The sequence below is a fragment of the Fundulus heteroclitus genome, chromosome 10 (assembly GCF_011125445.2).
Source record: "Fundulus heteroclitus isolate FHET01 chromosome 10, MU-UCD_Fhet_4.1, whole genome shotgun sequence".
NCBI classification, from domain to species: domain Eukaryota; kingdom Metazoa; phylum Chordata; class Actinopteri; order Cyprinodontiformes; family Fundulidae; genus Fundulus; species Fundulus heteroclitus.
The window spans coordinates 21,226,894-21,470,547 of record NC_046370.1 but is presented as its reverse complement, the minus strand read 5'-3'; the positions used below and the strand labels follow the sequence as shown (position 1 = coordinate 21,470,547).

Below are 243,654 nucleotides of genomic sequence, written 5' to 3'. Positions count from 1 at the left end.
ACGCGTATTGCTCTGATTAATAAAACTAAATTAGGAGAAAAATATGAAATGACAGAAAATGCTATCTGGAGGAATTTTGAACATTTTACACATGGATACATTATTCAGGTGGAGGCTTTTTCCCTGGAAATTAAACTTGAGGTCTCTTGTATAATGGAGCATCCCATCCTCTTAAACTACCAAAACACCTCATAAGATGACCACGTTAACAGGTAGAATTAGCAAACTAATGAAACAAAATGATGCTCATACTCCTAAACTAGAGAAAAATTGTGTTTATTTTATCTTATAATATTTTGCTGAAGAATGCTGAGGATGGCCGGGGCAAGCGGGGTAACCAGTCACATGATAGTTATTGGACGGGACACGTGAAAACTGTTTGTCCTCCTGGAGCAGGGGTCACTAACACGGTGCCAGCGGGCACCTAGGGGCCCCCCGAGGGCCACATGTGGTGCCCATGGGCATCATTGTAAAAAAATAGAAAAATAAAAAATAAAAATCAACCAGTGAGCAAAATAAATAACAATTTTATTCCGGTACTATTCCTGTTGTATTGATTTAAAAATGACAATAGCTATAACAAACATAAAAAATTTATTTATTTTAGATAAAGTTAAGGTGACTTTTCTAGTTCAAAAGTCAGTACTGGTAGCGCTTCGCATGACAACACTAATGATGTAGCGCTCAGTTTCAAAAAGGTTGGTGACCCCTGTCCTAGAGAACAGAATGCTGTCGTTCCCAGTTAGATGGAACTCATTTCTCCATATTTATATCTGCATTGAATTTCAGCCTATAGCTCCAGCTACAGCACAGGATAGCCTGAGCAGCTCAAACAAAAAGCTTTAACAAAGCATGGGAGCTGGTTCCACAGGAGAGGAGCCTTTTAAAGGAAAGACCTCCTTCTATAGGTACACTTTTAGAAACTGTGGGAACAACCAGGTAACCTGCAGTCTGGGAGCAAAGTGCTCCGTTAAGAGCATTCAGAATAATAAATGCTTTAATCAACGATGGAGCTTGATTAGCCAGGGTTATAAAAGTAAGAGGAAGCATTTTAAATTCTACTGATTCAACAACGAGGACAAGCTACACTTTAATGCGATCTCTCTATTGAATTTTTATCAGCATTTTGGATAAGCCGAAGGCTTTTTATTAAGTGTGTTTTAAACAAAACAGCTAAGTCTTAAAATGTGGCTTCTCCCCATTAGATGTACACATCTAAGTCAAAATGTCGGATGACTCAGAATTATTTCAATGGCATTTTATAAATCTTTTTTTGGGAGTGACAATAAATGTGGCCAGTGCTATTGAATCCAGATAATTACATAAACTGTATAAAATCCACATTATATTCTCACTGGCTCACATTAAGTCAGATTACCAAAATATTTCTACTAACTGAATGGCAGATTAACATTTGCTACTTTCTTCTAATTCAGAAGTGCAGATATGTGCACCGACCTTACAAAGCCAGGCGACTATGTTGTGGCTTGGCAAGCTTCTGATTGACTGATTCACAACGCTTGAGTCAAACAGAGCCATCCCTCTCTTCAAACACACGTTTTTCTTTGTGTGGCATTGTAAGAAATAAGCCAAGAAATCCAGGAAGGAACTGTGGAATGAATGCGCAAGTCTGCTTCCTGCTTCGGTACCATATCCGGATGCCAGAAGGTCCCGTGTTTCGTCGTTGAAACAAATTTAAGTGTGCAAGTGTAACCATTGGGGGTCATCATGCTATTCAGCAAAGAGATGGTGTCTCAGACATGTTTTGGTGCAAAAAGGGTGCAATTCAACTTCATAAGACAAGCGAATAACTTTGTGAAGATGTTGGCTCAGGTTAGAAAGAGAATTTCATTATCTACAGTGAAAAATTGTCATGCTAGTAAAGACTAAAAGACCACTCAGAAAGGAAGAAGCCATCATGCTGAAATTGACACATATAGCAAGATTACTGTTTTCAGTTAGATTTAAGAATTAAGACCTTAATGTTGAAGACAAATGGTGTGGTCAGATGAAACTAAAATAGAAGCGTTGAGCCAAAATGACCATCATTACATCTGGAGTGCAAAGGGAAAAGGCCATTTTGTAATAACGTATTTGTTGACAGTAAGTAAAAAAAAGACCTGGCTATCAGGTCTCCTGCAACCTTGCGGCTTCAAGTGACCACTGAGATACTTACTGCTGCAATGAGAAGACACATTTGAAGGTCTCTAAGTGAGTTTGAACACGCCGCATATTACCTTTACGGTGAATGGTAGCGGAGAGCGAGGCTGCATTCGAGGCATCTCCATGGTTATTGTTACTGCTAAGCCTTGCTATCACGTTATCCCATTTCTCTAAAATTAGAACTCGGCTTGCTTGGATGTCATATATACACTATGAAATCTCTATACCATTCACATAAGCTTGGCTGGACCGACCTGTAACCTAGCAACTGCTTGATATCTTATATCTCACACAAGCAGACCATTAAAGGTATCTGCTGTTTTCATTCCAAGCATGAACACTTTAGTAGATCCACCGCCTCCCTCACCGCTTCACTCCAACAGCATCCGCCCAGGAACACACAAACATTCACCCAGAACAAAACATGAATCATCAATGTTTTTCAACCTATGCAGAAAGAATATGGTCAAACACAGAAGAAAACACATAATTAGTTGCTTTGTGGAGCTCCAAAAAATCTGTCATTTATTTATCTCCTCAGGATGGTGGCTAAGCTGGAGGACCATTTGCTCCAAAATGGACCTCAGACTTTCAGCAATCAACTGAAAACGATTAGCATGAATTTATTTGCGTTTGTGTGAAATAGTACTCAATAAATATGAACAGGAAAAAAACCATACAAACAGAACAAAATATAGCAAATAACCTGAAGCTTGAGAAATCACAGTTACTAACAGAGGCAGGTTGACAGATTTTTTTTATCTGCATTTTGTACTTGGAAGGTGAGCCCCATCACCTGACAGTTAGATTTTATTTTTAAAGCATTGCAAAAACAGAATTAAAAATATGTAACATTTATTTCAAATGAGTGTATTTGTTCTTGATTTGAGTAGGTAAATAAGAGGATCTGACAATGGAACAAGATTTTTGCACTTATAACTCATCTCAATCATCTTATTTCAAGTGCAGTATATCTAGTTATCTCATTTTAGGGGTCAAAATACTCATTCCATTGGCAGAACATCTCATTTACCTGCTCAATTTAAGGACAAATGCACTCATTTGGAGAAGATTTTACTTATTTTTAGTTCCATTTTTTGCAGGGAATGGTGGCCTAGTCGTTAGAGCCGGGCTCTTGTGTCCTGGAGAAGGCACAAGTTTCAGATTTCAAATTCATTCTGGTTCCCTGAGCAAGACCCTTAGCCCCAGAATGCTCCCCTGGAACATCCATCCTCTGACGGATGGATTAAATGCAGAGGACACAGAAAACACTTTTCAGGTGGTGATTTTATTTATCAAGGGAAAACCGCTATCCAACCCAACATGGCCCAATATGAGCAAGCGTTTGTCCCCTAAACCTAACAACAAGCCATGCCGCCCTTATTTGGAACATCAAAATCAAGCATTAGTTCTAACAGACGGTGAGTCTTTTACATCACTAAGGGGAGTCAACTTTCTCTCCCAAATGGAAGGGCTTTCAAGCAGGATTAAGGTCATACCATAGCATTTCAGTCAAATTTAAGTCCAGACTTTGACTTCAAAACCTATGTACTTTTTTTTTTTTACCATCAGGGGTGGACTTGCTGGTATAAATTTAATAAATGTCCTGCAAAAAACAAACCACGTGGAATGGAGTTTAAGGTCAAGAACCGATTGACAGACGTTCTTCTTCAAGACTTTCAACTAGAGAACATAATTCCTGCCTCCTGTCAATTATAGAAAGATGTTCAGGTCCCAAAGCAGCTTGGCAGCACCAGACCGCCACACTGCCACCACCATGTTTGACTGTTGGCATGAAGATCAACGCGTTTCTTCAATCCTATATATATAGACATATAGTGTCTCAAAAGGTTCTCGCCGTGAAACTCCCCAATAGAGACCGTTCTTGCCCAGCCTATTTCTGGTTTAATTATGAACAACGTGGGCACCTTAACTGTGTCCTGCAGCTTTTGTTCCTGGTTCTTGTGTGAACTCTTGCATAAGACATTGATGTGCTGGTGGAGTAATTTTAGCTGGGAAAGGTTCCATCTCTTCTCTAATTGAGGATAATGGCTCTCACTCTGGTTCACTGGGGTTTTTAGAAATAGCTTTGTAAGCTTTTCTGTTCTGACGGATGTCAATTACTTTTCTCATTTATTTTCGAATTTCTGTGTTCCCATTTTAGATATTTATATCTGCTTCATGTGGTCAGCGAGTTTCTGCTTAAGGGCTTTTTTTCTTTATTCTACAGTTTAGGCCGAAATAGCGCCTCGATGCGGCTACTGAAATTTAACTCTGTAAGCCAAAGAAATTGTGGTTGATCATGGGTAAATGGTGATTTAAGGAACAATTACTATTCTCACTGCAAAAAGGGAACTCAAAGTAAGTAGAATTTTCTTGAAATTTGTGCATTTTTCCTTGATTTGAGCAGGTAAATAAGACTATTTGCCAATGGAATAATATTTTTGCACTTAAAATAAGAACAATTCATTTCCACCGTCTTTTTTCAAGTGCAGGATATCTAATTATCTTATTTTAGGGGTAATAAATAGTCTTATTTAGCTGCTCAAATCAAAGAAAAATACACTAATTTCAAGAAAATTGTACTTTTATTTCCTTTTTGCAGTGCTTTACATTGGGTCAGGGTGATTTGGAGACCCTTTATCCCTTATTAAAGGTTTTAAAACTGCTTTTTCTCTTCACTCAGGCATAGTCTGTGAAAAAACAGAAATCTGCACTGCAAAAACAGACTTAAGAATAAGTCAAATGTTCTTAAAATTGGTGATTTTGTCTTTGATTTGAGCAGGTAAATTATATTATCTGCCAATGGAATGAGTATTTTCACCCATAAAATAAGACAATTAGACGTCCTGCACTTGAAATAAGACGATGGAGATGAGTTGGTTCTATTTTAAGTGCAAAAATCTTGTTCCATTGGCAAATCATCTTATTTACCTGCTCAAATCAAGGACAGATACACTCATTTTAAGAAAGTATTACTTATTCTTAGTTCCGATTTTGCAGTGTGTAAGCATTGTAATGAAAGACCCTCTGATAATTTGGAAATCCCTCAACTGAACCACTTCAGCATCGCAACTAGCCAAAAGAATCCCCTCATATAAAGCCGGTCTGCAGCTGCCCTTGGTTGCAGGAGCTATCCTCATGACGCCGCCAGAAAGTGTTGTTCAGAGGATCCACATAAATTGTGTCACCCTGCATCACTGCTCTCCTACCACTATCCCTCTCCTCCTCCTCCTCCTCATTGTCTTCCTGGGTCTCTCAGCACATTGTTAAGACTCTCCAATAACCAGATAAGGGAGATGCCGGGGAACCTGGGCTCAGGCACCGAGAGAACAAGAGGCAGGAGGAGATAGAGGGGCGTTTTAAGCCTGGGATATATACTGTAGCATGTGTGCACGTCTCCACTGTACATGAGGATATATGTGTGAGGCGCCACGCTTTCTGCTTTGGAGAGTTTGTTTTATCTTTGACAGGAAGGAGTGAGGACAAAGAGAGAACTGAGAGGAGAAGTAGAGTGGGGGGGGGGGAGAGTAGATCTAAAGACTTAGAGGAGGAAGATGCAGGACTGAGGGAATGGCAATGGAAGATAGGGAAAGCAACTGCGCTCAAATTGGACGCAGCACATGGAAATAAAGCTACAAGTCCAATCTGCAATGTCATGATAAAAGATTTTTATTTTCAAACCTCCTGACAGAGAGAACAAGAATTGAAATGTGTTCTGTGAGAGCTTAAATAAAAGATGATGACAGAAAAGAAATAATGTGGTAACTAATGCTTTTAGGTGAATGTCTACCCCCCTTTCCATAGCTTCCTGATATTCCCTAACCTGCTTACAAATTAAAAGGTGATTCATTAAAATATTGGTTGTTTAGTGTGGACAAGTATGCAACCAGTTTATGGGAACTTTTTTTATTTTCCCTCTCGCAGAAACTGGGAAAATTTCACATTAAAGGTGGAGACAGCTTTAAAATGAATCATCATGGTCTCATGCTTTGAGATTAAGAAATCCCAGAATATTAACAGGGCTGGTTTTATGGAAGAATATTGTTTATCTTAATAAAGGCAGGGTCCTGACTAAGGAGAGTGCCTGGAATGGATATCCAGAGTAATTGCTTATTTTCAGGTTGTGCTTTATAGATCTTTTTTATTGGATGTTTTAGCTCATGTCTTGGGACTCAGCTGAAAACCTTGCAGCTAGCTGAAGACAAACCCGCTGAGCAGAATTAATCCAGAAAATCAGTAGAATTTGTGCAGTATCTTACATTAGAAAACTAATGCCAGGCAGACAGCGCTTCACACAATGAAAGAGAGAATTGGAGCCGACTAGATATTGTAGATATTTAATCCATCAAGATGACGGCATATGGCAACATCCGCTTTCCTCTGCAACACACACACACCTGCTCTGCCCTCTGTTCAGATTGATCAGCCGAACTCATGATGCAGGTTGGCTGATTTCTGCAAAAAAAATCTTTTTGTAAGGCGGTTTCTACACATTTTACATTAAGATTTTCTTCAGTGTATTCAGACTCAAATTTGTTGATTTATGCTTCCTTTTGTTTTAGAAATTTTAACAAACTACATTTACCTTGTTGTGTTTTATGGATCTGTATGCTTTATAAATACTAATGAATCACAATGCTGAAGCATGGCCTCCAGGTCACAGTATTTTTTGCAACCAAACTAACTGAAATCAGTTGTATTTTGAACAATAATTAGGATTAATAAATCCAGAACTGGATTATATTTAAATAAACAGATTGGTTATATGCTGATTTGGTTTTCTTTAGGTTCTGATCCGCAGATTCTATGTTATTTATTTCTAGATACTCTTGCTCTGTGATTTCCACATTTTATGCCAGATTTAAAACTCCAAGAATATAGTCATTTATGAAGCCTAGGCGGAAATTTAACCGAAGAAACTGAATTACTTACATTCATCCAATCAGAGGCTCATACACCTCCGACACAAGCCAATCGGCTTTGAACCACACCTCCATGAAGCCCAATCAGCATGTAGAGTTCATCTTAAAAGGTCTTCAAATCCACGTCTCAGCCTGCTACCCAGCCAAGCACAAGCAGTGGCTGCGCAATGTCTGATTTGGACTCAGATGACCCGGATTCAACCCACCTCCATCCCTTCTCCACCATCGTAGCCAAGCTCCATCTGGCTTTCCCATGGTGCTCCTTCAACCTCGTCCCTATTAGAGTGTAATTCCTCCTGGACTCTTACTGCATTCCCTGTAACATCTTAATCGGTCCGGCAGAAGACCGCCATGTTGAGTCTGGTTCTGCCAGAGGTTTCTTCTCAAAGGGGAGTTTTTCCTCTCCACAGTCGCTTCATGCTTGCTCATCATGGACAGGTTCATGCAAACCTGTGTTTATCCAAGATGGACATCTATCTTTCTGGGTCCCTGAGTGAAGCACTAGTATCAGTTCACCCAGTCTACTGAATCTCACCAATACAACTCAAGCAGATTGTCTCGCCAACCAGCGTCTATGGACCGAACCAGCTTCGTCTATCCCCTTTCCACCACTGGTTTCAGGCCTGGGGGGGGGGGGAACATCCCTGTTCTATACACCTGCTTATGCATATTAAAGTATATTTCAGGGCTAATGTTTCCTGCTGAGGTCTGAGCGCCAAAGTCTTAAAATAATTGTATCAACAAAATTCTTCCAATTGTCTTTTTCGTTCTGTGTGAGTTTTTCCAGATTGAAATGCATCTAAAAATAATGCCTCAAAGAGCATCATGAAGGTTACGTTTTGTAGAGAGAAAAGGCAGATATTTCTTAGTTGTGATGCAGTTAATGAATCACATTTGTATCCTTTAGTGTTTGACCTGCCTGTCGCAGATATGAACCAATCAACCGGAAAATCTTCTAGAACCAAATTGATTTCTGGCTGATCGAATATTCTGTTTGTAAAGAAAATGATTTAGCTATTCCAGTGTTTGTTTGTTTTTTTCTAAATCAAATCTCATTAGGTACCACAGTTCCAGTATATAAACCTAAATTTAAGGACTCTTACAGGACCTCTTACAGGACCCTTATCTTTGATAAATTAAGTTCAGAAAGTCAAACACAAAGTTTTACATATTTTCCAAGACAAGTTATGAATCTGGAACAGAAGTTGTGCTTTTGATCACCATGGATGTACATGAACTAATAAAGGTAGACAGTTGTTGTCAGTTTAACAACTGCTTAACTTTAAAGCAGCACCACGTGAGTTTTGACCCAAGTATTAGCTTACTTTGAGATATATTAAATTATTTTTCACATCCATATACAGCACTTGGCATGTACCAAGGGCTGCCATTCTCAAAGACTCACCTATCTATCTTGAGAGGGTCAGATCCTTCAATGAACAGGTTATGTGACCTAGAGTGCTGCGCTAGATCACATAACCTTTACAAGTAACCTGATGATTCCTCAATCTGCTGATCCAAAGTGGTCTGCTATCAGATTCCAAAACACAGAGGAAGACTGTGGAATTTTGCAATGGTGCAGTGTTGCCATTGGCCTTCAGGGGCGCTAGACCTGGAAGTTACGGTGCTGCTTTAAAAATAAATAAATAAATAAATAAAAACAACTAATGCCAAGGATTCTCTTATCTTTTATTTTTTGGTTCTTAGTAAAATGAAATGTTTTCCTTTAAAAAAAACTGAATAATTTCTACTTTAAAACATTTTACATTCTCATTTTAAAATATTTGGTTCAAATAGATGTTTAATCTCCAGGCACCCTCAGTGTGTTGTCTCTAACAACGCCTAGATTTGCAGAAGCAACGCCACACCAGCTAAGGTCCACTTGGAAGGCTTTTCTTTGGTCTTCAGGTTAAAAGTCCACACATATGTGGGTCCCCTCTGACGGGTTTTATAGACGGGACACTGGTAGACATTTCTGTTTTCCTGTTTGTCCACTGGAATGGCCCTGATGAAGATAACCGGCATGGTCGGGGTAAGCTCTTTCAGCCGTGCATCGACGATCAAGCCAGTCTGAAACACAGGCAGAGGAAAAACAGAAGAGAGAAGATGTGAGGCAAGGATAAAAGGCTTTTAAAGCATAGACTAAAACACCTAGAAAGCTAGAAAAGGTTCTAAATGTTCCATGTACAGAGGAAGGCTCCTGGGTTGCACACAAATAATATGTCAGGGTCAGATCGGCTTATTTCTGATTCACTAATTTATCTTCAGCTGATGCCCAAAAACTATGCTTTTGATCTGGACTGGAATTTTTCCTAAACATTGGCTTTATTTGGCATAAACAAAGTTTTTCCTTCTTTGTAATCAAAAATGTCTCTTTCATATTTCACCCTTTTGCATTCTCTCAATGACTTTCCGAAAGAATTCATTGAGGACACAGATTTAGCTTGTAACTGAACATGATCCTGAACTTTAGGAAGATTATCATTTTTTATTTTCCAGTTCTTTTTCTTTTCTATTAATACTACTTACAAATCCTGGGAACATTTGTTAAGGATTTGTTTAATTTAATCTTTTTCATTAACTCAAGATCCCCAAATAATAATAATTTATGTGTAAACCTGTTGGAATTTGCTGCATTCTTAGAACTTTGATAATTTTGCTTAAAGCCAATGAAAGTGATTTCTTGGTTTTCTTTTTATGCATCAACCTGAGTTAAAAAAAAAGCATGAATGAGAATGAAGGAGTGCTAAAGTGACACATTTAGATCCAGTTAGAGAGTGACTTTATCACAGGGCTAGAAATAAAACCGGTAGATGAGAGATCAGTTAGCCTGACCATGAAGTCCAGCAGTACCATGCAAATGTATTTACATCCCTTGGTCATTCTCTCAGGTTGCATCCACAAACACTCTAATTTTTTGGGTCATTTTATTTGAAAGAATGACTATTGGGTGTTTACCGGTAATAATGGAGTAAAAATAAATATAAGGTTCTCAAGTGTTTTTAAAATGTAAAAGATATGGTGGCATTTATTTAGATTCAGCCTCCCAGTTTAACACTCGGTAGGACCCACTTTTTCTGCATTTTAACCTGCAGGATGGTTGATTTGGTCTGTATGAGCTATCCTCCACATCTGGAGACTAGACCTTTTGCCCATTTATCCCCCATTTAGAGTTGTTGTCCTTCTTCAAGGTGAACCTCAACCTTGGTCTCAGGTTTTGAGGCCTCTATCACGGTTTCTTCCATTACTGTGCTGCATTCCTTTCCATCCGTCTTCCCGCCGACTCTGACCTGCCTCCGTGTCTCCGCTGAAGAAACCCACCCCAAAGCATGATGCCGCCACAGCTATGTTTCATGGTAGTGATGGGCAGCCCAGGGTGATGTTGAGTTAGATTTGTGGATGCGCGCAACTGATAGATGACTTCTCAGCAGATTCTCCCTTGGCTGCTTGACTGCCCAGTCAGTTCAGGTGGACAGCCGTGTCTTGATGTGCCTCACTTTTTCCAGTTTTAACAGAAGGATATGGGAGGTGCTCTGTGATATATTCCAAGTATGGGATATTGTTTTTTTTTTTTAATTTTAAACCCCTCCACTTTATTATATCTAATCTGTCTGCTGTGTTCTTTGGTCTTCCCGATGCTGTTTGTTCACTAATGTTCTATAACAAATCTCTGACGCGTTCTAAGAACAGCTACATTTATACTTAGATGAAATGAAACACTGGTTATCAGTGATCTTACTTCTGAAGGAAATTAGTCGCAATGGATTTTGTAGAAGGCTATCAAAGAAAAGGGGGTTTAATACACATGCCTGTCAGATTTTTTGGATTTTTATAGGTACAAAAGTTTTTAAAAACCATTCATTATTTCCCGTCCGCTTCACAATGATGCATAACTTTGTTTTTGGTCGTTTGCATAAAACAGCAATAAAATACACAACAGAATATGAAAAAAAAGATAAAAAGGGCAGAAACGCTTTCACAAAACGCCGTAGACGTTTGACTAGACGCGATTTCTGACTGTGTGTTTCAGAACAGTGTCGTAGCACCCTGGAAAAGTGGTGAAAGTCGTGAGAGCTTGATTCAAAGTCAGACTGCCCCCCACAACATCCTCACTAAACACAGTGAGTCTGAGTGGTCTGTCTCATTAATTAATCCTTCCACACTTAGCGCCTGACAAACACAAGTTTCTCCATGAATGCGCTGTGACTTTTAGGAAGGAATATAAATCCTGATGACTTTGGTAAAGGCTCAGAGGACAAAGCTGTAATTGCCCCCCCCCCCCGCCGTTGCTCTCAAACTTTAAAGATGTGTTAAATACTGTACCCTAAACTTGATGTTTGTTTGGCTAAATGAAAGTCAGTCATTTGGGCTCCCTGTGATGCCCAGTAAAATTATTCAACGATGGTTTAACTAAACCATTGTTACAGAAACATGTATATGTACATATTTTGTAATGTTTTGATCTCGCAACACACTAAGAGAGCAAAGTCGTATGTATCACAGAGCTGAAGTATTCATGACCAATAAAGGTGTCCATTAACATAAATACATATTGTTCCACAGTGTAATGCCTGCACATCCTGTGCAAGGTGCAGTATTTCAGCTGTCTTTGATGCCGAACCCCCAATGAATGAAACGCATGGTTCATTAATATAGATGAGTAGGTTTATCATAAATCTTTGACTTTTATTGCTTCATAGAACTGTGTCCAGATGGAGTGCTGCTCACTCTGCTCGCCAGTGGCACAGAGCTGGCCTTGGGGCTGAGAGGAGGATGTGAGCAGAGGAAAGGAGAGGCGGAGTGGAGGACGTGTGAGCCGCCTGGCCTGTCTCTCCGCCTGTCTATTTGTGCGCGTCTCCAAGTTTAATGAAGGAAAAAAAAAAAGACTCCTCTAAAGTGTGATCTAAGTGTTCGAGTGCACACTCTGCACATTCCCTAATTAAGAAGTCTACAGGGATAGTCCTTGAAAGCTTGGTGCATATACAGTGGCTGAGTGTATGTAGATAGATAGAGTCCTGGGAAGCTGAGTAATGCACTGCACTCCTAGAGCTGAACACAAGCAGGATTTAAAGCAGAAAATGAAGCCACAACGGGAATGCTGAGCCACTCCTTTGGGCGCATGCGAAAGTTAATTTACTTGACTCTGTTTAAAGGTGCATTTTGAAGTTAACTCACCTTCTGTTCCCATGTCTCTGCTGCGTCATCAAAAGTACAGTACAGGTGCATATACCGCAGTATAATTTGTGCCTTTCACAGTCAGTGCAAAGAAAGTAGACCCTATTTCAATTCTATAGTTTTAGGTATGAGGAAGTAACTGGGATCTTGTTTTTACCAGGTTTACCATGGGAAGTTATTTCAATGTAACCTGCAAAAAGACACATAGCCGATTCCAAGCAGTCATTATTTATTAAATGATAGTGACACAAAAAAGGAAATTCTATACAAAAATCTAACCGCAGATCATGATACAACAGCTTGCTAAACAACCTTGATCATTAATAACTCTTAGGAATCCATGTCTGCCTGACGATATCTGTCTCTCACACCAGTGTAGGAGTTCTGGCCCACTCCTTCTCACAAGTGTCTCCAGTTCATTGAGTTTCATAAGGCTGAGGTCTAGCTGGCTAACTCCAACACATTGATCATTTTCTCAAATGTTCTGTTGTAGATTAGGAGCTGTGTTTGGGATTATTCGCCTGTTGATGACTGAGTTTGGACCAAGCTTTAGCTGTCTTAAAATATGACTATCAGATATTTGTATGTTTTGTTGGTAGTTGACTCAATTACAGCAAGGATCCCAAGTTTTATGCCATGAAACAAACTCAGATTTACCACCTATCACCAAGCTTTACAGTTGACATGAGTGATTTTTTTTTTTTTTTTTTGCTTTTATCCTGTCATTGGTTTTCTACAAATCTGGTGCTGAGCACATTATCAATCTGTGACTGCTCCGTTAGAATCTGTTTGGGAAAGGAAGCAATTTCAGCAGAGCTTTCTGCACTGATTGGGCGAAGTGACACCTAGTGCCTACCTACTGAAGGTTGGTTTTAGCCAATCATGGTATCAAATTAAAATGTGTCATGAATGGGGGAGTGTTGAACCTGAACACACAGAGCTTCATTTAACAGCTTTTATTGAAAGGTTTGGATCGTGGAGAAGTCGACCAGGAGACAGTACCAGACTGAGCCAGGTGGAGTGTGATGACAGGAGCCAGCAGACAATAAGGAGCTGGAGCAGGATGATGGAGAGGGCAGGAGCAGGTGGACGTGCAGGAACTGGACAGCTGCGGGTGCTGTGCTGTGGAGCCAAGTGTATGGTAGGAGCCAGGAAACCTCCAAGGGCGACGAGGAGGTCGCTGGGATCCAGGAAGAGCAAGGCAGAGAGAGTTCTTGGAGCGCAGGAGTAGCAGCAGAACCAGCAGCACAGCAGAGAGGATACTTTCAGGCGGCAGACGGGCGTAGATGTATGAAACTCTGACAGGCAGACGTAGGAAAAGCTCTGACTGGCAGACATGGGAAGCTCTGACTGGCAGACGAGGTTTGGGTGAAGACAACCGGCGGGGAAGAGCTGACTGAGGGGAGTTTATATAGGTGAGTTGACAGGTGGAATCAGTTCCCTTTGATTACTGATGGCAGGTGGAGGTGATTAGAGTGGAGTGGAACTGGGCTGAGTGAATGCTGGAAGGATCTGGAATTGTCCAAGGTGAGACGGCAAAAACTGAACCCTGACAGTAAGCAGCAGGCGTTATGAGTAACCACAACAAGGTAAGCTAGTGAAGGCAATTTTTGCTTTTCTACAATCAAACGCTATGCATGTGTTTATGTTGGTTCGGCTGCGGGCTTAGCCGCTCTTGCTTTCGTCAGACCGGTATGTCCCGCCTTAAACCTTAAATCAATACTGCAACGTGATTGGCCTGAACCATTCCTGGTTCGGACACAAACGTTTGAAGTTGTAGTGGTACAAGATGGATTTTTATGTGTTTGTGAATGCACAAATACTGGGAGAATTCATCTCAAGAATTCACCTGTCGAGGAGAGGTTATGTTGATTAATTTCACTACAACTTTATTAACCTAAATAAAGCTGCCATTAGGGTTAGGGTTAAATGTTTAGCTAGTATGCAAATTAACTTGCCAACAAGCAGAAGTGTACTACAAAGGAAAAAAAAACTGGACCTTGTAAACCTATGATAAATTCCTGTGCTGCTGAGACTGTATCGCAAGAGTCATACACTGATAAAGAAGAAACCAAAAATAAGTTTACTTGGTAAACAATGACTGCTGTTCCTTTTTAAAATATAAACCTTTTATGAGGATTAGTTGTCAAGTTCTAGAAAAAGAAATTGTGAGAAAAAGTTCTTGAGGCGATCTGCTGGACTGTACCTGTGGGTCCCACCGCGCTCCCTCCATGAACAGTCCATGTATGTACGCCCCTTCGCGAGGAGGAGAGCTGAAATCCTCTCGGCTTTTCTTTGTGACGTCACACTGCAGGCCCATGCTGTCGAGAGGCCACTCATTCCTATCAAAAATGTAACAAATACCAGTTATTGTGTTAAAGCTAATGTTTTTTAACACGCTGCTGATGCAAACCAAACCTACCTTCTGGCCATGGTCTGCATGATAGCTGTTAAGAAAGACTGGGGGTTGAAGAAGCCAGCCAGCCACACTGCAGAGGGTAAGATGAAGTCCGAAGACCAGGCTTCAAGCTCCTTGATCCGGGCCAGGAGGTCGGTAAACCACAGAGCCAAACTCGACATGGAGGGATATGCTCGTTTGCTCCAACTGTCTGGGACTACGTCCAGGAAGATAGCATTCTGTAGATTCTCCATTTCACTGGTCATGGTTAGCTCTCCCTGATTGAACATCAAAAGATAGAGATGAGTTAAAACCTTTCAGTGTTCAGCAAAGTTGCATTTGCTCTGAGCTATACAGCTGTGTACAAATTACTGAAATGTTCGGGCTTTACAATCTCAATACTTAATTGTCCTCTTAGTTTACAGCTTTACGTGAAATACCGGCACATCATACATGGGAGTAGGAGTCAGAGCTCAACAGTAGGTCCTCTATAGGTTGTGTGTTCAGTCCGATGTTGTTCACATGGTGAACACGTGACTGTGCGTCCACACAAAAGGAAAACTGGATCAATAAGAGTGTGGATGACATCACAGCAGTAGGACTGATTCATGGAAAATAATTGTCAATTCCCAGAGAGCAGGCAAAAATACCTAGCCTGGCCTGGTGCAGAGAAAACCGCCTGGTGATCAGCACAAATAAAAACAAGTCAGATGCTCATTGACTTCTGAATATCGTGACCTGAGCATACATTCCTGCAGTAGAGAAAGAGAATAGCTTTAAGTTCCTCTGAGTCTATATCCTGGATTACTTCGCCTAGTTGAGGAATACCACTGGGATCTTGAAACAAGCAAACAGGAGGACCATACAGAGGGGAGCTGAGAAAGTCACTGAAGTGTCCCTATCCACTGTCAAGGATCTGTTTAAGGGCTTTTGCAGGAACAGGACTCTGGACATTGTCAGGAACACCTCACACCTTCGCCATGAACATTTTGAACTAGTGCCATCGGACAATGGTGCCACAATTGAAAGCAAAACTGCCAGACTGCTACCCAACTTTCTGCCTCAAGTTGTTAAAACGCTGGCATGCTGGTAACAAAATTAACTTTACATTACTGCACTTAAATATACTGTATATTTGATCTGTTTTGTGTTTTTATCTATTTGAGTTTTCTACTACCTATTTCACAATTTTTACTACACAAGTTTATAGATCTCAAAGAAACGCTGTCCCATTGAGCTGTATGTCATTTGGTATAGACTGATGTAACCATAAAAAGGTTTAATTTTAATACTCACTAGTCTTCAGTTTGTTTTGTCATTGCCACTGCCTGACCCTAAAAATCAGTTTTACTTATATGTAACGTAGATATCGCGGGACATATGAAAAAGGGACTTTTTTGGCCCTTAAATACATTTTGTTGTGTACTTGGACTCTCTACAGGGGGCAAAAAATCTGAATTCAGTCTGTCCAGGTGTTGCATTGATATTTTGTTTGGTTACATTTCTGAACAATGATGTCATATTATTTGTTGCAGAACTGCAAAACAAAGTCATGGACTTCTGGCTAACCAATTTTGCAAATCTGCCATTTTTCTGTTTTTTTGCCTCAATTCTGCAGTCCAAGCTGAAGTGGATAAATAAAATTTGCAGTTGTTGGGGGTATTACCCCAAACAATTAATTACACCGTCCTCCAGCATTCACTGGTTTATTTGCTCAGAAAGTTCAATTCGTTTGGGGAGGTGTGGATGTGCTATCAAACTCTGATGTGGACCAAAAAAGTGCACTCAGATCCGCCTCAAAACCTGAGCCTCGGGTCGGTTGAACTGACTAGAGAGCGGATGACAGGGCAGGGCAGTCTGGGTAAATACCATTGCAAGTGAGCAATGATACTAATGAAGTAAGTCATATTTTGTATATGCCATGCTTGACGTCTGTGTAAGTGTGACATCGCCTTAATGAAATTGTATGCGCCCCTACTTTCACGCTGCCGCCTCATAGGGAGCCGTCTCATCCATCTTGTGTAAAATACAACAATATCCATGGTCCTCTACTTTGCCCCATAAGGAATACACTTATGCTGAGCCCACTGTTGTGCTTGTCTGGCAGACTTGCCAAAGACAGCATAGCGATAACACGACTAAAATCTGTAGCCAATCCATTTTGTTTACACTTTCGCAGTAAAGGAAGTTGTGCTGCGTTGCTGACCAACCTCCTTCCTTCTGTGTTTCTTGGTGCAGCACCACCACAGGCGAGGGGTTGAACATGTTGGTCAAAGGCTTTGGTTGATTGCAGCGTGAAAGCAAACCGCACCAGCCGATAATTAGCAATAGATCCAAGTCTACCGGACTATGCGGTCTAAAAAACGACCTAACAAGGAATTCAAAACAAACCATCACAGTTCCACTCTACATAGACCGCAACTGACCGATTTTCATGTGAAAAGGAAGGATCTAAAAGCATGACGTGTTCCCTATTTAAAAAAAGAGCAAACGACACATAGCTGTGAGACTGGTATGATGCGGTGGAGAAAACAAGTCTTTTGATTGCAGTTAGTCACAAACCGTAGCACTGCTGTCATTCCGGTTCACATTGTTTGCTGGGTTGCGATGAAAAGGCCGGCTGTTGTCATGTGAAAAATCTCATTTGCAATTTCGCTCTTCTGCTCTTTCTGTTTGACAAATATCTGTTTCAAGTATCTGTAGGATGGATGTTCTCAGTAATAACAGAAACCGGTTCTGTTGTACTCAAAGCTTCTTTGACAAGTGACTGTTACTGACCCTGTTCTCTGCTACTGGAAGCAACTGGCAGTTCACTATCTGACTGACTTCTTACTCTGTGCTCAAAAGAGTTGAGGATAAAAAAAAATAAGGTTGTGTGACATAAGATCCTCAAGATAAGATGGCTATAAAGAAAAAATATCATACAATTTATGATACTCTGAAATAAAGCTAATTTATGTGACTTCAAGAGGGTGTTAGGACGTCAATATATCTCCTATGATCCTCTCACCTTCCGGCAACGCTGAAAATCCTGACCAGGTATGACCTTCCAATTGAAACAATATGTAACTGTGAAACAGCGTCAAGGCCAACACTCTGATAGCTCCTACTTATTCCACCATGCAGGCAAAACATGATTCCATTTTCTGCTACAATAGTCGACACGACTTTTAAATCACTGAAGCAGTTTATTGAAGCTTGTAGAGCCGGGAGATCGAAGACTCATAACTCCTGAAAAACACGTTGACACATTTCCCCCCCCCCTCTTACTCTTTCTGCTCGGTGTTAACAGATGAGTCAGCCATGTATGACACAGATGTCTCACTGGTTTTTGTTCATCTGAAGCCACGTATCTAAGACTCTACATTGCCTTCTAACAGTCCTTATGTGTCCAACTTTACACTTTAATGTGTGCAATTGGAAATTTATTTGACAAACGCAGTGCATAAAGGTAAGGTGGTATGCACTGGATGCAGGATTTTTCCAAGTGTTTTGCAAATAAAAATAATTGACAGGGGGAATTGCATTTGTTTGCAGAACCTTCCGGGTAGCTCTGGCTATATTCTTGAAATAATTTCCCTTCTATTTTTGTAGGCCTTCTTCTCTATCCATCTTCCTTTGAACTCCTCCCATCCTCCTCTTTGCTGTTGAAGATCCTCCACCTGAGCGGCAGATCTGTGCTGCTCCTGCAGAGTAAACATTGGTCTCTTGGCAGCTTTTCTGATTGATGCTCTCCTTGCCCAGCCTGTGCACTGCATAGACTCCAATTTAAGTCTTTTTAGATGCAGAGAAGTCTGGAAATAATGCCCAGCCTCCTGTTTTACTGACTTAATGCATGAAGAGTGCAGAGCTGGTAAATGAAAATATGAGTTTCTATACCACCCACCTTTATACATCCTCTGATGAGAAAAAAAAATTTGTACCTTTAGTCCGAGGTTTAGGGCACTGAGGGAGCGCCTGATCTCCTGTGTGAGGACGTTCATTCGCTCACACTCCTGTAGGGCCACCACTTGGTATGGAGTCCTCTCCTCTGCCTTCCCTAAAAGCTCTGCCATGTCAAATTGTTCTGGAAGCCTCTCCAAGATGTCCTCCAGGACGGCACGCACCTGATCAGGGGGTTGGGAAAGGAAACAAAAGGGAGGAGAATCCCTGCTTAAGAATGTGACAATTGGCTCATCCGAGTCAGATAAACTCATACTTGCCAGCACAGGCAGCCTGAAAGTTAGTTTCAGACAGACAATGCCATAAATATGCATGAGGATGTGTTCTGCAGTGCCGTCTCTTTTTTTTTTTTCTCCAACAAATTTCAATTTCTACAGTCTAATCTCTCCACAAAATCGATGTTCACGTCATATTTCTGTGGGTAAGTGAGGAAAGGTAATGTCTTCGTCAACAGTTTCTCAGAACAAGCAGCGTGAGCGATCAATCAGTGGATTAGATGCTGAACAAAGGATATGAGGTCATCATATTTATTGGATTTTTTTTGTTCAAATGGCTGGTTTTGGGTCTGGCAGCCAGTAAGCTCTCTGAATACAGAGTGAGGCTCATTGATACTCTCTGCATGGCTGTTTGTCAAGACAGGAGTTCTCAGTCTTGTCTGCGAGAAAGGTCACATCATAACACATCGACGGATGGATACACACCAGGGCTCTGCAGAACATTCAGTGGTAAAATGTTTGATCCAACCGGGCCATGTGACGAAGTGAGCCAATAACTCAGCCGGTTCAGTATATCAGTCTTTGGATGAACACAAAGCATCATGGTAGCAAATAATCAGCTTAAAACATGCCACACCGAGAGTACCTTTTGCATGCTTCTTCTTGTCTTATCTCATTTAAAAATAGGAACAAAATCCAATTGAAGCATGCAAATAAGTTTAACACCAACAAAGAATTATTTGCATAGATGAAACATATCCACATAAGGTTAAATACACTGCTTCATAAATATCAATATGGAAGGGAAATGGACAGAATGAAAAATATCAGGTAAATAAACTGACATCAGAATATAATAAATCAAAAAGGACATGCCATAATAAGCTGTGTTGCATTTGTACTCTAAAATATATGAATGTTGAAAAGAAAAATGGATCAATATATGAAGGAACATTAGATGCAGTCCAACCTCAAAACCAAAATGGCTGCAAGGTATATAAAACATAGTGACGGCCAGAGAAACTGCTTGTTCTTCTTATAGCTGGTGTCTAATTTAACCAGTTATGCATTTAGTATGGTACAACATCTATTTGTGAACGTGTAGCTCTATGTTTTGTTGAACATAATACGGAAAAATGCATCATAAGGAGCTATAATATTGCAAGCAGTGGACAGCTGAGCAAAGCAACTGGCAAATTCCAAGGTAAGGTAAGTTTATAAGTACAATCTACGCATATAAAAGGTATAATTCAAAGGGATTTACAGAAAAAAAACACATTTAGAGAACAAAATATAAAAAGACAAGAAACACAGTAAGATCGCATCATCAGGTAGGGTATGCGACATGCAAAACTGCTCAAATTAGCTCAGGCCTTTACAGGTTAAATACTGTGCATAACAAGGTTTCAGTCCTTATTTATTGGGAGCCAACACATAGCATACAACTTAGGCCTTCGGGGAGCCGGTTTCATACCTGAGAGGCAGAAAACATTCACAACCCTTGAACTTTCTTGTATTTGCTCAAGTCAGAATGCCATAATTCAATATATTTTGTTGGGATTTTACCAGAGAGACCAACACATTACCGTGCATAATTGTTGAGTGGGCTTACAAAAGAAGAATCTGAAAAGTGTGGAGTGCAGACACTTAACTAAAATCTACTCCAACCAGTTTGCCTTCAAAATACCGCAAAAAGCATTATAGGAAGCTAATGAACCCTGAGTGATGCGGTTTTGAATGCTTATGATAAAGTTGATCTATGACTAAAGTCTGATATGGAGTGAAACAGAATGGCTCAGAGGAATCATCATTCACCACTACCATTTATGCTGCCAATTTCCCTCATTTCTAAAATGAGTGTACGCATGAGTCAGAGTTTTCTTTTCTTTTTTTTTTTTAAATAGATCACAACTTTTACGTGGAACGTGACATATGTACATTTTAGCTCCCATTTGTGTGTATGCAAGCTTTCTCTAATCTCTGGACCAACTTTTTTTCCTTCTGAACCTGCATTGCCCACCTCTGCTGAAAATACAAGCAACAATTTTTCTACGAGCTGTTTTGATAGTGAACCGTTAAGTCTCGCAATGAAACGTAAGCTGATTCAGTAACAAACATAATGTGGCTCTAAAGATTTGGATTTGAGTCCATAAACACATACAGGTTTATGGTATGCTCGGCAAAAAAAGTTAGCAAGTATGCTGATTCATATGCTCACCTTGAAGATGTTTATTAGAAAGCTATAATGTGCGGTTTATGAACAGCTTTAGTCTTAAAGAGCTCATTAGGGCCCCTCAGAGTCATGTATTTTGCATTTAGGACTTCCCTTTTGAACAGACGTAAACTAAAACAGCAATTTTAAACAATTTCTTTTCCGAAATCCTGTGTTAGATGGGGTCGTTATTGTGGTCCGCAGCGAATGCTAAAAAAAATATGCTTTTGTCATTACTGCTTACATGAACACAGCAAGTGTGTAGGAATTAAAAGCAGTGGGATTTTGGTGGAATGCGTATGTATAATATAAGCAACATAACAGCATCTATCTGGTGAAAATGCTGTCTTAATAGCGTCGCCCAAGCTTACTGCTCCATGGGGATGTTGATGACAGATTTGATATAAGTGACATTTCAAGACACCATGTCTGAAAAAAATGTTATGAAGGAAAAGACATACATATCCATTATTAGCTTTAGATTTAAGTCTAACCCATAATTATACTGACACTGAGTGTTAACAGCTGAAAATGCTGTTGCTGTACATGATTTACGTTCCCTCTTCATGTAGATGATTGCCATTTATTATGGGATTTTAATGGCTGATTTAAATCATTCATTTTTTTTTTTCATTTTAAACGGCTTCAATTATAAAAAGATAAAAACTAGGTGCACAAGTTTGAAGCAATTGTCGATGTTCTCTTTTCCACCTGATATTTTCAGATGTTCTGTTGATGTTTCTAGAATGTCTGTGGACTTGACAAGATCAAGGCCGGTTCACTTCTTGCCAGTGATCGTGATTGGCCACTGCAGGTTGTTTCACTTTGTGGCAAAAAAAACACATTTTAAGTTGCTGATGGAATTACCTGATACTTAAAACAATCTGAAAGTTCAAGGGACTTCATAACTTCTAAGATGGAAAAACTGATGATTTACAGAAGCTGGGAAAGTCTTTTGGAGCAGTTTAAAACAAATGCATATGAGTGCAAATCATATGGATGTGTCACTACTTTGCAAGTTCTGAAAAAGAACCCAAATCATGACCCAAAGATGATGAAAAAAAAAGTTAGAATGTACAGGAACAACTCGTAAGCCATCAACGTTTAGGCCTCAGGGACTACTGGGACACCAGTGTCACTGTACAGAATACCATCTTAGGAAATAAATCTGAAGTGAGGCTTTCAGACCAAAGATCAGTGAACATACTGTTAAGCATGGGGATGGTAGCATCATGCTGTGGGGCTGTTTATAGTACCAGCATTACTGGTACAAATTGAAAGAATGCAAACCTACCTTTAGTTTATCACTTCCTTTTTAACCCAGGTCGGTATATTTTATTTTGTTTAGGGTAATAGGAACATCTAGACTAAGCATTTTTTCTCCCATGTTCTATGTTCATTTAATATCCTATCAGGTAACGCTTTATATTAAGGTCCTTGTAATAATTAGTTAATAGGTAATAAAGCGTTACCGTTTTTCTTCAATCTTCTATTGATAAAACTTAAATTTCCTGAAGTCCAATGATCTGCTGTGTCTCGGCACAGTTGAGCATGACTCGTCCAAAATGCTTAAATTATTAAAAAAAATGTCTGAAATGCCCCATTCTCATTTTGCAAAATGTCCACCCGTGGTCTCTGTGGATCCATGGGTGGACTTTTATCGCCATATCACACCCTCTAGCCGGGAAGCCAGCTCATTCCTAACATAACTTGAAAAGAGGCTTAGCGGTGGGTTGACTTCAACCCTCCATGCCATCTTGGTCCCTTCAGGAAAGACAGAAACACGGTACATATAAATTTAAGTCCTGGCTGCAAGTGTTCTGTGAAAATGGCCTGATGATAGTAGAGGGGGAGGGACAGTCATTACGTCTACAGGAAATACACAGGTGGACGTCAATGTCGCATATTTTTCTGTCAATCCAGAACAGGTTTTGTGATCATGAACTTGTGGCTTAAACTGGAGTCATAATGTTTTACGTGTTGACATTGAAAAAAGGTGTTTTACCTGCATCTTTAAATTAGAAAATGAAAAGGATTTTGTGGAACATAAAGTCCTGTTAGGTCATTGCTGTATGTGTAGGGTATGTGTGCTGGATCGAAGGGTTGTAGAATTCACAATGTTCTACTTAATCAGGTATGGGGTGGGGGGGGGGGGGTGCTACAGAGAATTCCAGGTGTCAGAAAAGCCATAGAGAACAGAGAAGATGTGCAAGGGAGCACTAATAGGAATGCTTTTTTTCCGAGTTCTTGATTCCATTTAATTTGAAAAAGATGTACCATTATTCATCATATATATTTTTCGTGACAAATTATAAAAGGCCGTGATGTTCAGCTATTATGCAAACATATGTCAACATCAGATCTGTGATCATTTTTCTTTTAAAAAGCAAAATAACTGACTGGATGCCCTCCGTTAGTTGTGATTCTATGTAAAGCATCTGGAAGGACTGGACACCTCAGCTCCACCTCTTGCAGCTGTGAATCTAAATTTGAGAAGGCATTTCAAAGAACTGTGATCAAGCTGTTTGAAAACTAAATAACCATCCTAGCAAGAAAGTACGCTTTATAAAATCTCCAGAAATTCACAGGAGCAAAATATTATTTTACAACTTACAACAGTAGACATAAATGACTTCACCAAAGTGAACAGCCAGACTACCAAGGCTCTACTTTGTTAATATTAACAAAATGACGCTTTCTTTATGAAGCCTCGGTGAAAGACCACGGTCGCTGTGACAGAGTATTTATTTTAACTTTTACACTCAAATAAGCTTCATTTCAGGGTGAATTGAACCAGAAAACACACCAGAAAATGTCTTCACTACAATTCTCCCTTTGCGCTTTCCAAAGCCCAAAACAGTTGGTCTGAAAATTAGTTTCAAATTCATTGCGCAGGAAACTGAGAAAATGTCACCTTCTGTCATCATATATTTCAGATTCGGTGCTCCGGGGGTTTAGTAAGACAGCTTCACACAAGGCTGACAGATTGTTGGAGGTTATCGTCTTTAAATGAGGGCTACCCTTATAACTCTCTCTTTCATTCAAGATGCTCAAATATTATTTCTTGAAATGATGCAGAGCAGGGAGATACACCCGACGGGAACCCGAATGTTACTTCTCTAAGGAAACATGAAGGTGTTTTATTGTAGTTTCATTTTTAATTGGAAATAAATTATGACTTAAGCGATACAATAATTTATCAACAGTGATCTATTTTTTTTTTTTAGAAATGTAAATGTACAATGTGTGATAACCTGCAGGTCTGACAAATTATCATACAATTAAAGCAATAGTAATTATTACCATTGCTGCCATGTTTTAAGTATTTGAATATTACTACTAATAATAATACTGCTAGTGATATCACTTATTATTATTTCTAATCTGTGACCTGCTCCTTAGTGTACGTATATGTTAATTGCACCCGCTGTCATTTCTATACACTGGCTCTCAAAAGTGTACACACCCCTAGAAGTAAGAAAGGAATGACAGGAATCATTGGAAAAAGGAAAGACAGGCTAAAAGAAGAAAGGAGAAGGATTATAACCATTATTTATAACCATTATAACATTTGGTAGGGAATGATGTCTATAGACATACAGTATGATGCCATCCTCCCATTTTCTTTCCCAATACTTATCCAGCATTAGGTACAGTTTTAATAAACCAAAGTTATGATTTTTATAAACAAAAGATGTGCAAATTCTCACATAAAGAAGGAAAAGGAGTTTACAAAAGTCATCCCTAGTTTGCTGCCTCACATGCAAAGAGCTCTCAATAAACAAGACAAGGACAGTAGCTAATCCAATTAAATGGCAAAAGTGTCCTAAAACTGTAACCTCGCCTGCAAACTGAATTATCGCGGTATTTGTGCGTTCACAAACGCACAAGAATCCATCTTGTGCCGCTCCGGCTTGTGTCCCGAACCAAAAACGGTTCGGCCCAATCACGTTGCAGTATCATGGTTTAAGGCGGGACATATGTGTGGGTGAAAGCAAGGACCGACGAGCCCACAGCCGGACCAACATACAAATGTTTGATGATTTTATCTTTGAAAGAAGAACAGTTCCTTGACTAGCTTAGGTTGTTGTAGTTTCTCATGGTGCCTGCTGCTTACGTTTTAATTTGATACCGTGATTGGCTAAAACGAAGCTTTGGTAAGCGGGCACTAGGTGTTGCTTCACCCAATCAGCTCGGAGAGTTCTGCTGAATGTCCCTCCTTTCCACAAACGGATTCAGTGGGAGCAGTCCCAGATGAATAATGTGGAAAACGCAGAGTGCTACACATCATCAATCTGGCTGGCCAGTTACTAAAACTGTGGCTCATACAGTAACTGTGCAAATAAAATTACAAAGCAGGCAAGAAAAAATCCATCGTCCACTTTGCAACATGCTTCAAAAAAGAATCAGTGTGGTTGGCAGATGAGTTTTTTTTTCTCTAATTACTGCATTAGACTGATTTACATGAGTGACTTTACCTTCTCCTCTCTTGTCATTCCTCTTCCCTCACCAACTCCTCCATCTCTGGGCTGCATTTCCAGCACCGTGCGGAAAAGCTTCTCCGACGTCTGCGTGAGGACACCGATCTCTGCGTTGGGATGAAGGCCATACAGGTATGGAGATTCTGCAGGTAGGGTGTCATCAATGTACTGAAGGAGAAATGACATTCAGCTGGTCAGAAATTAAACTCATGGTCTTCTTCTTTTGGCATTTTTTTTTTTTTTTTTTTTTTTTTTTTTTAGACTTTACTAAGATACACATTGCAGTGCAAACAGTCACCAAAAAGCTTTTACCCTTACAGATTTCTTCTGTTTTTGCTTCTTTGTCAAACTTTGACTCTTAGGCATAAGGGAATTTGCTCTCACGGAGAGATTTTAAAATTGGTAGCTGAGCTTCAAACCCGCGTCATGTGCGAGACCCCACACATGACGCTAAAATTATCGTAGACATAACAGGTTTGCTCGTACCGTGTGTGGTGCCCAGTCAATCCACCAGCACAACACACCACACACAAACCGATTTCACTTGGGAACATTCAGATGTCAGACGGGAAATCTCACAAAACCTCTCGAGATCAAACGTGAAATTAGAGCAAACAAACATGGCAGACAAGGAAGAGCAATGGCATTAAGTTTGTGGACTAATTTGAACAGAGAAAAAAAAAAAGTTACAAAAAGAAAAGCCGTTGGTTAAAAGAGTTGGAGACAGAGTGAACAAGGGCTTCACATTGGCTACACTACGATATAGGGGTGAGTTTTTTTTGTTTGTTTTTTGTCCGGGTTCCCCTCACCTTGCTTCCTGATTGGCTACACGTCACATTTAACAGACGGCATGCTCGTTTGTCCTCGGGGAATAACACACACGCAAAGAATATCGGGCCAAGACAACCCAACATGTTGAATTTTCCTGATTTGAGGTCCAACTTCCTTCTGAGTGCAATAGATTAATCTTAACACGCCACACATGGCAGGAGTATCTCATAAGATTATCTCATGAGCCATCACAATAATCTAGACATGTCAGAAGAGGAAGGGCAAAAATTCAGGCTAATTATCCTACCATGTAAAAAAAAAAAATATGATTGCCCTTGTTACATCATCAGCGTTGTTTGGTAATACCCCCTAGCCCAATACTAAGCTGATTACTACCAGACCCTTGGAATCAAGAAATGTCTTAATGGAACCAGTATGACAACATTAAGTAGGCTAAAAGAGCTAAAAAAAATCTCTTAAAAGGCAACATCCCAAGCCATGAGCTGAATAAACTCAACAACAGCAGAGAAACAATGTGTCCAGCTACATCTGGCATTAAACTCGTAGCTTTGCAGGAAAAGAACATTCAGGAAATTTCATGCTGGTAAGTCATTTCAGTTCAATACAGTTTTTATTTCTATAGAGGCAATTTATGACGCATGTCTCAATGCACTTTAGAAGAAAAAAAAAATAGTGCAGTGTGAATGCCCGGCACTGCTTTGCTCCATCAAGGCCTGGAGGACTTACAGTAGTTGATAGTCTTAGGAGTTCGGCTTTCCAGCAGAAAATCATCAGGGAGGGTGTCAGGCCATAAATGTGTGATCTAAACCTCAACCACTCTTGAGATAACCAGCAGGACCGTGATCCGAAGCACACCAGCCGGCTGACCTCTGAATCGCTAAAGGAAATAACAAAATGGGCTACTTGAGTGACCTTCTCAAAGCCAGGACTTAAATTCTGACTGAGGTATTCCGGCATCACCGTTCATGCCAGAACACCCTTGAGTTCTGCTGAATTAGTCCATTTATTGATTGTTCATTCCTTACATTTTACTCTGCATAACGATGTGTCAGCCACATTTATTTATTTAATCATGCACGGTTGCCTGTTTACCCTCATTTGTTACTGTTCATAGCTTTCTCTGCAGTTGAATTTCTCACCCACAACTTGTTTAAACCTGCCCATGCCGCAGAGACGCAGAGACTCTTCGGTAACTCTTAAACCGCCTAATTCTTATTTTATTGTTTAATCTATATTTTTTTGCTCCCTTTATTGTTACTTTGTCTTTGTTCATTTCATTTTCTCTGTCTGCGCTCCAACATAATTTTTTTTCCTCTGTCTGCGACACAACACTGTCCAGTGGAAAAAAAAACATCTTATTCCATTTTATCTCATCTTACCTTATCTAATTAAAACAGTGGGGCAAGATGCCTCCAGGGTGAAGGGGAAAAAGACTGACTGACGCAAAAAAGCAAAGACAGAGGAGATCTCTAAGGGTTGCCCCTTTCCAGCTTATACCTGTTTGTGCTTTTTCACAGCACTGTACGTCACTGTATAGCATTGTAAGACATATTACTCAATAATTTGATAACCAGCGGGTTTTTTTAATCTCAGGCCAGTTGTTTCTTCAATAGAACTGCTGACAAAGTACAAGCACAGGACCACAGAAATGAAGGGGCGATGTTCAAACAATCAAATGACAGGCAGCAGATGACTACCAAGGAGGAGCAAATGCTGCATTTTCCATCTGCTGCTTCGTAATGAAACAGCATGCTTTTAAACTGAGTGCTAAGTAAAAGTTAAATAGAAAAAGGAAGTGCCTATATGGTGCACTGCATTAAAAAAGTCCTCTAATGTAAGGATAAAAGTTCAAGAAACCACCTGGCTTTTAGTACAGGATCTCTTTGTAGTCGCTCCTTTGATCTCTTTAATCCTCCCTGTAGAACTTCTACTGATAGTAGTTAGTGTTTAATGTTTAAAGGAACTAAAAATGTTTAGACTGGATGTTCTCCTATGTGCTTGTCCAACCCTCGGCTTTGCAGAGTTTACCCAGATGGTTATGAGGCAAATGATGGCCTTTAAGACCTAAAGGCTTGTAAAGCCCCTGTTCGTTGGGCAAACTCCACCCTTACTCAGCCTCAACCTGGTTGTGTTGTGACAGCCAAGAGTAAAAAAGCTGCAGTTCCTCCCTCCAGAGCAACTTAATACATCTGTATGTGTTCACTGAGCAGTGCACGGACTAAGGGGAAATTAAATCCAAATCAAACATCCCACTCCTTTTTCCTCTCTCCTTAAAACGTACGGGAGGAATCTGAGCTGATTATTGCTCACATATTACATCATCGTGGGCCACAGCGCACACAAATTGTAACTCCTCCTAATTAAATCCTGTCAATTGAGGTTTGTGTTCAGTGATAAATAAAGGTGCAGGACAGAAACACAAAACGCATGCTTAGGTGAAGCAGCAACCAGACAGTAGCAGGATTCCTTACCATTCTTGGCTACACAGGTTTAAAACTCAAAGTAAAATCAAAGTAAAATGTAGCAAACCTAGGTTAACCAAATTCCATTTTTCTTACGAATATAAATGTGACCGGTCAACTGTAGAACCTAATTTTGCTGCAACTCCAGTTTTAAAGCTGAAAGGTGAACCTTCGTCCCAGTTCTACGTCTTTTAAAGAAGAATCAAGAATCTTCATTGTCATTACGTGTTACCATAATGACATTTTTATTGAGACAGACACGGGCTAATAATGCACACAGGTTACACATAACACGCAAAATCAACAACACAATTGCTTTTGATAGCACCTGCCAACAATGTTCCCTGAGGGATTTAAGCGTGCAAATAGTCGTTAGCAGCTGATGGACTCACTTTATCTACAATATTGTGCAACAAATCTAGTTGCAGAATTGTGCAGTTTTCATCGATGTCTTAACAGTACCTGGAAGACTGAAGTGTGTGAATACACATTTTCAAGTGAGAGACAGTATAATAAGTGATTCTCATTGGATTCCAAAACCTTGTAACCAGTAGTGTGTTTGTATGTGACAGTCTGTGAACTGGGCTGGCAGTTTATTTTTAGCAGGGGGCGATAGCCTTCACAGCTTTTTTAAGTCTGTTAGTTCTTGATTTAATGTTCCTAAAATGTTTCACTGATGGAAGTGGGTCAAACAGTACATTGCCCGGGTGGGTATGATTGGTGGCAATGTGTCTGGACCTTTTCTGGACTTGTGCTGCATAGACAGTATCTACGTCTTGTAGACGGCATCCCACAATCCCCTGTGCTGTCTTCACCACCCATGCCAAATCCTTCCTCTTATGCAGTCCGTTTCAGTTTCCTGACAAAGATGAGTGTTTTTTACCAGGTGGGAGGTGTTCACAGTCCAGGAGAGGTCTGCAGAGATGTGAATACCAAGGAACCTTATGCTGTCCACTCACTCCACCACCTCCCCCTCTATGCAGAGAGGAGCATGTTCAGTCTTCCTGGACCTCCTGTAGTCCTCTAAGTCCTCCTTGGTTTTGCTGGTGTTCAGGATCAGGTTGTTCCTGAAGCACCACTGTGTCAGATTGTGGACCTCCTCTCTGTAGTGGGTCTCATCATTGTTGGAAAACAGACCCACCACAGTGGTGTTGTCCACAAACTTCACAACCATGTTTGTGGGATGGATACACAAACATGGTTGTGTATCCAGTGGATCATGGCTGAAGAGGCTGAGGAGAGCAGGGCTGAGGACACAACCCTGTGGTGTTCCAGTGTTGCGGATCAGTGGGGCAGATGTGAGTTTCCCTATCCTCACCACCCGGGCCTGTTGGTGAGGAAGTAACTGATCCAGGAGCAGAGCAGTGGAGAGAATCCCAGGTTGTGGAGCTTCAGGGCCAGCATGTCCTGGAGCACAGCGGTAAAGGCTGAGCTAAAGTCCACAAATAGCATCCTAACATAGGTGTAGGGATGCTGGAGATCAGTCAGAGCTGTGTGAAGTGCCAGCGAGACAGCATCCTCTATGGCAGGGGTCACCAACCTTCTTGAAACTGAGAGCTAGTTCATTGGTACAGAGTCATACAAAGGGCTACCAGTACTGACGTTTGAACTAAAAACAGTCAGAGCTCACCTTTATGTAAAATAAACTAAGTTTTCACACTTTGATATAGATATTGTAATTTAAAATCTATATAAATGAAAGTGTGAATAAACAGGAAGAGTAATAAAGGTTAAAATAAAGTTTTAGATGAAGCTCACTGGTGGATTGCGCCCTTTTTTTAAAACAGGCTCCTGGGCTCTGGGGTTGGTGACCCATGCTCTACGGAGTGATTCTCCCTGTAGGTGAATGGCAGGCTGTCCAGGCCAGCAAGGTTGGTGTCTGTGATGCATTTCAGGATGATCCTCTCAAGGCACTTCATGATGACAGGGATCAGGGCAACAGGAGGGTTGTCAATGAGGCAGGCAATGCTTGTTTTTGTTTCTTTTTATTTGGGGAAAAGGCACAATGATGGAGATGTTGACCTTCTTTAAGGTCATTTGGTGCAGCTGCAGGACAAGGGGCTGATGCTGCACCTCTTGCTGAGGAAGACTTTCTGCTGCTTGGATAGTTGAAGCATGCAAATAAGTTGATTAAGATGTCAGGGAGAGTTGTGTCATTACTGAGCTGCTGATTGCTGTGTTGTCCATGGGTGGTAACATAAATATGTGTCCAGAGAAAAAGTTGGAGTTTTAAAAGGGTTTATTACAAACACAAGAAGATTCCACAGACAAACCAGAGCACCCTTTAACCAAATCCCTTAAGCCAGCCCATACCAGTGTGGGCTGCTAGCGGCGGGGCTTAGATTAGGCCAAAAACAAAAAAAAAAATTTAATTCTTGAAAAAAAGAGATGCTTTAAAGTTTCTAAAACAAGTCATTATTGTTTTCATACCAATGTTTTGGTTTTACAGCACTTTCATCTGGGATTGGAAGCGCTGACATTTTGGATGCGCTTTCAGTTAAAGTTCCAGTCTGTAAGATTTTCATACCGGGGCACCACTTAGAGGTAGTAATGAATCACAAACAACCTCCTGTTAAGCGCTTAATAACTACTACAGAAGCCATGGAGTGTCATAAATGTCAAAATGTAAACACGGCCTCAATGTATTTGGTAGCAGGTTACTGCAAATAGCTAATGGCTATGGTCATTGTCTGAAATGGTTTTTGGTAATGTCGCCAAGTCCGCTTGTTTTTTCTAAAGTCGCTTGCAATTGAGTCACGTTTTTGGGCTCATTTCTGAATGTGCAGTTGCTTATTTGGGGTCCAATATAAGCAACTATAGACACAAGTAAATAGTCCCACTTCTGCTGTTGCACTAGAGACAGTGAACGGGCCGGCTAATATCTCACCACGTACACATATATGTCTCTGTCCATGTAGAGAGAGACAAACAAATTAGCTATTAGTTATTGCTGCTGAAGTGGTCCTCGATGTGCTGATTGTATCTGTGGTTTGCCTTCTGGATGCCTTATTTCAGCTCACTACAGCCTCGCTGTGGGGCCAGTCTGTCCCTTGATCTGAATGCTGTATCCCAGGCCTTCAGCAGGGAGCGCACTGTGCTGTCTACTCATGGTTTCTGGTAAGGAAGCACTGGTAGTCTTGTGGGCAGGACAGCATCAGTGAAGAAGTGAATATAGGACAGCAAATATGATGTATAATCCTCGAGATCAGCACCCTCTTTAAAAAAAAAAAAAAAAAAACAAGTCTGTGTGTTCAAAGCAGTCCTGAAAAGCTGATCAGGACTCTTCAGTCCAGATCTGAATGGTTTTGACAAAAGGTCTGGTTCTGCAGATCTGTGCAGACGTCTTCTTCTGCACATCCACCTGTTTCTAGGCCTCAGAGGCAGAAGGAAGGCAGCCTCTGTTGTCCGCTGCAGTTCGAACAGAATAAAGTCTGGTTATGGCGGATGCTATGACTTTTTTAACCACAGTTCAAATACCTCTCCTCTCCCATTTTGGATTACAGGTTGGAGTGGTGATAACACAAATGAAAACAGCCTCTCATATATTTTTATCCAGAATTGTCTTGTATTTAGCTCTGCTCATCCTCCTATCAACTCTGACCAGCTCTGCTGTCCCTACTGAAGAAAGCTTTCCCACATCATCAAGCTGGCACCTTAATGTTGTTGGCCAAGGAATAGTGTGGTAACCTCGTTTCAAACAGCATTTTCCAAGTAGACCAGTAAGTTAATTATGTTCTGATTCTACACCCAAAAAATAAATAAAACTTTCCACAATTCTTCAAGCCATTTAAAACACTCTGTGGTGGTATGGCTTGTGCAAAAATTCAAATAGGACTTTTCATTGCTGTCTTTCAACAATAGCTTTCTTCTTACCAGTCTTCTGTAGTAGAGCTTTTGAGTTTGTCACTAATAGTTGTCTTAGATTGTGGGTTTGCTCTTGGAACATACTTGTTTCATTTTCAGATAATTGATGATCTGCGAGATGTTCAAAGCTTAGAAAGGGTTTTGTAATCTGAAGTTGCCCTATACTTCCCCAGAGTGTCATCTCTGACCAGTAAAGTGTGTTCATTGGTCTTTATGATGCTGATTGTTCACTAATATTTTTTTTTATTTTTTTTTTAAAAAAAACAAGGCTTTTATAGAACAACTGGATTTATGTTCAGATTAAATCGCGCATAGGGTGGATGTTATTTACAATTTGGTGAGCTATAGGCAGTAGAATGTGCTGAGCTTAATTTCGTGGTAGAGTAAAAGCAGCTTAATACACTTTTCACATTATCACATGTTGGTTTCTAACATAAAATCCTATAATGACACCAGTCTGCAGTTTTAGCATGTCAACATACAGCATGACGAGTTCAAGGGGTATTATTATTTTCGCAAAGTGTTATAGGCTACAGTATAATGTGAGGCTCCACTCCAGTCTAGTATACAGAATAAAAAAATCTTCTACTTTCATATTTAAATACTTTTCAGGCTTTTCAGTTAAACACAGATGTTTTCCTGTGTTTTTGTTGCTTTTATTCTCCCACGACTAAATACACCAGATGAAGAAACTATCTAAAGATCCATTCAGACCAAAAAAAAAAAGATAATATAAATGCAAGAATCCCTGTTAATGATACGCAGGGGCTTGCCGATCTGCCAGTTTGTTTTTTATAAGTAGGGTTAACAGTGCTGACAGGTGGATTGTGGGAGTTTGGAGGCTGGGTGCCTGATCTCATAAGGAGAGCCATAGTTTCCAGTTTGGGAATTTAATTGATATCTTGTCGGGAGAGAACTTTTTTTTTTTTTTTTACTGAATATTACCAGTAGACAAATCTTGTGTTGTACATAGCATAGTACCCAAAAGCCTTCTCATTAGTTTTATTTATTATCGATTCTGTATTGATGGGTCCTAAAGAGTGTTATATTTGAACTCTGTTTTTGCTTTTCAAAACTTGTATTTGAAAATATTCATTATTTTAGTAGGCCTTTTGAATTAGCTTTGGCTGTAAATGTTAAAAGGTTTAGAATTTGTTGACACCGAATCCCTATAAAAATACACCAATAAATAAAGATTGAATATGTGCAACAGTCTTTATGAGTCATAACAGCCAAGAGTGCGGATGTAGGGTTTAAAATGGTAAGTGAACGCGGAACAGATGTGGCAGTAATTACAAACTAAACTGAACAATAACCTTTTGATAAATGGTCCATTTATACTTACTAAATTATGGAACAAAATTGTACTTTGTTTTGTTTGCTTCTAACTCTGCTTGTTCGCCTGCCTGCAATCATTCAACAGCTACCGTGTGCAGATTTTGTTGACATGTAAATAAAAGACAAATACAGAATAGAGCATTAGTTCTGGAAAATACTCCAGGATTCATGGCAGGCTTTCTAATTCAGACTGAGTTTATGTAACAGAGCCCAATTGTTTTAGCAAAACCGTCTCTGTTAGACTGAAACTTTGTCTCTCTAAAAACAGAGCTTGATATTTATCAATAGAAACACTGTTAATAAGAAAACAGAAATGAGTAAAAATTCTGATCTAAGTTTGATGCCCAAAAGGAATGAAATGCAATGGTTACCATCAGGCCCGTATTAAGACAATGTGGTGCCCCTGGGCACTACACCTCAAAGCCCCCCCCCCCCCTTACCCATGCTGTCCTCCGGTCAAAAACATCAGACATAATCAAGGGGATTTCTGTAATGTAATTTACTAACTTACACAACTACATGTATGCATATGAGCAGTGAGCAATATTCAAATATCTCATTTTAAAATGTTGAAATCAAAAAAATCTTGATTTATTTATCATTTATTATTATTGTGACATCAGTGTTCACAAAATGAATAATGTATGGTCTTTCAACAATTTCAAGTAAATAATATAACAACTTATGAAAAATATATTTTTAAAGCATGTGTCATGTGGTGACCCCCCCCCCATGGTTGGTGGCACTGGCCCACTGGCCCTTATGGATAATCCGGCCCTGGTTACCATTTCCATCCATTTTCTAACACGTCTATCTATTTGCACTATTTGTACCGATCTCCAGCTGTCAGTGGGCGAGAGGCGGGGTACACCCTGGACAGGTTGTCAGTCTATCACAGGGCGACACAGAGACAAACAGGAAAAACAACCATTCATGCACACACTCACACCTAAGGAGAATTTAGAGAGGCACAGGGAGAACATGCAAACTCCATGCAGGAAGACCCAGGGCAAGGATGGGACTTGAACCCTGGACCTTCTTGCTGCATGGCAACGGTGCTACCCACTGCCCACTGTACAGCCTCGGTTACCATTTATAAAAAAAAAATATGCATGTAATTTTTTGCACATGAATTATGGTCTCTAAAATATCATCAAAAGGATTAGTAAAGGTATTATTTCCATATCATCTTACTGTGAACGTATAAAGGAATTGTGTCTTGCCTTTCTCGCCTTCTATGATTGATCACTTTATATTAGCTGAGAAACTTCTTCCAACCGCAGAACAACTCTGCCTGTGAGACATATTAATATAACTAAACTACAATCTGTAATTTCCCAGGGACCCACACATAGTTTTATTGGTATTGATTTAGCATTGAACTGTATACGTCCACACAGTGCCCAGGGAAGAATGATGGAGAAAGACCTATTAATTATAGCTGCTCGGTCAGAGCCATTTGAAACCATCATTAATTTGCAGAGGGCACAGCAAAAGCCCCCTGGGAACAAGTAGGTTGAGTGATCTGAACATTCTTTCGGGAGGTATCTCAGGGTTACCACTCTTTCAGTGGATGATCCAACCATATTTAACTCTGTTTTTTACTGTTTGCTGTGGTTTTGGAGGCTTCGTGTTGTCTAAAGGGTGGTAAAGTTTGGCTCACCTGGTGGTAGCTGTTGTAATCCATGTTTCCAGGCAAAGGGAAACCAGGCGCCAAGCACAGCTCCCCCTCCATCATCTCAGGCTTGATAAACTCTTCCAGGTAAGTTAGACACAGACGGCGGTCCCAGTCATCCGTGATGTGACCCCCGTACATGATCTCCCCGAACAGGTAGCGCAGGTCATCGTACGGTACCTGGCAATTACACAGCCATGGGATTGTTGCCTGGCCAAAAGCGCTTTGGGGTGTCGCACAAGTTCACGTTTCCAATTAAGACCGCAAGCGGTTTTCTTTGTAATCCTCGGAACAACAAAGCAAAGAAAATAGAGCGGTATCTACCTTAAGATTGGCCTCCAGATAGTTGTAGAGGACATTGATGGAAATTGTCAGGTCGCCAGTGTTAAAGGGATATGATCTGTTCCAACCTTGAGGGCCGAATTTCCTTCTCTCAGCTACCGCAGCATGGAAGTAGCAGAGGGCAAACCAAATGCTTTTGAACTCGTTCTCCCGTGCGCACATGTCAAGCGTTTCCTGGAAAACCAGAGGACAAAGAGTAAGTTCATAAGGAGGTCTTGTGGCACAAGATGTTACAATAGTGAAATTTTTTTTGTCTGAGAGAATGGTGTCTTACAAAGATGTATCCTGTAAATGTCAGCACTTTACTTTATCACGTGAAATAAATTTATGTCATGGTTTACAAGCCCTGGATAATAGGGCGAGCACTTGTTGGTACACACTGTATTTGACACACTTAAAGTACAAAAAGTAGTAGTGCTTGAGTTGCTGTTTTGCTGACAGAGACAAATTAGCAAAGACCATTAATTGTTAGGGGTGTAACAATATATCGATCCACAGATTAATGATGCAATTAAATCAATGCAAAATTCAAATATTAATCCATATCGTCATCTTTAAGACAGGTCTTTATTTTGAATTTCAGGCATGAGACTGTGCTAAACTGGTGATAAATAATTTATTATTATTATTTTTATTATTATTAATATTATTATTATCTGTACAAGCTGAAAAATGAATTAATTTCTCTCTCTCTCTCTCTCTCTCTCTCTCTCTCTCTCTCTATATATATATATATATATATATATATATATATATATATGTATATATATATATATATATATGTATATTTGTACGTTGATATCGATGTAATAGTGTTAGATTAGCGTTGTTCAGAAATCATAACAGACTTTGTTATGTCTGCAAATCAATATAACATGATATCCTGACAAAGGTGGAGATTTACATCCTGCTAGTTGTACTGGCTAACAATATTTGGCTTTATAAATATAAATATAGCTTTATAAACAGAGAAAAGCCTCCAACTACATCTGTATTGTTCTGTACACAGCATTTTGGAAAGCAGGCCAACAAAACAAAACAAAACAGTACAGTCCTTAACATACTCTACACGAATAGAGAAATGTCTTAGCTCTCCCAGAGCTGCGAGAACACAATGACATCCTTCAGTTGTTTCAAAACTAGTTTGTGAAAACTTGCAGCTTGTTCTTTACGGCAACTATTGTATGATTTGACAGAAGTTCAAAGTGGGTGTGGGTAGTACACTAACAAATCCTGCAGTGTGAAGGACCTATGAGGACTTTCCCAGAGATCTATACTTGAGATATTGTGAAGTATGAAACCTCTTGGCCTGAAACAACTTTGTTCTGTTCTTGCTACCTTATGGAAAGTAACACATCCCACTGTTATTGTTGAATATATACAAGCCTTTGGAGACATGATGCGAATGATTTTTAAGCACTGAGAATATATCAACTGGCTGAACACAGCCTTGAAGCTGGTATCTACTTTAAGCTTTAAAACGTCCAATATTTCTAAGGCTTTGGATCGTATCTCATCACCTGTTGTTAAAATTTTAAAACTCAACAGGTCAAACTTAACTGGATAAGTTTATCTCAACATGGATTCTGTAAAACACGCTTCAAGATTGAGAAACCTTTATTTTGTGCTTAATACTTAGAAAGTAACATTTCAATGCTTTTTTGGCACCTCAGAATGAGCCAAGCATGATAATGGAAACGTCTGCACTGATTACAAGGGCTTTTGAAGAATGAGAACAGACTTAATTTTACACATTCATTTTTGTAGAAACAAATAATCCCTATTTTTTGTTTTCTCCAGTCTAGCTAAGATTTATACGGATCAGAAACTGTACTGAACAATCTGAAAACATTATCAAATAATCCAGTCCATGTTTGACTGATAAATAATTTCATGCGTGTCTTTATCTGTGGCGGTTCGTAAATCAGAATTTCTCTTTTTGTGTTTTTGCTAAAGGATGCATTTTTCAAAAATATTAAACTTTTTTTTAAATCTATCTGATCTAAGAGTCTTTGATTTTATAGATGTGACAACATACTGCGTAACTCATTAAAAAATAATGAAACAGCTCTTAGTTCAACACTAATGAGAAGCTTGGAAACACATGCTAACTTTAGCACCACTAGCATTTACAGTTAGCCATCGTAAATCACACTGGTCACAATGGCTCAAACTGAATACCCTTATAGAGCAAGGACCCTTTAGCCATAACGGAAATGCATCAGGGGTCGCCATGATAAGTGCTGTCTGAATAGTGCAGTCAGTAAGGAATAAGGCATATATATGCTCTGTACTGTGGCTAGTTTTGCCTAGTAACCCCACAACATCCCTTACCGGCACTAAGAACCCTTAAGGTATCCCACAATCCTTTGTATGACATGTTATGTCAGCACATCCCCCTCACGGAAATCAACAAAAATGTTCGGAGAGAAGACAAAATTCTCTTTGCAGTTAATTTTCAGAAGGCTGTAGGCTGTAGGCCATGCATCATCCATGTGCGTTTCCGTCACGTAATGACGTCCGAATTCAACACAGCAGTCCGAAGCTCCTTTCCTCCCCATGATAGAGTTCTTACTGTTGACCCTGTGGAGGGTCAAGGAGCAGGAGCTAGAAGCAGGTGCTAGGAGCTGTTATTCAGGGTATTCAGATAGAGCCAATTTCTTTTACCTACTGAGTAAAGTACCTACAATACTCATACACAAACCACGAAAAGTAGTGGGCGCTTCTTCAATGCTTTTATTGCCCCAGTGTTCTGGGCTAGCATGATAGGTATTTTACGCTATTTAACTTGGTAACTCATAAAACAACGTATCTTTTTTACGTCATAATCTGTCTCAAACACGGATAAAGGCTGTACCGATGCGTGATGCAGCTTGATACGCTGCACTCGGCTCAATATCAGGGGTTCATAATTATCTCAAATCGGTGAGTGCTTTGTGAGACAGACTTCCAGTTGCTTTAATATTCTGTCAAAAAAAAGAAATCGCTTTACACTCCCGATGGTTAAAGCTTTTAAAAAACAATGTTTGTGATTTGTAAAATCTTTTTTTCCTGAGTAGAGAAAAAGGGAATTCTTAGTTTTTCTCCATAATATTGCTAAAATCTCATGTCGCTCACAAGAACTCAACCTTATACTATAGTCTCACGGACTCGATCTAACATTACAACCTTACCCATAAAGGCTTCCACAGCCACGTGTTGGAGGAATAAAAGCTGTGGGAGACGGCACCGTGATTTTGTCAAAGCTTCGCTGATGCAACCCAGCATAGACAATGAGTTGACTGGATAGTAATAAAGCAGGACATTTATTTTTAATTGTCACAAGTTGTCAGGCGTTTTCAGCCTCCAACAGCCTCGTGGGCTCATTATTATAGACAGGCAAAACCCCTCAAAAGACAAACAGTAAATGGCACTGTAATACACAGAGGGGGGGGGGGGGGGGTCAGTTAAGTAAGCATCCCAATAACCCCTGTGGATACAGGAAGAGTAGATTCTCCATTTTTGTTTAGCATGTAGCATGCTGAGTATTACAGTGAAGGCCTCCCATTTCCCCCTACTGCAGTGCCCTGGGGAGCTGACTGCTGCGATGTGCACATAGAGTGAATAAGTAGAGTGTGGGCTCGCTGCTGCACGCACACACACACACACACACACACACACACACACACACACACACACACACACACACACACACACACACACACACACACACAAGTTGTTTGAGGTTTAGTTAATATTCTGCACGGTGCTCCTCTGCTCAACACAGCTGAAAGAGATGCATAACCTCCCTATCCATGACCCGTGGACTGGAGAGAAACAAAATGCTGCAAGATTGTTGGTACAAACACATACACACAACCGTACACTGCATTCGCAAACACGCTCAGAGAGGACATTTCCATATCAGTGAATTGTCAGAGTTAACCATCTTGGAGTCTGACTCCCCCGGAAGAATGATGGGCTGAACAAGCCAACAAGAAATTAGACATCCATACAAATTCGGTAGGATTTAGTTAGTTAAGTTCTATATTTTTTGACAGGGGTCTGGTAGGAATGTATGTAAGGGAAAAGGGAAATGTGGAAAATCCGAGAAAAAGAACGTTGTTTTTTATCGGGCTTGGCTCTGGCTTTAGCTTTGCCGGTGGTCGGTAACTGAACGTTATAGGCACCCATTGATTAAGGCTCACTTAGGACACATGACCAGAATATTCTCCGAACATAACCTCAGCAGACCTCCTCGTGCCTCTGCATAAGGCGAGGCTTAAAAAAAAAAAAAAAACACGTTGCACTTATCAGGCAAGATACACATCAGCAAAGTAAGGATTGTGGAAATGGATCGGGACGTAGCCGAGAGGTCAGGTAATGGTGCGGGGGATGATGCATTGGCAGCAAAGCACTGAGGTAATGGTAAGGCTTAGATAGAGGCGAAGAACCGATAAGGTAGAGAAACACTTGAGGAGGCCACTGTAGCACACTGATCCATCCTAACTACGGAGGCTCCAGAATGGTCCAGGAGCATAATATTGTCTGGCTTTTCCCTGATAGCATAGGCTGAAAGTCGCAAATTGGCCTTATTGAGAAATTTGCCCTTAGGTAATCCCTCCGCCGCCCCCTATTACAACCATGCCAAGCTTTAACTTCAGCTCTGCATACATTTATGTCCTGTACAGGTCACAGCAAACTGAGCAACTGAGAAATGACTAACTTCTGTTTGTGGCAACACTTGTATTTTAGCAACTTTGTGAGAGTGAAAATTGGATTGTCTGCAGAGAAGATTTAACAACGGGGAAAAAAAACAGAGCCGCCTTCAGATATTTCATTGATGAGCGGATGGAAATGTCTGCTCAGATATGTCTGTCTTGTGCGGGAATCATTAAGTCTGACACTGTACCAAGCCTTAGTTAACAAATGCTTCTCTGGAGAGAGTTTCTGAGAAGAAAATGGGGATCCTGAAATAAGATCAGAAATCTGACTTTTCTGCCGAAAAATCAAAGATTCAAACGCATCAATAAAACCCTAAAATTGATAACATTCATGTTTATGAGTGGATGCAAATTTTTGAGCAGAAAAGTCAGTTTTAAGCAGGAGTCAGCAAGAAAATGAATTCTTAGATTTAATTCCACCCATATGTATACTTCTACAAATCAGAATGAATGCCATTTAAACTAGATAGAAATTATTAATTTAGGTTTAGTAGATTCATATCTTAATGAGTCATCATATTTTACAGCTACAGCCAAGACATGTCTGATGTATGCTAGACATCGACCGGGTCTCTTTACTCGTGTTTATAGTCGCTTTTTCAGAGCCCAAACAAGCGACTGCTCGTTCAGAAACGAGCCCAAAAAAAGGCTACTCACGGAATTTACAAGCGACTTTAGAGGAAAACAAGCAGACTTGGCAACAGTGCCAAAAACCATTTCATATGGTTAGCAGTAGCAGTAGCTAATACATGGATGACATGTTGACATTGTCACATTTATGATACACAGCAGCTTCCATAGAAGTTATTATGCGTTTCACCACAAGGACGTTTATAATTCATTTAGCGTACCACTAGACCAGTGTGGAAATCTTACACACTGGGGCTTTAAGTCAGGTGTGTGGCAGTAAGGAGATACCCAAAACATGCAGGACTTGGGTACTTGAGGACTAGGCTTTGGGAACCAATTCTCTAGGTGGTAAGGTCTATTACAGTTTCTTTAGGAGTCTGACATGGTGGCACAGTTAGTAGAACTGTTGCCTGGCCAAAAGAAGGTCCTGGACTCTTCTATATGCATCGACTTTACATGTTCCCCCTTTGCATGCATGATTGTCTGCTCTACTGGTACTCTGGCTTTCCCCCACTGTCCAAATACATCCCTGTTAGGTGTACTGGTGACTCTAGCTCCCTTACGGATCTAAAAGGGTAAGTGGGTATAGAAGATGGACTGGAATGAAGTACACTAAGACATTATTGATTACAAGACTGAAGTTGTGGATAGTTTTATCAGAACCCACAGCACTTCTGAATAGCAACAATTCGAAAAAGATCAAGGGTCACCACGCCTTTAGAAAAGTATTTTTGTTGATGTTTATTTTGAAATTTAAACTGATAAAACCAAAACGGATTGTTAACATCAACCTCTCATCATGTTTCCATGAACCCGTCAATCGTCTTGTGATCTAAATGTATTGTTACACCCATCTAAACATGGAAATAAGGGTTATTACTGTGTAGAGCCTTAACTTGAACCCTCACCTGACAGCTGAGTGCATTCGTGGCCACAGGCTGAATTTGTTACCTGGTTGAAGTTGTCCAGGGCCTTGTGCAGGTTGGCGTGCATGCCGGTGGGTGGCTCATTTGTGATCTTGATGGAGTTTTCTAAAATCCCCTGAGGGATGATGTGGCCCTCGCGGGTGGAGGAAGGCTCAGCACTGACGAACACTCGGAAGTTCTCATGGCTTCCCTCGGCATACTGCTCTAGAAGTTTCTCCAGGGTACCCAGCCAACGCGCAACCAGATGGATGTTCTTAAAGAAGAGAAATCAGGTAAAAGCATTAAAAAAATTATTTAACAAAGAGACAGCTGCTGATGTCGTATGCATTTTATTGTCCCATATTGTAATCCCTGACCGGTGTTCCTTTCTGCTCAGGAAATATACCATACTAAGAGCTACACGATCACACTGACCACTTTTCACCGACTACTCTTCTGAGTGGATGCTGTGACTGAAGGAATAGGAGTGGAAGTTAGCATGTTTAACACAATAAAAGTCAGATAATACACTGAAATTCAAAAGCCCACTTAAAAGGAAACATGTATTGTAACATGTTGACAGATTTCTAGACATACCTCTTGTTCATATTTACAGACAAAGAAAGAAAGAAAGAAAGAAAGACAGAAAGCAAGCAAGCGAGAAAGCAATAAAGAAATAAAGAAAAAGATAGAAAGAAAGAAAGATAGACAGTTGTAAGTAACAGTATCATTAAAAGGAGTACAGCTAAGTTGTTACAGTGTATCCTTTTGAGGGTTCAAGCCCTCTGTATTTAAAGGTACATGCTGAATCTGTTGGGAGCAGTTTAAAAACTCAAAGTTAAGGCAAGGGTCTACCTTTTCATGGTAGCCCTAATGCTGACTGCTACTATTGTGCTAATATAGGATACTCACTGCTCCTTGCAAGATTGCCTATGAACAATTTATGACCACTCAGATTAGGAAGTGTAGAAAAAATATTTTGACTCTTGTTCTTCTTATATATTAGTTCTTACAGATAAATCAGAATAGGCTAAAACAACAACTAAAGATTGTAAATGGGCCACAGAATTCTGATTGGTACACCTCATGGAAACGCTATGAAAGCATTTTCGGTTTATGTGTAAACGTCTTGGCTTAAATTATAGCAATATAATAAGGTACCTAATGCTGGGATTGCCAATACAATTGAGTTCTGTAATGACAACTAGAAGAAGGGAGCAATTAAAACGCTACACATCTCCTGTTCTTGACTGTCACTTTGATGTGGCACCGAATTAACTGGTACATAGCACTTGAAAAGGCTTTCTCAGGTTGACAGCATTAAGTGACGGTTCGTCGGTGTACGACTTATATGCATATTCATCTCCGTGTTACACCAGCTGCGGAGCTATAACACAAGCGCAGCAGAGCTCGGTTTTCCATCCTAACTGTCCTGACGCGAACAGGATATCCGATGACTGATAAGGAGTGAGCCCAGCCCCCACACATCTCACCACACAGCACTGCCCACTCCCTAAATCTAATTACAGCACTAATAACTGCAGTCATTGATTCATAAGCCGCTTTACTTTCTCATTTCCCTTCGCTCTCAGTATTTAATCTTCCTTATGATGGCTGGAGTAAGAACTCTTTAACAAATGACAGGGGACAACAGGGGGTGGGACGTCCGTTTTGCGGGACTCGGAAAAGAAAAAAAGACAAAAAGTAAAGTTAATCCACCGACTAAAAAGTTCAGGAGTCGGGAGCAGAAAAGGACACCAGTCAGGTTTCCTCTCAGTGCTTTAGAGAGTAATAAATGGTATACAAATTAAAAGTCTAAATTCAAGCGCTTTTTCATCAAGCCAGAGTACAACTCTACCTCTTGGCATGTAAATAGTTTGGCAATAAAGCGAAGCGACAGTAGAAGTGAGAGACTGCCCGAGAACTTGTCACTGTAATGAAAGCATTCATCGTGTGACTGCAGGGAGAGAAGACGGGAGGAATGGAGAAAGAGACAAACCAGCAGGCCACCAGACAAACAAACACGACAGCAGAGAGCTGCTTTTTTTTTTTTTTTTTTACGGCTTTTTAATTAACTTTCAGGTGCCGGGCTTTTTTTTTTTTTTTTCTTCTTCCCTCAATGTCTTCCCGATAAGGGCCTCCCAGCCTCTGCGATGGCTGCGCTGATACTACATCAAGGAGTCCTCTATTTACATAATAATATGAAAGTTGAATCTAAAACCCATTAGAACACACCACCGGCAAGGTCTTTGATGCATTGCTATCAGACGCAACCTGAGGGAAGTCACAACGGCACGTTCAGCTGCACCATAAGCATCTTCGTCGAGCAAACCGTAACACGGGGAGGTAATTGCAACACGATATTCCTCCTTCGCGCAGGCAGAAACAGATTGGTCAGGGAGCGACGCCGACGAGGATAGCTGCACAGCTGGGCTCCGGCACCGAGGAGGCGGCCCCCGCGGCACGGAGTCACTCAGGCTCCAGACTGACGTAGGAAAGCAGCAAACCGAGGGACAAACGGTACCGCCAACACGCCGCGGGCGCCAACAACTCAGAGCGCTGATAGCAAATTTACAAATGCGAAGGGTAGAGCTACAGTACGTGCGCTGGCATGGATCTTAACGGTTAAAACTGCTAAATGTTGTGCATCCATCATTATGCATTGTTAAGGTAACGAACGCAGGACGTTCAAAAATACCCGGAACATCCTTATAGGTGAAAGGAGGCCTTTTTAAATATTTAAACCTCTAAATGATATCAACTTCTATTTAAAACAGCTAACTTGCATCAACCTTGTTACATGTCATTCGTGGGAGTTTTTAACCCAATTCAAGCTAAAGCACCAATTCACTCTCTTGGCGGAAAGTTGTGTTCAACTCAGGTCACGATGGGAACAGTTTAACTTCTGAAATGTCAGGAAACTGCTGTCAAACTGCCTAAACTGCTGTTTCTGATGATTTAATCATAAAGTTCAGATACTAGCAAGAAGGTATCAATACAAGTATCTTGCAGAAATTGCTCCATTTTTCCTTTACGTTCTTACTTTGCAATTATCCACAAAATGTAAGCCCGCCTTGGGAAGGATGAAGGCTCCATAACGGATCGTGGCAAATTTCAAGAATTTACAGTCTCGATGCCCTGATGCTCCTAAATAAGTAAAATGTCTTTTCTGCACCCCAACGGCATCTCAGGATATCCCAGGCATCGACCTGGTGTCACTGGCTCTGGCAGGTAGCAGCATCACACAAGAAGAAAGGGACAATCACAGAATGCCTAGCATAATGTTACTGCCACAGGCATCATTTCAACTCCCAGTTATGAAAGCAGTGCCTCTGAGTTTATACACCAGGATGGTCGCGCTAGGCACGTTTTGGGACTTTCAGTTCTCTCATAAATTATGGCGAGCCCGTAGCATTCCTCTACTGGAATGCCTCACAAACCTGTATAAGCCTCTTGTTGCCTACAACGTCCATCTTCAACCACCAATTCTGAAACTCTGTCATTCGCCCAAATTGTGCGCAGGGTTGAGCGTGTTTGATTTTTTATTTGTTTTTGTGTGTCTCTGTGTTGCCCTGGAAACGACCGGTGATCTGTCCAGGGTGTACCACCTCTAGCCCAACGGCCGATGGATAAGTGGGTACAGACAGTGCGTAGACACGTCTCGTTGAATTGCACAGATACGCGCCAGCCACCCTGCAAGGATAAGCATGCGGGATGGCGTATAATGTACACTGCCGTACCCAAGGAAAGTGTTATTACTGATGACGATCATTTTAGATGACCAAATTTATGTCACACAGTGCACAGTGGACCAGAGTTGGCTATATGGCATATGCATTGAAGAGCTCGCTGCCAGCTGTTTTAGCTGCCTGCTTGTAAGGAGAGGGGAACTGTTAAATGTTATGTTGCTTCTAACAAAAGACTAAGCTTTTGAAGTAGGAAAATAATGTGTCCCATGTGTTTTGTCAAATCATAATTCGATTGTATCAAAACAGAGAACCAACATGCTAAGGTTGGCTCAACACTTCAGCAAACTGTTCCGCACCACAACGTCCTCCAAGATATGAGTTCATTGAACAACGTAGCTGTGTGAGTCCAGTTAGATATATAGTTTTAGTTAAAATAGTTTAAAATGTGTGTTTTAGATGAAATGTCTCCAGGGCATCACAGCACTATTTTTTGCTGCACTTCCTAGCAAAGCGCTAGGAACGTGCAACAAGGGCCTCCACATGTCTTCGCACATACGTTCAAAATAGAGCGTTCTTCATTTTTATTTTGTTTTTGGAAGATTCAGCACAAGGGCATGAACAGCAGTGGTCTTCTTCAGTTGCTGTTTTTTTTTTCATACAAGACAATTTTTGTCACACTGACTGATGTTGGCAGTGGACCCCTAGGAGGCATCATGGGAGTGTTTCAGTGGCAATCAGCAGTGCCCACTGTGGTGACTGGCAGTTGCAAAGACAGATTGGTCCACTCTATATTAGTCGCTCAACCTAAGTCTGAGCAGTTTTGAATTTCTGAAGCATTTTTGTTTCCACATACGTCACTGTTACACAAAGCAATGAAGACAGGACACTGGTGTGAGGTATTTTTACCCAAATGGCCAGGTTTTAGCAGTAAATGTGCAAAGAGGATGCCGAGCCGAGGCCACTCTATCCTGACTGCGTGGCCAATGTGGGATATTCAGCTCCAATCTGCCCGATTGATTGCCTCTCAATCTGCCCCCACAACCTTTCTGATGGGCTGCTTCAAAGTTTCTGCATCTCTCTCTCTCTCTCTCTCTCTCTCTTTCAGCCCCATCTGAGCAGAAGCTGCTGTTCAGACATATAATTACCTGTCGAGTAAGGGGGGGAACCTGCCATTGACCTGGCTTTCCACTGATGCAGCAGGAGAGAGAAGGTGGATGTTGAAAACCAAAGGGAGTGTGGGAAATGCAGAGGATGCAAGTCGATGCATAAAATATTAGATGGAGGGAAGAGTAACATGGCAGCATAAGTGTGCGAAAGAAGGAACAATAAAATATTGTTGGTAAAATCAGGAATGAAATCGGAACAGGACTCCTCTCTGTCCTTTTTATTTCGTCTTCCCTTTGCTCGATGCCATGGGGGTGGCTCTTGGCAGGCAGGACCGCAGACAGTCAATGAAAAAGTGAGTAGGAGGTTTGTTGCTAGGGGGACGAGGCCTTTTTAATCCTAATCGATTGGCATTCTTATGCTAAGGTAATTACGCAACTTTTTTGTCTGTGCTATCCTGGGTTTCCAGAAAGTGAGCGATGCCATCCCAAAACTGATTCCTTTTTTTTTTCGGAGTTTCCACCAGCTGTAGGAATTAAAAGAAAAGGGTGTCCCACCGAGCTTTGTCTGCGGCTCATATCTATCAATACATCCCATTAGAATTCTGCCAAGGTTTCCACTTAAAATGCAAAAGCCCGCCTTGCCCTCCAGATAAGAGAAGAACAGATGCAGCGGCTGCACATATTCTACTATATAATACAACGGCTCGTTCAGTTAGGAGAAAAATCTGCAGAAAATCCTATTTTTTTTTTTTTCTTTCATGCAGACAAACCAAGGAGGAAAGCAGAGATCCAGTCAAGCATGCAATGAAGAAACAATGATGATGAACCTGCACATATTTGGAAATTGTTTTAGGGTTTAAGCATATCCTTGTTTTGCTGTGGCTGCAGTACTTTATCATTTATTTCTTGAAATACTTCAAAATGTGATGTAGATAATTGGGTCTAGACAATCAAAGAGCTACAAAACAAATGTGTACTTCTAGCCTCATTGTGAACCCTTAACTACGTAAATCCACTGCTTTGCTGTGCAGAAAATGTGAGCATATGCTGTACCTGCAAGATGACCCAATGGCCTTCCCTAGCAGCCAGTTCGAGGGCTTGTTCAGCTACAACCTCTTGGCCTTGACCCAGAGACACATTGTGGAAGTTGTTGTTATCAAAGGTGTAGTCCATCTTCTTCCCTGGAGAATAAAAGACACACTTCATATTATTCACACACAAAAAGTTGAACAGAGCTGGTCGACTTCGACAAGTTTTAAGTCTCAGAAAGCAGCATGAGTAGAAGGTGTGTTACCGAGCTGGCTTTGTTCAGACATACCATATACCGACTATTAAACCTCTTGTTGGTACTACTTCTGAATACAGTCATGTCCTTACCATCTGTAGACTGCAGAATAAAACTTTCTCTCTTTTTAGACCAACAGGGACAAGACAAGGCAACTGGTCTGCAAAATGGGACCACTGGAAGAATATATTGGAAGAATATTATTATTTTTTTGTAGCAGGGTTGTCTTATATTCCAATTTTTCCTGACCCTCAGGCAGAGTTGTGCATTGTGTGAAGGCCAATCATAGAAAGTACAGTTCGTCTTCTTAATTGTCTGACGGAGTGGAGAAGGCGTGATTATTGGGGCGTGATTTAAAGCTTTGGGATCTGAGCACCCTGCGGTCAACACGTTTATAAAAATGATTAATGCTTTAAAGTCCCAGCAACATTCCACCAAAAGTTCTGACTGAAATATTGACACTTTAAAAAGGGAAGTATCGCGCTTTTAAATCTTTCCTTTTCGCAATGAAACCATTCGGTTGTGCTCTATATAAAGTGGAACTGCAACGGTCTGTGTGAATTCCTTGTTAATTTACCCCTACGTTCCCTCTGTTCTGAGGTGTGTCTGAGAGCAACCCGTTTAAGTCTAAAGGAGGCACTTCACACCTGGCCCCCCTCCAGGGGGGGCACTCCGTTTGGCCATTTTTGTAGTATGCTTGAGGACGGTGTTATAAACAACCGAACATTTTCACTTATCCACTTGTAGCTTCATCCTCCCTGAGCTTGGAATCACTCCAAGACATAATAGCAGGTTGGCAAATTTGTTAAGCCAGAAATCCATCATGTAGTTTAACACCTCTGTGGCAAATACTGTGAAGCAACTGTTCAAAAAACGTAATAGACAACAGAGCAAAACTCAACGGCTTGGAAACTATGACCCAAAAAGAATATAAAGAAATCTACACAGCACCAGGACACACTACATTAGAAAAAATGTTCACTTCTCGAGGCTCTAATTACAGAAAATGTATTTAAAAGGTAAAAAAGTCGAATATGCATGATATGCCCCCTTTATAAGAGTTCTGCATTTGTGGATGCCCAGAAACCTGAATGTACTGAAGCAACCTTATAAGGAGTTGGCAAATATTCTCCCATACAACACAACATTTTTTATTTTTTTCAAACAATTTACTGAAAAAAGAACTGTGTTAAATAACAGTAAATAACTGTTCAATGCTAATGTAACAGTAATTTAGTAGTATATGGTACAATGTTTTTTTCTCTTTAAGATGGTCACAGTTTACTTCTGTGTCAATCTGAAAAGCTGTTAGGTTCAGCCTCTGGGGGGAAAATGTATTTATAGAAAATGAAGACTCGGGACAGTTATCTACTGTAGGTAAGATCATAACTGCTCATGACCTCCTCATGGAGCGGCTCTTAAAACACAGATCACTAAAATCCAGATGCATCATAATGTCCATGTGGTCTCTACATCAGTCTTGCTTTAAAAATGTATGTGCATTCAGAAGTTTCCTTTTAAATGATCTTGGACTCAAACTTTAAAACTAAGTGAAGTGTCAGGCTTTTTCAGAGTACCATTAGTCCCCTGCAGAGCATACAAAATCACTTCACCTATCTAATAAAAATCTAATTGGTTCCTAATACCGATGATGAAACCCAATAGTCACATAATGAAAAAAAATCTCCTCTTTTTGGTTCAGGGAGCTGCAACTCATAAGCGTTTTCTGCAGCACAGACTGGTTACTTGTGTCTTTGAATTTACTGTCTGCTCAAAGTAAAGCTTTCTTGATGATCAATAACAACACTCCTTATAGGGGGTTTCAGAAGCATTGCCCTCACTTAGCCCATTAGGAGAGACTGGTGAATTTTACACAAAACGCCTGTTGCTCTCTGAAAAAGAGGAGACAATAAGCATCTCACAAATAAAAGTTCCCTTTGGGTAACAACAGCATCTTAGTTCCATGATTAAGTGAATCTAAATACAAATAGCTAAACAGAACGTTTGGACCACGAAACAAGCAACATGACACATGACGACGAATCGCATTAATGCAAAGAATACTGACTTGAATTTGCACAGGGACAGGGTTATGCTGACACAATGTGGATATCGCTTTGTTCCAGTTTGCTGAAATGTCTCTGCCAGCTGAATATTTCATGGAGCCAACTTAAAATACCCACACAGTGAATAGCTTGGGACCAGATTCAAAAGATGTCAGGCTGCGAGGTTCCCCTGTGCCACGTCAGTACAAAAGCTCCCACTTTTAGAATCATTTTTGGTCAAAGAAACCAAACCAAAGTGTCCTGCTGCCGTACACAGTATTCAAACAGGAATGTAAAATAACTCAAACCAGTGACATTTACTTTCTGTTGCCCCTAATACACCAGTGATGTCGCCTCATATATTTATGACCTTTAGTATAATCTGTTTAATCTACCCAGATACTGCTGTGCATTGGCAGGGACGGCTGATATCACAGCAGAGACTGTGTTGGGATCATTGTTTTCCTGTCTGCTAACCCGTTGCTGCTGGAGTCACAGAGGGAACTAGAAGTGCCGCTGTATTACCCTAGAATAGTATTCATACAAGTCAAACCGCGTCAGATTATGTCATAATCTTAAATTTAAATGTGTTTTCTTGGAATTGTATTTATCTATCAAATAGCATTGCATAGTTTTCAAGTTGGAGGAAGAGGAATATATATCTATATCTATCTATATCTATATATATCTATATATCTATCTATATATATATCTATATATATATATATATATATATATATATATATATATATATATATATATATATATATATATATCTATCTATCTATCTATCTATCTATCTATCTATCTATCTATCTATCTATCTATCTATATATATATATATATATATATATACATCTATATCTATATCTATATCTATATCTATCTATATATATAGATATAGATATATATCTATATCTATCTATCTATCTATCTATCTATATATATATATATATATATATATATATATATATATATATATATATATATATATATATATATATATATATATATATATATATTCATTCCTGAAGTTCTTACATAATTTTCTCTCAAACTTCTGAGGCATTCACAGATCAGATAGATTTATACAGAGATTAAACGTGACACAGGTGGACTCTAGTCTAAAGTACATGCAAATGTTACTAATTAGATGATAACTGAATACAGATATCTTATAATTGATTTCAACACTAAAAGAAATACTAAATACTCAACATGATTTTGGTTGGCACGACAAGCTTTTTGGAGGCATGTAATGAAGATCAGAAAAATATCACCAGTCACCATATGGGAGCATTTCAAAACCATTAAGTGATAGTCAATTCAGCTGTTAGAAAATAATATACCATTAACAAAAGATACAGATACTGGTATCGAGCCCGATACCAGCGTCGAGTTCTCATACCCGTACTTGTAAAAGCAAGCTGATACTCTGAACCAATACTAATGTTGTGTTTTGTGCTGTGAAGAGGCGCAAAAAAGGTACCTTTAACGCAAACATTAGATAAAACATTTCCAGACTATACATGATGCAGAATTCAAACAGTTTGCTTCAGCACAACCAAGATTGCAACAAGTACTCCAGAAACATACCTGAAGCTCTTACCAAAATAATTGCCGTTGTTCATCAGTCGTTTTTAGCGTTAAATAAAATTGTTAAGTTATGCATGATCTAAAATTGTATTAAGTAATCGGTATCAGTACTTGGAATTGGCAAGTAGTTAAACTGAAGTACTTGTATTCGGTCTGGAAAAAAATGGTAATGGGGACACCCCTAAAAAAAAAAAGTGTTGCGTTTCTGTTTAGCAAAATAGAACACAAAGTAACATTTAGTAAATGCAGATGTTCTCACAGTGTAAACAGGGATCTGGTTCAGACACAGTTTTGTGGATTGTAAAAACTGTACAGAATGTAATCAAAGATCCAGTCTGTACAAATTTATTCTTCACCTTCTGTCTCTAGTAACGGTGGATCTGGGAGCATCAGTCTGGGTCAACTTATATTATTATCAGCCACGTAGCTACCAATTCTGCCACTTAATATAAGACTTTTGCCCCGACTGTACTCAGCCTTGTTGCCCCTACTCTGTAGCCAAAGCATCCCTATAAGCTCCCTTTTCGCTTTTTCCGTTTGTTTTCGTCATAGGCAAAATATCTCCCGACCATGCTTTTGTCTTTTAAACTAAAGAGGCTCTGCTCTGGACATACTTGCCAGGTTATTGAAGCTTATAGCCTCTCTCAGCCATGTTTTACAATTTAATTTGCAACATGGCAAAATATGAAATATGTTTAAGGGATATTAACACTTTTGCAAGGCACAGCCTGCCTCCACCCCAGTTCTTCTACAGAAATCCAACATGAGAAATTGGTCGTATGCTAGACCACGGCAAACCTTAGAGTGAAATGTTATGGCTTACATCAAGCAACAGCATTACCGTGTTTCTCCACGTCCTTCAAAGGATCCACGCCAGGAGACAGGATGAAGAACATAGGAGTAGCGGCACTGGACTCTTCAAAGGAGAGGGCAAAGTCCAGTGATCTTCCCATCACATACTCGCTTCCCAGTTTCTCCTCTACAAAGTCTCTGCGGGAGGGAACATGGCTCAGTTCAATATATTGTGTTTCCATCTGTGACCAACAAAGTGCAGACAATTCACGAAATAGAATCCTCTCAGTGGAGAGACAGCTATTTAAAATCAGCAATTCGAGAGAAATGTGTTCGATGATCAGAACGCTGTTGGCTTAAATAGATAGTAATAAGTGTTCCAGTGAGCTTGGGTCAGTCTTATTGGTAAATGGACAATAATGAGCAGACAATATTCTACCTAAGAGGAAAACATTAATCACACTTTTTGAATTGGTCAAGAGCCAAACTAATGCTATGCTCGTTATTCCTGTTCTTCCCACATGCATTTTGTTGTATTTATTTTTTTACATTTTGTGGTGGCAGTGACCCTTAATAACAGTAAACAGGAAAAGGGAAGAGAGAGAACGGGAAAGATATGCAGCAACAGGGCCAACATTGGGATTTGAAACCCAGACGGCTCTGTCGGGGAATGATAGCCCCTGTATGAAGGGTGACAGCTCATGTTTACCTTTTAAAAGACACTGCCACTGTTCAGTAGAAGGTCCAACCGAGACCGCACTTCCTGCAGCAGCTCAAGACGCAAAACTTTTCTACACTGCCGTTATTCAGCCTGTCCTGTGTTCGTTCCTCACTGTGTGATGTGGCTCATCCGCAAAACAGGTCCAAACTACAATCAACAATTAGGACTGACTCTGAAAAGTTCTAATTGCTGAGGACTGTTTAGCCAAAAGTGGGAGCATGTTAGCTTTCACCGTGATGAGTGCTGTCTGAACAGTGCAGTCAGTCAGGAACAATGTAGGACAAGGAGCCTGCATGCTTCCTATCGCAGTTCTTTTGGCAAATGGAACCCACAATGTCCATCACTGGCAAGCATATCCAGCTGCAGCCCCAGACATTGCAAAACACACCCCTGTTCTACCCCCGGTCCTACACAATGAGCCCACTGGCTTTAGGGTTAGAGTTACGGGACAGGGAAAGGCATACTTGGTGGGAGTTGGGTAGGGGGGTGTTTGGTAGTGGCTGCGGCTGCAGGTAGTACCCTTCTCTTCACTGCCGCTAAGGAAGAATCCCACAGTCCCTTGCGTGAGATGACGTTTAAGCACAGCCCACCTCACGGAAATTAACAAAAATGTTCAGAGAGGGTACAGTGCGCAGTTTGTAGTTCATTTTCGAGAAGGCTGTAGGCTCGGATTTGACCAGAATCATCCATGTGCGGTTCCATCGCATGATGACGTCAGAGGTAAAGGCTGTCCCAAATCGGCACAGCAGTCCTTTCCTGCCCACGATCGTACTTATGTTCTTACTGTTCCTACTGTTGAGCTCATGACAGGTCTAGGAACAGCAGCTAGGGCTATAATTAGAACATTTCAGATGGGACCTAGTTCTGCACCATCGCAGCAGACCTTCCCTCCATCCAGGAACTTGTACAGGTCTAGGGTCAGAAAAAGGGACGGGTAACATCTCTGCAGACCACACACATCCTGCACACAAACCGTTTAGACTTTTTCCACAGGGAGTGCCCCAACCCCCCACTGTCAATCTGATGAACACGTAACGTTCAGTACCCAGATCAATACCATGCTTATTAATACTAGTCCAACTAGATCTTACTTTGCTGTTGAAAATCTATATATTCATACAAGAAAAACAGGTTTATTTACCTGCTTAATATATTGTACTTTGTTGATTAAATGTGATTTTGATTCTGATATAGGATATAGGTTCATGTTTTGTAAATATTCGTCCCTGTGGGAATAATTTTGATTGTGTGAAGGACAAGAAGGGTACAAAAAACAATTATATGTACCAAATAACACTGTTCCTAGGAGGAGTGGATTAACTTTTAGACTGTATATGCATAGATAAATTATTGTTTGAAGAAAAGGGTTGATCATTCAAGGTAAAAGGATCTAGATATGGTACAGTTGATTTGTGCTCTACCATAGCGTTTAGGGTAGCAGGCAACTTGAACCTGTAATTGCAGCTAAACAGAATAATTGAACACATGCAAGCAGACAACCGAGAGCAAAAGCCAAGGTTATGTATTCAACCTTTCCCTGTTCAACAACAGGCCAGAGACGTCCTTCAAACATCACAGAACAAAGGTTAAACACTAATGCCACTGCTCACCTGACTGCGTATGTCATGCGGTCAGGTCTCAGGGTCCTCATCATGCAAAGCCTCTGGAGGGAGGTTTTGCTTTTCCAGTCCTGTGGGAGTTTCTCTTTTTCCGGACACTCGGACTCGACAAACTTCTTCCAGCGTTTGGCCGAACCCTGGATGTCTCTGTCCAGGTGCTTGAACTCATCCAAGGAGCACAGGGACTGGCAGATTGGAGAGAAAACAGATCACTGCGGGAGAAGCTTGCAGTTTTGCATATCCACATAAAAGTTTTTTGACCACTTCAGAAAGATTTCTCAGCAAAAGGGCTACGTTTGTTTGAAAAAAAAAAAAAAAGAGGATTGCTTATCTCCCCTCATACTTATTTAAATAAAATTTATTCAAAAGAAAATGCTGAGTAAACACAGTCGCTTTTTGTAACAGCATGGGGGTAAGGGAAGTCTAAATATGCATCCGCAGCAGAAACACTGGGGGTTCCAGTGTGATCCCCCAGCTGACAGACATCTTATCACATCCGTGGAAAACAGCAGTGTCACAGCGCTGCCTTGAGCAGGTATTCACTTTATGACAAGTACACACACACATATATAATGACAAGTACACACACACACACATTCAGTGTGTGTGGCTTGTTTTACATTGCATAAACCACCAGGAGGCCACTGAAAGCCTCTCCCAGCATACACAGAAGACAAGGTGTCAAGAAATAAAAGAACTCCGCACCCCTCAGAGTTGGTGAAGTGAAGGGAGATGAGACAAAGGGGCTCTCAGCAAACAGGGCTTCACTCTGACTTTAGCTTGTTTAATTATCTCAGGTGGGTGGCAACCTCTCAGTCCTCCTCGGAACGAACACACTCAGTCCAGAGGGATTCCTCTCCTGCTAATATTGTCAAGAGAGCCGAGCAATCAGAGGATCTTATCGTCCTTTAAAGCTTTCCTACTGATTATGTTTCCCGCTGCGATAAGAAAATCAAGTGACAGAATTTGATTAGCGGGGGCCTTGAACATCTGCAGTGCTCCGAGTGCAGTGAGGAAGGGCTCTCTCTGAGAACCTGCGGAGGGGTTTAGGTTAAGTTAATATTGTGGGCGGAACAGGCTGAAACATTTATGAACAGAAGAAATGAACAGACTGGCATACTGCTGCTAGGGTTCAGTAGCGCTGCTAAACTGATTTGACGGGAGATGGAAAATGTGCGTAGGAAGACAGCATTTTTTCTGTAGGAGAAACTGCAACTGCTTTGTTCAGTGTTATGATGCGTCGACGTCACATAGTGAGTCTGCAGAACACACGCTATCAGAAGAGAGATTTGGGAGAAGCTAAGACATATTTACCACAGATCTGTTAGCCATCTTTCAGTGCTGTCTGATTTCAGAGATGCCGCTGGACTGTGACACGGCCGTTCTAAACCCGTCCACCATGTTGCTTCTCTGGTGGTATGTTCAGGCTCATTGTCCAGTCTCAAACTTCCTGCAGCCTTAAACATGCTTTCATTCTGTATGACAGGCCAGGATTGCTGTATTAAGCTAGATCAGGGGTTTTCAAATTCATTGAATGTGAGCCTCCCCTTGGAATAGCTAAAGATACCCCCCCCCAACCACAAACCTACCCCACACAGGTCCCTGCAGTAAATGCATCTTTTTTTTGTGTTCCTGGAATGCTGTGTTTCAAAAACAACTGATAGCACAACACATGTTTTTTTTAATTGTATTTCTATTAACAAAGTACATTCCTATAAAAGGCCTATTCATAAAATATCCATCCAAATATTTCCATTTTACATGCTGCTTTTACTGAAACGTCACGGACAGAGGGCTTAGTTTGAAAATTCAACTGTCATTAGAGCAAATTCATAAACGATTGTTTTCAACAGCGGACAAACTGAACTAAACAGACGCCAATGTCAAACTGAACTCACGTCAACAGGAGACGTCAACTGAAATAATAATTAAAAAAGATAACCTGAATTTAACAGACGTCAACATATTCCATATTCCAATCTACTTTTTAGGCTAATTATACACAATTTAGACCTAGTGCTATTTTAACAAACATGCATTTTATTAGATCTTATCTCTTATCTGATGTATTTCTGATGTTTGGCACTTTGTTTTACCTCGTGTTAAAGTGCTCTTTAAATAATGATAACAATTATGATTATGATCAGAATAAAGTTTTGCATCACCTCCCAGAAGCTGGAAAGAAAAGAGACAAAAATATTTGTCACACCTCACTTAGTAACTATAATATTCTAGTCTAAATATTTTAGCCTAAATATTTTAGGCTAAAATATTAAACTTTTTATTTGATTTTGTGAAAAACTGTCTGTGATTGGCTGGTGAGGAGGACAGTTTTTGAAGTCGCGAGCGCAGAAACAGCCGAGCGAGCGCACAGCTGGTGTTGAGCGTGGAATGAGCAGGTGCGCGCGAGCAGAGACGGAACTGAGCGCGAGGACAATGGGTTGAGAAGAGTTTTTCAGAGCGCGTGCCAGACCGGTTTTGAGCGTTGTGAGCGTTGTGAAGAATACTACAAGTTCAATTCTTAGAAATCTTACTTAGAAATGTAGCTGCTCCCTATTGGACAAGCAGTGGTGATTTCTGATTTAAAAAACATAGCTACGCTGAAGAAATCCAAGTCAGCATAGAACCCCCCCCCCCACAAAAGACTTAACTGAGATCCAAGTTAGTGAGCGCTTATGTTGTTAATTTTGCATCGCTTGCCAGTCCCTCTTGTCTGTTCAACTCACCATGGCAGACATGGATTTTAAATATGTAACATACTATTTGTGCTTAAATAAATGGACAAGAGCACCCTTAATGTGATGCAAATTGACAGAAAATCTCTAATATTTGAACTCCAGGAAAATTTCACTGTGCTCTATTGGTAGTTATGCTTCGTTCTATTCGCTCAGTTCGTGCCGTTCACATCGCTCGAAACGTTAATTTGCTCCTGAACGTGCCTTTACATAGGGAAAACATGTGAATCACTCACTCCATTGGTCTTTTTTTCATACAGTGGGAACGTACCTTTATGGAGCTGAACTGGCGTTCTGCTCAGATGGAAGGTTCAGCATAGGCTAAAACCTGTTCACGGTATGGGGCTGAGCCTTTGTTAGGCGCTGTGATAGCTGCCCAGTGCTCCCTAAGGGATGTCTTAAATGCGACAGACAATTTTTTTTTGATTGTACAATTGCAATGACAAATAAAGATTCTTTCTTCTTTTTCTTAAGAAATAAACAGTCAACTGTCCACCGATGGCCCAGTCAAAGCCAGTCAGAGCTCAATCCAACTGGGTACCTCTGGCATAATTTTAAGATTGCACAAGCATCACCAATCCAATGTAAAGGAATTAGAGCCATGGTAAACTAAAGAATGGGCAAAAGTTCAAGTGACTCAAGGTGCCACTCCTGTAAAGACACACCAGAAGAGACATGCTTCTATCACTGCTGCAAAAGGTGATTCTACAAGTATAGATTCTTTGGGAGAGAGTCATCCATTTTCTACTTTCCCTTTGCAGAAAAAAAAAATCCTTAAGCATGCTTGCATAGCCACCCAACCACAGATTAATTTGAAGTTATAGTATCTCCTTTCATTGGTTTGCTCAGGCACTAAGAAAACAAAATACCAGATTGTGCCGCTCTGTATTTCACAGCAGAACTTTGACTCATCCCTAAATTGTCAAAAGGTTTTAATGGGGGAGCTATTTTTCCCATCTTCTGTACCTTGATCCCTCCCCAGGAGTGGTTGGATAGGAAATCCACTGGTGAAGTTACACCTGGTTGAACAGGATATCTCAAGAGGAAGTCCAGCTCTGCGGGGTTTATTTCATTATTCATCAGGAGTATCTGGGGACACAACAAACAGGAGGGCAATGTTGTATTCCCAACACAAACCGCAACTTCTTTCCGCTTGATTAGATCCAGACAGGGCTCATAGTCTCAGGAGCAGCTGATTCATGGCGGGGCACGTTTCTAGGGCGGAAAGCACCTCCCCTCCCTACCTGGAAGACGAGCTGAGCCACGTACGTGAGCTTGTCACACTCAAACAGGCCTCTGGTAGTGTACTGGAAGACCGAGAAGGTGATGCTGTCAATTAGGTTGGACACCCGCTGCTTCAGAGTCTCATCCGACTCGGCCTTCAGAACCGCTTTCTGGAAGACCACACCGAACGCCTGGAGACGCGCGGGAGCAGGAAGAACACACCGTCAGGAAAGGTAATGAGGCGGATGAATACACAAGGGTAACACAAAGAGACAGCTCTTTAAGGAGGCTTATACCACAAAATGTACCGTAGCTGCCCCCTGAATGATTTCATTAATGCTGACATGAACTTTCTTAAATGTTATTGGAGCGGCATGAGTCTTTTTGTTGAATACGTAAAACAATACAGTAGGAGAATTTCATAAATAAAACAATGAAACATATATAACAACAGTACTCTTGCAGGATGCTCAGTCAGTCAAAAATCTAAGATTACACCTAAGCATTTTATTCAGACCGAAGGAACACGGCCCCAGCAACAGAGCTGTCAGCTGAGACAAAAAAACAGGTTTTAAATCTCCTTGAAGACTCTAAATAAACACAGTGTGGCAAAAAAAAAGAAATGCTTGTTTGTTCCCAGTCAGTTGGGTCTCAACCTAAGTCTAAATAAAATGCAAAGTTGCACGTGTGGCACATCCAGCTTTAAAACAATGAAGACATCAGAGCAGAAAATGTTAGTTTATTTTTCCATGTTTGATAACAGAATAAATTATTGGTTAATAAATTGTCCAGCTATGGGAAATTTATTAACATCATGAGTGTCAGGTTGAGCCATTTTCTACCATCATAGCCAGCAGACCACTGTTTGTCCATTCTCACTTTCCTGATGTTTAAACCTACACCAAACCTTTGTCTTACAGTTGAAAGACTAATATATATGAGCTTTGTCTTTAAGTTGTCACTAAATGGATACGGCTTCAACCCTCGTGGGATACCCTACATTACTGGAAGACCGAGGGTACTGGATACCCTACATTATGTGCACCCAAGGTTAAATAAAATCTGATGTGCATATATAAAATATGATCTGAGTGTGCATAGCATGCATGGGCACTAAACAGAGGCAGTGCTGCTCGTCAGTGCCAGGATATATCCTGGAGAGGCAGATGAAAGTGAATGCGTCGCATAGCTCGGACTTGTGCCTCTCGTCATCCCAGGTGTTGCAGCCGGCGACAACCAAGCTGATGGAAGCAGATTCCAGAGCCGTGGCGCTGTTGCTCAAGGGGATTTTGCACAGTGGGGAACTAAAAATGGGCAATGAGCGAATGGAGGGGTTGCAAACCACGAATTCCTGGATGTTTTCCGTAACTGGTCAAATTAAGGGGGGTTCTTACTGTGGAATACTTAACAAAATAAGAACAGAGTTAAACTTAAACATAAACGTGGGAGGATTACGTTTTTGTGAGAAATCATAGGAAGGAAACAAGTGTTAAGCACAGAAACTACAAACATTATCACATCCATAACAGAAGGTAAACTCAGGGGTCCTGAGGGCTAAAGAGAAGCAGATATAGATGGATGGTTGATTAGTGGATGATTGGACGACTGAGTGATGAACCCACAGTCTGCACTGATTACTGATGAAGAACATTTTCATTAGTCAAGCCCATGCTTCAAACATGCTGAGCACTCAGAAAAGTCAGTGGAGGTTTTCTCTTTGCAGTTCCAGTTCTTTTCTCCTTTAGTTGGAAATTGTACCATCAGTGCCGGTGTAATATTTTAGGCCCTTATTACAAAAGGAAATTAAAACTGTTGAATTGAGTAAGTGATTTTATGCCATTTCGACCATTTGCTAAAAGGTAAAACGCCTGACTAAACATCCTTCAAGAGCAGTGGTTTCTTAATTTTGCCAAGGATTGCACATATTCGCTCACTAGTAAGGCAAGGTAAATTTATTTGTATAGCACACTTCAGTACTAAGACAATGCAAAATTCTTTGGTAGGGCTGCACAATATACTGCCAATATATCATTATTGCAAAAATCAGTGTGTACAATATCAATACCACAAAGAACTATTTGGAATAACTGCTGGTTAATGTATTCCAAGTCTGATGAGCTTGTGTTTTACATGCCAGTGTGATATTTAGCCAGTTGGACGGAGTCTGACTGCAGCAGATGCTCACACCGGACACAAATGACAATGACCAAAGGGCTAAAGATCATGGGCTGCTGGAAGCACAATGATAAAGAGAGGAGAGAGGTAAAACAGGGATATATCACAACTGATATTGTCAGTGGAACATTTACATTTACAACATCATTGCCATCACAGGAAGTGTCTGATATTGAGCAGCGATACTCCTGAGTCAAATAAAAAAAAATAGAAAAGACAGAAATGTTGATGTGCCGTGAGATGATTGGCCTTAACTTGAACTCCGATGTGGTGCAATATCAGTTTAAAAGATTTCTGCTTTTAAAATATATAAAAAAAAAATTAAAAAAAAACGTGCGTACAAATAAATAAATAAATAAAACTGACCATATAATTACCATTGTTTCATGTAGGGTCAAAGGTTTCAAAACTGTGAATGTGTTATTTGATTACGCCGGGAAACAAGTTGTGCGGAGGCAGCTACCTGAAGAGTCGGGAGTGATTGCAAACCATATCTCAGGCTGCCTTCTCTCAGGCTCGCTGGCTGACAATATGAGAGACATTACGCTCTACATAACCACATTAGGGAGCCACAAACACAATAAAAGCGGGGCAAAGAGCATAAAACATGATGAGCAAATGGAAGCGGGGAGGAGGGGAGAGGAGAAGCTGGGAGTGAAAAGACGGGCCTCGCTGGGAGCCCTTGAGGTGGGTAGGAAAACATAGTGGGTCAGTAGAGAGGCTACCTTGAGTGAGAACTGGTACATGGGGTGGATTTTATTGAGATCGTTCATTATGAAGTACATTAAGGAAGCCCGTGCTGCTGCCGGCCGGTAGTGCTCCCGAGCCTCGTTGATTTTGGCCTCTGTCACCCTGGCTTCTTTTACCTGCAGGAAAGATATCGCACTTTAAACACAAAGAGACAGTCTGCACAATTACGCATAAAAGCGGGCGCTGACTTGTGCACGACGCAATAATTCAACCCCCGGTGAAGAGCAGATCCCACCGAGCGGCTCTCGCGTCACACGGAGCGTGTGTGTTACACCGAGAGTTTTCGTTTTTTTTTTTTTTTTTTTATCAGCTACTGAATGTGCAATTATGTTTAGAAATGAACATCTGCATAGGCAGTGCTCATCCTCTCACAGGCACACTCTCACAGCATCACAAGTAGCTTTTCAGATGTGCTCTGAAAAATGTCAGCGACATCAGTAAATATCGAGCGCAGACGAGGCATAAAAGCTGACATGATCTGATCTTCTGACCAAGGAGGGAGAAACTTGGGAGTGTTTCCTGTTAGAAAAGCGAGAATACAGAGGGTATACTCTGCATACGGATGATTCAGCTTTTACTTTGAGGTACCACTTCTGGAGAATTAAGAATGTCTGCATGGAACATTTCATCTAGGAGGGACAGACTAATAACCTTTAGAGCAAGCGCATTTTTTAACGACGTGATACTTATTTAAATGGTTACAAGGTGCAGACAGGGGACTGAAGTCTATTAGTCCTCTGAAACTAGGATAAAATTACTAGAGCAGGGATATTTTCAGACAGTAGATGACTCACTGACCTAAGAAGGAGTCCTTTTTCATTGTACGTTTCGACAAATGATCCTTCCGAGTGGCACACACTCAGAAATTTTCAGGCTCTCAGTTCTGAGAAGTCGTTTGTGCTGACACTATAGCCTCAAGTTACTGTCTGCCAATTAGGAGGAAACAGGGAAGATGGCGAGAAGAATCATACAGTGAGCTGTGAAAGTGATGTCTGCTAAGTCTATTGACTTTTAATGTGAGCCTTTAATCCTCTCTTAAGAGGTAATGATATACGGTTGCTCTCCAAAAGTGTACAAATACATTTTGGAAAGTTTTTTTGCGATGCTAAAGAAACCCCAACGAATCGTTTCTCTTTACCCTGTAGATGTCAATTGAAAAACAAACGCATTTAATATCAGAAAATTTGATTTAAACAAAACACTGCAATAACCTTTGTGGTGCAGACCTTGTATAAATGGACAGAAACGTCGAGGGTTAGCTGGCAGTTTCTGAAGTAAAGTTCTGTGAGGTTATTTTTGGTAATTGTTCCTCACAGAAAAATGACAAATCTCTGTGAGCTTTGTTGGAAAGTGCAGGAAGTTAACAAGCTAGTCAGAGCCACATCTTGGCTGTTTTTAAATTGGTTGGCTTTAGAAATTGAAAACAACTCAAACAAAAAATGTTCACGAGTGAGTTAGAATGCTATGTTAGCACATATTAACAGTACAAAAACGTCCAAAGAGACTTCTCTTACAGTTGGTGCTGTTTTGTTCTGCCGGATTTCTGTGTTCCTGTATGAATTTACATTGTCTGACCTCTCAGTTTTCTCTAACTTTCTCAGTTTTTTGTTGTAAAAGTTTGAAATGTCATTGCTAAAAAGAAAGGTTTTCTTGCAAACTTGACTAAAAGAGCAAATGTATTTGTTCATGGAGAGTATGCACTGTAATTTTCATCAGTTACATTAAGTTGGCTCTGAAAGTCATGTCGTGGAAACTAAAGGTTACTAATGTAATGTTATATTTAAAGGACTACTTAGGCTAAGAGGCTAGAACACCAGATATGAAGCACTGACCTAACTGCTGGAGTCTGGATTAGAGATTTGGGAGAAGGATAGACAACATAAAAACTTGTGCTCAGCAGTATGCTGCTCTCTGTGCATTACTCCTCTGTCTTCCAAAACATACACAATAACGGGTTTAGAAATGGTACACAGTGGCCGCCGCTTCCTTTTATTGGGTTTTTAGAGTCCCAGTGTTACTTTGGAAGAGGTAGAACAGCAAGATGCAATAAGATTTTTCAGTTATGCTTAAAAACATGACTGTGAAGGAAAACAGCGCTATATAAAGGAGTGGCTGTAAGGAAGACATGTTAAACAAACGGGACTGTTAGGGTGAAGTAAGCCTGGAAAAACGATTTCAGCTCGTCTCTGTCATAGCTGCTCGTGTTTATGGTATCATTTGGCAGCTAACTTGGCAGCTAACACGGCTGTCATCTTTAAAGATTGAGTAATTTGGGTGTAAAAAGGCAACTCTTCCGGTCACTGATCCCCGAACACTAGTCTGATGAGTCGATGCTCAGCTCCTGAGCTATTATGCTGTATCAACAATTTTGTGTTTAGTTGTCTGTGTTTTACAGGTCATTTTGTGGTCTTGTCACAATTTACCTACCAGTTAGATTTTTATTTGTCTCGTATCATGGGCAGTGGTAGCTGGAGCTAGCTAAAAAGATACCTTCACAAACTCATATTCCACAAACAAAAATATTAGCTTCGCTACCATTAAGCAGCTGATAAATAGGGACATTTGAGGAAGCTAACGTTAACAGATAATGATAACTCAGTGCTGTATGTATTACCCGCCTTCAGACAATATATGGCGTACGCACGTGACATGACAAATGTATGCAGCGCTGCGTGTTTAAGGGGGTTGTTGTTTTAGTCCAAGACAAATGACTTTTAATCTTTAACGTTTACAGGCCAGTGGAAGCATTGAAAATAAAATTCAGTCCCTCTTTGTCAATGCAGTTGCTATGTGAGCGTGTGGGTTGAGAAGGTTATAGCCACCACAGCCACCACAAAACACGCTCCCCCCACTAAATATGCCTTTCCTTGTCCCCTAACCCTAAAGTCAGTGGGTGTGTTGCATGTCTGTGGGCGTATTGTGTGGGACAGCGGGGAGAGTTTTGCAGTCTCCACGGCTTCCAACACATACAATAATTATCTGTTATTGTATGTGTTGGAAGCCAGTGTTGCCAGTTCAAGCAACCAGCTCTATTACCTCTACCTTGTAAACAATAAACGAACAAGCCCAAAGTTGCTGATAACAAGCAGACATGGCAACACTGCTGGAAGGCTGGAACACAGTGCTGAGTTTTTCCAGAGGTCCCTTTTACGCTCTTTCATCACTCTTTAAGAGAAGTGTAATAAATCAAGACTTTTTGGGTTACTTATTGTTGTAACATCAACAATATCAATATTGTTATATTTAATGTGGACTATTTTTGAACTGAAAAGCGTAAATTAAAATTGGTTTCATCATTGCTGTGAATTGCTGTAATCCCATGTTAGTTAAATGTCCCTTTAGGATTGCCATATGGTAGGCACTTGGCAGTAAGGGCCAGCCGGTGTTTTGTTCCCAAAGTGTTGGAAAATTAAGAGTCCCACTGAGCAGTGCAGCAACCCAAAAGCCCAGTTCCAAGTACAGTTTCCTTTCACCTCATGCGGTGCAACCCAAACATTCTTTGGTTTTTTTATACTTCGCCAAGAATACACATTCCAGAGACAGTAATATCATCAAATGACTGTCAAAAATGGATTTAGTTTTGTAGCGTTCACAAGCACGTTTATCCTTTAATTTACTGTAATAACACTGTAATAACACATGGGGCTACAAAGAAAATTATTACAAATATACAGTATATATATATATATATATATATATATATATATATATATATATATATATATATATATATATATATATATATATATATATTTGTGTGTGTGTTTCAATGCGTGTGTGTTTCAAACCTTCTGTTCTATCTCTGCAGCAGTGCGTTTGGTTGTCTCCAGATTTTCCACGAGCACCGTGTCTCCAAGGAAGTTTCCTGAGGCTGAGGACAAACGGGACAGCAAGTTGTCCTCCAGGGTCTTCAGGGTGATCTTAAAACCATTCTGCTCCTTCGTCAAGTCGGACTACGACACAAAGAAATACTTGGTGTGAAAAACATCAGCAGGTTATTACATTTCTCATGTTTGTCATTTGAATGTGGAATGATGGGAACGGACTGGGTCAATAGGAGGGAAATTATGCTGAAGGTCACCTCAAAGGCAGAGCCGATTGATACGCGCTGCATTGCTGTAGGGACACAGCACTCAGAGATGAATTAACTCACATCCGACGGGTTGCCCACCACTAACTTCTCTGTGTGGGGAGGCCGTCGATTCGAAGGGGAGGGAAGGAAGCTTTGACGGGGAGCTACCCACAAAACCACACACCCACCCATGTCGATAATGAATAATCTCTTAGGAAACACCATTTTTTAAATCATGAACGACTACAAGCATTGGGCAGGAGGTGGACGTAGAAATTCACATCATATGGATTAACAAACCCTGCTGTCTAAAAACACTTCAACTCTGACAGTCTTTTTTCTTTGTTCTAGCTAAAAAACAAAACAACAGGGTCAGCGGAGAAATTTAAACTTTTTCTCAAAGAATAGTATTTGAGTGGCATGGTAAAAGCAAAGTCGACACAGTAGTCCATTGTTTCATCCTGCTTTGCCCTTCATTTCAGTCTATAGCAGTTTCTTGTTTCTACTTGATAATGACTTTGCTGAAGTCTCCCTAACAATACCTTCTTTTACAACCTTTGAATTATTGTACTTTCATTGAAAGGAGGGCGGCTGTTGGGGAAAACTTTGTTCAGTGACTTGATTTTCATGAAATGTAACAGTGCAGTTAAATGTAATTCTGAATGTTCCAAAACTACATTAAAAAGACTCACTACAGCCCCTATATCTGTTGTTGGTTCTTCTGTCTGAATTGTCTGCATATGACTGAAAAACTAGGATTGAAACAATGAAAATAAAAAAAAGTCCAACCAAATCATGATAATGTTAGCCTAGCACTGGACAAAACTACTCTGCATTGTGAGTAGCAAAGGTAACTTTGGTTGAGGGACATGTGCCATCGAATCTTGGACGGTCGTCTTTTTTTGGGCCAAAACACTAAAAATGTCCTGTGTAGGGGTCTGCTAGCATGTCAAACTCTTAAAATAGACTCAAGATAAAAATAAAAAGGTAAATTTAAAATAGATTAGGGTCATGGCGTAATGTGACCCGAAATCCTACTTAACACAAAGAATGTATGGAGGCAGCCAGAACTTTAAGCTGCCAAGTGGTCCTCAGGGAGGTTTATGCAAGCTTAGCTGCTGAAGCATAAGGTGTCAATTATAATCAGGATATCCCAAATAACAGCCACACAAAGGGTTTAAAGATCACAATCAGAACATAAGGTTCTCCAAACTACCTCAAATAATAAAGCCAAAATAAGACAGTCTAGAGTTTTTTCAGTGAAACTTTGTCTCATCACAGTGAACCAGTGTTTGCCAGTGAACCTCTGGATGATTCAAAGATGAAAAGTGCTTCAGTCAAACGAGACCCAAACCGACCAACTTGGCATCAACTCCACCTGCCATGATAGAAAGGAGAAATTCTTATCCCTTTGGGGCTGTTTTTCTCCTAAAGGTAGAGGGTGACTTTGTTGGCTTGCAGGACCAATGGGACTGGCTATATAATACAAAATCTTGAACGAAAGATGTCTGCCTTCTGTGGGAACCCTGAAAATTGGGTCTGCTTAAATTACAAAGTTCCAAAACTGAACTCCAATGCAACAATGGAGTGGCTAAAAAAATCCCATTAGGATCATTGCCTAGCTAGGGTCACACAGCTTTGAGCTTCTAACTACAAGCCAAGAAACTTGAAAAGTAGAGTAATTTGTAGACTAGTGCCTCAGAAACCCTCACGAGGTATCTACAAACTTGGTGAAAAAACTTTAATTCATTGTGCTTACCAATTATAGTTGTTCCAGTTATGTTTGTTCCACCAAGTTCAAAATCTCAAAATCTTTGCTCTTTTAACAATGTTCTAATTTCCCGACATGCAAATATATATATATATTTTTACATAATGTATATGCTAATTTTCTTCATACATATTTATCATTAAAAATAATAATTTATTTGTTGGCAGGCAAACATAATAATAAAAACAAAAACAAACAAAAGAGAATATTATATGTACTGTATTTCCCACACTGTAATTAGATTGCGCTATAAGAGGTGATGAATTAAGAGATCCATCTTTAAAACAATAATTCCATTTTGTTTGGATGGAAACAAATTCACATCCCTTTATAAAAAAAAGTATTGTGCTTCTGAGTTAATATTACATGGTCTAAATCTGTTGTTAATAACCAGGTTGCAGTTGAAAGGTGCTAAAATGGCCCCTAAGGAATTTTTAAAAGTTTCAAACAGGATGTAATTGGTGTAGTTTTTTTGAAGCAAAGTCTGTCTCTGCAGGGGACAGAAAATGATCACAATGTTGTTATTTATTTTATTTTATTTTTCATGTGCTGGACAGAGCCAACTGTGACCTTCTACATGTTTGCACTCACTGCTCTTGAGGGGGGGAACGCTTTCGGCACTAAAACATTCCCAAGTGGATGCAGTAATGAGTCAGTTTTTAACGATTAGCTTCCCTCTGGCACATTGTACTTGTAATTACCCCAGCTTGGGGAAAAACAAACAATTAACCAGTCAGCAGAACACCCTAATTGGTATTAAAATGAGATATTACATCTATCATTTTTTTGGGCAAATGATTACTGGGTGCCACGATGCGGCCCTGTTAAGGTAATTTAGGAAGCGGAGCATTACACTTCTCTCATTAATGCAGAAGGTCTGTGAAAAAGCTAGTCTGCTGCAAACACACACAATGCATTCATGCACAAGTTCACCATGAGGATAAATACTGAATGCCCCCCCAACCCTCACACAAACACACACACCCCCCTCTACGCACCCTGTGCACAGGCCAGGAAAAAGGCATCTTGACATTTTAAGCTTCTTATACCTCCTTTGGCCCAGTTAAACAGGAGCTCTTTCACCTAGCAATCATCTTATGCCTGAGCAGCAACGCTAACCTCATTAAAGGTATAATGGCACAGAGTTATTGGAAGAATATAAACAGGTACAGGCAATTTTCCCTCCTCTGTCATTGCGATGATTGTTATCAGTCTGGGTTGTTTACCGACAACAAAAAGCCATTCAGAGCTTCATTCTACAGGTCATGTTCAGATACGAGGAGGCCTAGGAGTATACAGAGACTCCGACACCCCTCCCCCCCCCAAAGTTTCCATGTTAATTAAAATGATAAGTGAGTTCCAGATCTTGTTTTTTTTCCCCCAGTATCATTTGATCTGAGAGAAATGCTAATTAAACAAGCATCATTAAATCCCATTTCACTCCGTTGGATTTTGCTGAGAGGACATAAGGCTGAAAATATCTCTGGCATTTTGCCATTTCGTCCTCCTCCTCTTCATCTTGCCCTTAGTCAAAAACGATGATTTGACCATGGATGACGACCCTACAGTTACAGGTCTGATAGAAGTAACGCCCATCAAGGCTGGACGAAAAAGAGGTCACCTCCAGAAAAACCAACAAAAAGCATATAAGATTTTCTTAGAGCAAATCTGCCCGACACGTTAACAGAGTTCCTGTGATATCTTCCGCTCTAATCTCTACACGACACCGGCAGCAGCCAGACGTGTTCCGAGTGAAGAGGGATTTCTGACTTCCCATTCCCTGTTCAACTAACAAGAGCCGCATTTTAGGAACAACGAAACTGTGTCAATGTGTTGACTAATTGGTGTGATACAGTAGCGCCATTGGCCAATCCATTTTCAAACAACTCACATGAAACGAGCAGATTGCGGATAAGAAGGCATAGAGGCATCGTTAGGCATTGGAGCTTTGATCAAGAGAGGTTTCCCTTAATTACAACCATTCACGCTGTGGCACATACTTTGGATATAACAACTATGCGGTGCTCATTACTTTTTCAAGTTGCTCAACAACTTGGTGCTATTGTAGACAGTGTAGAGAGTATGTCACACTCATTACACCAGTTTAATAACACATTTACCCATCTCACTATCAACAACTCCTTCTAAAGGTCATATTCAATCAAGGTCTAAGACACGTTTTTACTGTCTTTGGGTCATTTTTATGAGCACCAAGTGATAGAGACCGACCCACCACAGTTACACCACTGATTTACCAAGATAGATGAGGACTGAAAACAATGTAAAAGGGGGTTGGGTGTTAATACAGTTTTAAAGCTGCTGTTAAACCATTTTCTGCCTTGCTGTGTATGATGGCATATTGAAACATTCATGGAACATGGATTTAAAACTGAGACGAAAGAGGAGGATTTTGTTGACCATCGAGCTCATCACCACCTTTAAAGTATGCATGTTTCTTTTGATGCACTCCCATTCTGAATAGTGCATGCTTACAGGGATCTATAGTGTGGAATTCAGCATTATGCTACATCAGGATATGCTACATTTTTGCTGTGGCATTACCCCCTTGTTTAACTTATTTGTTCATATTTAAGGATCAATGAATGGTTCTGCTTACAGTCTAAACATAGTAAAAATTACCTGAAATAAATACATACTTCCACAAAAATACTGGTGAAAGATCCACTTTAACTACACACTTTTAGTAGTCCTTAATAAACTTCTGGCATAAATCTAACAGGATATATGTAGACTCTTCAATGTAGAACTGGTATAGTTGGTGTATATTGGTTGGTTTCCTGGCACACATGCAGTGTTTAGGCACAGACCCCATATTCACAATAGAGTTGAAGTAGTTTCTTTCACAGCGCCATTCCATAAGCTTTTTTCTAGTTTGTGTCATGTTGTGTGGGTGTGGAGGAGAACAAACAACTTACAGGAGGAGACAAGGGAAACACAAATGGGAACATAGGCAGTCACATGCAGTGCAACAGGAGGTGTGACAGGAGAATCTGGCACAGGATAATGTGAGTAAAAGAGCTTATATACTGAGGCCAGTGTGGTAATCAGGGTCTCCAAACAGAACTATTTTCCAAATTTTTAATACTTCCACTTATACTAATCCTGGTGGTAAAACAAAAAAGTGAAGTCTAGCCAGGTGCTGCTATTCAAAGTAATTTAACTAACTGATAATCTGCAGGTTTAGCCATGTCTATAAACCGAAAGTTTGCCATCTTTGAAGGTCTGTGGTATAATACCAAAGCAGTAAAACATCAACAGTGAATAATCTAATTTTGTTAAGGAATAATTTTAAGGCCATATCCAAACAGTTTGTGTTCAACAACTTTACAGCATGACAGAATATTCCCAAGTGGAAAACATTTGAGTCAATATTTCCAGGAGTGGACGACACATCAATGTCAGCTCAGAGAAATTGCAAAAATCAACAGCTCCTGCTCAGACTTGACAGGCTTCTATTTGGATATGAACCGTTAAACTTCATGACAGGATAGATAGAAAAAGACTGAACAGTTATGGGTTGATTGGAAGGGTTCCCAGGAGAAAATGTATATACTCTTTAAACAAAGAGAGAAAAAGCAAGGAGCTGAGGGGTGGACACTAATTAACACAGAAGCTGAACAGACATACATAGAAGTGCAAGAAAAACTTCATCAGATAATTCTAAAAGCCCAAAAACCAGAAGAAGGAACAATGGAACTAATACAGAGAGGAATTAACTAAAATAGAAATCACTATAGAACATAGACAACAGGGAAATGAGAAAAAGAGACATAAAAGAAACACAAAACACCAAAAAAAAAAAAAACATAACCGTTTGCTTTATTCTTGTAAAAACCAGTGCTGATCCCAGTTTTAGGATCACTGTTCTTTTAAAGCAAATATTTGTGTCTGATGGTTTGAGGTGTAGAATAAGGAAATCATTGTCCTTGTTGGGTTGACAAAGTCAACAAATAAGACTTGTAAGCAGCCAGATCGATGACATTCAACTAGTTGCTACACTAGCATTGTTAAAGTCCCAACTATCGTGTATCACAACATTTTTGGTTCATGTTGCAAAAAAAAAAAAAAACCCGGGATGACAGACACAAAAAAAATATTTGAAAATGATGAGAAAACTGCTATCTGGTAATAATGTGAATATTAATATCTGCTTCATAGCTTTCTACTGATGCTATACCACAGGGTTAGTCCACATATTTTTTATGTTTGTATTATTTTCACGAGTCTGGACTGTATTTGATTGTCTGTTGGTCAAAATCCAGTGTCATCAAACCTGAACTGGATAATTGTTTTACTTGCAAAAGCACGCGTTTAGCATCTTCTTTTAGGATCTTTTTTTTTGTGTGTGTTTTTTAGTGACATCGAACACTACAAAAAAACAAAAACACACGATCTATGTAGAAGTTAGACCTGAACTTGGACAATCTGCACTGATTCTAAATTATTTAAAACACACTGTCATTTGTGAAGCCTTTTACTTTACTTATCAAAACAAAAACGGGTTTTTGTTTAAAAAAAGAGAAATACTGCATTCCAATCTCCTTCTTGGAAACTTAATTTCAGATACTGTCTCACCTTATGAGCTGAATGTATGGATCCAGCTCTAATTTTTTGGCATTTTGCAGCTTTAGTTAAATGCTTGTGCCTTATATGTGACTCCGTAAAAGTAAAGGCAATAGTGATAAAAAAAAAAAATCATAAAATACTTCTAATTTAAAAACATTATTCCTTGCATATTTAAAGTGGAGATCTAATTTTCGATTGACTCCATATTCATGTTTAAGCCATGGAAATACACACAACTATTTATACGCACAATGTTATGCGCGCACACCCACACCACCGTAAGCCTCATAATTATCAGACATAAACTAGGCGTTAATCAAAGGCGCTGACTGATTGTCTTTGAATCAAAGAGCCCAGACTCGCAGCCTCCTGTGATGTTTCGAGACAGACGTTGTTGATTTTTTTTTTCCTGACATGTTGCGTTAAAGATGGATAATGACAAGCAGGAGTGCTATACCCATTTTGTGGAGGCCCCTCACTTCCCTGTCTGTTTCCTTTAATCATATCAGCTCAGAGGAGATGTTGGGAGTAAATCTCAGGTAGTGTAACGTGAATTGTTGTTTATCCTCCGGGCAAAAACTGATGAGTGGGTCACGTCTGCTCAGGTTCACATTTACATCTCTGTGACAATTTCTGAAAACATCCTTGTCGTGCAACACTTTCAGGTAGATTTCCTCTGCTTCTTCTTACCTTCAGCTGCTCCAGGTCAGGTCTCTCCATTCTAACCACGGCAGCCAGCAGCTGGTCTTCCAGTCCGTCTCTGGTCACTGTGAAATTGATCAGGGTGCACTGGGCCTGCAGCTCCGGCTGGTAATGAGGGCTAGCCAGCTTGGTGTGTAGGATGAGACGGAAACCGGGGTTGTACTCGCACTCCTTGTCTCCAATCTTTATATACCTGAAATGTTTGATCATTGAGAGTCGCTGTGTGAATGTCAGGACATAGGCAGCATCAAAAAGTCACTCCAATGGCGACCAAAGGGCTTGTGATTAATAGAAACCTTTGAACCGTTCTTCTGTGTTAAAGCCTGTCACGTTTTCATATATTTGTATAATAAATGTGGAACCAATTAGTGTATCATCCAATTAGGATAGGACTGTTGGTATTTTGCCTCCATTAGTGCAAAACAGTTAACTAAAAGGGCATTGCAAGTCTCAGAACAGATTTTTTCTTCTAAATCACTTACATTGTCACTTATACTAATACTGGTAGTAAAAAAGCTAAGTCCAGCCAAGTGCTACTGTTTGACCAACTGGTAACCAGGGGCGAGTGGTGGCCTAGTGGTTAGAGCACAGCGCTTTGGTTCCAGAGGTTCTGAGTTCAACTCCCACAAGCTGCCATTCTGGGTCCCTGAGCAAGACCCTTAACCCCTTAACCCCCAATTGCTCCCCGGGCACCGCACAGTGGCAGCCCACTGCTCCCCAAGGGGATGGGTTAAGATGCAGAAGTGAATTTCTCCATTGTGAGATCAATAAAGTTCAATTAATTAATTAATCTACAGGTGTGACCGCGTCTATGAACCAGGAGTTTTGCGTCTTTGAAGATCTGTGGTACAACGATACCAAGGCAGAAAAAACATCAGCAGTGAAGACTCCAATTTTGCCGTCCATCAATCTGGGAATAGTTATAAGGTCATATCCAAACAGTTGTGTTCTATAATTTGACAGAGTGACAGGATATTCCCAAGTGGAAAACATTTGAGACAGTTGCCATAGTTTCCAGCAATGGACGACACATCAGTGTCAGCTCAGAGAAATTGCGAAAAATCCCAACAGCTCCAGACTTGAGAGGCTTCAGTTAGGATATAAAATGTTAAAGTCCGTGACAGGATAGTCAGAAAAAGACTGGACCATTATGGGTTGATTGGAAGGGGTCCCAGGTTATTTACTTTAAAAATACATTACAGCATGACATATAGGGGAAAACCAAATGACACATTTTTGAATTTTTATCATGTCTGTCTCAAAGTCTCACCTGCCCTTCTTGATGGTTTCTCTCCCCAGCAAAGGCCCAAGAACAGGATCCAACGTTTCCCCCAGGTTTTCAATCAGAACCACGTCACCAGCTGCCAGCGCTCTCTCCACTACATCAAGATACCTTTCAGGGCAAAAAATCCAGGGGTTCCTACATAAACATTCTTTGCACATTATCATCTGCAAAGACGTTCGCCATGTCCCCACCCAAGCATGTCTCACCCTCGTTGTTCGATGCGGGTAACCCGCAGGCGATCACCGTGTTTGTTTTTGATCCACTTGATGCCCTGCAGTTGGGGGTCCACGATGAGGGGCCAGCGCTGACAGGAAGTCAGAATGGTGGCATTCTCCGTGGACATCCTGTCAGCTGGCAGGCCCTCGTTCTGCCACGCTGCGATGTCGGCATCATCGGTGAGCATGGTCAAAGGGTCCAGGTCTACAGTCACTGGAATGGGAACCTAGTACCAAAAATGTTGGCAAATTTGACGATCCACTTTTTATCCTTCCAATAAAAGTTATGTGTAGTATCTGTAAATGGGATCCACACACCTTCAGCTGACTGAGGTAAGGCCTCCAGCAGTTCTCCATCAGATGTTGCCTGTAGGGTTTGGTGAAGTAGCCCAAGTAGGAGATGAAGGCAGTGATGAGGAGGACGTCCCCACACAATGTCCTCTCCTGTCTTCTAAAGTTTTCTATGGCTTCAGCCCATCGGACATTTTCAGCCGCAAGACCACCCACCTGGAATCCAAGCACAGAGCGGAATATTTATATTTTTTTCCTCCCACTGCAACTTCCTCTTCCTCAGCATACCCACTAAAGAGATTCTGTCAAATCAAAGCTAAATTAATGTACGTACGCCGCTGCTGATGCGCCGACCCACGAATATCCAACCACAACAATGATTCGCAACCTTCAACTCCTTTTTTTTTTTTTTCTTATTAGGTTTCCATCTCCCTTATAACATTTCGGCTCATGTTCCAACACCTCCACTTCCTCCTGCTGCAATAATCCAATTTCCCTCCACTGATGAAAACAGCTCACGCTAATATCTTATCTCTCCCGAACTTGAGAGGCCGAACGCTTTCACACGTATCCTGTAAACTCAGCAGCCTTCCGCGGAAACAATGTGCACTTCGGGAGACGGAGTGCATTTGCATTGATAATCTGGACCGACTAGCAGATTAGCACAACCTTTCCCTTCTTTTGTTGCTCCTGTCAGGCCTTTTGAAAGCTTTCTCTGAATAATTTAGATTACTGTGCTAACACTGTCAACAGTCATCTTTTTTTGTTTTGCTGTCGTCAGCAGTGGATCCACACAGAGCTGGATGATGGTGGGATTTAAGTAAATACTGTGGCTATGTGGGAATGCATACGCTGTCGACATCAAGCGAGACGGTCCCACCAGACGAAGGCTTTGTAGACAGTTCAGTGTAAATGCTTATAACAGCAGACACGTCCACTGTACTCTTTCCACTAATACTAATACAATACATACAAGTTGTCCCTGTTTAATATTTACAATCACTTATGTACATGCTGACATTTCTAGACACCACATATCTTAGTTGCACCCTGTATCTTGTTAAACTGATACTAGACATATGAAAATCAAAAAAAACCCCAAATAGCTCAAAAATCTTTATCATAGTAAAAGTCTTGTCAGTCAAATACCATCTGAGCAAAGAATATGATCTTCAGTGTAACAGTAATACATCAAGACCCATTTAATCATCTAAACTGGATTATTAAGCCTTCATCTTTATTGATTAAATTCATCTGGAGTCCTTTAAGTTTGACAGGAGGTACCAGAACCAATGTGACAGGCCGGGCTTTATAATGCTAATTGTGTTCTGTAGCAAAACACTGAGTTGTCACGGGCCTGAATGATTAGACCTGTGCTTCTAACTCTGATCCCGGCCAAATCTTTTGAGAAACAGACTCCAGAGCACTAGCGGAGCAGAGCCACAAAGCAAAGCTTTTGATCTATCACTCTGGCTACATTCCAACTCTCAGCTATTATAAGATATTAGCATGACTGAAAGAAAAATATCCTGGATACAAGTGACGGCTAAGCATTAGGGACAGATTGAGAATCTCCGTCATCAGGAGGGAGCTTGGAGTATGGAGATGTTGCTCTTCTGATTTGAAAGAAGTAAGACGAGGTGGTTCTTTCATGTGGTCAGGTTCCCTTGTGAGGGAAGATCACTGTCCAAAAATTGGGTTTATGAACTGGGGATGGAGCAGAAGCACCTAGAGACAACCCACGCAGCAAGGGGGGATATGCACACTGTGCAGAAAAGACCCAGGTGGGTAAGCAAACCCCTTGGCTGCAAGGCAGCATTGTTAATAAGTGTACCACCATGCAGTCCTCAGTCTAATCAGTCACAGTAAGTATTCCAATTTCATTTCCACCTAAAAAAAACATTTATAAATACTACACTCATTAATCAACATCCATTCTAGCTATTATTCCTATTTAAATTTTTTGTTTTCTCTATGGTACTCTTGGCAAGTCCCTTGACTACTGAGGTAGAACGCCCACTCTAGGCCTTCTTAAAGCATGCTACCAATTCAGAGACTGTACACTACACTGTATACGGCTATGAAGAAGGCCGAGCAGGGTCCAGCATCACAGGAGCAAAACACTGGCTTCATGTACCAGTTTCTCATTTTAAATTAAACGAAGACAGTAAGCAGGATATCAGTCAACAAGTGAGAGACTTAGCAGTGGAATGAGTCACTATCTCATCTCTGGTGGATAGCATGTCTCTGTGTTCATGCTAGGTTCTGTTTTTTAAAGAATGTATGAACAAAATGATACTGCATGGACAGAATACTGCACTAAACTACTAAATGATTGAGGTGAGGTTGGTGTATGCATGTGGATAAATGTAGAACCGCCTTGCTGCTGTTATATAAATACCCTTGACTTGACAAGCAGGGACAGTATGTGGAGTTGAAAAAAAGAGTATTGTAAGTTAAGTTTTACATGTGAAAGAAATTTCAATATTTCTTGTCACTCACTTCAGGAACTGAAACTCATACATTCCACATTACATTTTCCAAGCCTTAATCCTTTTAGTTTTGAGTATTATTGCTCAGAGATAAATAGCTTGAATTCTGTCATGCAAAATTTAGGGCTGGGCAAGTTAACGCGTTAATTTCGCGTTAATTCATTAGACTATTAACGGCGATATTTACTTTAACGCGCATTAACGCATGTTGCTCACATGCTTTTATTTTGTGAAGGTCTGTTGCTGCGGTGTAGGGGTTTGAATCAGAACAGTAGGTGGCGATAATGCGGCAATAACCTCGCTGTCAGCCAAACCTCGGATTCAAAGAGGAAGAAAGGTGCTGCCCGGAAAAAAACAAAGCCGACATGGGGAAGGCGGTGTTTCCCGCAGGAATTTGCTTAGGCGAGGCGGTGAGTTGGCGAACGGAACAAGTTTTGTACGGAGCGGAGAGAGGTCTGCATCGACGCCGTCGGTGAAGTCGCTTCGCGTTTCAAAGTATCCATGTGTTTTTGCATGTTTTTCCCTGCCATTCACTATATGCACGCGAGAAAGCAACAACAAAAAACCGCGTGTTAACGTCAAATAAACATGCAAGCATATCAGGTTAGCAAGCATTTCAGTTTAAAGTTCACTGCATCGAATATGACAGAAACAAGTTAGTTGTAACTGCCAAGTTAAACTTTGGTATTGAACATAAAATGGTAATGCTGCTCCCTGCTGTTACCTCAGAAATTGTCTGTTTTTGGTAGATTTTTTCCCCATAAAGAGAATTCCCTGTCAGTGGCAATAAGCTTTAATTTATTTTTATTGCTATTTTTTGTTTTACATGTTTAAATTGAGCTTTACACTAAATGTGTTACTGATAAGTGCTACAAATGTTACAACACTTTTGTTCATATGGCAGCACAACATTAAAATAAAAGTGCTCTTTACAGTACTTTTAAATTCATTCTTGGAGTTTGTAAATACAATGCGATTAATCATGATTAATCAGGCAAATTATGCGATTAATCGCGATTAAATATTTTAATTGTTGCCCAGCCCTAGCAAAATTATATTATTCAAAATTGAAAAAAAGTAGACCATTTAAACAAAAATACTAGGCTTTTGAAAAGTGTGTTCATTTCTATGCACTGAATACTCTGTTGGACCTGCTTCAGCTAGAATTATTGCTTCAGTGTGGCATGGCATGGAGGGACTCAGCCTGAGCTGTGTGAGCAAACCCAGATTGCTTTGATAGCTGCCTTCAGATCCTCTGCATAGTTGGGTCTGGTGTCTCTCATCTTCCTTTTGACGATGCCTCATAGATTTTCTATGGGGTTCAGATCGGGTCAGCATGCTAGCCAAGCAAGCACGGTAACACCATGGTCATCGAACCAGCTTTTGGTACCTTTGGCAGATGCCAAGTCCTGCTGGAAAATGAAAACAGCATCTCCACGAGATGCTAAGATCATAGGGAAGCATCGGGTACTCTATAATTTCCTGGTTTCAGGAAACACAGTGGACCAACACCAGCAGATGACATGGTACTCCAAATGATCACTGACTGGAAACGTCACTCTGGACTTTAGGCAGAGTGGATCATGTGCCTCTCCACTCTTACTCCAGACTCTGAGACCTTGATTACTGAATAAAATGGAAACTTTACTTGATCTGAAAACACAAAAAAATTTTTCCTTCCACTAAACTTTCAGAGATTATGCTATACATTTATTTCACAATATTCAAATATTCCAAGACACTGAATTCTGGGTTTTCATCTTCTGTAAACGATAATTATCAAATGACAATAAATAAAGGCATTCAATATTTCACATTGTGTAATAAATCAATATAGTATATCAGTTTACCTTTCTGAAATGAGTGACAAGACATGTTGAACATTTTTCATAAAATTCAGATTGTTTGAGCTGTACTTGTAAACTGTATTTCCAGGAAACCCTGGAAATTGGCCCCTGGTAACAAAGATGGTCACAGATGGAGACCCAATGTCCTTTCAAAATAAAAGAATATATGACACAATGGGAACTACAATGTGGTCCAGGCGAAATGTGATACACGTTTTCATAAAAACGATGTCAATGCCGGTAGAGCAGGAATACTGTGAAAGGCCCCTGAAAAGTATTCAGAACCACTGAACCATTCAACATTTTACTACAGTACAACCCTAAGCTTTAATGTATTCTGTTGGAAATTTGTGTGAGAGACAGACACAGAGGGATACATAATTGTGAAGAGGAGCAAAAAGGAAACATGTAAAAATGTTTGTCAAAAAAAGTCTAGTATGTAGCTGTATACAGCTCTCTTTACTCTAATGCGGCAAAAAAATAAAACGCAGTGCAACCAACTGTTTATACACTTATGTATAACTTCATCATAATAAAAGACTTAAGAAGTGTCCTAAGAAAACCTCAGCAGTTCATTAAAAAAACATCATAAAGACCAGGTACCACAAGAGATGGGTCGGGATATAGGTGGAGGGGTAAAGGTTCTTACCTGACGCCGCCAGATAGATTTGCTCCGCATATCCATCTGGAAACCTTCCGTTGAAGTAATTTTGGGAAGGGGCGAAAATACTGGTTAGCTGATTGGCCTATGTTGGTGATAGACGGGCCAAATGAACCAATCAGATTCGTCGTCGCTCGTAACAGAGCGACGACGAAAACACAACCACAAGCCAAGCTACTCTTGCTGCTGCAGGTAAAGGCTCGTTAGCTCAGCAAAGAAATACTCTGTAATTCCGATAAAACTTGCTCGATAGCCACGCTAACGCTAGTTTCATCGGCTGAAGCCGCCATGCTGTTAAGACTGAACTGACGCGCTTCCCGTTGCGTCACACCTCAACCCGCCTCAAAGCCAACGCTGATTGGACGTTCGTTTGGTGAACGGCTCCAAATTTTCTTCAACGGAGAGTATCCAGACTGATCTGCGAGTGAAACCTTGAAAGCTCGCGAGATCAGGATGGTCTCACGAGGCTATAAAGGTTCACCTACCTGCAAAAAAAGCAACCCTAAATATATAAGCAGAGCTACAATGCAATGGTTTAGATCAAAGCATATCCTAGTGTTTATAAAGGCCCAGTGAAAGTCCGAGCATATAGTACTGTGCAAAGGTTTAAGGCAGGTATTTAAAAAAATGCTGTAAACTAATACATAATTTACAGTGAGGGAAAAAAAGACAAATCTAAATCAAATCAATATTTGGTGTTACTTCCCTTTGCCTTCAAAGCAGCATAGACACACATGCAAAAAGCCAGGGATTCTCCAGGATTGTAGCCAGACGTACGAACAGTTAAATAAAACAGGTGCTAATGCTCATCAATCTCCCGTGTAGGCTGAAACACAGTCAATAATTATTGATTATTGAAATGCATCGGGACAGTCATACACTGAGACACAAACATTTGTGGAGGAGGCTTGAAACTGGTTGATGAACCACCAAACGTCGCAAACAAGGGGAGGTTGTGGAATACAGTTTCAAGTCACAGGTTATGCATTATGGTAAGACTGGACACAGCAACAACACACAGGGTCCCTAAACTGCTTAGTCAAGGTCTTTCCCAGACATTTTTAAAACAGACTGATGTGTCAAGATGTGCTGTTCAAGGACAAAGAAACTGGTAATGTGGAGGGTCAAAGACGCAGTTGCTGACCAAGAAATTTGGGTGCAGCAGATGACAAGCTTTTCAAATTTCAAAAGCTTATTTCCCTTTTGAAATCAAAAGATGTCTGGCAGGGCCAATCAGCTCTGAACTGGCAGACACCAGTGGGACCCAGCTACAAAGACCTGCTGTCCAACAAGTCTGGCCAGACGTGGTCTATACGGAATAGTTGCAGCCAAAAAGCCGTACCTCCAACACGGAAACAAGGTCAAGCGAGTCAACAGAGGAAGAAAACATGGTAGGTGCAGCTCTGGACTGAAAAGTCACAGTTTGAAGCATTGTGGAGGTTCCTCACAGGTTTAGAGTTGGAGATTTGGCCAGGGTTAATGGTGTCCTCAGCGTTAAGACCTACGGGCAGATACTGATCTACCGTCTAATATCATCAGGGAGGAGTATGACTGGCCCCAAATTTATACTGCACCAGAACAACGACCCAAAACATTCAGCCAGCAAAGGTCCTTCAGAAACTGCGTGCTAATGTACCTAGAAGAGTTGATACTGTCTTGAAGGCACAGGGTGTTCACACCACTATATTGATTTTATCTGGATCAGTCTTCTGTTCATTCACTGTATTTTGCTAATTGATGAAAATAAACTGTTGTCTTCCCCATTGTGAAAACCATTCTTTGTTTATTGCCTTTTTTTTCATACCTGGCTCCGACTTCTGAGCAGTACCGTAAGTCCAAATGAAAATCTGCGACAAGACTTGAAACTTGTGTTCACACATGCATTCAATCCAACTTGGCAGAGCACAAGCTACTTAGCAAAAATAACTAAATAAAAATGAGTCCCTAGATGAGGCAAGCTGGTAGAGGATTATCACAGAAGAAATCTGAAAGTTGGTTGAGCAACTCAGGGGATGCATACAAATGTGTGACACACTTTCATTTTTTTTTTTTTTTCTTTTGGTAAAAAAAAAAAAAAAAAACCATGAAACATTTTTCTTCCACTTCACAAGTATCTGCCACTATGGACTATCAAATAAAATCTCAATAAAACACATTCAAGTTTGTGGTTGAAACATGACAAAATTTTCAAGGTGTGTGAATACCTTTGCATTGTGTGGGGACTATTTGTGTAGCTTTACACGTACATATAATGCAAGGGAAAAAGAAAACAAAGTGCGTTTGTTAAGTTACTGGTTAGCCTGTGCTTTGCATTATCCTGCAGTGGTCCCACTCACCAGGCGGTTGGCCAGTGAAATGGTGCGCGCCGTCGACTCTGCTTCCTGTTGGCACTTGACTTTGTCAGCAGTGGCTTTCTCAAACTTTGACGTGAGCTTGGCCAGGTTCTCATTAAGATACTGAAAAGACCAAAAACACACACACACGAGAGAAAGAAATATCACATTAGGCACTTATTATTGCTGTGTAGCCAAGTAAAATATCAATAAGAAGGGCTCATGAAAGTAACTATTGGGGGGAGGGGGGACTTGGGTAAAACTTCCCTCTTTTTTGGATTTATTTGGCATATGGAAGCAATTAGCACAAGGACAAACAGGATTAATCAGTGGAAAAGCACACAGGTTCAGTAGATTAGCTTGAGGGTTGCTAATTCCCCTTGGCTCTAAAAGCTACTCTGCTCAGGCGATCTGACGGCTGAAAAAACGACAGCGAGAAGTCATGCTGGATCTTATTAACAGCCGACGCTCTGCACTCTGCAGGTTTTGATGTAAGCAGCCGCATCTGCCCTGGTGTCACAGGCCTTACCATGCGCTCGGGCTCTCTGGACCTCTCATGAGCTGAATGTCAAATACCGCTGAGCAACAATTATTTACAGCTGCTTTCATTAACGGTGCGAGGAGGCGGGGCTGGATTTGGTTTTAGATTAATGACCGGCAAAAGCCTTTTATAGCACTTACACCAGCTTTGTATTGATGGGATGCTGGTGGTGTGGAATTACTGGAAGAGCTTGTGTGTCAACTGTCACTCAAAGGCTGATAAAATAGTTCATATCCTGAGTTTGCTGCTGGAGCTCACACAGCCTGTGGTTGTTTCCATTTTATTTTTGTTCCATCAGATTCTTAATATACTGCATATCTCCAGGGTTTGATGGAGTTGTGGATCCGCACTGATGTCTCGCAAATCAGGCAGCGAGGTCTACCTTTCACAAGCCATTATTCAACTCTCAGTCAGGCCAAAACGAAAGTTTAGGAGGATTTTTAGCTCCTGTCACTGAATATTGACTCACAGAAAATGATGATATGGAAAAAGCAAATACCAGTATACCTCAAGGATCACAGCAATGATTTGCAACCATTAATGCCAAAAGTTTCTGAGAACAAACTTCCGTTACATGTCAGGGTCCTGACATGTTTTAATGTAAATTAAAAAAAGAAAATCATAGTTTGTGGTTAATTTCTCCCATTTTATACTATAAATACAAAAACAAAATCCCCAACAGATTATGGTGGATAATTTTACACTGGTATATTTAAGTGGAAACTGTGAGAACAAGAGACTGACAGAAGGAAGGATGAAATAAAAGGTACAAGAAATGAAGGAGGAAATTAAGGTCATGAGAAAGTGAGAAAGGATGGTTACAAGGAATGGTGGAAGTACACAAGGGAAGACAATAATGGAAAGGACCTTAGGAAGGAATGAATAAAAGGTAAAACGTAAGGATGGAAGTACACAGGGCCAGAAAAAGGAAAATACTTAAAAGGGATGGAAGGAATGGCAAGATATAAGTAGGGAAGAGGAGAGAAAGAAAAGTGAAGAAGAACATGAAAAAAGAGACAAAGGGACAAAGTGAGGCATTAGGGACAGAGAAGGACAAAAGGAAGCAAAGAAGGGAACAAAATGGGACACGAAACAAAGTTTTCCAGTCTTATTCAGACCTGGAAAAGACATTGATTCTATGCTTTCAAGCAATGTTTTAAAATCAACTTCTAATTTCCTACATTACTCCAACTTACAGTGATCTTGCTCTTGATGACCGTGAGCTTCTCTTGTGCAGCAGCCAGGTCAGCGTTGGCTTTGCTTAGAGCCTGGCGCTTGGGCTCTACCTCACAGTAAACCTCGTAGAACTTGACAATGCTTAGAACCCAGGAACACAAACCCGCGGCTGCGTAAGACTTGGAGGCCACCAGGTCTGGCTGAAACTCTGGATCCTGGAGAGCACCAGAACAGATGAACATGCAATGGTTTAAAACGGTGTAACACCCTGTGTTGGTCTGCAACTTCAATTATACGTATGTCATTACATAGGCACAAAAGTACATGCCGGTACACACAGTGAATGGGTAAACTTGGCACAAGTTACATTTCCTCATTAAGAACCTTTTGCAGGAAGCAAAATCATTTTCTGGAGCTATTATTTTCCTCGTGTTGTTTTCTCTACAGGAACTAGAGCTAGATTAAAGTACCAAGGTACAAATCTACCTCCGAACTGGCCTTGGTAAGGAGGACTAAATTGGAGTCTGGTGGTGGTATTATCTCTTAACGCTTGCATATTCCCAGCATCTTTGGGCACCTCCCAGTTTAAACTCCTCTGCAGTTCATATTTTAACTTTATAAAACAGGAGTGATTAGTATTAGTGTGTAAATAATATCTTAACCCTGTCACTCATGTACTGTAAGACATTGGTGCTTTACAGAATTTACATTGAAATACATATAATACAATCACCTAAACCTAATAGAAATATTAAATAATGACGTAATGACTTAAATTAAGCATGGACTCTCACTTTTATCATGGTCGAATGGTAAGAGCCGGTAAAACAGGACATATACACTCTACCAGTCTAATTTTGACTTACCTTCTCTTACAATGGTTTGCCTTTATTTTTATTACTACCTCTGGGAACTCCTTCAAGACAATTGGAAAACCATTTAAGGTGAGGTCACATGTGTAGAACATGGCCGTATCTATAGGGCCAAACAATTTATAACAAGCAGAGGCAGCTTGAAGAGAAGATTGTCTTTGCGGCAATGAGAAATAACAGTTTGAGGAACTGCAGTAGGACATAAGGGGAATGCTAGGCCAGATGTTGTGGTCAAAGACAAAGGAGAACCCAACCTCCAACCTGATAACTTTGCATATTAGCCCCCTTCTGCAAAAAAAAAAACTCCTGCAAAATCATGCACAGGTGTGTTGGCATATGATTTTTTTTAAATCTCTTTTCATCTGAAGGATATTTCTTTTCTCTTGAGTGCATTAGAACTACTCGCATCCATCATGTTTACAATTTATACATTACTGGCCCTCCTGTGGTCTAAAAGTATTTCTTTTTAATTTCTAAAAAGAAAAATGAAGGCAGGTCTAACATGAGCAAAACGGTGGACAAGTCTTTGTAGGGATGCTCTCATGAATTTATGATGAACACAAGATCAAAGTCAGATCATCATTAAAAAAATTTCACCTTGCAAAGATGTTGATGAAAGTTGTTACCATAAGGAGGAATCTGTCACGTTCTGGTTTATGTTTAAGGTATTTTGCCCTCCTTCCTTAGGTTCTCTGGTTGCTTTGAGTTTTGTCTTGTCTAGGTTCTTGTTTACTGTTAGTTTATCCTGTTTTGTCATCAGTTTTAGTCTTAGCTTTATTTTCTGTTTTAGGTTTGTACTTCAGGGTTGTTTTGTTCTTTATTAGATCGTGTGTGTGTAGTTTGTTTCTGTCAGCTATTTATATTTGTCTGATCTGTTCTTGTTTTGAGCCTCAGCACTGATGTCTGGTCTAATTACTTATTCTGCACACCTGCCTAACTCCACCCCTGCTGCAATCACTTCTCACCGGTTTCACCTGCTTCCACCTCCATATAAACTGTTGAGACCAGACATCAGTGCCAGGTCGTCTTGTTGAGTATGGGTGAGTTTTCCCTCTTGCAACTTTCTGTTATGGTTTGCTTTTGGATTTTTGACCCCCTTGTCTCCAGAAACCTGAGCCATCCTGTTTTGCCTGTTCCTGCCGTGCCTGCCCCGTTACTCTGTTTATTTTTGTGCCGTCTTTTTGTTTGACGGTCTTTTTGGCTTTTTTCCCTGTTTTGCTTTTGTTAATAAAGAACCTGATCTGAACCTTTGCTGGTCTGGCTGAATTCTGGGTCCTCTGCTCCGATTCGTGACAGAACGACCTGGCCACACATAGGACCCATCGCCAGACCAACACGTTCACTTTTTTGTTGTTTTTCCCCACCATGGACCTGACACCGAGTTTGCTATCAGGACTCAAGATTATGATGGACACTTGGGCTTTGTTTGGGACAGAGGAGGATGTCAGGCGCTTACCTGAGGTCGTCTTAGGTGCCTCGTTTAAAGGATCACGGCTGGCATTTTGCCCTCCCGGTGTCGGTCCCAGACGCAACCACCTCTGCAGCAGTACAGCCCGCCGCCAGAAACGCAGGCGAGCAGCTGGTCCGGTTATTGCTTCCGTTCCTGGTCCTGCCTCTGTGAGCTTGGTCTCAAGCTCTTCTGGCCGGCGATCGGTCAAGTCAGCTCAGCAACAACCGGTCCCCAAGTCTCCAGAGGGGGCCCTGGAGGGTCCGCCTCTCCCCAAGTCTCCAGAGGGGGCCCTGGAGGGTCCGCCTCTCCCCAAGTCTCCAGAGGGGGCCCTGGAGGGTCCGCCTCTCCCCAAGTCTCCAGAGGGGGCCCTGGAGGGTCCGCCTCTCCCCAAGTCTCCAGAGGGGGCCCTGGAGGGTCCGCCTCTCCCCAAGTCTCCAGAGGGGGCCCTGGAGGGTCCGCCTCTCCCCAAGTCTCCTAAAGAGACCCAGGGGGGTCCGCCGCCAGCGGGCGCCGAGGAGACCCAGGGGGGTCCGCCGCCAGCGGGCGCCGAGGAGACCCAGGGGGGTCCGCCGCAAGCTGGCGACGAAGGGTTCCAGGAGGAACCGCTTCTGCCCAAGCCCCAAGAAGGGGTCTTGGAGGACCCACCCTCTATTTCAGCTCCAGTGCCGGTTCCCCACAGCTTTAAAGCCCAGCCCCCAGTGCTGGCTCCCTGCAGCTTTAAAGCAACACATCCAGTACCTGTTCCCCGCAGCTTTAAAGCAACGCTTCCAGTGCCGGCTCCCCGCAGCTTTAAAGCAACGCTTCCAGTGCCGGCTCCCCGCAGCTTTAAAGCAACGCTTCCAGTGCCGGCTCCCCGCAGCTTTAAAGCAACGCTTCCAGTGCCGGCTCCCCGCAGCTTTAAAGCAACGCTTCCAGTGCCGGCTCCCCGCAGCTTTAAAGCAACGCTTCCAGTGCCGGCTCCCCGCAGCTTTAAAGCAACGCTTCCAGTGCCGGCTCCCCGCAGCTTTAAAGCAACGCTTCCAGTGCCGGCTCCCCGCAGCTTTAAAGCAACGCTTCCAGTGCCGGCTCCCCGCAGCTTTAAAGCAACGCTTCCAGTGCCGGCTCCCCGCAGCTTTAAAGCAACGCTTCCAGTGCCAGCTCCACGTAGCTTTAGCGCACCGTCTCCAGTGCCAGCTCCACGTAGCTTTAGCGCACCGTCTCCAGTGCCAGCTCCACGTAGCTTTAGCGCACCGTCTCCAGTGCCAGCTCCACGTAGCTTTAGCGCACCGTCTCCAGTGCCAGCTCCCCGTAGCTTTAGCGCACCGTCTCCAGTGCCAGCTCCCCGTAGCTTTAGCGCACCGTCTCCAGTGCCAGCTCCCCGTAGCTTTAGCGCACCGTCTCCAGTGCCAGCTCCCCGTAGCTTTAGCGCACCGTCTCCAGTGCCAGCTCCCCGTAGCTTTAGCGCACCGTCTCCAGTGCCAGCTCCCCGTAGCTTTAGCGCACCGTCTCCAGTGCCAGCTCCCCGTAGCTTTAGCGCACCGTCTCCAGTGCCAGCTCCCCGTAGCTTTAGCGCACCGTCTCCAGTGCCAGCTCCCCGTAGCTTTAGCGCACCGTCTCCAGTGCCAGCTCCCCGTAGCTTTAGCGCACCGTCTCCAGTGCCAGCTCCCCGTAGCTTTAGCGCACCGTCTCCAGTGCCAGCTCCCCGTAGCTTCAAAGCACTGCAGCCCGAAGCCTGTAGTCAGGCCCTGCCCGAAGCTTGTAGCCAGGCCCTGTGCGAAGCTTGTAGCCAGGCCCTGCCCGAAGCCTGTAGCCAGGCCCCGCCACCCGTAGCTATTAGCCAGGCGCCGCCACCCGTAGCTATTAGCCAGGCGCCGCCACCCGTAGCTATTAGCCAGGCGCCGCCACCCGTAGCTATTAGCCAGGCGCCGCCACCCGTAGCTATTAGCCAGGCGCCGCCACCCGTAGCTATTAGCCAGGCGCCGCCACCCGTAGCTATTAGCCAGGCTCCCTTTCCACTCGCCTGTAGTCAGGCTCCCCCTTTAGTCGCCTGTAGTCAGGCGCCCCCTTTAGTCGTCTGTAGTCAGGCTCTGTCAGTAGCAGCCTGTAGCCAGGCTCTGTGTGTAGCAGCCTGTAGCCAGGCTCCCTCATCAGCCTGTAGTTCGGCACCTCCGGTAGCCTTTAGTCCTGCGCCAGTTTTTGTTCTCTCTCTCTCCAGGCGTTGGCCTCTGAGGGTCTCGTTCCACCGTCCGGGACGCCCGCCGGAGAACCAGACACACCGGGGCCGTCGTCCGGGACGCCCGCCGGAGAACCAGACACACCGGGGCCGTCGTCCGGGACGCCCGCCGGAGAACCAGACACGCCGGGGCCGTCGTCCGGGACGCCCGCCGGAGAACCAGACACGCCGGGGCCGTCGTCCGGGACGCCCGCCGGAGAACCAGACACGCCGGGGCCGTCGTCCGGGACGCCCGCCGGAGAACCAGACACGCCGGGGCCGTCGTCCGGGACGCCCGCCGGAGAACCAGACACGCCGGGGCCGTCGTCCGGGACGCCCGCCGGAGAACCAGACACGCCGGGGCCGTCGTCCGGGACGCCCGCCGGAGAACCAGACACGCCGGGGCCGTCGTCCGGGACGCCCGCCGGAGAACCAGACACGCCGGGGCCGTCGTCCGGGACGCCCCGCCGGAGAACCAGACACGCCGGGGCCGTCGTCCGGGACGCCCGCCGGAGAACCAGACACGCCGGGGCCGTCGTCCGGGACGCCGCCGGAGAACCAGACACGCCGGGGCCGTCGTCCGAGACGCCCGCCGGAGAACCTGACTCGTCGGGGCCGTCGTTCAGGATGCCCATCAGACTCTTTGTTTTTTGTTTTTCGACTTTCGCCCGGTTTGGGTTGTTTTTGTTTTGACTCTGGCCCTCCGTCCAGTACCTCCCTCCACCCACCCGGTCTAGTCTGTCTTGTTTTAGGGCGTCTGGAATCCGCCCTTAAGGGAGGGGCTCTGTCACGTTCTGGTTTATGTTTAAGGTATTTTGCCCTCCTTCCTTAGGTTCTCTGGTTGCTTTGAGTTTGTCTTGTCTAGGTTCTTGTTTACTGTTAGTTTATCCTGTTTTGTCATCAGTTTTAGTCTTAGCTTTATTTTCTGTTTTAGGTTTGTACTTCAGGGTTGTTTTGTTCTTTATTAGATCGTGTGTGTGTAGTTTGTTTCTGTCAGCTATTATATTTGTCTGATCTGTTCTTGTTTTGAGCCTCAGCACTGATGTCTGGTCTAATTACTTATTCTGCACACCTGCCTAACTCCACCCCTGCTGCAATCACTTCTCACCGGTTTCACCTGCTTCCACCTCCATATAAACTGTTGAGACCAGACATCAGTGCCAGGTCGTCTTGTTGAGTATGGGTGAGTTTTCCCTCTTGCAACTTTCTGTTATGGTTTGCTTTTGGATTTTTGACCCCCTTGTCTCCAGAAACCTGAGCCATCCTGTTTTGCCTGTTCCTGCCGTGCCTGCCCCGTTACTCTGTTTATTTTTGTGCCGTCTTTTTGTTTGACGGTCTTTTTGGCTTTTTTCCCTGTTTTGCTTTTGTTAATAAAGAACCTGATCTGAACCTTTGCTGGTCTGGCTGAATTCTGGGTCCTCTGCTCCGATTCGTGACAGAATCAGCATACAACACAGAACTGGAGGATAGAAAGCTCACTACACCAAGGCGAAGTGTAACGATTAGAAGTTCACTTTTTTTAGTGTTCCTAATTCCCTGAAAAGTTAGAGTTGTGTAATACACTTTAAATATGCTAATATTGTATGCCTAGCATTGTTTCGGAGACCTTTGTCCATTGCGATTTGGGAAATCTTTTGTCTTTTCTGATCCTTTCTCATATTGAGGAAAACTGTAAAATAGCACACGATTACTCTGTTTATTCAACAATCTGTTGAAAAAACAATTTGGTGCTGATGTTGACTGTCAGTGTTATGACAAACTGATGCTCACAATATCTTGAAGCGCAATTTGAACAGCAAAATTAATTTCACATGTGAGCCTCCCCCGCATGCTATAACTAACACATTAACGTGGATGAAAACCATGCAGTGCAGACATGAGACGGGGGTAAAAGTGACATTTAAATGTTACGAGATCTGACTCGGTAAGAATTCTGCAGGGACTCTGGAGAAAGACTGACTGGTGTGCTCATTAAGACTTTATTCAGCACACTTTGCTGCTGAGAGATTAATTGGAAAGACGTCCCATATGGGCTTTAGATGTCAAGCAAATACGGCGTATAGAATATTCAATAATCCTACATATACCAGTAAAATCAGCATGCAAGTTTAATATTAGCAAAAGGTAGCCACAATGGAAGATTACATTCAGGTTAAAATAGAAATAAAAAAATTGGATAAACTCACGTGAGAAAATTGGGGCACCACATAAAATGGTTTTCAGAAAGGGTGAATGGGTGAATGATGGAATATAGAGTAGAGCACTTTGGGGTCATGAGGGCTTGATAAAGTGCAAAACAAGTACATGCTAGGGCTGGACGATAATTCAATAATGATATATATTGATCGATAGATGTATGGTTCAACATAAAAAACAGGGGTCAATAAAAAGTTCAATAAAATTATTTTAAAATTATTTTTTGATTTTAAAATAATAAAGTGCATTCTAGCCAATCATGTAGATTAATACTACAGTCATTGGATCCTCCCAACCAATCACAAACCCAGGAAAGCTCCATCAGCCTTCAGAGAGCACATGTTCTTTTTTTCTTTTTTAGCACTTACAGATTTTGTAAAAAAAAAAAAAAAGCTGGTTGAATAAAGGGTTGTGTTTGAATCTATTTATCTAAAAATAGGTCAAATGTATATTTTTTATTTTTTTGATAATTATCGGTATCGATCAATATGATTTTTATTTTATCAATATGCTTTTTTTCTATATCGTCCAGCCCTAGTACTCGCCATTTACCATTTCCAGTCACCCCACAGCACCACAAAGAGTTAGAAATATAAGCTCTCTATTTCAATTTCCTCATTCTCAGCCAGGTCTTGGTGAAATTGCCGCATGTGTTAAGTGTTTGTTATGTTGCAGGGTCCAGTTCTGATTTTGCTTCAATTTAACCAGCACAACTTGATTAATCACATTTTCTTTTAGCACTGTATGATACACGGTGCAACTCATTGTGGATTCTATCATGGCGATCTTAGGCAGGCCTGCTATGGAAAAGCATCCACAAACCACGACACTGCCTCTTCGAAACTTCACAGTTGGTAAAAGGTGTTTTTTTTCCCTGGAATGCTGCATTTGGATTTTAGTCAAGCATTTCTTCTGTTTGCGTGTCCGTATCTGCAAAATTTACACAATCAGTCCAAAGAACATTGTTCCGGAAGGCAGGCGTAGTCTTTGTGCACGTTCTATCCGAAACTTTTGTCTGGCCTTCTTGTTTTAAAGTGTACTCCATGGGAACCTCCTAAATATGTGCAGTCTGTAATAGTAGAGGCGTAGGCTTTTTAAAGAAATAAATATTTCCCTTTATAGTCCCACAGAGGGGAAATTTGCCTCTGCATTTTACCCATTCCTAAGGGAGCAGCAGGCTGCCAACACTGAGTGGCCCATGGGAGTAATCTGCAGCCAAGGGTCTTGCTCAAGGACCCAGAGTGACAGACTGGGGTTTTGAACCGGAGACCTTTGCAGCCTCTCCAAGATGCAAACACTTGGCTCTCTAAACACTCAGCCATCACTCCCAGTTATGATATCTCAAGGAGTAAGTTCCTGCTGGAGAATGTAGATCAGATTTTAGGGTTGTTGGAAACTTGTTTTAGAATTTTGCAGTTTGAGTTTAAACTTTCTTGGCCAGACCTGGATCTGTGGTCAGTTGTTTTCTTCCCTTGTATAGCGGAATGGTGGATTTGAATTTGGTAAGAGCCATAAAAATCTCCTTCCCATCCATCGTACCCTGCTACAATCTTCTTCCTGAAGTCCTCAGATAACTCTTTTGATCGTACCATGGGGTTCACTCACACTTCATCAGTCAGCAGTATATCAAACTAAATGTCTGCGGTTCAAACAGGGCGAGCCGCCTTTAATGAAGAATAACAATGTTCTAATATGTGTATAATTTTCCATTTTAAGTAGAGATAAACATCAGTAGCGTCCCTTTTTCCTTCTTTACCAGAAAATGAATTGTTTATCACAGTTTACACAAAGTGTCAAAGTGTATTTTCTGGTTGTTTGGTTCATTTCTATCATTTGAATCTGTCATTGCTGACACTGACATCAAATATCCACCTGTCCAAATTGTTGTTTGGAAAACAGGCGGTTGTGAGGCGTACACATTTTTTTTTTCCCCCCCGCATGTTTTTTGGAAGATAAGGTTTGTTGTCGAAAAGATAAGAGCATTTCATATCATAGGAACATTTTGAGGAACCAGAAGTGTGAGTGTTATCTGCTGCACTGGCATACCTCGTGTCTGCTTCATTGAACCTCATAATCAGGGCAGCTGTTAAATTTGCAACACTTAATTTACTCCCTGATTTTCTCTGGCTGTCATTTGAATGCTTGACAGCCATAATGTGCCACTGTCATTATAATCACAGCCCTGCTAAAATTAGGATTTATTAGCGGAACTTACAGCAGAGCGGCGGGCGGCTCGCCAGCCGGTAGGCCGCCGACAAGCAAACGCTCACCTGCAGGTAAGGTCGGATGGCTTTCAGGCAAGCCTCCGGGATGTTTTCTTTGTTGAAGTTCACCAGAGAGTCCAGGAAGGTGTCCACCTTGGCCATCATCACCTTGGCCGCCTTCCAGCTGCGATCCTTCGGGACTTTGCCGCCGGGCGCCGTCAGGACCATGACCGCCGCCGTGACGTTGGTCACCGCCGCCACGGGAGAACCGAACGACTTCAGCTCGGTCAGGTTGTTCTGTGGGGGGAAAAACGTACGGGGGAACATCGAAGGCGAAAAGAGGAAGTCTGTGATTTAATTGAGTTTGAACAGCCGCACAATCTCTCAGGTCTTCTGAGGGGGGGGGGAGAAAAAAAGTACAGACAAAAAAAAAAAGGAGGGGATTAGAATAAAAGAAGAAGAACCTGGGCTGACTTTGAGGTGACAACAGAGAATTCTAATTAAGGAATCTTGAGAGAGCTGTGAGCAGTGATTGAACTGTCTGTTCTGCTTGTTTGAACAGAGAGCACCTTTTAAACACAGAGGGTGTTTTGGAAAATCCCCCAGCCAGCTCTTAAACCTGCATGGGATGCGAGGATGAAGTAAAATGTCGACGAAACATAAAGACAACATTATTCTAGCAAAGACCTGGCTAAACCCTGTGATTTAGCAATCTCTTTTCTCACCAGTCAAGTCCACTAAGGCTGGGAAACAATGGTTAAAAAAAAATAAAAAATCAAATAGAGAGCAAAGAATATAACCCTTTTTAGAATTAGATACAAATTAAGAAACATATAAAGGGGGATGGGAGAAACTAATGCAGATAGGAACTGACTTTATTGAGGGTGTTAAGGGCATCCTGAGCTGCTTGAAGAGCTGGTTCCGCCTTGGCTAAGTCCTCCTCACAGTCTCTCTGCTTGCCACCGACCACCACAGCAATAGCCGCCACCTTTCGTTCCTCCTCGTCGGCCATAGCCTTCTCCTTTGTAACCTTCTCTGTTTCTATTCCAACCTCCTGAGGGCAGCACAATGGTTTAGTCAGAGAATGAGTCAGCTTTGGTATATAATGTAGAGCAAAAAAAACAAACAAACAAACACCACAGACAAGAAACTGTTCAACTGTTAGGAAGTCATTAAAAATTGAAGCACAACCTAAATGGCATTAAATACGCTCTTACTTGGATCAGCTTGTCAGCATCTTCATTCTTTTGCTTGAGTTCCACTTCCTGAGCAGCCAGCTTGGCTTTGAGGTCATCCACCTATCAGAGAGGGAGACTCTGTAGTTCAGGAGGTGAGAAACACGCGACTAATGGCTAATACTATAGACATGGTAGTTGTTCTGAGTGCAGATTCTTCCATCCTAGCTGAGGACGTCTACACCTTCAATGATTGACGCCCTCCTTGCCCAGGCTGTCAATTTAGGGAACGGACCAAGTCTTGGCAGGCTTGAAGTCGTGCCATACTCTTTCCATGATGACCGAAATTCACATGGTTGGCTAAAGACTCGCTAGATGTTCAACTTAGTACCTGTCTTTATGAGGATATTCCACTGAAATGTACTGAAACCTATTTTGAGGTGTGTGATCCACAGCTCTAAGAGACTTAGACTTAGACTTAGACAACTTTATTTGTCATTTTGTATGCACAGAGTGCGTACAGAACGAAATTTCGTTTGCATACAGCTTGAAAAATCACTGTAAATTGCAGTAAATTTCAGGATAGAGGTGCAGCAGTGATTTATGTAAACAAATGAAATGTAAACAATGCAGGGTACAGGTGTACAGGTGAGTATTATTAAAACCGTGCAATATACGAATGTGGTACAGAGTCCATTTGTGGCTTCAGCAGTTCAAAGTCCATTTTGACCACAAGGTCTGAGGCCGTTTAGGCTGGATGTTGTAAATAAAACAGAGGCATCTGTCACAAAGATTAGATGCACATGTAGAAACGACAGACGTGGTTAATACAATCGTCTTTGTCAAAAAGGTACGCTAAACTGCTTTGTCAGGTGAAAATATCAGCACTATTTTCTAAGCGTGGGGCGAGTATAACCTGATCCGTAATATAAGAGGTGGAATCAACAAAACAGCAAAGCGTAATCTATTTCTGGTATTTGCGGGTATCATCTTGTAACGCGCTGTAGCAAATGAGTCTGTTATTATCTCATTTAAACTCTCGTGCGCTTTAGGGGGACTGATTGTTTATTGCCTGTGATTGTATCACCACCGGGATGTGTGGAGAATACAACTGCTGACAAAGCTCAGCAGCCGTTTAACGGAAATCTAAACATCTCCTTAGTTGTTCAAAGCCGCGGATATGATTCTGTGAGTGGGAAAGCCGAACAAATAAGCCCCCACAAAGTGGCCTAAACCTTTTGATGATAAGATTTCTGCGCCGGTGCTGGATTGTGCCATGTGACCTTTAATCCATTATGTAGAGAAAGTCTTTCCCTGTCCAAGCAGATAAAGCGACAGAAAAGATGAATGGCATGGATTTCTGTGGGGGGGAAAAAAATAAATAAAATAAAAGCTTTAGGATCAAGAGCTGCTATCGGCCCAAACACACACGCACACACACACCAACACGCACACATGAACAGAGACCAAGGACGGTCATAAAGAGAAATTAAAGCTGTTGCAAATTCCCTATAACTCCCAAACAAATAGGGCTCGGCATCGCTGTCCGACTCTATCAAAATCGTTGCACTGGGGAAATAAAAACAAACTGTTTTTCCAGCTTGTCTTTCAGCTAATTAACCAACTGGAAATCAGGCCGGAGGGAAGACAGCCATTTCGGCTCGCTACCGTTCCATGCAAAAGAATTGGTTGAATATTAGACCATCACCAAGTGAGCCATCAACATGATGAATAGGCAGTGGGGGGGGGGGGGAAGGGAGGAGGAGGACGGGGGAACCAGGGACACACTAATTGGTGGAGGACATGGGTGATACAGCTGAGCTGTTTTTTGTGCATATATGCTGCAGACAGGAATCCGAGCAGAGAGAGAGAGAAAATGTGTCTCTCTCCTCCTGACCGTCTTTATGAGACAACCCACACTCGGTCCCCGCTGCTGTACATGTAAATTGGAACAACCGTTTCTTAAGGCGAGTGTTTTTGATACCACGGCAACAGACTCAATGTATTCATCCATGTGTGAGATAGCTCACGGGCCTAAACTCAGCAGAGGTTGAGATTTCACAGAGAGCCCTGCATTGTATGTATAGTTTCATTCATGAAACAAAGAAGCATCTGCCGGCTTTCTGCTTCTAACCTGTAGGGTAGAACCATCCGATGCATCGCTCTCTGCAAAAAGACCTGTCACGACTGCTGTCGCTGCAACGTTGACTTAGATGTGCGACACGTCTATGTTGAGAAAAATAATACTAAAAGATATTACTTCCTTTATTTTTACAAAAAAACAACAACACAATGTCACATGTTTGAATGAAAGCTTGTGGGGTTCAGAGAAAGTATTAATTAGTATTCTAAGAGTGAACTTAATCCAACCAAATCTGTATGTGAGCACATTAAAAACAATCAGTGTGGCCCAAAGCTCACTGTATTGAACTTTGGTGTCATCTGGTTTGTAATCTATGGAGTTTAATGTGACGTTAGCCCAACCACAGCTTCAACTCTTATATAAAGGCTTTGTTCTGTTTTATGTTTTAAGCAGGCCCACTCCAAACTCACTCATCAATGTCTTGATGGAACAAGAAATGGCAAATCTAAAACTGTTCCAAAACAGTAGATTAAAACAGAGAGGTCACAGGAACAAGAGAAATAACTTAATCTTGGCAAGGTTGCTTGTACAGAAAAAAATACTTTCACAAGTGCATTTGTTTTTTTGAAATAAATTATTCTCAAAGGTAACACCCAGGTTGTTTGCAATGGGATTCCCATGGTCTCCAATAAAAAAAAAAATAGTATATAGTTTCTATGATAGGTTTATGGAATAAGAATCAGTAGTTTATTATCCTTTTCCCCCTTATATTAACACTCCAAACAATATCCACCCCATCTGCTGCCTTTTCATTCTGCTCAGCTCAAACTCCACCCCTAACCATTGCCTGATCTTACCACCTAGACCGAACTCCACCCTCATCCGTTGCCAAATATTCCTGCCCAGAATAAACCTCACCTCCAACTGGTACCTTGGCTGCATCTGAAGTGTTCTAATAGCTCCTAGCTCCTGTTCCTTGACCTTTCATGACGTCAACATCAACTTTCTCGTGAGTCGGGAAGGAGCTTCGGACTGCTGTGCCGATTTCGGACGGCCTTTAACTCATACGCCATTACGCGACTGAAACTTGCATGGATGATCCAAGTCAAATCTGGGGATAAAGGATCAAGTAATGACAGGATGGAATGGCAGGTGGATAGATTATCTTCAAGGAATGTACAAGATCAGCAACAATGCTCAGGCAGAAACTATGCTAAATTTCTACCAAGGGGTCTGGAGTCTGCCAAAAATAAACAACAAACACCATTACACCATCACTGGAACTATTGATGGTGTTTAAGCCAAAGTAATGGTAATGGTTAGTTTTTCAAGCTACTTTAACCTTTCAGACATTATGCAACAGTCTAGCCCTCATCCTCTATTCTCCATATCAAAAAGGCATTTTTTGTCCACACAACTGCATATTGTCCCTTTTTTGCACCATACTGTGTAAGCTTGGGACATGGGTTTGCGGAAAAATTTCAGCTGATAAGCCTTTTCATAAATTTTTAGACCAGTCCACCTGGGTCCAACAAGCATGCCACATACAGTCACTGAAATTCCCATTCTGGTGCTCGCTCTGAACTTTAGCAAGGCTTTCTTATATCGTCCAGATGCCTATATATACTGAAAGACTGGCATGTGATTAGAAAACTCCATGTTTGTGTTAACAAGCAATTGAACAGCTATACTGAATAAGGTATATAGGGGGTGGTGAGTATCTATCTATCTATCTATCTATCTATCTATCTATCTATCTATCTATCTATCTATCTATCTATCTATCTATCTATCTATCTATCTATCTATCTATCTATCTATCTATCTATCTATCCATCCATCCATATAATAAAAGTAGATTAACGGAAAATTCAGCTATATTGACATACAGTATATGTAATCTGAAATGTGGAGCAAAAACCTATCTGGAACAAGATTGCAAATAATGTTCAGTAAAGCTGTAAATATGCTAAGTGATTAAAGATATTACATTTTAACATTTAGCACCATTTCATAGACTACATAAAGTAATGTGGAGTAGTTTATATGAAGGTGTGAGAAAAGAGCTCTGAATTTGAAGTGACTCTATTCTTCAAATTCTGTGTGCCTTGAACCTAGAAAGAGCTCTTCCAAAGGTTGAACAACGGCTGGTTGTAACTTTACTTGCCTCTTTATTAAATTTTCTTACAACTCATACACTTTTGATGGCATTCCATCTTTTATAGCTGTTTGTGGTAAGTCTGCCAAATCCAAACATAAATCAAAATTAAAGAAGCCTAAGGCACCACGGCATCCGCACAAAGAGGAGGAAAAATAAAATAAACTATTGTCATCCCAAGGGAGATTGTGACTCATAAAAAAAGATACAAGACGGCTCACAGTGCCTTGCACACACACACACACACAGACACACGCACACACACACATATAGAGTGCTTGCTTTAACCCTCTTGGTCCTTGTTTAGCATGACCACGGCAGCCCCTGATGATCCACGGCTCCTCTTGTGCAGAATGTTAAATAACAATACTTAAAATAGGGCAGGCATCGGCGCGGTTGCACTAACAGACACAGGCTGCATTAATGGTGGCCTGCTGCTGTAAAGGGTGTGCTCTCTAATTAAAAAGGCTCCTCAGATAGCATAATAACCACTATATATAATGTATTTGTGGCAGCTTAGTTCTACAGTAAATAGGAGACGGGAAAACAGAAAACAGGACACTCTGTGGTTTTCAGCACCAACGTCACTTATGCGCACGGGGTGTTTATGCGTTTATGTGTGATTTTTTGTGCGGGTGGGAATGTGTGGGCCTGTTTATGCAAAGCAGCAGAGATACATGTTATGCCAAAGCGAAACTGTGTTTGTGTAGTGGGCCCTACATTAACTCACAGAGGATAGTGGGCCCACTATAATTAGGACCGCTTCACACTCAAACTTTGCATTCCATTATTCATATAGTTTTCCACTGGCAAACTGTAGAGATGGTAAATATTAGAACAAATGGATCCAGGTGTGGATATTAAAGATCGAAACATTACCTTATGCAAATGGTAATTTCATACAACTAATCCTGCTGTCTTCACTGCAAACAGCTTTGCATATGTATGTGCTGTGATGTTGCAAGGTGCATAGATGCTAGATAAAACAGCGCCTTATTTAGTCACATTATGACCACACATATATAACACTGCACAGCTCCCTCAACCTAACGGTCCCATGGGAAAGCATTGCTGGGGTAAGACCATGCTGTGATGCTATGATGCTGTGATGCATATATATATATATATATATATATATATATATATATATATATATATATATATATATATATATATATATATATGTATATATATATATAACTTCAAAATTATACCCTACTTTGTTTTGGTTAATCATAATCCCAATGAAATACACTCAGGTTTGTGTTCGTGACATGAAAAAATGTGCAAAAGGTCAAGAGGTCTAAATCGTTTTGCATGCCTTATTTGTCTTTTTGCCAAGTTTCCTTTTAGAGTTTACTGGCCCATTGACGTGCATTTACAAAATCAAAATAAACCAAGAACTGTCTGAAACTCACACTAAAACATTATTAATGAAGCATAGAAACATGTTTAAAAAAAAACTAAATCCAAATTGCAATGTCCTGTATGATTCTACCCTTAAAATAACTGCGGAACTGGTGGATTTATTTCTCAATACATAGCTGCAAAGCTATTCTCGTGCTTGTGAATAAAGACAATTATGCCAATTGAGCTGTAATGATTAGAACGAGATGGAATAAAAATATAATCATATGTGTAATTTGCTAATTTGTACAAGCTTATATAAGCATCTGCGATTGTGTGGAGTCCATTAGTGCCTTTGGCATGGCTGACTTGGATGTGTTCAGGTACCTTGGATGCAGAGGAGTAAATTGGAACTTTGGAGAGACATATGCTGATATGTGAGATATCCAGCATGGCTTCTACAGTGTGCGTGCTTGATTATGGTCCAAAGAATTCAAATAGCAACCGCCCAACGGGCAGGAGAAATCCTGTATTCAACCCAAATAGACCACTTCCATCTGCACCTCAGTAATGGAAATTGTATTGGCTTTTGTTCTTCTGGGCACAACGCCCCTGATTTTATTGACAGCTCACCAAGGTGTTCAGTTTTCTTAGCAACATTCAATTATAGAAACGGATTTCCATTGCAGAACTGCACCAATTGCTATAATTTATACATTCAAAATATTATGGCAAAAATGGTTGTTTTTCTACTTTTCCTTTGGGCACACAACATAAATAACATAATTCTAGATTGTTCTTGAAGGGCAGTAAAACTGACATTGATGACACTGAAAATCAGAAATTTTAGATCTTCAAAACATACCAATGAGTTTTGAGTTATTTACCTAAAATGAAACTGCCAATTTTAAGTTTTACCGACGTTATTTACCGGCTTACCCTGAGGAAATATGTCATTTCGTGGATTTGAGACTTTTCAGGTAGCAGGGACTGTTTAGGTCTATGTGCCAGTTAGGTCAAAGAGCAGAAATCCCCTGAACAAACTGCTGAAATATCAACAGAAAATAAGCTAAAATACTCAAGAAAAAAAAGGGGGGAAGTAAATGGCTTCGCAAAATCTAATTCCATCATCAGTTTAGTTAATGCTTTTGTCATGAATCTGGGTGTAATTTTCAACAACAATCTCAAATTGGATAATTGGTTTAGAATTGTTCTAATACATTTTAACAGTTTTTTTAATTCAAATTTAAAATTTAAAAAACAGTTCAAAATGCAGCATAAAGCATGAACACTTACAGTTCAGCCTGAAATATTTCATAAACCTGCAAGATTAAGATTTAAAATGAGTTTTCACTCAGCCTGAAGGCTTATGTCTGTATCTCTCAAGGGATTAAAAAACATTTCTGTTTTTCATTGAACTTTTAATAGATAAAGGCACGTCAACATTAATTGTATCCTTCTTAACATGAAAAATGTTTGGCATTACCGCAAGAATAGACCCTTTAATCATTGTTGACCAGCATTGAAATGGTCTGCTGGTATTTTGATGATTAATCTCTGATGATGAGCTTTGAGGTTGGAAGGCCTCCCAACAATCACTTTAATCATTGGGACGCTTCACAGATTCTCTATCAGTTTTAAACAAGGACTATAACTGTGCCACTTAATATTACTTAAGATTATTTTAAATCTGACTCTGTGGTGAATTTTGTATTTTTTTTTTTATCTTTGGGTTTGATCACTTTCAGAGTTTTATAAAAACAGTATTTGTCCATCGTGTGGGCACCAACATCGGTACACCTTTTAGAGTACTTAAGTCGAAATGTAGCTCGTTCCTCTTCCAAATGAAAAAGGGGTTTTGTTTTGCAATAGTTGCTCCAAACCTGCAGAATTTACATCTCCATCTTAACACAGTTTACAGTTAAATATATGCAAAAGACTAATCTCTTTTTTAATACAGCATGTTTACTCTTTATCGTCTTAGACGTTATACTGTATGTCACTGTATTGCTTGGTTAGATTGTTCTTAAATATTGTTAATAAAGCAATTTGAGCTGAACATGTGACGTTAGTTCCCCTACGAAATAACTTTAGAGCAGTTGCAGGCTTGATTGGCACAAATCTGAAAGTCGGTGCTTGTGTTTCACGTCCTTAGAACTGCAATGCATTGAAGTGTCACTTTCTCCCACATTGACAAATGAAAAGCGCACTCTTAATCCTCGTTATTCCTGACACCAGGGTTGTAGGAAGGATTGTGGGTGAAACGTTTCGGAAGACGGTGCGGGTTGCAGGAACGAAGTGTGTTTTGGCTGCTAATTGTTTGTAGCAAGCTTTTTATTCTTTCAGGGAAATGATTTAAAGTTTTGCTCTGAAGTTTGACGTACAGATGCAAACGGAAGGCAGTAATTGCTTATGCTTCACTGTTGTCCGTTTGGACCTTTTGGTGTATTGAGAAGTTTCTGTTAAAGCCAAGACGAATGTGCTTGAACAAATCACCTTGCTGTCTGTTGGTGCTTATCACTTTTACTTTCCAGTTATTTTCTCTCTCTCTTACTTTTTTTCCTTGCAAATGCCAGATATCAACATCATAGCACTACAGGCAATTTAAATACTGCCAACCGTACTTGTACCACTTATTGACAAGCATAGGGCTTAAACTTAGTTCACCGAACAAAGTCATGGACATACAGAACAAGACATTTCTGAGCAAGAAACCTAAGTTTGATTAGAACTATCTCACTGTTTTAATACCACAAGACCTTGTCCTATAAGATCTTGTTACACCTCTATTGTTTAAGGTCTGAATTAAAAGCATGGCCAAAGTCTCAGGGCCTTCCGTCACTGTCAGCTACTGCTTAGCACCATTGTGCCTTAACTTGTGAAATTCCTACTTATGACCAACTAATGCTAAAGCTAGGCATTTTGCAGTTACAGCCTTTCTCCACCCATCACTGGTCTGCTTGGGGACCAAATGATGTCCAAATCCCAACAATTCTCGCTAGGTTATTAATTATCTACTTTGAGGTTATATACAAGATGTAAATACCTGAGCAGATGTGCTGCTGAGCTTCTGGAGGCCGTTCTCCAATCGCTCCATCTTGGCAGTGAGCTCTTTGCTCCGCTGGCCCAGCAGACTGCGGTACAGCTTGATCTGCTCCAGGAAAGACTTCGGCGTGGTGTAGTTGTAGCGGCGCTCGTTAGCCAGGTACTTCTTGGACGTCTGATTGACGCTGGTGTGGACATAAGCCATGAATCTGCTCACCGACTCCTTCACCTGAGGCTGCATGATTGTAGAGTCACCACTTAGTTCACAATGAAAGCAAAGGACTGTAGATTGCAATGAGGGGCAATAAAAGAATGCGACTTTTGTGGCCTTCGGTCTGTGACTGTAATTTAGGGTGCACCGAATGCCAAATTAATTTCATTTTCAGGGGTAAAACTTCCTTTTTTATGGTCAACTTTTTCCGTGAATGTACTGTGTTTCTTAAAGCGGGAGTTTCTCTCACTTCGACATTCTCCACCTCCTGCAGGAACTTCAAGCTGACTGACTCCAGCGCCTCCTGTGGCCACTCGTGGAACCAGTCGATCGCCGTGCAGTTCACCACTGCCGGGAACTTCCTGCTCCGGACCCTGAGTTTACTGCCGACCGGAGAGAAGCACAGGGCGACCTGCAAGGGACGGCAACAAACAACGGGGGGTTGAACTCAAACACACGGACAGATCCGAGTCACGCGGTTGTTTTGGTTTGGACGAACGTCGATTCACAGCAGACTTGCAGAAGAAAGGCGCACTCAGACGAACACGCCTTTACGGTCAAGAGGGGCGACGGAGAACTGTGAATTAATTATCTGCGGCTCCATCATTAGGCAAATAAAGCTTCCACCAAGTATGTGGATTAAAGGGGTGTGTTGAGCTGTGGGATATGTCAGACTGATTTTCTCTGCTGGAGACTAACAGCTGGCTTGTTGAGACACTCAGCCAGATGCTCGACATTTTCAAACTGAAGAAACAAACAAGCAGAAGGCTCACCCAGAGACACGGCGGATGGTAATCACTCAAGTCAGAGGCAGAGAGAAAAAACAAAATGCTGCATGCAGCAAATGTTAAGTTTAACTCAAGGCTTTCTTGAACATCCTAAATAAGATTTCATTTCTCTTCTTTATATTATAATATGATATTTGTATGGCTTGAAAAGAGGTAAAAAAAGAGGAGGTTTCAGTTGAAAGGTTTAATTAACCCTCATAGAAAATTCAGTGAACCCATTTATAACAATATCTGTGGGATCAGGGAGAAATTTAATTTTAGACGAAATGATTAATCAGGAGGTGAGAGTCAAAGGCCTCGACCCAAGCAAAAATATGCTTCCTTTCTTTCCACAGAGTGTTTTTTTTTTTTTTCTTTAGTTTCGTATGATTCTACCTTGGACCGCTCTCCTGGGGTCTGCTCAGTTTGTTTCTGCTACCGAATGTGGATTCTGAGGTGTGTTTGGAGTCCTCCCCATGTTCCCCAGACCGTTATCTTCTTTTCTTCCACATTTCTCAGAGGGTGTGATATTTGATCTGAAAATGTGTTGGTATTTACTCAATGCAATCTTTTCTCTGCTAAAGAAAAGAAGTGTGAGTGAACCTGGTTGCTAAAGAAGACCATGGAGCGCATGATCACCCCAACATGCAGTCCAATAACAGATATATTTACATAAATGAATTATTAACAAAGGTTACTTTGTTAAAACATAAAGACTTCACTCATTGTCTACCTTAGTTGGCAGAGAACACAAACACACACACATACACATATATATATATACACATATACATATATATATATATATATACACACAGAGATAGAGAGACAGGAATAGAGACACAGAGATAGAGAGAGACACAGAGAGAGAAGAGCAAATATCGAACAGTAGACATAAGAGAGAGTAGAGAGAAGAGAGAGAGACACAGATAGACAGAGACAGAGAGACAAGAGACAGAGATACATAGAGACAGAGACAGAGAAGATAGAGACAAGAGAAGACAGATGAGAAGAGAAGAGAGAGAACAGAAGAAGAGACAGAGACAGAAGAGACAGAGGAGACAGGACAAGAGAGAACGAGAGAGAGAGAAAGAGAGACAGAGAGAGAGATACAAGAGATAAGAGAGAGAGGACAAGAGTAAGACATACAGAAGACAGAGAGAATAGATATAGATAATATGAGAGATACATAGATAATATAGATAGACAGAGAGCGACAGGACGAGACATACAGTATAGATAGATAGATAACGAGATCGTAACAGTATATATGACATACATATACTACTATATAGTACTATAGATATATATATATATATATATATATATATGTATATATATATATATATAAAACATTGTCAGAAGCTCTGCTACACAGATTTCATTCTCGAGATGTAAAAAATGTTGAAGTGCTTTTAGGTATTTAATCAATTTGTATACTACTATGTTAAAGACCACAGAGAAAAGCTGAAATTAAATGAAAAGTAGTACTTTTTCCCCCAGTGGCTACATGAATAGGAATATTTGCTGCGTTACTACCTTACATATTAAATATTTAATACATAAATCCACAAAAGGGGATGCTACAAGACTAAAGTATAATTATTTTCGATGTTTATTCAAATGAACAAGATTCTCCCGCTGTTTTTTTACCTACAGAAAGCTGCCATGTAATCAAAACACCCTTCTGCACGCTTACCGATAAAAACAGGCATAAGCAGCCCAAGCGAATGGCCTGGTTTAAATGTAACACATACGCATACAGACGGATACATAACTTATGCAATTTGCAAGGACATTTTACAGCTAGAACGGACATCTGAGGGTTTGAGTGGAACGACTTGAGTTGTCAGACAGTTTCCAGAGTGTTTGACAGCTAGTGAAAACACCTGGGTGAAGGTCACCAAATACAGAGGATGCCTCTTTGAGGCTTTAGATAGCATTAGATAGTGAACCTTTATGCGGATTTACAAGGGCGGTCATATTGTGCAAATGGTCAGCATGTGGAGTGTCCAGACGTCACAGTCGCCCTATGCTGGAACCATGTGAGAACACACACATACACACACACACACACCTGAATCATTTACATAACCAAATGAATCAAATACATGTGTACCAAATTAAGCCAAAATTAGATGTGAATCGATTCTTCTGGTTATTTGAGTCACTGATTGTGTGTCAGGGGTTGACCGCCCATGAGTGCAGACGATCCTTCTCCCCCCCTCTTCCCCTGTTAACCCCCTCAAACCCATCCCCATAGACCGGGAGCCGCACGTCAAAAAAAAACTTCCCAAAGCATGTAAAATCATGGCCTAGTTTGGCAATTTGTGCTCTAACGCACCGAGCGACATGCCGAAACACACCCTCAGCACATTTCATGCAAAAGATTGAGGCTTGCCAACATTTCTGGGAAAGTTCCCCTTTCCACCCAGACAAGCAGTTTAAATAGAAAGAACGAAACAGTCAGAAATCCACTCTTTAGAAGATTGCCCCGTGGGATTGGTTCTTTATTTATTCACTCCCCAATCTTGAGAGGCTTGTGCTGGGAGCGGGTTGGTAGGGGTGTGGGGGGTCGGGGGGTGGGGGGTGTACGCTATAATAATGACAGGATAAGCAGCCCTCTGGAATCTCTCCCTCCCCAGGGGGAACAAAGCGACGACAAGCTGGTGAAATTATCTGCAGCTAAACGGCAGCCTTTCTGCGCACACTGATGATTTATAATGACGTCCACCGCCCCCCCCCCCTCCGACGCATTCAAGTTCATCTGAAAGTGTCAGGGAAGAAAATTGTCTGGGGAAAAGCTTTCCTTTCCTGAAGCCAGATGTTTATCTAAGTTTGAGAGTTTTTATTTATTTAGGGACGGTGAGCTGGGGTGTGAGGTGGCAAGCCGTTGCTACATTAAGAAACGGATGGAGATCAAACACGGGCGAAGCTCGGCGCGGAAGATTAATGCTCGACTCTCCCCCTGGAAGGGAGCCGCCGAGGAACGGTTGTTTCGAGATGATTGCTTTAGAAATTCACAGTAGCAAACAGGCGAGCCTTTTTTGTCCTATCTGTCTGCTTCACCTTCAGCTGCCTGCGAACGCGGTCGATGAAGAACTTCCAGCAGTTTTCTCGGGTATCCATCAATCCGGAGCTGCGGACCTCTGGCCTCACGCTGCCAATGATGTTCTCCACCTCGTCGTCTGGGAACAGGTCGGGAATCTCTCCTGGAATGAATAAAACGAATCACATTACCCCCTCCTTCTCCTTAATGTGAGCTTTAGCTGTCTGAGAACTCTGAAAAAGTTTCTTATCTTGTTGGGATCTGAGCTGACACCGAGCACAGGGACTCTTAAATCAAATCTAGCTGTGGTAATAGAGGTGACGACTGCCGGAGATCATGCGGAGGACTTATGCTAATACAAACATCTGCTTTAAGTCGCAGCTAAAACTCGAGCAACTGATGAGCGAGGAGTGTGCAGACGGACGTACCGGGGTTGCGCGATAAGTCAAAGAAAACTCATCCCGAGTAACTTAAGGTGCTTTAATCGTTGTTTCACCGCGTAGCCGCTCCCGGCTTCAAGCTCGTGTTTGATGTTTAGGCAAAATAAAATCCTTTTTAAATAAGCTGTATCTCAATGCCTTATTTCCATTTACTTTTAAAGCATCGGAGGTAAATATAGTTGAACCTGTGATGTCAACAGGAGGTTAACCCGTTTTTGGGATAAATATATGAACTCTGAGCCCGAGTTTGGGGAAAATATTAGCTAAAGAAATCTTGCAGCAATCAAGCATCAAGTCTCTCGAGGTTTGTCTCCACAGGGTTGGAATAGGTACGCACTAGGATCCTTGCTAATTCTTCATGGCACACCTTCAGTTTGAAGGGTTGCTGCTTGAGCTCGGTAATATGCCCTATGATGGGTCAAGGTCCTGGCTTTCCTGCACATCCAAAAAAAATAAAAATAAATGTTGTCCCCAAAACTCTCTAAGCCTCGCTATAGCTATGTGGTAATTGTAATTGCACTGCTGGAAGGTACACCTCTGTTCTATTCTCATCTCTCTGTAAAACCTATTTTCCCCAGTCTTTAAAAAAAGAAAAAACATTTCCAAGGCATGATGCTGCCAGCACCTTGCTTCACTGTGAGGACGATAAGACATGCTGTGTTTTCACCAGGCATTGTGCTGCCTTTTATAGCTTAACAGCCGAATTTTAGTCTCATCTGACTGTGGCACCTTCATACTTTTTCGGCAAAACGTTACTAGCGCTGTACGGGTTCTAGATTGCTATGCTTACTTTTTGCAACATTGTTTCTGGTAGCTGTTATTGTACAAATGCGGATTTTCATATTAAAACAGCCATTTGTCAGTTTTTATGTTATTATTTGGTTTTTAAAACATGTTTTTCTTATTATTTAACACAGTTAATGTAGGGTATTATTTAATATAGTTCCATCATTTGTTGAAATTGGAAGAACAAGACAAAGGGAGATCCAAAAATCCAGGTTGTAAGAAAGCAAAACGGAACGGCGTTAACACATTCACAACCTATTATATGTTTCAGCATCATTTAGACCGAGTTCAAGACATCATTTTTTTTTTGTAAAGTAATGGGAGCAGATGACAAGGAGATTGTTGAGAGAGAAAACAAAGACCTGCGAGTCAAAGGCTTGCTTCCAAAATCCATAGCCTGCTAGCCTGTTTACTGGCAGCTGTCTGCTCTGCCTGGGAATACAATGTAGGGATTCCAAAATGCTCAGTGACTGGTTTCCAGTTTCTGTCCGTTAATTTTTCATATGCTGTAAAATATTACTACATGTTCTTGAGCAGTGCTCTCCACCGGCTTTTTTTTTTTTTTAGAAAGCTTGAAAGGCTTGCAGAAACTGAATTGATAATAGCTTCTTTTGGCCCAAGGCCCTGACCTTGAAGCAGCAATGGACAATGAGAACCACATGCAAAAACCTGCCAATGCCTTTTCTGAGAGGTTAGTGTCCTGTTGTGTTACATGTGTATTTTGTAGCATACTAAAGAGCAGTGTTCCAGGGCCACGGGTATTTTAAAAAAAAATGTCATATGCTGCTGACACCCTGTTTATAGGAACTAAGAGAAAAAGTTGTGGCCAATGTTTCATAATGTTAATAGCTGAACAAGTTCCATTATCAGTCGGTTGGCATTCTGACCAATAGTACAGGACTGAGGCTGCAAGCATCAGTAGGGAGGAGCTAGTATATCAAATTGTCCAAGGGTTTTAGAAAACAGAAGGCATTGTGGGGAAAAAAAGTGTTTTGAATTAAGTACACCTTCTGTACTTGGGGTGATAGATCTTTGGGAAGAGAAAGGGAGCGATAAATGAAGGAAAAGCTGAAGCTCCTAAAGAGCGAGAGTCGGCAAACTTGTGTCAGTTGTGTATATCGCTGTGCTAGATTCTGAGGGTGCAGCCACCTTTGGGTAAAGGTCAGACTGGGAACAAAAAAGAAGTGAAAGAAGTTATGTAATCAAAATTACTGAGTTACAGAACTTAATTATGTTTGCCCTGAAAGACATGGTTAGGGAGTGGTTTTCATTGTACAGAGAAAATATCAATACAATAAATTGCATTCATCCATTTTACAAAAAATTATACGTTACTAAAACAGTTATAAACACAGATATGTTCCTTTCTTCAGGATCTGAACTATTAAACAGTAGGGTTTGATCTTCCTTGCAGTTCTTCACAATCTTAGAGTCAAACTGAGGAGTAATGACATTTATATCCATTCTAAGCTTAAAAAAAAAAAAAAAACAGAAAGAAATGTATCCTGGAAAACACGAGAAGCAGTAATTAGAAAGCCCTGCTGTTACCCGATGCCAAAAGATCGTTGACCAAAACGAGGAACTTCTCGTCTGCCACTTGGCCGTCAGTCATTAGGAAGACTGTGCCAACGTTCTTCACACCAGCTTTGATGTAGAGGGATGCCAGGTCAGTCTGGATGGGAGGAGGATCGGGAGGGAGACACATATAATAAAAAAAAACTGAAGCTGTTAGAGAGTGGAGCTGTACATTATTATGATAAAAGGAGTTTCTCCCACTCAAAAACATCTGACATTCAAACACACTTATGCTGTTTGAACTCTATAAATGTACAGAACCTCGCAATGGTAGGCATACCCTTTGAACCTTTCCATGTTTTGTCATATTACACCCACAGCCTTCAACGTATTTCACTGGAGTTAGAGCAATACAAAGCAGAGCCTAATTGTGATGTTAAAGCAAAAGGATATATGGTGTAAAAAAAATTAGTTTACCTAATAATAATCTTAAAAATGCTGTGTGCATATGTTTTCTACCCCTTTTACTCTAGACACCTAAATAAAATCTGGTGCAATCGAATGAATGCCTAGAGTCCACATTTGAGTAACTTAATCTCAGTATTAATGCAGCTGCTTGGTGTGATGGGTCGGCTATAAAGCTTGAAGGATTGGAATAGAAAACAATGTCTTCAGCTCTGGACGTCTTATATAGCACTCCAACAGCTAAAAATACAAAGAGTGTGGTACAAGAGGACAAGAGGGTGCTTCGCTATAACCGAACTTGAAGTCTCTGGACGATGGCACAACTCAACGTGTGAACCAAACACACATGAAACATGGTGGTGGCAGTAATATGCTGCGGGGATGCTTTCCTTCTGCAAAAATAGGGAAGCTAATTAAGGGTAAGGAACCAGCAGCGTCAAGTGTGCAAAGAAAAGGAAGAAATAATACGCCTCCATTTCTTCTATGGTTGCATTGTTGCGCAGTTTTATCCTGGAAAAAAAAGGCCTTTACATACGCAAAAAGATTAATGGTTGACGTTGGAAAAGTATTCCCAAAAACATGACCCACAACTTTGTCATCATAGGAACACTGGCACAAAAAAAACTGCCGATCAGATTGTTTTGGTGAGAACTCTAGTTTAAGTGAATATTATAGAAAGAATGATCGTACATTAAAACAAATATTTAAAGCTAACAAAAAAATAGTTGTTTAATAGACTTACATCGTGAATATTTTACGGTAAGATAAATGAATTGTACTGTTGTAAGTAATGCACTTGTGTTTCTTATGGTAGGCAAAGCCCCCCCTGCTGGCATAAACAGATGACAGCATACAGGTAAAATCCACAGAAACGGCAGTCTGTTCCGATTCGGCGCACTTCAGTGCGATGCGTCAAATGTGCGTGAAAGGTATCATTTTCCTGTCCAGAGACGTGACACGATGCGGCTCCCCCCGGTGAGGGAGGCTGTTCAGTTGATCAGATGATGGACAGACAGAAATACAGGGCTCTGAAAACATGTGAGAGGGTGCAAAGGACTCGAGACTGGGATAGAGAGTCACTTTCCAAACAGCCAGTGCTCCTAAACCAGAGAGCCAAGGCAATATTATTAATCAAAGTATAGTCCTGCATCAGAATAGCATAGTTATTGTCCAGACATTAAAGTGATACAATGGTAAAAGGTTTAAAAGGGTATGAACACTTTTGCAAGAAAAGAAAAGAAAACTCTGTCAAAGACTAAAGCACTGGATGTTTCAGCTCTGCCTGGCATCTCTTCCTAACCTTCAGGTCTGTGAGACTGTAGCTTTTTCTCAAGGTGATCTGAAAAACCTCCAGATTGGAGATGAAGGCAGCCAGTCGGGTCAGACTCTGCTTGCCGCTGCCGCCCACTCCGACCAGCAGCGCGTTGCCCCGTGGAGACTCCAGGATTCGGTTTATTCGGCAGCTGCGTGTAAGAGAGCAGTGGGAGGGAGGAATCAGCGGAAAGGAAAAGGGTGAGAGAGAGAAAAGGTAGGGGAGGGAGAGCTGGCTGAACCCAGCACCTGAGTCATGCAACAAAACAAATACCGGAAAGGCTTGCTTTGTCTTTTCATGTGTCTGTTCTAATGCAGAACAATCATATGATCAGAGTACGGTATTTTTCTCCGGACTGATCTCGACTCCAGAACATTTTAATGTCTTAACTAGACAATAAAAATGTTCTTGTGTCTCCTCGTTTTCAACAGATGACCTGATTTCATTATGACTCCAGTTTGTGTCGCTGAGAGGAACAGTTACAAACACAACTTTCATTTCAACCGCTGCCGTGTTCTACACGCACAGCGGCAAATCTCTGTTGTTTCCACGCTTCCAGTTGCGCTGACATTTAAAATTTCATCTCTTCCTGATGATAGTTCAGCTGCTTTGCATGTTTTTGCAATTCCTACAATGCTTCAACTACTTACAGTGATTATACCTTAGATGGCATTTAAACTTCTTAGACACCAACTGGCACTAAAGCTAAATAACTGGAAGCAAACTTTGACTACCTGTGCCTCTTGGAATTCATCGACGTCTTCCCTCTTATCTGCCTCTCAAGTGCTTTTATTATTCAGGGCTTCATTTACTCGAACTGCTGTTACTTTCCAAACACAAATGCAATCATTTTAGCTTGTCAAAACGTAAATCAAAACGTTTTTAAAAATGTTTTTACAATGTTTTAACATTATTTTTGTCTAACCTGGATATCTCTTTTTTTTTTTTTTTTAAAAAAAGCATAATTTCAATCCCAGATAGAATGTCTTTAATTTCTTTTATCTTTTTTATTCATTTCAAAATGCTTCTGCCTTTTAATTAATAAAATGATTTAAAATATGTAAAACTTAAGCATCCGAGATCATTTGAGTCCTTAGGACACAGTATCCTCTATATCTGTACCATGATAGAATGGGTCTGCTAAATTATAACAACTAGTACAAGTCAAGTTGTGAGTCTTTTTTTTAAGTATTGACTCTTTTGTTCCCAATCTAGATATGTCTAAAGTCTTTTAGTGCCACTCCAAGTCAAGTCTTGAGTCTTTTGTCCCAAGTCTAACACGTCTAACCAGGCAAGCCAGAGTGATAATGTGTAGCACTCTACGTTCTTCACATTATATATCTGGCCCTGATCCCATGGAACCTGCTTGGGAAAAGGAGGGACATTTAGTAGAACTTTCCCAGCTGATTGGGTGAAGTGACACATATTCATTTGACATCGTCAAAAACGCTGCAACTTGATTGGCCGGAACCATTTTTGGTTCCAGCCAATCGTGTTGTTTAGCCCTTCACCTTTGTGGATCGGTAACTGGTTGGTCCATGCAAGCACAGTAGAAGAACAAATTGCGAAAGAGTAAAATCCACAATAAACTGAATAGTATCTGAAACACAACCGCAAGTCCAACGTACGTCGTTGTTTTTGTCGTGTTAAAGGAGAAGCAAGGTCTAAACACATCAAGTTGTGGCTGGTAGTGCGGATAAGGGTGTCCAGATGGAGGTGGCTTCAAGCTTTCCCACTGTGGGAGCCGGTTTCGAATGTTGTGGGTCTCGTAGCTGCTCTGTCTGGACCGGACCCACTAACAGTCTGACAAACTCCTTCGTCTGATATTGCCAAAACTGTCTTTGGGTAGGCAGGGCCTGTTTGTTTGGCCCTGTGGAGCAAAACTAACAAGGAATTCTGACTAAAGCTTCGCAGTTTCACTTTATATAGACCACAACTGAATGATTTAGATGTGAAAAGGAAGAACTTAAAAGCACGATATCCCCACCTTCAAGCCTTACTAAAATAAGAATTAGGTTTAGACTTTTCTTTTTTTTTTTACTAGGTGCATTTTATTTTATTTTATAGCTATCTGGCTTTGAAACTGTCCCAATGTAGAGATTTGAATCCTACACTGCTTCGAAGAACATAAACATTTGTGAAACCTCAACTCACATGTGAGCCATGGCATCTTCGAACAGCACAAGGTTGAGGGTGGCGTTGACCTCATTGTAGCCGTCCAGAGCTTCTAGCAGGATCTTACTCAGGCTGCTCCAGGACTCCACTGCCATGTACCTGGGCTCCCCCAGCCCCCGGGCAAAATGGCAGTACAGGTTCACCTCCATGGTCTGCCGCAGCTCCTCCTCCATGTCCTCAGGGAGATCCATAAACACACATCAGCGGTAAACAGTGAGAGCAACACGGTATTTCTGCCAGCAGGACATTGCTGTTAGGTCTAAGCGGTGTGGACAGGGACACGGCTAAATGTCTTTGCTCCGCAGAGGCTGACCCAGTTCATTTCCCTCCACCCCGGCTCCAAAACCTTTCACTGCAGATTTAGTCGAAAAAGGCAAGATGTTTGTGTGAATAAAAAAAAAGTAATTTGTGAAATATGGACTAGATCTTTAAATATGGATACAAAATATCTCATGAATACACACAGATATTGATGTTTCAATAATGCTACAAATGCTAATAGCTAAGATATGACGCTGCAGAAATAAAAAAAAAATTGTGAAAATCATTTTGGTATATTTATTTTGCAATTGTAAAAGCTGCTGGCTGGAAGGCTCAAAAGAGTATTCAGAAAGTTGTTCTAGAATCTTCTTTCGGTTGACCAAAAGAAATTGTCAGAAACTGATAAAAGGAGGTTTTTCCTAACGACTATTTTTCCAGGATCAAACTGTGCAACGGTGCAACAATAGTTTAAACCAGAGTTTGGAAATAGGACACTAAACTTTGACCAAGGCATCTCTACACAGACTATTTCCTTTATGCCCAGATTTCTATCTCTATCATGTCTACGTTTTTAGATAATCCAGTTCATTTAAACCTCAACACTTTTAGTATGGTGTTGGATCTTTCTAAATTAATCATTTTTGTTGAATTTAAAAGGACTTTTCAAAGCACAAAGAACATGTAGTGCAATTTTCGTTTTTAGGCATTAAAATCCTTTCGGACAGACCTCAAAGGAAACCACAAGCTGGCATCGGGCAGCACATACTAGATTGATGCATCTCTGATTTTGGTGGGTGTAGAGGACGATGCTACATGCAAGGAGTTAACAATATATTGTTGCATGACCTTTCTTTTTCTTTTACATCTGTGTATTGTTGCACATGCTTGTCAGGTTTTTCACTGTGGCATGACTTGTGTGCATGACACGGGGCAGGAAAGGGTAAGGAGGAAGTAGTGGACAGGAAACCATTAAAATGTTTTCCAATTTGCCGGCCTGGCAGTGCAGACCCTGACAGCCGGACCCCATACCACACTGATTAATATTCTCCCCTAAGTCTCTTCATGGCCTTCTACCCTCTCTTACCCTAAAAATTCCTTCTTTTTTTCCCCCGCACTCTCCTCCTTCTCCTCGCTGTGTCGGCCACTGATGTCTAAGTCCAGATACAGAACCAGGAGCCTAATGATTCACTCCTTGCTCTCGTCTAACCCCCGCTGAACTTTAGAAAAAACTCTAACCTCATAGAACTTTTTCACAGTGTCCGTCTGCAGCTTATCAAAGGCCTGGATGTCCTGCTCCTCCACCAGCTTGTCCCTGTAGACCCGGTTGGACTCATGCAAGTAGATTTTCAGCAGGTCCGCAGAGGTTTTCATGCACTTGTTGGTGCAGAAAAGAATGCCCTGAGCAGAAAAGGAGGAAATAAATGTGATTTTTTTTGGGTTTTATTTCAGAAGCTGATTTGGCCCATTTACAGCAGAGCAAGGAAGGGGGGAGAAGGAGCACAGCAACTGTGTGTAAATCACTAGATACTCTGAGGGGGCAGGTTGTTAGTAGGTGCGACAGAGAAACTAGGAGAAATAATAGCAGCACTTTTCTTCCATCCAATTGTTGGAGAAGTATTGTTTCATGTGAAGTGGGCCAGGTTCAGTGGGCAGGTGTTGAATAGGAAGAAAAGCTCTAGTAAATGGAGACAATCTGCATCAGACAGTGGTACTTTCTTAAGCAGGCATGTTTCCCGACAAAGCAGAGCTCTGTCTGAGAGCTCTCTGAGAAAAAAAAAACTAAACTCCACATCAAATGTCGGACTCTTTAGCTGTTGTTCTCATTTTTAAAAGAAGCCTGGAACTGACAGTATAAATACTGTAATTTACAAAAGTATGTTAACAACTTGCAGTTTGATGTATTTTGCTGCGCAATTCTCTGGATAAACGTGGTCTGGCCGTGGCTGGCTGAACGTAACTGCTCAAAATGCCCCGTTGTGCAATTCCTTTGGTTAGATAAGATGCAAAAGGAATTAGCCAGAGTGACCAGAGTTTTCCTCAGCTGTGTGAAACATAAAGGAGGGCTGCCTCTCCCCCTGAACCGTTCCTGCACACTTGCAATCAGGTGGCTGATACACTTTTCCCTTGCTTAACGCAAACATAAATGTGGCTCTTCAGAAAGAAGTCCAGTCACAGAAATTGTGGACAATCATGATGTGTGAAATAAAGACGTGCCACCCATCGTTCTTATGAGAGTAATGTTAATTTGTTATTACGATTGGCACGCTACGTATGACATAGATACTAGATACTTCAGATAGACTGAGTGAATAAGCAATGAAAAGGGAAAATATTCTGTGCACTAAGCACTACAAAAAGGAAATTATGTTGTTTATTCTATACTTTTGCTTAGGTTTGCTGATTCGCTACGGAAATATTAATCACACATTATTATACCATAAAAGCTATTTCAGGCTGCAGCTTAGCCTGCGATCTACATGTTTTACTGAACATATCTATACCTCACCAATATGGACGGTTTATTTAAGCTGCAAGCTTCCAGCTTTTATTCTGAAAGTAACCATTGCCTTCTGCTCTGTGGCTTTTCAGCCTCCAAATCAGCCTAGTTTCCACCCCTGGGCTCTAAGGTTTGATATTCTCCTCATTCCCTGGCAGTGTGGGAAACATGTTCAGAGGGGTGGAGATACTTATTTCTCCATGACATGTTGAGCAACACGGACATGGAGAGATGAGGTTGTAGCCGGAATGCCAAACCAGACCAAAAAGTTGTCTGCCTGAGCTGTTTGCTTTATGGTTTTGACAACAGGAATAATTGTTTAAACATGGTAGAAGTTATGGTTTCAAACATTTTACACTTTTGTTGTGATATTGCTTGAATATCATGACAGACAATAGGATTTTAACCTAAATATGTACAAAAAGATGGAAAGCTTAGAAGCACTTTTTGTGCACTTTTTCTTCCTTTGACATAAACGAGGAAGAGATTAAAATATAGTGGGGTTCAGCGATTTCATGAAATTTTACGGCAAGTGATGTACATGTAGGTTTGGAGGCGAGCAAGTAAAACTGATCTTCTATGGAATGTCAATTTATACCTACTGTCTTGTCAATAAATCTGTGAACCCTGATGAGTTATAAAAAAAAAGGGCCTGAGCCATATGGTGCACGGTGAAAGGATCTTTATACAGTACCTAACTTGTGAATTAAATGGGTCTGAAAAAGTTCAAGGCTGCAATGTGCTAATCTGACTCTCGCCAGATGGATGTAGTTCCGCCGAGCTCAACACAGCTCCACACATCCATTTGGACTCGCTGCCATTAGGAGGGATTTCAATACCCCATAAAATGGATGGGCCAATCAGGGTCGCCGGGTGGGATTTTCGTAGATGTGACGTATCAGAGAAGCAACTGTTTGGATTCAGACAACAATGGCAGCTCGCGGCAAGGAAGCAAACGGCCACACTAACTCCTTTATCATTGCCTGGGGCTTTGCAAATCACAGGTAGCGTTTCCATACACATTTACTCAACTCATTTTATTTACTTTCCTGAGGGCTTTGGTCCCCCAACTGACCCAGGGGGCGGAGTTGTCTGTAAGGAGATGAGAAGTTTACAAATCTATCAATTTTATAACCTTAATTTATCACAAAAAGTTGTTTTAAGATGATTTTAGGTGAGAACGTACACCTCCAAACTTCATCTGTGCAGTCAGTTCATCAGGATGATGAGCCAATGTTAATTCTGCTCGGACGGCAGAGACCCGCTGAAAGGTGAGCCTGGCCGGAAAGACCCTAAAGGGTTTACTGAGTTAGTGGGGGATATTTAATATCTGCTCAGCACTTATATCCTGGCTTTACCCTACATAAAAATAAGTTTGCTGTGATCAAAATGTCTGCGATACTTTACTTAGAAATCATTCTCCTGACAGAGACGGACAGCTCTCCCGCTCAGGTAGTATGTGTGTCCGCTGAGGGGTGAATCGATATGTGACATTGCACTATATCCATGATGGCGGCTGTTCTGTGTTGGTTTTCCCTCCATTATCCAGATCAATTTGTTGATTGCTCCTTTAAAGGTCAGTCGGTTGAATGCCCCGCCCCCTGCTAGGCGCCATGAAACGCTGAAGCCAGGTTGCCTTCATTTATCATCAGCAGTTGTTGCTGGCGACTCAGTTGTCCTGATGTGAATAGAAAGAATCCACATTTCTTTCCTAGTGGTTTAAATACAGACTCTTAAGAAAAATGTTAACAATAAGGCAATGTCGCATAAATCTCACAGGAATTAATGGTGTTCTTCAGTGGAATATAAATCTACTTGAGCACAATCCATCCAGTCTTCTTTTAGTTTGGACTGAATTCTTGCTCCAACTGGCTGATGTATGAACAAAAGCACTGTAGATGAGAACAGATTGCTTTCTGAGCCTCGATCTCACCCTGCTTTCCATCTTTTCCTTACTTAAAACAAGTCACGTTGATAAACAGACGAGCGATTGATGATAAATGTGTCTCTAGTGGGGGACTAGTGTGACGTGGCCGATTTCCCACAGTGGCATGGATGATGCATTCAGCCAGAACCCGGCACAGTCTCGCTGCATCCCATAATAGGCGCCGCATAGGATGAGGGAGGGGACAGTTAAACACCCAGACACAGCTTTCACCCTCTGTGCACGCTCACCCAGGAGACAGAGCCAAGCAGATGCGCTGCGGCTCCCGCCCCCAGAACCTATTCTCATCAACAGAATCATCTCTGGGGGTGAAGACAGCTGAACCTGATCCGCATTTATATACATCTGAACGTGACAATTGGCTGCTAAATCCACTGTGTAATTGTGCAGATGGGAGATGTGCTCTGGATGCGGGGATATGGACGTGTGTGCCGACAATCTGAATCCAAACTCTTGAAGATTTCAGAAAGTCAAGAATCTTTGAACTTTTCATAGATCTGCTCCTTTCTTCCTCATTTCAGTGCTCATGGGTGTCTTGACCCCCTGCACGAGTGCAGCTGGGCAAAACAAAACACACGGGTCTCTACGGTGACTACCTGAAGCATTCAGACTGCCCCAGTCTGAAGTCCTGCAGAATTTTTCTTCTAATACCGCATTGCATTTATCTCCATCTTTGCTGCGTCCCCTTCACGGCTTGAAACAAACTGCTAAAAGGCTGCCATATTGCTTTCTTTTGCCAGTGATTTTAATATTGCCAGATTTGTGGAGAGCACAGCTAATAGTTGTCCTACTGACAGGTCCTACTGACAGATCCTGACAAAAACCTTGAGGAAGTACAAGGATTCCAGATCCATGGCCAGAAGGATTGACTCCGCCGACCAGAGTACATTTAAAGCCGCAAACACAGCGTCTTCGCAACTCAACCCCTTACTTCTGTCCAAAGAGGACAGAAATCAGTTGCGAAAGTCTTGCCAAAGTGAATTTAGCGGTCCCAACAATTGTCGCACCGGAACAGAGTTTGAAAAATAAATACAATCGATTTATTCAGTTTTAGCCGATTGTTTTGTACACTCCTACTCTACCCGCTCATATTTATGATGACATCATATTATCTCTATAGGCTGTCTTGTCACTCCTTCAGAGAAACCACGGAGCTCTTGGACTCCTCACTGATGGTCTCCTAGCCAACCATGGTTTGGTAGGTTTGCAGCCCTTTGATAATGAAACAATGAGTCGAATAGTGTTCCATGAGACGTTCAAAGCTTGCAACATAGTTTTATGATCCAAATCTGCTTTGAACCTCCCCATAATTACATCCCTGATATCTCTGCTGTCTTCTTGGTCTCAACGATGCCGATTGCCTCTCTGAGGCCTTTGCACAACAGCTGGTTTTATGCCATGGGTAACAATGCACAGGTGGTCTTCTCAAGGCAGTTGGATGTTTTATTTAGGCTGATCAGAGTAAAGGGGGCTAAATGCAAGTGCATGCCACACTTGTCAGATTTGTGTCTGTTTACGTTTTCCTTCCACTTTACAATACTGCAGTGTTGGCATATCACATTAAATCCCTATAGAACCAAATGAAGTTTGTTTGAAGTTTAAGGAGTGTGATTGTTCTTTTTCCAAGACACTGGAACTGTCTAGATGAAGTACGCGTTTAACCTTAGCTATGTGCCAGTCAGAGGCATATCAAAGTGGCTCACATACCGAGAAGAGAAATAACTCCTATTTTTCCCCTCCACGCAGCTGACTTTGGCCGACCACCTCACAGAATCTTCCCCTGATATCTCCTAGCTTCGCTCGACTCGGAGGAGAGGGATTAGAGCTCCGGGTGTCGACGTGTAACTTCTGTGCCGGGCTGTCTGTTTCCATGGGCTCACTTTCCTCCCTTTTCCTGACAGCTGCTCTGAGCCCCAAACAACTGACAAATGCACCCAAGCTGACTATCCACCCAACATCATACAGACATATAGAGCAGTCAGTACAGTTTGGCTCCGGTCTCACTGCACCACGAGCCTCATGCACTCTCTTCTGATTCTGTCTTCCCCCATCCGCCTAATCCACACACCCCCTCCTCCTCCTGCAGCTCTCAAACGTCAAGGAGCTCGTTTAGGTTGACGCGGAGGAGACAAGCCAGTGGAGATGCCTGCCGGTCATTACAGTTAACGAACACTGGCAAACAGAGCTCTTTGACAACATTCCCTGTTGGACGCCAAACAGTTTGTCTTGGCCTGTTAGAGGAATTTAGCTACTGTTCTTCACTCACAGCATGCCCGCTTATAAACCGGCCTTATTGATCAACTTGAAAGCTCAAAGCGAGCTGGGATTCAAGGAGAGCGATTATGACAGCAAAAAAGATGATATGCCGAGGAGAAAAGTTTAAAGGGAAATGGCTGGGAAAAGCTCATGCTTATTTCTTCACAAAACTAAAAAAAAAAAAAGATTTAAGTAAATTGGAAAAACAATTCTCCAAAGATGCTTTCTTGATTCTCAACTGGATCTTTTAGTCAGATTTGCAAACACCTTTACAGAGACCTCTGCAAGCTCCGGCAGAGGCTTTGAGCTCAGCTTTCTGGCTCATTAGAGTTCATCATAATGAGACACATTCTGTTGGCTACATCCCCAAGTTCCAAAAGTTATTCACACACACACACACACACACACACACACACACACGGGAATCACATGGAGTCCCCCAATTATTTCAGCTGAGGCCAACTTCTCAAATGTCCAGCGAGAAAACACAGACTGACAACCGTTTAGGCCTCCCGCTCAAAATTAGAGCAAGTGTTTGTGCTGTCACAACAAACCCTTCCCCACATCTGAGGGAGCAAAAGACCGGAGATTCGATCTGGGAATTTCAACCCAGGCGCAGGTGTGTGTCGCGAACGCTGCTCCCCTCTTCTTCCCACCTGTCCTGAGGTGTTAGTGCCAGGACGTGAGTAAGTAAGGAAGAAAAATACTTTGACTCTTTTTCCAACGCTCTTTACCCATTTCTATAGGTGGAAGGGAGCAGCCAGACAGTTCTGACACTGTTTCTTCTGCGTGGTTGCCGAATATCTGCTAGGGCCAATTAAAGAAAACACAAAGACTTTGTCCAAGTGGTCTGAATGGTGTCTTCAAATGCCGGCTTCAAAGTCTTCACGTAAATTCACAGCTGTTTGAAGCCAGTGATGTGTGTGATCAAGGCCCTGGAAGCTAAGCCCTGAGGTCTTCAGGGCGTGAGCTGTCGAATGGTAAGCAGGCTTTTTATCTTTAAGTCCAGAAGCTTCAAACCTGCAACAAATGCCTCCGATTGGTTAATACGAAGGGCATGTTCCCGAAAATGTCTAACAACTTTTCAGAGATTGATAACTGACAATAACAGCCACTTTAGGTAGAACTGTGTGGTGCCCTGACGAAACAGTATTTGCTGCCTTACAGATTTCCTCTGCTTTTGATTTTTTTTTTGTCACACTTAAATGCTGCAGATCCAGATCAAATATTAATATAAAGCAAAGATCACCCTAGTAAATACAAATGCAGATTTTAGCTGATAAATGAATTTACGTCCAAATTAACCTGTTCCTGTGAGAAAAGGTAATTTTTTTCCTAAAGCCCATAACTTACGTGTTTGTTGCAACCGGCAATGTGTCTTTTATGGCACCATGAAGGGTTTTCAAACCTCATCAGCCTCTAAGTTTATGTACCAGTATCCTCATCAAAAAGATCTGCATTGACTAGTTTGCACCAAAGGCTTGAATTGGGGAGTGGTGGCCTAGTGGTTAGAGCAGCGCACTGGCGCTCTGAGAAGGTTGTAAGTACCCCACAGCCTGCACTCTGGGTCCCTGAGCAAGACCCCTAAACCCCCGATGGCTCCCCGGGTGCCGCACAGTGGCAGCCCACTGCTCTTCGAGGGGATGGGTTAAAATGCAGAAGTGAATTTCTCCATTGTGAGATCAATGATGTTCTATTATTATTATTGTTATTATTTAATAGTTCAGAGATGGAGCTACTGATGCGTTTCTGGTCATTGTCCTGTGAATAGCCCTGGTGGTCAAGCTCACAAAATGACCTCATCTTTTCTTCCTCCTGAACAGAATTTATGGTTCCGTCAGTTTCTGTACCACTGTACCATCACAGTACCAGTAGCCGAGCCATGGATGTGGCAATTGAAATGTATTAAAAGTGGAGAGGACATTGTTATGTAGGAGTGGTCTGGTTTGGGCATCAAACTGTTACAATAGGGCCCTCTTTACACATCAACGATTCATTAGAAAGGAGATTTTCATTCACCCGTTTCTGTTAAGACGTTTACACAACAATGTTCTAATTACTATCTCTGTTCACACAGCAACAGAAGAGGCATGGAAATAGCGTAATTCCCCCACCACGCCACTAGTTGGTGCTATGTTCCTTTAAAAAAAAAACACATCCACGCAAAAAGCCGCCACAACTAATAAACGTTCAACATGGCAGAGAATACAGTTTTCCTGTGGACAGATGCCGAGATTTAGCTGTTGTGGTAGAAAATAAGAACTATGTAGGAAAGTCGTGGTTTTATTGAGAGGAGTCAGCAGCACAAATATCCGTCATTCTTGATATTTTCTTCTTCTGTGGTTTTTAAAGTTGTAGGCAGCCTTTATGCTGTGTGTGCGCGCATTAAGGCTTTACTGATTTCTGTCACACCGCGCATGAGCCAGGGATTCCTGAAAGAAAAAGGAAGCTGTGTAAACAGGGCCTAAAGCAAAAACATAATAAATGTGTAGGTGGCAGGGCTGGACGATCAGTTCTCCTTTTGCATGCTAGACTATCATGTAGGTTAATACTACAGTCGTTACATGGTGAATCACAAACAGACCCACATGAGCTCCTAAAAATGTTGGTTTAATAAAAGGTTGTGTTTGAATTCAGTGTTCTTTATTTAAAAATCGGTCACTAAGCGACAGCATAAAATGGCCAGGGCTACACTTAAAATATATTTTTTGATGATTATCAATATCAATTAATCTGATTTCTATTTTAGCGATATGCTTTTTTTCTATATTGTCCAGCCCTAATAGGTGAATAATACTTTCTCATGACCCTGAAAATCTCCTCTAGCTTTTGGATACATTGAAGCCGGAGAGTGTTGCTGGGCTGAGGAACGTTCATGGTTCCCTCCTTTACCTGTACCTTTTACCACTGGCACAGTGCTTTTGTTTTTACATTACTGTGTAATTAGCCGTGGAGATGTAATAGTTTTTTTTTTCCCCTCAAAACTGTAGTGACACTGACCCAAGGCTGCTCAACACCATTACAAGGTGTTAAGTAGATGCTTAATTGTTCTGTGATTTTATTTATTTTTTCTTGCCAGCTAATTTTACTGAAAATCTGTGTTCAGATGTGAGTAGGAGAGGTTTCATTAACCGTGTCCTGCATTGGCTAATTACGATAACACCAGTATGAGCTCTAACTCCACTGCTCTCTGTGTAAATATATTACGGCGGAAGCTGGACATTGTCAGCCACAAATACACAGAAGCCATACCTTTAGGAATAAAATGAAACAGTGTACACAATTTTACTATAATTACAGTACACCTATGGAAGGCGCTGTATAATGAAAATAGTGAGAACTGTGGACTCCATCTGTAAACTCCTGGAAAGAATAATGAAAAATTAAGTTCCTATAGCTGAGTGGCTCAAAGCATTAATTATACAACGAAGTGTGTTAAATGAAAGAGCCTGCCCTCCATTAAAACCGTGGAGGATTTTGACAGAAATATTGCCCCGAAAGCTTCTCCCCTGATAGTGTTAACACTCTGATATTATATTCATTTAAATACATTTATGCACCCGTGGAAAAGCAAATCCATTGTATTCTCCGTTCCACTTATTCCAGACTTATTTCCAGCTTTCAGTGCTGCCTCTTAAATCAATAATCATTTAGGGAGAAATTAGTGACAGAAGCCCAGGGAAGCGAGGGGCGCAGAAGAAGAAAGAACCGAGGTAAAATATGTATGGCCTTCTCTGAAACAGACACGCGGGTGGGTGGGTGGATGTCGGGGAAAAGCACCAAACTTTCAGGAGGCAACTTTTGACTTCTCCTCAAGAGAGGATTAACCCGAGGTCGCGCCTCCCGGACGTACGTGGTCCGTGGACGTGTCACCTGAAATATGTTGGAGAGGTCCCGCAGGTTAAAGATGTAGTGGAACTTGACCGCTGTGGGGAGGAAGGTGGAGGAGACGCGCTGATGCAGGGCCAGGGCCAGCTGGACCAAGGCAGAGCTGCTCCTCTGCAGGGCGGCGCCAAACCCATCCCCTCTCAGGTGCTGAGACAGGATGGAGCTGTAGATGGTGTTCAGGGCCTCCGCTCCGGGAAAGGACAGGGCGAAGACGCAGAAGTGCCGCTGAGGGGAAGAGAGGAGGATAAACAATCTGAGAACTGCTGATCATGGGGAAGGCTAAACTTACGCCACAATGTTGGTCAAATATGTCTTTTAAAGCTCTTTGTGTAGGATTGACCTCAGGCCAGGAAAAAAAAAAAAAGTTACTTATTTGAATTTAAAAATGTGTGGTGGTAGACAGCATATGAATTTCTACATGCTAATAAAAATCCTAAAAGCAGAGTTTGTGACTACAGCTGCAGTTTAGAAATCCCCTCCAGCGTCACATGTGTTGCTGATGAAAAAAAAAAAAAAAAAAACAGACTTTAAAGAACCCTTCAAGTCCAAAACATGTTCTGCTACCCTGCAGGTAAACATTTAAGCTTCGCCGTATGGCACAGCGGTTACATAAGCCTATAAAAAGGGATTTTCAAAACATGAGAGCGATATGTATCTAAATAAATAGGTTATTACCGTAATGGATATTAAATCAAGGTAAACGGAAAGTGCACTCTCTTACAATTCGGAGGTTTCACCAACAGCACATGAATAAAAATGATCTCGTCTTTACCAGGTTCCAGAAGTACTTGAATCAAACCAGTCTACAAAAATACACAGATATCAGTCAGCTATTATTGGTGGTTTAAAAAATTTAAAAGCTGTGTGGAAAACAAACTACAGGAAGGACTATGGCTTTACGACCCTTTAGCTCTAACGTCATCACTCTGTCACGTCTTTATCACCGTTGCTTAGAATAGTGATTCCCGATCCTGAAGCTGAGAGACCCCGGTCCTGCATGCTTTAGACGGGTCTCTGCTCCAGTGCACTGCGTTCAAATAATTTATTTTTTTGCCTTTTTCTGCAGTTTCTCAGAGCAATGCCCAATCCAACCTTTGGGTAAATGTACCGGGATGTTCGCTTTTGTGAGGACTGGCAAATGACAACAATATTTTCCTCATATAAGCAATCTTTCTCATTGTAGAATGATGGAGCTAAGATAGTTTGGAAATTGCCTTATAGCCCATCCCAGAATGATGGGCATCAAAAATGGTCACTTTCAGCTGATTGCTGATCTCTTTCCATGTAGACGTTGTTTTGTGCAGATTTGTGATAAACTAGTCATTTTTTATTGCTGGAAAGGTCATAAATAAGAACAGTATGCACATTGAACTGTTTGAAATCATAACATTTGCCTATACAGATTCTTTTATGTCAATAATAATAATAATAATAATAATAATAATAATAATAATAATAATAATAATAATAATAATATGGATTGCTTTTCATTGTTAAAAGCAATCCCAAGGTGTGATATGGTCATATTTACGCACCCTCATCAGGACCCTAGCGGCGCTGTACTGGATGTTTTGCAGTTTTTGTGTTTTTGTAGGCTCTTGCTAGGAGTCCCAATGAGGAATGTGTTACAAAAGTCGAGCCTGGAAGAGATAAAGGCGTGGACCAGTTGTTCTGCATCTGACAGACCAAGTGTGGGTGACTTTGGCAATGTTATAGAGGTGGTAGAAGGAGGTCTTGCAGAGATGATTAATGTGGGTTGTTGACTGTAGATGACAGAAGTATGTTTTGACCAGAGAAGGTGACGTGTGTTATGGGAGATTAACCGGACCTGGTGTGGTGTGCCAACTAAGTTAGCAACTTTTTTTGAGCTATTAAGTTGGAGTAAGTTTTTCGCCATCCACGTCTTTATCTCCTCAAGGCAGGTGCTCAGTGTTGATGAAGATGATGATTCTGATGATGCTGATAATGATGACGACAACAGTGACGACGAAGATAACGATGCCATTGATGGACAGGTTTATATACAGTTGTGTGTCGTCAGTATAGCAATTGAATGATATTCCATGCTGGTTAAAGATGCGGCCGAGGGGTAGAGTGTTGAAGGTGAACAGGTTGGGGCCAAGAACCGACACTTGAGGGATACCACTGCCGACCATCTGTGTCTCTGACTTCACCGCTCCCAAGGAGACATATTCTGTTCTCCCAGACAGGTACGACTGAAACCAGCTCAGGGTGGAGTCAGAGAGGCCCATGGTGTGGTGGAGGCGCTGAATAAGGATGCTGTGGTCGAATGTGTCAAAGGTTGCAGACAGATCTATATTAGACAGTCCTCTGTGTCTCTGCCAATGCCATTTGTCAATAAATGGAACATAAAATTTCTTACACATGTTATTTAGGTACTGGTAACTGTTTGGACCTGTCCAGGGTGTACCCTGCCTCTCGCCCATTGACAGCTGGAGATAGGCACCAGCACTCCTCGCGACCCCAAAAGGCACAAACGTGTTAGATAATGGATGGATGGATGGATGGATGGAAGGTAACCATTTTTTTTAGCTTAATGTACAGTAATACAGGAAGTGCAGACATTTCTCTGGTCACTCCAAAGATATTAAATTCACTCTGGACCCGGGTCCACTGAGAATCTTATTTTGTTCTTGCAAAGGGTAAAATCCTTTTTTCCTTTTATATTCTGAGAAGAACAAGTGCGAGTCTGTGGAGAGCCTCTGGTCTCTGCAGTCAAACTTTGTACATGTGAGCTCTCAGTCTGCCGCCTGCTGCTTTGTCACCTTTACACACCAACTTTCCTTTTTTTCCATTTGGGTGAGGCAAAGTCGCCTTGATGTTTGACGCCGTCAGTGAGAAGCAGGGCCCGCTGAAATGCTTGCAGTGTCTTTCGTCGCCCTTTGAGTATCTCCGACTATTCCTTCATATCTAACACATTCCTCTCTTTACAATATCCTGTGCCATACCCTTACCATACACATATGGGGAAGGCGTACCAGCGTACCAGGCATTAATATAATATCTTTTGTTTTGAGGCTTTTACATTTATTAAAAGAAATTCCGTATTTTTATGTCATATTGAAAATAAAATACATTTTAAAAACAAATAATACAAAAAGTTGATATGTGGGGTGTGATTTTTCTTTTTCCTTGCCTTTTTCTTCTCCCTGGCTTGCTGGATATTAACTCCGGGGCAAAATTTCTGACAGATAGTGACCCAGTCATGTCTCAGCTGTGTCTGGGGTTAATCACAGTTCGTCTTGAATCTGTGTGTCCACCAGCATGTTTTTTAAACCAACCACATATTCGGAGTGGGGTTACAGTAAAAATAGCATTATTTTAGATCCATACCTTAAAGATGTAGAAAACACAAACCGTAAAATAAAAATCACAGTTTACTTGTGATTTTTGTAAAGCAAATAAGTTATTCTTAAAAAGGCTCTTTGTCTGACACAAAGAGCCTTTGGAGCCACACCCCAGTGGCTTTTCCTTGCCAAAACAGATAAAGGATAGCGTGAGCTCTCTTCCATTTCCTTTAGCTGGACTTGTTCAGAGCTTTCAGTGAAAATGTTCTTTTGTTACACAGTAAATCTTTGGATGTGCAGTGAATAAATAGATTTCTGATCACTCTGCACAATTATAAAAATGTGAATTGTCGGCAGCAAAGTTGAAGCTACGAAGCTTTCAAAACATAGTTGTGTTGCTACCAAAATGTTTAGCCATGACTGTCTAGGAATCTACTTTCACAGTCTGGAAATCAGGTTCTGTGTAAAAACTGCAGGGGAATATAAGTATTTTATAAGCTAGATTGTAATACAAAGATATGGTCAAAATGTGTTTTGAAACTTGCTTGGAAGTTTAAAAGGTATATTCACCTAAAAATGTATCCTCTTACAGATGAATAGAAAAAATAAAGAGGGCATGCTTTATGGATCTGAAAGAAAAGTATTCATTGTAACTGAATAGTTTCACATTTTAAATTGAATATTGAATATGGATTATATGTGATAGACTGACACAAATTAGTCCTTAATTAAGGAACTGAAGAAAAATCAGACAATCTTTTTAAATCTTTCAGAAGTAAAAACCTGAAAAGTATGGCATGCTTTTGTATTTGGCCCCCAAGCTCAATAATTTGCAGAGCCACAACTATTGAGCCTTTTAGGGTATGTTTCTACCAGTTTAGCACATATAGATCTAAATCCCTGCCCTCTCTTATATGCAAAATATCTCAATCTCAGTCAGATTCATTGGAGATTGCCTGTAAACATTAATTTTCAGGCGTTGACAATCAGATTCAGAGCTGAGACTTTGACTGGACCATTCTGACACGCGGCTGTGCTTTAGGCTAAATCATTCCGTTGTAGCTCTGGTTGGATGTTTAGGGTTCTTGTCTCGCTGGATAGTGAACCTCCAACCTAAGAATCCTGACCTAGCTGCTCTGTTCTGAGATTATTTGGATTAAAAAACACAAATTTTAACAAAGTTTAACTATTTTTATCAATTTTTATCAATTCTAAAATCACATTTTTGTTGTAGTTTTTATTAAGGGATGTGAATGTAAAGGGGGCTGAATGCATGTCCCACTTATAGATTTTCATCTGCAAAAAAATGGAAAACAGTATTCTTTATCTTTCCCTTCACACTTATTTATTAGTTTGTGTCTGTCACAAAAAAGTGTGAAAAAATGAAGAAATATTGGTTCTTTTGAAAAGCAGAATATGTTTGTGGGTTATCTAAAATTGCTTGCTTAAATTCCAGTTAAGTTTTTGGCCTAAAAGCATCACACTGAAACATACCCTCACAGGTCACTTTATTAGGTACACTCAGCTAGCACCTTGTGGGACCCACTTTTTGTCTTCAGGACTGGCTTTATTATTCTTTATTCTTTGTGGCACAGATCTGAACATTGCTACTCAACACTGAAATAATGAGTTGACATGGCATCAGATACAGATCCTGGAGCAGAGCTAAAATTTATTACTATGTGGGAAATATAGTTTATACCACTTTGGGCCATTGAACGCCGTTAGATATGCAATCAACAGCTACTTGATTAGTTACACCTCTCTAGTATGAGGCTGGATTCTCTTCAGCCTTCAGAACTGCCTTAATTCTTTATTGCATAGGTTGAACAAGGTGCTAAAAAAAAAAAAAAACAGATGAAAGCCCAACGCATCGGCTCCAGATTTATTCAATGCACATCCGTGATGAAAATCTCCTATTCCACAACATCGCAAATGTGATCGATTGGATTTTGATGTCTTTACTGTGAAGGCCACCGGAGTACAGTTAACTCATCATCATGTTCAAGAAACCAGCTTGAGATGACCCGAGCTTCCAGGTATGGATCATTATCGGGCTGCAGGTAGCCATTAGAAGCTGGGCGCACTGTGGTCATAAAGGGATGGAAATGGTCAGAGGGAACACTCGGGCAGGCCATGTTCAATCGCTACTAAGGAGCCCAAAGTGCGGCAAGAAACAATCCCCCACACCATTAAACCAGCAGCAGCAGCCTGAACTGAAAATACCGAGGGACAACGGAACCCTGCTTTGATATTAACTCCCATCCGCTTCAAGAGCCGACGTGTTGTGGGTTCAAAGATGGCGTTCTGTAAAACCTGGTTGTAATGAGGGGCTATCTAACATTTACAATATCTGCCTTACCAAGCCAGTCTGCCCATTCCAATATATAACATTCACAAGGCATTTTCATCCAAAACCACCGTTGCTCACTGGTTATTTTGTCGTTTTCTGACCATCGTCTTTAAATCTGACGGATGGATCCCAGCAGATCGGCAGTTTTAAAAATAATCAGAGCAGACTCCAGCAAGATGTCAGCCGTCCCAACGAGCTGCCTAAAAAGCATTGGGTCGCTGTCGTGTGATTGGACGATTTGTGTTAAAAAGCAATTTAACAGGTGCAAATAATGAAGTGGGCAGGTGACGTGTTTGAATGTTGCCTTCACAGGGACACGGCAACCAAACAGCTCAGACTATAAAAATAATTGGCTATTTGACCAATCACATGATGGCAGAACAGATAATGAACAAAACAAAGAAAAAAAATTAAGTTTTTTTTATAGCCACGATAAGATACAATAATGTTGTCTTTTAAACAATGTATGTAAAGTAGGACACGCATTATTAAATTCACAAAGCTGTGAATAAATATCCTAATTCCTTCACAAATAACATACATTCAGTCACAGCTCTAATTATTTAATGAGATTATATACTTCTAGGTAGCTTGGATTTTCCCCCTGCCTATTATAAGACATGTGCAAGCTGAAATGGAGCATATGTAACCTTGTCTGTTTATTGTGTAACCAGCACACCAGGTTCTGGGGAAACATCCTAAATGTGTTTGTCTACCTGCAGCCTGGGATTAATGGTGAAGCTCCCAGCCGTGGGGTTCATGCAGGAAACGTATTGAACGTTGTGTATTTCTTTCAAAAGCAGCTTATTACGGTCATACCTGCAGAACACACAGAGCGAGAGAGAGAGAGAGAGAGAGAGAGAGAGAGGGAGAGAGAAAAATCTTTATTCAACCGCTTTGCTGGCACATAAACACAGACATCTGCCTGCGCTCACACACGTTCCTCTCCCCTGTACTTCCTCCCTGATACGGACGCCTCAGCTTCCACTTAAGCTGGCGTGTCTTGGAGGCACCCTCCTTCCTCTCAATTTCATACCTGAAGTCCTCCAAGCATATCTCTAATGGGCTGACCGTGTCTAATCCAGTCAGCCGGTGTCTGACGCAGTGGAACCGTGTTCATAATGGCCTCACTGTGTCAGAGAGATGAGCAACAAAATCCCCTTTTTTAACGGGGAATCACACAGGCCGGCTTTTACATGTAACTTTTGACTCTCATAAAAGTTGCAGCATACGGATACTGATGCTGAGAGCTCCCTGAATACTGAAAAGAGGATATAGTTTTCACAAATACTAGAGTCAGTTAGCAGCTTAGACTGAAAACAAATAATTCTCCTAATATAATGCACTCTTGGTCTAACAAAAGCAATGTAGTTAAGATGGAAAATGCAAAAGATGATTATTTATTATTATTACTATCATTATTATTATTATTATTATTATTTACACTTATTTAGATAATACATACATACATACTTGGGAATGTGGGTGCATTCCCAAGCAGCAGAAGCACAGTTATAGTCCAGTATTACATACATACACATGTATATATATATATATATATATATATATATATATATATATATATATATAGAGAGAGAGAGAGAGAGAGAGAGAGAGAGAGAGAGAGAGAGAGATAGATATATGTATATAATACTGGACTATAACTATAACCATAACTGTAATAACTAATGTGCAATAATCTATCTATCTATCTATCTATCTATCTATCTATCTATCTATCTATCTATCTATCTATCTATCTATAAATATATATATATATATATATATATATATATATATATATATATATATATATATATATATATATATATATAGATAGATAGATAGATAGATAGATAGATAGATAGATAGATAGATAGATATACATATACTGTATATACACACATGACTTGGTGATAGCAGCAGAACTATACTATACTATACTATACAATACTATAATATTGATGCAATATTATAAAATAAATGCCGTGTTTTTATTGGTTGGCGGTGGGGAAAAATTACAGTTAACAGGAAAAAAGTCTTTAAAACCACATCAGTCTGTTTTAATCTATACGATGTGTTTTCCTTAGTAAACCGAGCTACGGAAATAAATGAATGTTTCTGTAATATTCTAATTTATTGAATATGACTGTATGACATTCCGTAAGCAACGCAGCTCCTACAAGAGAGACTTTTATTTATTTATTTTTCTGTGGTTGCATTCCCAAATAGTTAGCTGGAGGTGACGATAAAGTGGCGTAGGAGGAGATTTCCTCTTGAATGCAGGGTAAAGCTTTTTAAAGCTCTTACATGGAGGAGGTCAGAGACAACCTGTCTGAGTGATCTGAGTTTATTTTATTACTTGACGCTGACAACAAGGAGTATTAATGTTAAGTGACAAAAGAACAGAGATTATAAAGCACTTTTTCAGTCACACTGACTACTCAAGGCTCAATGTTTATTGTATAACACATTTCAGCAATAGGACCATTCGAAGTTCTTTGAACTGCCCTGAATGGAACAAGACAAGAAAAACACACTCTCTTTTTAACTTCTGACTGGTGGAGCATTTAGCCTAGCAGATCTTCTCTCCTCAGAGTCAACAGTCACTTTAATTGGAGCAATAGAATCAATGACGTCGTAAAGTTTAGAAATAAAATGATCTACCAGCTCATATGCTGAGTTACAGGGCAAAAGTAGTAGAAGAATAAACTTGTTGAATGGCTTCAGTGGGACTGTCCTTAAAAATGTGTTTTTCTTATAATATCTATTTTGCTGCTTGAGTTTGTGTAAAAGATGCTTTCAAAGATAAAAGGAAAGTGGCCAGAAAGAGCAGCAGTCCAAAATATGTCTGCTGGCTCTTTAACATGTTGAGTCAAACTAAAGATTTTAAGTATATCACAGATTTCTTTTGCACCTCTGACTTGAGGGTGGTCAACATAGACATTATATACATGGACACCACAAGCACTGACGCTGCCTATTGGAGCTGAGCAGGGCAGCCATCTTAGATGGGTCCTTCACGTGCCCCTCAGTGCATTTATTTGTACTGAGGAAGCATTTTGCCCAGCTAAAATAATCATAACTCCCCAAATTCATACCTGATTTTCACTCGGTTTGGTTTGTTAAAAACGGCAGAGATGTAACAAATGCTGTTACACGTTACAAATATGTGTTCTCATGCGGAAATACGTTGTTTTATGCTCTTTCACAAAGACAGAGATTGTATGATGTATTAAGAAATGTAAAAATGAATTAATGCATTTCATATTTCAATAAGGAAACAAGTTTGATTGTGCATTTTTTGTGTTGTCTTAATCTTAGTTTACTAAATATATTAAGACTGTTATGCATTTATGTACACTTCAGGTTAGACCTTAAAAAGACCAGTTCATTTTCGTGCCTTAATACGTAAAGCCCTACAGTGACAGAGGGTATATGTTCATTTTTGCCACGACATTTTATATGAGTTATATGTCCTCATAAAATAGCACTTGTGTGTAATTGAGCTTGCCAGTGCATATAATGAATTGCAAATGTGAATGCTAAATGACTTGGTCTTACCAATGGTTGTAGTCCATGTGTTGGCGGATGAGTGTGTGAGGTTGCACCGTGCCATATGCGTCCACCTCCGGCATATTCATGTCGTCTATGAAGTAGATCAGTCTTCTGCTGCCAGGAGGGCCGTAGTTGCGCCCCGCTTTTTTCTCCAGGGGCTTTTCCAGCACAGCTGCGTGGGAGATCAAGACTTTACAGAATGCCCTTCTCTTTTTTCCCCCTCTTCTGGCTTCACCTTTTAAGGTTTCTCAAAACGATTCACGCATTAAACAGCACACACTTCAGACAAATAACACGTATGCAGAGAAGATCAAGTGAATTGCTTTTATATTATAGCTTTAAAAGTAAAACTACTTGGAAAGGTGTCAGCCGTGTGAAGCGTTCGACCTGCTAATAAGCTTTTGTGAGGCTTTTACAGCAACTATGGTGTTGAAGGGGATTGGCCGTTTTAGCTAGCCTGCTTCAAAATGGACAGAGCACTTTTTCCTGCTTTTGAAAAAACTGTTATGTGACAGGGTCAGTAGTAATCAATATTTTTGATTAATAAGTGTTGCTTGCTAATAGCTGCATCTTTCTTGGTTTTAGTGTGTTTCTGTATTTTCGATGGAGTTTATTTTAATTTAATCGTCTTCCCTTTAAATATTATTTTTAAATAAATTTTCATGGTGCACCCCAGTTACTCGCCGTCCTCCTAGGGTTATCTGCAGACTTCCTCTACACGTTCTGTTCACCCCCTGATTACCCTGTCAGTTAGTTAGTTGACTTTTTTCATTATCAGCTTGTTGTTTCCATCTGTTAGTGTCCTTCAAGCAATGGTGAATCCAATCAGGGGTTTACATTAGGAGCAGGAATTTCATTTTTTGCCTTTTAAGTGTGCAGTCTATCCAGTAATACAGGTTGATTACACATGAGTTCGGATGTGTAAGCGTATATTTCAGACATTTGGGAGTTTAGAGAAAAGCCACAATAAATTCAATGATTTTTGGTTAAATGTCCCATGGCAAGCTGCACCCAAGCCATGCTTTTTTCTAGCCACCAGCAGGCATTTGGCTTTTTTTTTTTTTTTTTTTAGCTCGGACCATACATTGTCAATAGAGCTTAGGTTAAAGCTTTGGGAAAGCATTTTCATATGGCTAATTTTGACTTCCTGTATAAAATCCAAAAGCATTTTTGGTGAGTGTTTCAGATCATTGCATGTTTAAGTAATCTAACTTCTATCTTGACATAAATGCAAATAATTTGGAGGTAGTTTTCTTTCAATATTCCTTCCACTTTACACCTGGAAGCAAAACCGACTCATAGCATGATGCTACCACCACTGTGGCTGGCAGTGTTCTTAGAGTTTTAAAAATAATGAATTATACTTCTTCAGAAGTATAATTATTTCTCCAGAAATAATTTTGAGAGATCCAAGTGAGCAGCTACAAATTTCAGTCTTTTTTTAAAGGTGTTGATTGTAGCCAGTGCGGATGTCAAAGTGACGTTAATGCGGACAGTGACACCGGGGAAAACATGTTTTTCTTTCCAATCGGTCCAGTTTCCCTGTCTCTTTTGTTCAAAAGCATGGTAACAGCATGATGCTGTCACTTCTGCGTGTCAGCATGGGGATGGCGTGCTCAGAGTGCTGTGTTTGTCCGCATCTGGTGTTTGACATGAAGGCCAACATGTCAGTTACGCTCTCATCTGTCCATAACATCTACATCTTCATGTTGGCTGCTTCCATGATTAGTTTAAAAAGTTGCCCTGTTTCAGTGGTTTTATGGTCATTCAATACCCTTGCAGTCATTTTATTGTCAGATTAACGGATTAATAAGTGCTGATTGGAAGATTTCCAAAAGCATTTGGTTGCAGAGGATTTTATTTAGGGGCATCAGAGTAAAGGGAGCTAAATCCAAATGTACACAGCGCACTTCAGATTTTTTTCTATAAAAGAATTGAAAACCATGCGTAATTTTTTCCACTCCACGTTATGCTGAGTTTTATTTTATAAAAATAAAACTAATCAATTGAGGTTTGGATTTGTAATGCAGGAAAGTGTGAAAGATGTTCTGTTTGCCTTGTGTTCTCTTGAATAAAAAAATGCACTCATACCTACCCTGCAGCATAGCGGACGTGGTGTAGTAGTTAAAGGGGACGTTTCTGACCATGTGTTTCTCAGGGTCCAATGATGCGAGTTTGTCCCCAACTAGAACAGACTTCCCAGTGCCAGCGTTCCCAACCAGCATGACTGGCCTGCGGCGCTCCAGGAGGCGGTCCATGAAGTAACGCACCCGAACCGTCTCCGTGGTGTGAACGAGACACGCCTGTACACAGGAGTGATACAGAAACATACAGAGAACATACTCACAATAAGAACATGTAGAATAGTTAAGATTGGGACTGGAACACCATTGTCTGGATGTAAATAACCTAACTATAAATAATAGTGCACAAGTGTTGTCCCTGATGTACATTAAAGTGAGGGTACAGTGGTTTGCCTATATATTTTGAGGATTTTGTAAAAAGGTTTGAAGGAAATAGAGGAGCTGAGCCACCAAGGTACATAGGTATACAGACAGTGTGATAATATTTAACCAATACAATGCAGAGGAGACTGAACCTGGCAAAGAGCTTTATTTACTTATTTCTCTTCTGTTATTGCTCTTTGTTTTCTGCATATGATGTAATTGTGCCAGCCCAGACTTTCTCTTTAAGATAACTACAATGTTAATGTGTAACTGTATTAATATTTTTGCATATGCTTCAAAGAAGAAGAGTAAGCATTGGCATTCTGACCAGAATCCGACTATAGTCATTGCTGGGCTTTCAGGTTCTCGCACAAACCAGACTGTTTACTCTATCATTCCAACGCTTTATACTGATCTCATTTAGAAATTACTGAATATCAAATCAAATCTTACCAAGTTACATTTACAATCCTTTATGTATTTTTTTGTGGGGTGGGGGGATTTTATGCAATAGACGAATACAAAGAACTGGATAAGAACTGTAACTTGATAACAAAATACCTGCTGCAGCAGGAATTTTGGTTTAGCTATGTCTCTCTAAGCTTTTCACATCCGGGCACCAGAATTTTAACCTGACTCTCGCCAGATGGATGTCGTTCAACAGAGCTCCACACGGCTCCACACGGCTCCACACGGCTCCTCACATCCATCTGGACTCGCTGCCATCGGGACTCGCTAGCACATACAATGGACGAGCCAATCAGGATCGCCGGGCGGGATTTTCATAGACGTGACGTATCAGCGAAGGGACTGCTTGGATTCAGTCAACAATGGCGGCTCACGGCGAGGAAGCAAGCGGTAACATTGATGCTGCTATTTCATCAGCGTTGTCCAATCTACCAAATATTAATTATTTAAAAGAACACCAGAGAACAGCTTTTGTTGCTGGAAACAATGTTTTCGCCCTTCTCTTGATCGGGTTTAGCAAGGGCTCGAACTTCCCTAACGTCAGCGTCACGGATGGTTCAATGTGATTGGTTGTAGTAGCAGCTTGGTAAAGATGACGGACAAGTAGTTTATCCAATCATATGCAAGGATTTTTGATAAGGCCCTTCCTTCTAAAATACATCTCCAATGGAGCCATACCAGATGGATGTGTGGAGCTCTGCGCAATGAAATCCATCTGGTGAGAGTCATGTTGCTAAAATTTAGCCTTTTCCTCTTTGCAAAATGAGTCAAGCTTGGTCATCTTGGTTATATGATGACTGGACAACAATATTCAGATCTTGTGGCAAATTCCTAATTGGATTGAAATCTAAACGTTGACTAAGTCATTAACATACTTTGATCGAATGCATCAGTGCTATCCTCCTTCAGTATTGGTCTCAGCTGACCAAAGCATTATCTTCCACGTGTTTGTTGAATTCCCTGCATATTGTTTTGTGTTAACTACTAACCTCAATTAATCTAGGTTTCTTTCAGCGATGGGCAGATTTGTAGAGTGAATGAATGCTAGTTTTGTTGTAAACATCCTTCTGTCTCCTATGTGGATCTCTCCAGCTTCTCTAGAGTTATTATGGATCTTTTGGATGCTTCTCTGAAAAATGCCCTCCTTGTCGGAATGTCAGCAGCATAGTTTTATGCCCTGCATTAAACATCTCCACAACTCTTTCTGTGACACAGCGGCCGTTTTCCGTGCCCTTTGTGGCGCCACTTCTTCACAAATGGTTTCTAATAAACCTCTGGACCTTGCACATGGTTTATCAAGGAAACGTGTTGCACCAGATTTATTTAGGACCGTCAGAGTACAGGGACATGAATACAAATGCAACCCTGAATTTTCTGATTTAAATTTTTAAAGACCTTGTTTTCTTTTCCTTCCTCTTCACAATTATGCGCCACTTTGAGTTGGCCTATTACATAAACTTCTTGTAAAATACATTGGAGTTCTCAGTTGTCATGTGACAAATGTGGAAAAGCTCAAGTAATTTTTTCAAGGGACTGTATTAGTGTTTTTTTTGGGTAGATATTGATTTGGTGGCTGGGTCAAAGGGCCGAACAGAAAGCATAATGTAGCTATGACTGTACAACATAGGACAAAAGTGGAAATAGTGTTCAATTCCTCCAGAAGAAATGGAAACTATGAGGGACCTTTAGAAGCATCCTCTCTGCAGACTAGATGGGAGCTCCTGATGAGCAACAAACTTAGAAAGAATGATCCAGACAATGTGAGAGGAAAGGTAACAGCGCACACATCTAGAGTCAAGGCACAGCACTGCCTGGCTTACGATTTACCTGAAGAGGTACGTCTGGATCCATCTCAAACTTGGTGACCATTTTGGACCACGGCTCGAACTTCTTGCTCTCTGGGTCGATGTAGAAATCGAACACGGTGCCCTGCGATGGGAACTTGATGGCTTTGAACTCGGCAACCCACCACTTGCTGAACTCCACTCTGTAGTCGACCAGCTGCACTCACACAGAGCACACGCACAGGGACACAGAGGGTGGCAAGCGGTCAATACTATAAAATGACTTCCTCTCCGCTTTTTCTCCTCCATACAGCGGCTATGGATCTGTGCGTTTGATTTACACTGGTGTGAACACAAACCAAAGGACAAATAAATGGCCGCAATACATAGATGGAGTTGCAGCAGCTGAAGGGTGGAAAATGAGAGATGGCAGACCTATCTATCCATCCATGTGATTCAGGCGGGGAAGAAGTCTCATCACCTGCTGGCTGGCAGATCCCCGCCTTCCTCTCTCTCTTCCCAACCCTTGATACCTGTCTCCTCCATTCACCACCGCCTCTCCAGTCAATAAAACCACTTAGCATTTAAATGCATCTGTGATGGGAAAATAAAGTGGAGTACATTTGTACCAAGGGGAAAGCAGTTTTATCCCATAACTTAGATGGACGCGCTTACTGTACTGAACTAACTGGATTGCTAAGCAACTGCTTGCCACGGCTCTCCTGCTGATTTAAATTCAGTCAGCCCAGCCTGTGTGTTTCTGAGCGGGAATGCAGTCCATTTCATTTTTAGATGGAGATCTATGCCTTTATGGGGGGAAAAAAAAGCCCTGCTATTTCTCCAGGAGAAAATGACATTCAAATGACTTTTCATAAATACAGACAATGTCAAGTTCCATAAGAGCCAGGGATGCTTAAATAATAGTAAAAAAATAAATAATCAAAACTCTTTCGAGTTATGAGTGAATAAAAGAAGATGTGCTAAGAATAAACCCTACAGCTATATCCTTCTTTTGTTTGTTCATGCAACCATTTAATAAGCATCTCACATGGGCAGATGTCTACACTACCTGGTCGTGAAACAAGGCTCCCCCAAAAGCCCAGATTGCAGCAAAGACAAAGTAGAGCTCATAAAGATCCTTGGTAGAGTCTGGTGGAGTGTTTTCTGGGGTCAGAAGACACTCCAGCAGGTAGCACAGCATCTGGACCAGACTCTGCTCAGGGATCGGGATGATCTTCTTGAACCTGACCAAAGAAAGACACATTTGGTCATGGAATCAAAACACTTCCTGTGATCCTCAGGCAGGAAAGAAATGCACAAGTTTAACAAAGAACTTAACATGAACTTTTTCATATATGTAATTACTATCTAATTTATTTGGAAGCCAGTAGTATGAATCTTTCCTGAGTAAAGTGATGAAACAACAAATACAATCTATTTTATTTCTACATGCCCCGACTAACGTTTTCCATGGGAAGCTGCAAGTCAACCACAAACCTTTTAAAGCTATCAACAAGCTCTCTAATAATTCTGATATGTGTATATATATATACACTCACCGGCCACTTTATTAGGTACCCCATGCTATTAACGGGTTGGACCCCCTTTTGCCTTCAGAACTGCCTCAATTCTTCGTGGCATAGATTCAACAAGGTGCTGGAAGCATTCCTCAGGGAGTTTGGTCCATATTGACATGATGGCATCACACAGTTGCCGCAGATTTGTCGGCTGCACATCCATGATGCGAATCTCCCGTTCCACCACATCCCAAAGATGCTCTATTGGATTGAGATCTGGTGACTGTGGAGGCCATTTGAGTACAGCAAACTCATTGTCATGTTCAAGAAACCAGTCTGAGAGGATTCCAGCTTTATGACATGGCGCATTATCCTGCTGAAAGTAGCCATCAGAAGTTGGGTACATTGTGGTCATAAAGGGATGGAAATGGTCAGCAACAATACTCAGGAAGGCTGTGGCGTTGCAACCATGCTCAATTGGTACCAAGGGGCCCAAAGAGTGCCAAGAAAATATTCCCCACACCATGACACCACCACCACCAGCCTGAACCGTTGATACAAGGCAGGATGGATCCATGCTTTCATGTTGTAGACGCCAAATTCTGACCCTACCATCCGACTGTCGCAGCAGAAATCGAGACTCATCAAACCAGGCAACGTTTTTCTAATCTTCTATTGTCCAATTTCGATGAGCTTGTGCAAATTGTAGCCTCAGTTTCCTGTTCTTAGCTGAAAGGAGTGGCACCCGATGTGGTCTTCTGCTGCTGTAGCCCATCTGCCTCAAAGTTCGACGTACTGTGCGTTCAGAGATGCTCTTCTGCATGCCTTGGTTGTAACGAGTGGTTATTTGAGTCACTGTTGCCCTTCTATCAGCTCGAACCAGTCTGGCCATTCTCCTCTGACCTCTGGCATCAACAAGGCATTTCCGCCCACAGAACTGCCGCTCACTGGATGTTTTTTCTTTTTCGAACCATTCTCTGTAAACCCTAGAGATGGTTGTGCGTGAAAATCCCAGTAGATTAGCAGTTTCTGAAATACTCAGACCAGCCCTTCTGGCACCAACAATCATGCCACGTTCAAAGTCACTCAGATCACCTTTCTTCCCCATACTGATGCTCGGTTTGAACTGCAGGAGATTCTCTTGACCTTGTCTACATGCCTAAATGCACTGAGTTGCCGCCATGTGATTGGCTGCTTAGAAATTAAGTGTTAACGAGCAGTTGGACAGGTGTACCTAATAAAGTGGCCGGTGAGTATATATATATATATATATATATATATATATATATATATGAACATATTATACATAATATACATATGCATAACCAGTTTAAACTTCTGCAACCAGTTGCCCAGTTCTTGTTTCTTAAAATCACAGCAGGATGTTGAGATATCTTTCTAGCACTATTGCACCAAATCATTAAAATCCCTAAATTATGCTGACAATCATGCTCATCTTGAGACTACAAAAACTTTTGATCAGAATTGTATGTAATGTGCCACCCCCCCCCCCCCCCCCACACTCCCCTTCCAGATCTCGCAGAATGAACAAAAGCTCCGTGAACCCAAGAATTTTAATCATGTTCTTCCGAAACACCAGATGACAAATTTATGAGCTGTGGTGCATATTTAGACATTTTGGTGAGTACAATACATTCATCACTCCCCTGCTTCCTGTTGTTTGCTCCAGCAGCAAAGATGGTGAAGGTGTCAGAGGATGCAAATGGTCCTTGTACAGACTGTAGGATCACATCCAGTTCTTCTGAGTCACTGTCCGTTTGCCCCCCCCCCCCCCCCCCCCCCTGTCCAACACGCCCACTTCACACAGGAACCTCTGGTGTCAACAACATGACAACAGTTCCTTCCCATCTCAGCAGGAAACGCTAGCTACCTTGATTTGACGGCATCCAAGCAGGAGGGAAGATACTTGTCGAAGAGGATGGTCAGGTTTGCCTTCTCGGATTGGACATCCCTCCTGTCGATCCAGCTGGACACCTGTGGGCTCCACCCAAGGTCTGCTGGATTTATGTACAGAATGCCTGGGCAGAGGAGTGGCCAAGATTTGCAACATGTTTAATACTTTTCTTTTACATTTTGTCATGTCATAACCACATACTCTATAATGGAGATTTTATATAACAGACAGAAATTTTGCGTAATTGTGGAGTGGGGAAAAAAAAAAAAGATGATCTACAACATGACAACTGTTAGTCAACGACTAAGCCCACTGCATCGCATTTATGGAAAAATGGCAAGAAGAAAGTTATTCTTGAAAGACAGCCATGCTTGAAGTCTGCTACAACCCATATAGGGGAAACAGCAAGTATGTGGAAGAAGGTTCTCGGGTAAGGTGAGAACCAGTGGTGGTTCTAGAGCAAATTTAGCAGGGGGGCCAGGGTGGGGCCAGTGTTTTTTCACAGGGTCAAAGAACAAACGATTGGGGGAAAAAAGCCTAAACAGGTCAACATTTCGTCGTTTAATATATTAAGTAAGCCAAAGAGCCAATTGTGGCTCTGGAACTGCAGGTTGCAGACCCCTGATCTTTTCTCAATACGACGGGAGCTTAATGTGAAACAGCTACATTTTTCAACTATTGTTATTTTTTACATTTATTTTTTAATAATTTTGTTATTTTATTTTTGGGTAAAACCATAAACGTAAAAAATACAACTGATCCAAATGACCAGTCAGTCACGGTATCTTTGTCAGCATTTATCATCCTAAGAAATTGAATATCATGTCTTTAGTACAGGGGCCATAACAGGGGCCAGGAACAGTTCTACAGGGGCCCTGGCCCCTGTTGGCCCCTGTCTAGAACCGCCCCTGCAGATTTGTACTTTTTTGGCTTACATGAAAATCATTATGTGTGGTGTGAAACACAGAAGATCAGTCTGAACAAACTATCTCCATGTTTAAATATGGTAGAGGCAGGATCATACTGTGGGAATGCTTTTCTCCAGCGAGGAAAGACAAGTTAACTAGACTTATTAGGAAGCTGGATGAAGCTAAACGCATGGCAATCCCTTAAAACAATCTGTTAGAGGCTTTATTATACTTGAGACAGGCCTATCTGATGATTCAGAAGTGTTTCACTCCCTTTAAGGTTTTTATTTGTTAATTTTTTTTTGTTGTTGTTTTTTCCCCTCCACTTCCCATTTAAGCCCTACTTTGTCACAGTCAATCATATAAAATCCAAATAAAATGCATTTGAGGTGGGTTAGAGTTTGGCGTAACGGTAGAGTGGGCTTCTCACATGCTCTCACAGTTTCCTGTCTACGCACAACATATTTCATCTTTAAATACACTTGGATTTGGGATTCTGATGTAAAATGTTTGGATGCAAAACGTCTGTAAAGGAGTTGTATGTTGAGCCCACAAGGCGTTAGATTGGATGACAAATTCAACTGGACGAGCGGAAGAAAAGCAAGCATGGAAAGGTATTCATGAGCTGCTGTACCGGCTCTAGATACAGTAGCAGGAGTAGCGGTGCGAAGGTGGCTAATCTCAAACACCAGCCTCATGGTGGGGTTCAGAGGGATGCGCTCATTACTGGCCAGAGTCAGCACCTAACAGACAGAGAAGAGGTTCTTTCACACAGCATGCATTCGTTGAATACCACTGGAAAGTAAAAAAAATGCTGCCTTCCTGTTTCTCTGTTAAAACACTTGAACATTGATCATGACACCCGCTCTTACCGCTATACTTAGCATTATACAAACAAACACTGTCGACTATCATTAGATCCAATCAGAACAAAATAGTTTTCCACTCTCTGTGATGAGTCAACCTTGATTTTCGCAGGTCGTTCGTTCTGCTATTATCTGATACAAAACAGACAGTTCAGCCTTTGCAAACATGCACACGGTTTTCTCAAACCTTGTTGTCGTCCATAACTGTGTTGAGTGACTCAATCCACATCGGATCAATGTCTCCATCCAGAACAATCCACTTAGGCCCGCCGTGACTAATGTTGGCCAGTTCACGCATTATACTGGAGAAGAGCCCTGCGAGAAGATGAGTTCACATTCAGGGTGCTCGAGGCACGTCATTAAACACTTTGCGCTAATCAAATGCTCTTTCTGAAGGACATGGTAATCACCGTCTCTCCACTCTCTGGTTGCCGGGTTGATGATCCCGAAGAGCTCGTCGTTGGTCACGGCCTTCGGGTTGAGGTCTGCCCACACGGGCCGACGCTTCATGTTCTGATAGGTCCGCTGGAGCGATCTCATCACCTGACTCTTCCCGGCGCCCGCGTTTCCAATCACAAACACGGAGTGGCGGACCGCCAGCAGTTCCTCAAGCTGCACCACCTAACAGGGAGCCAAGGGGAGATTACGATGGAGGCCTATTACCAGGAATCCTTTTCCACAATAATCCAGTATTTCATTAAGACTGTGACGTGTATTCTTCTTAATCTCATTCATTTCATGCAGAGTAAGAGAGCAAAATGCAGCAGTCAGGTACAGCGCAGCGCCTTCTTTCTCTCTACATGAAGCAGAACAAATGACAGCAGGGGACTTCTAAAAGCATCAAATGTCAAAACTCACGTTACTGTATAATTAATGTGCCATTCATGTGGTATTGGAAAGTTACTCGTTGACAGGGCATTGACTGAATGAGGCCTGCTAGATTAACATAACATACATGGATGCATGTAAATTTAAACAATTAACAGTACACACTACCCATTGAAAGACAGCTTGTACGATCAAAACACAAGATTTTGCGATTTGAAGCAGCAACCTAATTTGCTTGGAAGACTTATTAAGCTTTATAAGCCTTATAACCCTAAAAACATTGTATCCAAACAGACTCACTGACAACAGTTAAAGAAATTATTATAAAATATGAATGCAGTTGCATTGAGTGCACAAGGAGAGCGGTGATAGGTATTTAACTATATGGAAGTCTAGACAGTTGGCATACCATGTGATAGTCAAAAGAGTAGGTGAAGGTCAATAGGCAGACATAATGTAGCAGGCAGCATTGCCAACACTTGGCAAAGTTCTGCGAGGGTCACAACTTGGGTATAATGTAATTACCTGGCATCAGGTAGAGCCGGTTTATAATGCCCTTTATAATTCATTATTCCCTTAAAAAAGCATGAAGTAAATTCTACAACAGTGACACTATACCCTTCTTCCCACTTTTAGATATATGGCAACTAGACTCACCATATTTGTTAATGTTTTTTAAAGCTGTCAGAACCGTACAGGACAGAACATGTGACAGAAAAACAAAAAAGACAATCGGCCTGGACATCAACACCAAACCAGTGGCGATCTCCCAGATCCTGAAAGGCCAGTTACAACGGCTATGAGATAATTTTTCTTTGCAGGACATAAGAGTTGTATGCCTTGTTCTGCAACAGGTCCCAGTATGTGTATAGGACTCTCTTAGAAAATTAGAATATTGTGATAAAGTTCTTTATTTTCTGTAATGCAATTAAAAAACATGAAATGTCCTACATTCTGGATTCATTACAAATCAACTGAAATATTGCAAGCCTTTTATTGTTTTAATATCGCTGATTATGGCGTACAGCTGAAGAAAACTCAAACATCCTATCTCAAAATATTAGAATATTTCCACAGACCAAGTAAAAAAAAAATATAACAGCAAAACAAAATCAAACATTTGAAAATGTCCATCAATGCACTGAGTACTTGGTTGGGAATCCTTTTGCACAGATTACTGCATCAATGCGGCGTGGCATGGAGGCAATCAGCCTGTGGCATTGCTGAGGTGTTATGGATGCCCAGGATGCTTCAATAGCGGCCTTTAGCTCATTTGCATTGTTGGCTCTGGTGTCTTTCAGCTTCTTCTTCACAATACCCCACAAATTCTCTATGGGGTTCAGGTCAGGGGAATTGGCAGGCCAATCAAGGACAGTAATGCCATGGTCAGTACACCAGTTACTGTGAGAATCTTATGTCGTCTCTTAACCACTACCATACTTGTGATTTAGTTTACTGAACCAAGCTGAGTGTTTTTCAAGGCTCAGGAAACCCTGCAGTGTTTCAAGTTAATTAGACGATTCAAGTGATTAGCTGAATAGCCTACTAGTATACTTTTTCACGATATTCTAATATTTTGAGATAGGATATTTGGGTTTCTGAAGCTGTAAGCCATAATCAGCGATATTAAAACAATAAAAGCCTTGCGATATTTCAGTTGATTTGTAATGAATCCAGAATGTATGACATTTCATGTTAGTTAATTGCATTACAAAAAATAAAGAACTTTATCACAATATTCTAATTTTCTGAGACAGTCCTGTATATAGGTTCAAGGAGTACAACCTTCTGACATGGATTGATCACCCATCACTTTGACTGAGGACACCAAACATTGTGCACATTACCAGATATGTCCCTGATAACTGTACTGAATTCTACCTCAGAGTAACTGAATCAGAAAAGAGCCAACTACAAAAAAAGATGAGGGGAGTCCAGCTTATTCAGCACTGTGTCTTGCTGGATGGTAAACATTATTCTGTGGCTTAATAAAATGGTCTATGCCAGCCAAAATATCACCCATCCATCCATCATTTGATAGTCCTCATCCTTCCTTTCACCCTGGTGACCAGAGCACATTCAATATAACATTTTCAGTGACACCACAGGGAGAGGAACAATGACTACAGGGGAGAAAATGAAAGAAAGGGTTCACTCCCCACTTTCACTCAAACTATACAGATAGCTCTAAATGATCAATGCCATCGACCCGCTTCCTACTTCCCACCAATTCAACTAGAACACAGGTGGCTCTGCGCTCTCAAAGGGCTCGCCTGATTAGCGCTTTGATCCGGGGAGGCCCAATGCTAGCCCAGGCTAATGCTAAAGACACTGGCTCTCCCCTGCTTGGAGTGAAATCAAAAGGTTGGGCATCCGAGCAAAGACAGGAAAAGTTCAAGCTCTGAGGGTGGAAGCTCGTTATTGACCGCTCTGCCATTCTCTCTCCCTCGCTCTCTCTCTTCCTCCACCGCCGTCCTTGCTCCGTTTCTGCTCCTCTTTGTTTATTTCGGCGCGGTCTCTCACAGAGCCAGGGTTAAGTGGCATGGTGCAGCGCCAGCCTCCATTGATAGAGTGTTATTATGTGATTCCCGTGTCTATTTGACCCGAGGCAGATTGCACTTATTTCCCTTGGTCCGGCGTGGTCCTGTCTCTGAGACATACATTGCCTGTGTGTGTGTGTGTGTGTGTATTTGGATCGGTGTGTGACATAATGACTGGAATTAGGTCGTCAGCTCCGGCACCTGAACTCTTGTTGCGGCTAACAACCGGCTTTCGGCAATATTTGCTCAATTCATCCAGATGCTGCACCCTTGTTTGACACTAATGTGTATTTCTCGGTGGAACATTATGACATGAGGAAAATAGCTTTTGGAGAGAACCAGGATAAATCTAAATGAAAGCACCGCGACTGTAATATCTGTCAAAGTTGTTAAAGATGAAACCTACATTTGGGAACTCTGTTTGGACATCTTAGACAGCAGCTAATTAAGTTTTCCTTCATATGTGATTTAGTGTCAAAGTTCCCAAAGACCAACGTTTTCTTTCAGCTGTAATTAAAACGGAATAAAACCACAGGATGAAGCTCGGTTTCCTGTACCTTGAGGATGAAATTGTCCTCCGGCTGCAACTTCAGGTCTAGAATGGATTGCTTTACGTGCTTTTCGAAGTCCAGGTCCCTCTTCCTGGGGACTTCCAGGGATGGAAAAAGATCTCCTATCAGTCCCATGAAAACCGGCATGTCCTCAGTCACAATCTTTGGAATGTTGAAATCTCTCAGGGCTCGCATCAGCACTTGGTCCTCAGCTCGTCCAGGGTCTCCCCTTTTCAAAGAGCCAGCCACCACTAACACTGACTTGATGGCTCGGAGACCCCAGTCGTAGTGATCCTGCGTGGAAGGCCATGAAAATGTGTAAGTGGAGGAAAATGCACGGGTCAGATGTAGACATAGGTTGGTTACTGATATCGTGGTTTTAAAAATTACGCTTTTCGCACTGCTAAAATGGTCTGTGACACCATTCCAACCATTAAAATCTTCTTAAGTGACCAGAGGATAGTGTAACACAACGCTCACCCACCCCTACCTATTGCTGTGCACTGCCAACCAGCTGCTGGACGGCTGAAAGGCTGCTTCACTTATTTACAAGGAAGACAAATTTGGCTGTTTGGAAAAATAAAAACACTGACGTTTGAGGTACATAAACTAATGCAGCATCAACCCTCACCTCTTATCAGGAGGAACGGCGTGACTGTTAATTAGCTGGCTGCAGCCTCTACCCAAGTAAATAGCCCCACTTATTAACCTGCTAATGTCAGCTTGTTAACCTCCCAGTGTTGAGAATACTGTATTATGATTAATAGGACATTTTAAATCAGATATTTACTTATAAATCCAAGCATTTTTATGTCCCATTTCTTTCACAACGTGCGTTTTAATAACTAAGTTGTGTTCTCTCCCATTTGTTTAGCATAAACGACCGAATAATATTAATCATCTAGGTAAGTCTTTAAAACAAGATGTTTTAAGCAAGATTGGTCCGACTCTACGAGACAATAGGAATACATCCGCTTTGTTGGAAATCACTAAGATTACAGGATGGAAAATTTGAGGAAATCCAGGAGAGATGGAAGTGGTGTAATAAAACAAGATGGCCGCTTTTTTTCTTTAGATGTACTCATTTTTGTTTTTAAGCACTCATTGGTCAATGTTGACTGTCACTCTTCCTTTTATAAAACAGAATTGATTTAAATGGCATTTTTACTGTTCTCTTGGCAGATGCATGCATGAAAAAAATGACAAAAAATGCAACTGTTTATTTAAAATATTCCTGTACCCATGGTAGTTTTACTCTAGATTATAATTCGATAAGAGTCTCATATCGCCCAATGCCTGGAGCAACATTAATACATAAATGGTCTCAGTTTCCTACTCTACTTTCCAAGCCATACTATAGACCACTTAAAGTGCTTTATATAGACACATTCACATACTTTCATTCAAAGAAACACAGATCAGAAGGCAATTTGGGATTAAGTGCCATGCCCTGATTAGTGGTACATCAACATCTGACAGGGCAAAGCTGGAATCAAACCCTCAAACATCTGATTGCACTGAGCCACAGTAGCCTGATCTTTTCCAAACAATTGGAAACATGCCATAGTGCAGCCTTTGATTAAAAAGCCAAGCCTAGGCCAACTCCAAGCGGCCTTTTCTTTCAAAAAGTATGTAAAAAAATTGTCTATGCACAGTTGATGGACTTAATACAGCAGACTAACAGAGACTAAGCTCAGGGTTTTTAACTACACTCTTTTAGTAACTGACTGTATATTGCGTGATCCTGGTTTTATTGGATTTAAGAGCTGCATTTGACACTGTGAATCACACATTTTAATTTCTTGCTTAGAGCCCTTTATGAGCATTCCAGGAACTGCCCTTGACCAGTTCAGGTCTAACCTGACTGAAAGGACTTTCTTTCAGCGTAGTAGATTTTAAATCTTCTGCTTTCTTTTCCTGTGGGGTCCCACAAGGCTCAGTTCTTGACCAAGCGTCATTATTTGACGACAGGCACTGTATTTTTAAATCTGCTCTGAAAACCCACCTTTTCTAATTAGCATGACAGAGCTGACCTTATTACTTTTATTCAAGTTTCTTACAACATCTCTTATTTTTGTATATCATGTTTTACTCAAGTTGCTTATAAAATCTTCTCCGTTTCTTATATTGTCTGTTACTGTAGTTACTTTTAACTACTTTTATGTGTTAATCAAGTGTGCCTTACATATTTGTTCAGCACTTTGGTCAGCTGTGCTGTTTTTAAAGTGCTTAGAAATAAAGTTAGCTTGGCTTAATTTAAAGATTATGTAGTGATTTAAAAACAAGAACATCAAATCTAAAAAAAAAAAATCCATATAATTTGCTCTACTGTTGAAGGGTTTGTTGTATACTCCAACATTTTTTTTCATATTTGCCCTTGAAACATATAGAAAGATAAGAAGCAGGAACTGCAGAGTTCGAGGCAAAGCAAGTTTATCTATTACTTTTCAGTAACAAGATGATTCAAAGTACTGTTCAGTTGTAGCGAGAACCAAAAACTGGATTTTAAATACCTGAGACAGAAATTCTACCCGCAGGAGCCATGAAAACCAACCACTCTGAACTCATGTGCTTTATATTTAAATCAATATCAGATTTACAATATCAAACTGTGAAAGCTACAGTGCGTTTCACAGTTCATTTGGCACATCTTTATCGTGTTAACTGAAGAGTTGAAATCAGAAATAGGGGACCCAGACACAGCACACACATCTGACCAGTATGTAATATATATTTTGCTTTGATGGAGTGCATCTTTCAACACAGAGAATCTGTTAAAAAATGGGCGGGATATGAATCCTGCCCATATTTTAACTATTATATTAAGTTGTTTATGACTTCTTTTCCCACTTAAAAGGGGTTTTCCTTCTTTAACTTTTCTAAGTAAAACTCAAAGTATTATGTTAAGCTTATTGATAGAAAATGCTGAATATCCTTCTCAGTTTTAAGCCCTAAGGACAACTGGCAAAACTTTGTTAACACAGCTACTTTTTTCAGTTCTACATCACCAAAAAAAAATACATAAAGTCATTTATTCATGTTCTATTATGGAAAATAGTCGTGAGAGCTGAATTGTTACCAAATGATAAAGGGTAACCACGCCTGACCTGTAATGTCTTTGTTTCAGCTAAATCTGAACAACACTGATTGGAAAAGAAATGTTGTTTATCCAGTGTTAAACAGTCACAATGACTGGCTGAGCAGAAACAGCCACGAGAACGCCAATGGATGTCCAGTATTTATTTAGATGCTTTCCTCCAGATATTTTAAAACACACCGCACAACATGATTAAACATATAAGGCTGTAGATTATTTAGTACCACTTAACAATAAGGCTCCCCTTATAGATGACTAATAAACAGTTTGTTAATAAGTTACTAATGAAACATTATAACTCATTCATACGTATTTATTATGCATTCACTAAGGGCAAGCAAGATATAAAACAGACCGGTTTCTTGCCAAATAGTGAGCCTAATCTGCTAAACTTTATATTCAATTCAATTCAATTTTATTTATACAGCGCCAAATCATGAAACATGTCATCTCAAGGCACTTTACAAAGTCAAGTTCAATCATATTATACAGATTGGGTCAGATTATACAGATTGGTCAAACATTTCCTATATAAGGAAACCAGTTGATTGCATCAAAGTCCAGACAAGCAGCATTCACTCCTGGGGAAGCGTAGAGCCACAGGAAGAGTCATCTACATTGTACATGGCTTTGCTGCAATCCCTCATACTGAGCAAGCATGAAGCGACAGTGGGAAGAAAAACCACCCATTAGCGGGAAGGAAAAACCTCCAGCAGAACCGGGCTCAGTATGAACGGTCATCTGCCTCGACCGATTGGGGGTTACAGAAGACAGAGCAGAGACACAACAAGATTCCATCTAGAGTTGCTTATATTAAACATTTCAGACTAAGTTACTGCCCTATAAGCACAAACCGGTTTGTCTCTTGCTCGCCCTCAATTATTTGATAATAAACAGTTATGAACGAGTTAAAAACCGTTTACAGATTAATAACATATTTATAAACTATTTTAGCCATCAATAAGGGGTGCCTTATTGTAAAGTGGTACCGATTATTTTCATAAGAATAAATCCCAGGTTTTCGTGTAAAATTATATTTGATATATATTTGTGTAATTTTTTTTTAACTAAATTGCTTCTTTGTTTTTGCTGTTTTTCAGGGTAGCCTGGACAATCTGACAACCACTGCAGAAGCTACTTGCTTGTTTACATGAAATGCTTTCCCCATACGGTAGAATGATGCTTTCCAGCCAAACCGGGGAGAGAAAAGTAACTACCTGTTTGGACAACAGCTCCTTGCACAGTGTGTAGAGGGTGATAAACTTCCTAGCGAGGATCCGGGCATTGACAAAGCCTTCAGCCACTAACATGATTTCACAGATGAGCTCAAAGTCTGGCACCACCATGGCACAAGGTCTGTGGATAAATGTTAAAAAAAAGGTACTTCACTTTAAGCTTTGGTCATTCTTATTTGTTCAGTTTAATAAGTCAACATTCAAACTATCAAGTGCCACGTTAAGGGCCTTAATATACTGGCTGAATGACAAATCTGATGTGATGAGGGAGATTTTTAGACAGAGGGTGGAATTAGGATTATTTTAGATTTACCTGAAAAGAGCCTTAAGGTTCTCCGGAAGTTCCGTTCTACCAGCGTAACCAGGATTCATGGTGATGAAGATCCCCACAGAAGGACAGAGATTCACCTCCTCTCCCATGAAGTTAAATCGTTGCTTCTTATTACGGATGGCATCTTGGATGCTTTTAACCTGCATAAAAAAAAAACCCACATAGACCAAAGAAAAGTCGTCTTTCTCATGTTCCAAACCAAATCTGTAACTGTGCTCACATTTAAGGCAGGTTAGAAATAAGTTAACCAAAACATTGTCTGAAGGGTGACGCTGTGCTCGGCCTTCACAATGGCAAGTTCAATCAAAGTTGGAGATTTTCTGGGGAAGTCCATCTTTCAGTGGATAACTGTGAGGTAGGCTTGAATTTACAAGAAACCCAGATCAGATGAATCCGATCATCGTGCTAATTTTGATGTCAGACAAAGATAACTCACATCAATATGAAGAGCAGATTTTAAATGATGCCTCATTCATAAATGGAAAGTGTATTTAATCCAGCCTTGGTCATATGTGGAAAAGTAATTTCTTCCATCTTCCATCCAGTTTGTACGATAACTGAAAAAAAAGTCCTTTAAATTTTGGTGCGCTGGCATTTTATTAAGCTCTTCTTTGCAGAAGTTTCAACTGAGCCACAATGGAGCATATTCGATTATGATGAGCCTGCTTAAGGTGATGCAGAGTTCATGGTCCTATCACTTTAAATAAATAAATACAATAAAAAAACTGATCATGCTGACTTAGTTTTACGTCAGATGAAAAGCAATTCACAACTTACAAAGAATTGCACACTCGTCTCACCAGTCAACACAATATTTCCCTGAGGCCTCTGGGATCGTTAGGACTTTTTTTCTTGTCTCGTGGTAAATGTGAGATATGCATTAAAGGCAAGACAAGTTTATTTATAAAGCGCTTTTCAGTCACAAGATGATTCAAAGTACTTTTTATGTGCACGATACATGGGGAGCGACGTCGCTCGCTCTCCATTCATTTCCCATGGAGCTTAGCCATGAGGCGACAATCACTTGCCCTCCGCCAGCCAAGCGACCAACGAAATCTGTGCATGTGAACTTTTGCACACGCGGGCTTGCGACGTGACAAGAAAGTTGAACAATGTTCAACTTTTGTCGCTGCCGCATGGCACTACAACCATTTATCTGGATCAGCCGTGAGATCCGCCCCAAATGATTATATTCTCCAGGATCTTACCTTCTCTGTAATATAGGATGAACCTGGTTGTGTTTCTCTTTTGTAGAGTAGACATGAAAGCAAGATTTCAGTCAATATCAGCAAAATCGTCTGACTGATTAATTAGTTAGTTTACAATTTAACAAGGCAGGCAGTTATATTTCCCACATGATGAGGCTGTTTTGGATAGTTCTTTTTTACTCCAACTACATGTCATCACTAATTTGAAAACTGTGTTGTATTTTTTTCCCAAATCTATTCAATGAGCTCAGACATTTTAGTTAAAAAAAACATCTGTAAGGTGTTAAATACTTCTTCATAGAAATGATAAATATTCCTTTTGCAACAGAGACAAAAAAAAAAAACGTCCTTAACTGCTGTTTTAAAAGTAGAAAAAGAAAGAAGTTTCCAGGCATCCTGCGCCCAGCAGGAGGCTGTGGAGAAAAACCTTCCACCTTCCTCTACGGGTCCCTAGCTGTTGCATTTTGCAGAGGGCCCAGCCTCCTGCAGAGACCCAAACTGGGTTTCTGTACAGCCTTGTTCAGCCATTTGCCATTTTTTATCCTTGAGTCAAAAGCCCTAAACACAGCAACAGAAAACATTGCCACGTCCCACCAGTGTGTGAATAAACGTTTGCAGCATCTCGTCTTCAGACCAATTAAGGGACCTTAGGTTCTCCAAGAAGGAGAAGCTGCTCTCCCTCTTGTTGGTTGGTTCAGGGTCCAGTCCAGTGATTGGGTAAATGATATCGACTTGGTATTTGCAGGCATGGACAATCTCCTTTTTGCAGCATGGAGACGTGTACATTTGATGGTCTAAGGAGTTTTAGTAGGATCTATTGCAGCGGTGCACACATCAGGACTTCCAACGTGCTCATTTGGAACCTTTAGCACATCTGACACGTTGTGCTAGAGAGGCTGAACACAGCCATAGATGGTGTTAACAAAGGTGGGGAAAATTCTAAATAGACCCGGTTCAACAAGAATCGTTGGACAGAAGGCCCTGGAGGCATGTCCGCTAACAAGACACCGCTGCGGTGAGTTGTTTGATATAAAATAATAGGGATGAACTTTTAGATGTGTTATACGTCGCTGAAGTGTATTTCCCTTCAGGGTTTTTCAGGTCACCTACAAGTTACTTTCAAGGTAGTTTTTGCATACTGACTTGGTACTTTATGTTGAGGTTACTTACAGGATACTTTGGCATGTTAAGAACTGACCTGCATAGATCTGATTTTTTTCATGTGTTACCATCAAAGTATTTTATTGATTTTCTCACATTTACTGATTGAGCATCTTTGCACCTCAAAACTCAGCTTTACAAGGATAGGCTACAACGTTTGCATAAAAATCATGATTATAATGTTTAAATACTTTTCTGTCATTCCTAATGCTGCATTGTCCCAGTTCCAATGCTTTTAAAAAAAAATAAAAATAGCTAACGCTCTTAAAAGTACAATTTGATTTGTGGTTAGAATAAAAAAAAGGAATTGAGAACATAATAAAATAAAATAAAATCATTAAGCCTTCTGCAGCCAATAAAAAAAACAAAAATATGAATAGTTACTTAGTCGTAAAAAGTATTTTCCTAATTTTCCTTACCGCTGTATACAGCATGGGTATATTTAAACCTGCTAATAGATGACGAAAACCATACATACAGGGAGCAGTTTTTCTGTTTGTCCAGTGAATTGCAAAAGTATTTATATGACTGCCCTTTTTTTGCATTTTTGTCAAGTATGTAATTTAATGAAAGTTTATGTTTTAGTCAAGCACAAAGTAACTGGAAATTGTGAAGCAGAAAAACGTGGCATGCATTTGAAGTCTGCAGAGGCTGGACGTCGAGTCATTGTTCCAGTGCTCTTTTGGTTCAAACTAGTAGGTCTTTAGTTTTTCCAGTCGAGTCAAGGCCCACATAAAGACACACAAGTCCACTCCAAGCCCTAAAATTGTGATTATCAAGATCATCATTTTAATTATGACCAAATATGTCAGTCACAGAATAATGATACATTTCTAGAATTTTCACATTTTAAAATATGCATTTGGTTGCCCAGAACAACCAGCAAGAACAACTGAGCCTCAAAAACATCAGAAAATCAGGGCTAATGTAGATTCTCATAGTAAACATAACTGAAACAAAACAGCAAAGAAATTGAGCTCTTACAATAAATAACTTCCTAAAAAAAAAAAAACATAGTTTCACAATCTCCAGGTTTTATTTTCTTTTGTCTATGTCTTTTGACGTTCTTTGCTGTTATGTTTCCTAGTGTGTGCTTTCTTTAGTTAATCCATTATGCATATTATTCTTAGGTGTGTGAGTTGTTTGGGTTTCTGTTGGTTCCGACCCCATTTTCCAGTTGGTCCTATATTAAGGTTGGGGTAAAACAAGCCTTTTTTTTAACAACAGAGTACCTCTAAGTCATTTTAGCTGACACCTCCAGTCTGATCCTAATTTTGTGGCTCTCACAAAACTTTAACAAGAACTGAGAAGAAGAACCAAAACAGATGCACACAAATCCATGTAAAATGTGTGTGAACATCTGCAGTGAATTGAACTTATGGAATGACCCGTTTGACACCATAGATTCATTATGGAAGCAACTCACAACCTAAGTGAAATAAACTATTAATTAATGCAGCAAAATGTTACCCTCAGTTCTCACGTATTAGCATCGCATTAATATAAGCACGTCCCACAGTCGGTTTGTCACAGCCTGTCAAACTGTTATGCTTCACGCACCTTTCTTTTATGAACGGTCACGATTTTGAACACGGATGTGAGCATGCTATCGAGCAGGGTTTACCGGTCGGGTGAACTCCCGAGGCGCCTACATCATGACTAAATGACTTATCGGGGGGGAATTTCTCTGTGTCCTGGCCCGAAAGCGCGAATCCCTGCTTATGAATTTAACATGTGAGGGGTTAAAGAGGATAGCGAGTCGACAGCTGGAAAGAGAAGGAACATCTCTTCATGGATGACTAGTCGACTACAGATCGCTCAGTCATACCAACACGGGGAAGGGGTGGGGGTGGGGGGGTGGGGGGAGCAAAAACAAACAAGACAGCTGTGGCACACACATGCACAGACACACATGAGCGCATAGAGTACATGTTTTTTATGTCAAATGACAGTGCATGAACCCTACAGGGGTGCAAAAGCAGATACACTGTTGAGAAAGGTTAAGAGACTGGAGCCATTCGAACTTGTGAAGATTGCTAACCGCTCCAACTCTTTAAATGTACACTAACCAGGAATAACATTACATCCGTCAGCATAACAGTGTTGAGCCTTCATTTGCTGCCCAAACAACATCCTTGACACGTTCACTTGCAGACTCAAAGGAAGGGCATGATCGTTGGCACCGAGAGGCTAATTAGCAGAAGATCCTTCAAGTCCTGTGATTTGCCAGGTCGGGCCTCCTTGGAGTAGGCTGATTTGTCCAGCACGTCTTCCAGATGGCCAGTTGCATTGTTATATGGGGTAACTTATTTACCTGACTCCGCCAGATAGATTTGCTCCGCATATCCATCTGGAAACCTTCCGTTGAAGTAATTTTGGGAAGGGGCGAAAATACTGGTTAGCTGATTGGCCTATGTTGGTGATAGACGGGCCAAATAAACCAATCAGATTTGTCGTCGCTCTCTTACGAGCGACGACGAAAACACAACCACAAGCCAAGCTACTCTTGCTGCTGCAGGTAAAGGCTCGTTAGCTCAGCAAAGAAATACTCTGTAATTCCGATAAAACTTGCTCGATAGCCACGCTAACGCTAGTTTCATCGGCTGAAGCCGCCATGTTCTTTAGACTGAACTGTCGCGCTTCCCGTTGCGTCACACCTCAACCCGCCTCAAAGCCAACGCTGATTGGACGTTCGTTTGGTGAACGGCTCCAAATTTTCTTTAACGGAGGGTAGCCAGACTGATCTGCGAGTGAAATCTTGAAAGCTCGCGAGATCTGGATGGTCTCACGAGGCAAGTAACTTATCACCTCTGACGAGTTGTCGAGTGTTCCATAAAACTTATTTTGCTCGGTGGCAGGATGCATCACACTGCTAAAGTACATCTAGGTGGACGGCAGCGCCGGGTTTCCCCACCGGAACATTGCCCAAATCGTCGCCCTGCCTTCGCCGGCTTGCCTTCTTCCCATCGTGGGAAGAGTCCAGGTCTGTGAGCTCCTCAAAGAGGCAGAACCTGTACGATTTATCTTCGTGTAGTTATGTCGGGGGTGCCTTCTGCTTGCCTTTGTTGGTTTGACGTCGAGGCGGTCCCGCCACCTGCTCCCGGCCGTCCCGAGCAGCAGCTGAGCGTGGCCCCATGCGACGCTCGCCTGCCCCCCCGTTTTCAGACGATGGATTAGGTGCGTGCTCGCGGAGGAGAAATAGCTCCACCGAAGGAAGGCTAAGTGCCAGAGCAGGCCGCCAGCTGTCACAGCACGAATTTGATGCTCTTCTGTTCTCAAGGTCTGCTCCTCCACGTCTGAGCCGGCGTGATCTATTATTTATCGCACCTTGCAACACCTATTCATTCTTCTGGCACTTTAAAATTCTCTAAGTACCGTGGACTTCCCCAGCTTACAGAGAGAGACCGCTTGACTTTCATCTCTGCTTAAGAGAGACGAAGGGAAGGGCAAAGAAGCGACTGTTTGGGTCTGGCAGGGAATAGCAATGCTTTGGGAAGCTATCGCCATCATCTCCGCTATCACTGTGATCGCAATCAACGTTGTCATCAGCCATAAAATGTTTACTACGGCGGCGCGGCTCATTTTTATAGATAGTGTCTAAAGGTAGCTGCATGCAGGATTAGAAAGCACCAGGGAAGCTCATCTCGTTGATACAATCCAAGATAGCAGAGACGCTAACATCAGCTAAAACACAGAATATGGCTGAATTTACAAAAAAAAATTACAATTATCGAAACTACAGATATTGGAGATCACTCAAAAGAATCCAGCATTTTTCCAGAGACTCTTTATTTTGGAAGAAGTTGGTCACGGTTCTGTTTAATTTGATAAAAGTTGTAATGTTAATTGTGCTGCGCTATTTAAATAGTTTTTCTTTGATTTGGGTTTTGCAAACAGCTGCTGGTTTGTATAGTTTGCAAGTAAACCCTAATGGGGTTTAAAAAAAAACCAACTTGGGTCCATTTGCTGATGGTGAAGGTATATGGTGCCTGGCTAAAGTCTTAATAACACTTGAATAATTTCACCTTTTGCCCAATTACTAAAAGAAACATCTATGTTGTCACTGGACATTTATTTCAAAGACCAATTCTGCTTGATTGTGAAGTTAAAAGAAAGTATTACGGGGTTTTCAACATTTTTTTATTTATTTTTTTTCAAATAATCTGAAAAGTGTGGTGTGCATTTCTATTTGGCGTCGGGAGTAAATGCTTTGTTAAACCCCCTTTTAGCAAGTTTAATAAAATGTAATTATTTTAAGGTATTTAGCTATAAGCTTTGCACATCTAGAGACTGGTGCTTTTGCCATTCGTTTTACCAACTCAAGGTCAGTAAAATGAAATATGTAGCATCTGTGAATATGATTTTTCAAGTCATGCCACAGATATGCAACGTTTAGGGTGATTGTTCTGCTGGAAGGTGAGCCTCCACCTCAGTGTGAGGTCTTCTGCAGACTCTTGAAAGCATTCTTTTAGGCTTGTCAGGTGTTTAGCTTTATTGACAGGGTCTTCCATCTAAGCTGTGGATCTCTACAGCTCCTCACTATGGTCCTCACAGAAACTTCTCTGATTAATGCTCCCGCTGTTAGCTTACGGTGAATGTCCATATTTCACTCTTTTTTTCCAGGTATTGGATTGAACAGTGCTCTGGAGATGTTCAAAGCTAAAAAATAAAGCCACACATTTAAAACCATGAAGCATTTTTCCTACCACATCATTATGTTCTACTATTTCAGTTGGTTTACTACATGAAATTCCCAAGAAAAAAATATTATAGTTTGTGGGTTTTAACACAACAAAATGTAAAATAGTTCAACTGCTGTACAGGCTTCCTGCATGTTTTCGGATTTATTTAAACATTTTATTGTACACTTTTATGGCTTTACATGGAGCGAGTGGCACCGATGTGCTTGTCAGTGCTTCTTGAAATCCACACCCCTGTAAGAGCACTAAGGTTGAGTAACTAAATGCTCTTTGATTGCTATAAGACCAGGTTATAGTAGAGAGGTGACCAAACTTTTACGGTGGCTGCTCCAGCTTTAGAGAATAAGTTACTACTATAGCCCTGCACAGCTCAGTCAGCAAACTCTTTTAAATCACTTTTATAGATCTGGGGTCACATTTGTAAAGCTGGCGTACGCACAAAATGGAGCATGAACTGTGTGTACGCCACCTTCCACGCAAAAGTTGGAATATATAAAAAAAAAACTGGACGGGAAAATGTGCGGTCCTCATGGCACCTCTGACCCATGTAGCCAAACTGCATGAGGATTCCTCTGAAACATTCAACTACACTCCATATCAGACTTTAATCATACATCATCATGATGAAAAGCATTTAAAAACCATGTGTTATTTATTCTTGTGTTGGTGACACGTAAGCATACATATGGGATATTTCGAATAAATAAAAAAAAAATACCCACGAGCCATCTTAAATAAAAGTCCACACAACATTTTGTCCGTGTGTTCCACCGTCACATTTGCCTAATTATCACCAGGATGACGTGCAGCACAGATTACAGATCACTGTGACAAGGTGTGCGGTTATCACTTTTCATCCCTCCTCTCCCTCCCTCCTGTGAATGTCGATCTGAGCGCACAGCCTCAGAGGAGTTTCAACAGGAGCACGGCTTTCATCTGACGTCAAAAAGCAATCATGTTTAATTTTTAAACAAGTTATTTTAATGGAAGCAACATCTGTGCTTTTACCTCTGATTTTCTCATTTAATAAACGCCTCTCTTTCAAAATGTTTCAGAGATTCTTTGGTATTTCTCCATGGCTACCACGTAACCATGATAAAAAACGATCGGCTGACCCATTTTTAACACACATTAACACTCATGACGTGGTACCAGGTTCGCAAACGTTCACCTACAGCTGTGATCTATAAAGTGAAATTGCGTGCTTCTTTGCATGCGCATGGTTTTATAAATCTAAATACTTTTTGGCATATGCCCTTTTCTTTTTCTTAACATATGTACACCTTTAGTTTGGATTCCACGCAATGTTTTAGAAATGAGACCCCTGGGTATTTGGTTCCAGCTAACAGTACTTCACACAATAGCATTTTATGCTTTTACATGTTCTAATAGTTTATATATACTATACATACATACATACATACATACATACATACATACATACACGCGCACACACACACACACACGATGAAATGAGTGTTTGTCCTTGGTTTGAGCAGGCTAATAAGATTAATTTACCAATGGAATGAGTATTTTGACCCCTAAAATAAAATATTTAGATACACTGCACTTGAAATAAGATGATAGAGATAAATGTTTCCCATTTTAAGTGAAAAATCTTATTCCTTTGGCAGATAATCGTATTTACCTGCCCAAATCAAGGACAAATACATTCATTTCAAGAAGATTTTATTTACTTTTAGTTCCCTTTTTGCTGTGTGAAAATCAGCATCCGACTTAATCTGGATTCAATAAAAAAAGTGAAACAGGAAAATTGGTGCCGCACACATGCCTAATTTGCTGAAATGTCTTTGCAGCTACTCAAAATGCTCCTAAGTAGCATGCCCCTTAAGAGATGATGGATGATTTCCTGGAGTATCTCCTCCCAGATCCATATCTACCTGCATACTTTTGCCACATGAGGCCGGGCGTTATCATACATTAGGAGAGACCCGTGACCCACTGCAGCAAAGGGTCAAACAACGGGTCTAAGAATGTTATCCTGATACCTAATGGCAGTCGGAAAGCCATCTTTATCCCTCACAGGTCTGTGTCCCTCCATGGATATGCCTCCCCAGACCAACACTGAGCCACCACCAAAGCAATCATGCGGAGCAATGTTGCAAGAGGCATAACATTCAGCTTCTCCAGTTCCTTTCTGGCAACGCTCATGAAGTCTCTTTCTATTTATTTGGTCAGAGACATTTACATCAGATGAGTACAGCCAGACTGGCAGGACTCATCCTGCTCCTCCTTGCACAAAGTATCAGATACTGGTCCTGCTGATGGGTTAAGGTTCTCCGAAGGCCCTATCTAGCTGTCCTAGAGTCTAGAGTAACTGCCTGTCTACTGGAATCTCTTTCATGCTGTTGAGAAGGCGTTCGGAGAGGCAGCAAACTTTCCCAAAATGGTACATATGGATGTGCCATCCTGTTGGAGTGGACTGCCTCTGCAACTTTTGAATGGTCCTGTTATTGCCTCATGCTACCACAAGTGAAACTGATCCTGGTCAAATGCAAAACTATTGAAAAGCATTTAAAACAATTGGTGGGGGGGGGGGGGGGAATGTCAGTGGTTTCCATCTGCAAAACCATTCCTGTTTTTGGGGTTGTCTCATTGTTGACCCGCTAGTGTTCTTGTTCATTGACATCAAAACAGCAACACTGATTACCAATCGTCTCTACAACTGAACTTACCAGATCAATATTCCAGATATTTAATAATATTTTAGCACTGTATACTTACATATATATAAATTTTACCAGGGTCTTGGTGTCAATACTTTTTCAATGCACTTTTTAAAGCTAAACCCTCACAGATTATTTTATCCCAAGTTGTAAAAAAGCTGTCTGTCTCCAGCCTTAGGCTGGAATCTTCACTTAAGAGTTGCTTGTTCAGATTTATTCTGACTTATTTCAATTACAATTTGATTTCCAACTTCAAAAAAAAGAAAAATAGAAACACATTCAAATAGCTTCGCTGGCATGCAAACACAGGCACACATACTTGTCTTGCTATGATGGTTTTACTCCATTTAAGAGTGAGCTAAGGTTAAACGAGGTAGTGCTGTTCTTACCTGTACAGCTACAACTGAAAGCACCTCCACAGAGATGCGGTTAAACTCGTCAAAGCAGCCCCATGCTCCCGTCTGAGCCAAGCCTTTGTAGATGTTCCCACACGACTGGTGGAAAGACAGAGACACGAGTAAAATGGACATGTCCGGTGAGCAAATAAGCAATCTGCAAGCGCATATGAAATATAAAATATTGGGCAACTATGGCTAAGTTTTGAACAGTCTTGTTATGATCATGGTGGAAAAAAGTAAATGAGTAATGACGACAGATGGAAAGAGGTTATTTTTACCTCAAGTTTCAGAGAACACATGGGCAAAGAGAAGAGAAATGAACATAAGGCTGTAATGTAGGTCTGTTTTGCGAAACTACATCCATCCGTACCAAAAGCCAGGATGTTCAGGATGCTCTTTGATAGGATGACCACACTGCCTAAACTGAATTATTTCAGTGCGGAGCAGCAGAGACAGAGCTCTTAACCCCCATTTTCCAGCTTTTGTTCACTTGACAACTGAGAAAATAACCAATTCATCTATGCATCCATTCATTTGTTGTGTCATGTCCCAAAACAACTTTCGACAAAATCTTAAAGGTATAGTGCACGATTCTTCTAGAAATATAGGTAAGAAACGCCCAAGTCCCTTTTTGAACAACTGTGCAAGCGCAAAACCATTCCACCTGCCCTTCCACTCTTCAGGGGGATCACGTGAAAGATTCGCCCGAATAAACTCTGGTCTTATTTCTTTCTTCTGAGGCCTACCCTTCTTCTCATAAACTTGTAGGACAGTTTGCTTCTTGTGACACTCAGCCAGTTTCAAAGTATATGGAGAGAGCAGTGAAGCTACAATGAACGGCTGAAGCCGAAGCTAACTGGATACATTAACACTAGAAGTGTGCATTCGCAGCTATAGAAAACTAGCAAGGACACAGATTGCCTTTAGGAGAGCGAGTCACAATGATTGGCATGTGAGACAACCAATAGATAAGAGGATCCCTCCAGAACTCAAAGCCAAAAAAACAGACTGTCCTCTATACTTCTAAGACTAGGGAATAAACTCCTTGTAGTATTTGTGCTGGTACCCATGTTGTAGGCTGAGCTTCAAACGGTAGTAAGAAGAAATAGAAGCAATAGGCTAAACAGAGTAGGCAAATTAAGGAGACAACAACTTTGTAATCGGAAAGTTGTGACTTTTAATTCAGCTTCCTCTTGCCATATGTTAATGTTGCCCTGTGCAAGGCACTTAACTCCAAGTTGCCTACTGATCTGCATATTGATCAGTGAATGTATGCGTGCCCATTAGTTGAATTAGCTGAATGCATCAGGAGTGTTAAGCACACAAAGTACTCAATATGACTAGAAAAATAATAAAATAAAGAATAAACTCAATCTATTTATCACAAGTTTAGAAGTCTGGACCTAAAAATTGTATTTTCAATTAGGTTAGAAGTTCAAGATCCCCTAACGGCAAAAATAAAACGATTTTCTGTCTTTAATTGTGGCAGGATATTTGAACTGCGCTGGCAAGACCTTTTGCAGTACTGTATCAGTCGCAAGGCAGGAATTTTTGAATTTCTAAATATATCCTGAAAGTGCTAGTGACCGATTGTCCACTTATAGCGCCCTCTAGCTTCCTAAGTTGCAAATTACAGTCCTATTTCCTAGAGGAATAATTACATTAATAAAAATCAAGTGTCCAAAAGGTTATTGATCAATTAGTCAAGCTAATTTGATCTCATTCCATGTTCTATAAGATGGACTTTGGTTCTTTAATTTGGATCAGCAGTGAACCAAGATTCATTGACTCATTCTGATGACAGCTTTAAACTATTTTTTTGTCCTTTTTGTTTCTTTTGTGTGTACATAGTTACTTAACCTCTTCTTATCTTCATTTTGCTTAGTAGTTTTAGTTAAGTTTCACTAGCCAAGTAGAGAGGATTTGTTGATTGAAATATAGTGTTAATTCAGATAAACAGCATTCTATAGTGGTGTTCTCTGGATGTTCATTTATTTTTGTTAATATATTATTGTATTGGATGAGAAGTTGTCACTCATTTATTCTATATATGTGCAGAGTTTGATGTTAAAAGAACGCCAGTGCTCACAACATCCCTTTCAACTATTGTCCTAATATCAGCTGTTTGGGCTGATATTCATTGGACAATACCTAACAGACAGAGTTATTTATTCAACATTAAATAACTCAAAAGCATTCCTAATGACACAACATTGCTACTATTCCACAGGTCAGATGCGGAGAGCAAAACTGTCCAGAAATTCTCCCACCAGAGTAGAGGGTGTCTGCAGGCCCTGCAGGCTTACCCGTACTTCTCTCGGCTTCTTCTCTGATCGATGCTCTACTTTCCTGTGCTGTCAGTTTAGGTTGATGGCCATGTCTGGGTAAGTTTTACTCCTTTAATTTTCATATGATGGACTGAGCATTCATATCTGCTTAAACCTAGAGATATTATCTTATCACCTAACCCTGCCCTAAATGTGTTCAAGACCTTTTCAGCCTGACCTGCCCGCCGAGTTCCTTTCGTCTTGATGAACCTTTTTTTTTTTACTAGCTCAAGAGGGAGGAATACGTTTTGAGTAAGTAATGAGTGAACATGTTAAAATGAGTGAAAATGGACCTCTGCAAAAAGTTAGACTTAAGAATGAAAGATAGATGGTTTTAAATTAAGTGAAGTATGTTTTATTAGCATTTAGTTTTTTTTTATTGCAGCAGCCTAGATACATTAAATCATTTAATTTAGCTGAGGATCCTCCAACAAAAATTTTAGCCAAAGCTTTGATTGATAAGACCTGTAGTGAACTGGTAGAGGCACATTTCTAATTTGACAGAGGATGATGAAAAGAATGCCGATCCATAAAAATAAGTCAAGTCATTGGAGGCACAAAAAACAAAAAGGAAACTACAATGTCTACCTTTCATGTTTCATCTTTCCTCTGACTTTAACGCAAGAGTGGGTGAACAACCCTTCAGAGAGCGATTGGACGTAGAAGAGGCATGCAGCTGACTGTTGTCTTTGATTACAGAGCCGAGCTAACCTTTTGATGCAAACATGAGCTGCCTGTAGGACTAATCTAAGTGCGGCGTGTCTGCGATGAACTACAAATGACAAGCTCTGAGGCTAGCTTGCAGCGCATGTAGTCTTCATGAAGTACATTAGTAGTTCTCCCCACTGACACCCTGCTGTGCAACATATACAGCTCTGAGTGGTATATACCTCTGCAGTGTTATGATACCCCCACCTCAGAGAGGCTGAAGCATATATGTCTTCCTTAACCGCTTAGTCTTTGCTGGGCATAAATAACACTAAAGAGATATCAAAAGCCAAATAAAGTTGACACAAATACATTTTGCTAGGATTTTCCCCAGAAAAACAAACAAAATTACCACATGGTTCAAAATTATAAGGTCCTCTTTCAAGAAGTAAGCAAACTCAGGTTAAAACGATGAAAAATAAAGTGTGTAAAGGTCAGTGGATGACTTTAATAACAAATACATTGAATTTCGCTGACAAAAGCCTGGAGGAGAAGCAACATGCATAATTTTGTGAACGCACATTAGCTGCAGTACGTGCACGGACAGACATGCAAATCCAGGGCTTGTGTTTGCTCACCTTGTAGTCCATCTGCTCGGAGCAGTTGAACACGTACACCATGACGCCCAGGGCTCGTCCTAAGTCTTTGGTCGTCTCGGTCTTCCCTGTGCCTGCAGGCCCAGCTGGTGCTCCACTCATAGTCAGGTGGAGGGACTGAGTCAAAGTGATGTAACATCTAAATTTAGAGGAGATGCACGCAAAAGCATTACTGAGTAAATCACCACAAAGTCACAGAGAAATAAAAAAAAAAAAATCCCACTCAGTCTGTTGAGAATCGGATCACATTACAACCGGAAATATTTAAACAAATTTTGATGGGATTTTATGTGCGTCAGCAACTTTATTATCGCTAAATCAAAGGGTAAAAAAAAACCACATACCTTCCAAACTTTTCTACAAGTACAATTCTGAAAAGTAAGTCTCTAGCTAGGACAATGATCGGTGCAATTCACTCATCTACCCTCTATGCAAGAATGGCAAAAAGATGTAACATGTGCAAGAAGGTGTTCTGGTCAGATGAGACCATGAAACATCTATTAACAAGTTGGCAATTACTACTTGGCTTGAGTCGTAGTTTATTCCTCCTTCTGTGCTTCAAGAGATCTGGTGGTGGAGACGTTTACGATGAGTCACATGTGTCACGCATACATCTGCTATCTTCACGTTCCAAATGTCAAAGTACAGAATCTACGTCAGAGCTACCTGGTCTAAAACCTGTTGGAACCCTTTCCTCACTCAGCTGCAGCCTATTAAAGCCTCCAGCAGCGTGCGGAGCCTGACTGACGGCCCTCTGGGCTCTGTCTATAACTGTTTGATTGGCAAGAAGCTGTTGTGTCGTGTTTCACTCTTCGCCCATCTGCATAGTCATAACTCTCAGATGAGTGTCCTTGGTAATCAGTGGGTGTGTTCAGCCAAGCAACAAGCAGCTTCTTCTCTCTGTGACTGAAGGCTGACGGCCGATGTTTACAATATGCAGAACGTTGTTTTAACTAGTCGACCGTGCAATGTATTAACTTACTAATTTCAAGATAGTGGCGTAGAAGCCTGCAACTACCCGTGGCCTCTGATTCTTTATAATTATCTTTGTGTTTTTGTTCGCTTTATCACCAATCCAAGCTCTAATCCAGTATGGGAGAGGAGAGCTAATTGATCTGGGGTGTAACGCTGAGGTTTATGGATCGTACCGACCACATAAACTGGACTTAATTCCGCCCAAAAGGGAGTCGACAACAGAGGATGTGAACCCCCGCCTCTGAGGCAGACGAGTAGAAGGAAACCAGGCAGCCACAGCAGCCTCCGCCCCATGCTAAAGGCTAATCCACACAGGCTAACTCTGCCCAGTCTCCTCCTGACCAAGGTTAGATCAGTCACCAACAAAACTGGACAAGATCCAGGATTGCATCAAGTAAGACCTGATATTGAACTAGCCCTGCGCGAGCTATGCCGTTTTATCCGCAACCAAATGAACAGTAAGCCAGAGGCATCTGTGATCGTAGCTGGGCTCTTTAGCTATTATGAATTAAAAACCGTGCTCCCCCAATCCCACAAATTCATAACATTTCTGACCAGAGACAATAGTATATTACATTAGGTCAATTGCAATATTGCAGGAGTATATAAGGCTGCAGCAGCTCCTCACTTGGTCAGACCACATGTTTGGGGACTTAATCCCTACCTACAAACCCCTGATCTGTAGAACCAGACCCGTCATCCAAACCATTCAGGTTTGGACTGAAGAGACCTGCTCTGTTTTTCTGTGTTCTTTGAACAAAGACTGGGAAGCGTTTAAAGAGGGCACTGATCTAGAGGATTCCACATCACCTGTGCTGTCCTATATTCAGTTCTGCACTGATGCCATCCAACCCACAAATTACACAATTATGCAACCAAATACACTCACCTGCCACTTTATTAGGTATATCTGTCCAACTGCTCGTTAACACTTAATTTCTAAGCAGCCAATCCCATGGCGGCAACTCAGTGCATTTAGGCATGTAGACATGGTCAAGAGAATCTCCTGCAGTTCAAACCGAGCATCAGTATGGGGAAGAAAGGTGATTTGAGTGACTGAACGTGGCCTGATTGTTGGTGCCAGAAGGGCTGGTCTGAGTATTTCAGAAACTGATAATCTACTGGGATTTTCACGCACAATCATCTCTAGGGTTTACAGAGAATGGTCCGAAAAAGAAAAAAACATCCAGTGAGCGGCAGTTCTGTGGGCGGAAATGCCTTGTTGATGCCAGAGGTCAGAGGAGAATGGCCAGACTGGTTCGAGCTGATAGAAGGGCAACAGTGACTCAAATAACCACCCGTTACAACCAAGGTGGGCAGAAGAGCATCTCTGAACGCACAGTACGTCGAACTTTGAGGCAGATGGGCTACAGCAGCAGAAGACCACATCGGGTGCCACTCCTTTCAGCTAAGAACAGGAAACTGAGGCTACAATTTGCACAAGCTCATCGAAATTGGACAATAGAAGATTGGAAAAACGTTGCCTGGTCTGATGAGTCTCGATTTCTGCTGCGACAGTCGGATGGTAGGGTCAGAATTTGGCGTCTACAACATGAAAGCATGGATCCATCCTGCCTTGTATCAACGGTTCAGGCTGGTGGTGGTGGTGTCATGGTGTGGGGAATATTTTCTTGGCACTCTTTGGGCCCCTTGGTACCAATTGAGCATCGTTGCAACGCCACAGCCTACCTGAGTATTGTTGCTGACCATGTCCATCCCTTTATGACCACAATGTACCCAACTTCTGATGGCTACTTTCAGCAGGATAATGCGCCATGTCATAAAGCTGGAATCATCTCAGACTGGTTTCTTGAACATGACAATGAGTTCGCTGTACTCAAATGGCCTCCACAGTCACCAGATCTCAATCCAATAGAGCATCTTTGGGATGTGGTGGAACGGGAGATTCGCATCATGGCTGTGCAGCCGACAAATCTGCGGCAACTGTGTGATGCCATCATGTCAATATGGACCAAACTCCCTGAGGAATGCTTCCAGCACCTTGTTGAATCTATGCCACGAAGAATTGAGGCAGTTCTGAAGGCAAAAGGGGGTCCAACCCGTTACTAGCATGGGGTACCTAATAAAGTGGCCGGTGAGTGTATATTGCACAGTAGACTGCTGTCTGTCGTTTTGACTCAAAATGAGTCGTTTAGCTTCTAAGGACTAAATGCATGCTTTTAATCCCCTCAGGGAGTATTGTTGGCCGGTGCAATCTTAACAAAATTGGAAAGATTATGTCTTTTTATGTCTGCGTGTTATGTGTAATTATATGCATTCATAGCCGGTGTCTGCCTCTTCAAAAAATTCACTATAGTGATACATAATTGACAATACAAATTCTTGATTCTAACACGTACAGCAGAACCTGTCCTGCGCCCCCACATGTCCATGTTCGGGAAACACCCAGCAATTCCCTTGGATTGCGTCAGGTTGCACCCATGTACTAGAATTTCTCACCATTCCTGTACAACTTCACCAAAACCAGTATCCCATTTGATTACCTCAAATTCAAGATTACCAATGGACAATGGCACTGTCACGGTGAACCTCCCTCCCACACTCCACTCAGAGCACTGATATGTTTCTGCAACAATTATAAACCACACCTTCAGAGGTTATGTACATGCTACACTCAAGTAGTAGCATGCTTTAGCTAGCGTATGGATGATAACAGATACAATAGACTCTGTTAAAGATATCCAGCTTTAAAAAAATTTGAACATTAATCAAATCTGCAGCCTGAAAGGATATGCAATTTTGCTCTAAGTCTTACTGTTTTTGTTCACGGCAAGCCGGGTCTTACAAAGGGCACTAGAATTGGTAGAAAAACCTATTTGAGAAAAGTTATGGTTCTATTAAGGTTAATTGGTGCACCCAGCTGCATGGTATATTTTCTTTGCTTAGCTGGGTCTTATTGAATCAAACACAACTGCATCGAAACACACATTGTTTACCCTAAAATCATCGAATCCTACTGCATCATGATTTTTGCGCCATCGTGTTGTTGGCAGTGTCGAGATATTCAGCATTCATTGACCTGAAATGAACAACCCTAGCAATCATCTTGCCCTGTTTTGAAAACATCAGTTGAATCCTGTTAACTGCAGAGCTGTGCAACGGGGACTGCTGTTTGTTAGACACGCACGGTATGGCATTGCCTTTGCTCTAAATGCTGAGAAGATAAGATCAGTCCTGACAGGAGAGCTTCTTAAGGCTCCAAAATAGTTACAAATAATTTTTTTAACAATTGAACACGATTAAAAATCAGCACTTTTCAATGAAGTTGTGTTCATTGAATTGAAATGATCTGAGAAATGTTATACATATAGCATTTTCAATATATATATATATATATATATATATATATATATATATATATATATATATATATGTATATATATATGTATGTATATATATATATATATATGTGTGTGTGTGACTACACTAAAACATAAAGTCAACTGTAGTGACAGTGAGATAATACTAAACTGACAGCGCGCACGCACACACACACACACACTTACACACACACACACACAAACACACTCTTGTTTTTGAAAGCAAACAATGTGGAAAATATGAAAAGGTTAAGTTAATTCTAATCTCTCTGGTAAATTAATAAAGGACATATGCTGCATTTCAATGTAGTTGGGTTTAATTAATTCTTCCTTCTCTTCCACAATTCGGAGGATTGTACTGTATTCCTGCATTTTCGGTGATGCTAAGAGAGCATTGCCAGTTGCAGGGTTGACACAGCCTCGTAATCAGTTCTAACTGTGTCTTAGGATCAGCATAATCACCATCATATGATAACAATATCCGCTCCTGTGATTTGATTACCCTGTGATTGATAAAACCACTGAGTGCTTCCCCTGCAAAATCTGTCAGAATTGAAAGAGAACAGTGTGTCCATTTAGCCTCCCTGAAAAGCAGCAGTGAGGTGACGGGGACAATAAGACTTTTATTGATCAGGCCAATAAACACAATGGCTTACTTTAATATCAATAGAGCTGTGTGCTTTTACCAACCCTGTGTTAATGGATGATGTATGGGAGAGTAAAATATAGGAAAACACAGCACGAGACAGAAGCTCAGAGAAGACAAATGATCCCATCTGTATACAGTGTATCATCCAGACACCAGTGCCAAGAGGCTTTATGGGTATCCATTGAAATCTGTCCAAATACCTCCCAATGAGTCGTCAGAAAGGCAGGATGAGGATGTGCTGCACAGAGTGGGCGAAGCCAGATCGGACATGTGACAGTGAAACTTAACTGGGCTATGACAAGGTGACTTGCTTTATTGCAGTGCCTTTAAACATAACAGCGATACATCAGTATGGTGGCTGGACTCATTCTTCTTTCATTCCTTGGTGTCGCTCTGTGGGCATGAGCTGGAAATGGAAACGTTTCTGACAAGTTGAAAAATGGCACTGATCTGGAGATGCTGCGAGTATAGAGTGAATGCCAACGCTGTGGAAATAGCGGTAAACTCTGTTAACGATTAGCTTGAATTATTTTGCACTAATTGTTCTCCCGCAGAGATTAAACACATGCTGCCTACAGACAGAGTTCTGAAACTGGGAAATATCGTGGAAGCCTGAGCTTATTCCGATACATTAATGTGAATAATACTGTATTTTCTTGTATTTGTGTTTATTTGTTAAGCAGAAGATAATAGTAAAACAAATCTGCAGTGATACTGTCTTGTTTTTTTATTGTGATTTCTTTCAAACTGTACATTTTGAAGTTAATGGATTTAATTTGGAAGATGGCTACATGAGGAAAAGAACAGAACAGCCAGCTTTGTCCTAGACCACACAGCTCCGAGAGGGGGATTACTTTAGCAAAGTAATCTATTCAGCCACCCATCTGTTTGTGTCTGGCCATCAATCCATCCATTCATCCATAAGAGAGATGTTACAACTAAGAGGAAAGTTATAATCACCAATTCATGTTGGGACCATTGGCAGAGACTATTATATGTTTTTACTTATTTTTCAGCCGATTTATTTATTTATCGCAGTTTGATCTTTGATGAAAATTTAACACTTGGATTTCAAGCCATTGCTCACTTGGGCAAACGTTTAATGCTTGGTTGCTCTTGTTACGTGTTTGTTAAATGTTAGACCTACCTACCTATCAACGCTTTGACAGAGAAAACATTGGTATTCCACACAGAACGTTCCCTGAAGAAATTCAAACCCGTGACTTTCTAACTGTGAGGCAACCCTGCTGACCTTCAAAGTTACTTTGCACATAGATGTATATGGTAGGCTTTGAACTTGCTCTTGCCCCCATCTCTCAAGAAGCCGTTCTCCAGACGTAGGTCATGAGAACACAACGAGGCCTCAATGTGGATTTAGAGTTTACTCAGGGGGCATGTAACCACATATTCCAGAAGAACTACGAGTTTTGGAAAGTTCTGAGAATTAAAAAAATAATCTGTTATAGAGAAAGGGCTGATTCCATTGATTCTGATGCAGATGATTAAACTTCTAAATGCATGAAATGCCTTAACGTGACATGATAGGATAGGGTATGATATTGGGTTTTAATAATAATATGCCTTTAGAGCTTAAAGGTGTTGAAACTTATATATCCTCTTTGAATTTTATAAAGATAAGATGAGTCTAAAAATTGCAAAAAGGCACTATAATAATATTGTACTTTAGGTATACAAAGCATTTAAAACAAAGATCATTTTAACATTCAATGTTAAAATGTGTGATGTTTACTGCTTTCAAATTGAATTATGTACATGAAATTGTCTTCTTGATGTCTGTGCCATGAAGAGACTTACATTACAATATCATTCACCAAATCCTTCTCCATCCGTTTTTCTCAAAGCATCGATTAAAGGATTTGATACCTTGCTTCCTTGTTCCTGCTAAAATGTTAGAATAAAACCCAGTAGCAAGCTGTGAGGTGCAGTGAGGGCGTGCACCATATGGTGAAGTCCTGCTACATGGCTGCTGAAGCGGCCATCAAAGCCCATTGTTTCTGCTTTGTTCAGGCTTCAAAGGGAGCACTGGTCAGCCAGGAAACAAATTCAAACGCCGCAGTTTGCCAAAGGAGTCTGGGAGACAGGTATTCATCTCTGTGTAGTTTATTGGACGTCCTGCAGAACTGTGCGTGTGAACAAACAAGCTGTTGGCTGCATGCCGAGTGAGCTGTTCTGAATGGTTTGGTGCATACAGATTTAAGATGAAGCAAAGATCCTTGGAGAAAGATAATTGTAATGGTCAGATTAGAAACTTTTCATCTTTTAGTCTGTGAATATGAGAATCTGTAAACTGCTTTAAACTTGCCCTTACTGTAAGATGTCCATATTATTATATAGTCATCTAGATAGATACTAATATATATATATAAATATATATATATATAATATATATATATATATATCTCAATATCTAATCTATCTATATAAATCCTCGCTCTCGCTATCGATATCCTCGCTCTCTCTCTCGCTCTCTCTATATTAATATAGATATATATATATATGTATATATAGATATATATATATATATATATATATATATATAATATAAATATAGATATAGATATAGATATATAGTAGATATATAGATAATAGTAGAAGATAGATAGATAGTATAGTGTATATTATATATATTATATTATATATATAATATTATAGATATATATATATATATATAATAATATATATATATATATATATATATACATATATATACATACATACATATATACATACATACATATATACATACATACATATATACATACATATATACATACATACGTACACTTACACACAGGGTAAAAAGAATACTCCTATTCTCTTACCTGATTTCACCACACAATACATGCTTGAAAGTAATATTTAAATGCACCTGTTAGCAACACTTGTTATTGCATCAGTGTCCAAAACCTTTTTCCATCATATATTGTTTCTGTTTTTTTATTAACTACTGAGACATTCATAATGCATCTAGGTGATTTGTCGGAATGAACCCTCAGGAGTCTATTGTATAATGCCAGGCCATTACGCCACCTTGACAGGAGAAAGGAAAAATCTAGATGTAAAAGGAGCAAGACAAGAGGCAAGTCAACCAAAGCGATATCAGCCACATTCTGGCTCTAAAAGCCAGAACCAGCACCAGAACCAAAGTCATCAGATGAAGAGAAATTTATAGGGGCTCCTGAAGGATAAATAATAAAGTGTCCTACAGCCCATAGACAGGAAATCTTCATTAGAGCAGACAGAGCGTTTGCATAAATACCCAGAACAGGTGTAACATTATTTTTGGCTTATTGAAAGTCATAGCAGTTACATAACCTTGCAATGAAGCATAACAGAGCTATACAAAGTTTCTGTGGATTTATCAGCATCATTAACAAATGTGTGGCACCCTGGTTTAGCTAGCAATCACTATACTGCTATCAGACACAAATAAAGTTTAATTAGCTTTATGTCAATGAAATCAAACTCAAATCAGCTAATTTAGATAATCAGGTTAGTTTAATCATGTTGAGCGTTTGGCCTCAAATAGATCATCTTATTTACTGAATCTTTAGATTCAGTAAACATATCCGTTCAGGTGCCAATGCTTATAACGGTTGCAACTTATAGGCAAGTCAAGATCGACTTCCTTCCTAAAAGATTTTATTTCAACAAAGAAAAAAAGAGAAAAAAAAATCACTGTAACATTCCTCATGGCCAAAGATCAGTTACATTTTCATCTTGTTCACATGATTTAAAATTTGGCCACTAACTTATAACAGTGGCAGGAAATTTTAAGTATTCTAAGCATCCCATTGGCTTGCTCGTCACACCGGGATCCATTTTATGGGTTTTTAATCGTCTTAAATCTTTCTATTCAACAGATGTTTGACATCGTTATTCTTCATTAGGAACACATGGGTCAAATAAGCAGAGGTTCTTAGATGTTCTCCAGTACAGACATATTTCAGAGGTGGTTGCTAAATTGTTGTATTATTTACCAATCTCTCAAAGAGCTGCTCAAAGTCCACAGATATTCAAAGAAATTAAAGACCCCTTTACTCAATTGAACTTGAAAATAATCTGACATAGTTTCTTTTTTTGTAAGTTAACTTGTATTGTTCTTAAGAAACTTATACTGCAGGGTTTCCCCATCTAATTATTAAGCCTAACGGGCTGCCATGCTTTACCCCCTCCCCCCCCCCCCCCCCCCCCCCTTTCCCCCGCCATGGCTAAACCTCGATTGTTTACAAAAAATGCTCAATGTTTTTAGTGCAACAGAAAACGTTCAGTAAAATTCCTGTCTGGAAGAAAACCTCCTGGTCAACGTAGGCTAATGAGCTAGCTGTTATTAGCTTGACACACACTACGGTGTCCGGTTAATGGGCTGCGCCCCTCCTTCGAACTGCGTCACGCAACGCTCCTCGCGCTCACGCTACTGTGTTTTGCATTACTTTACATAATGCATTACACTGATCCAGACAGGTCAAATTGAAATGCTCTGTTTTTTATAAATACATTTGAAAACTATAAGTATCAAACAATAAATATGTCGCATTTAAAAAAACAAAAATAAAGATACTACTCAACAACATATCAGTGTCAGTGTACATGAACAGTCAATGTGTGCTTCTGTGCTTTTTTGTCTCTCTTGTTGTGTCTCTGTTCTGTCTTCTGTAACCCCAGTCGGTCGAGGCAGATGACCGTTCATACTGAGCCCGGTTCTGCCGGAGGTTTTCCTTCCCGTTAATGGGGAGTTTTTCTTCCCACTGTCGCTTCATGCTTGCTCAATATGAGGGTTTGCAGCAAAGCCATGTACAATGCAGACGACTCTCCCTGTGGCTCTACGGTTCCCCAGGAGTGAATGCTGCTTGTCGGGACTTTGATGCAATCAACTGGTTTCCTTATATAGGACATTTTTGACCAATCTGTATAATCGGACCCAATCTGTATAATATGATTGAACTTGATTTTATAAAGTGCCTTGAGATGACATGTTTCATGATTTGGCGCTATATAAATAAAATTGAATTGAATTGAATTGAATAAATATACAGCCCGATCATCTGATAACTGTGTGTTTATGGAAAGTTCAGAGCAAGCCGGAGATCTTCAGTTGTGCTGTAAATCTATCACTGTCCTCACTGGTAACTGCAGTAACGGTCCAAGGAAAACGAAACCATCACAATTTGCCAAGGATGAGGTCTTTATACCTGTCTGTTAGGGGAGTGATGACGAGTCGTGGCGTGTTGCCCAGATATTCATACGAGTAGAGAAACTGGGCATCGCAGATGTTGGCAAAGCAGTGCCTGTCCCCCTCGTCCCAGCGATGCCTCAGCTGAGAGAGCCACACAAAGGCCTGAGAATTCTCCACCTTCAAAGACGAGACAGGAAGAAAAAAGTTTCAGGAGGCTGCCAAGACTTGAGATGAGCCCAAAATAATCTGCGCGTTTCCACCCTCTTATTATGCTAATGCCTTGTCTGAATATCTTGAATGCATTACTTACTAGTAAAAGCCTCTCAAAAAGTGGCACACAGCATGCGTGCTTGCCAGATTCGCTCTCACCTTCTGACTGATCATCTTGGCCACCACGTCTCTGGCGTGGACGTCGATCGTGCAGACGGTCATGACCTTCTGCCTGTCGCCTGGCGAGAGCTGGCCAATCAGCAAGGCGATGAGGGTGTTGAGCTGAGATACCTGCTTCCTGTAGTACTCCTTCATGGAGTTGTCATAGCCTTCCTCGAGACGGGCAAAAGCAATGTTGACGTCAGACGTCCACCAGATCTGAGTGCAGGTCAGTGCAACCTGAATGGAGGAGTTAAGACATTAGATCAGGGGTGTCAAACTCATTTTGGTTGAGGGGCCGCATACAGCTTAATCTGATCCCAAGAGGGCCACACGAGTAAACTCATTGCAAGATTAAATAGAACTTATAAAAGTGGACTTGTTGTTGATTTTTATAATAAATGAATTCACTTTTACACAATATATTATGAATAACCTCAGCATTTTTAAGAAAAGTATGTGCAATTTCAACAATACTTTAACTCAGTTAAACATTTACTTGTGCATTATGCATAAGAACTGATCACAGTGATTGTACAATGTTGAAAAACATTTATTCACATTTTTTGGAACTTAAAAACACGGTCCTGCATGACAAAATACATCAAACAGATAAAAATTAAGAAATGATTTAAAATCAGTTTTCCTCATCTGCAGCTCAGTGCTACCATCTGCTGATTAAAACACAGCGCCCCTCATGGAAAATATAGGAACTGCAGATTTTCAATTAAACAAAGTACTTTTTTTTTCAATAATTGTTTTATCATTCTCTACCTTTTATCTCCTCTTTCTTTCACCTTTTCTTTTTTTTCTTTTTTTTTGTTTTGTTGTTGAATAATAATAATGTATTTCGCCACCGGGCCGGACTAAATCGTCGGCGGGCCGGAACAGGCCCACGGGCCGTATGTTTGACACCCCTGCATTAGGGGAATCACAGAAAAGGTTGATATTAAGCAAAGTAATATAATTCATTTTGAAGGTTAATACTACCTCCAATTTTGCAGGTTAGAATTCTTTATACGTTTATACCTTTAAACATTATACGCAGCAACAAACTCCAATATTTCATGTGAAAAAGGCATCAGAATTTTAGGAAAAGCCGAAAGCTGTAAGGTAATGTTTGAAATGAGATGGCCACTACTGTGGTATGTACAAATTATTGCAGGGAATCAGTTTTAGGGCACTTTGGTAATAACAAACCCTGGTGTTCATACACATTGGTGCTAGAGTCTCACGTTTCCTTTGTGATCAGCAAATGATGGGGGGGGCGGGGGGGGGTTACCGCATCTCAAAAATGACAATTATGCAACAGGCATGAGCAGAGGTGTTGAGAAAACCTACTTTTGACTAAACACATAACACCAAATAGAACACTTGCATCTCTGAGCAAAGAATCGGCCATCGTGGCTTCTCAATCCGGTTCATGTTTCCACTTTGACTGACACACGAATACACTTTCATCTAAATTGGCAGCCATATTTTGCAATGGTAATCACAATAGCGATGAAAATGCTGATGAGAAAGTATTTTTTTGGCCCAAACGTTTGGCCCGTCATAGTGTCAGAGAGACACAAACAAACGCTGCTTAAAAATAAATGAAAAAACCTTAGTACACCAACTATTTGGAAGAGCAATGGTATTGTCGGATGTTACACAATATCCTCATTCTGTTCTTACATCGCTAGTTATCTTTTCCCATTAATGTTGAATTACACGGCAGCTGCTAATGCCTCCAACACACAGCTGTCTTGCGGTGGCCAAGTAAAAGCCCAGAAATAGTTTTTTTTTTAGACCCTGCAATATGACAGCTGCACAACAGCAGAACCCTCTCAGCCTAGCGAACACAAATGTAAGGGGTTGAGTCACAAACCCACAGGGACATCTCTAAAAGTCTCAGGGACACTTTTTTCTTATGCACGTTTGACTGCCATATTTCATTTTCTACGCCAACAAAAATGGAAGTGATGCTGTTTCATACAAACTTAAATCTCTTTATCTCTCTCTAAACAAAATGCATATTCTAATGAGTGACATTTTAAGAAATAGCTAAATAAGTATTTAGGTTATTAAAATATTAATAACCACATTTAAGCTATTCGTTGGTTCAAGCCATGGTTTGCCTTGTGTTACTGACCAAGTGGTAAAATAAACAGATGATGTCAGAAGATTTCCAATCATGATAAAAGGGTTTTACATAGCTGGACGTCCTCTGATCTTCAGCAGATGCTGGGGAAAAAAAAATAAAAATCTAACCTTGAGTGAACAAAAGAGTTTACGCTGTCATTATTTAGTAAACAAAGATGAAACACAAATGGAAAAGCAGATTGCAGAATTACATAAACACTTGCTGCCTTCAAAGAACAAGAGGAAAAGTAGAAGCCAGCTACAGCTTATCAAAGGAATCAATTACCTAATCATCGTCTGTGTGAGAGACTCCATAAACGCAGGAGATCTTGCGGTTTGTTGCTCTGGGGCAACATACTGCAACAACCTGAAACACGGAGGTGCCAAGTTGGATAGAAATCAGCCCAACTATCTACTGTTACCCATGAATCTAGGATGCATTAGAAAGGCATCTCCAAACAGCTTGAGCTCCATAATGCCACAGAGAGATTATTCTCACGCTGAAGATATTCAAATCTTCCCCATGATTGGACGTCCGACAACATTAAATCCAACACCAGAACATGCAATGCTGAGAGAAACTAAAAAAAAAACATCGCAAGAGCTGAATTTGAGATTTTACAGGACTAGGTATGTTATGAACCTCCAGTCTGTTCAAATTTGCTGTCCAGCATTAAACCTTAAAAGAGCACAGGCTTTCTTTTCCTCATGACTGTATAATTTGCATTAGCTAGCCTGCAAGATGAATTGTCATGATATTTGTGTGTTCACAAAAACACAAGAATCCATCTTGTGCCGCTCCGGCTTCAACCGCTTGTATCCGGACCAAGAACCGTTCGGGCCAATCATGTTGCAGTATTGTGGCTTAAGGCGGGACATACCACTGCGACAAAAGCAAGAGCTGCTGAGTCCACAGCTGAACCAACACAGACATGACAGCGCTGGAGGACGCACTTGTAGCTGCTGCTGTCACATCTGTTTTGTCAGAATCCACATTTTCATCTTTGAAAGAAGAACAGCAAGCAGCGCCTTCACTGGCTTACCTTCTTGTGGTTTCTCATGACGTCTGCTGATTATGTTTTAATTTGATACCGTGATTGGCTGACAGCAAACCTTTGGTAGGGGGGTACTAGGTGTCGCTTCGCCCAATCAGCTCGGAGAGTTCTGCTGAATGTCCCTCCTGTCCCCAAACGGATTCGATGGGAGTCACAGTTTGATAATGTGCAGAACCAGAGTGCTACACATAATCAATCTGGCTGGCCAGGTTATCACTTTCATCCATCCATTCATTATCTTACCCGGCTTATCTGTGAAGGGTCTCCAGCGATCATTGGGCGAGAGGTGGAGTTCATCATGGATAGGTCACCAGTCCATCACAGGACTGTATAATTCTCAGGTAAAGCTTTCAGTTTTCTAAAAAAATTGTCATTTTTACATGTCTTCAGGAACAACTGTAGGACTTGCAAGAAGCTTGGGTAGTGAAAAACTAAAGGGATCAAAACAACTTAGTTGCATCTAAAAATAAATGCAATCGAGCCTAATGGTTTTATAGGGAACAAAAACAATATTTTAATAGCTATTCTTCACGGGTTTAAATATTTAAGCAACCCTAGAATTATAACCCCAGGTGAGTCAGTGAATGTATCTAAATGCTTCATGGAAAACTGCTGATGGAGGACAGATGTCCCAAACTGTACAGTACTGTATATCTGTTTCAAATCATCACTTTCTCTATGTCAGCTGAAAACATTCCTGAAGAGTTCAGATTGTTTATTAACTGTTTGAAAATCATCTTGAGACAATGGAAATGTACTCACTGATAAAAAGCATTAAACACCCTAACAGAAGGGTCTGCTTTGGATGTCATTTGGCACACTGCAGGTCTTGATGCTCAATTTTTGTCTTTTATGGAGCGCTAACTGCTACTACTGTGTGTGGACGTGTAGTGAGAGACAGGAGAGTGACGTGAAAGACGGATAAAAAGCAACATCACCAATCAGACACCGGACACCGAAAAAAAAAAATTCCGATACATGTTTGAATTAGTACCACATATGGAAGTGACTTTTTGGGGAGGTGAAAAGACCAGAGTCTTGGGCCATTCACACTGCCGTGAAAAAGACAAAACACGGGTTGCGTATGGACAAAAAGATCTGATTTGGGTTGCATCTCCCTGCAGTGTGGACGGAGCCACCGTGACCCACTGCTGGAATGAATAAGTAAATGGTTCACAAGTAATAGTCACACATTTTGTAAGAGTTTTACACACCCAAGACAAAGAACAGCACAGGAATATCAACTAATTGTGTGCAGACCGTTATAAAACCAGAAGCCATGTGCATTTGCAACTCAGATACGGCTATTAGACTGTATACAACCCTTGCATGTCAACATTTCTCAATGGCTGCCATTTGTGGGACTAATGGTTCCATGTGGTACAGTAGGCTGCCAAAGAAGGCTGCCCACAGAGTGGCTGACAAAATGAATGCCACTGATGACCATGACATCCATGTAGGGCAGCACTAATAGAGGAGGAATCCTTCTGAAAACAAACTCCTATGTTAATCCAGGCATCATGGAATGGGGTGTGAATGCAAGACAATGCTGGTAATGAGTTGGGCGACCACGTGTCCATCTCTGTAAACACTGCCTTATGTAGAGCTTAACCCAGTCCCCTCATGTTTGCCTAGTTAACAACAGCGTCACTTATCCCACGGAGATGCTTTACAGGATCTCAAAGGGCAGCTCAGACTCCTGCAAGCTGACTTGTTGCAAGGCGGGATGCTATGCTTTTATACTTCTGCACCAAATGGCTGCTCATGTCACAGCCATGGACATGGAGCCACCAACCATGCCCTTACTGTCAAATCTGTTATCCATTTGATTTGGTCACATAACAATGGCCTTTTGCACATCACCACTCCATTAACTGTTGTCAGTCTTAGGGCTGTACGGTCTTAGAAAACCTTCACATTGTAATATGATTGTAATATGATTGTCAATGACAATGTTATGACAATGCCAGCTGTTACTAATACACATTGCCCTCACTTTTTCTTTGTTTTTATCAGAAGGTCCAACTCTCTCTCCCCAGATTTAAAGGGCTTGGTCACTAAGATGTGGATCAGGTGTGGCCAAAAAGAACAATTAAAGTCATTCAATAATGTTTTAATCTCATGTACCTGAAATATTATTGCCTAATTGTTTACATTTCAATTGTTTTACTTTTAAATCACTGCTACACCTTATACTGTATTTTAAATCTACTGTAACTTACAAGCTGTATTCTTGCACAAATGCCCTAATTTCTGCACATACACATGGTTTTAAAAATACTCACCTGTACACTGTGACTTCTCCTGCATTGTCTACATTTAAATTGTTTACTTTTAAATGACTGCTGCACCTTATACTGTAATTTAATTTTACTGCAACTTACAAGCTGTATGCAACGAAATTTCGTTCTGTACGCACTCTGTGCATACAAAATGACAAATAAAGTTGTCTAAGTCTAAGTCTACCAAATACTTCATCCAAGTAGTTTTGTTATTGTGATGCTACTAAACCAAAATAACGTGCAGCAGTTTGTGCAGTCAGTATTATTTCTGAGTGCCACAAAGAGGAATTGTCTTATGACCCATTCAGTTTTGTCGATTTGCAACATGAAAGTCCCCTCACATGTCCTCCTTGGGTTGTTGTCTGACTAAACCTTTTTTTTTTTGCAGGCTTGATTTTCTCCATTTAATTGTTTATTTCACCGTCTTTAAAATAAACCTTTATAAATCAGCTCTTCGTGTCCTTTTCCACCATTTTCTGCCACGTGCTACAACTAAAAAGTTGCCTGCATTATCTGCGGCGATTATCTTTTTCCCCCATCAGGGACAAAGAAGCTGGTCAGAATTGATTTGAAGATGGCTAACGCTACACTGCAAAAACGGATCTAAAAATAAGTAAAATATTCTTAAAGTTAGTGTATTTATTCTTGATTTGAGCAGGTAAATAAGATTATCTGAGTATTTTGAGCCCTAAAATAAGATAATTAGACATACTGCACTTAAAATAAGATGATGGAGATGAATTGTTCCTATTTTAAGTGCAAAAATTTCATTCCATTGGCAAATCATCGTATTTACCTGCTCAAATCAAGGACAAATGCACTAATTTTAAAGACATTTTTATTTATTTCTAGTTCTGTTTTTGCAGTGTAAATACATGGAAAGCCCAGGAGAGAACCGGCTGGATGCTGCAAAAGGCCTGAGACTGGGGACGATGTTCATCTTCCAGCAGGACAAAAACCCTAAACACGCAGCCTGAGCTCCAGCGGAACGACCATGGTGTTTTGTGATAAAATTCGGAAATAGTTTGGGAAGTACTATACCGTGCATCTACTGAGCCTGTTTACCTGAGCCGGATAGTCAAACAGCCACTGCTCCCTGGGTTTGTCCTCATAAGCCGCCACTGCCTCGGTCATCTCATGGCGGACCGTGGCGCGCATGGTGTCCAGCACCCGGTTCAGCCACATCTCCACCTGAAACGGAACGGAGACGCCAAACAGGTGCACAAATTCAAACGTGCAAAAAAAAAATCAGTAACATGCGTCTTATATGAACACAAAGGGGATCTCTTTTCCCGTGAGCTCTAATGAGGTCATTTATAAGCATTCAAGTGGAAGTAAAGTCAGGCAGATACCAAAGGATGTAATAAAAAATTAATGGACTTATGTGTTTTGATATGCAAAAACCCCCAGGGGCAAAGGCAGAATCAGTTTCATTTGTCTGCTTTATTGCGTGCAGCAATATCTGTCTCTGATATCTGTATATTTCCTCCGTTCTCTACATCAGAGGAAATGACAGGTAAGTGAATTTCTCCCATCTATTACATTTATCCTCGACAGCTTCGGTGTCACAATCAGCAGCATAATGAAGACAGGCAATAAATGTCTTCAGCATTTAGACAAATATAGAAGATATGGTGCCATCATGTTAGCGGCATGGATAAAATACTGCGGGACTGTTTTACCTGTCCAGAGCAGTCGCAGGCCTGATTAAAAGGGACATACTCGTCCTCTTTGCTGTACATGCCCAAGGCAGCCTTAGAAGGATTTCCCTCTTCGTCTGCTCCAAACTGCATCTTAGCGATGTTGTCGAACAGCTTAGACAGATGCTTCTGGACCTGAGCAAACACACGGAGACACAATAAACACTGGCTTGATCTACACCCAGCTCACACTTTGTTTATTTTCCGCAGCGGCCTCATGTATAAATGCATCGGTGCGGCGAAGGTAACAGAAGGGCACTCCTCGTATTCGCCTCCATGCCTGCTTAGTTTCTCTAAGAGAAAGCCACGACAACGTTCTTAACCGCTTTTTTTTTTTTTTTGAGGTGAAAACACATAACATAATGTCCAGATGTAGACGGCTGCAGCAGTCTGGGCACCTGTGATCAACATTGCCCCTGTGTGGATACTGAAGGTATTGCCAAAAAACAGCAGGAGTTGACTAAAGTACCATAGAGTGCATTGCATGCGTTTTAAGATCAAACTGATTGAAGACAAGAGGAAAGTTTCTTCTTAAACAAGCAACCTGCTGGGGGTTGGTCCCATTAGACAGGATGTCTAACAAATCAGCTGAAGAAATGAAGTAGAATCTAGGGAAGGCCAGACGCTTGGTGTCCAGGTACTCTGCCAGAGCTTTTTCACACAGAGCGAGCCTAAAAACGAAAAAGAAAACACAAAACACACCAGCGGTCGATGTTTGCGTGTAAGGAGCGCACGTTGCCAAGCATGAACCTACTTTTCGTTGACTCTCTCTCACCTGCTCTGAACTTCCTCCAGTTTACCAAACAGACCCGGCTTATTGGTGGCCTCCACCACGTTAGGCGTCCGACGCATGGACTTTGCCAGCTCTTTGAAATCGGCATCAATCCCCTCGAAGCGCCTGGAGTCCTGCAATGGATTTCACCGGAGAAAAAAGGCGGGAGGATTTCAGGCCCAGGAAAGATGAAGGAAACCTTAGAAGCAAACATCTGGGCTGAAGCAGTCTCAGCACAGGGGGGGGGGTGACTAAAAAGTTTTAGAATCTCAGCTCCCAAACCAAGACAAAAGGGCAATATCTCAGATCATATTGTGATGACAAAGCTGGAAGCTAACACGCACGTGCACAGGAGCTTAAAGGAGAGGTTCGGGACTTTAACTTTAATATCCATTTGCACACAGCCTCTCGGGGTTATGCTTCTTCTAACTTCACAGGAAAGGGACTAAAACTAGCTCTGTCAGACTGAATGAAGGGCATCTGTGGACGGCAAACTTTAGGACGTAGGCTTTTCTCTGACCATTCTTACGAGCAACGTATGACAATTTTTTTGTCTCAACCTAGCTCACCAACTTATATTTAGGGCTTTTTACCTGCTAACCGATGAATGTCCACCTCAGTCAACCCTCTGACGGGTTTGCCGTGTATTTACCAGCATCTTCCCACTAACTGTGAATTTCATTAGTGCGGATTGTGTGTTCAGAGGAATGAGGAGTTCCTGCTGTGTCTTTACAGATGTTCTCTAACAAACCACAGGGGCTTTCACCGAACAGCTGGATCCATACACTGAGAGGAACCTTGTTCACTAAGCATGTGATTTCTTAATACTGCCGGTTGCGTTGCATTTCATTTAAGGGGATTAGAGTAAACTGGGTTGAATGGAACAGTTCCTACTTGTTTAAAGACAAAAGAAAGAAAGAAAAAACATATATATTTATTGGCTCATCACATTCCATTAAGTTTAAGGTTGCACAGTAATAAATGTGAAAAGTTTGAGAGATGTGTCCTTTTTTTAGAGCACTATACCGAAATGTGACAGTGACAAAATAAAGTGCCGTTTTTCTCCCTCACTAGTTAAAAATCCATAAACATGGAATTATGTAATTCATTAACTAATTTTGTTTAGGGTTGCAGATTATGAATCATTTTTGCAAAGCACTGCACGCAAGACATTCACAGCTTCAGGTAACTGTCAGCGTGTGTGTAGAAATGTTCTGTGCTTGACCTCAGGCAGCTGAGAGCGGATGTCCTCGGAGCCGATGAAGATGCTCTCCAGGTGGGTCCACGTCCGCTGCACCTCGAACCAGATAGAGATGACCGAGTCCGCCACGGAAAGCTTGCTCTGCCACGAAGACACTTCATCCAGGAAGTGTGCTATGTACTTTGATGACATGATGTTCTGAAGCTGAACCTGGTTATCTTCCAGGGTTTCTATTAGCTCCTCATCCATGCGGAGCAGAGGCACCCGGGTCCTGTGGTGGGGCTCGTACTGGAACTGCATACCTGAAAAGATGGGGGAAATCTCTCGTAGTATAGGATCTGAAAAGGCACATTGATACTACTGCTGTTGGGGTGAAGACAACGGTTAAACTGAAGCGGCTGTTACTGCTACCTGTCCATGTGGAGTTGAGCTCAGACAGAACCTTCTCCATCCCCATTTCTTTAACAGCCTTGTCCACGATTTCTCTGACTCTGTCCTCAAAGCAGTGCAGGTCGAGCTGCAGCAGGTCAGCCAGCGTTGTTTCCTGCTCACAGGACAGTCGTGTAGGTGCTCTACCAACATTTACAGTGTAAAAATACTACTATACCTTTAACTTCATTTTTTTGTTGGCTTTTTTTCCACATTTCATCAGCAAACTTTGAAATTTAGTTGGATTTCGTGATATAGACTAATACAAAGTAGTGTATGACTGTAAAATCCAAGAAAACACAGTTTCAGACTAATAAAAATAAATCTGTGTGGATTGCATTTGTATTCAAATTCCATTATTTAAAATTTATTATTTAACTCTCTGAGGTCTTTACAGAAGACCTGGATTAAACTTGTTAAACTTCACACAGGTGAGTTATATTTACAAAACAAAGAAATGTATTGAAAGAAATTTGGTATGGCACCCATAAGCTCACTGACTGTTGGAGAAAGGCATCATAACCCCTATCACCCTGAAATGATAAGTGGTGGGTATAGACAATGGATGGATGATATATGCAACACTTTTTTGGCCTGTCACGTAAAATTTTAATAAAACATATTTTCACTTGTGGTTGAAATGTAAATAAAAGTTGAAAATGTGTGAATAAGGCACACCACTGCATAACCTAGTTCCCTTTAAATATATATACACACACACATATACACATATATATATATATATATATATATATAGTTAAGTAGTAGTTTGCTTTTTCACATCTTAACCTGTTCTGTGAAAAATAAAAGCCGTCTATGTAAATTTGACATTCATGGTCTTCTGGTATTGTGATTAAATTCATATTTTTCCATTATTTTGGTTGTTCTCTGGTGTTAGGGAAAATAATGGCACTCATATGTGTAGTTAGTGTCCCTGGATGAAAAACTCACTGTAATTTTAACCTTCTGGGAAGTTAATCTGGTTATATTAACATAAACGCAGATAACGGTGAACTGTGGAGGAAGAGGCTGACAACCAGCTGATACCGTAGAACTGGAGCAGCTGGAGGTTCAAAGACTGCCAGGCCTCACAGAGAAACAATTAATATCCGAAGATGATTAGCTTGAAGTGTTCAGCGTTCTATCTGAACAGAGTGATAACACCACAGCCTGCTCTCATTATGCTAGACAACTGCTGACTTAACATTGGGAAAAATGCTGGCTTAAGCACAACAGCAAAAAACGTAAAGATTTTTCCTTTCGATTTGCATTCAGCTGAGCTGTGTTCATCTCTATAAAAAAAAAAACACTGCTCAAGTTTAAATACCCCAAAATGTAGAACATATGTTGCACAAATATCAATCCACTGCTTCCTCTTTGCTAATTCCCTTACATGAAAGAATAAAATATCTGTGCTTTTTTTATAATAAAGACAATAATATGCACAGCACCTTCTCATGAACGTACTAGTTTACAAAAAAAAAAATCACAATAGCAGTGGATTTCAGGTGATAACATGTTTTAGTTGTTAAGACATAAAAATAAACGTTCAATTAAACCACATGGTTACATACTTTCTGACATTAAATCAGCCTAAACTACCCACATTCTATGTCCGTTAGGATTAACAACATTATTTATTTTTGCTAAGCACCATTTTCAGATGCCAAAGGGGCCATGTTCATCTGTGTAGTCAATGTCATGCAAGTAAAAAAACCCATAGCAATGTCCAGGTATCACACCTTTCAGGGCCCAGTTTCAGTAAGAACAGCCCATCTACCCTGAGTAGAAAGCAGCTACTCTGAGTAGGTTCTACCTCACTCTGTCATACTCAGAGTTTTCGGTTTCAGAACAGGTGATATCCATCATGTAACTAAACTCAGCGTCCAATCAACCCTGAGTTGAGTGCGAGCCCGAGCATGAAAGAGGCCCTCATCGATATGTATGTATCAGAATATATGAATGAAAATTAAAATATATATAAATGGAAAATTAGAGCTGGAAGTCTCAAAATTTGATACAGAATAAATTATTGCTTTCATTCGGTGTAGTTTGTTTATTAATCTTGTGGGTCTGTGACTGTGGAACACCTTATACACTCTACTATAACTGAGTGCAACAGTAATATTCCTGACAGCGCGACATACAGCTGCCTCTGAAACATTTTCTGTTATTAAAAAGCTGCTAATGGCATAAAAACGAAAAGCAACACAGATAAATTGTTCAGAACTGAGAGTGTCCCCTCTTGTTAGAAAAGCAATGTGCGAGCTGAGAACACCGAGATAAATCATTGACCGCTGATGAAACAAGAATATAATAATTTGGCTTCAGAAAAATGACTATCAGAGATTTGGAGGAAAAAAATTAAAAACTTGAAACAGAATACCATTATGTGGGAAAACAGAAGCAACACCTCAAGGCATCAGCCAAGAAGTTAATGCTTTGACATTAATAGGTCTTTCAAACAGACATTGATCCTAAGAATATGCTTAATTTAGCTACAAGATGGCTCAAAGACAACAAGGTGAATGTTTTAAAGGGACCCTTACAAAGCTAAGAATGTGAATGGGTGGGAAGAATGGACCAAAATCCAAGCAAGTGATTGTGTGAAGGTCGTTTAAGGATGCCCCAAACTATTTGACATAATTCATACATCTGAAGATAGATACTAGTAAATAATGAGAAAATGCATCCTCTTTTGTTTTTTTATAACAAAAATAATAACTATAATAACTAATTTAAAAAATTACCTGTCACTATTTGGCTATTTTTAAAATAAAACCAATTTTGTCAATCCTAACTGACGTAGAACAGGAAGGGTTTCAGACTGTCCTGGTAGTGGACAGTGAGAAAAATATGGTCCAATGGTCTCTCTAAGCTTTCAATGTAAGCATCTACATAAATGGATGTTTACCATGAAGGTATAAACTATATAAATGATCAAATAATGGTGATAGGATGCAAACTTAAAAAAAAGAATTGCATACCTGGTCCATTGTGAAGCGAACGCCAGTAGCAGCCATCAGCTGATGCCAGTGCCGGGTTCGTATTGCGGGGTTTTGGAGTTCTGCTACTGCCCGCAAGGAGCCGAGGATATTCTTCACCCTACTGTCCAGACCTGTGAAGGCCTCCCATGCCCTCACCTACAGGACAAACAGACAGCACTCAGCATAAGAGCTTGTGACATACAAAAGGAAGATTTAACCAGCAGGCTTAACACAAAAACCAGTTGGGTGCTGTTAAAAATCTCCACATGTGAAAATATTTTTTTTTTCAAGAAATCGGGCAAAGAATCTCATGAAAAACTCAATTTGCATTTGAATGAGCGCGACAAGCACTGCAGGTTTGCAAAATATCCATGTTTGCGTGGACACGCGCCTGAAAGCAGCCCCTCACCTCTTTATCCAGCCCTCGTATATCTTTAGAGAAGCGCTTGCATTCCAGCTCCATGTCCTCCACGTTGATCTCCTTCCAGGGAGTCGTCCTCCAAGCTGCCATGCTGGATTCTACCACCGTAATCATATCCCACAGCTCTTTCAACAGGCCCATCTCACGCCTGTGGGAGAACGCAAACAGCATGAACAAATCCAACAAGGCACTACTATCTCTGCAGTGAGGGTTTTTTTTTTTTTTTTTAGTTAAAAACCTGGCCTGAGCCGGAGGCATTTTATACATTCATTGTACTCCCTTACCTGCATTGTCTGAGCTGTTTATACTCTGAGACTGTGACCTCAAACAGGCTCGCGGACGCCATCAGGGAGGCCATTATCTTCTCATGTCCCTGGATCTTCAGGTGGAACTCATTCAACATCTGGTATGGCCTCTGGCTGTCAAACCTGGGGAAATGCGTCAGCACACACACACATGGACCCATAAGAGCCCGCTCACTAGCACAGCCTCTGCAACACACAGGCAGGTGTTTGGGTAACGAGCGACTCTAGGACTGCCAAACCTGATTTGGCTGCGACAATAACCATTCAGCATGAACGCCACGCTGCAGCAATTACCAGTGACTTGCATGACATTAATGGGGAAATAATCACCAGATTATTAAGAGACCAATTACACACATAACTAATCTGACAATTAGAAGTTAGGACAAAGAATCTCGTCCTATGAATGAATTAGCATCGTGTTGAGATTCAATTAACTTTGTCGGCTAAGAGAACTTCAAGATAACGTTGTTGTGTCAAGCAGAAAGGGGAGCTCAGGTGACATGCTTATCTCTCCAAGGTGCTCATCCAACTTACATACTGTAGCTTCCAAAGAGAGGTGGAACAGGGAATGGTGTTGCCCGAGTGTAACAATAACAATTTTCAGTTTCAGGGGCTTCCAGCCAGTATATGGCAGTTGATGTGACAGTTTCATGGGTTTTAAGACAGCTTTGATATGTTTCTAACATGTTGGCTCTGGGTAAGAGGATGGTATGCCGGAAAAGTAAACACCGGTGCATTATCCTTTTGATCATCTGTACCAAACTTCAGCACTCAAACATTTGACATTGAAACAACCTATTTCAATAATTAAAATAAACATTTTATGTTCAACGCGAACTTGAAGATAAGTGTCAACAGCAGGAGTCCTTGTCAAATCGACCCTTTAACCTATTAATTCTTCATTTCATACCCATGCTTTGCAATTCTGTCTTATGTGAGTTTAATTTTCTACCTGTTACCAACCATTTCATACCCCTGAACCTAAATCCTTACATATTGGGTTATTTTTATTTTCAGTTAGTTAAGAGTTTGCTTCAATGCATTGGTTTCTGGCACAGATTATGTTTTAAAGCATTGCTTACTTATTTGGAACAGTGCTGAGATTGGGGCTTTGGGAAGTCCATTACAGATTCTCATTGTTAGTTAAGTCTCTGACATTCTTGCACGGACATGATCTTCACAGAGGCGGCCCAGAGACCGCGTAGACTTGCACGGACAGATACAAGCAGAGCTGAATCTAAATGACTGCGTACGTCTAACGCAGAGTCGCACTATAAACTGCTCAGTGGGAAGACGTGTTCGCATAGAACTGTTTTACATGTGACACCGAGCTGCTCCCAGCAGGCAGTCACAAGGACACGCGGCGTCACAGCCCCTGTCTGTGCTGCACTGACAGGTGTGCGCTGGGCGCCTGCTGGAGAAGAAAGCTCTAGGTGCTTAACTAGCTTAACAAACATGCTATTATCCATTCCCCCAATTCCTCCCACTGGCAAAAAGGGTGGAAATCTAGGAACTGGCTACAACAATAGGTTCCTTCCAAATCCATGTTGGACAACTGCGTTCGACATCATTGTCTCATTGAAATGCCCACTTGTGTCCATGATTAACTAACCCTAACCTTCTAATTTTTTTTTTTTTTTTGATTTGAAACTAGTGTATAAAATGCTAGTAGTCTTCTTCCAATTATTGAGATAAATCTGTACCACTTCCTGCGATACAGTCACTCATTATGACACTACCACCGCCATGCTTGATGGTTGGTACAGAGTTCTTAGGTTCAAAAGCCTCACCCTGACATATGTCTGGTTCCCGTGGCCAAACAGCTAAGTCTTTCTTTCATCTGACCATAAAGCTGTACTACCAAAGGAATTTGTTCTTGTCCAACTGCACTTGACAGTTCCTGTGCTGTTCCTGAACATCCTAACAAACTTATTTTTATCTGATGATAATAGTTTAGGTCGATTTCCAGACTTTGTGGGGCCACATTTGAAACATTTGTTTCTATGTACAATGAGATTTGTAGTCTTTTAAAGAACCTGTATCTATAACCTCCTACTGACTGTGTGTTGGCTATCGAAAAACCAGAAAATGCAAACTTGCACACTATACTCCTATTTTTATAAAATCATTCCACTGAACCATGATAAAAATAAGTATTCAGATGAATTTCAAAATAATATGACTTTTATGTCTTTAATGGCTGCATGGACACTTCTTACAGAGCTGAATATAGATTTAATTTAAAGTGTTTCAGATAATTTACCTGAAAGGCCCATCTCTGTTAAAGTGATCCTTGAAGGCGTGTTGCTCCACATCAAACAAAGCACACCTCCTGCGGAGACTGGCCACCTCGATGGCCTGCAACGGCGCCACTTGCTGTTTCACCAAAATGGCCTGTTTTTTCAGATTGATCCACTTTTCTGGCAGCTCCTGTAGAACGGCAGACAATCAGGCTGGCGCAAAAAAACAAAACTTTAAGGAAAGAGAGCAGTCGTGCTAAATAACGAAACGCCGGAAGGAAGAGCTCAGATGAGACATCGGCATTCAGCAAACACAAAAGAATCAGTAGAGAAAATAGTTGTCTCAGGTGAAAAACACAAAGCAAAGAATTTTTGTCAAAGAACCAAATGAAAGGAATGACTATCAGTTCTTACCGCCAAGTGCTTGTAAACCACATCTGGGAGCTCCTGTTCATACATTTTCAGCAGAGCTATGGTTTGATGCAGAGGCTCAAACATGGTATCTGTCATGGTTTGTCTCTCTTTAACCCCCAGCAAGTGACCCATGACCTCAACCAGACCGCCGTAGTCACCCTCCCCCACACTCTGGCCCAGGCCGGCCTCAGTCTCATGGATGAACTTCTCCAGATCTGACAGACTGACAGAGACAAAAACCTTGTTCAGGTAAAAACAATGGAGATATCAATCGTCTTTTATTGTAACAGCGTGTTACCGTAGTCATGAAATATTTTCCAGACGTAAAACCAGCTCAAGATGCGCACAAACAATATATACAGGTAGACACAACAGACATAGCCATTTAAAAAAAAAACTATAGATTAAGTCAGTCAGTTGACAGCGCTGGTCAACCAAACTTACTGAGAAGCCCAAGTGTGAGAAACAGTCTTTAAATATGATTTACTGTGTTGCATGAATTGATCACTCAAAGCTTCTTTGATGATACATTCATGGCTGCAGACCAGAGTTTTCTGACCTGCAGCAGCCAATGAGTGTGAATATTCTGTGTAATATTCTTAAACCTTCATATACAGAACTGTGCAATGAAACATTCCTGATAAGTTAACAAATATGTGTTCACAGTAGAGATACTGCGATGTGTAACAGACAAAGTCTTCCCAGCAGGGGGCGATAGGCCTCACAGCTTTTGCAAAGAAGCTGTTTTTGAGTCTGTTAGTTTTGGATTCGATGTTCCTGAAACGTTTGCCTAATGGAAGAGGAGCAAACAGTGCGTTGGCTGAGTGGGTGCTATCAGTGGCATGCAGCATAAACAGAGTTCAGCTCTTGCGGATGGCATCCCACGATTCCCTGTTCTGTCCTTACCACCCTTGCTAAGTCCTTCTTCTCCTTCACTGTGCAGCTCCCATACCATACAGTTATGCTAAGACATAAAAAAACATTCTATTGTAAGCAATGCAAAAGGTTTTTGGCAGCTTAGTGGAAAGTCCAGTCCGTTTCAGTTTTCTGAGGAAGAAGAGCCGTTGCTGGGCCCTCTTCGCCAGGTGGGAGGAGTTTATGGACCAGGAAAGGTTGGAGGAGCTGTGGATACTCAGGAACTTAATGCTGTTCACACACTCCAACACCTCCTCCTGTGTGCAGAGAGGAGAGTTTTCTGTCTTCATGGACCTCCTGTATAGCTATAGTTAAAAGTTACCAGTTAATTTATCATTTAGAGTTTTACTAGCTTAGGTTCAATTGATTATTGGAGCTGAAGACTGAAATCACGTTGATCAAGCCTGATCAGTGAACACATCATATTTAAAGGCCACCAACACTCTTCAGTGTGGATACTATTATTGTGAAAGAAGAACTCAAAGTTAATTAATGCCAGTATGTGTGAGGTATTTGAAATGAACTTTGAGGAAGAAAATAGATTTGAAAAGCTATTTAAAAGGAAGATGCATATTCTACAACATGTTAAACAATGTCTGTAGTTCATTCAGCAAGATTACAAGGAAGTAATAGGAATGCTCAGTACACCCAAGTTGCTCTGTTCTGTTTCAGCCTTTGAACTACTGGATTTGGAAATAACACAGTGGAGGCTCATGTTTTAGTAACACTAAGGTCACTGCTAACATACGAGGCTTGAAACAGAGTAGATGTCTTTGTTTAAAAATAGCGGTTTGACAACTCATATGCTCCTAAGAAAATGAAATAAAAAAATCACTTCCTCAATAGTCAGGTGTGAACAAAAATATTTTAATTCAGACTTATGTTGCTTTGTTGCGGTGCTTTAAGAGAAATCAGAATCAGTCGAATTCACAGTTGGCAAGTCAAAGCTATTGAACAATTGGAGATTGAGAGTTAGATGTAATATTCTGATTGCCATATTCTGCAATTTTGCACATTTTTCTGAGGTTTGTCTGAGACCATCTGGTTTTGGTGCTGTCTCTTTAAATCTAAAGGAGGGACCTCACACCCATCCCCTCTCCAGGCCGCAGAGCATTTTACTACACCCTGTTCCGCCATTTTTTGGAGTATGCTGGGGGGATGGTGTAGTGAATCGATGACTTATCACCTTAGGACCTGGACAGACAACATTCAAAGTATTTCCGCTCCTAGAGAATCCTAGTACACAAGACAATAAAATGCAATTAAGGGCTAAAAAAGCCGATTTTGCATGATATGTCCCCCTATAGAATATTATAGCTAATTAACAGTTTTGCAGGTCATCTGAACTCCATGGTGACAGGTTCAGTTGTCGTCAAGAAAGCTTCAGGACGTCCACAAGCGCCAGCACACTCTCTGTCTGAAGCCTATGTTACAGAGCACAGGTCAATACAGTTGCCACCAGTGCAGAGTGCGCTGACCGGCAGCAGCCACTGTGAGAACAAGAATTTTGCACAATGGTTTGTGAGAAGAGGGCCAAAAAAAAAAGAAAAAAGAAAGAAAAACAGTTCTGTTCAAGAGAATTCTTCTACAGGAAGTCTAGCAATGGAAATTAGCGGACTGGTGCAAAGATATTTCTCTGATAAATTTTCCTTCTGATTGTTTCTTGTGTCTGGAGAAGAAAACCCGAGAGCTAGCATCAGTCTTGGTTAGTGCCAGGCACGCTGATAAAACACCTGTGCGAGGCTGAGGCGTTCCAAAAACGGGGAACGAGATGAATTTGTCCAGGAGCGCCCGTTTTCCAGCAGTCGAGGGACAATTTGGTGATGATCTGTGAATTTTACCGGGATGATGGAGCACCGTGTCACGAGCCAAATGCGTTAACAAAGTGGCTCGGAGATTGAACACAGATTTGGAACAAAGAACCTGAGCCCAGTTCTCCTTCATAAGAAATAAAAAGAGAACGGATTTCATACCTGTTGATCACATGATCGATGAGGTGCTGTTTGAACATGAGGCTCCACTTCTTGATGACATTGAGCAGAGCACTCTTCATCCTACTCCCATCCACCCTCATCCATCCATGAAAGACATGCACCGCCTGCAGGCCCTGGACCTCCTCATAGAGCCTCTCGTAACTACAGCGCAGGGACAAGCCGACTGCATTTAACTCGCAGTGCTTGATCGTGCATAAAATTAATGAAATAACAGATTACTTGACTAAATCCTTAGCACCTACCTGTCTATCTGTTCTCTGAAGCTGTCCAGAGTAGGTGTGCTCTCGTGGGCCCCACTGTCAGAGAACACCTCCATGTCGGGGCTTGTGGGAGTGTGGCCGTACTCGAGGAACCGACGCATGAACTCCTTCCTGTCGTCCACGTACAGGTAGCTGTAACGCTCCAGAGAGCCGCGCAAGTCGCAGCACGCCGTCATGGCGGCCTTCACGCGTTCCATCAAGAGGCGTCGCGTGTCTGCCAGGTCAGTCAGGCCTTCCATGTCAGCCTGACCAAAAAGACAACAACAACAAAAAAAAAGTTTAGAAACTCAAATGCATGCTGAATGTAGGGGATGCGAATGGGTTTTTTTATTTAGGGGGTACATCAAACCACCTTTTACCTGGTAGTGCGGAGAAGGGCTGTGCAGGGCGAGCCGCGGCACCAGCGAGGACGTTTTGAACACGTCGTTGATGAGGCCCTCCACCGTCTCGAACAAACCATCCGGAGCCCCCGGCTCCAGAGAGGGTGAGAAGACCATGTCGGGAGCCTGCAGATCCAGTCGAATCTCGAGCAGAGGGGCCGTGGCAGCTCTTTCATCTGTGGAGAGGAACAGAACATGGAGCGTATCGACAGTTTGAATAATAACGCTTAATACACCAGTGATTTGAAACTGAACCTGCTGCTATTATAGACGCAGTTCACACGCAGTTTATTGGTTAGATCATGCACAGATGCAGAGAATATTGGCATCAGATTCAAAATGTGTAAAATGTCTTAAAATAAGTTTATATATATATATATATATATATATATATATATATATATATATATATATTCAAATAACATTTCACAAGATTTGGGCATACGAGGAGCAAGGGCTCTATTCCTCTTTGCATAATCACAGGCACGTCCACAGTGCGGCCATGGGGGCCATTCCCCGACACGGCAACCGGAACTGCATTTCAAGAAAGATTTGGTTCACCAACACATATGGCGGATGCAGATGAACACTTTTTATTTTTAATTAGGGTAAAATTATTACGGACAGGTTAAGATCTTACAATTGAAAATGTTCCTAACATTGATCACAACGGCTGTCCTCTGCTGCTTATTAATAATCACAATGAGCATTTGATTGACCAAAAGGAAGTGGTCAAAACTCTCTTTTAATACTCTCTAATACAACTAAGTGCTGTCCTATTAGTAAAAGTGGTTAATACAAATAGAAGGAATGCCAATAATTCTGCGGCCTGTGATTTAGTTAAAAACAGTCATTTCTTAACATGGGGCTTTTAACTAACTGAATGAATGTACTAAACTTCGGTCTTTTGCAGCATGAGATTATGCCACAGCAATAACAGAAGAAGTCATTTTAAGGCTCTCTGCACACATTGAACAGGGGTGCCAACAAATTTGTCTGCATCGGCACTTCAGAGACTTCTTGATCTTGACAGTTTTTTGAACCCACACAAAGTAAAACCGAAGAGACTGTAGGCAAAGAAAGCACACGAGGGAAAGATGATTGGACACAGCAGTAATTTGTAAACACTCCAGCTCATCTTGAACCCCATCTCAGTGCGTCTAAACTGGCAGACAAAACCCATGCCAACTAGCAAGTTCCCTAGTTCTCCATGTCTATAATTCAGCCAATAAAGGCGGACATCCGACTGACATCAAAGCCCCTGAGAACATGTTGCTAAAGAGCTGTCCAACTGATTGCTGGCTGAGAGAGGCTGCAGAATCAGAGTAATGAGCAGCTCTGAATATTCTCTTATTAATATTAGAGTTGGCAGCAGCATTCTGTTGGCCTTTAGACAAGAGTAGTAACAGCCTCAGCATGACTGTGGCACTTCTAACAACAAACATAGACATGACTTTTTGGATATGTGGTTCCAACCAGATTTTTACATACACCTTATAAAAATTCACACAGGCTTTCATTAATCACTATATGGTATTGTATCAGGCTAAAGCTTACCTGTTTTACGTCAGTTAGGATTGCTTTTCTTTTTTTATTTCTAATATTTCAGAGCAATAAGATTATTTTGTTCTTAATAAGTTATTGGAGTGTCATCAAAGTCAAAAGTCTACATACATAAAGCTTGCTTTGCTGAAGCCTGAAACTATGAACACCATGGAGATCTCCAGTCATCATAAGAAAAGGAAAAGAAAAAGCCTAATTCTTATGAAGTTGCTGGTGGAAGGTGGTGTCAGCATCCACAGTGAAGTGAGGGCTGTACATGATCTGAAAGGCCGCTTAGTAAGGTAGCACCCATTACTCCAAAAGTGACATAAAACCCCATATTACAGATTCCAAATGGGTCAGAAATATTTGTAGACGTGCCTTATGGAGTGATATTTATGAACAATGTAATTTTACATGCAAAATTATTCAAACTTAACTAGAACTGGCAGTATTATGTTATGTTAGTGTTAGGTGACATAGGTGACATCACGAGGAAGGTAAATGTTGTAGAAATATTAAAGTTTTATCTCCAGACATCACCCAGGAGCCTTAAACGTATGCCCAAATGAGTTTTCTTGAAAGGAAAATGACCCTGAGCAAACAGCCTGTCCTAAACCTGAGGTGTTTGAGGTTTTGGGGTTTCTTTCATCTTCTCTAGTTGTATGCATTTTAGTTGTTCTTTGTATGGTTTTTGTATAGGCTTTTCCTTCTTAGATTCCTCCAAGTGTTTCCCTTCAATTTGACTGATTGCACTCCTCTTCTCATCTAATCTGTTTCACTTGGTTGTTCTTCAATACCTCCTGGTTACTGTCTGTTGTCTTCGGACTCAACTTTCACCACACCTCCCTCTGTATTTAAACTCCCTAGTTTCCATCCCTCGTTTTTTCTTCTGACTTCATGTTTCCTGTAGCTTCATTGCTCTGCCAGATTCCTTAATCCGTAGACCCTCCTTATGGTTTGTTTCCCTTCCCCATTTCTCGTGGATTATACATTTTCTTTGTTTCATTAAACTTTATGCCATCACCATGCTCTGGACTTGGATCTTCCCTTAACACCAAACATAACACAACCAAATAGGGGACAAAGTGACTCAAGGACAAAAGAGATAATTTTCTGTCATATGCAGCAACACAGGACTAAATACGGCCAAATGATGGCATCCATCAGAGGCACACAGTCGTGGAACACACAGGCAGCTTATATCAGGATCTGTGGCACCTACTTCAGCTTTAAAAACTCTGAATCATTGGCTGAAAAATAGCCAGAGGTGCACTCATATGTAGATTACTTTGCCTACTTGTTAGGGCATCCAATCTTAATTGTACCTCCATGTTTTTTGTGTTATGTGTTATTTAAGTGATGTTTGAATTATTCTCTGCTCGTTTTTTATGAGATGCGTTTTGTTTTTACCTACCTGCTGACAAGTTGATCAATATGCATTGTCCTAATTGAAATAAATTAATAATTGATATTAAATCACAATGCTTTGAAAAAATTAAACTTTACAAAATTATTTCTCAAATTATTCTGCTATTTGGTAAATATAAATAATTTTAGTAACCATAACAGAACATTTTTGGGTCCATTGGTATTTTTTTTCTGATGTTTTGTGATCAGTGAGAAAAACATGGTGTTGCTAAAGCAGTGATTGAAATAATCTGGTTTGAACTGCAGCTCTAGTGCACCGTTTGCTCTCCTTTATCCTACCAGTGTTGTCCAGGAAAAACTTGAGAGAGCACTCAATACAGCTGAAGAATCCATCTATAACCATGTCGTCAATATATTCCACATAGGCCCTCCACTCCTCCCGGGACGACTCGGCTCTGAAAAGTGCCTGATTGCTCTAAAACATAAAAAGCAGGACAATCTCAGTGAATCATTTAGAAATTACTTTAAAACGTAGTTCAAAGGGAATTCAGAATTCCTGCTTGAAAATGTCTTTTTTTTAAACTGATGAAACATTAGTGTAACCTAAAGAGAATTGAATATATCTCAATCATCAGAAAAGTACCTCAAGCAGGAAGTGGATTTTCTCCCCAGAGGACCGCACCAAACTGTGAAACCGCTCCACTCTTTCATCCCTGTCCTCAAGGCAAAGCAGAGCGTCCTTTTTGCCATCTTTCCTGTCAAACATGGGGACGGCCCAAGACCTCATGCACCTCTGCATCTCCTCCACGTTCTCCTTGGTCCTTTGAAGTCTGCTCTCTAGGTCACAGACAGCATCGCGGGTTGCTTGGATATACTGCCAAACACCTGAAAGATATGTTTGCTTTAGACCTCTAAAGATTGAAAGGTATGTTTGTAGATTTTAAACTTAATTTCAATTTGAACTTATGAAACAGTTATAATGTGGGAGCCATTTTATTAAACATTTAGGAGGCTTAAGATAACAGTAAAAAAAAAAAAAACTGGACTTTTTTCCGAAGTTTGAAGACGTTTCGCTTCCTATCCAGAAAGCTTTCTCAATTCTAAATGTCTGGAGTAGTGTGGAGTAGCAAGCTTTATAGCACTGCCCAACAAAGGCCTTTGTTGGGCAGTGCTATAAAGCTTGCTGGACCTGGATGACTGAGAATCTTCACCAGCATAAAATGAGGGTATTGCAGAATGATTCATTTCCCTTTTACTCTTCCACATTTAGTGATGCTGCAATCAAAACACTTTGATTTATTTTATTTTAGATTTTATGTGACTGACCAACACGAAGTAGCATATTATAGTAAACATGGTTTTCAAAATTTTAATATCAAATAAAAACTAGATTTTAATAAAAGTAGTTAAATGTGCCTTGCATTTGTATTCAGTCCCCTTTTGCCTGATACCCAAATAAAAATCCAGTACAGCCAACTTCAGAAGTCATAAAATTTGTTAATTTAGTGTACCTAAGTGTGTTTGCTAGAGAACATTAATGACCAAACAGCATTACAAACACCAAGGAATACAGCAGAACGGTCAAGGGAGAGAGTTGCAGATAAGTTTAAAATGGGGTTAGGTAATAAAAAAAAATTAAGTTTTGAATATCTTACAAAAAATAATAATATTTATTGTCAGAAAATGTAAAATGTATGGCACAACCACAAACCTACCAAAAATAAGGCCTTCTACTTTAAACTACTCACCAGGTAAGGAGACCATTACAGTTTTTATTGGTTGCTTTGACCTGTTTAAAGAAACTGGCAACCTCTCAGTTTTCATCATCACCATCACAGCAGAGCAAAAGACACCCCTTGCAAATGAGTTAACCCATTCTCATTGTTTTCACACATTTTCTCCGCCCTTTTGCAAAACAGTTAACGCAGATGTCATTCATGCAGTCTAAACTCCATTGCTTTAGCTGTGGTAGCAAAACAGAAACCATATGTTCCAAGCTCTTAGAAACTTCTTGATCAGAATGAAATCACTGAAGCACCCTTTTGACACTTCTTTACACAATTTTTCAATTTGCAATCAGTCTGCAGGCGTTAAAAGGTGTCATGTTGTGTGTGTGTTCTTTGCATGCATGGATGGTCTAAGGCAGATGAGAGTCAGAGTAAGAGGGAGATGGGTCAGGGGAAGAAGATTATGAGGAAGAGGAATGCGTGTGCGAGGTGGAGGTGTAGCTGGAAGGACTCAAGTTACAGATGAAATATAGGCAACTATGATTGATCATGTGGTAAATCATGGCCTTTCACTTAGAAGGGCGGGACAAAGAGTTCTACCTGTTCTCAATAGAAACAAGGTTGCATCCGTTGTAAGAGTTTTTCGACATGAGAGCAGGTATTGCTGCTATACAGTATATACATGTCTATCTATTCCTATAGAGGAATTATTCAGTGCATGGAGATGGAAAGTATATGATCACTGTCCCTATGAGCAGATGCCTTTGCTCAATGCAATGACAAGATATAGATGAAGAGGCATGTCAAGGATGGACCAGGCATGCATGAAGATTTTTCCTTAAGTGCAGGGGAAAATATTGAGTGTGATGAAGATGAGGCCATGTGGCCAATTCGTCAAGAGAGAAGAGACTAGAAGAGACAGACAGCTCTAGTATCTTCTGTTGGAATATTTCATTTGTAGCTACAATCTGAAAAAAAATAATGAATAATCAATAAAATTGCATCACAGCATATCTGACTCTGGATCCATTTTTTGCAAAAAGGCACATTTGATTACAAATGACACTGATATGTAAGCTGCATACAGTCTTTGGCTACAATGACCAGCAATGCTGCACTGATTCACACTGAGTGTGGTATTCTGTATTTTGTTGCCCCTTGTGTAATGAATGATTGGGAGAGCTCAAACATTTGTGTGCAGGTTGTGTTGTTTGATGGCAAAATGTGCGTTTGGATCATATTTTCAACATTTTGGCTGAGTTGGAGCCTTTTGCAAACAAAATGTGTAATTTTGACCATTGGTGCCACTGTTTAGGCCTCTGCGTTAACTGTTTTGAAAAATGTGGGTTTTGAGTTGACTGCTGCGTCAAAGCAATCTATAAAAACTGTAATTAGTGAGGGAGCCGGGAATGCTAATGGCACTGAAGCGGTGGGTCACCGCTCAGGTGGAAGAATCTGTCAATGGGACAACTAGTCCACTACACAAATCTGGGCTTTATAAAAGAATTGCCAGAAGAAAGCCATTGTTGGAAGAAATCTATTAGATTTGTGGATCAGAGTTTTCCCAGCTAACATGTGGAAGAAGGCTCTTTGGGTAGAGGAGACACACATTTATGTGCGGGTGCAGGCATGTCTTTCCCCTCTCTCTAAACCCTGTTTCCTGTCAGCTCACTTTCAAATAAAGGCAACCAGTGCCAAAAAAAAACAAACGTGGTGGAAAAAAAAACTGTCCACATCCCCCTAAACGCAACAACCCACATCGTGGTATCATAGTGCGGGGATGCTGTTCATCTTTACTTTTTCTTTGCTCATCCTACTCCCTTCTTTTCTACCTCCTCGTCATTTGCTACGCTAATGTTCTATTCCCACTGAGAACAGGATCTTTGAAAAGGAAAGTATTTGAAAAGTCCACAAACTTGTAGTTTCTAACATTAACTCATTAAGCAGTTTAGGTAACCCTTTAAATCTGCTCAGAAGCAGACGAACCTGTACTATACTAATTTATTTGCATTTTTTTGTTGTTCAGTAAAGATGGAAGTACTTCTTCTGTGGATTTTTTAGGGAGATTGGATAACGCATACATATCAGAGTGGTTCTATTCTGAATAATGTCAGGTGCATATGCACGCACATTATGATCGGATTGATTGTGTGCCCATATAAACAGTACAATCCATTTTTTTTATTATTATTTTTTTTTATCTGAATACATTTTTAATCCGATCATGGAATGTAATGCATGTAAACATAGCTATAGTCTAGCAAATAAATAAATAAATAAATAAATAAGTTTTTCTTCTGCCTTGATCTACAAAGCCATGTGCTTTGGATGCTTAGTTTTAGTTTTACTGTAATGCTCTAAATATAGATTTACACACAATGTATGCACATGTATTAAATGTCACCAGTCTGACACTCAGTGTATACTACGTTTTCTAATATTTCCACCGTGTGCCTTTTGAAATCATACAGCATACTCAGATACATACACTCTGCTCAACATGGAAGTGTGTGGCTGCTGTGTGTTCCTGCAGAGAAACAGCGAGACCGTCCCCACAGACAGCTGAGTGCACCGGCTTGTGCAATAAACACTACTGTTATTTCTGCCCTGTTCCACCGAGAGTCCCGCAGTCGGAAAGACTAACAATATATCCTGCTGCTGCGCGTCAATCAACCCTTATCAATGATTAAACAGCTCCGTTATTCTTATTTCATAAGCAAAGGCTTTCAGTTTGTGTTAAATTTTCCAGCCAACTGCTGTGCCCTCGGACGGCCAGGGATGGAGGGAAACAGGAGGAAACAGTGGGGCAGGAACTGCTTTCTAATATTCTTAGTGCACCTATGGCTTTCTCTTTGTGTTCTCACATTCTAATACATCTCACAGTGTGTACAGTGCTGTGAAAAAATCTTTACCCTCTACTGATTTTCTTTGTACTGACTTTTGTGTCACACTGAAGTTTCAGATGATTGATATAAAAGATAAGCTGCTTTAAATATGAAGAACTGTTTTGAAATGATGATTTGATGTATTAAGTGAAAAATCTAAAAAAAAAAAAAAAAAAAAAAAACGTAGCCCTGTGTAAAAAAAAAAAAAAAATGTTTTTTAAGGTTACACAACAGCATCACAATCTTCAAAAACTCCAGAATTTAATTAGGCCACTACAACTTTGTATTCTTTTGTTTTTAAGCATATTTAGAGGTGGACATCCAAGTGTGCTTTAGGTCATTGTCCTGCTACAGAATATAAATGGCTTGGATTTAAGGTCACAACCTGATGGCTGAATATTCTCCTTCAGGATTTTATGTAGAATGCAGAATTCATATTTCCATCAATAACAGCAGGCCGTCCAGGTCCTGAAGCAAACCAGCATCACAAGACAATGACGCTATCTCCATCATATTTGAATGTTGAGGTCTAATAAAGATACTTTGACTTTGACAAGAACGTTTTTTTTATTGTCAAAAATATATCAAAAGAGAAAGTGCTTGCAAAAGGCAGTATTTAATTGCTTCCTGCAAAAGTTAAGTGGGGAGGGAAAGCTTATGCATGTTTGTATTCTACAAATCTTAACTTCATCACTGGGATAAAGAAAAGAAGACACCAGCAAGAGTTGGATTTTCCTTAACTGGCTTAGCAACCAGCATCGGAGCCACCAGAGTTAATGATAGCCCTTTTTCACAGCCATAGTAACCAACATAGCAACTCCATTGTGTCAACAAAATACATGACATCTTAAAAGGATTCTAAGAAGCAGCTATCCAGGTATAACAGCGGGCTATTTCTATTTCTAGATCATTTTTACTGTTGCATGCAGTGTTTCCCTTAGGACTGAGTTAATCAAGAGCAAACAGACTGATTTTGTCTTTTGTTTCATATCAAAAATTCAACTTTAAGCTTTGTATAAACGAATTAATCCTTTCTGACTGATTGTTTTGTCTTAATTTTGCCTGAAAATTTAATTGAGAAATAAATCCCTTCACATGCGTAGTTGTAGCCAAACCTCAACCAGAAAGGCATACTCTTTCTTAAAATAGTCGACAATTTGCAAGAAAACCAACAAGTAATTCTGTCTAATGATTTTGAGATTCTATTATGTATCTGAACTCAAATGTCATCATCCAGTCCATATAAAGTACCGTTAGGTTTCCCCAATAAGATGGATTCTTGTTTTGCAGTGAAGGTTTATAGTGAACCTAAAGAGCTGTAAATAGTGGGCGGGGATACGGAGATTGGCAATTGGAGGGGAGGGGGTTGTGTTCAGGATGGGGGAAAGCAGGAGCAAGCTTGATTTGCTAAACTGAATCATGTTGAGTGAGCAAAGTTACGCTGGTAGTTACGCCCCGGTTCGGTCTTTTGAGGTGGAGGATTTTTCACCCCCTTCGTCACCAGAGGTTGAGGGAGGCTTTGTGGAGCTCAAGGCGCTGACTCAGTGAAGCCCACAGCCGGTGCTGCCGAAGCAGAGGACAGGATCATACCAGTTATTTATTATCATATTCATTTCCCGCTTTGTAATCCAGGCGGGAATACCGTTAGCTTTGTAATGTGGACACGAAGCGCGGTCGATCTCTTTGCTCTGGCTGCAGGCAGGTTTCAATACGAAGCAACAGTTGTCTACCTGCGAGACAGGGAAGTAGGAAGGCTCTCACAGCGACCACAGTGAAGTTAGTTTTAGGTTGGATGCCTCCTGTTCGAGCCGATACAGGGAGGCTGATCTTGGGTTGCGAATATGCAATATCCACCCCCAAGACTAACTTCACCGCGGTCTCACAGCAGCCCCTTTCCCAACTTCCTCAAGACACTAACGGCAGAACAATTAGGTGGTTTCACGTAAATTCGCCAATAAAACATAAAAGGTTGGTAGATTTGTTGCTAGTCACTCTTTTGAAGAGAAAAAAAAGTCACTAGAGGGTCTGAAAAGTGCAACAGTGTTCGCTATGGAGGCACAATGAGGGAGCTGTGTTTCTTTTTTTCTTTTTTCTTTTTTTAGACGAAGCTGCTTTTATACCCCACAGCAGTAGAGCTACCTATGTCAGTTTCTCCAATTTACATAAAAAAACTATTTTGAACCAATAGCCATACAGATTAAAAATCCAATGCATGACCACTGTTTAAGCCTAGGATGGTGGCACACTGACAATTTTAGACACAAAAGCAGGATGTCAACAAATTGCCACTAATTTGTCAAAATAATGGCCAGGATATGTAGACAACCAAGTTAACAGTTTATTGGCAAAAAAAAATGATTTGGGGGTGAGTTACCCTTTAAGCTTAACAGTCTGTATGAGTGATGAAGAAGTTGACGCCTCAAATAACTTATGTACGTATTTGGGTACGTTGTTAGAAGAAAGAAAAGTTGACAGACAAGAGAAAGATGACTGTGAAGTTAGCTTGAGCTGGAGAGCTTCCTGCCAATGGTTCCATCATCTTAAACAATGAGGCTGAGGCCTTTTACATACGTAACCGGTTCTTTATAAAAACAAACTCCCACATAATCTCCACCACATCATTTTTAAAAAATAATGTTGTACACACGGTTTTGTTTTCTGAAATGTTTTCATGCATATGAAATACGCCACAGAGTGTTTTTATAAAAATGCTTAATGCACAAGGGTCAGTGTACCGCATGTGAGCCAGTCAGCATCCATCAAAACAATGATGACATTGAACGCCATTGTCTGTATTGGGAGGAAGAGTTGGCATAAAACCGCGGACCTCCAAGCGGTCTTCCTCCTTTGCACCTCAACATATTGCAGCAGCTGGGCTTTTAAAAACAAACAAGCAAAAAGCGTCTGAACCAACGTTAATGTTTAAGTGTTCCCTATATTATTTTACTTTGAAGTCTTAATACCGAGGTGAAGACAGGAAATGCTGCGTGGTTACCAGGGTAACGTCAGTTGAAAATAAACGATGGGAGAAGCCACTGATTAAGCAGCAGTGAATTTCTCCAGTTTAATGTTGTTTAACAGTCAATCACAACACAAAAGTAAAAAAAAAGTGCCTCTCTGACAACATTCAATTTTCCTCCAAGGCATTGCCAAGTCAATAACGATGGTTGCACATGTGACATCATTATTTGTCGAAGACTGCGATGCGCACTCTGTTGTGCCACGCACACACGGACACACAAGCATGGCGTTTTCTCACATCTTCACTTTGGGCGGAGTTTTCAGAAATAATCGTTTTTAATGTTGTAAAATACTGGTTTTTATGGAAGGCCATTTCCGCCACTCTTTTAAAAAAATAAATAAAAATTATCTCATTATAATGAGATAGTATCTCAAAATAATGAGATAGTATGTCATTATAATGACATAGTATCTCATTATAATGAGATAGTATCTCAAAATAATGAGATAGTATCTCATTATAATGAGATGCTATCTCAAAATAATGAGATACTATCTCATTATAATGACATAATTTTTATTTATTTTTTTAACAGAGTGGCGGAAATGGGCTTCCATAGGTTTTCCTCTGAATGACCTATACAATTCCTCCCCTATGAAACAAAAAGATGATTTGGAGATTTACAAAACACGTTTATTATTTATTATTCAACCTGCAATGAATACAGATCCCGTGAATTCAGATCCCAAGGATTCTAGTTTTTCACTATTTTGCAAAAACAAAACAATTATTTGTTTTTATCAAAATATTAAAATGTCTTCCATGTCTTTCTGGTGAATCTAGTGTCATTTACTATTTCGTCCTTTGAGCTGGATGTTTGCTTGCACCCCAATAGGTGGCATCAAAAACAATAAAACCTTGCATAAATAAATCATATATTATGTTAGCTTCACCATCAATAATCTATTGACTCCAAAGTAAAAGAAATAGTCTCTTTGAGGACGGTGGCTTTATGTGTAGTCGTTGTTTTTTTTTTATTAATAATTTATCTGGCCAAGTCTTTAAATTATTCAGCATGACACTTATTTTGAAGTAATTTTGTTTTGCAATTGTAATGAACTTTTTAAATGCTAAAAGCAAAACAATCGAGAGAAAAAAAAAATCAGCAGCTTTGCGTCGTATTTCTCATTTGTTTTATGCTGTTGGCAGAACAGGGACAAAAGCATCAGCATGACTAAATGCTGCTGCAGTGTGAAAAATGCTCCCGCTGTAATGTGATACAATAAAAAAAAGGAGGAATTTTGAGGTGTCGCTCTGCACAAGCGCTACGTGTTACTTATCAGCTGACCTTGGCTGTTCCAGTTTAGACTCTCCTCTGCCTCTCTGAGTTGAGCATCGATACCGCTGAGCTGACTCTGAATCAGAGGACGCTCCACATCCAGCATAGACGACATCACCTGCATTCAAACAGGAGGAAAGGGAAACATTGGAAGAGATATGTAAATCTAAAACTAATATCTGTGCTATTGAAATGCTACTCACATTGCCCAAACAGGGTATTGCCTTTACCTAAGGGACAACGTCAGCATTGTTTGCACGTTTCCAAAGGATTTAAGTTGATCGAACCTAAATGGTATATAGCTGTGTTTTCAAATTGTGAACCGACTTAATTAAGGAAGGTACTGTATGACGAATGCAGCTGAGGATAAAGGGAGTTATTGGCTCAGTTGCTGAGTTAATTACATCAGTGATTTCTTGTGTATTGTTCTAATATTCATTGTTTAGTTCTCATCAATACCAACAGTGGGGAAAGTGTCTTGGGTAAAGACAGACATGCTGTACGTACGAATTCATTTTTTTAACAGTGCTTATCTCTCTGTAAAATGTAGAAATTAAATTCACATATGTCAGCAACAACAGTTGTCAGAAGTTCATGTTGCAAATTGTTTACATCACGTTTCCCTGCATAAAGTAATGATGGGGCCGATCTGATTCAGCATCTGCGTGATACCGGCTTCTTTCATGTTCATTACTGTTTTCTTCTTCTACATTATCATTATTTATGTGAGGTCTAGCGTCTCAGCCACTTATACATGTAGAATGGACATAAAGATCAGTTAGAAACCACACAAGTGGTTTTACCACCATGCACCGTGTGAATACATGGCACATAACATATAATATCTTGCCAAATGTTGCATCCAAGAAGTCCAAGATTTTGTTGGCAAACATTGTCGTAATTAAAACTGCATTTTCATATATTTTGCAACTCTGTTGGGTAAAGGTCTGTGGGTTTACAGAGAGCCACGCGAGCAGGACACCACTGTTTGGACCATAAAGACAGAGAGGAATTTCAAATACTAAAACACACCAGGTTGATTTATGGCAGTGACCACCAGACACTCTTGAGCTTATAAGAACAGACCGTCTTATTCATTCAAACGTTCGAAATGTGTTTTGGTAGGATAACACTTTTTTTTTTTTGGTCATGTTTGTCGCAGTTGTTTTGCTGTAGCAGTCAGATAGCGAAGGCCTGTTTTCACTATCTTCTACTCCAGCTCAATAATGTGAAAACGTTCTCTCTGGTCTTTGCTTACCTTGTTGTATCGGACCGTGATGAGTTCCACGTTGGCCACATACCGCCACAGCTGCTCCCTGGCTGTGTAGATCTGAATGGCAGCTTCTGGTATGACCTCAGCGGGTCGACTCAGCAAGTACTTCACTTCTCTGAGCACAGCGGCCAGCTAGAATAAAATAATAATAATCCAGAAGGGGTTGAGGTTAATACTCCAGCAACAAATACTTCGCTCCTGTTAATTGTTATTGCACAAACGGTTCCAAAGAGCAGAGCAAATCCAAATCCTTGTTTTCGGATAAGCTTAGTTGTAAAAATAAATACAGTTGAAAGCAGATAGCTTCACTGTAGAACAAATAAATCTAGTTCTTCTCACTGTCTGGTGTTTAATCAAAACAAACGTCTCTTTGGTCACTTCGGATTATGAAATTTGCTTATATTTGCTGAATGCCAGAATAATGATTGAGGTGTTGGTAGAAGTTTTTTTTTTTCTTTTTTTTCTTCAAAACCAGAGGTTGGCACACATTTCTTTAGAATTTAGTAGATGAAGTGTATGCCTTGTGTCTAACGTTGTGGGTATCCCTCCATGAGCTTCGTACCATAGTACTGTAAACACCTACACAACATGATGCGGCCGCTGCCGTACTTCACTTGGGATTTCCTCCTGTAATGATGCTCATTACAGGAGGAAACTTTTTTGTCTCCCACTGCAATTGGAAGCTGTCATCTGGCTTTCTATGATGCGTTTGGAGTATTGGCTTCTTCCTCGCTAAATGGCATTGCAGGCTGTGTCAGTACAGAAACATTTTTAAAAGGGATAATGGTTCCCTCTAGCCAGGTTCGAGCACTCACACATATACCAAAATACTGGGACGCATAAGTTCTGGGACACAGATCCCATCTCCTGTCTGAATAGGATTAATGTCGGACATTCATACAATGTTTATAGGTTCTTAAAAATGTTTCAACAGAAGAACGGGGCACCTTCAGGCTTCTGAAAATTGGAAACCAAGAATGCACTGGTCAACAGTTTTCTTCCCAATATTTTGGCTTATTCTTTCAGCGTATTTGTCCTATATTAAATAGCTGGATTGTGTTATAAATTTAAATTTTTAATGTTTGTGTACATACAGTCAGTGAAACCTTAGTATCTCTGTGTAGCATGACCTAAGCTACAATACCAAAGTTGTGCATGGAAGCTTTATTTCATAATCCACTTTGAGATCAAGCAAAAATCCATAGCGGCCATCGCTTGTTTTCAAGGGTGCATGACTAATATGAATATAAAAACCTGGGGACTGAAGTTGACAGAGATCAGTCGGGTGTCCGAGTCTCTGCTGATTAACGGCAAACTAAGATTGTACTGCGAGCTCTCGGCCACGTTCTCCGTCCATGCCGCATACAAGCCGGCTGAGTATCTGGAACGTCAAAACACAAAGCAGACAAGCTGCGATCACAATCAACACAAGTCATTATAGACAGCAAAACAATTTGCGACGTTTGCATCGACAGGGCTTCACATTTCCATTAAAAGAACGCGGCGTTTGTTTCAAAGGGACGGATGAATATTCTCGCCCCGTGGAAATTAACATAAGCCACGAAACAAGCCGCTAAAAGGCGTATGATTGAGCCATTTTGTCAACCCTCCGAGGTTGTAAATAGAATGAGAGGCGTGATCTGCCTTCCCGTGTCTAGCAAACAATAAGGGCAGGGGGAGCAGAGTGAAGGAGTGTTAGGTGCAGACGTGTGCGTGGGGGTGGGGGGGGTGTAATATGAGGATAAACGCTGATTCATCTGCGAGATGTGGCAAATAGACAAGATGTCAGGGTTCTGTACGTCTATATCAATCTGTAAATAGCCACATTTATGATGAGAACTTCAGTGTGCGCGGCGTGCTCCTTATTGAATCTCTGCTGTGAGCTTCATTTCCTGACAGTGGCACCGCAGACACAGAGGCAATCAAAAGCCTCGGTCATGGCCATAAATCACGCCGCATTTTGTCTGTGGGGGTAATGAGTGAGGATGCCAGTCCTATTCCTAAATGGAATATGTATAATAAGAGTGGCATTCATCGGAGACAGGCGAGATGATTATTACTGAGGAAGATGGGCTCTAATTTCTGATGGGAGTAAATTGTGGGCAAAGAACTAGTCTTGTTCATCGTCCCATTACTCTGTTCTGGGGGGCATGGAGCGAAGGAGTAATAGTGAGCTTGAGAAGCCCCAACAAAGCATTGACTGTATAAACATATTAGAGTGCATGCACATGGTGTATCTGGTACTCTATATACGAAAATCCATCCATCATATACCCTACCCACTCATCCATGCAAGCCTTCCTGGTAACACTTTATTTGAAGGGGTGTACATAAGACTGACATTACATTGTCATAAACATGACATAACACCTGTTATGAACATTAATGACTCTTTATGAATGTTTAGGACTGTTGTCATTAATTGTCATTGGGTAAATTATGACACTATTAAATCAAAGTTCACATTGTTTAAAATGTCTTTGTTATGACAAGCCCTTAAATTAACAAAACCCCTAGTCAAGCCCTTAATTTAACCAAATCCCAAATCAAGCCCTTAATTTAACCTAATCCCCAATCAAGCCCTAAATTTAACCTAATCCCAAATCAAGCCCTAAATTGAACCTAATCCCAAATCAAGCCCTAAATTGAACCTAATCCCAAATCAAGCCCTAAATTTAATTTAACCTAATCCCAAATCAAGCCCTAAATTTAATTTAACCTAATCCAAAATCAAGCCCTAAACTTAATTTAACCTAATCCCAAATCAAGCCCTAAACTTAATTTAACCTAATCCCAAATCAAGCCCTAAACTTAATTTAACCTAATCCCAAATCAAGCCCTTAATTTAACCTAATCCTAAATCAAGCCCTTAATTTAACCTAATCCCAAATCAAGCCCTAAATTGAACCTAATCCCAAATTAAGCCCTAAACTTAACCTTGTCTCTGTTAATGTCAAGTTTTCATAACAAAGACATTTTAAACAATGTCAACTTAGCTTTAATAGTGTCATAATTTACCGAATGACAATTAATGACAACAATCCTAAACATTCATAAAGAGTCATTTATGTTCATAACAGGTGTTATGTCATGTTTATGACAGTGTAATGTCAGTCTTATGTACACCCCTTCAAATAAAGTGTAACCAAACATGGTAAGTATGCTAATTATTTGACATTATTGACAAATTTATATTTCTTCCCAATTTCCTAATGCCCATAAATAACTGTTGACCAACTGCTTGAAAAAGTCTACAAAACTAGTAACTGGAATTTAACTGATGTCAATTAAAAAAACCTGGCATTAATAACAATATCTTTTGAAGAACCATGATTGGCAAGCACAGCAAATGGGTCAGGGAGAAAGTTGTGGAGACATTTAAAGGGTTTATTAGTAACATAACATGCACAGCTCTGTGCAACTCATGAAGAGCAGCTAAGAGGCAACTTGGCAACTTGGGAGGAGTTGCAGGGATCACATTAAATAATCTGTTGACGGTACGTGTTGGTTATGTCTGGGCTCTGTGAAACCGCAGTGAGGAAAAAGCAATTATTGATAGAACAATCAATCCGTTTAAATCAATAGAAAACATTTGACATGTCTCATGAAATTTCTGTTCGCAGACACTCTCGATCCAGTTAACCTAAGCTTGAGACAATTTTGCAAAGAAGAATGGAAGTAAATGTCCATCTCCAGATGTGGACTTGCAGCTGTAACTGAAGTTAACCGTGGTTCTGCAAAGTATCGGCTCCCTATCCCATAAAATGTCAGATTTTACGGTTATGTAACATGACAAAATGTGTCTTGCACTGTAGACACGCCACACCAGAAACCCCGTGTGCTTTATGTCTGCACAGACTTAATTAAGCCATTTAAAATGCATGCACTGAATAGATGAGGGAGCAAGTGATCCTGTAGATATTAATACAGTGGGATGATTCATCCCATTAAGTGGCTCATCTGGAGAGAATTGATAATTGTGTTAAAAATACATTAGAAATGTAATAACATCCATAATTTTGTCATTACAAAGAAGAAACACACTTGCCTGATAACATACTGTTAATTGAATATTAGTTTCAACTTCATAAATGAAATAAACATTTGGTATGATTTATACTGTAAAATTATATTCTTGCTCACTATCTTTTCTGTAGAAAATCCAACTGCAGTCCTCCAGTCCCTGATTTCACCTTTTTGGGTCAAAAGCCAAGACGGGCTGAGCCATATTATTGCATCCCAACTGAGTCCTTAAATAAACTCAGCATACAGTATATATCGCAGCATATCGTAGATATTATCTGTCAGAACATCCTGCAAACCTATGGTTTAGATTTCGATTTTTTTGTATTTATTATAAACAGTTTATTGAATTTGGCTATCAAAAATTACTTGCAGTCAGATTTTACATCATCTGACTTCTACCTTCAGCTAACTGAGCTATGTGTTTTTTTGGGGAACCCAGGAAGTTGTAGTTTGTACTTATTCCTTCCCGTACTCAAAAATTAACATCACCTTCCGGCAAATTATATTTCTTCTGCACAATCTTGACTTAAAAGCAGCTGTGGTCCATGAGATGGAGAGGAAATTAGGCCAGGTGGAGAATTGTATAAATATGTGGGGACGTTCCCCTAAAAGCATCCATGTTGCCTCAAATAAACATGGGTAAACTGTCAGTGAAGAGACCAAGAAAAGGATTGTCAGAGCAGATTTCCCTTTTCATCAAGCTCAGGATTAGAAGCACACACATTTGTGCATCTGTGTAGCGTGACCTAAGCTACAATACCAAAGTTGTGCATGGAAGCTTTGTTTCATAATCCACTTTTAGATCAAGCATCCAATACAAAGGGAACCGTTAACATCTAGCTATCTACTGTTGGGTAGATAAGGAACTGGCTACTTTTTGGGAGCGGCTAAAGTTTAAATCAAATGACACACAGTTGTACTGTATGTTGAATACTGAATTAGCACTACAGAACAATATATGTTGATGGTGCACCTGTAAAAATCATTTAACAGAAATTTTAGCTCTTAGATGCAATTTTTCAAATACAGGTATGCAGACACGGTAATTTAGCATTTAGCAGCTGAAGAGCAAGAAATATTTCTGTAAAGACTAAAAAAAAAAATTTTCTAAAAATAATAATAAAAATAATAATAATAATAATAATAATAATAATAAAACTACATTAAATATGGGCAATTTTTTTATGTAGAATTATAGACAGAGAAATACAGGGCCACGTGAGACAAAGATTATATGTGCTGTCTCTGTAATTAATGCTGACATATTTGTGCTAATAATTTGGGAAACATTTAAGAGACGAGCAAAATAAGAAGAATACCTGACCTTTTTATAAAAATGCTTCCTATGACAGGGGGCACAAGCACAGCGACTTTAAGAAATAACTAATGAGTCGATTCTGTTGAGTGTCCAGAAAGGTCAAGGCCCTAAGCGAGCACATAAAATCCCAAAGTCCTAAAAATAGTTCACCTGAATATAATTACATGAAGCCTTAATAATGTTTTAGTATTCTTGTTAAGCCAAAGTTAAGTTCAATATATACTTTGCAAGCACATAGAGATTGGCTCTCTATGCCAGGGCTGCAGGGACAAGAACAAAGGTCTTTCTGGCCAGGACATAGGTCTCTGCTACAGCAGCGCAGCCCCTTCAGTTTATTCACACCCTGCACCAGCAAAATGTTCTGCCCAGAATGAGAGCAAGGAGCAGGAGCTCCCAAACCAGGGCTGCAGGAGAAGGATGAGTTCATTTTGTTCTAGCATACCTGGGAGAGAGAACAAATTTCTCTGTTCTTGTAGAGTATATATTGGCCTTTAATGCTGCTTTAACTGAACATACTGGCCTTATAAAGGATAACAGTTGTTCCAATTATGGTATCCTCATTTACGGTGTTATACCTGACACTACAATACGTTTGGTTTGTCTTATTAAAACTACTGCTCTCCAGGAATGAACCTGTATCTGAGCAATGTGTTTAAAAGGAGCGGTCGTTTGAAACAGAAATCACTGTTGCCACAAACCCAATTTAAATGAATGACTAAATAACAGGCTTCTAGAGAAATTGATGGGAAGCCGAGGAGATAATCTGAATCACATGTCCTAGAGCAGAGACACGACTAAAACACGCAGGTCTGGGGACCCTGTTGTGGACTATAGAGCTCTTAAACTGCAGAAAAATTTACTGAAACATTAGGCACAGATTTACAGACAAAAAAGTATCATATTTTCCAAAATTATTTGGAAAATAAACATAGGGTTAAAGACCAAAGCATTATATGTACCCACACTAAACAACTAAAATTAAAGCATATCAAGCCCTGAACATAATTCCATCTCGTTATAATAGGACTCTTAGACAGAGTACGCTTGTAAATGAGATTCTATATTAATAGATAATACATAAAGGACTAAATTAATAAAATCCAGAACTCTTTTGTGTCAATATTGATTGTCATTTGTCAATGCTAAGCCCCAGTCAGATACAACATTTCAATAAATACCATGTCACTGACTGTAAACTAAGTTGCTTTAAAGCACAGTTAGATTTCTATTAGTATTGTGATCGTGTTCCACTTAATTCACCCAGCCATGGCAATCCATGTGGTGCAAGATCTCTACAATATTTTTAGATCACTTGACACTTTGCTGGAATTTAGGTCGCCAACACTGGTCTGGCATTTTTCTATGTCAATAAACAGGTATTTCTAGACCAAGTAATGGTTAAAGACATGCGGTTCATCTTTTAAATCAAGACACAGCACATTAGTTTGCAATTGGAAGTGGAAATACGCAAAGATACCAATAAAATACACAACTGAGTTGGGACATGAAAGAAATGTGGGTCAGATTACGACATCCGTAAGACAAACATCTAAATTTTACAAAGTAAAGGACACAGAATGAAAATCATGTTTTCTCACAGTCTTTTCTTTATTTTTAATAGTGTGTACTAAGTCTTACTTTCCCCTGGCAGATTCAGTTTTAAACTTATTTTCATTCAACCACGAATGATAGGATATGCAACATACATCTCTTTTAAAAGATAACACATTACTGAACAAGTAGCGTTTTGAAATATTTTATCCGTTTTCATTAAAATGTATATTTATATTATCTAAATTTGCCTTCAGCCCATTCTTTAGCTCTCTTTGCAGATTCTCTATCTATTTCAGTTCAGGACTCCAAAAGATTAAGATTGCTTCCAGTCCGAAAAACATATTTAGCTAAACATAAAGGATTAATTAAACCTAAAACTGCTGGGGGTGTATTTAATTTTTGGCTTAACTTTATCCTGGTTAGTTAGGGTACATGAAAGTATTCAACTTTTTCTCAGACGGATACGTCTAGAAAGAAATATGGAACTTATTTATCTCATGTATTTCCATAAAGAATATTCCAGTCAGGGAGCTTATAAAGAAAACATAAAGGCTTTGCTTAACTTTAAATTGTTTGAAATCTCTTATCATGGCTGCCACCAAGATACGTCTGGGCGATCTTTATCAGTCCGGAAAGCAAAACAGAACATTGGACTGCACCCGGTGCCTGTTTGGGAATGCAAAAAGATAAAGAAACAATTCTGTTTAACAAACTAACCCTGAATTATTTTTAGCTTGATGCTTCTAAAATGTTATCCAACTAAGGCCACAAAAGCAGCAACGTAAAAAGAAAAAGGCTAAATATATTCATAGAATTTGTTGTAATATTTCCTCAAATGTCCCCCAACAGAAAACACGTCATTCTTTTCATGTACTGCAAGAAAGTTTTTCGTTTTTATTATTATTATTTATTATTGCTTTTGCATGTGGTCTACGAGTCCACTGCTCACCAGCGAGCAGCATCAGTGCACATGGGATTATGGGAGTCCTGTGGAAAGATCTGCAGAGCAGCACCGCGGTAATGAGAAAATAAATCACGGCCAGAACCGCATGCCTACATGCGGATCCACAAGAGACCGCTTCAGGAATGCTAGACAGTAAACTAACAGTGTTGCAAATGCTCACTTTAAAAACACCATCATAGGAAAGACATTTCATTAACTTGCCATTATTTAACCGGTGTGTTTCCTCTTTTAATTTGCAGTGCAATGAAGAGGTATCTTCCCATTCACCTCTATCCTGTTCTTTTATTCAGCAATACATGCATGATGACATACGCTGTAAGTTGAGATAATATCCACACACCTGTCCAGCAGTTGCATCATCTCCTCATATTTCTCCGTAACCTTGGCCCCTTCTGCAGACTCCAAGCACCTGCGGAAAAGCTCAGAGTTTAAAACCCCTGCAACGGCTTTGTCGATTTATTCCCGACCCCCTTTTACAAGGTTTTTACAGCATTCAGAGTCCCTCATAAAAGAGTGAAAACTTCAAGTTTGCATATGACATTGGATTTGGAAGCATGAGGAGCAACTCACAGGGGGAAGTGTTGCTGTAGTTTGGAGAAGGGGGCCCGGATGCGCTGCTGTAGCTCATGGGCCCACCTCAGCCCTCCAGCTACCACCGGCATATTCTTATTCACCGCTGCTGAGCCTGACGAGGACAAGCATGTGGATCGATGCACAGAATTACACAGACAGATGGTGTATTATACAATATATAAACACATACCATGTAGCAAATATACATAAAAAAGGTCCTTTTCTTCAAAAGTTCTGGTATGTGTAAATTTGTTAAAGTCATGTTAAATAAATTCTATAGATCCCTAAGAGATTTCTTTTCAATTGGGGCTGTGTTGAGAGGTTTTGATCAATAGCTTTTTCGCTTAAAGCAGTGCCGTGTAACTTTTAGCCACTAGGGAAGCTAGACCTAACTTCCAGATTTAGGTTCCCTAAAGACCACAGGCAACACTGCACAGTCTCCCTCCGTGTTTTGGAATCTTATTTCAATCTTATTTCCTCTCCATCCACCATGTATTGGTCAGGTTTTTCTCCTTTTAAAACCTAGAGGACTACTTCAGTTCAGAGTGTAGCCCGTGTTTACGTCCTGGTTCCTGAGCCAATCGTATGAGATTTCCCAGGGTTCCCAAAGCAGAGCTTTGGTATTTTATGTTGGCAAAAGAGCAGCAACCTGCTAACTTGGAAGCCAGTAAGAGAAGCGGACCAAAAATAGAACAGAATACAACATCATAGACCTATCCTGTGTAAGTAAAAATTCACAACATCAACACACCGTTTAAAAACTGCATATTGGATTGTCGTGATTGGTAAACTGTTGTATCAATTTGAGCCACAAGGTGTCAGTATTACTTTCATTTAATTTTCTAACACGTCTATCCCTTGTGGGGTCGCGAGGGGTTGCTGGTGCCTATCTCCAGCTGTCAATGAGCGACAGGCGGAGTACACCCTGGACAGGTCACCAGTCTATCGCAGGACAACACAGAGACAAACAACCATTCTGATACACACTCACACCTAAGATGAATTTAGAGAGGCCAATTAACCTAACAGTCATGTTTTTGGACTGTTGGAGGAAGCCGGAGTACCCAGGGAGAACCCATGCACGCATAGGGAGAACATGCAAACTCCATGCAGAAAGACCCAGGGTAAGGGTAGGACTTGAACCAAGGACCTTCTTGCTGCACGGCAACAGTGCTACTACTGTGCCATTGTGCAGCCCGTCAGTATTACTCATAGCTCCTTTATTATATATTAAACTAAGCTAATCCTTGAGTCAAACTTAGAGGGTGCTGCTCAATTAGTAAAATGATCTCTTGGAAACTGGATGTTTTGTTTATTATGAATAATGTTTATGTATTAAGATTAAATCCGCGTGGGAATTATTATTATTTTTTTTAAAATGTGCATTAAACTGTTTCAAAAAAACAAAAGTAGAAGAAATCTGTGAATGGGTCATATGCTTTTTAACAGCACTGCATTAAGGTTTGATTGCAAAGAACTGTTAAAGTGAAACGACTGGGGGGGGAGGGGGGGTTGAGCCTCTATCATCAATACAGACACAATCCAGTTTTGTATTTGTAAAATATAACACACTCAGAAAGAGGAACCCATGTCTGTGTGGTTCTGTTACATCTAACAATGGCAGAAAATCGTTTGTCTGAAAGAAAGCAAAACCTCCAGAGGAAGAAATCTTTCACAAATGTTTGTAGATTTGTCAGGCTTGTCAGGTTTATTCACACTTCAACTTTCATTTCACAACATCCGACTGATTAGACTGTCTGTCTCAGGAAGACTGCTGGAGGAGCTGTATTTTATTCAGACGACGTAACTTTTCTTTTGGGAAGCAAGCAGAACAACCTGAATGTTGTGAATGAGAATTACTTCTATGTAGTCAAGCAGTCCATTCACATTTCTGTTCAATTGAACAAGAGCATGTGGTGGATTTAAGACTTGCAAAGTCAGCAAGTTTCCAGTGATTGTGTCCTTCTAAATTAATAATTTTTTAAAATCAACACCATTAAAAGTTTAACAAATTTAAAAAAAATGTCCTTGAGGCGTTCTAATGGATCTCACTGTTCACTGAGCATGAACTCATTTTCTTAAAAAGGGCTTGTTAGGAAGATTAATCAGAAACCCCTTCCTATTCAAACATAAAAAGCGAGCTAAAAAATGTTATGAAACATCAAGATCTTTTTCTGAACTTCATTTCGTAAAATGAGGCAAATATCTATTATTAATCTATACATTGTTATGAATCTCACCCAGCTCTTTCATAGCTTTCTTCTGGTTGTTGTAGAGCAGCTTACAGGAATCTAGCTCTTCGTCAAACATAGACCTAAGGAAAGGAAATCTGCTCACGGCATCCAGAGCGATCAACGGGCGCTCTATCAGGCTGCCAAACATTTCCAGGACCTGAAAACATCAGCGAAATGAAAGGGGTTTAAATGTTTAGGTGAGTGTGTCCATTGATTTATTCATGTCAGAAAGAGAGATCACGCTATCATACCTTAAAGGCATGCTCCAGTCCTAAGGCGTCATCAAAAGCTTGACAGAAGATTGCCCCAAGACGCCGATCTGTGTCATCCACCTTCAGCCTAAAGTTCCTCACATCAACTTCAAACTCCTACGAGACAAACATGAACGATGGCCAAAATATCATACTGTAGGGAAAAGTAGCCCAAAGCCAGTATATCATTTTGCTTCTTACATCTCACTGACTCCAAGTTATTCAGCTACAACTGACTGGTTTTTATTAGCAAAATACATTACCCATCACAATTTTAGAAAATAATAACCTTCAGCCTCACTGAAGTTGCTTTGCATACTCTTTGCCGACTCTATAATTGTCCAGCAGGCATTTGGACAGTACCAGCATGCACAGCAATAACGCATACCGCGTTGGTGATGTCCAAGCAATCGTATGGCTTTTCCGTGAGGATCTTGTAAGAGTCCAAGAACTCTTGATAAAGCAACTGAATCTGCAGGCTGAGGGCTTTTCCTCGGATGCCTCCAATCTCCAGTTTCTCAAGCTTCATCAGGTCCAAAGATGTTGACAGTATGTCCTGCGAGGAAACAGCAGAAGGAAGCAGATGACAATGAAGCTTACCATTATAATCTCATCTGCCCAATAAATTCTAGCTGTGGGGACCCGCCAAGTTTTCATTTTTGAAAGCTATCCCATGCTTACCTTAATATTTTGCAATCTGTTGATAAATTGATCCAACCTCGAGAATACCAGCAGTGCGGAAAAGTCCCAAGGCCTAACCATGGTCCCATTCTTCTGAAACTTTCTCAGATTGGCCCTGTGGTCCTCATAGGTGCTCCTGAAATGCCGAAGGACCTCCAGGCTCATCTGGACCCTTAAAAGACTCTCTGCAGTTTCTCCTTTCAGAACCTCCTCTGGAACTAGATACACCCTGGCCTGGTTGTTGGAGACCAATGACATGTTAGCTTGGCTTCCGCTGGCTCATCATACAGTACATTAGCTACAATAACGACTGGATGGGCTGATATTGAGTGAGTAGGTCCACTCCCTAAGCCATAGTCCTTTATATTACACTTTCAGAATTGGAAATAAGTCTGGATAATAACTCTGTTAGGACAAAAAATGCAAATTTGGTTACTTGCTAAATTCAGAAAGAGACAATGTGACTGCTAGATTAGTGGCATGCTAAGACAAAACTTGATCACTAGTGCTACTAAATGCACCCAAGGTCCATAATCATTGACTAAGATAGAGAGGGATAGAGATGTTGAGCAATTTAGCAAATCAAAATGAAAGCCTGAGATCAGTCTTGTTTGCAAACATTACATGCTTGCCTAAAATGTATTGGCACTCCTGGACATCAATAATAATAATAATTAGATGTGATGCAATTATTTTGTACTCAGAAGTCAGACTTAATCATTTATAAGTTGGACATAAATTAACAGAAATATGCCCCAAAGTTGGAATTATAATTCTCAAAGTGTAAGTTTTTCACTCATACACAAACTTAAAGTCCAATGTTGCTGTCAGGCATAAAAGTAGAGTTACTTGCAGTAAAAAAATTAATAAAATAAAAACATTTATCTAAGGTTCTGAAGGTTGTCATTATCATTGAAGGCATAAAAAAACAGAGAAAATTATGTTTTCTTGTATAGCTAACTGTAATTAGCCTGATAATTATTAAACGTCACTGGTTTTCTAAACTGAAAGTGGAAGATACTTAGGCTGTAGGTGATGCCATTACCAGATCAAAGTTTTGACTTCCCAGGTAAAAGTAGCACAGTATTACTTTATGTTGTGTTAAACCCTTTATCAGATCTAAAACACCTTTATGCTTATGTGAAATCTTTGAATGCCTTTTAAAATCATTGACCTTGGAAGTCTGGCTAAACTTACATCTATGCTGCCCCTATTGTTGATTGCAAATTCCTTACATTTAACATAATATGTATCCAACGTGTGACGAGCATCTAACTGAAAATCAATTATATCTGTGCTCCACATTGAGTGCATCCTCAACTAGATGCGTCTCGACAAAAACAATCAAGGAGGTTTGATCACAATTTTAGTTTCCCATTTGAAGTCACTAAACTGCAAGAAATGAAACCACGTTTTTCAAAAGCACAGCCACAGATTAAATGCATCCGAATGCATTGAAAGCTCATAATTAAACTCAGAATCTAGAGGAGTTCTTCACACAAGAATCTGTTATTCTTTAAACGCTCTGCTTCTTCAAAGGCTATAGACCAACATACTGTGTCAGCACTGAGACTGTGCTCAGAACTCCTGTGACGACAATCTCCTGGTGACTTTGGCATTTGGAGAGCATAGTGTTTCAGAGTATAAACAAATCTTCAGCTGTTTGAGCAGAGCGGTCTCCCGGCAGACTGTGAGAACCTTCTGCTCTGTCAGTTGAAAAGGATGATAGATCTAAGATGAAATACCCAGATCTAACTGCTGGGTTTTTCTGCAAAGAAACCAAGGCAGGTTTTTTATTTTGTTTTTGAGTTATACTATAAGAATTTACCACTAAACATAAACAGTGCTTTGCAAAAGCATTTGCACCCATTGCACATTTTTCTTTCATGCCAAAATTACACAAGTTCGGTGTATTTTATTGGGATTTCATGCAACAGACTCAGTTACAAGTAGTGATCTGCTAAATGTTACATGACACACTGCAGAAAACACAACCATACATTGGTCTAAACTTTGACTGGGCCATTTTAACACCTAAATATGCTTAGATCTGAAGTGATATGTTGTATCTGGCTGTGTGGACTTTACATGAGACTCTTATACGGCTGTAAGATAAACCTCTATCCCAGTCTGAAGTTGTTTAGACACTCCAACCGGACATGTCTTTATTTATTTTTATCATTCTTTACATGAACTCTGACCAGCTTCCCTGTTCCTGCTGAAGAAAAGCTTCCCCACAGCATGATGTCACCACTGCTGTGTTATACTGTGGAGACGATAAGTTCAGGAAAAAAATTGCAGTGCTATTTTTCCTCCGTGCATCTCATTTTGCATATGCTCTGACCAGTGCCCACACTTTTGCTGTTTTCCAAAAATCTGCTTAAGGCAAACTGAAAACAGGATTTCTTCTGACTTTTTTCTTCCCTATGTTCCATAAATCCCAAATTTGAAGAGTACATTAGTGACAACAGGTTCTCCCAATTGACCTGAGATTCTCCACAGCTGCTTCAGCGTTACTGCATACCACTTTCCTTCCAATTCACAATTTAGACTATTTAGTTAGTCTATTTCATAAAATCCCAATTAAACATTTTTTATTTTTTTTTTTATTTCCAATCTGAGAAAATGTGGGAAACTTCCAGGGTATGAATAGTTTTGCAAAGCTCTGTAAGGCTATCCTTTTCTTTTTTTTCCATCGTGAACATAAGACTGCGTTGTTTAGTGGCTCCATGTCATAACGTAGGTGTAATGCATTTATCACTTCTGTTGATATTCTGCTCATGGGGTAAACATTGCCTCTAGGATGAATAATGCAAATATGGCAAACTGACACAGTAAACAGAGGTTTTCACACATCAGAACGCCGGCTGTTTTTTAGCCTCAAATCTCCACGTTTACTTCACATATTTGCCACAGCAGATAAATCGACCTACAGCTCAGTCACGACCCAGGCCTGCTGATGTCTTTTCTCCGGGCATGGTGATTGACAGGACCTTCCATGAAGAGGATTCCTGAAGCTGTGATTATTTGGGCTTACATTTTATTCAAAAAAGGTGCAACAAATGAGCAATACCTTAAGAAAAACATCCCTGAGAACAGTGAAAGCTTCGTGACAGCACCCAAAGTATAGTAAATTCTCCATAAACCTTGGAAAACACTAAACTTTACCAGGAATGCCGTGTTTTAACAGGTGGTCTCAGCTCAGAAAAGTTGGGAAAATGACTAGCCTTGCAAATCTTGTGGTAAACACTCACACAAGAAAAAAATGATGAAGAGATAGACGGAGTTAACCTGCTGTACGAGGAGGTTGCAGGTCTCCTGCAGCAAGACAATGAGACGTCCCGGGGTGTTGTAATGTTTGGAGTTGGTCCACACCAGGCATATTGTGTGCATAACAGCTTTAATTTGACCTTTGACATCAGGGAACTCCACGTTTTCCAGTTCCTCAAACAGACGCTGCAGGGGCGTCAGGTAGACGCAAACGTCCTTCGCTTCCTCCAAAGCTGCCAATTAATAATGTTAATTTTACTTCTTTTGTGTGAAAATAAAACTTATCTTCGCAGATGATGCAAGGACTTTTACCTGCGAGGACTTCCCGCTGCATGTTCATAAAAGCAGGATAATAGCTGCTTTCCACGGCCTCCAGCCATGCCTTTATCTGTTTCACTTTACAGGAGTTCAACTGATAGTGGAGGCACTCCAAATCTGCATATCTTACAGGGGGAAAAAAAACAACACATAACCATTTCAGTCACATGCCCACAAGAATCCAGGATCAAACTAGAAGTTCATTTCTGAGAGTTTCAACAGAAGTCTCCCAGAGAAGATTTTAAGGCAACCACTTACTAAACTAGAGTTAATGGTTTTAGTTAATATTATTTACAGCGGAAAACAAACAATTAACCAATATTGTTGCACAGCGTTCTAATGGAAATTTGATAGTGTCAGGACAAATAATTTTTCTTTACATTATATTGTTGTTTGATTTATTTTTTTGTTTTGATTTATAAATGTATTTATTTTTCTTCCTGCTTCTCAGTAAAGGCGGATGCTTTTTTCCCCCCCTCTCCTCTCCTTTTCCCACTGCATCCCCCACTTCTATCAATCTTTTTTGGAGCCTCTTGTTACATTCCGATTTGTAAATTATGGACCTGGTCAGCTGGACGCTCAGCGCAAAGGATCAAATTTTCTCAATGAGAAGACTGGACGAAGGAAAACTCTTGTGGCTGATGGGACATGTGCAGCAGAACACACGGTGGAAGGAGGATTGTGGGTCTGTCCATTTTGTCAGAAATACAACACGTTTTTCAACGGTTACTTCTTACAAACAAAAATCTGAAAAGTGTGGCATACATGTGCGTTTATCCCTGCTTACTCTGACATCCCTAAAAATAGTCAGAAAATAGATGTACCATGGCTGCAAACCTAAGAAAACCCAAACAAACAGATCGGACAAGGAGAGCAATGATCAGAGAAGTAGCCAAGAGGCCCATGGTAACCATGGAGGAGCTACAGAGATCCACAGATCGAGTGGGAGTATATGTAAGAAGAATAAAGCCATTACAGAGAAAAGGCCACATGAATTTGTAGTTTCCTGCAGGGGACACAGCAAATATGTGGAAGGATATTGCTTCTTGTTGCCAACCTTCCATGTCAGGTATATGGTTCAGTGCAGCAGAGGTGTGTTAATGTAGTTAACTTTCTCCTGCAGGGTGTGACATGTGGATGCCAGTCCACATGTCACACAAACTCTGTCTCCGTGTTTGTCGCTTCCTGGTCACCATGGAAGATATAAACATGACCTTCCACAAAGGTCAGGTTTGCGTAGTCCATGACTAACAGCTGTCCTGTCCCTAGTTATCCCACCCGAAACGCAGATCCTTGCAGCTTCCCCAGATTACCATGGATCTCTTTGCCTCTTGTCGGATGGACCTGCCTTTCAGTTCAGATGGAGAGCCATGTCTTTGTAGGTTTGAAGCTGTTCTGTACTCTTGCTCTTCTGTGAAGTGTTTAAAAGCTGGGGGCATTAATTCATAACTTAACCTTTCCCTTCGATCTTCCACTAAACTATTCTATTTGGGAATATTGGGGAACTAGGAGATTTTTTTATTTTGATGTTTAAAATCCTGCATCAGTTTCCTTCCACTTGACAATTATGTGCTCCTTTGTCTTGGTCCATCACATAAAATCACAATAAAGATCTATTAAGGTTTGTTGTTGCAACATAATAAAATGCATAAAGATCTAAAGGGTGGGCATACTTTTGCAAGGCCCTGATATATAGGACCTATATTTCTAACCTTATTGTGCACAACCAGCTTGTTCAGCCTGTTGGAAGGATGGATTCTCTCTAATCATAGCATCTTGGCTGGTGGGAAAACCTTCTCTCCGTATTTCAAAGGGAATATTGAGGCTTTTGAATGACAACCAAAAACAAATATTTGAGAGCATCAAAGCCAAGGTAACTTTATCAACCTATTACCTAACCAGAGTATGTCAGATAATAGGAAAATGAACTACTGCATGTCGACGTTTGAAAGTTTTCTTTTCCTTTTCTTCGGGTATCTCATTCCAATGTGCAACAGGTAGCTACTGCTCACTCCTGTAAGATCTAGCACCTGCGGTGCATTTAGCTGTAATTTCGCAATGATTCTGCTAGGAAAGCAGATTTCTCACAACAGAAGAAATAAAAGAAGCACTGGGCCAAAAATCCTATTTTTCACTCCACGGCACAGGTGTTCAGAAATCTGATAATTTAGCAGCACCCGCGAGAACCGACAAAATAATTCTCCCTTAATCCTGCGGGGACGTGCCGGGCTTCCACACACAAAGCAGCGCTTACCCAAAGGAGCCGGTGGCTGCTGTGGTTCTGTAATAATGGAGGTGCTGACCTGTTCTTCCAGAAGAGCAGCTCAGCGTGAGGCGTCGGATTTTTTCCCCCCAGCACAGCTTCAGAGGAGTCTTTCTTGAGGACAGTGTGGATCTGATGGCTCCACTCGATCACTGTGGACTCCAAAGAGTGGATAATACCCTTATCCACTGTTCCCCTGCTGTGACATTACACAGGCAAACCATTTCACAATGTACATGAAAGACAAACGATGCCTTGCCATAACCCTGTGTGACACTGCTCCCTGCTTACCCTTTGTCTGCCTCCAGGGCACTTTGTTCAACCTTCTCAACGCCTGCAGGGAGTGCAAGCAAGGTTTTACCTCGGACTTGGCCAGACACAACTAACAGGCTGGTGGTGAGGGAATGGATATGCTGCCTGATGTCCTGAGACACAACTTGGGGCCATTTGATGTGGTTAATCGTGTTGGAGAGCAGTGGAGCCACAACCTAAAGGAGAGTTAGGACATTTTTCAAGATCAACAATATTTATTGTCATCATGTGTCAACGTGATGAAATTTTGGTGAGGCACAGGCTCAGAATGCACACATATTACAAACATCTATCTATCTATCTATCTATCTATCTATCTATCTATCTATCTATCTATCTATCTATCTATCTATCTATCTATCTATCTATCTATCTATCTATCTATCTATCTATCTATCTATCTATCTATCTATCTATCTATCTATCTATCTATCTATCTATCTATCTATCTATCTCCTTCAGGTCCCCTTGGAGAGGCCCTCCTTAATTCAACATATAAGTGGTTGTTTGAAGTGTCAAAGTGGCTCCCAAAGACTTCCCAAAAGTTGTAGAAACCTATGAATCTGTCTGGCTTTGAAAAAAAAAAAAACACCAAAACTTTTTTCCACCCAATTCTTCTCGTTAAAAAATCATTGTGGCTTTGTGTTACATATTCATTGCACCCTACAATATGCAACTGTTCAAATAAATCATTAAAAGCCAAACATGAATATGATGTTAATATGCATATCATGACTGGATACAATCCATAAAGTTTGAAGATTAAGGATTTATTTCTTGCTGAGACTTAGCTTCATAATGAATTTAACTGTAAGTGCAATTGGTCATAATGTGCTCTGTAGAAAATAAATACCTGCTTTTCCAGAAGGGTGTAATAATGTCTACCTATTTTAGATAAAATGTTGCTGTGGTATAAAGCTGATAAATACTGAGTGGATAGTCCTGGAATCATCTAGCTATGTATTTGTAAACCATTGTAATGACAGATATGGCCTCACAGTGGATGAGAGAAATTCCTCCGCATAAACTGATCCATGAGTAATCATTGCCATATTCTGCTCTGCTGCTTACCTCCCCAACTAGAGCAGAAAACTGGTCCAGTGGAGCGGAAGACAGGTCTCCGTAGACCAAGCTCTCTTTGATGGACCTTGGACTCAGCGCTGCTTTGTCTCTCTTCATAAAGTACACTGCCTTGCTTTTTGGGCTGGCAGTAAACGAGGTGGTGGGCTCCAGCAGTCCAGCTGTGCTCATGGACACCACCAGAGCCTCCTGCTCCGCTGTGTCCAGGAAGCCCTGTAACACCTGGGAGCTTTCCTCGTCCGACACGCATCTTTCCCATCTATCCGGCTTCAGTTTAAGAGTTCTCAGCACGCAGTCCGCTATGAAACCCAGTCTTTTGTCCTCAGCAGCAGGCGACTCCTCCATGTCGGCGGGTTGCACTGCCGTCCCCCGTTGGCCCCAGCGAGTGCTTGAACTGATTTGTGTCTTCGCCTCCATGGCAACGCTGTGTTTGCGTTAATCGGGCCGTTGCTTAGGGGACGCGTCTGGCCCCGGACCTGACCCGGGACAAGGACACGCTTCCTGCCGGCAGAAGCCTGACTGACAACCATTGTTCTCTGTCGGGCCATTGTTCGAAGTGTGATGGGAAGTTGTGATCACAGTACGACCACCACAAGAAGCTCACTTCAGGTGACAACGGGTCCTTATGTTGACCCAGGTGTACTGTCAGACGTGAGAGAACGTAATAGTCCTTCTTCACTTATCAGTTAGTGCATTTCACATGCAGTAAGAACTGTTAAAAAACTGAATGGTAATGGAGTATATCTCACAGTAATCGCACCTTGAAATCTTTTGGGATGAATTAAAACATTTTATGAACAGATTTCAACTGACTTGAAGTCTTAAAACCCAGAGAAAGTTATGTTCCTCTCAATGCTCGAGTCAATATGCACACATCGACCATTTCTAATTATAAATTGCTAGAGGGGAAGGATACTTCTTTACACTCCTTGAACATCATCCCATTTGTTTTAACTTTACAATCACAGCAGTAAATGTATTTCATTAATACTTAATGTGACAGACCAAAACGAAGCATTGCATCAATTTGAAGCGGTAGGAAGATTGATATCTAACTTTTATCTGAAATAGTTCAGTCAGATTGGGAGGAACGCATCTGTAAACATTAAATGGATTTAGGCCTGGACTTTGGTTAGGCCATCGTGAGACATGAGTTTGATTTGAGCTAAACAACAACCGTGAGCATACGGCTAGAGACACAGTGGGATGTCTCTAGCTGTATGTTCCCCGTCGGTGTCCCGCTGGAAGGTTGAACCTCCACTCCAGACTCTTTTGGGCTCTCTGATGCAGAGGAAGAAAATGTCCTTGGCATTAGAAAGAGTTATTTTTGAAAACGGCACGCAGGCTTTGTCCAAAGTGCAGTTTAGATAGACAACGGCAATATCCTTCTAAGCAAATCCTAGTTTTTTTTTTGACAGACAATAATGTGGTGGTTTGGATTGGCTGGAATGTTAACGATGGACTCTATTGGAATAAGCCTCTTTGAATAAGCTCTTTATGTTTACAGATGTGGGATTTTTGGATGTTTTATTGAGAAGTGTGTGATTTGTTCGCTGAATAAAGATCCCCCCCTGTTGCTGACGAGGGACGGAACATCCAGTGTCGGCTTGATTACTTTTTAAAGGCTATTGGGTGGAGCTTCTCTTCTCTCCACAGGAACGGGTTTTCAGGACTGCCCCGTGTTTAGCTCCATCTATCTTTAACTCATGCCTGGTCCACGCAGATCAAAGCCATTTTCCGGAAGTGACGATGTGATCAAGGTGAAAATACTTCACATTTGGTCTCATCTGACTAGAGCACGTTCTTTCATGTAATTGACGTGTCCTCTGCATATAAACTTTATACCGGACTTCCTTTTAAATACTTTAAAAGACTTCTCATAATCTTGGTCTTCCATAGCGGTTCCTACTCTGAGTCCCCATTGCCCAGCATGTCGATTTGGAGTTAAGATCATGTCCTCTAGGGCTAGCGGTTGTGCCGCACCCTTTCCATTATAGACTGATTACTGTTTCACCAGATATTCAATGCTTGGGATGTTGTTTTATAACCTAACCCTTCTTTAATATTCTCTACTAGTGTATACCTGACAAGTCATCTGTGTTTCTCAGTCTTTGTGATGCTGACCCCCCCATGTTCTTCCGCAGACCTCTGGGGGCCTTCACAGCTGGATTTGCAGTGTAAATAATCTACATGCCGTAGGACTGTACTGATTAGGGGACGAATGAGGACAAATCGTTTGCTCTAGATTTAATTCATGTGTATTAAAATGAAGGGAGATGTTTTGTTTTTCAAAATACATTTCTTTTTTTATTTTGTTCCACTTATGACAGCTGTTTCTGCTCCTTCACAGACAAGAGGCTGAAGGGTAATGCAGATGTTTTACTAGCTCGCTTTTTCATTCTTAAAAATCAGCTCATATATTGTAAAAAGGTTTGTACATTTTTGATTTGCATTTACAACAACAACAAAAAAAAAACATCTGTAATGTTTAGTAACCTTACTTCTTTGCAGACTATTTGGTGTGCCCATGTTCAGTTTTGAGTCACCAGTAACCTTGGAAGCCGCTGTCGGAGTGTTACATGAAAGGAAAGTGTCATTGCTGTATCAGCTCAGGTCAGATAACAACCATTTAAGTGGTTTATACCACTGTCTGATTGTAAGGGGGGGGGGGGGGGGGTTGTTTGTGTGTTTATTATTTATTCAATATTACTTCTCCTTTGTGCAGTAAACTACTAACCAAAATAAGTTACCAATTAGTACTCTTCAGATCAGTGTTTATTTATCAAGTTTTTGCCTGCTAGTTTGTTACTTGGAGACTCCCCTTGTGTGTCAACAGTGGTATGATCCGCCACTATTCAAATGTCCCTCCTGTCTTGTCCAGGGAGGTCACTTAGTGCTTGAGTTCTTACCTGAATTGAAGTCTGTTATGTTGGCCTCTGTTTTGGGCCCAGCTTATCCTTTTGAAACATTTTTTTTGACAAGTTTGTAAATAAATTATGAAATCTTTTTGTCTCTCTGGCTGGTTGGTGCAGTCCCTGGCAGCACTCCACTATTATGCATTGCTTTAGTGTTAGTTTATCACTTGACTAAAATACTCAGAAGATTGTAGCTGTACATACATTAAAGCATAGAGTCAAACCTCTTTTTATGTGTTTTTTAGACATGTCTAAAAATATTCTTTAAAAATATAAGAGCCTAAAACTTTATCTGGATAGAAATTGAGGAATTCTTATTTCTTGCGTTTATTTTGTGTATTTATTTTGTATTTATTAATGTTTTGTTTGTTTAACAGGTGCAAATAACACGTACCTTTTTGTTGGTCGATAGCCTATATAGATATGAAACTAACCTTACATACCTGCTTTTTTGAGGTTGTAAGGCCACAAAAACGAAAATACCTAAGCTGGTGCATATATTTAAGGGCACTGGAGGTGAGCTCTGAAGGTTAAAATATGATTTTTGTTAATTTATAGATTATGGATATTTTTCACAAAGGGTAAAGTCTGCATACATCATGGAGATGTTTAATAGGCAATATTTTGTGGTAAAAAACACATCCCAGCATATATTAGCATTTTTGTTTTTTTAATCTGAAATAAATTGAACCAGCAGAGATTTTTAAAGACGTGTCCTTTTAAAAGCCGCAACCATGATGGCATAAATTACAGCTTTTACTTTTTTCAGGATTTCTTTTGAATCTACAACACACTGAGAGTGTTTGCTTTTAAATAAATCTATTTTTTTTTTCTTTTTCTTTTGTTTTTGTTTAACCACTCTGATGATTTACTATGGGTAAGTATTCTGCTATTGCAATGTGGTTTCAGATAAAATGGGTTTCGGAGGTCTGGAATTAGTGATTCCAGCTGCTGGCCACAAGATGGCAACACTGCTCTGCTCTTTTTTCTGCAGACTTGTTCCAAGACGCATTTAGATGTGTCCTTTAACATGGGACTATAAACGATAAAGGGATTAACTTAGAGGCTGTTTTTTTTTTTCAGCTGTAACAAAGCTAATTCGGTGCATGACAAAAGTTCAAACATAAAGTTTGAGAAAAAGCCTCCTGTGTCTTGCAAGCAGTCAGTCTGTGTGGTCCTTTTCTTCTCTTACAGAGGATCAAACCACGAAGACTGAGCACTGAAACATTACACAGCTGTTTGATTTCAATTTGTGGCACCAAACAAAACAAAAAAAAAAGCAGTGTGTCCTCTGTTTAGTATTTTGAAACTAGATTGGGTAGGATTATCAGCAAAATGGCATTAAACAGCTGGCTTTGTTGCTTTTTGTCTCATGGAGATCCAAATTATAGAGGGGCACTGCCAAGAAGAATCTCTCTCTCTCTCTCTCTCTGTGCGTGCGAGAAAGTAGAGGTCATTCAGATTGTCCGGCAATAACTACTAAGGAGGTTCAGTTTCTCGAAATGACTTTGAAGATTAAGATGAGAGAGCAAAAGAGAACCATCACAGGCAAGACTTTCCGTTTCGGAAGCAAAAGAGCTGTCTGGTCGCTGATATGATGGAGCTGCATCCAGCTGGGTGGCTGGAAACTGGAATACATAAACCAGCAATGTTTGGCTTGTCGCAATCTTCAGATCAGCTGGGAGAATGAGAGTGACTCCTCTGTTAACGGCAGCAGGGATAAGCTCGGACGATGGCGCTCATCAGCTTTAAATCACTGATTATGCGCAGCACTAATGGATGACTCGTATGTCTTCACAAGAGCTACGAATGCAGTTTGAACCGGGATCAAAGCAACGTCTTGTCATAGACAGTGGAAAAGCCACAGGTGTGGTTGAAATTGGGTAGAGCCATTGTTTTGACTCAAGAGAAAGAGCAACGTGGAAATAGAAAGGTACAAAAGGTAGGTTAAATGTGCTATAAAATCAACATGAGACCCGTTGATAGATACTGTTTCAATAGGTACACAGATTGCCGCTGTGTCTTTTTTTTTTGCCACACTTTGATGTTTCACATCATCACAACACATTTAATATCAGAAAAAGATAGCACCATTAAATGCAAAATGCAGTTTTCAAATTATGATTTTTATTTTATTAAATATGTAAAACAACAACATAGAGATATGCGGTGTGACATCTTACCATGGTCCACCTGAATGTTACCTTTAGTTCTTCACATCACAATTTTTTAGTTCTTTGTCTCTAAAATAATTAAATTTCGCTTATTGCTCCTTTAAGAAAAAAATCGACCCAAAGCCACCTAGCCTTATGTATGACCTTTTGACCCACAGCATAAGCTGTGGCAAGCCTTTGAGACTGCCAATGAGTCTCTTACAACAGCTCTACTAAAAACTAGTAGGATAGTTTGTCCGGCAGATCAGTAGTTTACATTTGTGTCGTTTTCTTCCACTTTTAGTACGCCAGTTTGTCTTTACCTTATTAGCGTTAGATTAGGTTTTTCCTTTGAAATAATTAAGAAATATAGGCTTGAGCCTGAAATTATTTATAAATCTGGTAGACATTTTCAGCTTGGTCGACCCTGTAGATGCTTGTGAGTCTTTGAGTCCCATGCGGCCCGCATGTTGTGGCTTGTCTCCCCAGCACAGATCCTCTTCTCGAGAGTCCACAGACAAGAAGAAAGATAATGTGAGGTGTAGCCTGGCTTCATACTAGGGCACCCTGCTGTGAGAGGCAGTGCCATGTTTCAACCCATTCAGATTTTTCCTCATGGCTTGATGGCACAACAGTAGCGACCAGAGAATCTGTGGAGGGAGCTAAAGCTTAGGGTGATGGCAAGGAGGCCATCCTATCCTAAACACTTGGAACTCATTGCAAAACATGATTGGTTAAAAAAACAACAACATTGGAAACAATCAACAAAGCTGCTCAGTAGTTCTAATTCTGGTCACTTGTTTGCAATAATGGCACTAAGAATCGTCTCACTATACACCCTGATAGGGATTTGGAATGTGCTCTGCTCAGTACATGTATTAGTATTAATACATCAATTACCCATTTATGTCCTAAACATATGGTGCTTTGATTGATTGACATACTTTATTATCCCCAGGGGCATTCATCTGATGCTTTTGGAAAATAAATAAAAAAATGTATGACTTTACACCTAAATCCTGAGCATAGTTGAGTCCCATTCTTAAGGTGGCGATGTCTTAAGCACTCCTACAACATATTCTATTCACTGTGATTTGTATTTACAGATCTATGCTTTTGCTACCGACTACAAAATGGTCAAACCACTTTGTTGCATCAAGTATTTGAGATTTGCTGTTAAATACTGGCAGGGAAACATAAAGGTCTGAACCAATGTACAAATGGTCTTACATACACCTTTAAAGGGGAAAGTGTGGAGTGGACGATCTGTATAAATCCTAGGATCATTATATATATATATATATATATATATATATATATATATATATATATATATATATATATATATACATATATATATATATATATATATATATATATATATATATACATATATATATATATATATATATATATATATATATATATATATATATATATATATATATATATATATATATATTATTCTTGGGAAAAAACTAAGACAAAATTCAAACTTTTGTCTGCTAATTTGTTACTTGGAAATCCCCCTTGTGTGTCAACATGGTATGACCCGCCACTATTCAAACGGTAGAGTTTTGGGTACTCTACAAGCCTTTATCATTTAGTAAACTAAAAACTCCCATATTCACCAGAAGAGGTCAGCAGATGTCTTAAAATGATTGGATTTGAATCGGACTCAGCTTCATTTGTCAAGTATGTGTCAAATAGAGCTGACTGAATTATATTCAGCAGCTTGAACTGAAGATGCACGTATATCACCATACTGCACACTTACAGTTTTATTTATACTTTGATTATGACTGTCAATGATTATCTAAACTTTAGATTTTGAATTCCAGTTTAATTTAAATTCACAGAAAATGTATCTGAGATTCTATGTCTGAGATACTCGAAATAGGGATACGGATTCGTACAAGTATAGAACTGTCATAGTAAGCTAACAATTATAAAAATCATTGAAGTCCAGCCTTTATATAATACAGTTATGTCATATTATGTTGGCTACATATCACCGTGTAAACCTGTTTCATCTTAACGTAAAAACTTAAATTACGGATTGTAAAGGTCCCTCTGTTTACTTCTTTCATCAACCAACACAGCTGGTTGGTTGGTGATGAAATGGCATGTTGCTTGATTGCTTTCAGATGTGTACCAGCATCAGTACAAGCATAAGCAGTTGGAAGAAATTCAGGGAGAAATTATCGTGTTGGTATTCATTTTAATCTTTCCACTGGAAAATCCTCCTTTCTCTGAAATGAAATATAAACTGAGCTCACAGGATGGAATGTGATCAAGTATTAGAGGAGGAAACAGTTTCCGAACTGTGGCTCACAGATGTACCGCCACGGATGTCGGTTTACTCATAAAGTATCAACAATGCGGGAATCTGCAGACATTCTTCCACGTCTGGCATAGTTCCCTGAGTGCCTTGCTCTTGATCTGTGTCCAAGATGTCTCCCTTAGACTCCACATACACTTGCTGAACGAACCTCGCTTTGCCTCTCCGTTTTGTCAAAGATCTTTTGAGTTGACGTGTGATAGCCCAAAATGGGTAAATTAAGCTGCTGGAAGATTTAAATAAGTGTATCGGGAGTTTTAGTTTCTTTTACATTTAGAAATGCAATCTAAACTCAACCTGACAAACAGTGGAAGAGGGAGTGTCTCCGGGGAAATCGGCAAACTTTCAGTTAGTCGGCTTTTAGCAGTCACCGACCCATCAGAAACTCAAAAAACCATATTTTTTCCCCCATCAGTGAATGCATAACACTTAGGCACTGTAAAGGTGCATTGGTAACACTTTTTAGACTGGAGACTCACACTGTACACTGCTGAATATACATACCCTTCTGCAACATGCCATATACAAAAAAGCATTCTGTAGATACGGCCATTTTGGCATGTGTGAGGGGAGAGGATGAGAGGGAAAAGGAGATGATCATCGACTTTGGCAAGAATAAGGTTTTAGCCAAAGCTGTGCGTCGTGAGAGGTCAATAGGACGGACGTTAGCTCCTGCAGTTTTGACCAGCCTGCGTAGACAATTTGCTCCGTCGTTAATGCTTGCATGTGGTGCGGTGAGTTGTTGTAGTTGACCAGGAAACTACCCCGAGTGCTTGGTGAACGAATGTTTATTCAGGATTTACGCGGTCCTTTTCGTTCCCTATAAAGCCCCTTTTCCACCGGCGTGGTTTGGCCGCCTCTAGGCGGCTCAGCCCGCTTTGCGAGCGTTTCAGCAACAGTTTCTGTCAGGGCCAGCACAGGTCTCTCCAGCCCTGCTCAGGAGCAGGGTCAAACCGAACGGACTTGAGCGGACTTTCGAGGTGAACACACTGCTTTTTCAGTGACTGGCCGAGAAGGTTTTTCTCCCAGGGAAGTCCAGAAAAACGGAAGAGTGAAAAAATTAATAATAATGACTACTATGAATGCAGTGGATCAAACTTCAGCATCATTTTACTATTTGCAAACCATGAACCATACCTGAAGGAAAGAAGAAATTGAAAAGGAGACTTCAGCTTTCAATACATAGACCGCTTTTATTTACTGAGACTTTCGCTCGTTTTATACGGGCAGCTGCTGAGCTTTGTCTCCAATGACCGCTTATCCATCCAGCCGTGTGCGGGAGAAGGCAGAGCTGCAAACAAATAGATGTGGCTTATTTTATTATTAGTTATGGGAATGATTTACAACGATTCTCCTACTTCTCCTTGCAACAAGTTTAAAGCGGCATGTCACCACCTACGGAGTGGGGGTTGTGCCATTTTGTGCAAACTGCATAAATAAACACAGTTAAAAGAAGTAATGAGTAACAAGTGCCTGTATAGAAATGTAGTGGAATAAAAAGTATGTTTTTATTGTTAAAATGTAGTGTTACAAAAGATGCAACTCAAGTAAAGTACACATTTTCAAAAACTGTACTTGAGTACAGTATTCTAGTAAATGTACTTTGTTACTGTCCACCTCTGGCTGCAGGAGACATTAAACTTATATGACAAGATTATAATGTCAACCATTTCAAAATGCTTAGTACTCTCCCTCCCCAAAACGCCATCTAAATGTTACTGGTAAATAATATGAAAGGGCACCCTTTCTACAAGGGCCTTTTTCTGACACTTGCAATTTGTCTTTACTGTCGTCCTAGAAAAGGTTCCTCTGCTGGAAACAAACCGTAACAGTCATCGTGATACCAGTTCCTTCGGGAGCGAGCCTTAAGCTACCAGGGAATGTTTAATGACCAAGTTCATCAGATGCTAAAACAAGTTATGATTCACAGGCAGCTGTGCGAGTGAGCACGTGCATGTTCTGCAGCAAGAAGATCAGGATGAATAAACCAGCTTCAAACTTACTTACCCCTTCTATGAAGGACTAATATGCACAATCAATAACCCCAGCCTAGCTACCTCAGTGGATAGAGCCAATATACAACTACACTGTAATATCACCGTACGCCTTTTTAGCCCACACGTTTGTTTCCTTGAAGATAGCAATAGTTACTGGATGCGGGACTGTGTTGCCTTTGAGCAAAATGTGGTCTGATGATGCAAAAGCATTAAAAGGCACATTTGCAAAAACCATTGATATAGCCCTTAAATACATTTTGTTGTGTTCTTGGACCCTCTAGGAGGGCATCATTTTGTAATTATTTTATTTAGTCTGTCTAGTGTCGTTATATCCTGTTTGGGTCATATTTTTTTCAATCTGTTCCGTTTTCTCTATTACATTTTCTTTTAACAACAACATCACAGTATTAGTTGCCGAACTGCTTAACAAGGACATAGACCTCAAGCTTTTTTTATTTCTCGCCGTGATTTTGCAGTAAAAAACGAAGGATGCCGAAGATACAAGTGGATAAGTTAAAATGTTTACACATTTCCAAAATTAAAGGACTAATGTCTCAGCGGGATCTTGAAAAAATTAATATGCGCGTTTATCTTCAGTCAAATTGATAACTGCAACAGGTCTGCCTAAAAAGTGAATCAGACAGATGTAGTTGATCCAGAATGCTGCTGCCCGCGTCCTCACTAAGACAACTTGTCACACCAACCACCAGCGATCTAGAAAAATGGTTGAACGGGGTGGAGAGGAAAGTTCTACAACCTGGAGGGGCGTGGGATATGAAGTGATTCATTTGCATTTAAAGGGACAGCACCAAAACGAGTTGCTCTCAGACAGATCTCAGAAAATGGGAAAAAGAAGGGCTGTGGTGCAGCAATAATGAGGCATTCAGAACAAAACATTGTGGTTCCACTTTATATAGACCACAATTGAATGTGAAAAAGAGGGATTTAAAACCATATGGCCCATTTAAAGTAACCTGTTTAGGCATATCTGTTAATGACTTTTACTGCAATTTTTTTTTTTTTATTTTAACTGCTGAGCGGATAAACATTTTTAAAACTTAAAGTTTTCTCAAACTGCAAATTTTATCTTAAGGGTGTAGTTGCAGTAGTGATATGGGTACATTCCAATATAAACAGGCATGCATGACCTATTGTCATTAAAGTAACAAAAACCCAAAAGCAATATGTTTGTTGATTCATTTAACAGTTTAACCAACAATGTAATACTTTCCCACACAACAGTATATTGTGTTAAGGAGTCATTTGCTTTATCTAAACTATTGATCAAAAATGATTTGCTCGGCTACACGCTGTCCAACTTGCTGATATGTCACATCCAAATTTGCCATGCTTTCCATGTGCTATTATTCTAGGCACAACATTTTTATGACTAACAGATGAGATGGTGGGAAGTTATTAAACATAATACTCACCAAGTGGAAAATCAGAAAAGGCTCACATGGGTCATACGTGATGCCACAGTACCATTAGAAATTTCTAGACATATATTTGGTTTTTGTGCTTCAAAGATAGAGATCCACTTACATAGATCTGTTTCTCCTGAAACGTGTAGCCCCCAGAAAATACTAAAAGTTACCACAGGAGGGGGCTGCAACACAACACAGCAACAGCGTCTCTTAGTACCTACAAAACCTCTCACATGCCTGCGAGACAAACCAAATGTCTGACAGTGACCTCATAATGTGCACATGGTCATGCAGTGCCAAGCAAAACTCTCAAAGGTGACGGCTAGGCGCTCACAACAGGGACTATTTGACTTCAAGGGAGTCATTGTGACTGACAGGGCATCTAATACCAAAATCACATTAAGGACGCACAAGGACCTTTCTTGGATCCGCTTTCCCTCTGCATGTGACTCGCAGACGCAAACATACATCTCAAATTTGTGAGAGCCGTGATGAGGGATGGCTTTTAGGGTTCTGTTTCCAAGGAATTCCTGGCAAAAAAAAAAACGGGCTAAACCAAGAAATGCGATGCAAGGTCTGCTCCTGAGGATGTGCCACGATTCATAAAGGCAAGCATCTGTTTGAATAAAAGCCCCGGTCTCTGGTGAGCAGCCAGTTGCTGCTCAGATCCCTCGCACTGCCAGGCCCTTCCAAAGTTCTTAATGATCAGAACCTGACGCTGGCATGGCTGAAAGCAGCACCTGACACCTGATGCTGTTTGTGCATGAATGTGTTTGAGGAATCCGTTGAATAGCTCAGCGTCTTGGGAATGCTGGTAATCCCAACCTTCTCTAAACGACGCTTTTTTTTTTGGACGGAGCTTGATTCATTGGCTCTCTTCATATCAAAAGCGGTAGCATTAATCATACTCGACGCAGACTCGCTGAAGGTGAATTTATTCGTTTAGTAAGATCTGAGGAACAGCTATTCATATCCCTGAATGTTTTCCTCAGCCTCTGGCGATGTTCTCCAGTATTTATCAGCGATGAGGCAATGCTCCTTCTTTTTTTTCATTTTGAAAGGCGCCATCAACTTCGCTGACAACATCGCGTTGTTGTGCGGCTCTCGTGGCGCAAGGTTTGCTCTCTCCGAATTGTCTTCGGCTCGGAAGCGATTCTTTCGGATACGATTCTTTCACGGCGGTGAAAGAATCGCATGCGACGGGCCTCCGTTGAGGAGGAGCGCAGCCCAGAGACAACATGTCAAGCTATTTCTGGGACCCGGGCGATGTGACACGTTAAGCGATGAGGGGGCAAAGCGTAGGCCACCGAGAGTATGAGAAAGCTGATAACAAGCTGAGAGGAAGCTTCGGCTGTTTATCTGGGCTCTCGGCGTTGCCGCATCACCGCATGTTCTCTGAGTCATGGGGCCGTACAAGCAGCTCAAAAGGACTCTGATTATGACGTTCCTCCGAATGGAAGGCGGCGAGAGGTTTTGAGGTCGAGCGCAGTGGTGGGCAGAGCAGCGCCCCGCCAGTCAAGTCTATCCTCCGATGCCTCGTGGAGGTTTGTCTAAACGAGCACTTGATGGCTTTTCCAAGGAGCTGCAGACCGCGACTGGATGGGTAATTTTCATATTTTTGCGATTTGGTTGGAGGCCAAAAGCAACACGATAGAGGCTCGCTCTCTCTGAAACAGGATATTGGGTCATTAATGTCTGTCGGGGAGCAGCAGAAAGAAAGAAGGCTTATTTTAACACATATTATAGGGCCAACGGCTGTCTTTGGATGTAAGACATTTATTTTGAATGTGAAAGCAAGCAACACATTAAATGGCTATAGCTGAAATGGATGCAGGTCTCAATTACATGTACAGTTTCAGCTAAAATTATTCAAGCCCCAGCCAGCAAACAAGATTTGTTGGCAATAGTCAAGACTGTAGAAGTTATTTTAATGGAATAATATAAATTGTTTAAAACATAATTGCAATTTTACCTTAATTGAAGACCAAATCATGCTTTTAATAATTTATATAGTCTCCAAATCCCTCAAATGAGCACAAATTTACAATTCTGGTGCAATTATATATGGAACACCATAGTGCTCAAAAGGAAATAAGTAAATAAAAGATTATGAAATAATTATCTACGAATATAAATATTCAAAGTAACAATGAAATTGTGAAATAACTCAGTGCTTTGAAAATTATCATCTCATTATCATGAAATATTTTTCATTCTTCTTTAAAATTTGTATAATAGTAAAACATTTATTTTGCATTAATATTTTTCACAATAAAATAAGTTATTAATGTATTATTATCAGAACCCAAGTGAAACACAAATTGAAGTATGCAGAATGGCTTGTACACATTCACACCCTGACGGTGTTGAGCTACATTTGTAGCTACAGCTGCCCTGGAGCAGACTGACAGAGGCGAGGTTGCCATACATCTGTGCCACCGGACCCTCTGACCACCACCAGCAGCAAATGTGGGCAAAGTGTCTTGTCCAAGGACACGACTGAAACAGTCGGAGTGGGAGATCGAACCGGCAACCCGCAGGGTTAGATTTTTGTTTATTTACTTGTCAAGTATGACTCAAATAGTGAGAAATTTGAATTTAAAGTCACTTTTGTTCCTATTGACATATTGTCAACAAGTATGCTGCGGTTACTTTCATTACCTTTCTGAAGTTTGTTATTTTGATATTCTTTCTACCACATAGAAGGCATATTTTCAATATGTTAAATTTATAATTCTTATATAAGTAAACAGTCTCCTTAAAGGGTTTCACAACTGGGTTAATTGTCCTCTTTTTTTTTTTTTAAAGGTTGTGGTTATGACTTTTACTTATCCCAATATGGTGTTTAAACCAGTGACTTCACTCAGAACAGCCCCAGATAGTGTGGCTCTTTTACATAAATTTAAGACTGAGCCTAGCCAACCTAGAAAGGAAGCTAAGTTCAGTTGGTTGTGTCCAGAAATTGCCAACAGACCTCCATTGCCAGAATCCCCACATAAATCCAGTAAAAGGTACCTCCACAAACCTGGAGGTGATGGTGTCAACAGCGCCAGCTTCTGGTCAAATCTCCCATGACAAGCTGCATTCAGATCCAAGGCCGGACTAAAAACTGAGATCTGAGTAAGATCTCAACAAGGGAGCAGGTTGCCTTGGCTGAAAAGGGAAACTGGGACACCCTGGAGACCGGCACTGGATGAAGGTCTGTCATTGACAACCTACATTTCAAGGTTGTGAGCTGGGTGGCAGAGGAGAATAGGAACCTGGGCATGCTGGGTAGCTGAGTGAATACAAGCTGAGAAGAAGTCTCTGTTGTTTAGCAGAGCTTTGTGCTAAAAGGTGATGCGCAGCTGGATCACATAGTTTTAGAAATGATTATTCTGTAATTATTTTCTAATCTTTTATTTATTAAGTGATTTTTCTTATATTTGTCTTTCATTAAATTGCTCAAAATTGCACTCAAGAATAACAGTAAAATGCTGTAATAGCCTCAATTTCAGCTCCCTGTTGGGTTTGCCCTTATGCTGACACCTTACCTGGGCTTCACAAATGTGTCTTAACAACGTTAGCTCTCATTGCTTGGCTGGACATGGCAGGGTTCACAAAAGTATTTCTAATAGCTGTGTAATCAAATCCAATTGGGAACCTATTAGACTCATTGTCTAACCTATAAGACCAGCATTTACATTGTTGCTACATGTTATGGTTTTATAAATATTTTGCCTTCTAAGATATGCATGCACATGAGTAATTAGGGAATTATGTTTCAAAACCAAGGTTATAAAGTGCTTCGTACAAATCAAAAGCACCATGATATACAAACAAGCTCACAATGAAGCCTGAATAAAATGGTAGAGCTGATCATAAAATCAACAAAAAGTAGAAGCGGTATAAATGCAAATGAAAAAGAAATAAAAGCCAGAATAATATTGTAAAGTTGCTCATCAAATAAATAAAATGTGTAACAACAAGCAATACAAAAACAGGTGTAAAAAATGTAAAAAAAAACAAAGGTAAATCCTTTCTTTCAAAAAAGACCTGGGTGTCAATTCTCATTTAAAGGGTTGAAGAGAGTTTGACACCCTGCATGGTCTCCAAAGAGAGGCTTTTTAATCTGGCGCAGAGTACAAATAAAGTACCATGACTTTGAGATTTCAGTCTTCAGCATAACATTACTTCACATAATAGTGAAGTAATAATTTTACTGATATATATATATATGGTTTTCTAAACAGAACACAAAATCATTTAATTAAAGATTTAAATGTCTAACCATTGATATGACAAAAAGAGGATTCTTTAGATGAAAATAACGTTATAGAACAGCATCATTTCATCCATTTTCTATAACAATCTATTCTTGCAGGGTCACGGGTGGGAATGGAAGGGCGATCTCCAGTGGTGATTGGGCGAGAGGCGGAGTACATCCTGGACAGGTAAACTAAACAACAAACTGGTTCATTTACTGCACTTCTATACTTATCCATCCATCCATTTTCTAACACGTCTATCCCTTGTGGGGTCGCGAGGGGTGCTGGTGCCTGTCTCCAGTTATCAATAGGTACACCCTGGACAGGTTGCCAGTCTATCGCAGGGCAACACAGAGACAAACAGGACAAATAACTATTCTCGCACACATTCACACCTAAGGAGAATTTAGAGAGGCCAATTAACCTAACAGTCATGTTTTTTGGACTGTCGGAGGAAGCTGGAGTACCCGGAGAGAACCCACGCATGCACAGGGAGAACATGCAAACTCCATGCAGAAAGACCCCGGGTAAGGGTACACTTGAACCCAGGACCTTCTTGCTGCGTGGCAACAGCCTTACCCACTGCCGCCACTGTGCAGCCACTTCTATACTTATTGCAAAGTTATTTATCTAATTTAGACTTATGATCAGAGATCATCAGTTTTTTCAACAGCTAGATTCTCAGTTGATGATTTGACGTCACAGCTTATTTAGAGCAACAATTTACATTTCTGTTTCACTGGGATTAACGTAAAGCCTATTCTGACCAACCACAGGCAACAGTGTTTGAAAATACAACAACATCCGTCAGATCACCTGGCTTCCTTAATAATCAGCTGAGGTAAATCTGCAAACAACTGTACAACACAAAATTAAAGTGTTGTGATAAGTGCCCAAAGGGAACATG

General features: G+C 40.7%; 2 protein-coding genes across 2 annotated transcripts; both read right to left on the bottom strand.

Moving 5' to 3' along the window:
* Positions 1-8,930: 8,930 nt before the first annotated feature.
* Positions 8,931-220,682, bottom strand: LOC105920222 (dynein heavy chain 9, axonemal). The gene is made up of 73 exons (XM_036142589.1): positions 220,503-220,682; positions 220,132-220,299; positions 219,744-219,860; positions 219,499-219,649; positions 217,256-217,370; positions 217,026-217,094; positions 210,078-210,210; positions 208,809-208,955; positions 207,560-207,668; positions 199,281-199,522; positions 198,977-199,112; positions 195,704-195,900; positions 195,327-195,589; positions 195,064-195,225; positions 192,176-192,398; positions 191,785-191,951; positions 189,498-189,641; positions 189,202-189,361; positions 188,793-188,948; positions 185,788-185,920; positions 185,401-185,678; positions 184,179-184,309; positions 183,948-184,074; positions 183,386-183,538; positions 182,769-182,894; positions 176,243-176,482; positions 175,890-176,050; positions 165,694-165,850; positions 162,072-162,176; positions 151,909-152,066; positions 151,578-151,716; positions 147,270-147,557; positions 143,755-143,965; positions 143,532-143,659; positions 143,113-143,221; positions 141,547-141,694; positions 139,208-139,382; positions 138,182-138,355; positions 135,535-135,742; positions 133,446-133,611; positions 130,598-130,700; positions 124,206-124,445; positions 114,871-115,032; positions 113,353-113,549; positions 111,187-111,349; positions 109,455-109,578; positions 106,701-106,843; positions 103,115-103,276; positions 102,655-102,888; positions 94,063-94,143; positions 93,720-93,899; positions 92,912-93,142; positions 83,953-84,147; positions 82,219-82,338; positions 74,910-75,098; positions 74,583-74,818; positions 74,362-74,484; positions 73,080-73,284; positions 65,748-65,912; positions 61,935-62,075; positions 59,055-59,225; positions 58,777-58,899; positions 55,067-55,260; positions 52,785-52,933; positions 48,071-48,198; positions 42,269-42,496; positions 35,967-36,158; positions 35,631-35,822; positions 25,509-25,679; positions 18,585-18,767; positions 14,686-14,939; positions 14,470-14,605; positions 8,931-9,158 (listed from the first exon to the last, which is right to left on the bottom strand). Exons 1-73 carry the CDS (start codon positions 220,680-220,682, stop codon positions 8,931-8,933), a joined length of 12,297 nt encoding a protein of 4,098 aa, XP_035998482.1.
* A 2,964-nt stretch (positions 220,683-223,646) lies between these two features.
* dnah9 (dynein, axonemal, heavy chain 9) lies at positions 223,647-228,030 on the bottom strand. Its single transcript, XM_036142330.1, has 5 exons — positions 227,659-228,030; positions 226,567-226,763; positions 226,316-226,474; positions 224,007-224,137; positions 223,647-223,927 (listed from the first exon to the last, which is right to left on the bottom strand). The coding sequence occupies exons 1-5, from the start codon at positions 228,010-228,012 to the stop codon at positions 223,647-223,649; spliced, it is 1,122 nt and encodes a 373-aa protein (XP_035998223.1). The 5' UTR covers positions 228,013-228,030.
* Positions 228,031-243,654: the final 15,624 nt, after the last annotated feature.

Bases quoted from the DNA above. Each gene is read 5' to 3' on its own strand.
- dnah9 (XM_036142330.1), bottom strand. From the start codon at position 228,012: ATGGAGGAGTCGCCTGCTGCTGAGGACAAAAGACTGGGTTTCATAGCG. The intron at 224,138-226,315 runs GTCAGCACCTCC...TCCCCCTGTAAG, and splicing joins CTGCTCTTCTGGAAGAACAG to ATATGCAGATTTGGAGTGCC. The intron at 223,928-224,006 runs GTAAAAGTCCTT...ATTAATTGGCAG, and splicing joins GCAGCGGGAAGTCCTCGCAG to CTTTGGAGGAAGCGAAGGAC.
- LOC105920222 (XM_036142589.1), bottom strand. From the start codon at position 220,682: ATGTCATTGGTCTCCAACAACCAGGCCAGGGTGTATCTAGTTCCAGAG. The intron at 195,226-195,326 runs GTAGGTGCTAAG...CCTGCGCTGTAG, and splicing joins TTCAGAGAACAGATAGACAG to TTACGAGAGGCTCTATGAGG. The intron at 191,952-192,175 runs GTAAGAACTGAT...GCCGTTCTACAG, and splicing joins TGGTTTACAAGCACTTGGCG to GAGCTGCCAGAAAAGTGGAT.